Raw genomic sequence first — 288,358 nt, 5'->3', positions numbered from 1 at the left:
TAAAGGGAAGCTTCACTATTGTTTTCAGCATAATTTTTTATTTGTGTCTGATTTCTGGATATTTACATTTAAGAAATGCACAGGACAACAATGTAATGGTGCCTGAATGTCATCTCTAACACATTTTGTTAATTAAACAGTGTTTAACAGAGTGTTTAATTTTGTGTTTTTTGCAGTAATTACTGAACAAATTAAACGTCCACATGGACAGTGAGCTGATTAGGTCCATCAGACAAAAAACAGAATCTGTCTTTTCAGTGGCTGCTGTTGTTTTTTTCCTTCAGTTTGTGAAACCTTTGTAAATTTTAAGTCTGTCTGTCTGTCTGACCAGTGGTGACAATCGTCCCCACAGATCCCACAGAGGATTGCTCTCTCTCATGCACACACTTATCTCTACCTTCCTCAGTATCTGTCTGTCATTTTCTGTTCACTTTCTGACATGCACACATGCACTCTCTCACTCTCACACTCTCTCTCTCTCTCTCACACACACCTGTGTCCCCTGCGGGTTCTGTTTGGAGCATTACTTTCTTTACCAGTGAGGCGCCATTGTGAAGCCGCCGAGCCTGAGGGGAGATAGGCCAATTTAACCCTCCCTCTATCACTCCTTCCCTTTTCCTCTCTCTTGTCCCTGCTGACTTGTGTGTCCCACTGGTGTTTACCTCCTCCTCTCCCTCTGTTTGGCTCAGTGTCCAACCTGACAGTGTAAGGCCATTATTTTTCCTTTCTCACTTGTACCCTCTCTTCTCACCCCAACTCTCTCTCTCTCTCTCTCTCTCTCTCTTGCACGCTCGCTGTTTCCCTGCTGCACCCGCCTCTCTTTTTCTCTCAGCAACCCTAATTGGCACAGCGCTTTTTCCCCTGTCATCTCCAGTGTTGCTTTGAAAGCTGCAGTCAGCCCAGCAGGAGACAGGAGAATGTGCAAGGCCCCCCCACTCTGCAGTGACGGAGTCCAAACCACTGTTTTAGCATCATCATTATTCTTGTCTTTATTTACACTACATGCTTCCTCAATCGTCCCTATAGACACTCATTCTTACAGGGGGCTAAACACTGCATTTGCGTGCAGCCAAACATGCATATATGCATTTTCCATATATGCAAACAGAGGGATACGGCATATGCTCACAAACCTGCTACCTCTACTGAGAAACAAAAGCAAAGTACTGCATATCATTTTAGCTGAGGGAGAGACAGAGAGGGGAGGATTGTGATAGGCAGTATGTGATCCTCACGGATTTTTCTGTTCAAAATTTTTTTTTTTTTTACAATTTTCCTCTAAATTTGGGTCACTAGGGGTTAAGGGTATAAATATTTGAGTGGCTCCTCCAGTTGTGTATAAGCATGCTATTACCAGCTGCAGGCTACTTTCTGCAGGGTAATGCTTGTCAGGCCTCCAGGGTTGAGACCAGCTAAACCGTTTCACGGCCTCTTCGGGCCCCCCCATGTTGAAAATCACCAACTGTCTTTAGTTATTCATGATATGTTATTAGACCCGCTGCTTAGGGTTGCCTTATGTATTTCCTGCTGCACAATATTCCAAATACACAATGTACTTATTCATGGTAACAGTGGATTTTTTTGTGTCTCAGCAAGCCAACAAATGTGTTCCCCCATCACCCGGAGAGTATGCTATGATTTAGTTTAACTGAAAAGATATAAAGGTTATGACATCAAAGATGGGTTTCAGATTAAGATATACTCTATAAGTGAGCAGTGTAATAAAAGTATAAACCCCTTTCTCTCAGGCCTCCAGGTCTCATTAGTTAATTAGTCTCGTTAGCCGACTTAAAAGTGGAATCTCCCTAAAGCCTAACGTAGATTTATCAGCAGTAATTGAAAGGTAATTCCAACTCCTGCAGGTGTAGCTCAGTCGGTGCTTCCAAAAGAGAAGTTAAAAAGGGCCAAGTGGTAGGGAGGCATATCTCTGCAGCGGTGTGTTTTACGCCCATGGAGCCTTTGCACCTCCCGTGCTCTCTGTTGACATGTCTTGATCCTTTTGTACTTCCTCCTCTCACTCTCAACACTTCTCACCAGTCCCATTTAGCACCTCCTATCTGTTCCTCAATGCTTTCTCTCTCTAGATTTAGCTTAATAATTCATCTGTGCACTTGCTAAAGAGAACACAAACCCTGCAAAGAGAGAGACGAGAGGACTACGTCTCCAATAACACCTTCCTGCACAGCCACCACGGCTAGGAGCCCCGGGCTTCTCTATCACTGTCTCTCCCTTTTTTTCCCCCCTGTTTCCCTCCCTATCCCACTCATACCCCTTTCATGGCTTCCACCCTGCCATCCTCCTTCCCTCAGCATGTACGCATTATTTTCTACCCCCGAGCATGCCCAAGATGCCCCCAGCTGTGAGGAAATGTCAGACGTTTACCACCCACCAAACCCTTTACCAAATATGCATGCTCATTCAAACACACACAAAACACAAGGGCATAAAGTGCACACAGACACACTCATTCCCACACCCGTCTTAAACACACAACACGACGGAGGAAATCTCATTAGTCAGAGGGTGTATGGCATTGATTTTTGCTTCTCTCTGGTCTTGGTGGGATCTGGTTTGGCACAGTCTGGCTCATGCTAGAAAACCCACAGCAATACCACGGGTTAAGCCGATTACATTTTTGGGGAGCAGGGAGACCTGAGGGGTAAAAGGCTCCAGTTTTGTTCCCTTCCTCCTGCTGCATTTTCCCCTTCATTTTTTTTTTCTGCCCCCTTTTTCTCTCTCTGCTGATTTATTCATATGCTCCTGAGGTTTAACCACCACAGGCTTATGGGTGCATTCATTGACTTGAGCTAGAAAAGATTTTAAATTCAGTACATTTTATGAACACTGACTAAAGAGACGAATTGGGAAAAAGGGATGTAGCTTGTTGGGGACGGGGGTGTTGACGGCACAAACACACTTCACAGCCAAAAAAAAAAAAAAAAAAAAAGCAGTAGCCAGGCTGATGAGCAGATATCATCTTGCTGTTGGCTATATTTAAACCATCTGAATGCCTGGCACACCAGCATACATTTGAAGCTAACATATCTGCCTTTTACCCTGCCCCTTATCGGCACGCTTTAATGTAGCATCAGGTGTGGTTTGATGCTTGCGGTGTTGGACTGAATGAAAAGTCCAGAACACATTTTTTCCCCCTAAAGCCCACTTTGGTGTAAAAGAACGACTGAATAAATGGCATGTCATTAATATAACAAACTGAACAAAGCCAAAGTCATTATGTTGTGTAGTGGCTGGTCATTTCATGCTTGTGTCCACTTCCAGATGGCAAAATGTGGGCCAGCATATGTGAGTCAAACTGGGAGAGAACCGAGGTCTCTCTGGCATTGGCAACATTGTCCCAGTCGATTGAATCCTCATTATCGTCCTTTCATAATTGTGTTTTTCTTTCTTTTTTTCTCTTTTTTTTTTATCGGATATTCTAATGGCTGCTATTGCATGTAATTATGTAGCAATTATCTGCTTCCTTGCCTCGAACTGGTGTTCCATTGCTGTAATGCAAAGTCAGATTGTGTCTATTACACTCCTGCTGGCATGGCCAGTTGACTTAGTATACACTCAGGATACTTGACCGAGGACATGTTGAATGTTTACCTAAACTTCTCCTAAAGTCCAAATAACCTCCAGTCCTCCTTTCAATCTGTTCATTGGAGCGGTTTCAGTCCTGTCCGGCACACTGTCTGGTATGGAGGGATAATTAGTCTGCAATCTCAGAGAGAAGAAATCATTGATATGTATTTTTCTCCCTCTATTTTCTTCCCCTCGAGTCAAGTTGATTCTTTGAAGTTTGGGCGTGTATGAAATCACTTGATCTTTATTTCTTTAAGTTCATTACTTATTTTCTAGTTGTGTGCATGTCATGCATTTTTAACCAACCCTTTGAGTCGACTTTGTGATGTGTTGTAGAAGAACACATCAAAGGGATGTCTCTCTCTCTCCGTCTTCCTTTCTCTCTCTCCCTCTCTCTCATTCTTTTGCCTTTTCATCTCTTTTCCCGCCTTTTACTGTCTGAACTGTAACTCGGAGAGCTCCGCTTTTCAGGCAGAATTGTGATGGAAAGAGAAGAGAAAAGAGTGGACGTTTTCCTTTTGTGTTTATTTTCAACACACTTCATTCACTCCCATTCAGACCAATCTGGTTGCATTCCAGTGATTAGTTAATAAAGACTTACCCTGGGTTTAGAGCCACTAAAGCTGTAAAATCACCGGAGGTCATTCGCTTTCTATGGGCCAGAGCGCTTAAAGCGACTAAAGCTACAAAACTTGAGCGACTAAAAACAGCTTAACTTAACTGTCAGCTTGTCAGCTGTAAAATGCTGACAACCAATCAGAATGTAGACATTCTTCGCTTGTGTGGATCTCAGGGAACATACTCGGAAACTTTGGTTCCTACTACACTTTAGTTCCTATCAAAATGACGTGCTAGCGCTGGGCACCCGTCATTGTATGATCCTACTCTTTGCTTTTAGAGATCGCCACGAAAAGGCTCTGGCCTGGGACGAGGTGTCACAGGTTGTTGGTTGGGCTGCTGAGTTGATGAAATGTGTGGTAATATTTTAAAGTAGGAGGCACAATACTTGCCTGCATCGAGCTCCTAGCATGCAAGTCTTCATCGCTAATTAATTTTTTTGTTCTCTAATAAGTGTGGTCATTTGATTAAATACTTGCACTTGTTGACAGCCTAATAGATGTGGGGCAGCTGATTCTTAACATTTTATCAGTATATGTAGTGATGATTATATTTGAATCCTCTTTCATTCCAGCTATTTGTCAGAAAATCTGTGTAAAATACTTTATTTTTTCCAATCAACCTTCCTGTAATCTATGTTCCACATGTATTTATTATGTGATGAATATCAGCTATAACAGAAATCCCAGAAAATAAACCGATGCCTTTTTGATGACAGATCATTTGTCATCAACAAAGTGCCTCGTTAAGATTCATAACAGTCGATCATTTGGATGTTTTGACTGACTGGTCCAGCCATGCTGCAGAGCTTCCACTGTGGCGAGAATAGCAATGTCATTTCACAAAATTTAATTTAAATCGCCTGATTTAGTGTTTCAGAAACTGCTGGATAAATGGCCTTGAAGCTTAATTAATTCTCCTAAGATCATAAAATGTAATGACTTTGTTATATTCCGAATTTTGCTGTAGTGCCGCCATGAAATTGACATTTGCTGCTTTCAATTTGACAACCATAGTACAAATGTGACAACTTCCTAGGTAAAAGTACTGCTTTGGCTGTCGGCTTCACTGCCAACTCTTCTAGTCAACATGTTTTTTCCACTCAACACTGGTCGAAGATGCACAGGTTCACACGTTCTGAAATAGGAGCAAGCATGTCAGTCTTACTGAAACATTCATACCTAGTACTTACACTTGACATATCCAACAATCATGCCTGTGAAAGCTCTGAGTCACACGTACACACACTCTCCTCCATCTGTGCCCTGCCTTTGCCAGACATCTTGTTGGCCTGGAGGGCAGCAGGGTGTGGTCTGCCTTCCAGGCACCAGAGCGGTGCCCTCTTGCCTCAAGGCTCTCAGCAAGCCCCAGCTGTGCCATGGATGGTCCCTGCCCGCGGGTACCAAGAGAGTCTGTGGCCTTCCTTTGATTCCGTTTCACACACTTGTGGCACAGCTAGGAGAAAAAAAAAGGTTTTTTGATAACCCCTCGCTGACAAACAGTAGCAGTCTGTCACAGTGAAGCATCACAGCATGTGTCCCTGATTTTTAAAAGCTAAGTTTATAGCAAAGTCACACAGAAAAACAATGCCTCTATACCTTGAATGTTTCTGCTATATTCTGAACCTCCAGGTATTTGCACAAACTTGTGTGAATTGCAGTTCTTTTTTCAGCAACAATTTGCCTCACTCTTGGGCTCCTCCTTCGCATAATGCACCTACCACAGCCTCTAATCCACTTATGAAGCAATTTCCTTAATGCATGATGTATCCAAAATAGAAAGCCTATCTTTCTTCTATTTTATCTTTTGGTCTCCTCCAATCTAACTGTGCACATTTTCTCTTGTTGAGCACAAAGTTAAAATGAGGAGAAAAGTGAGGATAGATGTGATCAGATGAAAAAGTTGAAGCTGTTACATTTAACTTCTAGACTAAAATGTTTCATTTCCAGTTAATGAAACAATTCATAGCTCCATGTAAATAAATGCACACATCAGCTTGTAAGTCTTGTTGCTTTTTTAACACCACAATGTAAGTTGTGATGTGTTCATCACACAGTGTTGTTGCCACTTGCAGCCAGTCTTCAGTTCTACCCCTATAATGATTTCAAGATGAAAAAAGTGTTCACATTTTTCAAATGACTGGTGACAAAATACTGATGTCCAAACACCCAGATCGAGTATTCAGGAGAGTGGCTAAGAAAATCAGAGGAATGCTTATTCTTGCATGCAGCCTCAGCAGCTGTTGCTATAGCGACGGAGAAGTTGTGGGCAGAAGTTTCTTTTGCATTCATTCCTGGCACTGTCTTATCAGGTCCTCTTTTTCCTTCAGCCTTTTGTTCCCTCTGTGATAATACAAAAACACCATGCACACACACACACGCACATGCCTGCACACACACCGAAACTACCCAGTGGTTATGGTGTTACAGTGACAACAGAAGATAGTCATGAAATGCAGCCAGCTGCCACAGATAGCTCATGTGTAAGTTAATATTTAATTAACTTCAAAGCTCATAAATAAAGGGAATATTCCCCTTTGGATGTTTATGGTATATACACGGTGCATGCATATTTTTCTCTGGACAGAGCAAACTGAGGTCACAGTGAAATGGAAGTTATTGTCTCTGTCAACACTGTATTATTAAAATGCAATGTATGAGGATATACTAAGGGAGTGATTCATATCACTAGTTACAAATGTTTGTGGGACTGTACCATTACCTGGATTCTTATTAGATTAGATTATGAGATTACATGACAATCCATTTTCCAGGCTTCAAGCCATGCGCTGAACAGTTGTTTTAACCAATTGACGTCCTGTGAGGAACCTCTGGTAGCTGGGGTTGTGACGACGGTCTGTGCTGACTTCACAGATGGTTCACAATCTGGTGCAACTCAGGCACAGGACTAAAACCTCAGAGATGTTAGTTCTGTTTGCCCGTGGTGCAGCACTTTCAGTCTTGTGTTCTCTTGCTTCTCTTGCCACGAAGACAAATCCAGCTCCATTCAAAAATGAATTGTGATCTGAAAAAGAAGGCACTGAGGGGGCTTCTTGCTGTCCATTTCTGATGCTCGGAGACACTGATGTCTCAGAGTAGCGTGGTAGTAGTGTGACGCCTGGATGACTGTATGTGACGAGTAAGAAGTGACAGAGAGAAGTAGATATTCAAAGGGAAAGAGCTAAAACAACATGGGAAAAGGTGTCAGGGAGATTTGCAATTACCACACTGAACCCTTTTGTATGAAGACTGCACCATTCAATACATGATAGCTCAGACGATTGTCAGAAATGTTGTCTATTTCCGCTCAGAATGGCTCTGCAAACATCAGTCACAAGGAAGACTAGGGGTGAGATTGGTGTTGGACTAAAATAGGGCAGTATGTGCAACTGGAAGTAAACATGTTCTTAGTCTATCCCGCATTGAAGTATTTGCACTGAAGCTGAGGTGGAATAGAGAGGCACATCTATCAGAAAACACTCAGCCGGATCCATAGCCAAAGGCAGCTCAGTCTGAAACCTCCAAGACCACACGCATCACAGCCAAAATTGCAGCAGGTCCAGGAGTCGTTTCTTTGATGGTATGTATGTAGGTACAGCTACATGGAGGGTACTTGTTCTCTTTAAAGCTCAGCTCATTGAAGGTTTTTACTTCATTCTGGATCGCAATCCCTTGTTGTGTTTTGAGAAGAAAAAGAAAAGCGTTTCTGCCAAAAAACAAACAAAAAAAAATTCTGCTGCTAAAGGAGGCTGACTGGGCATTTTTTAAGAGGAAGACACTAAGAAATTCTCACTGTATAACAGTAGATGTAAGAATCTCACTTCTCATCTCAGACATCGCTACCATCAGCCCTCTCTTTGTATTGTTGTAGTGCAAATAAACAAGGAGGTGAAGTTAAATACTATTACGACACAAAGTTAAAAAGCATCAAAGGAATCTTCATGAAAGTGAAGGAAAGGATATGGAGCAAAGAGGAAAAGAGACAGATCATATTTCTGTGAATTTCAGGGGGAAAAAAAGCAAATTATAAGTTTTCTCAAATTTCAGAGACATACCGGTGACAGTGAAGAAAGAGGAAATACGATTTTGGGAAGGTTCTTCAGAGGCACTCCAATTTCACACTATCAAATTAAAGTGTCCATGTATCTGAGGATGGATGAGTGATACTCCTGCTACAGTAGGTGCTAGGTGGTCTGCAATTCCCATGAATAATTTGAGTGTGTCACTGTGGGCGGTCCTTCTAAAGGAGATTGTGTGGGCAGGGGGCCGAGTAATGATAGATATACCTGGTTTCCCTTTCATCCTCTTCAACTTCACCTTACCATGGGTTAAAAGATAATGTGGATCCTAGGTAGGTGAGAAACACGATTTATTTATTTTATTGTGAGATCTTTAACTAATAAACCATGTTCTCTGTTTGCATGACTCACAGTTTAGAACATCCTTATTTACTGTGTGCTACGCTGTCCTCTGTTAAACTTCTACCTGAAAACTGGCTTCATTAGTTCCAGGCAATCTGTAGTATGAGGTAAAGATTATGCTCATTTTGCAAAATACATGTAAGAGTTGGGCGACAAAATTTACATAGATACCAAGAAGACCTACGGTACTTTAAAGAAACATTGGAGTCTGACTGTTCAGAACTGTTTAAACCAGAGCTTTTGGCTCCCAGCAATTCTTTTTTTTTTTTTACATAGGATGAACTCATTACCTGAAGCTTTTAGCTAGTTTTAATATAAACATCCGATATTTTATTTACTATTGTATCACCACATTTGTAGTCATCTTAATAGCATTCATCGCACTGAGCCTTTCTTTTACATATTTGATGTTTACATCGTGATCCAAATGTATAATCAGTGGAAGAGGAAAATAGCCTGAGACACCACAGAGAACTCCCACACAGCTTCACACTATCACTCGCTGCCAAGGTGGCAGCTATGGTGAAAGGGGCTAAAAAGGGGAGCCTGTCATTTGAACAGAGAGGCAGGAGAGAGACGACACAGGGAGCAGTGACTCAAGAAATTTTGAGAGGGAACCGACAGGGAAAAAAAAGTGTGTGAGACGCAGTGTGGCAGTTTAGGATAGAACAGGTGTGTTGTTAAAAGAAGTGGTCAGTTCAGTTTCCTTTTAGAGTCCTGTTTGACTTGTACAAAAAAAATAATTTCATTGCAAGATGTCTGAGGTTTGTCTTGCATGTACTACAGTTTTCAGTTTCCTTTACATTTGAATTGAGTTCAAATCTGTGTTCTCACCAGGCCTTTCCATAACCCTTTATTTTTTTTCCATTTCAACCATTCTCCAGTACATTTGTCAATGTGCTTCTGATCATTGAAAGTCTTCTCATTCAACGTTCAGACAGATGGCCTCCCATAATCTGTCAAAGCACCCTTTGACATGACGCAAAATTCAAACTTAAATCTGACAGCAAGCCGTCCAGTCCCCCTGAAGCTGCCCAACAACCACCCCAAATCCCAGATTTCTACCCACCATACTGCACTGTTGGTATGTCTGTCTTTGGTCAGCTACTGTGGCCATATGTATGGTGGCCATAAAACTGATTCATCTGTCCAGAACATATTATTCCAAAAGAACATGCATGTCCCTGTGAGGATCCAGAGAAATCCCACGCACAGGGAAGTTCTGGACAAGTTGGCAGTCATTTGAGGTCTTGTAGACACTTGTAGATGACTTTCTTTAAAGTGGAATGATTCATTTTGAAATATTTAGAGATCAATTTATTGATTAATTTCTTGTAACAATTTAACTTTCATAAAAGAAGATGTGTGCCGGTGTGGACTACACACTCCAATCTCCTACAACAAAGACAGCAAACCCTGAATGTTTAAAGGTTTATACCACCTGTGATAAATGTAGGATTGTAGCCTACTTGCTAATGTGACAGATCTTTTAGCGATTTAAATTACGAAAAGCAAACTTGACAGACATTTGTTTGAGTTCATTAGATTGGGGTCAGTTTTGAAGAGGGTCAAGTGTGTGCTTGTTAAAATAAATTGAAAAAAGTCCACCGTTTCCAGGGGATGTACTTATTTTCTCACATGACTGTGGATCACCAGTCAAAAGTCCATCGTGCAGTAAATGTGCTCTTCTCTTCCTCTTTCCTCTGCACTGCTCTGTTTCTCCCCCAAGGCTGAGAGTTGATGTGTGACTGACAGACAGCCTTGGACAGCTTGGTTAGACACACCACACACTGGGGAGGCCACCAAGACTGAAACCCAGTAGAGGGGGCAGCAAAGATGAGGGAGGAAGGGGAGCTGACAAAGGGAGTTTTAGCAGTGGAGGGAGTGAATGTTAAAAAAAAAAAAAAAAATCAAAGGGGACCTAGTCAGAGCTGTAACACTACATGCTGTGACAGAAGGGGAACTGACCTACTGAAGCAAACAGATTCTGTGATAACATTGAATTTATAATATTTGTTTTAATCTTTTGCTCACCACTAGAACATCCTAACTCATGTTCTTTTGATCCCTAAGTCAGACAAGAATACAGGCGTGTGTTTAAAGTGCAGGAAAACAACCAGTTCATGGACTTAACAAAAGAATGTAGCTTTAATACTTTATATTTTTCCCAGCCTGACAGGCTGATTAACACTCAATTCAGTATTTGTCAGGAAACTACTGAACACTCACAGTTAAGTCTTGAAGGCAAGAATCACTTCTTTTGAAGCCAATCAATAATTCAAAACATCTAACACTGAAGTATCAAACGGCTGCAGCTTGATTCAGCTGAAATTCAGCTTCCAGCTGCTTGGCTGTCTTTAGCCTTTGTGTTTTTCTGTGTGAGTTTGTGTTTTGAGTGTTGAAGAATATTTGTTGTTAATATGTTTGGTCTTGTGTGTAAAAGCCTTTCAATAATGAATAGGAAAAAAAATAAAATAAACAAGAAGACGTATAAATTAGCTGCCACTTGACATAAAAACAACCTGCTTGATGGTTAGGACTAAAAGGAACAGGGCAGGCAATGTAGTGACACACCATTGCCATGTCCTACAAAAGTACAAATTACTTATTTAAAAAAAAAAAACAGCCTCCAATCACCAAAAGGCTTTCCTAAGTCATTCTGTGTGTTATTACTGCACAATTTGAGTGTATTGCGTGTCATTTTACACCACTTTAGTTTCCAGTGATTAGCTTTGACATTATTCACAATGTTGCAGTGGCAAAGGAAGTGAAAATGAAGCTTCACTATGACTGAACCTTAAAGTCCACGGCTCTGTATCACAGCTATCCCCAGCCTACCTCCCTGTGGTGGCTATTTGTTGTTCACTGATGGGGTGACTTGTCAGCGCCGGCCAGTAACGGTGTGACATAAAATGCAAGTGCAAGTTTATGCATGCAAAACAGCATGTAGTAGCATACAGATAGCTTAAAATGTGTATTTACTGCACATGATACATCATTAAAAGTCATGTTATTCATACGACATGGGATGAAATTAAACATGACTTAGTTATCAGAAAAATACAGTAGAACTGTGACAAGGTGACGACATTAAACTATCAGGAAATTCAATTTCCTGATAGTTTAATGTTCCAGACTTTCTTTCTTTCTTACACAGTGTTATGACTTACAGTCATTCTGTGCGTCCTTACAGACACAGAACAGCCATTACCAAATTGAGCACTTTTTTTCCATCAGCAGGACATGAAGGTTAGGACTGGGAGCTGTCTTGGTTGCTATTCGAACTGTCCCTCTGCGGCTGTTTTTAAATGTGGAAAAAGCACCTTTAATCCAACACGCTTTTTGTCAAATTCAGTGAACATCTCCCCATGGTACTGCTCCATCTTCCTGTATGTGTTTGTGTGTCTGGTGGGAAAAAAAAATATCAGGCTGTACACAGCCCTGACTCTTTAAATGAAAATAAAAGTGACTCAGACCAAACGACACAACACTTTAACAGAACTGGCAATGTTGACTGCACCTTTACTGGTATCTAATCGACACTACATTTATATACAGCGTGTGTTTGCATGTGGTGTTTAGGAACTTAAATTATTCATCCATCACTGTTTGGTGTCTCCACACATCTCTGTGCCAAAGCTGTAAATCATTTTCAGAAAAACTGCCATTTTTTACAGCTAGTATCAGACCTTGGCCTCTAATCACCTTTTCTTCTGCTTTTCCCTTGCTCCCCTTCATCTCCTTATCAAAGAGCCAGCCTTTTAATCCAGCATGCCTCTATGGTCACATTCACTCATGAGTGTCTTGGAAATCCACCCCATCTTCAAATCCATGCAAATCACAACATCTAAGAGCAGTGGTGCTTCCGCTGAGACAGAATTATGCACATATGGGGATTGGACAAGTGAAAAGGGGGGGAGTGCGCGTACTCCCCTCCACTTCTCCCTCATCCTTAGATATGTTTATGTCATGCTTCTCTTCAAAAGATTTCAGTCCTTCTTTTAAGTTGGTTCAATTTGGCTGTGTTTGGCAATGTTAAGCAAGCTAGAGACAGGGAAAAAAAAGCACCCAGACATTTTGGAAAGATAAAAAATTGTGTCTGTGATCTCGGGAGTTGGCTAAGTGCTGAGGTTAAGAAAGTGTGTGTGTGTGTGTGTGTGTGAGAGAGAGAGAGAGGGGCGGGCATGCTGGGCTAGAAGGGTTGTTCGACAGTTAAATCTGGGTGCAGAGAGGATGAAGGATAAGTGTAGGATGACTAGAGCGGATTGACATTACACACGCGTTCTGTATGAATGCGCACACACATTTGGGTTTGGAGTGAGGGGTTGGGGTCAGAGCTGGATTTTGGGTAATCTCTCTCTTAAGTAATACCAATATGTATTATATTTCATAAGAGTTTGCATTGTGATTGTTGACATGTTTGGCACTGAAGAGGTGACTCAGATGACTCAGTGAGGCAGTGTTGCTCTAATTATAACGCTCGTAGATGAGACAGCAGGTGACTTTATTTTACAGTTTCAGGTCAGACCTTAGAATAAATTGTGCATCCACCCCAAGTACTAGCTCAATTAAGTCCTATACATATTACAATCCAAGGTTTTTTATTTTTCCAATATAAACACTCTGCTTCAGTGGTGACCCAGGTTAGGGTTTTGCCCCATCCATCTGCTTGCCTGTGTGTCTGTATACTGAAAAGTGATTAATGGCTTTGCAGGAACATTTGTGGCACTGTTTTGGTCTGAGAAGTGTTTAAACAAAATTTTCTCAAGGAGATTTATATGAATCAACATTTATTTTCTGAGTACCTTATGAAGAGGCAAACCCCTCATTATGAGCTAAATTAAATTACATTTTGATTAAAAAAGGATGTGAGCTGATTGGTGATGAGGCGCTGTTATAGTTAGCTCACCAAGACTGGATTAGCAACAGAGTGAACCAAGCAACCTGCTCCAAAGCCCAAAGGACTACCAGATCTGCACAGTGTACTGAATGGCAGCTTTGTGGTTCTACAATTAAATGTGCAACACAGTATGAGCTGGTCTAATAACAGTCCTGGTTACCTGATTTTCATTATTTCAGCAGACATAGTGGAGTTTAAGTGATTTGGTTTAATCACACAGCATAGATGACTGCTCCTCTTAATTTAAGCAACTCTGGGCTTAGCTTGAGTTTCACTTGTTTGAGGTCCTTAAATCTGTTTCTCATATCGTTTGATTAAAAAGAAAATATATGACTTTATAGTATTGTGTACATGCACATTGCCAGCAAGTATTTTATCAACATTGAATTTGTCACATGTAAACCTTCAGTGTTGCTTGGATATTTCATTTGTTTCTGCATTGTAATACACAGTAACACAATTTTTCTTAAAAAAATCAAAAGGTGTGTTTTGTGTTAACTAGTGCTATAGATATATATTAAAAGAGACAGTAAAATGTGACAAAGCCTCTGGTAAACAGACTTGTGTTTAGCATGGATACTGCTACATCCCTGACATACATATCTATAATATTACAGCTCAGTTTATAAACACATACATGCCTACTTACCATTACCCTCACTCACCATGCACACTTCCTGTCTCACCAGATCCTCTACACAAATAGACAGAAGCGCACACACACACACATGTGCGTGCTTGCAGCGCTCTTATCTGCAGAGTGCCAGATAGGTGCTGTGTGTCCTCTGAACATCCTGATTTCATCTCCTGGCAAGTGATTGACAGCTCTGACAGCTGGGCTCCATCCCCTCTGCAGACATGTGGACAACCACACACACACGCAGTAGCCTAACAACAGCAGGGAGATCAAGAAATGAGAGTAAAGAAGGGGGGAGAGATGGCGGCAAGATGTGAGGGTGAAGGAGAGAAGAGGAGAAGCAGGTATTTCATTGAATGATGAGGGCATACTGTTGGGGACTGATTGATAAAATCAGGCACAAATTGGGAAAATAGAATTTAGGTAAATTAGAGAGAGGGAAGACTTGAGTGGGCAGCATGCAGTAAGCATATGAAAGGATAATTATCCCCTCGACACATGTGCAGCAGCAGGCCCACAGCAACACACATGCACAGATTGAAACACAGACCTTCTGATATACTCTTTGAAGAGCGATGAAAGGCCAATTATTGGGATGTGCTCTGTAGAAGCTTCAAGCATAGTGTTGAGTGCCTTCGGGGAATGCTGGGAGTATACCGAGCCAGGTGGTGGTGCTTTGTCACACACTAACAGACACACACTGAGCACTCATCAGCACAGTGGAAGCAGCTAGCTGGCCAGTCTGCACATATTCATGTGTCAGTTAGTAATCACGTAGCGCGACCTTGTTTTCCCTGACTGCTCAGGCTTGTCAGAAACACTCACAGTAACATGCATCACTCTCATCCCTGACATCCACCTTTGTGTGTGTGTGTGTGTGTGCGCGCAAGAGCATTGTGTGGTCAACAACTGCATCTGTGTATGACCTGTCTCCATCTATGCCTCGGGAATGACAGCCAGCCCATCATTAACCTGCCTGCATGACTCCATGACATGTCTGCATCCTGCAGCAGCTATTTTCTCTCCTCCCATGAGCCGCAGCATTCATAAAAAGAGTGATGAGGACGAGTGATAAGGTGCAGCAGAGAGAGGACAAGTCGCTAACTTCCGTGCACAGATTACTCTTTGAATATATGCTAATCAGTGGCAGCTGGTGAATGTTTGCTGTAATAGGACTACACGTTAACATGCACCTTGAGTCTCTTTCTGAGAGCTCATCACACCTCCTCTGGATTGGACAGACAAACCTATCTGACACATTTTAACACAAAAAGTAGCGCATAGACAGAAAATATAAAAAAGCCACAACATAGTGCAAGAGATTCTGCTTCTCATCATCAGAATGCAGGTTAGAATCTGTAGGATGGCCATGAGGCAATTGTACAAACTGTAGCTATAGTATTCTAGCTATAGTCTGTTGAGAAGCAAACACCACCTTGTCAAATAATAATTTTAACAATTTGATAAATAATCATTTCTTGTCAACATTCATTGTACATCTTCTTTTGTATTTTTGTTGTTGTTGTCTTTAGTTATAAATATACCAACTGGTGAAGGGCAGCACTGCACTTTCCTCACAAATGTTTAATGGGCCCATCTCTCTGTGTGGATGGAGAAAGCACACATTAATATGATGCCGTTGGTACAATTTGATCCACACGCTGTTAAGAAGAATGTGTCAATAGTATATGTAGCCTCCCAACTTGGATCTTGGTGTGCCCTCCATTCATCCTCGATCCTTTCATACCCTCTAAATTACTAATCTACCACAAAGTAAGCAAACAGTGCCCTATGAGAGGGCAACTCTATCTATAACTGTACTTAAGTTAAAGCATATTCTACTTAAGAGATACAGTGCTAAACTGTGTCTAATGTGTGCCACCAGTACAAGAGAGATTACATGCTCTGACATCATTCATCTTCCTGCTGTTTACCATGTAGCTGTCCTCGTAAGACTATTATCCATTGCTTCATTAGTCATTGGCCACTCGCTGTTTTAGCACAAGTGAGGAGCGATCAGTAACAAAATGACTGCTTGGCTTAACTGCAGGCTGCTGCAACATGCATATTTGTAGTATCAAACAGACAGTGAGCTTTTGAATTATTACTAAGCAGAAATAGAGACTGTTCCAAGTCAAGACAGTGCGTTATTATTTTTATGGTAAAAAGCAATCAAAGTTTCCAAAGTGTGTTTTTTTTGAGTGGATTTGGATAGAACATGTTCTCTTTTCTTATTCAATTATTAAGTGTAAAAGTCTCCTGTTCAGTAGTTAAAGCTGAGTCAAAGCACCAAAGCTTTTGCACATTGCTTGTGTGTAAGCAGAAGCCCTCTGCACCTGTCACCCGAACCAGGTTTTAAAAAAAATAAAATAAATAAAAGTTGTAACCATGAGTAAAATAGCTTCAATGGGGGAAAAAGGTTGTTGAGAGTAGGACCTTATGAGATTGATGTGTAATGTTGCTCAAAGCTACAGAACGATATTGTCGCTTGACAAAAAAGCAATGAGTTGAACTCTGGGCTCGCTGTGAGTGAGGATTCTTGAGCTAAGACCATCAACTTGTAGCTGGATATAGTGTGGAGGCTGCGATAAGACTCAAACACAGCAGGAGGGCCTAATCCAAACCACCTAACTCCTCAGATGCTGAGCTGCACAACACCATGGAGATGATTAGGCAAGATTCCTCAAAGATAAATGTTTTCGCAGGAGATTACTCCCTGCTGGTGCATAGCAGAGAAGTTAGCTATAGCTGGCTTAGAGAGATTCTAAAATATATCATCTGGGAGTGAGATCAAGCATCCTCATGTGCAGGAATTTGTCACAATCGAAATGACTGCTGATGAAGTGCAGAGAGAGACAAAGAGGAGTGAACTCTGAGTCATAACAATGTCACTTAAAACATTCAAATTCATTATCCTTCTGTCAAATCTGTTGTTCAAACCCAATTTTAAAAATGTGCCATATTGTCTTTTCTGTTGACAATCTCTGTGCTTTTATGTCAAACTCATTTTTTCACAGAAAGACATAATGTACTAGGAAAGGATTTTTTTTTTTCACATCCATGTTCTGAAACACTTCCACATATACTGCAACGGCGGCCCATCTCACTTCATTTCCTCCCAGATTCAGTCTTGTGTAGCAGTGTTCCTTAGATAACACACCGTACTGTCAAGATTATGTCCTCAAGTGTAATTTTGCTCTGGCTGCTGCACGGACCAAGCACAGCTGCAAAGCTGGACAGTGTGTGTGTGTGTGCTTGTTTGTGTGGCCCACTGATTACTCATGTAGTGAGGACTTAAATGTGTTTACACAGTCACATTATGGGGATTAGTTTTCCTCGTGGGGACTAAAAGTAACTCCACATGATGTAAATCATTAAATTTTCAGTCTCTGGGAAATGAATGAAAGTCAATGTAATGCCCTCTAAAGTCAGAGATACACAAATGTGTGTGCCCTGTGTGTGTGTTTTACACTCTTTATTTGCTTCCTTGTTGCAATCCTCACAACATTCTTACATAGTAATTTACAGCACTACACTTTCTGTTGATTTTGTTGTTTGTGTGCTTTGATATTTTATTTGATTTAAGAGGGCTACTTGCTTGATTTATTAGAAATCACCTAACATTGTTAAAACATTGTTAAACCTTTACAATTTTAAGGAAATGCTGACAGCTGACTAAATAGTTCTGTATAAATATTGACTTTCCTGCTTTATTGACAGTTTCACTGCCCCTGGTATTTATGTTTAAGGGACCACTTGAACCCCACATTATTTCTTACACATTGAGAATTAAGAGTCCAAAATGTCCCATCCAATAATAAATAATGCCATAGTGGCATTACTGTAACAGAGTACCTTCACTTCCTGTTTGTTCACTTGTGTAAATGGCATTTTTACATGAAATACCAGTGTGCTTCAGCATTTTTGCAGGAGGTTCTGTTCTGAGGCAGGTTATTATGGTATGGATTACATAATCTGATAGGTTTACTGAGATCAATCTGTGATGGTCAGTGTTACTTTGGAAAATTTCCTCCTCCAGATTTTAGATGTAAAAATAGTCTCATGCAAATTAGAGCGAATGAGGTGAAAAGGAAACACACCTCTGAGTGTACATTTCTTTGCTGCTTTACTGGTCAGGCTACAGCAGAGGCAGTAAATTACAATGCATGTTATAACACGCTTCTGTTGTAGATGGTGTCAGTGAAGGTGTTGCAGAGATGCTGTACCTACCGGCTGTCTGGATGAGATCTGTAACGATGTGTCTGTGTGTGTGAGTGGACATTGGACAACTCAAGAGCTCCGTGCACATATGTGTCTCTGCCCCGTGTGTGTGTGTGTGGTGCTTATATTTGTGTTTGCCTCCATGTGAGCCCTAAATGCCAGATCCTCGGTCTTAATAGGCCCCCATTAAGAAATTATCTCTGGTGCTTTTGTGCCTTTCAACAGAAAAACCTAACTACCAATTAAGTGGTTGTGTGCCTAGATGGCCCATTTGCTTGCCTGTTGGTAATTATCGGTTTTCTCAGTGTTTCTCTCTTCTCAAGCCGGCCCTTCTCCTTTTGATTAGGCTTCTCCAGAGTATTACAATCCACAAACTCTGTCACTCTCTCCGAAATTAGCTGTCATTCCAACCACATGCATTTTTCATCATGCCTCCAGAGAAAGAAACCACAGCTGAACCACATGGATAGAACAAATAGTAGCATTCCTGTGCATCTAAATATTCCTGAAAATGCCACTGTAAATATGATCACGTGTTTTAAATGAACATATAGTTTTGGCACACACAGTGTTTCTGGCAAAAGAATCCTTATGTTGAATGTTATGCTACAGTTGGCACCTTTAACATTGTGCAGGAGTATAAAGAGTGTTAGTCTTCTGGTTGTATGGCAGGAATGTAGCATTCAATATGCTTTGCATCAAAATCACTTTCCTATTATCACACAGTATACCAGAGAAGGTGGTATCTTTCTTTCCTCATTATGTTTGTCAACACTTTATTTAATTCATTTTCATATTAAAACTTATAACACTGCAGTCTCGATGAGTCAAAAAGCCCTCTAGATTTCTCTGTTTATATTTAACTGTATTTCTATATCAAAATCTGAATTTCAGAACTCTGCTACTATGTTAAAGTCAACGTTCATTTGTGACACAAAAGTGTACAACTCCTACTTCTAATCACCAAACATATTCCTGTCCCGTCCCACTCCCTGGTGACTCCCATGCCATCCCATCTGATTCCATTTTGTGTTTTTAATTATGATTCATCTTCAGTTTTTAGCTGAAATGAAAGGTGTGCAAAACAATTGCTTTTTATCTTTTTTTGCCTCACAAACGCACCATCAGACTTTAATTCCATTTTAACTAAAAATATTTTAATATTGCTTTCACACTTTTGTGAGAGCTATGTATCCCCAAAATGCTAACTTCAGAAAATGTCTGCTTTTAACAATTTTTTAGAGACTCCCTCTGGTTCATAAAATGTTTATTTAAAAAGAAATAAAAGAATTTGCTTTAAACAGCCTGAACATTGCTTCAAAGTACAGTAGCAATGTCGGAATAAGAAAATGAAAAGGCAGGTATTGCATTGGTTAATCTGCATGAATACAATTATGATGTATTAATTCTGAATTATAAAAGGAGTGTTTTGGACAAAGTCTGTTTAAAATCAGCCGACAGACCGTACTTATGGCTGTGCTTTGTCTGCTGCCGCCTGTCAAGGTCAATAATTGTAATTCTGGCTATTCATCTCAACTCATCTCCAATGTGGATGTCTTTCATGGGGACAAGGAGCTGTTTTGAAGCCTGGTAGATAGCGACAGGAGGGGGTGAGGGGGGTGGGGAGAAGGTCAATTGATTAGGAAGATACTTTTGCTGATTAGAGCCATCACTCAGTGTCACAATTATCAGTGTCATCAGCTCGTCTGCAACACATTTTTGTTGCATCCCGGGACAGACCAACGCCCTCTGTGTGTGTGTGTGTGTGTGTGTGCAGTCCCCCCACCACCACATGCTATCTCACACACTCCCAATTACTCTACCTGATTGGATATATGCAAATTGGACCAAAATTAAAAGCCACCTGCAAGGGGACCCCTCATGGGACAGTTTTGTACACACACACACACACTCATCACACAGTAGGATTTCTTCAGCTTTAACCTTCAGCTGTCCCAGTGGTAGGTAAACCTGTCTATTTCCATTGCTATTGAACAAAGATGCATTGTAGTTGACAGGATGTAGGTGTCACATTGTTATAGCTGCAAACATATAGATGCAAACAACGGAAAGCTTTTTTTGTTTCAGTTCTCTGTAGTGCGCTTTGTCTTTTATAGGATAGACCTTTCCTTTTATTGCTTTCATGGTATGCTCTCTCTCCCCATGTATCTCTCTAATCCTATACTGTATATATGCATCTGCCGTCTTCTCTCAGTGGTCAGAGCGTCCAGTTGTGCTGCAAATGACCGCTGCCCCACTGTGACCAGCAGGCAGTTCTCCTCTTCTCCCCTCTCCTCACCATTCTCTTCCTCTTATCTGCTCTCATCCTCCCCAGCATTTAATGTCAGTATTTCAGAAGACACATAATACTCTCCTCTCCTCTCCTCTCCTCTCCTCTCCTCTCCTCTCCTCTCCTCTCCTCTCCTCTCCTCTCCTCTCCTCTCCTCTCCTCTCCTCTCCTCCTCTCCTCCCCTCCTCTCCTCCTCTCCTCTCCTCCTCTCCTCTCCTCTCCTCTCCTCTCCTCTCCTCTCCTCTCCTCTCCTCTCCTCTCCTCTCCTCTCCTCTCCTCCTCTCCTCTCCTCTCCTCTCCTCTCCTCTCCTCTCCTCTCCTCTCTTTGCCTCCAGAGAACAGGCAGGAGGGGAGAAATCTGTTCTCTACCCCGTAGGCAGCCCCAGTAAATCTCTCTAAGCTCTGCCTCCCCTGCCATACCTTTAGATTGAAGGCCACCTCCAAAGGTCACTGAGCAGAACTGATCCTCTGTATTCTCTTTATCCCAAAAGGCTGGATGAGACTGGAGACGAGGGGTGGCCTGCGGGCAGCGATGGAGAGAAGGGAGCAGAGAGAGAGAAAGATGAAGAAAGAACAGAGGTTGGTAAGAGGTATATGGAGGTGATGGAGGGAACAGGCGAAGAAGGACAGGGAGTTGAAGGCTGGGGAAGGGCTGGGATGTAGCCTGAGGTTCGGAAAGAAGCAGGGGGCACAGATGTATGGTGCGAGAGAGAATAAAAGTACTACAGCAGGAAATTAAAACAAAAGCAATTCCAAAGCTATATTACCAGGCTTGGGAAAGCTCTTTTCTAAATTTAATCTAGTTGAAATTAGTGATTACGAGCTAAAATTCCTTCTTCTCTCCGGTGGGCAACTCTTAAGTCTTTGCTGCAGTGGAAGAAATGAGTGATGAAGAATTAATTCAAATACCGGCATGAGGCAGGGATCCTCCACAAGTGCTGCTGTGCTTGACAAATATGACTCCCCTTACTGCCTTTTCCTTTGAATACAGAGCTATATGCAAATAGATACACACAAACACACACTGACACACAGAAGCACAACCATAGACTTTCTGCCAGCTAGCTCGGATACAGCTTGATACACAATAATGCTGTGTTATGTAGGTAATCTTTAAATGTGACATGTCAGCCTCTGAATGGCTGCTCCTGCCTTTGTGTTGGCACTAAGCGGCTCAGACGGAGAAACAAAGGGAGGAGAAGGAGAGATGAAAGAAGTCTTAATAGTCCTGGTGAAAAAGGGAATATGAGAACAGTCCTCTTAGAGCGTTAGGGGATGTTTTATTTCTCATCTGGAAACCTTTTGGTTTATGTTTTACTTTGTTGATAGCTAAATAGTTGTCAGACATCTTTAGCATCATAATATAAAGGTGTTATTTGGAGATGTGTGCCGCTGCATCCATGTGTAGCCCAAGGCTCCATTTTGTTACTGAGTCTGCATTTTGTTTGTGGAATGACTGCATGCAAACAAGTCACTGAATACATTTTAAATATATACTCACTCCAAACTCACTCTTCAGCAGCTCTTAGTGGTGATGTTGAAAACACCTAACATTATATAAACATGAAGAAAATAAAAATTGACATCCCAGTGGTTTTACCATGTTTCTATGAGTAGACGGGCAGAGTGTAATGCTAAGTAGGGCGAATAACACAATGACGTTTATCACCAAAATGTCAGGTCAAACAACAAAAACCAAATGTAACAAAATTTAAGTGCCCTAAGTTAATCATACACAGAACAGAAGAATATAGAAAAAAAATGAATTGAATTGTATTGAAATGATGATATGATTACACACATTTCAGTGGATAAGGACACGGTATTTAGGCAAAACTGCACCTGTGTGTTCAGGCTACTCGTTGAAACTAACGATGTCAGCTATTGCATCCATGTTTCCATAAATCTCTGTCCGTTCCCATTCGTCTTCCCATTTACGCGCCATCTTGCCTTGGTAATTTCTTTCTGTAATGAAAGTTCCTCTGCCCATCAGTGGCTGAAAATGATACTGGAAATATTAATAAGGAGCCCTTTTTAACCAAATTACATTCTATCAGAGCAGAGATTAAATTAGCAACCGCCAAGGTGTGTAGGAACAAAGCTAATGGAATTGGATGACAGCATCCGTCAATCAACAAACGATTTAGGTCATTCCCTATCCGACCTTGTTCCGCCCCCTCTTATCAATCTCACACACACACAGATGTATGGAGCAGTTTACAAGCAGGCACGGGGTGCTGAAGCTGCCCTCAGCTTAATACTCCTTATGAAACGATGTATATGTTAGATGTTGGTTCAAACAGAGGGAGATAGAAAGCAGATAGAAAAGGTCTGAAGTTCAGACACACAACTGAACAGCACAGCGGATAATTGGACTGTGTAGTATAAATGATGTTTTTAATGCAGGCTGACCCATGAAGCTATGTTTCAGTGTAAAGCTCAGGATCGCTTCAGATGGTGTCAGTAAATACATTTGGTTACTGCAGCATATCTCTGAAAAACAAACATCCAAGCACACAGCGTCCATTATACTGTAGACACCAGCTTCAGTGAGCTACATTAAAAGGCCTCGCAATGCGTTTGTATAGGCGGACTCATTTGGAGACGGGTCCATCAGAGATAAAGAAAGTGTGTGTGTGTGCGCACGTGTGCCCCACCGAGACACTCTGCAGGTTGTAGAATGAAGGTATATGTAGTGATGCTGATAAGAATTGTATCTTGTAATAGTTAGAAAAATGAATTAAACAAACGGGCCTATCAATGCAACAGTTTCGCTTATAAATCCCATTTGATAGTGACTTTTTATCTCCTGCTGTTTGTGTGTATGTGTTGGGTGAATCTCAGTAATCCCTCCTCCTCCTGACTTTCTTTCATTCCTGTTTGCCATGTGTTCTTCTTTTTCCTTTTCAGTTAAGCACACACACACACACACACACACACACACGTACGCACGCACACACTTTCTTTTTGTCTCCCCAGGTGTGCACTGGTCCAGGTGTATGTCTTCACGGGAGCTCATCACTGCTCTAATGAGAATGATCATCGCTCATCTGTCTTCATCCACATCCAACAGAGAGCACCTGCTACTATCTGTGTGAGTGTGTGAGTGAGTGTGCACATGGGTGTGTGTTTGTGCATTAAATTACATATATGTAAAATCCACAGTGCATACAGGTAATACAGGCTGATTACTGGGTATGGTCAAAGTGGACCTAAGTAATTAATACAGGTAACGCTGACTCATGCAGAAGATTGCAAAAGATTTTAGACTTGCAACACTTTTTTTGACTTGATTCTGGCTGGTTGATAATGAGAGTCTTTCAGACGGTTTGAAAGATTGCTACGACACTGAGAACTTCTCCACAGGAGTGAAGTTGCTGTGATTTAACCTCATCCTTTGTCATCTGTCATCCCGTGTGGTTTGATGTCTAATGAATCACACCACAGCAGTCTGTGTTAGCTCAATTTTCAAGTATAAAAAAGGGAAAGATGTTCAAATACCTCATCCTAATGCCCCATCAAAAACAAGCAGTGATGTCTTTTGTGAGGAGTGAGACACCGAACCTGTTATTGTGTGCAAGTTACTGAGAGACACTGCTGTTTTTGAAGTTTTAGTGTTGATTAATTGTATGAGTTGCAATCAAAGGTATATCCAGGTAAATCTGGATTTGAATTAGAGGTACTAATTTTGTTGTCTGAACATTTGTTCTATGTTATCTATTCGAAAGAATTTAAAGAGAAGCAAGTGTTCAGCACTTTTGTGCTGTTTCTTTTCTTAGTCGGGAGGTCACTGCTTGCTTTAATATCACAAAGGTTGAATAGAAACCTAATTCTACTTTTGAGACATTATCATAGAAAGGCATAGAAAAAATGTATTCTGCCCTTGACCACAATAAAATTCTAGAGAGGGTGAGGACTTCAAGTCTCTATGAAAACAATGAAGAATACCACAGTAAAGAAATTGTCACTCAGAAGTAACTTCTATGGTCGTATGTGTTACTGCTAAACATCTGCTTCCATTCTTCTCTCTGTCGGGTTGAGGTGTCACAAGGTCATCCTTTATACCTTCACCAATCTTTGAACCTTTGTGATACAGCATGCTAAGTGGTGTGAGCACTACTTATCTTTGTCCTGAACAGTCTTGTGTGTGTGTGTCATGGGGTTTTTAATAATCACATCCCTTCCTCTCCACTTTATTTTTTTTTCAGGTCTGCTTTTGAAAATATATTTACTTAAAACTGAGCCATGACTGAACAACAACACAGATTGTATTTACCCCCAAAGGCCACATCAATTGGCTATTGTCAAAGTCTAAGTAGATTTTATGTAAAACTCCCAATCCATGCTGTTAGTATTGACCAAACGACAAAATGCTTGTTCATTTTTTTCTCAATCCAATTAGAATTCTTGCGGCTTTCTGACAGCTCGTTTATATCTGTGAGTGAGTGCCCGATGCTGAATGGGTAATTGTGCAGTTAGTGTGTGCGTGCGATTGTGTGGGGAATCTTGTTACCTGAGTTTGAATAGGAATACAAACTGAATTGATTTAAATCTTAAGATTAATAGAGGGACATTGTGGTGGGCTATTGATCGCCTTCTATGATCAAATGAAATCAAAGTTGATGCATGGAGCCCTCGGAGGCGGAGTCATCGGTTGTATGCCCTGTTTTGACGTCCATTTAAACTACAGGTTTATTTTTAAAACTGCGCATTTTCAAAGAATCCGAAGAAATAAAGTAGAGTTTTCCATCAAAACCTCCCTTTTCTTTCAATCACAAATCAACCGTGTCTTGCACTTGTCAGTTTCCACTAACAGGGCGTTGTTAAATCAGCACCGACAACTGAAAATGGCAGTTTGATCTTCATTGGAAAGGTTGTTTCCCCTTGGTTTGCCAACATGCCGTCTTGCTGTTCAGTCAGTCGGTCCTCCAGGTGTACAACGCCAGCTTGATATCGAGACATGATATCAAGCAGGTGACAGTGATGGAGAGAAAAGGTCAGATATGACACTGTGGTTGTGGAGTGGGAACACAAAGAGCACTTTGACATTTCTGGCCAAAATTCATGCGCTGCATTTTAATCATGAGGGAAAGGGAGCAAATGAGTCGATCGTGGCGCGCCTGCATTCCAGGTGGTAGATTTAATGAGCTAACATTGAAATTTTGCATTTACTCTCTGTGAGGAAGGCATTACATTATTTCAGCAAAAGCTGGACAGAAGCTGGTGCTGCTAATGGAGAAGGCACAGGCAGTGTACTGCTTTGGGAGTACTGTAGACAAAAGGTTTTATGTTGTGATTACTTAGAGTCATGAGCCAATCTATACCACCTAAAGGTGAAGATGTAGGGCCCTATATGCTTATATTTCATTTTGCCTGGCTACATAATACCAGCTATAATGATCGCATTCCACTGGGATATTTAAGTTCATCTTCAGACTTAATGACGGCTAAGTACTGAGCAGACTATGGAGGAAATTCTAATTTGTTTTACTTAATGCATACATTCTGCTTGCTGCCAGAGTGAGATGACCCTTTAGGCCGATGATGTTGTTCAGCCTCCAGCTGCCGGGTCAATGGGGTTTAGTTTCTCTGTCTAGCTCTGTGTCTTCTGAGCAGGGTGACATGAGCCATCCTTGGCCTCTGTCTCCCACAGTGCCAGTTCTATGTCCAGGCGAAGCCATTAAAGAAGCAATTAACAGACCCAATTAAAGAATGATGAAGCAGAGGGGAGAGTTTACAGTGTGTAAAGTGACTAAATGGCTTTAGTGTTGGATCTTTACATGTCTGACTGTAGGTGGTAGAACTGTAAAACAGCCACTGGAACTGTCTTTTGTTGGCGGGTTTGTCTCTCCCTGTTTGTCTGTATATAGAGGAATCATAGAAACAAAGTGATAACAGTGAGAACTGAAAAGAATGCTATACATATTTCTCCATGCAAATCAGAAGCCAGCGCCTTTCCAATCAGGAACAGGAGATTGCTTTGTATCATTTTAGTCAGCTGTCGAGGAAAGAAAAACCCACAATTTTGATGTTTGGCTTTCATAATTGAGCCAGAAAGTTGGTGTGTGCCAATACCCTGATGTGAATAGAATGTAAAAGATACCTGAGATGAAAGCATTGCTTATACATCTCTTGATCTTCATCATCTTGCTTTTGCCTTTTTCCTTCCCTCACCAGTGGTTTGAAGGCCAGCTAATGGTACCTTTAAAGGTACAATGGGCCTTTTTCACTTGATATATTTGAAGTGTGTGTGTATGTACTGCCTAACCAATACACACACACACACACACTGAGCTAAGCTTGTTACGGTAACCCTGCTCTAGCCTAGTGTCCTCATTAGATCCAATACCCTCAGGGTCTTTGTGTGGATGTATGGAATCGTGTCACGTACAGGGCCTGACTGGATCCGTGTGTGAGTGTGTCTCTATGTGTGTGTGTGCGTTTGGGAGTTTCTAACTTCATCACACCAGCCCTAAGGCAGGCCACTGATCCTCTCCAAGAACGATAAATACAGCCGTACTGTGATGCTAATGAAGACGGATTGAAACAGAGTTAGAGCAAGAAAATGACAGAGAAAAAGATGAAAGGGGAAATATAAGCACTCTTCTACAGCGCTGCAGGTTAGAATGTAATTGTTCCCCCCTTGACTATCACTATAGGGTATCTAAGGTAGAGCAAACAGACTTACCCCAAGGCCAAACTCCCACTGAGCCTTTGACTCTGCTTATGTAATACAATCTAAGGGTGACTGATGGAATTAGTCTGGGGCTGTTTTTCTGTGAGACAGGAAGTGAGACAAACAAACAAACAAAAAAAAAAGAAGGACGGGGTGTTGGAGGATCGCTACCTCCCTGATGAAAGTGCTAAAGACAGGCAGGCACACACACATGCAGTGAAAAAGCAAGGGTGACTGTGCCTCGCTGGCAGCCGTCCTCATTACCGTCCACAGGCAGGACTGGAGTGCCCTATTAGACAACCATTACTGCTGCTGATGGGAATCTGCACTGTAACACTGACGCAAACAAGATGGAGAGATCTGGGAACCATGCCGAGGCCGCAGTGCCAGGGCCTCCAGGGAATGGGTGATATGAGGCTCTCCACCCTGATCGCCACACTTCTCAGCTGGGTCAGGGTGCCTATGTAGCAGGCTGCGTGTCAGCGTGCCATCTCTGGTTCCCCTGGAGCTAAGACCTGTTCACCTAATTAAAACCTCTCTTTCCTCTTACCCTCCGGGAGACACGGGCAGGGGAATGTAGTGACAGAAATGCCAAGGGAGAGAGAGAATGGTGGAAATAGATAGGTGCACCAATGACTGAGACCAACACACAAGGAAAGAATGGAGGATTAAGGCGAGGAGAGGAGAATGTTGCAGGGGCAAATCAGTGATAAACAGAAATGCACTCCTCTGCAGAGGAGGGGTCGGGAACCGCGCCAGCTTGCCTTATTCAGATGTTTTTTGTTTTTTTTCAAGGTGGTTTGGATTGTGGTGAGGAGACAATAAAGAAGAAGAGATTTTTTTAGGATTTTAGTTGTTTATTCACTGACAAACCTAGTTTGAACTTTTTCTTTTCTTTTCTTTTTTTATCAGACCTCAAGGCAGAATATAAACTCCAAGACTGTGTGAACACAGAGAAAAGGAGAAAAAGGGAGAGAGGTTATGGAGTGTGTTGTGTGTAGATGGCATCAGGTTGAGAGGTCTGGGAAGAAAGGAGAGAAAAAAAAGTGTGCAGTCTTACAGGTACTTGCTAATTAGAACAGACGCACAGTTACTTTATGCATGTGCAATAATTCTGAATAATTCTGCATAAGTTTTGCTTGTTTCTTGCCTCCTTAACTGTTGTATCCTAACTACAGAGTACACAGAAACATGATCAAAACTATGCTGTGAAATGTTGCACATGGCACATCTGAGAAGTGAAAATTACTTTTATCTCCAGAAAAAATTACAGTAGTGCTCAAATACTTGTAGTAAACAGTGCTTTGATATGACATTATATGACATTATGTGTATGATATGACATTATATGACATTATGTGTACATATACGTGTACAATACCTATGAGAGAATGTCTGTGAAAATGTAAAAGCATGCACCTTATTCTCACTAATGGGTCATAGCTGTTTGTTTATTATATTTAAAAGGACATAAAAACATAATATTAAGCATAGAGTGGTAACATACTTACCATCTAACTCTCAGGAACGAATTAAATATGTGTTTTATAGAAAATTCCATTTATTTGGTGTTTACAAACAATTTTAATACAAATAATGTCACATTCTGTAATGTTGATTACACACAAATGTTATGATCATTTCAATGGGTGCAGAAGTCAAAACCAAAATCTGTGCTTATTTTTTAAAGAGTGGCATTTTGAGAGATTTTTTTTCTTCACATTGATTCTTTATAGTTGACACTGTATTTTATTTAAGTGCAGGCTATATGAAAAATAGTGTATTTTGTAAGTACAACATCTCATATTACGGCAGCTCCAGCAGTTATGGAGATCACAAATGCAGTGCAGGATGGATGAACCATTTTAAACACTGTACATTACATGTTCTAAAATTGACTGAATAGTGCTTAATGCAAACACAATTGCGAAACGCCTGCTAGCTTTCTTGCTCATTTGTATTCTACCGTGGGTTTGCTGTGGATTACTGCCATTTTTGCAGGTGTGACATGAGGAGTGGTGTGAAATTTCCGTTATTGTGAGGGATTAGTCTGAAACTGATTAATGTCCTTTTGACATGTTTTATCGGTTTAATGTGTCCTCTGATTGTTGTTGTTGTCAGTCACTGTGCCTTCCCTTTCTGCTTTAAGTGTGTTTTTTTTGTATTATTGGAAATGATAGCAATTGGAGGTGTGCTTCGGTATACAGAAAATACCCCTGGTGGGATTTGACTGGTTGTCCGGACAGGTTGCCATGGTGAAGGCAGTGATTAAAGCTATTAAAGCTGCAGGCGTAGGGTTAAATGGGAGCTCTGACTGCTCCCGCTGTCACAAATTAAACAGAACGGGGAGAGAAATGGCAGGAAAGAATGAAAGAAGACATGAAAAGATTGAAACACACCAAGACAAAAAGAAGAAAAACCCCACATATTGCTGAGCGAAATGTAATTAGTTGCACTCAAAGCAAGGAAGGATCCTACCTAGCTCTTAATTGATTTCTTTTTACAGCAGGTGAAATAAAAGGTTACAGTGTTCCAACAATAACTTTCATATCCGAGCTCAGACAGGGGGCTTTATCACACTGTAAAAGACAGAGGGCTCGTTCATCATCATAGCTTGAGATGTACAACATGAGCTTAAAGTGTAAAGCAGCAAGAATGTCTGCTGGTGCTTGTGTGTGTGTATGTGAGGAAGAGAGAAAGAAACAGAGGAAATGCTTTTTGGTTTTTCAGGACTGTGACATGTTAATTTATTGGCTCAGCCATCTGACAAACAGGATCCCAGGGCAGACCTCTGTTGAGCTGCATAATCTCTCCTCTTGCCTTAGACGATCAATACAAAAATTATCAGGGTGTAATAATTGGGGTATAATGCAATTAATAAACTGCTGGAGCTTAAGTACCTACAGTGTCATCCAGTGACAACTAAAGTACAAACATGGCTTTCACTAATGACACATAGCTGTAAAACACAGAACTGGTTAAGGAGAATAAGTGGAGGCTTACAGTTCACACACTGAAAGGGTTAATGTAACAGTAACATGAACTGGATGTTTAATTTTTACATCCTTCCTCATCTCCGCTCACAATAGCGAGAAAGGGATATTTTTTGTTCTTTTGTATGCACCATTTCATGCTTATTTCTAGAGAAGTATAGACACAGTAATGTTACTATCATGTACATGCTGGGCTTTTAGAGAAGCAGCTCCTTATTTTACAGCAGTATTACAGCATGTCTGTGTTGATTCTTAGTCATTGTAATTAATTAGAACGGAGCTGGACCTTTTTTTCTCTCTAACATGTTGGGTGTGGGGTGAAAACATTTTAGAATCGAACTGTCTTCCACTCTAGGGAAACACAAGAGTATATCCTTGTGATGGAATATTTTATAATATGGCATTGCTACTGTTACTTCTGTTAAAGACCTCGGGTCCTCTTTTACTGTTTACATTGGTAAATGTTTGATAAAAACTGGAGTTTCTCCTTCTATGGCAGTAACTTATATTTCGGTGCAACTGATATATATTTTATCAAGGGAGTGAAACTCTGTTCCCTACAGCCAGCACACATGAAAACAAGTGAAGTGTTTTGCTGCCCCCATTGTATCAGCTGCACTTCCCCAGTCCGAGATGGACCAGGTGTAAAGAGACCTGCATGGTGTGTGTGTGTGTCTGTCTGTGTGTGTGTGTACAGGAAACATAGAGGGAGGGAGACTACTGAGTGCAGGAGCTGTTGATTGTGTGTGAGAGCTTTGAGAAAGGGTGCAGAGAGCATCTATCTGTATCATTCATGCTAAAAGCCTGGAGAGATGGAAAGGATGGATTGGAGGACAAGTAGAAGTCAATAAAGAGATGGTTGGGACAGAGAGAGGAAAGATGAGAGTAGTTCTATGTGAAAATAACTTAGAGTCATCTCAGGGAAGGAGAAAGGGGGGCTGTGGTGAGAGAAAGAGGGGGAGAGATGAGCACAGCAGTGGAGGAGAGAAAGCCAGATACCCAGGGATAGAATAAAGTGTAAAGAGGAGAATTTGGCAGGGTGTGTAACAGAATTGATAAACAGGACTGCAGTTCCAAGGAAGACAGAAAGGTGGGGGAAGACAGAGATGAGGAAGGAGATGAGAGCGAGTGTGGAGAGGACAAGGCACAAAGATTTACAGTAAGAGCTACTAGAAATGGGGAATTGAAAGGCCCAGATAACAGTATCCCTTACAGCACAAGAAGTATCTTTAGACTGTCTCATAAGGCATTTCCACATTCGAAAAAGCCTCTTTATGTAAGAAGATCAGATCTACCCTCTGCCAAATATCACCTTCTTCCTCCAACGTACCAGTGTTGACTGTACTATGCCTGATTGGCCCCAGTGTTTGTAAGATGCTCAGATAGCCCTAGGTTACACTTCTGAATTATTGCTCAGCTAGACTTCTTTTTTCCCCTCCATCTGCCTATCACTTTGCACAGCAGAGCAGGTGGGGGAGAAAGAAGTCAGACGCTGGCGTCTACAATCAGGTGATGGAGTATCACTCCTCTGACGTCTGTGATTCGTGTTCAGTGATGAATGACAAATGTTAACCTTTTTTCTCAGAGTTTGAAGTCAAAGGTTGGACACTGCTTCTTTGGTGTGTCAGCGGAGTGCTGAGTACAGCACATATACTCCCCATAGGAGTTGTTGAAATGTATAGGCTAGAGCAAAGCAGCCGCTGCTTCGTCTGTCATCTGTGATTCAAACATAGACAACGGCTCACAGGCAAAACTAAAACATATTTCAGTCACTAAGCCAGGGAAAATCACCACAAACATTATCCATCTGTTAAAACGCATTGTAGGTTGATCCATCCAGAAAGGGCCTACAGATAGGTCAGAGGTCTGAGAGTAAATCCTCAAATTTGTGCTGTGCTAAATGGAGCATTATGCAATGTTTGGCGTCGCTAACTGAGGGCTTTTACTGAACATCTTGTCCTGTCGCTAATCCTGCCAACAGCAACCAGCCAGGGATAGAAACAAACTCTGACCCTCAAAACATGTGCTCTCTCATGGAGATATGGGAATAGAGACACACACATAGAGGCGACTGTGACATAAATACATACGTAGAACACACTTAAATATATGTTGCACTATGAGTGTGTTCAGGAACATGAAACGCTCACATCACATTTTCAACATGAAACGGCTTAGTCACAGCCAAGACATGTTCCTACATCTGAGAACATGAATATCATTACAGCCGTCAATCCTTCAATATTAATAATATAGTAATAGCTGGATTTCCATACACGCATACCGCAGATTGTGACAAAATTACTCTTCAAAAAGGCAAAGCACTGCACATTTTTAGTCGTTTACATTTTTTCTTCTCAAATTCAATAAAGCCCCAGCAAGTAAATTATACTTTTTTTTATGTACAGCATGATTTCTATTCATTAGAGTAAATCCCCATGTTACAACCAGCAAGGCAAACTGGTGTGTTAATGGATAATAAATCTATATTTAAGGATATAGGAGAGCGGAAATCCAATTTGCGTCAGGGCTCTTCACCCGATCCCCACTTTTATCCCCATACGCGCCTGGCTGGAGGAGTAATCGGCTTTGTGTAATAAAATGATGATGATGACTTTATCTGACATTTGTAAAAGGAGGAGCCCCAGATTTCTGTAGGTCTGTATTATCAGCCTCTATCCAGTGAATTAATCCTCAGAGTGAGACAGAGTGAAAATGTTGTTCCTGGGAGTAAACACAGGGGTTATATTGAGGTGAAGGGAAGGAATGTGTTTGCACAGAGTTGTGTGTTTGCTTTGTGTGTGTCTTTTTTTACCTCCTAAGTGTGTGTGTGTGTGTGTGTGTGTGCTGGCATTACATGCTCTCTCCATGTTCTGCAAGATCCTTGCCCTTACCTCCCTCACCTGCGAAGTGGAGGAGGATGATTACATACCAAGAGGCCAACTTTATCTCCATGGAGATCCCTAAAGCAGACACCGATACAGGAGATAGGAGCATACTTGTCCATTTTGTGCAGTGTGAAGAGACAGACACAATGAGATGTAACTAGATAGCTGTGAGAATTGTACCATAAAGCTGTATTTTCGCATGAATCTCAACTGATTCAGCCTAATGATCTGAAGAACACACATCACAGTCCTCCGAATCATTGGCTTCAAAACACATCAAATCTCCAACCATGACATGCAATCTCTTTTTGCCCCAAATCCACCCTTTCCAATCCTGCAGGATTTCATAGTATAGGATTTCTCTAGTTTCTTCACGAGGGCCAGATTCAGTTAATGTGGCTGTGAGTTAAGTGGGCCCTCAGGGGTTAAGGTCTGTCATGTCAGATGGATCTGTTTGTGTGAAGACACAAGGAGCATCCCACACTCCACAGTAGAGGGGGAAGAGATGCCTCAGAGCCCATCTCAGTATTCCCCTCACAAGCCTATATGGCACAGAGAAATTAGATCTTAGAACCTTCAAGTCCTAGTACAAGAAGGCATCAGAACCTTTCCCATCGGGCTGAAACTCACAACCAGCTCTAAGGCGGCTAGCTGGAATTGCATATCCGTATGCTGTTTAAGATTTCTTCAGAGGGGCATACTCCCTGAAGACTTTCACTAAGTGTATACAGAGTAAAACCTGTGAATGATTTCTCATGGATGGAGCGTACATATTTTCTGTACATACGTCTGACTAGTGTTTAATATTTAAAGCTCTAGACTTGTAATATACCTTTAATAATATGACATACTGACAAGGCAAATCCATGTTGCTTTCGTTATACTGTTTTCGCATAGACGTGTGCGCTGCCTCTTGCAAATTAAATGGAGTGTGATGTAACAGCCAGTGGAAACAGCCATGTTATCGTCTAAGAGCAGGCTAATTGATGGAGTGCTTGTCTGCAGGATGTTAAAGATGGCTTGTTTGTACTTCTTGTATGACATGCCGATCTCACGCTTAAAACAGAGCCAGCAGCAGCCATCTGAATAAAAAGTCTGTCACACAGCTAGACAGAGACACCAGTGAAATATCAAGGAGCTGACACCCACGTGAATTTCTTGTTGTTGTTGTTTTGTGGGATTTGGGGAGGGGAGTGGAGCCATCTTAGGAAAAAAACAACAACAAAAGAACTGCTTTCACCTGTTGCACTGTGCACACCGTGCACCTGGCACCTCTCCACATTTACATACTTCTCCACAATAACTCCTGCAGGTTACTAGCAAATGTGCTCGTAGCAGAGATGTGCTCTTACAAATAGATAGTCAGATAAATAACTGCATGATGCAACAATTCAACAAATCCTACAATAGAAGTGGGGCACCAGAAAATTAGATTTCTTTCCTTCTGTTCATTAGCATCTGAGATGAGATTTAAAGGTGTACTAATCTACAACATATTGTTCACTATGGTAACAATGGATCAAATGACTACTGTGTAATGTGAAGTCTCACTTGTTGAGCCCACTTTTAAACCAGAATGTTTAAGAGCTTATAGGCTTTACTTCAAGAGTTGGTAGACAACAAAAGATCAGTGCTAGCGAATAATGACTGACATCTCCGTATTTGTTTTCAGTTATAATATTATGAACTATGAAAACATAGCATATGTTGTACTCAATTTCAATCAGCAGTTGCAAATCCATCCATCCATCTTCTATTAACCCACTTGTCCTGCAGTGCAGGGTCACGGGGGGGCCTCCCACCCAGCTAGTTTTTGGGTGGGAGGCGGGGTACACCCTGGACGGGTCCATCGCAGGGCAACACAGACACAGACAAGCTCACGCGCACACCTATGGGCAAATTAGAGTCACCAATTAACCTAGCACGTCTGTAGAATGTGGGAGGAAGCTGGAGCACCCGGAGAGAGTTTTTTGAGATTAGTGCGACTCACTTCCATTTCTCTTCTCATAAAAACAACAAATCTGGGATACAAACATGCAGCCGCACCGTACGGCGAGGTAGGAGAGCAGCTCTTAAGCTCTTTTCACTCTGCTCTTTGAGGCCTCTTTTGAGGGTTCTTTTGAGCCCCCTGATATGTCAAGTATGCACAGGTGAAGCTGAAGTTCCTCATTTCCCAATTAACTGAGTGAGAGATAAAGGAATCAAATAAAGGATGAATCTAGCCTTAACTCTCTGCGTGGTTCCTTCTCCACATGGAATGGAGTAGGGAAACGTATGAGCATGTGGTTAGCGGAAAGTGTTAGAAAAGTCAACTGTAAAATGCAGACACTTCACAGGTTTTATTTGTAGAACCTAAAAATAAGACAAGGAGCAGCACCATTGGATGATGAGGAAACTCTAGTATTTATGTGTGTTTGATGCAATTTCAGAGTAAGTGGTGCTGCTTGCAGTACTGTCCAAATGACACTATATTTGATGCATTAATCTGTTGTTCTCTTCATAAAAGGTGTTCCACACCCTGAAACCATTCAATGCCCCATGATAGCTTACAGATATTGATGCCTGCGTGTGTGTCCATGCTTGCAGCGTCATCTTCCATAGAGTGGTGGGGTGTGGTTGACACATAAATTGAGACAGAATGCTCTATCAGCCCTCTGCTCTGCATTGTATGTATTTATCTGTCCATTTACTTGCCCTCTCAAGGATGAATTGATAGCTCAGGAAGGAGGTCCCCTGCTTGATTTTCAGCTCAGTACAGTAGCATTAGGAACAAACAGAAGCAGAGGCTGTGGCTTGCGGCTCAGTCAAAACAAGCTAAAGGAAGCCAAGGTCAGGGGTAGGACTGTAATTAGACGTGTAGACCTCCACGGAGTTGCATTTTAGCATGTGTTAGCTCCATATTTGATCCTTAGAATTCATAGCCTGCCTGTGGTTGAGGTGATGGCAAGCTTAGTGTGTCTAAGAACACACATACAGACACACACAAACACCATACTGGTGCAGGGCAAGGCCTCTTCTTTGGTAGTCTCATAAAGCCTTGTCTCCATGGCAACTACTACCTCATTAGAAAGTAGTAGCGGCCACTGCCCATGCACTTTCCTTCTTTGTGTGTTTTATTCTGCCTTTGTGTCTTTTTTTTTCTCCTTTCTCTATAATCACAGCTTGAATTGCCTTTGACTTCAAATACGTTTGTCACAACTACGATAAATAATTACTGAAGCCAATAATTTCAGAGTGGACATGAAAAAGACAAAGGGTAGAAATGTGAAATTGTGTTATCATCTTTTGCATTAATAAAACCATGTTTTGCCTCACCTAACCCAACACAATTTCCCCCTGTGGAATCAATCAAGTCTATCTGTCTTTATATCTATTTAACAGGTTTTTTCCTATTAAGAGTTTGAATCATTGTGGAACACATAAAAATATATTATTATAACCTATGATTTAAAAAAAAAGATGTGGTGTATTTAATTTGTAGATTGGGTGTTGATTTCACTCAGTTCATGTACGGGAAAATGTCAGAAAATCTAACCTCATGACTTTTAAATGTATTTTGTGTGTGTGTGTGTGTGTTCCAGTAGTGTTTCCTTTGTGTCCCCTACAGCTAACTGAACTGGCTGTGGTTTGAAGCCTGCAAGGGACTGTGTGTCCTTGTCACCACAGTTAGAATGACTGCACTAGCACGACAAGGACAAAGATATGACCTGATTGTGTATGTGCATTCCTATCTGCCACCATTTTCCTGACATGGCAAATTAAAATCCTACCTTAGTGGGCTTTGAAGAACCTAAAACAAAAGCAAAATTAACTCCTTTCACATGAGAAAATTAACTCACCTTTTGTCTACAAAGAGACAACAACACTTACAGTAGCTTGTGCTCACCGGCTTCCATACTGCTTATATGTCAGTATGTGTAGGTTTTCTAGGAACACTCTTCTGGCTGTAGGAAAAGTGTGTTTAAAAAAAAGGCTGTGGTGATAGGTGTTCCCTTAAAGTGAAACATGTCAGAAAAAATGGAACTATAATTAAAATAAGAGCTGTAGATCATGGTATGCTGAAATTAAACCAGAAATCATACACGTCATTCTTATTAAATGAATGAAGAGAACATTTCACCCTCTCTTGAATATAGTCGCGCTCTGAATATTTTCCACCATTTTATCATTGTTTCCTTTATTGAAGGAAATACTTCTCCTGTCGCGTAGTCTATTAATTAATATAAAAAAATAATTAAATAATTAAAATAAAAAAAAAAACTGTCAATAATGACAAGTAACAAGGCTATATGACTTTTTCAGTCATCTCAACTGCACTACTGCTAGCTGTTATTGCTCTGGTGTACATATAGCATGGATGTAATTTCATAAACCTTAGTTTGTCTTGCAAGGTATGGGTGTTTTACTTAGTTCTTGGTCTTTTATCTATTTATGCATCAAATCAAAAGGGACAGTGAACTACATTTAGGGAGTGGAAAGTGTATCCTGAAGAATTTAATAAGAAAAGAGATTTTGATGGATTACAGACCTTCTCCACATCTGAGACATTTTCAGAATGATAAATCACAAAGGCCTTTTATACTCCCTCTTTCTTTCTCTTTTCCTCTCTCTCTCTCCCCTTTTCTCTGCCTCCTCTCCTTCTCATCTCATGAGCCTTGGCTTTCAATTGTAAGAGATTACAGGAGCATAGCCGGACTGTGGCCCATCGAGGATCTTTTATTAATATTTATATGCATATGAAACAAGCCAATTCTAAGCTGTCGGTGAGCAGCTGAACCCCGCGGCCCCATTGTGTGTATATATATATTTATGCAGAAATCAGTGTGTGTGTGGCAGCTGTGACTATACAGTATATATGTGTCTGTGTGTGTTGTACAGTACCTGTGTTTGTGCCCCTGTGTTGCCTCACCCCGCACTGTCCCAGACCACCTGAGCCACCAGTTACACATTGGAGACCACGGCTTGTGTTTCCCACCAGATTTGATCGTTAGCAGGACTGCTGGCTCTCTGTCTTCAAGGTTAAACAGGACTTGGAGGGCAGGAGGTGTGTAGCAGTGGGGGCTTGAAATCTGCAAACAAGTGTGGAGCCTGGCAGTCAAGGCTATCGAGGAGCTGATATCCCACCGGTGGAGGGAGCAGAAGGAGACTAATCCTTCATACATAATAGATAACCAAATCCTCTAAAACACGGAGACGCTAGCTGCCTGCACCACAGAGGCCCTGCCACTGCTAACAGATCAGACATCAGGCATCCCCCTCTTCGCCACCTTCATTAATACTCAATTACAACAGAACTCCCTCTGACTGACACCATTGTCTCCTCATGAAAAGCTGCCCTTTGTCAAATGAACAGGTAGAGCTGGCCCCCTGTACACTGTACACAGAGATAAAACTATAATATCTTTCTTACTGGAGTTAAGTGGAGAGAGAGCGAGAGAGAGAGAGGCCCATCCTCAGAATAACATCACCTCTCATTCCAGATGCTTTGCATGTGTCTGTCTTAGTGTCGTAATTAAAACAGAGGCGATGAATTAATCTGAGACAACTTTGTATTTGTGCTTGGAGCTCGGTAGAGTGCTTGTATCATTGAAAGAGACTTAACATTGATGGCACTTAATTCACTCCATGAGCACCGAGTCGTTCAAACAGCTACACAACGCAGTCATTTCAAGCGATGCTGATGCTACATGCTGTAAAGTAGTTGCAAGAAATATGAAAGCTGACGCACATGAAAAGGCCTTTTGTTGCGTAAGCGCCAGTGTTTTTGTGCTGTTATGAACTGTCATACACACGTCCATCCCTTTATCTCTCATGCCACCTTTTAACATATTGTACATAATTAAATTCATTGATTACTAATGATTCTTGAGGTGTTCAGGTTCGGTTGTTAAGGCCGGAAATATTGACTTCTTACAATGTTTTTCTGGGGAGGACGGGCTGACTTTTTCATCTACATAAATTTATTAAATCCATTTATCCAAGTAATAAAAATACAACAGGTCTTTAAAATAGATGCTGTCACATTCTTTCTTCCTTTTATTAAAAACAAAAACAGGCAATTTTTGAATAATTCAGGCTGGATATTATTCATACTTATCTTTGCTTCTTAATTAAAAAAAAATAATAATCTTTTCCGTTGAGTGAACAGTCTATTGAACCATTATAAACCAATGAAAAGGTTCCTCTCTTGGGTTTCTGTCACCATTCTTAACATTTGTAGCTGGGAAGCAGTACACCGAGTGGAAGATGTCACTAACAATATTTTCTGCCGTAGAATTAGTCACTCAGGAATAGAGTACTGCTGCTGTTGTTCCAATTAGCAAGTCCCTGCATGACTTGCTCACCTCTCCTCTTCTCCCTTCTCTTCACCCTTTCACATTACCCCATCTATCCTCCCATTATACTCAATTTCCTCATCTCTCATGTCTGCTTCTTTCCTCTCCTTCTCTCTTTGTATTTAAAACTTCAGCCACCTTCATGCCTTTGGGAGCACCAACATTTTTTAGTCAGTAATATCAGGTAAAGTTCTCTCTCTCCTTGCCTGAAAGTAAAAGACAGCAAAAGCCCACCTTCCCTTCTGCTTTTTCTCCTGCTATCTCTCTCCTTGCCAGGGCACAGGTCCCCAAGCAGCAGGGTCCCTGTGGGCTCCTGGCGAGATCGGTGGGTGTTTAGCTGTTAATCTCTCTGGCTAATTCTATGGACAAACACTGCTGCGATGTATAATTCCCCATCCACAAGGAGAAAGGACGTGGAGGCCAAAGGCCAGCCTGGAGACTGATGAGCCACACTAGCATAATTAAGGCCAGCACCTCCCCTGGGATGAGCCTGCGTGTCCTTCTCCTTCTCTCTATCTCTCTGTCTATCTAGACTATCTACCTGTGTCCTTTCTATCTCTTCTCTCCTTGTTTTTATCTCCTTTTCATTATATCATGTCTCCAGTGGTGGCTGGGGGAAACTTTTTTTTGCTGCTGCTTAAATTGAACAGAGGAGGAGAGAGGTATAACCACCAACAAACAGTATTTGTGTTTAGTTCATCAAAATGAATGGGGTGTGGGTTATGGGGTATTTAATCGCTCCCTGACTCACTACTAAACTAATTGCACAATGGTGAATATGTTCAGACAGAGCCCAAGGTGGCTGAGAACACGTCTTTCCACTCAGTGGCTGCTGATTCTCCTTTTAATTTCCAGATGGTTAAGGATGGAGTTTGGAGATGGAGTCTAGATAAGTGCAACATTAGTACTTACTTCCTATTTTTTTGGGTGGGAAAATCATTGATATGGATTTTAATTAAATATTAATGCATTTGGTGTGATATGTTAGAATATGAAAACACTCAAAAACATTGGCACTTGAGCCTTAATTAGAAAACGTGTGTGTGTGTGTGTGTGATTACTGTAACACACACAATATGAGAAATATGAGAATAATATGAGATATGAGATATGAGATAATATGAGAAATTAAATATTGTGTTTTGAAAAAAAAAAAAAACAGCATTAAGCACAGTATGGGTACAATCCATGCTGTTATTCTTGTTAAATGTGACCTGTGTTAGCAGTGGGAGCTGTAGCTTTGTTAGCAGCAGCATGTGACAGCTCTGCTAGTGGAAGTGGTTGTTACTGCTGATCTAGCTGTGAAACACAGTGCCATGTCTCCAGGCAAGCTGGAAGATACCATCGCATACACACACACACACACACACAGATACAACCTCACGCACAAACTAAATAGCGTGGATGAGGAGATAGGTCACAACAGGAAAGAGATTGGAAAATAGACAGTCGTCCTTTCCTCCCTCACACCTGAGAGTCCCGTAGGCTGTGTATATAAGGGCACTTCTCTTTAACTCTCTCTATCAAACTCTTCTTCCGCCTCCGCTTCATCCTTCTCTACTTTGTCCTTTCACTGCAGGCAGGATAGTTTGTTCTGTGATCCCTGTAGTCCTGCCACTTTCCTCCCATCCTCTAAACCAAACGCTCTCGTTTTCTCAACCTACATGAATCCACATGCTCCTCACAAAACAAAACAAAACAGCCCCTGTGACATAAACATAACGGCCATTAAAAACAGCTCCACTCCTCTGAAAATCTTACAGCAAACATTTGTGAGCATCACTAAATTTCAAAGACTTTATATCACCAAAAAAGTATACCGATATGAAGAATGTCTCATGTCCATCAGTGTAAACTGTGTGCTGTTAATTTGCCACCAGGCGTTACAGATTGTGCCACCTTGTTTTTTTGTAGGCCCACCTCCACACAAGCCAGAGTCTAATCCAAAAGCAGCAGCCTGTGGAGCAGTGTCTGAAGAAAAGGATCACAAAAATGTAAGTCGTTTTTTTTTTTCCTTCATTTTTTTTTCTCTCATAGTCCTTTAATGTCTTGTCCTTGACCACCAACTTGACAAACAATTGCAGTTTTCAACTATATACAAGGTCTAGTTTCAAGACATAACTCCCCTTTAATCTGTGAAATGTTTTCACATTGTATGCACACCTTTTTTATGTATCGGCAGGGTTTGAATCATTTCCAGGTGAGATGTAAGTGAAAACTAATAAAACTGGCCTGTATGAAAACATACCCAAAAATTGTGTTGGTGTGAAAACACACCAGATAGCCTTGCCCTGCAGCAACAGTTTGATGAGGCACTACACATTCATGCTCAGCACTTAATATTAAAAATAAAATGACAAAGGTCTAAAGTAACTGAATAACTTGTTTAAGCTGAGAAGAATTGTTGGTTCAGTGGTGCAGTCAGAGCACAGATTGATGGTGAAACATCTCCTGAGACAGAACACAGACTGCTTCAAAGATCAAACAAGCCAATACTTAATTTCATTTTCCAGTATGGACCTTTCAAATGGTTCTCCGGGGACTATTTTTCTTTGAGAACCTTCAAAGAATCATGGTAGAAGCATGTTCCGTCACTACATTTTGCCAGGCTGCTTCTTCTTCTTCTTTTTTTTTATTTTTATTCTCTGACAAATACTTGTGCTCCTGTAAAAAAAAATGCTATTAGTCATCTGTTTGAGCTCCTCCATCTTTGATGGGAAAGCATTATGCTGTAAAAACAGCACAGTGTTCCCAGCCTCATCCTGGTTCTCAAGGGGGGAAGAGCAGCAGTTGTTTTTGTTTAAGAGCTCCATTCATTCTGTGCTGCTGAAAACACACCAAGGCATATGGCAGCTTGATTTAGTTAGCTTGTAAAATGATTTGAGAAACTACATTTGGATGAAGATAACAAAGTAACCAAGCAATTAAATCTAGTATGGTCAATTTCAAGCACCTGATAGCACAGACCCAGCTGTGGTGCAACATCTGGTGAAGGGTGTGCGGATCAGTCGAAAAGATGTGATCCAGCTCTTCCTCTGCGGAATGACTCGCAGACACCTAAAATTACGTTCTTTTGTCTTTATGCTCCACACCTGTGATGCCTTTTGCAGACACATTTAAAGGTTGACTTAAATAGTGTAGTTGTAGCGTTCATGAGCTCTGTAGTGTTTTTCGCCACCTGGCACATGAAACAGCCATTTACATTTACTTCTCCAGCACAGCATCATCAGGAGGAGCTGGCATGCAGCCCTGCTGCTGCTTGGCCGGTATTGACTGTTGCGAAATTTGGGTGTTGGACTTTAGATGAACCTTACGTCTGGTGCTCCCAAGCAGTTTTTTTGTTGTTGTTCATTTCGCCCAAATCAGTCACCAAGCCTTACTGTCAGAACATTTTTGTACTTATCAGCTGCTTTGTCGCTTCTTATGAAAATAGTCTTCTATTTCTTAAGCCCCTAAAACTGATACTTTCTGCACAGTGGGGATGTTTGAGCAGAGATGAATGCAATCAATAGATGAAAGACTAAGTGAAACAAATGGGAGTTAGTAAAACAAATGAGTTTGATTTGAAGCCGTAATCTGTGTGAGTGCTGCATGGGGGCTGCAAGAGACAGCAACAACTATTATTAATGGTAAACAGTGAATAAAAAGACCATAATAAGGCATGCATGATTAGATAAAGAGGAAAAGGTCACAGCAGGTTGATGCATCTGTCTCATTAGCTGCTTTATTTGTGTCCCTTCGTTTACCCTTCATTAGCCTGCCTGTTTTATCCTCTTTCTTCCTCCTGTTCTCTAAGTCTCTCCATTCATTAGGCCTGCCGCTCTCCATCGCTTCCTCTCCATGTGTTGTTTCTAAGTGTAATGGCTTCCCACAGTGTGTCTGTCTTTCGAAAATGTCACCCAGCCTCTACACGGCGTACTACTTTTGACATGAGCGCTATGTGCGGCAGACAGGGCGCAGGGATTAATTTGCCGTGTGTGTATACCTCTGCACCAGACAGGGGTAGAAACTGTGACTGAGGCCTGTCTGACAGCAGAGCCTTACTCACTGGATCCCTCAAGTCTCCTGCACTTGATGCCACAGGCAACAGGGAAAAAAAAGGGGGAGGTTTGTGATAGACGAGGAGGAGGTGTGAATGTAGCCTTGTGAGAAAGAAGAGAGGAGGGGGTTGGCATGGGGAGATATGGGGAGGGAATGTGCACGGTATCAGGGTGAAAATAAGTGAAAGGATGGATCCCGGCACGGAGAAAAACACACAAGTTCAGTTTTGTAGGGAGTTATCACTGTAATGCAACTCAGTGCCAAAAGAGGTCATGTGTGTGCTGCAGATTCATTAGATTCAGAAGACATTAATATCCTATAATCATTACCAGTTATAGCAAAGAACATTCTGTATGTGTGAGGCTTTATTAAGCACCATTCCATAAACCTTGGGTAAAGTCTGAGATTAATGAATCTGTCTCTACACTATCCTGATTTGCAGTTCATTTGTCAATGTTCTGCAAAGGGGGGGAAAAGAAGGTTTCATCAGATGTGACCACATTTGTGGAGGTTTTAATTAGAACATACTTCTTTTCCCTTCTTGTTCCTCATGCTCATTTTTTCCTTTGCATTCCCTCCTCATGTCTATTTGTCTAATTAGATTATCATTCTGCGTATAATGCAATATAAATGAGTCAGCTGGTGTTTTTTTAGGGATTGTATTTTGACTTGTGTGCTTACTGTGAACAAAAATTGAACAAATATGTTTTAATGTTGGGGTTAGGTCCCTCTTGCATTGTCAGCGAGTGCTGAGCTTGTAAGACTACAATATGTGCTTCTTTGAGTTTTGACAGTCTGGCTGTATGCCATCACCATATCAAGACTCAAGAAAGAAAAATACGAAAGCTAATCCTGGAGTGGCTAAACCACCTCCTTTTATAGCTGTGCAGAAACAGAGTGAGCATGACTCAGCAAGAGTTGAAATGACATGAAAGAAAAGAAACGTCATGGGAGAAGCAGCGCATTCTTGACAACACTCGGGTTTCACTCATATTTTAAGGCCATCTCCTTTGTTCTTCCTCCCGGGAAACTCTGTAATTTGCATGGACATCAAAGCTTATGAAACATAATCTACACACACACGCACACACAATTCAAGAGGAAAAACCTGATTAAATTAGCCAGCTAATTTACTTGTCAAAATGTCAGGGCAAGATGGAATTCCAGCTAAAAACAACATAAAAATGTACTCTTGTAGTAAGAGTTACATGGTGGATGTGCATTTTGCATTTTCTGTAGGTGTGATTTTTACAATGTTTTATAGGCATGGTTTGAAAAATGAGCCAATATATCCGCTCTGGCACACAAACACCACCCTGTCTCTATCAGTTTGGTGCCATCATAGATTATCTCTAACTATAATGCTTCTATGACATCATCCACAGGTTTCCAAAGTGCTGTTTTGAGTCACTGTGGGATGCATTGCCATGTTGGCAACATCACCACCTAAACTCCTAGTACAGGCAAAGAGTGATTATGATAATTAAACACTCTATTTGGATTGACTCCCTTTTGGAGCCAGCCCCTAGAGGCTGTGGGTTGAAATGCAACTTGTAACACTTCCACATTGGTTTCATTTCTCAGCCCAGACCCTTGTTGTTTGGGTGCCATACATGATAAAGGCCCTCACGTGCACTCTCTGATGACAACATGTATAACTGCTATGTGTAAAACACATGCAGAAGTTGTCATGTGTTGGAGTTAAATGCTCAGGATAAGCTGATCTCCCTGCTCCACAAAGTTAAAGAGACTGTAATTGAAATTGGTAAGAGAATCTTTATATAGCTGTACTGTCATCCTGACCTTTCCGGGCCAGCAGGGAACATGTCAGTTTACTTCTATGCAACAGCAAAACCCATCCTGCTGGATTCTCCGCTGGATGAACTTAACCATTGCCTGCACCACACCTGCATTTTAATAGCATTGTTCATGACAGCACACGGCAGCCTCCCCCTCTTAATAAAGTAATGTCTGGAGTGGCTGTTAGAGCCTTGTCTGGGAGGGTATGCAATGGGCTGGGGAGTAATGAGCAAGTCTGAGATAAATAATGGATCGCCGTCATTCACATTACAGAGGAAATGACTGTAATGGTGCTTGCCGGGTGAAAGACCTCCATCTAACACATTAACACTCAGGACAAAGACAGAGAGGAAAGGGGGACAGAGGGGAGGAAGAGGATGCAAGTGGATGATATCAAAGTGGAGGAGGGAAGGGGATCATCATCCACAAAACGTCCTGCCACTTGAGCCTGGCATAAAATGAAGTGAGGGAGGAAACAGGGGAAACGAGCACATGACTATTTTGAGTTTGAGACTGATGGAAACACCTGAAAGCTTCATTACTAATGTGACTTATATCAGAAGGAAGTTCTCTTTCCTGTTCTGATACCTTAGTTCTCTGAAACCTCCCACCCTCTCTCACTCCCTCATCAACTTTGCTCTCTCAGGGCATTAGAAACAGAATGGTCTGAATGTGAGCCTACAATAGTGGAGATAAATGGGATTTGAAGCACAGGCTATAAGGAGTGGCAGTCATTAGACAGTAAGTGAGCCAAGCGAGTTGTTAGGACATGAGCAGTGCTAGTCGTTAGGAAGGGATGGAGGGATGGAGGAAAGGAAGGAGGCCACTGGCTGTTTGTTCTAGGACTAAGTGCTGGATAATGAGATCAGACTGACATGACCCCCAGAGCTGAGAGAGACAGCTTTGGCATTACACCTCTCTCTATCACTCTATTTCTCCATCCCATTCCCTTTGTCTTACACATACTTTTTCTTTCTCTCTCTGTGTGTTTGTCTCCCTTGTATTCTCTTTCCCCTACAACAACTGCATCAGGATCACCAATTGTGTGTAGTCTCTGCAGTCATCAAAGGGGCACCTCTATATAAATGTTACCAATAACACAGACTCCACTTAGATCAAACCTTAATTCGTGGTAGCGGTGGGGAAGATGAAGAAGAATTCTGTTTGTGAGAATGCAAAGGCCCGAGACAACACATGTTGTGAGAAGGCACAAAAGGAAGGCAGGAAATAACGTCTAAAAGCTTAAATGCCTTAAACTGCGTCTATGGCTACCTGTAACACCTGAATAATCCTGGTGCTTATGTAAAGTTTTTTTCATCTTCTAAAAGAGTCTCCACACGTCACTTCATAGACACTTTAAATCTTATGTGTAGATCATTGTGGGCCTGCTGTGTTGGAGTGCGATTTATAGAAAATGGGGGAAAAGCTTGTTAGCTAGTACTGTGAAAGGGTCTCTTTTATTATATTGTTTTTTTTTTCTTCTAAATCTAAGCAAAGAGGCCCTAAGGTGGCTCAGCTGATCCACTTTGATGCATTAATTAGACAAATCTCCCACAGGATGCCTCGTTTAAACAGCTTTGAACCATCTCGCTGCTTTCTCTGCTTCTGCAAGCCATTTTGCAACACTCCTCCACTGAAGCTCAGCCTTTGTGTGCTGTCGAACATCGTTAGCATCATATGTGTTATCATTGATGCCTGCTTTATTATGCACAGTTGGGGGGTCTTTACTGCTGCTTGGCTTTCTGCGTATGCACATACTACCACATGTTACCTACTGCAAATGTATATGGAATTCTTTTTTTTAATAATGTTAGTCTATTTGACACTAACCTCAAAAAAGAACTACTCTTACCTAGCCCTCTATTTGACCAGCAATAGTAAGACTTCTATCAGTGTTTTTCCACTGTGAAGCTCAGGTACAATTAGGCCAATGTGTTAGGAGATCTGTAGAGCCAGGTTCTTTTGAACTTCCCTTGGTACCAGAGCTTTTCACTTTTTACACATCAAAAATGGCGGGGTGCTTCTCTACAAAGTCATGTTTTATGTGCTGGTCTTGGTCTTGTGTAAAGAGGATTTCAGTAGTCTTTATCAAACATCAAGCATCACTTTGGATCACCCCTTGAGACCGGTGTTATTTCTCGAGGTTTGAGTGTTAGCAAAGGCAGCATAGTAGTAGGATCTAGGAGACTTGTAGGTACTGGTCTGTTTCATGTTATGTTGTAATGAATGTGGTAAAGAGGTTGTTGCAGCGGTTCTAGAAGAGAAATATATTCGAGTGCGACCTTCTACTTATATGAATCATAAGGTTGTAAAAGTTTGTTACATTGGAAGGTTTGTTCTCTGCTCAGTGGTATCAGCACAGGCCTGATTTGTTATGCAAAATCCAGAGTAAGGCCAGAGCGAAAAGAATTTGCTAAGCAGGCAAAAATCTGTTATTGTAAGCTACAGCTGTTGTAAAAACTTTCTGAATATGTTGTTGAAAAGCTTGAAGGTGCTATTTATGAAAGAGAAACCCTTAGCCCGCTGTTATGTTTGTAATCATTTTTCTGTATTGAGTAAAAAAAAACAAATGTAGAAAATTATCTAGCACTGAGTTCTTTTTTTCTTGTACTACAGGTACTGTTGGAATGGAAGACTGGTGGCAGCTGCAGGCCATTTATTCAGAAGATGATTTTCCCAGCCTTGCAGCCACTTTGGTGCAAAATGAATCCAGGTGGCCATTGTTTTTGCCAAAGGACCGATTGGGAAGGTTTAAAACACTGAATGTCTGTTAATGGATAATGTTTGACTGACAGGTGAGGAATGCAGCCATCAAAGCTTATTTGGCAGCTTATTGATTGATTTCCTAGATGATTGTGCTGAACACTTTCAGATCTATGATGCTTCTAGTAGTTGTTGGAGCAAGATGAAGGAACTCATCAGAATATTTTACTTTTTATCATAGCTCAGTCAGAATGACACGATAATATTTTTTGCAAATACTGACATCCACTCAGAAGGAATAATGTAAGTAAAGCTGTGGACCATAATATAGACCATAATATATATGAATTCAGTGGATGCAAACAAACAACCATCCACTCAAGTAAACAAAAATATAATGTACAAAAGCTTTTGCGATCATCATCTCACCACTAAAGGTCTCTTCCTCTGTATGTTTTGTAATACACTAACATGCTACAAGACCTTTGGTCACCATAGAAACCCATGTGATTAGTTATGAGTCTGAATACATTTCTAGCTGGAAAGGTGTAACATCATAGCTATATTTAGTCTTCATATTTCAGCTCTTTAATTGCACAGTTAGCTAAGGCATGGAAAATGATAGTTTGCAGTGTTTTGAAAGCTGTTTTTCTCCATACCTAACAACACCTTCCTTCATTATGTTGCACTTTTTAAGCCGCTCCTTCTCGACTTACTCGATGTGACTTCTTTTCTTTTTTAATAGTAGACGCATGGCAAAGCTGCACAACTTCAAAGAGGTTTCAAACAGGTCTGTTGAGAGTCTTTGTTTGCACCAGAGTGACACACACACTTATACACACACAGAGAGAGTAAAATACAGCATCAAACACTGTCACAAAATGTGTACGCACTTGTCCCACATAGCATAACACAAGAATACTCACACAGCATCCATGAGTGGAAGTCAGGCAGCTGTTGGTGTTGTTCTGTGATTTCCCTGGAAATGTTAGAAAAGAGTGTTTAGAGTGAAGGGGCTGGAGCTAAAACAGGAGGGGGTCTGCTGAAACATTTCTGTTTTTTCTACGCAGGGGGTTCTTGGAGAAAACACAACCATTTTAATTTTCAAACAAGTGGCTGCGAAGAATCCCACTGGAGCTTTCAGCTTCAAACGTACGGGGTAACTCGCGCATACAGCTGCGCTCGTGCTTATGAATGCATACGTTCTCTGGAATATTAAGGCGTGCAGACGATTCTTCTTGTGAGTCTTGTGTTAAGCGGCAAGGGAAAAAAAAACAGCTTATATTTAGACCACATAAAGAGATTGTTATTATTTCAGTGGTGCAGCCTTGTAGCCAAGGCCTTGGTTGTGTTTTAATTAGTTAACCGGGGTCTTTGTGTGGATCAGATCACTTTTTTACACTCTTTAACCACTGAACAACCCCCACACTAGATACAGGCCAAGTGAAATTCCCACCCCTGTATTTTGAAGGGCATAAAAATATATTTGAGCTCTGACCTTTTTGTCAAAATTCTGAGTTTACACTCTTTCTCTTTTTCTCTTCAGTAACTATTTTAACCTCCCATGAGCTCACCCATGAAGTGTATTATGGACTATGCTAATAAATACATACAAAAAACCATAGCAAGATACAATCAGATGCATGCTGAATTTCTGTTTGATTAGAGGTGTGTGAGCAATTTATGCTAAATCTTTTGATAGAGATGTAATGTTCTCTCTTCTTTTGCTCTGAGGTTTTATTTCAATCAAGTTTTTAGCAGACCTACCTACTATCTCGCCCATGAAGGGACTCACACCTAGACCAGTGTTAATGAAGTGAGAAAAGAGGAAAAGTGGGTGTGATTAAAAAAGGCTAGGCTTCAATGTGGAAGTGACAAAAAAAGATGGTACAACATGCAAATTTTTGCCTCCAAGACCTTGCCAAATGCTCCCTTTCTACTATCAAATCTATAAATCAATATAAGTGGAAGTGGAAGCATTGCAGGTGACTTACTATCAAAACAAACTACAAACCCATATCCACTAACTCGACTTCTCAAATGAGAGGAAGTCAGGGTTGGTCACATTCCTTCATGTACCGGAGGCAGGCGGTAGATATGGTGCTTGTTAGCTGCTGCAGCAGTGTCGTATTGTCAGTCGATCTGTCATTATGGCAAAATAATGACAAAAACAACGATGCAAAGATGGGTGTGGCAACATGGCTGCTGCGATGGTCTCTAGTCAAACAGCCTATGTCTATGCTGCGTTTACTACTGTTGTACAAAAGTTGCAGAACGTCCTCAAACATGCCATCCTGCTATCACACTCAGCAGGCTCTAATTAAGAAGTTTTAGGTAGCGCAGCAGTCGCTTCTCACCTGCTTACTGCTTCCTGCTATTTTGCTCTGAACTGACTGTGAGACACCTTCAGTGCTGCTTTACGGGTCCTACATCTGACCTCATTCTTCTGTGCTGTTTGTCAGTCCAGCCTTTGCCAGACACAAGCCAGATATTTTGATGTCTCTCACCTCTTTTATCTAACAGCAGTACATCCTGTCTTTCCATGGAACTACCTCCACCTCCTCTTCATCTACACCTGCATCTGCTGCAGCGAGATATTCTCTTGGCAATTTATTTTTGTCAGACACTTTGTGAATGCTACTCGATACTTTTGTTTCGCTGAGGATCATGCTTTCTTTCTTATAGCCTTGGCCCTCTTTCATTAGAATCCTCAAATCAACATGATGAGTTTCTCGGAGTCAGCAGCTTCCGTGTCCTCTCTTGGCAGTTTAAAGACACCAGCTGGATATCTGATGATTGGAAGGGTGCATGTGTTGCTGGCTTGGATCTTGTTACTTCAGAGTCCCCGTCTAACTCCATCAAGATATATGGGACGTTAATGTCTCTCTTGAGTTTCCATTGTTCTCATGCAGCTGCTTTATGTAGCCCTCTGATAGTTTGACTCTTCTACAGCTAATTGTCCTCCCTTCCTTCACCACCATCCTCCCACAGTCCCCCTGTCAGAAAGAGATACCATTGTCTTCACATCTGTGCTTCATGATGATCTGACTCATATAAAACAGCAGTAGGCACAACTCATTACTGTGATATATGCCACAGATGATGGTCACTTGGGGAATTGCCTTTGAGTTGGCTTACAGTAGATTTTCTCTGCAATCCTCGTCAGTTTTTGATCATGGGCTTCTTATTATTTTTGCTGATCCTTGGTAATTAGAAAGCATACGTGTTTGGCATTAAATCAAAGAAATCATTCATTTATTTATTTATTTTCCTCAAAATACATAAAGGATGAGCAGTGACATCATCAAACAACAGGAACAACCCCCGTAACAAGCTGCAAGCTGCATCTGCTATATCCAGTGTCTCCATAACAGAGGCTGAGTTCAGTTTCTATCTAGTCTGAGCGCAGTCCACATAAGTATTTATGGGAAGCCCCCGCATTAGCTCTGCCTGCTGTATCTTGTATTACCAGCACGTGAGTCAGGTTTCCAGCAAGTCTCAACAAATTGATGAATGGCACCTGAATAAGGTGCAGTTTCTGGAAACACCAGTTCAGTCCAGTAAAGTCAGAAGTAATATCATGTTAAATTGCAAATGATATCACGTTACTACATCAATTAAACTTCTATCCACCTAATGCTTTTACCTATGATGGATAACCAGGGATGTCATATATTTCTCAATGTATTCTTCTTTTTAAATGTGTACCTAACCACAATGCAACTGGACCACCAAATGATCAAAGATTATATAGTATATAGTTATGCCTGCACCAGCTAATGTAGCCTTCAGCCACTAGCCTCAAGCAGAAATGCGGTGGTACAACACTTTTTTCTAACTCCATGTTCCCTGATTTGTTTGTTTGTTTTTTTGTTTAACTTGTACTCTTTGCACGCAACCAATGTCACTTGAGGCAATTCAGTAGACTTCCATGCAGCTCCCTCTGGGGCCACAATAAGCTTTAAAAGAAAAAAAATAATCTTTTCCCCTCATGCAGTGTACTCGCTGAGACCTGTAAACAGACTTTGATGTACAAAACTGGTGGACTTTCCCTTTAAGCCAGGGGATAAATACATGTCACTACCCACATACTGCTAACAGGAAGGAACACTTTGTCACAGTAAATAATGCAGTATATAGTCAGTGTGTAACATTGCATTGTTATTATGACCAGCGGCAGTGTGTGCTGATATCCAGTAAAACCAGCAAAGCAACCTGCTTTTGTGTGACAGAGCCCATTTAAAACAAGTATACATAGCTGATACTAATGAGCATATAAAATCCATTGATTTCATACTTGGACCATAAAAAAACATCATACTGCTGCAAAATAAGATGAGTATTAAATCAGGGCATTTAGCTCCCCCTTATAATAATAGACTTATTATAGTCTGCAGGTGCCCATGGAGGAACCATAGAATCTGCAGCCAATCACAGCATGTCTTGGTTGTCGCAGCTGAGCTCTTGACCGGGGTCAAAACCTGGCAGGTGGTGTTCCACAGCTGCCTCAGCACATCACTCTCAACTAAGCCATAACATAGATTAGCAGAGGGACTGTTTTACTCTGTGTTGATCCTTATCTACCACGCTTTAACATTCAGAGTCTCAAACCATGCTGTCAAGAGCCTGCATTTAATGTGGTTAAGTGCGTTGATCTCTTATCTTTTATCTCTGTGGCCCAGGTCTAGGTGACTAATTGGAAGAAAACGCTGCATATTAAAATTGATTGTTCCAGGAGATTATTTCTCCAAAGAAACTTTAAAGTTAAAAAAACAACAACATAAACAGAGACAGTGACTCCAAATCCTACAATGCTTTTTAAAGATAAACCGTTCAGCCCTCACAAAGTTAATGTTGTTTGAGATGGTATGTTGGACGGAATGTTTATGTGTCTAACATCCACCATGCTGGAGACTGATTGACAAGTCTGTGAATAACATTGTTAACAGATGTTGTAGTTCTCTGAATGGCCACTTGGGGAGTGGATCATAATGTGCGTTAACTTCTACATTGGCGCTGGAAAGTTCATCTGACTTTGTGGGCAGCAGTGGCTCAGTGCTATAGCAGGGATGTCCAATAACCGGAAGGTTGGAGGTTCAATCCCAACTCCTTCCTAGTCACTGTTGTGTGTCCTTGGGCAAGGCACTTTACCCGCATAGCCTCCAGTGTACTCACTGGTGTATGGCACTCTTGGCCGAGCTGCCTTAAGCAATTTCCCCATTGTGGGACTAATAAAGGTTTCTTAATTTAATTTATTCACAGTCTGTAAATAAAATCATCCTGTTTTCTTAAATGCAACATTATTGGCTATAGTAATGATGCAACACAAGACCTGAAGGTCTGGGGTCTATGCGATGGATCTTTTTAGGAATATTGACACTTTTTTGAAAACCATGAGCAACACTGCCATCTTTCCATAAAATCAGTTAGATGTCCTTAAATCTACCAGTCTAGACAGTAATTGTCTCTCCTGAAAAGCAGTCCTTACAATACTTCACTGTGTGATTAGGCCTCGTTTCTCTATTGGAGACGTGCTTCAAGTGGAGTGGAAATACTTTGTGACTGAAGAAGAGGTGAAGACCCTGAAAAACAACATTTATCTTGCTGATAACCCTTGCAACACAGCTTGGATGCCCTTCAGAAAACGGTTATCAAGACTAAACACTGGGAGTGAAAACTTTTTGGCTTCTCAGTGATTGGTCCTTACCACTGATTGGTATTTCATTTTTTTCCTGGCTAAATTATTGATAGATGCAGTTACCCACATAGCAAAATTTGTCCGGCCCACATCTGGGCCACACCCTTGTATCAGTTCTGGCCCAATTTTGGCTGGGCCCTCGGCCCAATAATGGCCCACTTACTGAAAAATGACACTACTAATTTGGTCTGGCCCACGTCTGGCCCACACTGAGTAAAATGACACTATTTGTTTGTATTGGCCCACATGTGGACCACAAACTATAATGTGACCCTCATTGTTTATATTGGCCCAGTACTGGCCCACAATCTGGGTGAGTGTTGGTTGAGAATCGGCTGGGCCTCTGGGCCATGTCTGGCCCTTAACCTGTACATTTGGGTTGGCTAAGTGTTGGCAGAATGTCTCTGGGCCAGTATTGGCCAACACACTGTAAAACTGACTGAATATTGCTTAATTTGTTTTTGACCCACATGAGGCAGTACCTATGTCCAATAAAAAAATAAACAAATTCATTTTTTTTCATGAAAATATTTGTATTAACAATCAACAATTAATTCATTTACAACCATAAAAAGCAACCATCAAAAACACAAAGAGCTAGGCCATGCGCTCTTTTTCCAGGAGCCTTCTCTTTCTCCCTCCCTCCCGATCTGTTGCCAGCTGGAGCCATCTTTTTGTTATCTGCTCCACCTCTGCCTCAGCCACCACCCCAACAATAGGGTTTCTACGGACTGCAGCTAAAAGGATATGGGAAATAGATATGTGAATACCATGTAGTGTTTATTTAACAGTAATTAATTATGTCATATTGGAAGAACTATGTTTGTGTTCAAGACATACTTACCAATTATGACCTCTCTGAGGTTGAGGCCTGCCACAGATGTCTTTCCATTTACTCCCCTCCAATTTAGGCTCTTGGCCAGAGTATTACTAATTAATTTTTTGAGCACCCGCCAAGTTGTGTCCTTTACGTCTGCTCCGCCAATTGCTCCCAGATAGTTGATCTATAACAGAAGAAAAAAATGTGACTACTTTTGTTTTTACTTTGAGCCACTGCATTTTTTCAAGGGGTAAATAGGAGAGAGAGGATTAGGTAAACGGAGAGAGGGGGGACAACCATGCAGCAAACATCATCATACATCACAGAGAACAAACATGATTGTTGTAGCTGTAATGCTAAAAATTTAATTTTGTTTATCAGTATGTTAGCTGATTTGTTGTTTAAGTTAATTATATTTGCACTACATATATGAACACAGGTAGGAGTTGACAGTAACACTGGGTTTGTCAGAGGGCCGGGTGGATGTCAGCATAAAGACCTGGCATGGGAGGAAGCCACGTGGAAGACACACAGTTAGTGACACAAAATAATGGATCATGAATGGGTCGGCCTGATGAGAAGTCAGGAATAGAGGAGGAACAGGGGAGAAGAGGTGGGGGAATAGAGATGGTGGTGGTGTTAAGGAGGTAGCATCCACACAGAGACAGCTCAATACCCTAACCTTTTAAATACATAAAATCACAAAAAGTTCTTACCATTTTCTCTTTATAATCTGGACTCTGGAGACTCTGTTCCAGATTCTGAAGAGCCACAAGGTTTTGTAGTGGCAGACCCTCTATCTGCTCCACTCCTGGTCCTGGTGCCACCTGATGCTGAAGCAGCCGGAGAATTGTGCTCTGCTGGTCCAGCACCATTTCGAGCTTGGTTAAAACCTCTTTTAGCAGTGCTAGAGAAAGGAGTAACACAGTGTTAGAATAACACACACCTCTGAGCTGCAGGACAGGATGCTGCTAAACTGCTAACCATCATAGACAATCCTTCCCACCCTCTCCACAACACTGAGAACAAACTGAGAAGCAGCTCCTGCAGCCCTGGAACGTTACAAGTCATTCCTGCCGTCTGCCATTAGACTCTAAAATTCACCAGTCCAAGTCAGAACTGTGTGTGTGTGTGTGTGTGTGTGTGTGTGTGTGTGTGTGTGTGTGTGTGTGTGTGTGTGTGTGTGTGTGTGTGTTTCAGTGTGTTCCTGATTAACATAAATAAATTGATAACTTAACTAAGTTAATCTTAATGCTATATTACATCCATGTCCGTGTAGTCTGTTTTACTATGGAGTAAATCACTGGTGATTAAGAAAGCAGAAAAACAGAAAATACCAATATTAGTGCAGTGTATATAGCTATATCATGTCAAAATTTCAAAGTAGAAATCACTTGTCCTTACCAGGTTCTGACTGCTGAGGGGCCCACCTGTATGTGTGGTGACTAGGCAATGCTAGAGGAGAATTCACAGTGTTAAAGAGAATTAAGGAACATGTGAGATTAAATGTGTATATACCATCTGTGTTATTAGCAAAATACTCACATGGCATTTCATTTACTGGCTCCCAACTTTGTAACATCTCTGAGTAATGTACAGGTGGAGGAGGCCCAGAATTGGTGGAGAGGTCGGTGTACATTGGCTGGGGGATTGGAAGTGGGGTGACAGGCATAGAAGGAGGCTGTATGATGGGAGCTGGGGCAGGGAGATTTTTGGTAGGTGGAGATGGTCTGTCCTCCTCTGACTCAACCCTCTCCAGACCTCCCGGGGGGCCAAGTTGGACACGCTTTCTATTTTCAGACATACAAATACAGATTCAAAATGTTCAATCAACATTAAATGGAAATGGTATAAGTGCTGATTCATTTAAATAATGTTTAATCCAAGATATTTGTTAGTCGGGACTTGAAAGGGAGAGAAAATAGTACTGAGGGCTGAGCAAACTAACATACTTTTTACGTCTAGGCCTTTGGCCACAAGCCTCAGCCTCAGAGAGAAGGTCTGAGGTCATCTCCGCCTCCCTGGCTTTTCTCCGTCCTTCTTCGTAGCTCTCTATAGAATAAAGATTCACTACACATTATATGTTTTATACAACACATTATAATTATATTAGTTCCCACTGACAGATGGAGAACAGTAAAGTGAGTAATCTGATGTTCATATCTCAACAATCACATCACAATCAGGAAGAAAATCAGATCCAAATGAAGAGTTACCAGACCTAGACGAAACATACTGTATAAGAATAGCAGAAGAAGAAAAACTTTAAACCTACCTGTTGTAAACAAAGTCCGGACCTCCCACTGGTCCCAGCTGTCCTCAGGTTCGGTTCTATTTTTTATGGCCAGGTGCAGGGCCATACCCCTGAGTGAACCAGGCCAGTAGCAGTGGCCATCACTTATCCACTGCACTGGCACAAGTTCCACCTCCTGAGTTTGGAGAAACTCAACAACTGAATACATTACTGAAAAGAAAAAGGACAGGCCATAATAACCAATGTACACAGGTGAGTGAGAAAGTGAGACTTATGTAGTTTAAAGCTTACTGGTTCAGAGGCTGGTTCAGTGGAATCCAAGCCCATCCTTCATTCAAAAAAGTTTACTCCTACAGTTCTAGATGCCTGGCTTCAACTTTTGAATGACAATGACGTAGATGTCTAAGAATCTTCATTGACAAGCCCATCCTTCACAGTACAACTGCTGAACATATACAAGTTGACTTCCTGGCCATGAAGTGAATACAATGACTAAATACAATATCTAAATGCTGGCCTGGCCAAGAAAAGGTTAATTAAACAAACTTTTTACATTTTTCATATTTTTGTTAGGTGTAACAGACACAGTATAATGTATATATTTTATAGTGGCCGTGGAACAATCATATATATGCTATATGTTAAAAAAAAACAACACAAGAAAAATATGTGTCTATCCTAGAGGGAGGCAGAGCAGACAGACCTCTACCACAATAACCACAGATAAAAAAAACAGAAAGGTAAAAATCACTTGCTCCAGAAAATGGAACCAAGTTGCATCATTGTTTTGTGTGCAGAAGTGGTACTGCAACAAAACTGTCATTGTGTGGTAGCCTCACATATTTCATTATGTGCCCATGCACCTCCATGACTTTTAGCTGTGAAGAGATTTTGCCAACCACATATACACCCAAAATCTGAGAATTCAGAGGATACTCATAAAAAGGCTCCATCTGTTCATATTCTCTAAAGACAATGTAAATCTTGCCCAGAGACTTTAAAATGTTTTCTATCAAAGCAATATGGTCACCAATCTTTACACATCTGTCCCCCTCAACTGATATTTTGATTGTTGTACCGTTTAAAAGAAGTTCCTCAAACTGAACTACTTTTAAATCCATTAGGGAGGATGGAACTGGTCCATGGTTGTGCTCCTTTTGCAACTTGAGCTTTCCCTGTGAATCCTCATTCTCTGTAAATTTATCCATCTCAGAAATTCGACGAACAACCTGAGCAAGTGGATGGTGTGAAGTTCTAACCATCTTCTTCATCTTACCCAAATAATCCTCAAATGGAAATGAAGATATTAAGTCCAGATGTCCATGAAGTTTAACATCGTCTGGAAGGTGAATGAGACCATGAACATTGTATGTAACAAATTCAGGACCATACAACTCACTGAAGTGTGTTACAAAGGAGACCAGCAATTTCGATGCAAAATCATTAAGAGATGCAGACAATGAAGGGCTGGCAAGAATGAAAACGGCAACTGATAATAACATGAAGTTGTTATAGACAGGAGCAGACACCTCATTAAAGAGAAACACAGGCCCTGTGTACAACAAAAACTGGCGCAACTCTGTTGCTTTCCATCTCAGCCTCTCTAAGAGCCCCCTGGGTTTACGAGCAAACTCCACTGGAATGAAAGGCTTTGAGCCTAGAAGTTTCCTAGATATTTGTTGCATTTGCCGAATGGACAAGCGGCAAGACATTGGCCCTGCTGTAAACCATAAATCTAGAAGTTTACGTACAACACCAAGGCAGACAAGGTGCATGTAGTCAAGAGGAAAACCTGACACCATACCAATTCCTACATCTTTTAACGGAGAGTTTATGACATGATGTTCTTTGTCAGACATTTGTTCAAAAGAAAGATCAGAGCGGCATGGGCTGTTTACCTCAGGAAAAGTCATCCTATGTTTAAGATAAAGACCCTTTTGAATACACTTATCACAACCAGAGTAACCAGTGTGAGTTTTAGTCCCTTTAATGAAAGCTCTGGCAGGAGTATCACAGACCACAGATGTCAACTTTATGAAGCACTGTTTTCCATGGAGAACAAATCCTTTGCTCAGCTCTTCCAATTCATGGACCAAATCTCTAAGATAGTCAGTGAGACAATTTGGCTTTGAGTTGCCACAAAACAGAGCAATGACAACAGGCTTTTTCTTAACACCCTGTAGCAAACCGAGGATTGGCCAAAACTGTAATGAAGAACTCCTAAACAAAGGTAAGCCATCTACATTCAGCTGCAATCTGAACACATGCTTGTTTGGAATACAAGACCAGATGTGTGCCAAGCTTTTCTCAAAGGCCTTCCAAATGCCAAAATAGTAGTAAGTACCACCTGCAAGGTCATGGATGGTGTACGAGGTTGTGGTTTTTAGGAGAGTCCTAGCATCCTTTGGTAATGAGGGGTGATGGACTCTCAAGATAGAAAGAAGGGCAGTCAAAGCCACCAAAGGCACCCTGAAATGAACAGCCCAATCACATAAAGACTCATCCAAAGACATGCCATTTCCCATGTCATCATCCTGGGATTCATCATCACTGTCCGACAGTGATTGATCCCTGATCCCATGTCCCTGATCCTGGTTTTCTAAACCACAGTTCACTACAGCACTCTCAGAGCCACATGCAGCAAAGTCATCCTCCTCATTGTGAAAAGAGGCAATTAAAGAATTTACCTTTTTTACTGCTCTCTTTCTAAGAGTGTGTCTATCCATGTGTGCTCATCAGTCTCGTACCTTAAATGCCGTTTGCCTGGGGACAGAGAGAAATTAAAAATCAAATAAGTAACAAATAACAACACTTGCATCATTACATTATATGGTGTGATGTTTATATGCTAGAAAATATCTAAATTCTACAAAACATTTTTGAATTTGATATGCCATCAAAGTGTGACTATCATGTGTAGCCTCTTGAAATGTGGCTTTGATTGTATTAGGAGATAAATCACTTTAAAGCATTATCTTCACATTTCATACACAATTTGACTTCTCTAACGTTAGCCTGCATCTGTGGGGGCCGCCATTTTTGTTTACATAGCTGTAGGTACGTCAGAGCTGCAGCGAGCGGGAAATCTCGCGGAATGGGCGGAATTAACGTTGCCTCGGACAATCAATTATATAACAACACACAAATCAATACAACTATTTTATCCGGGAACTGAATCATAATCAATATACTACAATATTCATTAGAGTATAGCCTATAACCTGTTGCTAATTTCAATAGAGTTAAAAATAAAATAGCATAATAATAATAATCTATTCAGTTCGAGGGTGCAATGTTTATGAATTTGACTGCTGTTCCAGTGCACTTTCATGGGTATTAAATTTGAAACGCAAACAGTTGCCTGGAACGCAGCACTAGAGACTCTTTAGTCTTCTCTAGGTTAAGACTTTACTCTTGCTAAGGCTAGCTAGCTACCTGAGACCACGAGCCTATAAAGTTAAACCCAACTGTTCAGGACAGGTTACGATCTTTTTATCATGAATTAAATTAAACTAAAGCTTACTAGGGTTTGCGCAAAACTTTTATTCTGACAGTCTGTAGCTGCTTAAGCTACCGATAATGTCTACTCATGAACTTCAAGATGAAATGGATTAGCCATCAATCAAAATAACCTCATAGTTTGTGCTATGCAACATTCTGGGATAATCTTGTTGATTGTCGTTAAATTTTCTGCCACCATTTAAGCTACATTATGACTAAAAACAATGAAAAATCGTTTTTAGTCAGTCGTCGAGTATTTGTGAAAGTCTACTTACCAGCGCCAGGGAGCGAATGAGAGAGAATTCCCGCTGTACGTGATCCTAGAGTGTCCATCTGTCGGTCAAGATACAGTCAGCCGACATCCGCCAATGATTGTTCATTTTTTAGCGCGATGCCTGTCTGGTTCTCTACGTTACACGGGTAGTGAGCCGACAGACGTTGATGCTGCGAACATGAGCAGTAAATCAAAATTGTTTGAATTTTACATAAGGTGCGCCGTATTATAAGGTGCATGCTAAAACAAACGTCTACCAAAAAAAAGGTAACGGAAGCAAAACAGTGAGTTAAGATGAACCTTATTCTACAATTTACAATATACTCACATTATTTTTAATCATTCCTCTCCTAAAAACCCATCAAAGTCGTCGATCATCTTCTGTGTCAGAATTGAACAGCTGTGTTGCCATCAAACATGTCGGGTTCCCTCTCATCATTGTCAGAGTCCATTTCGTTGCCGGGTGGCTGTTCAGCAATGGCTTTCGCGTATCACCGATCCATTCACATATGGTGGCGTAACTCGCCCGGCGCAGCTGTTCTATTCCCATTCACAACCGCATAACTGATAGTCTGTAGGTTGAAATGTGCCTGGGAACCTTGTCTCTTCACTGGTGCCATTTTCGGTGGTCCAAATGTAAACAAATGATTTTGTACTTGCCGGAGGCGTGTCGGAGTAAGCGTACCTGTACGTATTACGTTGTTTCAGTTGATTGGTTTGCCGCTGCCAGCGTACGTACTGTACGTAAAACGTACGCTCTGCTGATTGGTTTATCGCTTCCCGTCAACGTACTGTACGCATTACGTAGTGTTCAGCTGATTGGTTTATATCGCTGCCAGCGTACATAGTACAATCATTGTTTATTGTTGCCATGGATATGCAGATCAACTGTTGGTCGCTAACAAAATGGCTTATGCTCGCTGTCTTTCATTCTGTTTTTGTTTTGCTTTACATTTGCTAAATTTGTATGTCAAAGGACTGTTTATTTTTCTTGTTCATGGAATGCAGCCTCAGATAAGCCGCAAGTTCCAGCACTCCATTACCTTCTCTGCTGTTTGTTGGAATTATCCTGACCAGTAAAGTTAGCAACAAGCACCAGCTCAAACGACGTCCGAGTGAAAATTCAGTTAAGCAACAGCCAGCATCGCGTACTGCGTTTGTATAATAATAAGAATAATAATATAAGCCCAACAATAGTATGACGGGCTGTTTAAAGAATTCTTAGTGCCAACACTCAGCCAGAATCAGGCCAACAGCGTTCAGTATAGTACTGGCAAATATCCGCCCCCTTACTGTCGGGCCAGTCACCGTATTACATATGCCCACCGCATCTATGTCCAACGTCGGCGATATGGTAGCAAACAACAATCGGGCCAAACAAGAAACAAAGTGTCAGCTTAATACTGCATGTCTGTTTTGGCCCATTCAAGAAAACGCGTGCTTCAGCCGACCCGATCCTCAGCCAACACTGCCAACATTCAGCCAGAAGCGGGCCGATTGTGCTTGCTATGTGGGTAGTGCTCTCCTCCGCCTACAGCACACATAAACAGTACTTGTGAGAAACTGCTGCTTGTATAATCTTCTCAGTAGGACAAGACTGAGCAAAGAAGTTTTGAAAACAAAACAACTTTTAGAAGATCCTGGAAACTCACCAACACTGAGGATGAGATCAGCTGAAATCTCTCCTGGCACCAACAGGTGGTAATAACCCAGCCTCCACTGAAAGTCTGTCAAAACAAACAAGGTCTAACTGAGCAGCCTGTCTACAGTATGGTTGTTTGAGCGTTACACTTTTTTCCCTCATCACTCCATATTCATTGCAGTCACTAGCAGGTGTTAAGCACATACTGATTTGGTGTTAGTAGCCACAGAACCAGGAAGTGTAATTGAGAGCCACTGTAACCTAATAGTCATGTTTAAAAAAGAGAGGTGTTTATTTCAGAGCTCTGTTAATTAGGTGTTTCGTGGTGTCTTGTTTCAATATGCGCAGACAAACCAAGGCGAGATAATGATTTATAACACAGCTATAATGGATTTTGATAGACTATATAGTATATTCAGCTACTATAAATAACAAAAAGGAAAAACTAAGGCTCTTAATGTAATGCAAATATAAGTCATGTTGGTGGTAACTGCAAGGTTAATTATATTTACACACTTCGTCAGTTCTATTCATTTGTTTAGCCAGTGTTGGTTCTTTGGGTCAGTTACTTCCAAAGGTTAATGCTTTTCTGACAAATTTTCATTGTACTTCAGAGGGTTTACCAGTGTCGTAGCCTTACTGTTACTTAGCGTTTTCAAAACTAAATATTGTGCATTTAATATTAATTGTTGCCATTTTATCCAGTGTAGGTTTAAAGTTGTAGCGGAATAAGCTTTTATACCATCAGATGGATGCCTCTCATCATTAATAATTTAACAAACATTATGTATTTTTATGTTGTCTGCTGGTTACGCAGTTGTTCAAATAAAGAGCATCATACTTTATTTACTCTGTCAGGGGCAGATATGAGACTGTCTCATTCAAGGCTTTTTAGGTTAGAATGTTGGCCTCTTATTTTCCTGTTCATGATGTAACCAAAGGAGTGGATCCTCCCAAATGGGCAGCATCCTTCAAAGGAAGGAGCTAATTAGGAGTTGTTGTCGTGGTAATGAAGGTAGTTACTTTTAGGCTAACTTACAGTGTAATAGGATGAAATATGATGAAAATAAGATGATTTATGGACCACTGTGCTGATGAAAAGATAAAATTGTTGATTTTCTCACAAGCACATGCCCATACAGTTAGCAAATCATCAGAAAACCTGTCAGTGGTCTCCTCTCTCTGACAATGTGTGTATTGATTCAATTACCTGAAAGTCATGCCAGTGTTTGTCTGTCTGCCTCGCTCTTTCTTTTTAGTGTTGTCTTTGTTCATGTTACCCACACTCATCAGTCCTTCAACCTCCCCGGTTGTCATTCTCGCTCTCTGTCGATCCACGTCTCTGTCTGTGTGGCGATCCTCTCTTCCTTTCCTCTTATGTCGACATCTCACATTCATTACCACATGGCCTTGGCTCAGTCTGCTCTCTCCCTTTCTGTGGTGCTCAATTACTCTGTCTTCCTGGGGCAAGCACTGGTGTCAAGCTACTGTAATGACTTTCTGATTATCTGTCTTTATGTGATGAATGAGATGGAAATGTACCACCACGGCCAAACGGGGGCTGGCACCATGCCAAGCTGCCACACCACTGTCGGGGCGGACGGGAGCAGGGAGGGGTAAGCAACAAAACAAGTAAACATTAGATTATAATTCAACTGTTGCGATGTGTGTCTCTGCAACTGAAGGAGTCACGCTCAATTTCGGTATTTCAAGGTCTGTGATAACATTTATTGTTTGTGATGCCACAGCTTATAGCATTCAGTGATTAATTAATCAACTGGTTTAAGAAGAAGTAAAGCCAGCTCAGGCTGAGTGTGAGTTATGATCAGAAATAACGCAGCTCAACTGCAAGAATTCAACCCAAAACATACAATCCCCCTCATCAAGGCCAAATTCATTCTCCCTTCTAAAACGCATGATGCAAAGTGAGTGTTGATGCTTGACTTTGACCTTCTAAAACTCCCCTATTGATTTTCTCCCTTCCTTCCCAATGGTCGTTGATGCCTGTTCAGCCTCTAATGCATCTGAGGTGAAAAATGAGGTTGACGTAGACATGGTTAACCATAATGCCAAGGCGGATGCCACCCGATAGCAGCCAGACACCTGAGAAAGCAGGCCTAGGTCCAGCTCGCCACTCACCCCCCCTCTCTAGTTCTATTATTCATCCCTCTTTCAAATGCCTTTTATGCTGCTCAATTACCCCTCCAGCGGCCCAGTGTGGACACTGTAATGACATTCTGATTATCAGTCTGTAAATGAGAAATGAAATGAGTGTGTGATGCCGTGCCAAGGGAAGAATGGAACGGCTAGAAGCCTTTCAAAAATGGAGGTGGCAGGGGGAGGAGGGGAAAGGGTGGAGGGAGGACAGAGAGAGGGATGAGTGCAGCACTCTGGTGATCATCGACAAGATGATAAAAAAAGGAAACATTGTGTAACACACTGCAAATGTATGAAATTACACTTTAGAATTTAACTGCCCCCCATTCAAGGCTTCATGGCGCGCTCCGACAATGCAAAGAGAACCTTTCTGTTTCCCAACAATCAGCTGGATAGAAAGGAGTCGTGTAGCAATTGAAAATATGTCCAATCATTTTTGGGGGAGCTTAAATAGCACATATCCTCTTCACATTATGAATTGGGCTGAATGGAGAAATAAAATTCCCCGCCTGCGCCTCTTTCAACTTAAATATCAGACCCTGGCAGTAGAGCTCTTCAAACATCGGGCTGAAGGAGCAAATGCCCAGAACAAAAAAAAAAAAAAAGAGTAGTCCCATCATCTTGAGATAAGACAATGTTGAAACTAATTTACCACTCCAACAAAGAAGACAGTGTCAAAGTTTGCTTAGTCAGTTTCTAAATGATAATCATACTGCACCTCAGTGATGAATGGCACTGTGTTTAATGAAAAATAAATGTTGATTCAAGCCAGTTAGAGTGAAGGATCCTTTGACAAATACTGTTCGGTGTAATACCTAAAGCATAGATACCTGTCTGTTTCTGCTTCAGCTGACCAGAAAGTTGTCAGCCCATTCTGCCTTTTATTGCTCCATGAAATGCCTTTCAGTAGCAATTACCTAAAGTTGTTCTTGTCCAGGTTTATCTGGCAATAAAATGCAACTCTGGGCCATCTCTGTGTTCATTAGATCAGCAATCTAACTGGCCCACTAAACCACAGTCACTTCATCCTGCAGAGTCTCTCTCATTTTAGCCCAATCAACAGAAATGCTCGGCAGCCCCAGACTGCTGTTTAATAGGATATTAACATCCTGATCAATCACCTTAATTGATATTTTTTAGGCATTAACGCTCTCAAACTCTAACAGATGTAATTGTCAGATAGGGAGTCGGATCCCCATCGGCAGTAATTGGGCCATTATGGATGCAGGCATGACTGGGAGATTTAGAATGCCAATGACATGGGAGATAGATAGAGCCAGGGCCTTTGTGGGTGGATCTGTACATCACTCATGCTTGGGCACCAGAGGATTTCCCGCTAAAAGGCTGGTCTAAATTAGCCGGGGATGCTCTCAGATGTGATTTTAACAATCCTGCGTGTGTGTATGTGTGATGGTAAAAATGTGTATGTGTGTATTTTCTCTGGAGTGTGCTAGGGTTTCAGCCCCAAAAAAGTTCCTGGTGTGTGAGTGGCAATGATGCCATATGGCGTCCTGTGTTGAGTGCATTTGCGTTGTGTGTTGTGCCATTAGAGCCAAGAGTGGAGAAATGGCTTTGGCATCTTCATTAATCCTGGCTAACTTCAGTGTGCCGGGGAGCCCAGTTCCATGAGAGGGCTGCTGATGTTAGCAGAATGTCAGGAGCTCACTCCGTCACTGCTTCTTTCCATCGCCGGTGCACAGCAGGAGAAGACGGACCAATTGTTTGCAAAATACCTTTCATTACTGCATTGAGAGAGAGCATTTGAAGTGAATTTGTGTGAGTTATAACTCAGAGCAGACTTGATGATGAGAGATTTCTTTAAGTGGCCTTCATGCATGCCTAATATTGAAGCGTAGAAGATGTTAGGCGCAAAGTGAGGATTGCAGAGGAGTGAATGTAACTTTTTCGTTCTTTGTACTGGTAAATACAATGCATATTTCTTTACAGTTACAGAACAGCTAACAGGTGTTTAAAGCGACCTTGTGCATACACGTGCCTTGGGAGCAAGAAAACACATACATAGATCACATACTTCAGCTGTGATCATACAGCATGCTTTATGTTAAAAAAAAACACTGCCTGGGTGTGTTGAACACGCATCTTGTTTCCATAACAACAGGCTGCTAATTTCTTTTAACCCATTGCCTTGTTACAAGCATGTTAGATTATTTGACAATGTTTAATTATTACAACTGTAAATTTCTCCACTGGCACTTTCTCCCTGTTTATTATTGTTGGGGGAAATATGAAATCCAGCTCCTCCATTGTTAAGATGGATCGGTTGCCAAAAAGCATTTAGCTGCTCATATTTGTAAAGAGGCGGCATTCTCAGCATTAGCATATGTGGCTGCCGTCCCTGTAGATGTTTGTGAGGCAGTGGCAGCTAAACACAAACAGCGATACAGCCGAGTTTTACAGAACAACACCTGCAGAAAAATTCTATTTGATGAGCTCAGCAGGTTAAGTGTTCAACTAACTGTGAATGTGGTTTTAGCTCAAAGTGACTTTCCGTGGTCATGGTTAAAGCAGTTTAAAAGCACTTTTGGTATGTTCATTTCAGTCTTGGCATAAAATGGTACATATCAGTCTGTCATTCTGATTGGAATGTAGTTGATCAATATTAAACACCTATAACCCCAGTCTGTGGGCTGCTATGTGCTGTTGCTAATTGCAATTTTTTAAATTTTTTTACTGTTTCATTAAATCTTATCTTCTTATTAGCCCTTATCATGATTTACACCAGCCATTTTTAATTTCATCTTCTTGTATCTGTCAGTATATTGTGCTGATAACATGTAACAGATTTTCACTTTCAATCCAACTGGTGTTTTGATTGTTTTGCCCTGCCCACTGTGACACGGCTTTTTGACTGAGCAGGAGCAGAGCCATTACAGCAAGGTCAATTGTATTTGTCAGGATGCGTCTGACGGAACCTATCACATTATCTCATTGTTTCTGCTTTAGGGCCTGTGCATCTGTTCAGCTAGTAAATGAGCCCAGAAAAAGAAGACAGTGCAGACAGATTCTCTCTTGCTGTATTCAGGTCACAGCGTCTGGCAGTTAGATCAGACTGCTTCAGCATCAGAGGAAACTCCTCTGTCTGGAACATCATTTTTCTGCATGCTAGTTACCAGTCTAGGCCAGACTTTGTTCAAAGTATGCTATGTATAATGTCTGTTTCACCTGTCTTGTCAAGGGGTTTATATATTTTTTAATGTTTTAAAGTTATTATTGTGAGGCATTTTATGTATGTATTATATTAACCCTTATTGTTTTTGGCTTAAATGTCTTGTTCATATGGCAAATATTTTAAGATATTTTATATATTATAAGATATATTAAGAAAAAAAAATGAATTAGGTTGTGGGACTGATAAATAAAGCCATTGCAGAAATTGCAGTTCACACCATAGCCTCTAGGGGCTGGCCCACCTGCCTCAGCTCCACTCGCACTTCACCTTTTGGCCTGTATTTGAAATTTTGGCAGACTGTTTCTGCCATTATGGCATCCCTGAGCCTCTCACAGGTACAGACTTCAGACACCTCCAGGTGACATCACAGAAGCTTCGTCTTCCTTTTTGATAGTGCTTAGTAGAGATGCACACAAAGCAATGTGGAGAGAGAAGCACTGACATACAGCAAAGCAGGGGTCAGGGTTGAATTGAACCTGCCTGGGTTTGGGAATCATCAGTTATATGCCTTTGTGCGTCTGTGTGTGTCATAATACAGAGAGAAGTGACACACACTAATCGCTTGTTGATTGCATGAAAAATGCTGCAGTTATCACCCTGAAGGACAAGAAAAGGAAAAACAAAGACAACACTCAACATTTGCGTGGAGAAAAAAAAGCCACGTTCCTTACCTCTGGTGTAAATATGATAAAAGTGGTGATGTCAACAAGTGGTCTCTCTAACATTTTGACATGTGTCAAGCAAAACTCTAGTTTAGAGGTGCACTTTGTGTCAGCACAGAGAACTTGGTGAGATAAGTACGTCTGTCTGACTGAGGGCATTCTTTTGGAGACAGGCAGAACGCTGTCTGACTTTGCACATTTGTCTTCAGCACTGAGGCACATCAGCGGTTCATCTTGATAACAAAAAGGGCTATGTGAGCGGATTTTCACTTTTGTGAATATAATTCGAAAAGCATTGTGTGGGTGACTGTGAGTGTAGGGAGGCTGTAAATAAAAAAAAAGAGGGGAAGAAGTGATTGTATCATCAAACCCTTTACCTGAATGCCTTTTGTTGTATTGACCTGTGCCGCAAAAAAAAAAAAAATGTCCCGACTGACCTTTGGCAGCAGGTTTGTTCTTCTTTTGTGCTGAGCTGTTTGAATTTGTCATAGCTTAGTTGATGGAAATTCTTTGGTACATTGGTTCTTTGGTTCATTTTTTGTGTGGATCATGAAGTGCTCTCAGAGACACTGATCAAAATAGCGTATGAGTTGCAGAAAAACTTGTTTTATCAGTGCATCCAAGATCTCTATTTTTCATGTGAATAGGACAGTGAAGTGGCTAGATGGAACATGTGATGCAAGGAACCCAAGAGTGGGACTCTTAGAGGCCAAATAAAACCCTCTTCAGCCAATTAGAGTTCTGGAGGGTGCAGTACAGTTAATCCCCATGGTAACAATGATGATGGGCACACTACTCTCTGCATCCTCCTGTTCCTTTTTTTGGTCCCCATCTTTTCATGTGGTAATGTAGTCCATTGTCTCACACTCCTCCTGTAGAAATTGCGTTGAGGGGAGGAGGAAGCATCCTCATTCGTAGAAGATGTTTTCTGAGGAAGATAGCATGAGTGAGTGAGGACAAATAATACTAGAAGAGCACCAGAAAAACACTTCAAATGGAAATGATGGAGAGACCATGCTAGCACAGGGACTTTGTTTACCCATTTACTAATTTAACATGTTTTCAAGAAGTTGAAAAATGTACTTTGTCTGAAGAGAGGCTATGTCTCGGATACATTAGCACAGACATTAAAATGAGACAGTTCCATTAGCATGATTGTTCCAACATAATGGCTGAAAAACAGAACCAAAATAAAACAACATGTTGAAACAGTTAAACAGATAAACTAGAATGGGTTAATTTGTATCATCCACCTTGGATCAAGCGCAGATCAGACACAACCTGGCTTTGAAAAGCAGCCATTGGTGAAATTAATGGTGTTGACATCAATCAGCAATACTAAAAATATATAAATGTGTGTGGAAGTTATCAGTATATCTAACTTTTTCCATTGTACTATTACCTGGTTAGATTGTGTAATGAACTGCCTGTACACTAGCTTCCCCCTACTGGTACAATATATATGACATACAAAACACAGAGTGCAGCATTTTAAAAGATTTGTATATATATTGTTTTTGCACACAAAAAAGCCTGGAATCATCATTTTGATAATGTTGACAAAGAATCCAGAAGTGTTATTCCCAGCAGTGAGGGTAGGAGTCCATACAGTATGTGAAGCATTGTTTAATTTTCTGACAATGATGTCATTGTAAACAATGCCTCACATTGTTTGCTGACGCTGTGCAGTTTCTACTTTTTAGAAACAGGGGACTTAGCTTTATGGAACAGACTCTTATGATGTGTCCCAAGGGCCGAAATATAAACTTTCTCTCAACTTCCATCCTGTGCTCTGGTGAAACAAAACACAAGTGAATTCATTCACATGTATAAGTAAACCACACACGTGTGAACACAGAGCTCAGGAAGGTTCTGTTTGATGTAATTATTTCCTTTTCCTCCTCTAACAGAACACAGCTTCTGTTATGTTAGAATAGTTTGATTCATTTTAATTATGTGTATAATTTGGTGTTTTTTTTCACAGCTGTTTGTTTTCTGTCTGAAGTTAGAGGTGTGTGAGTGGTGCACTTTGGAACATTATCTTGTTCCTGATTGTGAAAGCTTTGAGAGGACAAAATGAGACTCATCTGACCTTTTTCTCACCCTCTCCTGAGACATTAACAATCCCATGGCCTAGTATACTACATTTTGCCTGACTTCATTAATTGGAACTCTACAATCTGTTACCAAAATGAAAAAGGTAGCCTGTATATTTTGTTTAAAGAATGGTTCTGAACCTTAGACAACAGTGATGGCTTTTACAGCTCACCTAATATCTGCAACCTTTAGGCTACAGATGACTCCTGCTTCAAAGAACATTTGAGGTGAATGCATATTTAAAAAAAGTCTACAAGGAATGAAGCACTTCATCACATGCTATTAGCACAGACTCTCATCTCTGCACCTGTCTAGCACAGCAGGGAAAGAGACACTTAGGCCTTTAGCAAAATAACGACAACCTTTTTCTGTGTGCGTACACTTGTGTTGATTTCAGAGCGTGTGCATCTGAGGTGGTAATTTTAGGCGCTTGATGTGTGTTCATCTTTTTGCATGCACGTGGCTTACCAGTGCTATTAGATGACCACACCACAGTACAAAAAAGCAATTACACCTCCAGCTCCCCATCAGCTGAATTTAGCTGCTGTGAATGTGGACTTTAGGAGTGCCTGGGGTGATCCGGCAATTGGAGCAAGAGACGGAAATGGGGTGAGACGGATGAAAAACAGGAGAGGAAAGGGATAGGTGTGTGAGTGAAAACGCTCAATCTGGAAGAGTGGCAATGTGCTATAATAGCTGCGGAGGAAGGCAATCTTGTGGAGTTGAATAGTGTTGAAAGTGCTAAGGTGGGATGGTAAAAACAGAGCTTGGTCTGGGCTGAATGCTATTGTGAAGCAGAGGTCGCATGCTGAAGGACGGAGGCATTTGACATGGTCAGACTGCCCACGTTTGCCCTGGGTGTGTGTGTGTGCTGTTTACCTTCCTGCATTTGTGCTCCTCAGGTAGATTCAGGATGGGTCAATGACCTCAGAACACCTTTACCAAAAAATAGACTTTACCAAAGTTATATCAAACGTCCTAAAGGCAGCTGCAGCAGAGATTTTTTTGTGAGTGAGGACACAACGATGGAAGAACAGAAGGTGCAACTTTTGAATGTCAGATCAAAGCTTGCTTGCAGGAGGGCAGAGGATGAAAAGATTGTGTCCTTGATCTTGGAGATGCACAAGCCAAAACATGTGTGCACATGCACACTGCAACACGAAGCCAAATGTAATATTACCGCCGCACTGTTCATCCAGATGGTTTCAAAGGGGAGCTCCAAATTAAAAAGTTTTTAATAACACATAATAGAAAAGTTGTATTGAGACCGGTTGGATAGAATGAATTTGGACAATTCAGGCACTCTTATTGACTCTCATTTAAGTTAAGAAAATGATAAATTACAAATTCACCACATGAGACCTTCTAGTTTGTACGGCTTTTCAATTTTTGTAAAGCACTTGTCCTGTTGATGGTGTGCAGAAATAGAAGAGTTATAAAAGGGCTGATTATCTACCCTAGCATTGGGTAACCCTGCTCAGATCTAGCTTCAAAACAAGCAACAGCAGTAAAGGATGACATCTGAATATCCCTGTACAGATTTCCAGTCTTTCAAGCATTGAAGTTCATCCCAGGAGACAGACAAATGCCTCACATGTTGCTCCTTGGAGATAATGAGCTACTGAGTGCTGAGTGAGATGTTTGCAGGGCCAGAGGGCTGGGATTGGAGTTGCTTCACTGGCTCTGTATGGAGAGGGCCTGGGCTCGGCTCTAAATTAGTCAGCCTTCTGGATCAATGTGGGCTGTAATTAGCTGCTATTGATCCCAGACAGATCAGCCACTACAGTAGGCCACAGCCAAGCACCTCTCAATGTCCATCAAGCTCCATCCCCACAGCGCAGCAGCACAGCCTCAGATCACTCAGAGAGCAAACAAATAATACCAGCCAGCACACTCAGCTCCTGCTAAGTGCACTAAAGATACTGTAGGACATTTCAGGATTCACTTACATATTCCATTAGCGCGCAGTGCAATGCATCTTTTTGATTCAGTGTTTTATCTTGCGTTCCATTAAATCATATAGATTGCATTATGTGCTTGCGTAACAGTCGGGTGGAGGAGGGAAAGGGCAGAATCTCTGGTTCCTATCTTGATGCACCAGCCATAAATCAGTTGTCATCCGTCGCCAGAACTGTGGACAGCACCAGAGATGATGAGATGCAATCTGGCATTTGGGGAAAATAGATCTAATCTTCTCTAAAACGATCACAATCAAGACTTTTTATCTCATCAAAGTGAAGGAAGTGATTTTGCTCTTTACACTAATGCTAATGATGTAGGCGCTCGTTAGAAATGTGGTAGGTGTTTTTCTCTTTTCCCCGTGTTCAAATGCAGAATCATAGGGTGATCCTGAAGTGATTGGGAACAACAAGGCTCCGTGTAAATAAGAATCTCTTCAGATTACCCATCATTTTAAGAATCGTCACTGAAAGCGTCCCCTTTCTTTTCCTTCCTCTCTTGCTTGAATATATAATCACAATAAAATATATGGCCTGTAATTAGAATGGGCCCTGCCTGTCAGAGATACGAAGCTGAATTCGAAGTTTGAATTATTTAACTCTATTAAACAAATGCAATTTAAACAAAGGCAAAAGAACTGTGAAATGTGGTCAAAATTACGCTCTTCATATTCTAATTTGTCTTCAAGAGCCACTGTCTGTGGGACGTGTACTTTCACGCTTAATAGACTTGAAATTTCTCACTGCGTAAGTTAGAAATGATCATGCTCAAATCATTTCAGAGAGCATGCTTCAAAGAACAGTAATGGCAACATTAAAGATTCAAAAATGTCCATTTTGTCAGGAGAAAGTTTATGAACAACGTCTTCAGTCTTGCAGGGACCTTTATCCCTACAAGGTGTATAATTAACAATATTGACCTTCTCTAACAAACAGTTCATAAATGCAGCTGAGGAAAGATGATCCTCTCCAGTGGGAGAGCAGAACAGAACAGAACAAATCAGAATACACAGTGAAGAACAAGCGGATGTTCTTCTTCACCACTTATCCAAGAGGATTCTTCGGCTCCTCCGACGGCAGTAATGATGCCATTTGGATGTGTTGTTTTATTTAAAAGCAATCCAGACTTTGGCCAGTTCCACTGTGGAACATGAATAATTGCCTTTGCCTCAATCCAGTCCCGGCCTCAAACTTATTGAACTACTAGAATATCCAATTTCGCACAGTCCAAATGTCCTTTCGCTGCAGTCTGGCTTGGTTAGATTCAATATTGTGGTGATGTGTGCAATTCCAAAGCCCAAATGAATCTCCTAGCACAAGCCTGTCTCAGAAAAGATGTTTCCAGAGATTGAAGGACTGGGATACCAGGTGGAAGAGTAGTGGCGCAAAGTGACTGAGAGCAATTTGCACTCAGGTTAAACCAAACTTTCTCAGATGTATAAAACAGAAACTTAAATCAGCAAAAAAAAAAAAAGGTTGAAAGTGATTTTTTTTTTCTAACGCTTGAGGAGGTTGTGTTTTTTTCTTTTCTACTTACCATGGTCAGTCAAGATGTAAATTGTGTCTTGTATTATACGTTCCTACTCTTAACCTTCACTTGAATACTTTTACTACAACAAAGAACATGTAAAGACCTATACAAAAAAATGGTGGTTGGATGGTATAGTGTTTGTTCACTAACTGTAAGGCTGGCAGTTTGATCACTGAGCCTGTTGCATGCCGATGTGTCCTTGGACAAGACCCGAAGTTGCACTATTGAGTGTGTGTGTGTGTTTGGAGGATAAATGTAAAGCAATATAAAGCACTTTGAGTACCTACATAATACAGACCATACCACCAGAAGTACCCTGCTTCTATACACATATGTGTGCACATTTGTAGCTAAGATGAGAATTCACCCATCAATGTTTAAATTGACCGAACAACTAAAAACACAGCTCTTTTGTTATAGTGTAGGTCGTTCGACTTCTTTCTATTGAAAGTGTGTTGATTAACATGTGATGCTCAGTAGCACTGGTGCCATTACCGCACTGGCGGAAACAAACAGAGGCCTTCACTGAAAATGAAGGGGTAGAGGCACCTATTGGTAAAGAACACCTGTTTATTTAGTTATTTATTTATTGTCAGTTAAATGTGTAAATTAAGCCATATGCAAAGATGTACTTTCTTGAGAGCCTTATAGGGTCTGACTTTCTTTCTGTTTATGACACTTTGTAGAATACATGGTAATGTCATTCAAATGGCCCTGGCTGGATGACTGTGTTTGAGATTCTGGCTGCATTGCGTCCTGTAGTGTCCACTTGAGTCAGTGCTCAGACTCAGAGATGTGTCAGTGGCTCCGATGCGGCTTGTCAGGCATGCTCTAGCTTCCGGCCAGCCTGGTCCAGCCATCCCCAACTCTGCTCACACTCCTGGGACCTTTCATAGACAGCCATCACCACTCTGGTCTCTCTCTGTCTCTCATTCTCTCATCACCCGTCTCCTTGTCCCTCAATCCACACCACTGGAGTGTGAACATCAGGATTAGGTAAATGACAGGAGGAATCCAAAGTTGACTAGGCAAATGTCCTTTGGGTCTGTCTTTTATTCTGATATGTAGACTTGTAAAGGAAGGCCATTTTGTTGGTTCTTCAAGATGACAGCTGTAGTTTGTTATTACTCAGTGTCTGCATTAGTTCAATCGATTTCAATCAATTTCACTATCAACTGCATCAACAAACTTTAAAGGTTTTTCTTACAGCATGAGGCCAATCATGACAATTCTCCATGTAGGAACCAGGAAATAGAAATACGCTAGATTGACTCACATCACTTAATGTCATTACCGCCAGAGGGGAAGCTGTCAAAATGAAGTCGAGCCTCACTGCATTACACCTTCATTGCTTATACACTCCAAAACAAAGCCACCACTTTTTTGCACATTCACAGCGTTCCATTTTCGCAATGCGCCTTTTGCTTGATTCTATTCAGTTCACTAATTTCAGGAAATGACTGAAATCTGAATGAGGAAAATGAAAAGCATGGGCCTCTGTTATGTTAGCTCAGCTCTAAGCTCAGTAAGTCTCATTACATTCCTCCTGCATTTGCTCTTGTTTTGAAACTAACTGTACAGTAATTCTTTACCCATCTGACTGCTGTGTTTGTGCTGTGAGTCTCCATGGAAAGATATTAGGCGGATGTCAGTTTAGTTTCATCTAGCAGAGTAAAATTGTTGAAAAATACACCTTTGAACGTTTTATACTGCTGTATGTTTGGCTGCTATGTGTTGGTTTGATCCTTGATTGCAGCCATTGTTAGTGCAGTAACTTGCAGTAAGGGAGGCAGTGCATGGATTGGAGTTTATTCATTAGACCTCAGTATGTGTTATGGCAGGTTTCTGCAAATGGAGAACCTGTGAGCTATGAAAAGGGCATATGAATGCTCTTTTTCTTCCTCCAACCGCTGCTTATTTTGTCGGTAAAACAAAAGGGCAAAAACATAATTATATTATTTTCTGGACCATTTGTTTTCAGTGGTTAATATACCAATCCTAACATTGCGATTTATTCATAGTAAAGAGGTGGAAAATAATGTTGTTGAAATGGAGTTATAGTTTGTGTGCTAAAACTTGTTGGCACCTGTTCTATCACAAATGATTATACATCTTCAGTAAAAAAAAAGAACAAGGAGGCCTGCAACAGATGCAGTCTTCTAAACATAATGTGATCAATCCAGTAGTGCTCCGTCAAAACATTTAAGTAATGCAGAAGCCACAGAGTGGTGTTTTCAGACGTATGATAATTATTGGATTTATATGATTTTATCCTCTGTTTGATGTACGATTAATAGTGCCAAAAAAAACTCACAATGTACTATTATTTGATCATTTTATGGTGCTTAGTTTTATGGCTACATTATCTAAATGAATAGATGAATCAACGTGAGACTGTCTGTACAGTCTGCACCTGTTTGGTTTATGTTGCTTATCTATCTCCTCAAGTGACAGCTTTTTAGCCAACATGGGTGCAATGGCAGCACTGCAAACTAATCACAGACCATATATACAAGTTTAAATGACAGTCAAAGCTGCTTTTTGATTTGATAATTTTGCCATAGTAACACACCAGTGTCCAGTCCTCCTATTAGCCAACAGCATGTTGGCCCTGAATGATGATATTATGTGTGGGCTGAACGGTTTGCTTCAAGTGGAAAAGGGGACAACTTGAACAGCAACGTTCACCACAAAGAACCATCAAAAGCACAAGCATTACTAAGAGGAGCCTATAATTCTCCATAACCTTTGGGGGTGGCTACAAGCCATGCCAGAACAGAAGTCAAAACATGCCATGGCCTTCAGCACCATAAGTGCCAGGTTCTACATTTTAGGTTTTAAACTGGACCAGTATGGTTCTGAGCTGGTGAAGAGTTCTGAAGCTGCAGTTGCCCCCAGGCTCACCAAACCTGGACAAATAAGTACTGGAAAAACAGCCTGGTCTGATGAGTCTTGATATCTGCCGAGGCACACAGATGGTGGGGTCAGAATCTGGCATCAACAGCATGGATCCATGCACCCAGTCTGTCTTGTATCAACAGCTGGTGGAGGTGTTGTGATGTGGGGAATGCTCTCTTGCCACACTTTGGGCCCCTTATTCAATCATTACTGAACACTGCTCCTGGTAATGTCAATCAAGAATTATGCACCAGAATTATGAAGCACAATGTCACAAAACAAGTCATCTAAAATTGGCCTCATGATGTGTTCCTAAGTGCTTAAATTGCCCTTCCAGTTACCAGATCGGAATGCAATAGATGGCAGTGCAGCTGACTGCACAAACTATGTCGTGCAGTTGTATCAACATGAGCAAATTCTCAGAGGAATGTCTCCAAGAATATGTAGAATCCTTGGGATGAAAAATGAAGGCTTTTTTTAGAGCAGAAAAAAAGGCCCCATTCAGTAGGTGTAGTGTTTATAATAAAGTGCTGAGTTTGTTACATTTGCATGTACAGTATTTTTCCACAAGAACAGAAATCTTTTGTGTTGAACATCTGTCTTTTTATCACAAGATGGCACCACTGTTGACGTGTAATGTAATTAAGATTTAAAGAATACTCTGGCAATTACCTGTCTAATGGGGCGTTTATCAGCCCTCATTCTCTAAGCTGTCTGTCTTGCTGGCTCATAGCGATTCAGGCAGATATTGTTGCCAGTATAGAAAGAAAGAGAAGCAGCTTCAGAGGGACACTTGTCATTTCACCAAATGTCTTCAGCCATGAGGACCCTGGAATTTTGACACTCTCATGAAACTGATCAAAGTTATTGGAGGAGAAAGAACAGACGTTCCTTGAGGTAGGAGAAGTTGTCGATCACCTCACCCACCAATGACCCAAACCTCTACCTGTTTCTGTCACTCAAGCATGAATGGTAAAAGGAGGGCACCACATGCAGTGGAAGCGTAACCACACGGAACAATCCATATTCAGTGACGCGGTGATGTGGGGTAGGGGTACCTTTTCCATCACTAGTGACACCTGAAAGACACCCTGCAGTGTTGCCCTGACAACAGTTATGAACCTGCCTGTCCCTCCTGGGTACGAGGTCAGGGTTGAGTGACATCTTGTCTTTCTGTCTTTTTGCTCCAGTGGGTGGTGCAGACTGATTGTGGCACCGCGGGATGTATGTTTGTGTGTAGGAGAAGAGGGGTTGTGGCAGTCACCCAAAAGTATAGAGGCAACAACTTGTGTGTGTGTGTGTGTGTGCACGCGTGTGTGTGCGCAGGGTGCAGAGGTTGATGGCGATATTAAAGATGGTGAGTGGGGCGGTTAAATAAATACAGGAGAACAGGGAAGATGAAGGAGAAAGGCCTGCACAGGTAGAACTGATTTTCTCTCAGCAGTGTTTGATATTCTACAGAAAAAAAGCTCATTAAAAATGGTATGAAAGTGTAGTTGGACATCAATATTAGTGTTAGTTAATAATTCTAATTGTCACTAATGTGTTAAAAAAAAATCACCTTTTTTGTGTGGATTATAAATTAGGTTTGTAAGTGTACCAGTTTTTTTCCCGCTGTCTTCAGTCATAGTTCATGCCGACTTGTATTTGACATGTAAACTGTCTAGAACAGTGGTCCCCAACCACCGGGGCGGGGACCGGTACCGGTCCGTGGGTCATTTGGTACCAGGCCGCACAGAAAGACTGAGCAAAAAATATATTATTCATTATCTGAGTCTGAAAGCTGTTTCATTTATAAATTGATCAGATTCATCCACCTGTGCCTTTAAGCACCTGCCCAGACGCTTGTCTCGGTCACGGGATACGGCACCCCAAAATGAAGCCCACAAGCTAGCAAAAATGAATAAAAAACAAACGTCTTTGGAGAGCTTCTTCGGAAAGGGGAAAAGGCCTAACAAGGAGACAGAAGAAGAGGAGCCTACCCCTTTAAAGAAAAAGAAACCCGCATTTAAAAGACTATATCAGGAGTCCTATTTAAAATACGGATTTATTGCAACAGGTGATTCTCACACACCAAGTCCGCTCTGAGTGATGTGGCGACAGACTCGCAAATGAGGCAACGAAGCCTTCAAAACTGCGAGACCGAGCACCCTGCATTAAAAGACAAGCCATGGAAGAAAACATGAACAAGAACGACTGAAGCAATTAATGACGGCCAAAACAGAATTACGGAGTGGACTGGACATAAGAAACACACTTCGGGTGTCATGTCTCCCATTATCCCTAGATGGGACCGCCTCATTGCTGAGAAAGCTCAAAGGCTCCCACTAATTAAGCATAAGAGTAAGTTGTCTCTTTATGCACTTTTTTTTCTGTGCCAGTCCGTGAAAGTATTGTTTTACATGATACCGGTCCGTGGTGCAAAAAAGGTTGGGGACCGCTGGTCTAGAATATGGCACAGACCTGCTGCTGTGTCTGAAAACAAAACAACAAAACAACTAAACACAAGGAACCACTATCCTAATAAAACGCTAATCTACACTTATGTTTGCAAATACAAATGAATACGCCTCATTTTAATGGAAAAATTACAATTAAAACGTATTAAGGAATGAGCAACCATGTTATAATTCAAAATGTTCCAGGTCTTTGTGTCACAGAGGTTGCCAGTCCATTGCTCATCATTGTTGAGGTCATTATACAATTAAATTAATTTAACATTTACAGTTCCCTTTATATTAGTGTCTCATAGCTCCATGTTCAGCTAGTGATACAAAGTCTTTTTCCCAATCATATTTGTTACTATACCTAAAGATTGCATGAGTGATTGTTCATGATTTCCTTTCAGATTTATACAGTTAATAATAGAATATTACCTTGATATCATTTGTTAATATCTCACAGCCAGAGTGCATGTTTTTCAATAATCAAGGGCCCTCATAGGAATTAGAGAACAGGTCTAGCCTCACTGTGTATTTTTGGAGGCTGACACAGCCTCTAATGATATGCAATCTGGATTTTCACATTGTTTTACCTGTCCCTCCTCAAGGGACTGCAGGGGTATTGTGTTTGTTAAACAAAACATTGCTTACTATTAGAATTATAGCATATGGCCATATGGCATCAACAATGAGGGCGTGGGATTTTTAAACATTGTTGGAGAGCAGATGTGTTTTACAGTTGTGCGTCAGTATGTCTGTGTGCAGAAAATACTGCTTTATCCATATAGATTGATCAGTGGGTGGTGGGTGATTCATTTAATTGTGCTGTGTGGTGCATTAGGTTAGTGGTTGTCAGATTATAGCCTTTAATTGATTGATTTTTTTATTACTCATGTAATGAAATCACCTATTGACAAGCCAGGCAGACTGGGTGTGATCAATAAACAGTGATAGTGGAAAGGGTTTCAACAAGCATCTCTGTTTTAGATTTTCTCTTCAGTTTGTATCCTAAACTTCTACTATGATCTTCTTTTCATTTTACATTCAGCACTTGCAAATTAAAGAACTGAATTTTTCACATCCGAAATACACAAAACTTGATACACATATAAAGCCTGAGGCATACTTTCAAAAACGCCTTAATAGCACGATATTTTCAGCCAGAAAAAAAACAACAACTAGTATTATTAAAGCTAAAAATGTATTTTTTCTCTCATAAACCTTGACTGAAAATTCAAGTATTGTAAGAATGTGCTGTTCATTCAAATGGCTGTGTCTTCTTGAATGCCATATGTTTTGGTTTTGAGCACAAAAGATGAATATGTGTGTAGACAAAGAAAAAAATCCAGAGCAAATTGCATGTTAATGCCACTGGCACTGTTTAAGTATTATTAAAAGCATTCAGATTTTCATGTCATTTAAATTTTTACTGCATGTTTTTACTTTGTAATTTCTTATGCACTCATAATTCATACTTTTGACAGACACTATCATCATACTTATTGTTTTTTTTTGGTTCAGATTATTACAAGACATTTAATTTTACTCAAAATTCAATACACATTAATCATCTCATCATACAAAGAGCACTTATAAAACCTGGCAATTCAGAGGAGTCTTTTTAGTACAAGGTGCCTAATGGAGCTGATACTCAAAGTATTAAAACACACCATTATCACACAAACTTGAAGGAATGGAGCCTCTACGGCTCGTCTTTTATTTTATCATTCATTTTATCCTGCTGCAGCATTTCATTTAGATTATTTTGATTATCATTATCAGTTGGGAGATTCACTTTTACATTTGACTGTTCAAACTGAGTAATTGAATAAATGAGGCACTGACACAAAAGTGCTACAGTAAGCTGAAATTGTCTGAATGAATGAACACTTGCTGTAGAGATACTTTGGTGACAATTTAGGTATATATTTTATTTAATAACAATAACAACAATATCAATTTGTAAAATAATGTAATACACATTAAAAATGTCAGTGTAAATTTTTCTCTTTAGCCCAGCTAAGCATGAAACCTACAATGCTCACAGAAACTATATATGTTTACCACCAAGCACTGAACTCGCTGGCCTAAAATAGAACTCTAACCTCAAGGTGTTTTACAACATAAGAAGTGGAGGTTCTTGATGTGAAAAAAGCTGACTGTGTGCTGGCTGCATGCAGGCTATAGTGGAAATATGCTGTTGCACTGTTTTATAAAACAGTCTTATGATTCTTAACCCTCATGTGTTGTTCGGGACATTTTTGTCCTCTGAGAGAAATTTTTCTGTTTATTTTGGCCATAACTTTGTCAATATGTGGACAAATTGAATCATTTTTCCTCAATAAGCTTAATTTTACATAAATTTTGTTAATATGACTTTAAAATTTTTCATAGGTCAACGGTACACTGTGGGCAAATTTTACCCCCTAATGTGTTGTTCGGGGACAAAAACGTCCCCTAACTTTAACGGTTTTAAAAATATATTAGATAAATATTTTTTTGAAATTTTTTTGCATAGACCTTTTAATTAACTTCAGTTCTAATCAACAGTAGTGAAAAAATCACTTTCCCCCAAGATTTTAACCCTTTAATCACCAATTTTATAAGGGGTGGTGCTGAAAATTGAAAAAAAAAAACACAAAATGGCTCATTTTTAATAGAAAAGGTGAATGTGGACTGGATTCTTTTTAACCTTTATTACAGTCTTGGTCATGTCAAACATCAGTAAAAAAAATTGACTTTATTGCATTATTAGTTTTTGCACAGCACTGGATTTTCTTTTTTTCTCCCATTTTGTCCCATAGACTTACATTATAAACACACTTTTTTTGACTGCACAGCCATGGCACTAAATAATCATGCATTCTTGATTGTTGGTGGTTTACCCTGTTGGTAGGAGGTAACATTTGTGATTTTTACAGTTAACAACTGTAACAGGCCTGCAGGTAAAGGGTTAACCCTTTACCTGCAGGCCTGTGCTCATGTAGTGTAGTTTCCGGCTTGTATATGGAGTTATAGGGAGTATTTTAGCACATAATTGTGTGTCTACACACTGTATGTGTATGTTAGAGAGGAAGAGAGCCATTTGCACACTGTCAGGGAAGGAAAGTCAGGAAAATAAAGTTACTAAGTAAGTGAAGTGTACCTAATTCAGACGTACAACGGCGATGCATAAGCATGTAAAATGAAAACATCCAGGAGTTCTGGCGTCTGAAGTTGTGGATGGGTAAAATAGCTGTTTTTTTTTTTTTTTAGCTTTCAGAAAACACGTCCTCCAGTAGAGTGACTTTACTTTTAGGTTAGTGTCTCAGTTGAGATCACTGAATTAGTCTAAGTGAAGTCTAAGTGCCCCTTTTCCATGGTGTGTTGCGCTCCACACGACCATACGTACATGTGCATGTTACTAAATAGACACCATAGATAGATAACTTGATAACATAATAAATAATCATTGACTAACCAAATCTAATCTACAGTTTAGTCCCCTACTAAAATTAGTATTAAAAGTAGTTTAGTAAAGTAAAGTAAAGTAAATTTGTTGCAGCCCTAAAAGTAAGTGCCGGGCCCTTTGATGCTGAGAGGTTCAGAATAAACAAAACAAAAACACTAGTGGACTTGCATGCATCCTCCTGGTCATTTAATGGTGACAAGAGCAGCAAGCAGCATGAAGAGAGGATTCACCTGTGCATGAGTGAAGGATTCACTTGTGAACGAATGAAGGATTCGCTTGTGAACAAGTGACGGATCTACTTGTGCAGCCTTCACAGCTTCACAGCCTGGCCCTTCATAGAGCCAGGCTGCACAATCATTTCCAGAGATTGTGCACAAGTGAATCCTCTCTTCATGTTGCTTTCTGCTCTTCTCACCATCAAATGACCACAAGGTCACATGTAAGACCACTTGCCTTTTTGTTTTGTTTAGTCTGCACTTGTAGACATCAAAGGGCCACACATGCATAGCAACACTTTCTTTGTTTTTGTTTACTATGAAGACTCTGTGGTTGTGTGTACTCACAGACAACAAGATCAGTGTGCAAATGGCTCTCTTCCTCTCTAACATACACACACAGTGTGTAGACACACAATTATGTGCTAAAATACTCCCTATAACTCCATATACAAGCCAGAAACTACAGTACATGAGCACAGGCCTGCAGGTAAAGGGTTAATATGGTAATTAAGTTGTTAACTGTAAAAATCACAAATTTTACCTCCTACCAACAGGGTAAACCACCAACAATCAAGAATGCATGATTATGTAGTGCCATGGCTGTGCAGTCAAAAAAAGTGTGTTTATAATGTAAGTCTATGGGACAAAATGGGAGAAAAAAAGAAAATCCAGTGCTGTGCAAAAACTAATAATGCAATAAAGTCAATTTTTTTACTGATGTTTGACATGACCAAGACTGTAATAAAGGTTCAAAAGAATCCAGTCCACATTCACCTTTTCTATTAAAAATGAGCCATTTTGTGTGTTTTTTTTTCAATTTTCAGCACCACCCCTTATAAAATTGGTGATTAAAGGGTTAACCCTTTAATCACCAATGGTGATGAAGATTGAAAAAAAAAAAACACACAAAATGGCTCATTTTTAATAGAAAAGGTGAATGTGGACTGGATTCTTTTTAACCTTTATTACAGTCTTGGTCATGTCAAACATCAGTAAAAAAATTGACTTTATTGCATTATTAGTCACTGGATTTTCCCCCAGGATTAAAATCCTGGGGGAAAATGATTTTTTCACTACTGTTGATTAGAACTGAAGTTAATTAAAAGGTCTATGCAAAAAAAGTTCAAAAAAATATTTATCTAATATACTTTTAAAACCGTTAAAGTTAGGGGACGTTTTTGTCCCCGAACAACACATTAGGGTAGTGTTTGCGAACAATGCATGAGGGTTAAGATAATGCAGGATTGATGTTTAACAGTCAAAAAAGGTGTGCTCATAGAACAATGAATTTAAACAGAGCCTGAATCAAAAGTATTAAAGGCTACTTTGTTTTTTTACAGATATATGGCTCAGCGACAGTACTCCAGACATGGTAAGTTTCCATTCATGTTTTATAATAATATAATAATGATCTAAAATTGCTCAGTTACATATAATTCTTACCTTTGATTAAAAACACAATGATATTTAACACAATCAACAAACAATTAATTGCTGATTTAACTCTCATTGCCACCTATTCATATTACAGCTGTAGCTTGAATGCTCATTTAATGCTTCTGTCTGTTGTGTGTTATTGTCTACAACAGTGTCTATACATTGTTAGTATCATATACAATAGCTTGATTTCACAGTTAATCACATCATACATTTAAAAGCTGAGTTTACTTTAACGCTCCCTGCATTCCTGTAAAAAAAAGGCATTATATATGTCATAGGCCTGAGGGAAGGTATCTTAGCAGAGCATATTAGTCTATCCATCTACCCACCGTGCTGTTTCTTTAATTGATAACAGTATGTTGCCACTCGTACAACACTTGTATATGCAGCATTTACATTAATTCTACCAGCAGCTCGCCTGTCGTTCTCTAGTCCATTTCTACACTTTGCTCCTTTTTTCTTTATTTTTTTATTTTTTTTATTTTTATTTTTTTTGCTGCAGGCATCTGCTAATAGGAACCTTGCCCGAGGTGGTTCACCTCACACTCAGTGTATCATGGTTTCAACTCTGGACATAATATGCACAACAAGACTGAATTTACTCATTAATCCTGCTGCACTTTTTCATGAATGCCCGTAGCATTTTGGGTATTACTTGTATCCTGTTATACTGAAAACAAATAGGTGATTAGGTGATGCTGAGAGGTGAGATGAATGAGTGTGTTCCCCTCTGCAGGCCATGTAGGGGACATTGTCAGCTGCTGCATGTTGGGTCTACATCTTATCCCACAGTCTGACCCAGTTACAAAATCTCCACTCCAAGACACAATGCACACACACACACAGCTCCGGTGCAAGTATTGCAAGGGATAAGTAGTGTCATTTCCTCAGCTGTGTCTCGTGATTCAGTGCAAATAACGATGCTTCAAGGAGACTAAAAGCAGAGGGGGCTATGAGGATTCAATGTGTTTTCCCTTAGTGTGTGTGTGATGCACATGCTGGCTGACTCTCGTCTTCTCTCAGTGGCAGAGCTGCTCTCCAACACACATAGCTCACTGTTCCTTCCTGTTCAGCCTCCACTCAATCAGCTGACTTTTGCAAGCACTCTTTCCCCCTTTTTCTCCAACTCAACACCACCTATTTACATCTGTTACCCCCCCCCACCACCACCACCACCACCACCGTCTCCCCCAGCTTTCACACTTTCTACTTTAATTTCCTTTTTTGTTTGGTAAATTCTGTGTTTATGCACTCATTCACTTATATTAAATGCAAGGCATGTACATGAAAAATCAAAGGCATTGCTTATATGTGGTCATGTTGCACTTTACCTGTCTGTGTTAGTGGTCGGCTCTCATAGAAATGTACAATCGTGTCATGAGGCAGCCACAGGCTATATTTTTTCCTCTAAAATGTTTGCCCACGAAGATAAGTGCACCGTATTCAACACCGACAGGGGAAACACACAGCTTATATTTTATCACACATTACTGAATATATTCATATGCTATGCACTATATGTTGCTAAAATAGGAAGATGTTTTTTTAACAGTGTGTGGGTGGGGGAAGAGTGCATGTTTCTCAAAGATGGTCTAAAGGATATATTGTTAAAGCAATCTGCCCACATGCTGTCAGAGTGAGTAGTATTTCCTGGGAATAAATGGCCTGTTTATGGGTTCGTCTGTATGCATACAGCCGGTCTGCACCCTTGAGGCTAGGGTCTGCCTGAAACATTGACGGTGTGTGTCTGGAAGAATGGGATGGAGGCCGACGGCAGACTTGTAGCCTAAGGCGTGAAAACTGGCATCCAGCTGCATTTAATTTTCAGTGTTTCTCATTCATCTCTCTGACTCCTTAAAACTGGCATAACTTCGCACAAGGTGTTTTTCCTCATTCAGGCAGGGTTGTGTAATTCTCACGGAAAAAGGTGTATTGTGTAAGTGCTGAGTACAGGGCCTCGTGCCATGGAAGGAGTGTGTTCAGTTGAAGTGACTGACAGAGGCAGAGGTCTGCAGTGGGGGCACAAAGCCATCATCTTTGGCCAGGGTTTATGTCAGAGTTGTGGCAGCACAGCCCAGGGATATAGTAGCCGTGACTCTCGCTCATGTCTGCCTCCCTGTCCTCCATGTTGGGAGACACACTGCTGCCCTGGAGCTGGGAGCCATGGCACAGAGCTCAGCTGGCCTACCTGTGTCTGCCCTTATCCCGTCAGCCAGCTGTGGCAGCTCTGCATGTGAAAAGACAAAGTGTGTGTGTGTGTGTAGGTATGTGTGTGTGTCTTGAGGAAACTAAGAAGGAGTGGCAAAATGCATAGGTTGATGTTTAGCTTTCTTAGGAAATCTGATTTAGCTTGTGCATTTGGAGATTTGTTGAGGGTTCAGCCTATTATTGTGTCAAGTGTACTCTTCAACCAAAACATAATGTTACAAATAACAGGGTCTGGAGGATCTATGATGACAGTTCAAACTGCCATTTTGTTATGCGATTGTAAATTCATTGTAAGACAGGCATGTCCATGACATCAACCAACTGATTTGCAAGAGACTTGCAGACAAAGTACTCCCTTTCTCATCTGTGATCTGGACTGTGTCTGCTTTGATATGCCAATAATTTCAGCTATGCTGTCTGATGAATATCTTTTCAAAGAGTAGCAATCAAAAACACCTCATCGCTTGATTCTTTTGGATGCTGATTGATTTTTATTGCTGTAATTTCACCCTGTGGAACAATCTAGTGTCACTTCAAACAGTTATTTATCAATACCAGCTAGGTCCTGCTTTGTAACTGCACAGTTATGCGTTTACACATGGGTGTCTCTCAATACCCCAAACTTTAGTCCTTGTGGGAACTAGCCGAGCTGAATAGTGAAGCTAGCAAAGCTGAGGGAGAAAGAGCTTGAAGCTCAGCTCTTGGTGCGTCAGTTTTGTGGTATGTCCTTGAGGACCTTATTGGGTGATTAGCCATTGAGAGTTGGTGAATGTATCACACATTGTATCTGTTACAGGTATCAGTTCAAGGGAGATCAGCATCTGAATTTCTTTTTTTGACTAGGTCTAGGTTTGCCACTCATATACATATTAATGTATTTAATGCAAATGAATATAAACATAGGAAAATGTAAATAGATATTTTGAATGCAGTCTTTCCACACATACAATATGTTGGGGACAGCCAAGGGTGGAAATTCAATCACATTGCAATATGTTTTATGAGGTTCTCCTTGATTATGTAACCCTCACCCCCCCATCTACTGAGAGGAAAGGAAGGTCTGAAACACAAGTTTAGACTTTAATTTAACTAAAGTGGTCAGATTTATGCATTTTGAATAATGAGCATCAATTTGCATTACCTCTCTTCTGAAAGCCCAGAGAGAGAGAGAGAGTTTTTACAGGAATCTCTCAGGCATTCTGCTATTCTGTGAAAGTTCTCATATAGGGCACCAAAATGTACCTTCAACAACTGTACAATTATAACATACTACTACTGAAACACATATAGTAAACAATAGCATTACACAATGGATGTTACTCCGTGGTCACACAGGAAAAACTGCATAACTACAAACTTTTTGATTTATTTTCCATACACACAATATTATATATGTTTTAGGATATGCAACCAGACACTATGCCAGAGCAGCTGTTCATTTTAGCAAACCAGGACACAGAAGAAAATTGGTATTGATGACAGTGAGCGAGTGATAAAGTCAGGTACACAGCATGTATTTTCACAATGATCTGATATGAGATTTGTGTGAAAATGGTAGGTGAGTGCTACTTTGTTAGCAGTTATATATATATATATATATATATATATATATATATATATATATATATATATATATATATATATATATATATATGTATATCTGGATTTGAATGATGTATACAGACTAATGCCACCTACTGGTATGTAGAATTATTTCCTCTAGTGATCAAGTGATCAAGTGTGTGATCAAATGCAGCTTGAGCCCAGACACAGGCAGGCGGCGCCACATTTGGTTTTTGGTAGTGTCGTTCCTTTATGTGAGTTTGTTGTGTCTGGGCCTTAAGCTTTTGCAAGCAGCTTAATTCCTATTACAACCTAGGTCCAAAATCTGCTCTAAACTCTGTTCCTGCTTCTATACACCATGGCTAATGCACTCCCTTTATTTGCAATGTCCTCGATATATTCATGACCCCAGCCACTTACTCTGAGTACCCACTTATCTTCCATGTTACCCGGAGTCACCCCTCAGTTCCTCTGCCTGAGGCTTTGTACCCCCCTCCTTTGTCCTAGATCCCTCTCAGCAGGATGCAGCATTCTCCCTAACAACCATGGGGTCCATTTTTGCTTGCTCCAGTTACCATTGAAAATCTCTGATGTAAACAAAAACAATTATTTACATTTTTTCCTCGTCATCCTCTTTTTTAAAAAACATACACATATTGGAAAAAATCCACTCGCTGACAAATATAGAGTTTGTCCTGGATGCCAACCTGCATGCCACATGACCAGTAAGTAGTGCAGTGCTTATATTGCCCTGTTGACATTTTCAAACTAAAAGGCCTGCTAATGCTTTCTGCTCTGTCTACCATTTATTTAATGCTTGAAGGCACAGGAGCGCTGTGTAAAGAAATGCCCCCTGGTACAATGTAGTGCACACAGACACGTGCACAAAAACATGCACTGTGACCTGCATTTCGTTCCTCCTGTGTCAACCTCTGTCTTTTCCTTCATGTGCAAATATTCTGACCTAAACATGAAAAAAAACAGAAAATAATCATGCAGGCATGCCAACACACACTGTAAAGAAGCATTGTAGCTGAACCTCAAAGAAAGTCTCTGATATGTCCCATTATTTGAGCCTGCCCACACACTCACACAAATAAACACATGGAAGTGTGCCCCTTGGGCAAAGCAGTTCACCCTAACACACGCCTAAATGAAAAAAAAAGCTCTTATGTCCCTTTTTCCTCTTTATTTGTCATCTGTTGAATCCCTCTCTTCATCTCATTTCTATCGATCTACGATCTAAGGTGAGAGTGTCAGAAGTGAAAGTTTGTACATGGGGGCAGAAAGCCCAGAGACACACATACAGCATTCAGCTTTCTAATTCAAAGCGATAAATGTGCTTTTGTGTTAGGACTGTCACAAAAGGATAAGCATCTGCTTCACACACACACACAGACACATACAAAAAACACACCGACACAACAAGCTGCAGCTTTTCAAGGTTATGATGTCTGCTTTTGAGAACAGATTTGCTTCATGGTGCTGTCCAAGGTCCTGACCAGCTGATGTCACACGGCAGCTGTCCATGGTCCTAAAAACTGTTTTCATTTCCTTCTGTGTAGTGACAAAAAAACTTGTTTATTATAAACATAACTGATATGAAGTAGATGCACTGCGAAAATTGTCTGGAAAATGGTGTACCATTGCAAATAGCAGGGTTATAGTATACATTCATGAAGGGAATGAGGAAGCTATGGATGCTATACTGCTAGGTCAGGGACAGCATTTCCAAGGTGCAGCCTGACTCATGATGCTGATGGGAGACTCACCATTAAATGTGATTTCTCTGACTTCCCCGTACTTAGCAATGTGGGACACAGTTCAAACGAAGAGCTCAGACTGAATGTATCGGGGAGGCTGTGTGTATATGTGTGTGTTACTGTGTGCATGTGAAAGAGTGCAGGCTGGTTGATGAAGTTTGTGCGTGCACACAGCTGATGTGTTTGTACTGGCTCGCCTGCGAGTGTGTGTACGTGTGTGCGCACGCTTGCACTAAGTTGGGCGTAACGATGGATTCAAAGGGAGCCTTTGAAGTATTTTGATGTTCCCTGGCTGCTCTCTTGCCAGTTTCCTAAATAGGTCAGAGACTCTGCTCTCTGCCTTCTGCACTGTGCTAGCTGTGCTGCAGCCTGCTAGAAAGAGTCAGAGAGGGCAAGAAAGGGAAAACAATCTACTTAACTTTGCAGCGCCTCATGAACTAGAAATCAAACTCTTTGTAGATTTTGAATTAGGAAATGTTGTTTTTCAGTTTTTGCGTTGGGGCAAGATCCTCTGCAACGCCTCCTAATGACCAATGACTTGTGTACATTTAAGAGAAACATTGAGATGAAAAGGCAGGAAGTGAACTACAGCCACAGACAGTCTGAAAAAGAAACACAAGAAGATTGAGATAAAATGCGGTGCTGATGAGTGTGATGGCACAGATAGGACAGCAGAGACGTAGAATGAGGGAGAGGTATGTGAGTGCTAGTGTGGTCCTGCAGGCCATCTGTCTGTGGTGCTGTGTGAGTACTGGCTTCGTGCTGCTGGTCCCATGTAGGCCAGTCATTTGCATCTTCCAGCCTGCTGATTAATTTGGTATCTGGAGGAACCCTTTTCTCAGACACATCAACTCAGTCATGCTCATCTCAGTGTCTGAAAGTGAGTGCTTTTTTTCTGTGTGTGTACATGCATCCTTGCATGTGTGGCTCTTAATTCTGTGTTTGAAGGAGGTCTTGTTCCAGCCTCCACAGGTGCCAGGGTGAATCCAGCACGGAGCCAGACTCAGACTTGTGTGCCAGCCACGCATAGCAGCCACCTTGTGGGGCAGTAAAAAGATATCAGGGTGGTCTAAACTTAGAATAACAGAGCAGTCCGTTTGTCCTCATTTTCCCTTTCTCTATTTGCATCTATACACAATTTAAGAAGGCATACATGTGCACAGACACACACACACAAACAGGCAAGTACCTTCTGCTCACCATTCCCAGGGACCCTGTTAGCACCTCCTTCTCTGCTCCTCGCAATAGCAGGAATAAATCAGAGTGAGTGAAGTGCTTGTTTTACTTGCCAGTGGTGGCATGTCCAAACCTTCAGGGGGGGTGGTGTGATTTATTGTTGCGTGGCACACAGCGAAAAAATTCTGCCATGGGAACAGGGGAGACACCCCCAACAGAATGTGATTTGCCTTCTGTTGGGCTGGGCCATGTTAGCAAATACAGCAGAACTCATCCCCTTCCTTGCTCCAACACACACACACACACCCTTTTTCTTGGCTGAAATTCTGGTGACCAGCCAGAGGATATCAGAGTGGGAGGCTGGTGTATGAGGGAGGGAAATATTTCTGCATTACTAAAAGCCTGATCCTTCTTTTCTCCTGCCCCACCCTGCTCATTGGTGGCCCAAAGCCCTGAAAAAAGACTCCCTAACTTCTCTCTGATCCCCCCCTCCTCATTCCTTCATTGGTCTCTGCCAGCAGGAGGTCTGGACTCAACCAGAAACCCTCAGCCTCCCTCTGGGCTTTTATGATCTCCTCAATGTCCCCACCATAGATAAAAGTTGTCTTACATCCTCACAGATATTAGGCCAATTTTCCAACACTCAAAGGGCCACACAGATGCACAGGTTTGTGCCACAGTCAAAGGCATGCACACCACATCCACACACATGTGCGCACGTAACTAATGTGTGTCACAGCTGCATATCAAAGCCCTTAGGCATCCAAACAGACACCTAATATCATTCGAAAGACACACTCACATGCACGCAGAGGGCGTTCTGTGCATGACACACTTAATGTACATTTTTTATGCACTGTTCTCTGGCAACAATTTTTGGAGGTCTTGTTTTTCTGTAATGCAGCAAGTTTCTGCAGAATAACCACCAGATGAAATGGAAGTCAAAACTAGACAGATGCCCTATCACATTTGAAGTATCGCTACCTGCTGTGTTTTGAAAAATGAGCGCCTATATTTGAAACATGAGCGTCGGGTCTGGTACTCTCCACTGTTTATCTTAGGTGACTTCCCATGGGGGATTGTAATGCCTCTGTCAGTGGGCACACTAATAGAGATGTGTGAGGTTAACACTATTGTATACATCAATGCTGGGAAGCTGTGCTCCACTATTATAGGCCTGTCACCTTCCTCTGGGGATTATACGGCTTCTTACAATACAATACTGAGGGGTTTTAATCCAGACAAAACAACACCTTCATATGAGGTATTATACCAGACTGTCATCCACAGATCTCACTTGTTGTAGAACAGGATGTGGAGAAGCTCACAGAAGGCCTGGCACACACCATATGAAGATTAGAGTGAATCGACCCTGAAAATGTTAATGTGCAAATGAAACTGTCTGTGACTGATATAAGAACTATGTATTGCCAGGGTCGAGAAGGTTACTTTTAAAATGTCATCTGTATCAGAATAGAGATTTTCTGCTAAAGATTGCATGGGTAGCATGACATTTTATGTCTTTGAAGAGCAGCTGCAATCCCTACAATATCTTACCTTTAAATTTTCAGCCATCCATGCAGTGTGACTGAAGAGAAGGAAGTGTTGGTATGTCGGTCAGTCAATCACTTTGCTCCAGCCTGAAATTAACTGCTGGGTAGATTTCTGTAGCTACTGCGCATAATTCTTTCACCACTGTTTGCGATTTGGAAACATTTTCTGTTAGCATGCAAACCTGAGACATAGTGAACATTATACCTTCTTAACATCAACATGAGCATGCTGGTGCTAGTTATTGGCTGAGTGCAGAGCTGTTCATTTCCTGTGACCAAATCTCCAGAAGTTATTCCAGGAAAAATTACTTTCTACCTAATATTTCTCCTATTTGCAATAATCAATTATGTTTGAAGGTGTTATAATTTAATCAATTTAATTCAGACATTACATTTGGTGTTAACCCTGATGTATTCTATATTATATTCTATTATTATAGATAGATAGAGTTTTGCTTTTTCGTGTAATGCTGAAAGCCATTTCTGACAACTTGAATGGCTGTACAGAGGTGAAGAACAGTTTCCTTTAACCCTAAGGCAAGGTGATTGTATTTTTTTGCTTTTGTGTCTATATACTGTGTGTGTGTGAGAGAGAGAGAGAGTATGCAAGTGTGTGGCAGATGCATGTTTGTTTTTTTTGTTTTTTTTTGTCAGTTTCTGAAATAGCTTTCTGACCTTTCTGTGAAGTTTTTCCTTTTCTTCTGTGCTGTCAGCCATGTCCTCTTCCTCTCCTAAATCGATGGCTCTTACTTGTTCTGTCTTCTTAACAGCAGCACACGGCGGATGTTATGCATTAGGTGTGTTTAATAATTTTAATAATGATCACAGGCTCAATCTGACCATCATAACCCTTTGCCCTGTCATCCCTTTGTCTTTCTGCCTCTCTGTCAAATTATTCATGGAGTGAAAGAGCAAATTAACCAAAAACCAAATAGCTGTGACAAAGGCCTCAGAGTAGGGTAACAAGTTGAGGGAGGAAACACACCAAACACAGCCGCCTTCATTTACATTTTCATTTAATTTTCCTTTGGCCTGTAGTGCTGTGTACAGAATCAATCTCTCTAACTCCATTTCCAATATATTACTGAGAGACAGCAGGAAGAGTGGGGTGGTATTGATTGACTGAGTGTTCATTGTGTCTTCTCACAAAGTGCACACTTCATAAGAGCACCAGTGAAGTTGCTGTTTGTTTTCCTTTTCTGTGTCTTTATTTTATGTAAAAGAGTAATAATGGTTGTCTGATACGGCTGAGGTGTGACGGTCAATGCACAGCTACCTCTCCTTCTGCGCCACACATCTTTTATTTTGTCGTGACCCACTAATCACTGCTTCTTGAAAGGATCTTTTATGTTACAAGATATAGTCATATAGTGCAAGGTTTTTCATTGTTATGATTAGTGAAATGTTTCTATCCTCCTCAAGTGCTTGTCCATTCATAACTTAGCAACAGTAACTAGGTGAGACTTTAGAATTCTGTGTACGTGTATATAAGAACACATATACAGGTTAAGATAGCTTGCTGTATGCTTGACATACACGCACATACAAGGCTGATTGAAAAGTTTGTGGCCTCTAAAGTGTAAATTTAGGAAAACACCACCACACCCTGTTTACACTCAGGGTCCAGCAGATCCCTGTTTTTTTTTTTGGGGGGGGGGGGGGGTTGGTATTTTGGAGCTACAGAAAGTTGTCGGAGGTACAGCAGTGAAAATGTCATCATTACTGGAAACCACTGAGCTCTTATCTTGGGAAAGACATAGTAGACTGAGAGTGCCAAATCTGGCAAACAGGGCAGTTTTCAGATCCATGTGGATTGAAACCTGGATGGCTGCCAGGAACACAGAGTAAATCTCCATTGTGGACTTTGTGGAGTTGCAGGAAGAGCTGATTGTAATTTTCTTTCTCCTAAATCAGAGCAACCACAAAGGTTAGTGACATGAACTTTCTTAGGTCACAAACTTATCAATAAGCTCTCGTAAGCAGCTTGATAATGACGAGAACTTTACTATGATTTTTTTTTGTTTTCATTCAGTTTTTCATTTTTTCATAGATTTGCAAACAAAAGTACTTTTTATTTCTGGCTAGCCGATGTTTTAAAATCAATAAAGCACTAAGCTAAAGCTTACCAGTATTGTCTTTATAGCCTTTGTATTCATTGTTTAATGGAGGATGAAAAAAATGCAGCACACTTTAAGAAAGCACTGCTTTATATCCTGGTTCTAGTATATATTATACTAAACATACATTCAAACACATAGCTGTGTATGGATTTAGACATTATAGAAAGTTAATTTACAGTAAATGTATATTGTGGACATTTGAATATTATAACAATATTATGTAAACTCCAGCACTAGATCTTACAGGTTGCACCCACCCACTTCTTTTTTCTAGTCACACAGCACAGCAAAATATTTGCTGTCATCACAGGACTCATTAATGGAAGAACTGTAATACAACTAAAACAGGAGGATATACCATGTAGATTAAATATTTACTGTTGTACTAAATAATTTACATGACTTGCCCTACTTAGGTTTATGTAACAAATATTTTATAAAAGTAAACTTTTTTTGGCTGAAAGTCTGATATTAAAATTTATTCTATTTACAAGCTGTCAGGTTCATTTGTCATCAGCCATCAGTGGCAGCTATTCCAATTCACTGCTGACGGCTGATGTGAGTCGCCAGTGTTTGAAGTTGAGAATCTGTTAACTGAAATCCTGACGCTCATTCACACGTTCAGGTAGGCACATCCGCCTCAGGACAAACCCTCCATATAGTATCTTTGGAGATTCCAGTGACTTTCAGTGAGGAGCAGATACTCCTAATGGAGGTGTATATTAGGCAGCCAGCTGTCTGTTAGTGCAGCCTGGTGATTGATGGGAGGAGACATGCACCATTTACTGGCCAAGCTGGAACTAGAAGGAATCTCCATCTTCTCTTTCAAAGCAGTCACAAGATGCCTCAGAGAAAATTGGCCTATTTCCATGGGGCTAAGATCAGCTGAATTCAGCAGTAGTCGCACAGACGTACAAACAGGCATTCAGCCTGTTTGTTTTACCCAGGTGGAAAGTACATACCTGTGTGGACAGTAAATGAGGACCCAGGGTCACAACAATTGCTGAGGTACATAAATTGGTATTTCTTTGTGCAATGACTAGTTACATCCAGAACTGCGAGCGCATTCACATATACACAAATATAAGCACAAACACCTTGTGTCTTGTACAGTAATTCCATCTGTCTCCGTTTACAGCTCCTCAAATAAATGTGTTGGAGATATATGCCAATCAAAAGTTGCTGGAAATCCGCCCACTTAAGCTGAGATCGACTGTCTACTGCCCTCTATGGGATATATAAAAATAGCTAATGGATAGGTGGAATACACAAAGTGTATACACAAGATCAGGTGACTGTCAGACAGAGGAACAAAAAAAGATATTTCAGATAATGATTGTACATTGGAATAGAGAGGATTTTTGTGCATGTGAATATACAGAATCTGGATTTATTGTTGTTGTGCTTGTACAGTGTAAGTGCTCCCTCTGAGAAGCTTTCAGATCATGGTGTAAAGTTTAGGTTTTGGTTTAACAGTCCATGTCCATTATCTGTCACCAAACGAGCCGGTTACATTTATCAGGCATCTGAAAGCATCTGTTGTAGTTCATTATCACCCATAGTCATCAAATGATGGTTGCTCAGGTAAGGACAGCACAACTGTTGATTGGAGTATAAAATGATAATAGTAAAAACAAATGTATCCCCAATCTTAATCACATTACAAGACCCATCAACAACAAGCTTCTTCACCGTTCCTTTGGCTTGGATCCTCTTTGTTTTTATTGTCACCTCTAGCCCTGCTGGTCCACAAACAATGACCAATGCACAGAATGAGCAGTCTTAGCCCAGATATCTGTTATATTATTAGGCTGGATCTGAAGTGTCTTTAAACAGCAAATGTAGCTTCTTCTTCACAGACTGTTAAGATACATTACCCCAACTACTGACATATACAGTAAGTGACATTGTGGCTGTTATTAAATCACCATTCTGTTCTCTAATATGTCTGCTGTGCTGCGTTTGACTAGAATAAGTTTGTCTCTGTGACTGACGTACAGCCTGCTGTCAGCCGCCCATTCATCAAGCTCTTGTGAAAACAATGAGCTGTTTGGTGCCAGCCCTGCCATCTTTGCCAGTCCAGAGGGACATGGGAGCCAAAGACAGATGCTGTCTCATCTCCGCTAATTTGATTTCTGGTGTGTGCCTGTTGCCGCTACATGGACTGCACATTAATTGAGATCATGCAAATAAGACAGGGCTTAATTTACTTAATTATATTTTCTCCCCTAACAGTATTTTTTTATCCCTCCCTTTCTTTCTCAGGTCAGTCACATGGATGTGTCATCCTGGTTTTTCATTAATCAACATTCTCTTTGAGTATATTTTTAATCAGTTGAGACCGTGTTTGATATTTTTTCACTTTTTGATTTTTATTTCATTGCATCATAGTGCTGACTGAAAACATTCTTGGCACTTTTCTCAATTTTATGAGTCTTGCTGTGGCTTTTTTGAAAGGAACAAAGATAAAGTAGGAAGACTGCTCATTAACACAGAGAGCTTACCTTTGATACACATCTTTTACTGTAAGTGTCCTTCTTGGCAGCACATTTAATGTGACAGGACAGTATAACACAATGTTTCGTTCAGCTATCAATGTACAGGGAGGGATACATAGGTCTTGGCTACTGTCTCTTATAAAGTCTAGCTGTGCCATGATTCAAACTGCCCTGGGTTCTTTTTAGATAAGATAAATAAAGCATGCTTTTGCCTAAGATGCATGAATAAAAGAAACTTTTAGTTATATCTACTTTGCACTGAAGTAGCACTGGTTCAGTATTTATCAAGGACCTTTCAGCTTTTGCTCCTTTTCCTCTGGAAAGAAAGCTGCAGACCCTTATGTCAACAAACTGAAAGTTAGAAGCTACACTTCATGCTAGTAAAGGATGTGTCAGAAGATCATTTCATTTAAGGGCAAGGACAGAGCAGGGCATATTATAGGTATAGAGAAAGTTCTTCTGTTAACTTCACAGTTGGTTATGTGTTACCTATGTTTTTAGCTCTTTTCATTAGATGGCGTTTGAACCCTGCACTTTTACTGCAGCCGGACTGGAGTGCTCCGACATCTCTGGGGCTAATGTGCTAGATGTTGATGATCAGTCATTTGGAAAGCATAATGTCCAATTGTCATTAAATATGAATTGAGAACTGGAATGTTGTAAAATGATCTGAATTTAAGTCATTTTAAATTGCTTCAACATTTGTGTGGGTGATGTTGACACATTGTAACAAATATAGAATTAAAATATAGAAAAAAAACATGAAAGAGTCACAAGTTAGAGTGTGGCCTATATATGTGTTTGAAGATACTAAACACATTTTAATTGCATACATTTTTTTTTCATTCTTATGATCTTTAACAATCAAATTTGCAGTCATTTTCCTTAAACCTGGACCTGTATAATAATACATTATAAGCAGCATATGCTTCTGGAGTTACTGCTGTTGTTTTGAAATCTCACCCTGACAGTGTGAGAATAGTGTTTTACCCCTTTTCTTACAGTATGTGCCAAGAAACTGTAATACGGCAGAGAAAAGTGTCAAAATAAATTATACATATCTCGGAGACACACATATCATATCTGAATACATTATCACAACACAATCTGACTATGATTCAGTGTGTATTTTTATGCTCGTGTACAGATTTAGGAGCTGCACAATATCTGCATTGAGGAGCCACCTACGGATAACTGCTCTCTATTCCAGACATGATAACATAAAATAGCACAGGCTGAACTCTGATCTAGGGAAAAGTTGAGGAATATCAAAAGCAATATCTTGCAGAGGGCCCCAGCTACCTTTCAGAAACATCTGTTTATTGGTCACCCTATCCTGCACATAGTCATTCAGTGACAAGAAGTGGGCAACCAGCTGTCCCCTGAGACTGGATCTACCTCTACGATTCTAGAATCTGTAACTGGTGGCACAGAGTATATAATATCAGTCAAACATTATTCTCATGTTATTGTTCTTTATTGTTATTTAGCTTCAATTATACAGCCTGTTATCAAGTCCCACCTATAGAGCCAGCATGTCCTGGGCCCCCCGCCCCCCCTCCCCCCCTGCCTCTGCTGCTTCTTTCCCCTCGAGTGAATTTGATAAAATTAATTGAAAAGAAAAGCAAGTAGCATCCTAAGGCAGTGTTATTGTTATTAGTATAATTAGCATACGTGGCATGGCCCACTGTCTCTGTGGCCCGTTAGCTCACAGGCTAAAGCCTCTAATGAGGTGGCAGTCATGTGGCGTCAGCTCCACTGTGAGAGAGCGTTGTAGACAAAGCGGAATGGGCTCATCATAACTTTGTGGGGATGAGTATGTGAGCGCATACTATATACATTTGTGTGTCTACGCAAATTGGCATATCATGGGTAGAGCAAAAAAAAAAGAAGGTCACTGACAGCATTCAGATGCGATCAAGAATAACAAGTAGGACAGCACAGACAGGAGAATTTCAGTCAGTTAATGCATAAGATGGATTTTCAGTTTTGTTGCCATGTTTACTCGAACGCTACTAATAGCCTGGTCATTCATTATTTCACAAAGACACCTATAAAAACCATAAAATCAGATTTATTTTTCCAGGACGCCAACAATTACTGTCTCAGCACAAGTGAAAAATGAATTGTGTAGTTACTGCAAGCAAAGATAATTGTCTACATCATCACATCATTACTTCTTCCAGGCATAAACATCCAAACACTAGTAAGCTTTAACCATACAGTTGCTAAAGATTTGCATCATTAATCTTGTTTCATACTTCTTTGTGGAATTAGAAAAGAGAAATATGTTACCACTCTGCTGATATAGTCTATGCAGTGTTCTAGTTAAGGCTGCAATCCCTCTGCACATTCTTTTCAAAAAGGTACATGGCACATATTTTTGTTTGTTTGTTTGTTCTTCTGTCGAGCTGTTAGAAAAATTCTTTTCAGACTTATTTGAAGCTTCTATAGGAACTCTATAGAAAGAAGATGGGTTTTGAATGAATCCTTATGTCAGCTGCAATGCAGTCACTGCTTTGTACAGTCTAAGTCCATGTTTCTCTTTTTATACAGAGTAGTGATGGTGGTGAAACTATTTATATCTTGCTAATTAAGTGTTAAATGTGCTAAATCTATTGATACCAACAAAGTTTTGCCCCCAAAACTAAAAATCAAAACAACTTGCCATCACTTCTCTTTTTTAGCATATGCACAATGACTAACAATGAATAATTTCCAATGCCTTAATCCTGTAAGCTTTTATGTCTGTTGGAAAAAAGGTCAGATTATAGTTGTGATAACTTAAATAAAACAGTTTTTTTACTACACATGACCTCTAGAAAGACATAAACACATTTTCCACTTCCACAGACTTAATTGCCATTCTGATATACAACCAGTGTATACAGAACAAAATGTTGTTGCAATTGCTCAAAGTAGTATTAATACATACATAACAAACCAATCATAAGTGAGTGAGTGAGCAAATAATCATCTAGTTATCGACAGCAGTATAATATGACCTACAGTCTATTGTGCGGAAGTATTGTGTAATATTAACAGTCTGTAGTTTATTAAAAACTGAGCAGTTTAATTAGCCAGAGTGCAAGATAAAGAATCACAGGGTAAGATATGGCATACTGGCATACTTTCATGTGAAAGATATAACAAATTAGATAAATTTAGAAAAAAATACACTGAAGTAAATGAGCAAATATTCAGTAGCAGTGTACAAGTCTGTCACATGTAATAAAAAAATGTAGTTTTTTAGGAATTACATATGGTTTTTTTGAATTTGGTAACTTTTGGTCCCCCCCACTTACATCACAAGCAGACCTAAAGGAGGCAGGCAGTTTCAGGTTGTGCTGAGGCTGAGCACTAAGATTCATGGGAGACTCAACAAGCTGTCAGAGGCCTTGATTGGTGGAGAGCTTTATCAGTCACATGACCAAAACAGAGCGTGTGCTGAGGGTTTTGTTGGAAGGTTGCTGCCGTACCAAAGTGTTTAGTTCCTCCGAGCCATCAGCTGGGAAAATGCTGAGTAAAAAAACAAGTGTGTGTGTTTGTGTGCACACACATACACATCATGAAGTAGAGGGGGGGGGACTCAATTAAAAACCAGCTGTGCCCTATTCCTGTGTAAGCCCTCCAGCGCTTCTCACCCCCCTCTTCTCATGTCTTACCCTATCTCCTCCTCCTCTACTACCCCCTGCCACAAACCCCCTGCTGCTCTGTAAGCTGCCTGTAAGCTTCTAGACTCATGCTGATGGATCTAATGCTTCCCTTCCAAAACACACACATGTACACATGTGTGTGTGCAGATGTGTGCACACATGGGCATAATTAGACATAAAAAATATTCAACACATAGCCTCTAAATATACTGTAAATGCTCATTTGCCACCCTGCAAGTTGACGTGATTTCTGCAGACTTGTGTGCCAACCCGAGCCAGCTCCCTTCCTCTTCTTCTACTCCCTGATGTACCTGCTATCGCCTCATATCAGCCGGCTTCTACTACTACAGCGGCAGCACCTGCAGCACTGAGGGTGAGATGAGAGAGAAAGAGAAATGGGGAGGGCAGAAATATAAAGTCAGAGCTTTATTTACTAAAGATACAAACAAGCATAAGTGAGAAAAACAGACTAAAAGAAATGGCCAAAAGCAAGGCTGTTAATATGCTCCTAAATAACCTGCTTTATTTTGCGAAGCAGGGGTTAGTGTGAGCACAAATTGGCTTAAGATACTGTCTGCCAAACACCTATTACTCTGAACATTACACTGCTTTCTTATCTCGGTTGACTGAAACCCAAGTGTGTGTTTTTGAATAACTAGAATTTATAAGAAAGGCACAGTTAATATCGCTTAATAAGGGTGTATCCAGAGAGCAGCAATAGTGCTTAGCCAGCTAATCAGCAGTAATTCTATAAGTTCAGGTCCTGAACTAATTTGCATTTTAAGAATTAATTAAATTGATTATATAATTAACAGTACAATGCATCTTCTTTGTACTTATACCACGAGTCACAAACACCCTGCATTGAAAATTAACCCTTGGGAATGCAGATATGATTGGTAGTGGTATATATGGGAGAAAACTCATTGCACAAGGTTAAATACAATCCCTGACACTGTGCAGTCTGTAATAGGGCAGATAGCACACAATTCACAACTGGAGAGGCTCAAGGGCCTCTGAGCATGAGCTATAAGCATTACCTTTTGATAGGTTATAATGGCTTGTGCTAATATTGGCTCATGATAGAGAAAGGTCAGCTAACTCATCTACACATAGAGCATATGATGACTTTCCTCTTGATTATTTTTCCCTCATTTGAGCAAGTCCCATGCAACGCATTCTTCTAAGGGTCACACTTTATGATGATACATCCCTTTTAAAGATGGTGGTTTCCACCACTGCAAAGGACGGGGCAGAAGGATTAGAAAGAAAAAAAACAAAAACAAAGTGGTTCTGAACCCCTCAGTGTTGAGTTAAAGCTTAAAGTTGATGTTTGGGTGAGTGCTTAGAAGCTGCCATTAGCCTGTTCTGAACTGGCCCGCTTTGGATGGGCACTGCACTAGTTTGTTAAATTTAGCATCATTGCAAGTTTGTTTTCTGTATCTTAAACAGTTGTTTGATTAATTGCTTGTCACTATTACTTGTGGTTTTTGTTTGACGTGCAGATATTGAGCATTGTCATCCTCTGTAGTCTGTTTTATGTGTGTGTGTTCTTGTACAGCTTTCTTTGTGAGGACCGAACTTGAGTTTTAGACCATCTGAGAGAGGATTTTTTTTAGAAAAGTTGTGACATTCTGGCAAAGACATGCGTTGTGACACTGACTTTAAAAATTAAGGCTAGATTTGGGTAGAAGGTATTAAGGTAAAAATTACCCCCTCGGAATTAGACTGTGATTGGTGGTGATGATTTTGAGTAATTACATGATTTGTTTTGTAACTTTTGTGGTGTCATTGAAAATTGAAAAGGGGTGATGATGATTTTGTCTGCTGTGGGCCACTTTCTGTAGGTCCCGGATGCAGTCTGAAGCTGACTAACAATCCTCAAACCACTGGCATACCCACCCAGAGTAAAGTGTAATCCTGTCTCATTAGCAATATAATGTCTCTGTTGTATGACTTGTATGAGAAAATCAATAAAAAAATAGGAAGGTGTGAAAAGGGGATGTATAAAAGGGGAGTATTGCCACGGCTGATCCTGCTTTATAGCAGGAGGAGGCCCATAGACAGGCTGAAAGCAGAAGCTGGCAGGTGTCTGGTCTGAGGTTGATTTTAAACCGGTGAGCAAAATACTAGTCGGCCACCCACGGTTGCAGCTTCTGTGTGATCTAATCTGGGTTTGTACACTGGCCTGTCTCCACATCTGACTATGTTGGCCAGTTATAGGGACATATTAGGGCTAATCTCTAGGTGTGTCCATATGCAAGGAATTAAGTGCAGATGGATTGAAAGGACAGCTTTAATACTGCTGACATCATTACTTTTAAGTCCACAGTAACACCATGGGAAGTCAGAGAGGTAGATTAGGGGGGTGGCTGCCTGTGGTTTATGAAGAGGTTGTTAGATCCTGTGAATGATGTGATCAGCTTCTTGAAAGGGTTATGGCTCCATGTGAGTGTTACCCTGGCTGAACACTATGGGGCACTACTGTGGGTGGGGTAACTGGCCTGGCCTTATTATTATTTTTACTTAAGTGAAGTATAAATTGTAAAAATTGACAGTACAGAAAGTACAGAAAAGTTTTTTTTGTTTTTGGCAAATCACAGCAACATTGAATCATTTATCATATTTCTTAATCATTATACATTCTAAATTATGACCTTTATTATTACACAGAAATCAACAAAACGGCTATAAGAAAAAAAACATATTTTAAATCACTTTTACATAGTTACTCTTCTGAGGCCACGTCCCAACATGCTGCCTTTTGCTGCAGGGAGCCGCTACCTGAGATCTCAACTCTACTTGACAAGGTGAAAGAACAAAATAACATTTTGCTCAACAAGCTACTGGCTGTTGCTTTAATGGAGCTATACATAGCTCATTGTCTTTAATAAAACAAAACTCCACAGACAGTTTGGGGCAACTGAGCAGCTCTGGACAAGATGCACCTGCATGAGCCCAAGTCAAAGCAGTTTTTGTTTTTTTAGGTTATCACTTGGGGACTTTAAAATGGTTCATCCCTACCCTCATCTGCATTTTTCATCATACTGCACCTGTGTTACCCACTAGAGATCCAATGATTCCTTCCTTTTTTTTTTTTTTTTCACCCGCCGCTCTGGATTTGCCATCTGCGAATTCAAACCAAATTGACATTTTACCTATTTTGTACACTGACATCCTTATCTGTCTCCATTGATATATCAATAATGTGTACGGTGATGGATAGCCCAACCGAAACAGGAAATGAATGAGTAAAATAAACAAATAAATAAATAAATAAAGCCAAAAGTGGGAGGTTTATGTCCCCTGCCAATCCCCAGTTATGCATAAAAATGCCTCCGAAATGAAATCTTTATCAAAAGAGCCACAAGGTTCTCCTTACAAGGTGTTTTCAAATAAGCAGGCGTTATTATCATCCCTCCATTGGGAAATATGCATTTACAGCTTGGAGAGTGAGAGGCAATAGGGTAACTGTTAACAATGTTTTCCCTAGTTATGGTGCATAATTGCATGCTTCTGTTATTGCACCTTTCTATTGCTGCTAATACAGAGAAAGCCCATTAGGCAGTGTGCTAATGTGAACAGTAGCCTGCAGTGCAGTGGGTGCACTGTTTAAAAAGAGATGCTCGAGGACCACTGTAATGAGCACTATAGGCCATGGAAGGAGGGAACTAACACCCGATGCAGGCATGCTCCAACTCTGAAGAATGCAGTCAGATTCAAGTTTGCCTATTAGGCTGTGGAAATGATGCTGCACCCTGTTTGGCATAATGAAACTGACCTTTTATTTCCTTAAAACGTGTAGCCTATAAGCAATCATTCATCCTATAAGTATTATCTTTCATTGTGGGATCTCAGTAGAACAGGATTCATAATAGACTGTTTAATTATGTTTGACCATGCATGCTGTAGGCAAAATTTTATATTAATGATGATCATATTTGCATTTTCATTTGAGGGCAGGCACCACAGATTGATCACAGTCTTTAGTCAAGACAGTCTTTAATCACTATCACTGCTTATCCCCGCATGCCATCTTGTCGGGATGCAGCTGCAGCTCACAGTCCACAGTGGATTACTCTCCACATGCGCTGATAATGACCATTGACTTGGTTCGGCCGTGAACGCGCGCTCCGCGATCCTCGGTCATTCCTCTGTACTGTGTGTTAGATGGTCGCTCCCTGGGTGCCGCTGCGCGCAGCCTTCACGGATCGGCTCACGTTCAGAGCATGCCCGCTTCTTTCTCCTGTCCGCCAGTCAGGTTCGAGAGAAGACGTGCCTTTTTTTGCGCACAGCTGTGTTCGTCCGTTTTTTTATTTTGTCGTTTTATCCATTTCTGCCAGTCAGCACTGTTCCCCTTTACGATCATCACCGGCGGAATGGATTGTTCCGTTTGATTCCACGGTTTGGTGAGATGTTGAACTGGAGACTTCTAACCTGCCCTCTCCATCAGCTCACCCCCCGTGCTCTCATCTCACTCCGCATTTAATAGCGGCTTGTCAGGAAAGACAGGGCAAAGAACAACAAAAAACAAAAGTATGCAATAAACAAGTGACAAGTAGGCTCGGGCTGTTCCATTGGAGGAAAGGAAAAGTTCAAGTTGAAGAAGGAGGATAATGCAGTGAGTGCCGCGCATAGCTGTAAACAGGTACGTGATATTTTGAAATATATTCCCATGGAAACCGTGCTTACGCGCTGTTGTTTGGGCTTACACACCAGCGCCTGTGACCACTAACAGCACGTGTATACACCACCAGTTCTTGTGGCAAGTAGGACGGGGAGGGCAGCGCAGAGAGGTGACATTGAGGTGTCTTTTATCGCAGAAAAAAACACACACATTTGTATGTCCTCATGTGAATCTGATCATTGGTCACCCAGGGTTCCCTCCGCGTGTCTGCGGTGCCATTTATGTGTCATTTGTCGAGCTGTCTGTAGGATAATAGTTTCGAGGCAGGAATGATCTGAAATAAATCGCTATGAGCTTTGAGAGGTCTGCGCTTTGTCATTCTGCGCGGTCTGTCAACACACGGAAGATGCAGAACTTCTGATCCTGTGAGGGGTCAAGATGGGCTGTTAGAGGTGTCGTGTTGAGGGGCAGGAGCTCAGCCAGTTCCTGTCCGACGCGGCTACTGCAGCGCAGCATCCACATTTCATGTCATCCGTGCGTGCGTAAGCGTGCTTTGAAGAAGATGCTCTCACTTGATCTTGACAATGATGGGATTTCTGGGGGGCTTTAATTGGCTGATTGACCCGTCATTATTACAGCTTATCTCCTCTCCTCTGAACGGCCACAGCTTTACGTCGCAGCCGTGTGTCCTCCTAGCCACAGCTGCTGCTGCGTATTCCTGTGTTCTCTCTAAAGCATCGATTGTTGTGCTACACATTATTCCTGTATGGTGTTTGCATGTATTTATATCTCACACACTTGCATGCAATATATTACAGTAATCTGAATTAGAACTCGTGCTCTGTGCGTGGTGGAGGGTTAAATCAGAGGTCACGGCTGTGTAGGTGTGCATTCCGCTGCCATCATCTCCTTTTTAGTGACACAGAGAGGCTGGAAGCAACAACCCAGCTGGCCTCCCTCAAGCTGCAGCACAACACAACACTGCAGGACAGTGTTCACTCAGTAATGAATATTCATTGAGCACTAGTGTGACTTTTAAGGATTTAATGCCACGTGAATGCATAAAGTTTAAGAATGCATTAGAAAAAAAAAAACTTTCAGTCAGTTGTGTGTCAAGTATGGTGTCAAGGGACAAGGCCCACACACCAGCTGTAGATCCTGCAGAGCCTGGCAATCATTAGCACCTTATGACATGAAAACACACACAGACACACAGATGCCACGGAGATCTTGATGATAAGACACCCTGCTGAGATTAACACTTCAGTCTACGGTCTGGTACAGTTTCTTTCTGCGGCCTTCTCCTCCTCCACCTTTAGCTCTCTTCAAGGCCGCCTGCGTCTGTCTGATCTCCAACACTCTTTGATCCCTCTCCCGCTTTCCATCCCTCCATCTTGAGCTCTTGACAGGAGCTTGTGAATCAAAAAAGGAAGTAAAAGGCCTCAGATTGCCGTTTGATCATTAGTGACACATTTTTATTTATTTTTGTTTTTGAAAACACATGCATATGGAAACACGCGCGCTAGTTGTACTGAAACCAGATGTCTGTTTTACTCACATGGACAAGTGTGCAAACACTCAACTGTCTCCCACAGTGTTTAACCTGCCAGGTACAATCATTTTGACCAGTGTGTTGTGTTTGTGTGTGCATATATATAGCGAGCCTCAGACTTAAGCGCTAATAGGAGCTCACACTGGATGGCAGCAGGTCGTGTCAACCACAATCTCCAGACAAGCCCTCAGGGTGTCCTATTTGGCAAACACACACAGACAGACAGACACACAGACACACACACAGACACACACACAGACAGACACAAATAACGCCTGAGATGTTTGGACTTGACTACAGGAGGGTCTGAGCAGTACAGATCGTCTTGAGTTCATGCTCATGTGAGACCAACTAATCAGCAGGATTAGTTGTGATATTTGTTAATTTACACATAAATATGATAAGAGAGAGAATCTCGTTCTGGTAATCTGTCTCCTTCCTTTCTCCCTATTCCTCTATGTGGGTTACATATTTATACATACATTTTACTGCAACACCTGTGAGGCCTGGAAAGAGGAGCATCAATCTTCATTAGAGTGAAATGAGGCTGGCCTTGTTGAATAAATGGCTAGCATTGAGAGTGTGTGTGTGTGTGTTTGGCTGTATGTACGCGTGTGCACATGCGCTTGTGTTGAGCTCTGTGGCCCGCTCTGACCTGGCTGACAGATGACTGCAGTGATTTCCAGGGTTCAGCAGATTAGGGGATTAACGACTGAAGGCTTCACACAATAACCCTAATGCATGTGCATGTCAACAAGCACACGCACATCAAACCAGTGCACACTTGGATCGGGGGCGACAGGGGGTGCTCAGAGGTCAGCGATATTCAGTGTGACCCCTCGGCTGTGCGTCGTCCCACCTTATGTAGGACTGTCTGCATTCACAGATGGAAAACAGCATTAGAAAACCTCAAGGGTCCAATTTCACTAATGCCATTGTCAAGCTACAGGCGTGACCCGTATTGGTACTGAGAGCCCAGTTAATACGTTTTGTCCTTTCCAACCAATTCAGGATCCACTCACTGATAGAATATGAACCGGCACGGTGGGCTGAATGTTTGGCTACTGCGATTTTGTTACGAATTTGGAGCCAAAAGTCTCTTTCAAACACAAACTAGACACCATTGTGTGCATTGTTTTAAACTCCGTCAACTAGAACTACATTCTGCCATGCTAACAGATGTCAAAACAAAACAAAACAAAAAAAAACTACGTGTCACTCAGGTATAATTACCTGAGAGCAGTAAAGGGTCTCTTGTTTGGAGGCTTTGTATGATTTTATGTGTTGACAGGTTTGGTTTTGGAAACAGCTTATATGCTGCATGCTGTTAACATTTCTTGTTCACCTGGTATGAAACGCTAAGCACTGCTGCGGCTAACACTGCAACCATAGCAACATTAGTGGGTTTTAAAATACCTCAAATTCATCCGATTTAGTCTTGGGGGCCAAGTTTACGTTTTCATTTTTCTTCATGAAGATTTTAAAGAGAATAAAACAGGCAATCATCCCCGGCAGACCTTCACACCTGCAGCTTAAAGCCTCCATTGTTTTGTGCTTTTACGGCTCAGTTTTAAATCGTTCAAAGCTAAATACAGGTGCGAGCACAAGTGTTTTTTTTATCAGGCGAAAATGCTTTTGAAACCTAGCAAACACAAACGGCTTCACACTACAATAGGACCGTAGCACTTTATCATTTGGCACAGAGCAGGATAGGTGGTAATGCAGAAACAATCTCTTGTCACTACTGATTAACTAAGAACACTGACCTTTAGAAAGAGGAGAGGCGGGTGGAAATTGTGGTCTTGGTGCCAGAATATGAAGAGGGGTTGATACTGTTTATACTGTAGCTGTAATTTGCAGGATGTGCAGGTAAACAGAAAATATAAAGCTACATAGCATTGCTCTATTATAGGCAGGTCTGTGAGTCCTCCTCCTCCACCCTCTCAGCTCTTTCACCAGCTCAGGGCTTTTTTAAGCCAGATATACAATCAACTCAGTGTCGTAAATCCACATCCGGATAGAAAAACTGCAGCAGGAATGGTTTCATTCCTATGATACTGCCCCGTTTGGCCTCCTGCACTGTAGATTTTCAGTATCATGACATGTCGGAAAACGCTTTTACAGAGATGGACTTACCAGTCATGTTTTGCTCAGTGTCCCTTGTCTTACATTTCTCCTGACCTGTCTCTCTAGTCCCCAGTTTGATCCAATCATGTTCCATTGTCCCCTCTGTGTCATATTTCGACAGTTCGAAATTAATTGCACTCCTTCGGGCAGCTTGCCAAGGCATACATAGGAATAGCATGGTGTGGTTTTACAAGAGGCTAACATTACAAAGACTTGCTGATAAAGGAGCAAATTATATTAATTGCAGTAATTGATTAATTGGTGGGTAGAAACCACAGAGTATAATACGACAATAGAAGACATGTCCCATGTCTTTCTGCAGAGATGTGTCAAAGCTTGGGTTTTTCTTGAAAAGAAAACTACAATCAATTAAAATGTTATTTTTTTTTCATCTGAAGTGATTACAAATGTATGTTTGCAGCCATCTTAATGACTTCATCAGTTGACAGTCCTCCTTAACTGCACTTACATGATTTGTGTTTAATGGTCCAATCAAATTTAACAAAAACATTGCGCACATTTACATTTCTTAAAGTCTAAGACATGGTTGTTATTTGTTGTTAGGAAAATGTGTATACATTACAGTTTTCACCAGAGTTCTGTGGGAAACTGAATTTATGTTCCATCTGCTACCAGTTTTTAAATGTTTTTAGCTAGCATGCAATGTAAACTACTGAGTTTCAACAAGACAGTATGAGGAGCTGACAAAGAAACCTATTTATCAAAAGATGATGACCCCCCTTTGTTTAAAGCCAGGCCACACCAATCTCCTGCTGGTCTTTTCCTATGCAACATTGATCTGACACTGTTGCTCTCAACTCAGTGTGTGTGTGTGTGTTTTTTTCAGTTAAAAAAGACAGATTAGCACTGCCACTTAAATTACATTGCTATCTCTCTATTGGAACAATGATTATAGCTGCCATGAGCCATAATAGAAGGAGTGACATTAGCCATTGAGACCCAAACATAATGCTAAAACAATTATGAGATTGAGGCTTTTGAATAGACATAAGATTCTGTAGCACTGTTAGTGCTTTGTTGTTGTTTTTCTGACGCTTCTTCTTTCACATATAAAACCTTAAAGCCATGAGCTCATCTCTGACGCCATCCCCTGTGACTTTTGTGGCCTATATTTTTCTTTGAAAGGGTTTTTTGTAGCTCAGACTCAACTGCTCAGTATAGTGTGATGAGCGCATGCATGTGTGTGTATGCATGCGTGTGACACCCAGCATTAGCTGTGCTTTAGGAGAAAGTGATGCTTGTAGAGAGCAGCCTTCATCTTGGATTACCATGCCCATGGATCCTGTGGGTTTTTGTGTTGGAAGCGATGGCAGAGTGGGATGATATTCACTACATCTGTCTGACAGCTGACCGACTGGTTTTAAGTCAACCCCCTCACAGGCTCGTAGCACTTTGTGATGATCTTCCTGGGTACATTTTGGTTGAACTCATTTGCCTACTTGCACATGTGCTTGTGGATAATTGCTTGTACCATGTCCCATAGAGCTTACGACAGTACTGAAGTGTAGATGAAAATTTGTCCAACCAGAACAGAGACAATCTGAGCATTTGCTCAGTGTTTGTGTCACAACAACAATGACACTTACAGCACAAAAAGTGGTTAAGGGCTAATTAAGGGCTCCTAAAAATGAGTTCCTCTGACCATGTACCTACATTACCACAAGCCAACCCACAATAAAAAACGTTTTGTGTTTTACAATTCAGAGCAAGTGTCTCCTAAAAAACAGCCTTTATCTATAGGCCCTTTTTTTTATAGCTGCCAGGTTTTCTTTTTTCGACTGCTTCCCGTCACAGTGTAGAGCCAATATCCCTTACAGATTACACATTTCTCTACTTCTGTTGCCTGCGGAATGCAGTGATGAGTGGACCTGTCCACTTCTGCCCTCAAGAAGAAGATGTGGCTGTTTGAGTCATACTCAAACATGCTGCCTAGTCATTACTCAGACTTACAGACCCATCAGGCCTTGACCCTTTTGCACCTTCGGACAGGAAGTGTAGTTAGAGCAATCACTCATGCTGCTTGAGGATCTTTTGTAGGGGTGAACTTGCTTAACGCCTTCTGTTCGAAGTGCACTTGAGTGTTGTACAGGTTATATATGAGAGCTACAGTGCTACTAGAAGCCACGCCTACAAATAGATACATACACAAAGTGCATGTGAATTCAGAAAAAACAGGAATCCTTCCTTTTAATTTGGGAGGTCATTTTCCGATCTGTCAGAATTGCCACAAACTCTCCACAGTAGTGAGTGTAATCTAGAAATCCTTCCTCTACTCTATTGCTTATCTGCTCTCTGTTTCACTTTGTCTGTCTTTCTAATCAGACATGTCTAGTTACAGTCTAAAATGGCCTTGTGAAGGAGGACAGGAGTTAAGATGGCATCCCCTGAGACTTCTCAGAGATGTAATTTAATAAACTGTGATATTTTCCCACTCCACAAGGGAAAGAGAACAGACTCAGGAAAGTAATGAAACTCAGCCGTTGAATTTTTAATATTAAAGAATCAATTTCCTGTTATTGAACATAATGGTGTATCACAGCCCTTTTCTTGTACCTGTGTTGCAGCATGCAGCTATAATAGCACTGACTTCCGGCCAGCTTCCTTTTCTCACTGTGGGGAAAAAGATGTAAAGATTTGATGAGAACATGTGTTCAACAGTATCATCTGGCTCCCAGAGTAGGTGCTGGAAATATAGGTTGTCCTAATCACAGTCAGTGTGCACAAAAAGTGGAGACATTCCTACCTTGCAATAACAGATGCATGTTGTTGTTCATTAATAATAAAATAATGAGCACCATCCAAATTCAAGCTGCAGGGAATTGGCAAGATTTGAGAGTCTAAGTCTGATTTCATGCATGCTTCAGAACTTGCACTTGTGACTTTTTTCAGCTGTTTCAGTGTATTTAGAGTGCTTGAAAAGATAAAAACTGGATTAATTTGGGTAGTACAGGAAAACTATCACCATTTGATTATCTTTTCTGCATATTGTTTTTGCTTTCGGCTGACATTAGATGTTCGTTTGAGCCATTTAAATACATTTCATTTTGATACAAAGCAAAATCAGTCACCATAATGAACGTGTCTTCCTCCTGCATGCAGGTGCCACCCTTCATCTAAACCAAATGCTAGGTAAGGACCCATCTGGCAAGAATAATCTTTGGCTCTCATCTGAGCTACATGTGTAAAAAGCCACCATCAAGTCTGAATTGGTCTGCTTATTGTCTTTGCAACATGGTTAGGTATTTCCAGGTATTTCCAGCATTTTTGTTGGACTGATTCTAGACAAATTAATTACTATCTGTCAGCTGATTTGTGTTTTGCATCTTTAAGGCCTGGTTCCCTCTCTTATATTTACAAAACCACTCATGCTAAATATTTCCTTTTTTTAATTGATTTGACCTTAACAGGTTTCTCCAACATTGGATTGAGACCAGACACTATTATTTGCTAATTAGCTCTGTTTCCTACCTACACATACACTTCTGTCAAGGCTGTTGCCTGTTTGTTTACTGCAGATATGCAATGACACTCCTTTTACCCTGACTCCACCGCTACGTGTGGCAGAGAGAGAGAGGGAGAGACAGAGAGAGAGAGGTCAGGTGATGATTTATGACCACGATGCTGCATTCCAGCACAGGATGATTAATCTCTTCTGGGAGCACTTCACGAGTACAAGTTTAACCTACCTCGGCCTTGCACACGCATGTGCGCACACACATACCGGCGTGCACACGATAACGTGGAACACACACAAGTTCCGTGCACGCTCTGCATGCCTGACAAGCAGGACATAAATGCAGGGGCAGAGAGCATGTAGGTGCTTTTGTATGCAATTCATGTGCAACTATCCACCCCACCACCCTTGGCCCCCCCCCCCGCTCCTAACACACACGGACACATCCCCACCCCCTCGTGCATCCATCCCTTCTTTTTAGTCCCTGCCTCCCTTGTTCATTCTGTCGTTTTTTTCTCTCTCCTCACTGGCCTCAGTGGTGCAATGTCTCACATTCACCCCTTCTCCTCTTTCGCCTTGTCCATTCATCACAAACAGTCACAGATGCTCACACTCACATAGGGAGAAAGAGAGCGAGGAAGAAAGGGAAGGGGAGAGAAAGAACGACACAGCCTCTGTATAAGGCTTTTTGGCTTTAGTAGCGGTGAGCATAAGGCCATGGGATTAGTGCTGCTAGGTGCTAAAAGCTTCAATGTCTTAATAAGCACAGAGAAAGGCAGGGACTGTCCGTATCTATGCGATACAGCTGTGTGTGTCTGTGTGCATATTCAGGTGCTTTGCACAGGTACAAATACACTCTGGCAGTGCCGGGCCAGCACGTTGAGAGGATAAGTGTAAATACCACAGGCAGCATCTGAAGCTTTATTACTTGAGCACACTTCAACAAATTGTTCAACAGTTATACTCATTGAAACTCAGAGGGAGGTTGAACACATCTTTATTGTAATGAAGTCATTTATAGTAATGGAGAGCATTTATAGTCAACTGGAGCTTAGATTCTTATGCTTTTGTCATTACCGCTTCCCACTCTTTACATAGACAACTATGTCTATGTCTCTGCGTCTCTACACTGGCCAACTTTAGATGAGGTTGTGACCTTCTCTCTCTAGAGGCTGGGATTTTTTAATTTTTAAAAATATATATATATATATTTATTTATTATGGCAGTCGTGTTGGTTAGAAACTCTTAACAGGCAGTGTTGGCCTGCTATGCAGATATCCACTGGTTATGCTGGAAGGTTACTTGCTAAGGAATATCTCTCTTAGGAAACACTCTAGCTACAAGTTCTTGTTCCATCACTGCCTACATTAATTAAAACTGATTTGCTGTCATAAAAGGATGCAACTGCTGCTGTCTTGTTTGCATTATGTGAATCCCTCATGCTGGTGAATGCCATTTGGATCTGCAGCCCTATCATATAAATAGAGAATGCAGAAATGATACAAATGCTGTTATAATATTAAATATAGTTGCTAGATTTATTCATAACCAACTATTAACGCACTAAAAACCACACATAACATTCACATTCACATACTCTAACACTGCATTCTCAATGTCGAGCAGCAGCTGACACTAGATTGCAACCTTTTTCATTAACAAATGGTTGTCTTTATAAGGATTACAACAACACACCAGGCATTTAGGCATGCATGTAATCATCTCCTCTATAATGTCACATTGTTCGTGCACCACACTGAGAACATGTTCAGCCATAGTTCCATTCATGCTATTCCTAGTGGAGACTTTGACTTTGCCCTGCAGTATGAGAATAATGAAATGGCCTTCTGATTGAAAGAATGCTTTGACTGTAGCCAGAAATAAAAAGAGTATAACATATAATCTGTTTGACTCCACAGACAGATTAGCCTGGGACTACTACACTTCTCTTCTCACATAGCTAACTCATGACACATAGATGACAGTAGAGGATTAATACCACAAAAAAAGTTCATTTTTTAACATACATACTCTCACACATGCTTATGTGCATAGAGCTCAGTCTCTTTAAATGCTAATCCTTTATCTAGCACCAGCTCAGTTCATAACATAGACAGCGGCCATTATGAAATGCAAAGATTGGGGAGAGCAAAAAAAAAGTGGTGTATGAGAGGTATGAATGAGAGTAATGTAATCCTTTGTGAAAGTGCCATTGCATCACCCAACCCCACTCAATCTCCTCACCAGCGACAGAATAGATGAATGTCCTGGACGATTCTAATCTCATAACACACAATATACACACACACACTCACACAGATGACTTGTCTGCACCATATTCATATTCAATGTTATTACAATTCACTCATGTGCATAGTAATAACGGGAGTGGATGTTATGATGTTGTTGGGCTACATTATGCCGTCTGAGTGAGAGTCTCTGTGTGTGTGTGTTTGTGTGAAACCAGAGCTATATTTATAACTGCTGCTAAGAACATTTATTATTAGTTATTATTAAGAATCAAATATTAAGAATCTTTATTGTCATAGAATAAAGAATAAAAGTAACAGTGCAGATCAACTTTTTAAGGCCTAAACTTTTAGTTGTGACCAGGTGTCGTCACACCTTAAGAGTATGATTTGTGTGTCAAGTCTTGATAGCGATTGCAGTGTAATGGTGATGATGTTCTTGTTGGCACTTCACCGTGTGTGTGTGTGTCTCATCTTGCAATCCTCTTTGCTGTTGATTCTCTGTACTGTTATTCAGCAATGATTTATGAATGTATATTATATATTGTATTATTTTCAATGATAATTTACCTTTTATTGATTTATTTTAATTTATTCATTTATTCAATGCAAAGTCAAGGACGTTTAAGGATTGACGTTGCAGTGATACAAATAAATAGCTAAAAATATTATTCTGTACAGTGTTAATTTAGATAACTATTGAAAAAATAATATATAATTTTATTTATAATATATATAAATAAAATAATAAAATATCGACTATAATATAAAATTGACTGATTAACTGATGTTATTCACCTTGAGTCAGTGAATTTGCATCCATATTAGGTGTTTACTTAACAGCTATTAAACTTGTTGCTGCCCGTAAGACAATGTGGAAAGCCTACTTTTAAAGAAGCATCGGTTTTAAATGAAATGGTAAAGAGCAAAATGCACTTGCCAGCAGAAATAATTAGTTTCTAAAAATTTCCTGAATGGCTTGCAGCGAACATGAAGGGAAAAGATAAATGGTGTTTGAAATGAGTTTCAAGTGAGACCATACCTGAACATACAGCAATTTATTTTTACAACATAAAAAGTTGATGGTGTAAAAAAAATTAATTGCCTCTTTGATTATCATGGATCTTTAGCACAAAACTAAACCAGTATTATGTTGTCAAACAAGCTTGATCTTGTCAAAACAGTCAAATATGAAAAAAAGAAAGACTAAAGCTTCACTTTAGCTTGAGTTAAAGCACCAGAGTGCTGTGACAGCACAGCAAAGCTCTGCTCTGTGATTAGTCTCTTAATTTGCCTCTAACTGAAATCACTTCCAATAATATCAGCTGCTGTATAAGGTCAGGGTAAGATACGTCTGTGAGAAGGCTCAAGTACAATGTTGGTATGAAAACTAGGGCCTTTGCTTCTGACGACTCTGAACACATCTTAGTGCAAACATTCACATACTGTGTTATTTTCATGGATTTAGTTTCATGGATTTTCATGGATTTAGTTTGTGAAGGCGCAGCGACATAATCACTTAAACTGCCTTCATGTTTATTATGTCTGCCAGTATTTTATTTTTCATAACATGGATTTTATTATTTTTTATTTTATTTTAAAATCCAAAAAGAAGCTAAATCCAGCGAGAGGAATATGAGAATATGAGAAAAGTCATTGAATCAGGGGCACAGACGCATGGATGGAATACATTCTGTGTTTCCGAAATCACAGCATCCATCAGAGACATCAGGGACATTCTTAAAGTTCAACGTATCTGAAGTTAAGCGTTTTTTTTTTTTTTTTGTCTGTTTTCTTCACTTTCATGGAAACAATAATCGCTGAGACACACACACACACACATTGTGTCATATTTCCCCTTGTGTTGAGTTTAACCACTATTAGGATTACAGGTGCTGTCAATTAAATGATGCCTACAGCTGTTAACATCAGCCTTGCTCACTACTGTATTCATTGATCAATCCTGACAGAATGTTTTATTTCCTGCCAAGCACGAATCTCTGACTGAGCTTTGGAAGGCAAAGCTTTTGAAATCCAATATAGTCATATATCTGTACATTTCCATTCTTATGAACAGCATTACATTCCTCTCCTGGGCATTTAATATTGGATCTGCCTCTACATTGTTACCATGCAACTAGAGACTTTCATATTTTTAGTGACAACAGGGTCAATATATTGCAGTCTATTCATTTAAGTTGTGTTTACCTGGTATAAAAATACCATCAATACATGTTTTATATATTTATACTGTCAGGGTTTCTGTTACAACATGGGCAAAAAAATAAATATGTATGGCTAAACAATAACCATTAAAAGAAAGAAAGATAATAATTTGACGGCATTCAGACATGTTTTTGTTCCACTGCAAGGATTACAGTGGGGCTTTTAAACTGTTAGATTCCTGCTGCTTTTTAATATCTTGTGTGATCTATTTGTGTCCTAAGCTGCTAATAGCTAGAAGGAATCAGCGGAACGCAGCAGGGGTGGTACTCAGATAATGGATTGGTTATTTTATGTTTCACCCCCAAAAAGAGATGGATAGATTTGCTATGTATTTATCACTTTTTACTATTTCACTCAAAAACAGGGGGCATTGCAAAAAAACAGCCCAGCAATCTGTTTGCTGGATGCAGGAATGTGCTTAGCTCAGGCAAAGGCACAGCAAAAAAAAAAAAAAAAAATCAGTAAGATGGAATTTCAGGAGCCATGCTCTCACCCTTGGCAAGAGGATATCACTCTGGGTGAGCTGAAGTAGAGGAACACTAGCCCAGTGGGCGACAGTGATTTTTGAGGGAAGTGAAACTGTATTCTCCATTTCACAGCTGCAGCACTGTTGTACCAGTGATAACAATGTGCCCTAACCCGGCTTATGTTCTTATTTATTCTGTGTGCCCCTCGGTTGGAAATTATTCAGAGTAAAAGTAAATTCCTACAATGCACATGCGCGCAGCTTCTTTCCCTTTAACATGACTTCGGCACTGCAATCTAGAGACATTTTCAAAAACCTCTTACTGACGTTTTCAAGACAATCAGCCTGCTAATTCTGCATTCATAAGTGATGAAGTCCTGTATGCCTTCCTCCATGCAGTTCCTCATGACTGAAGTAACTGGACGAAAAAAACTCCTTCATCCATTTACAACATCCTTGATCATCTATAGGGACCAAACTATTCTCCACAGCAAACACTAAAAGCTGTAATGTTGGGCGATGTTGCATAAATGTTTTAGAATCGTGATGCTTGTTATGGGCCAGACCAACTCTCAGTGGACCAATTTAGACAGCCTTATAATGGCGTCTCTAATGCTCCAGTCTACATGAAAATAAACAAGTCTGTAAAAAAGGAATATTAAATGCATTGTATTATTGCTTATTCCCAAAGAAACAAATTGATCTTTTTTATGACACAATCTATAAAGAAACGTGATCTAGATATTTTACAGCATTTACCATAAACTAACTATTGAGCTGGGTTTTATCACCTCATTTTAGCAGTGTGGAGCAAATAAAGCCATCCAACTGGCTACACCTGGCCTGCATGTGGGAGTATGCAGGTAGAGTATTTGCGGGAGATTGTGTGCGATCTTTGCCTGCGTAGTATGGCTGATTCCCTGATCCAGCAGGTTAAGGAGGGCTTTGGCTCTGTGCTCACTGACCCATCTGGACTGTTTGCTGGGTTTCTGCCTCATCCCTGGACTACAGTGCTAGGGCTGAACTGTGAGCCTTGACTCAGTTCAGCCCTTTGGCTTTATATCTGTGACAAAAATTTAATGTTCATTGACGTAATATATGTCAGATGATTTTTTTTTTGCATGAGTGTGGGTTGTGTAATCCGCTGGCAGATGTGGTTGTTGTCTCAGCCTCACACACACAGATATAAAGAATACAGATGGATAACTCAAATTATTTTCCATATTTTTTCTACGCTGCTATAACGCTGATCCTCTTCAATCCGATGGTGACTTTAGCTCCCATCCAAATATTGTATCTCCTCTGCTTTTCTACCCATCTTATCCCAGAGCTCAAGCTTGATGTGACCCCCTACACACACTACGAGAGCCAAAGAGGATCAGTGCTCAGATCCACTCAGATTACCACCTTCTTTGTCGCTCTCTCTCTTTCTGTCCCCTCCTCCTTCTGTTTATCTCCTGTCCACCTACCCAAAAATTACTATGCCAGCCAAAAGTTACATTTGGACAAGGAATTGTACAACATACACACACACAGACAGGCACTGCTGCGGGGCTGGGTAACATTTGAGGGGCAGGATAATGTCAGCTGACCAAGGCCTTGGTGGCTCCCAGTCATCCATGGCTGCCAACTTCACTAACATCAGCTCCACTACACAGTAACAGGACAAAGGCGGCCTGCTTTTTTTCTGTAGCTTTTAATAGGGCACCTCTGTGTGTGTGTGAGTGAGTGAATCAGAGACTGACAGAAAGAGATGAGGAGGAGCATACTGAGCATCAATGGGACTTTTCTGTCCTTTCTTGTGACTTGAAGGGAAACACCAGCAGGTAGCATTACAGAGGGAGAAAGGAGATGACAGAAACATGGTGCTGGGCAGTATGGAAACACATTTTTACCACAATAATTGTCGGCACTCAGTGCCAGTTGAAATTATTAATGAAGCAGCTGCTTCTAGCGCGCAGGCACATTTTCAATCTTTGACATAATAAGATGTTAAGAGAGATTGTGGGTTTTGGAAGGAAAAGGAAGGAACAAGGCTTTTGATCACCTCTTAAATTCTTCATATTGAGGAGCTGTATGAGAACAATGCTAAAGATAGAGAATTGCTGTAAGTATGGCCAGTAAGTATGCACTCCCAACCTTATCAGTCTGGTAATATGATACACTTTTGCTACATCTCTCTGAAAATGGCTCTAATAACTGGTGTGGGCCGTTAAATCTATTGTGTGAAGCAAGCTTTTCTAAGAGACTAACAGACATGGGTTGCTCCTTCCATGGACCATTTAAGAACTTACAGTATTTGAAATAAATACATAAAGAAGCCATTGTACTATTGACCTATTTACATGATTTTTCCATGGCACATTTAGTCTTTAATTCATCTGTCGGATATGACTAATTTAAAACAAGTTAATGGAAAACACACAAATAATCCCATTAAACACATTTTAGTCCCCATCCCCATAATATGTAGAGATGCAGCATGAGAAATATGCTCACATGTTCCATTTTTAAGGACTGAAAATATCGACCTCATGTTACTTTTTCCTAGTGATTTTTCATGATTTATCTTCTCTACAGCATCCTTCTTTTTATGTGTCTTTTCTCTCATTTTCTTACCCTCCAGGTATCACTGCTGCCACTGCAAACCTCTTTCCTTTAACACCATTCCTGTGGCATCCCACACACACACACACATATATATACAGTACCTTGACACTTAAAACAGCATGCTTTCTTTGACCCAAAATACACAGTGATTTATATAGAAACAGTCATAGTGTATAGGCATTTGACATTTTAATGAAACTGCTGCTCTAAGATGCTGCATTAAAAAAAACAGTGATAAACAGTGATAGACACATGTACTGATGCACACATGCTAAAAAAAAATCACACTGTGTTCATTTGACAATTCTAACTTACACCCCAGTCATCCTCCCACACAGCAGGGCAGCCAGCCCCTTGACACCTTTCCATTTAGCCCACACTCCTGCCGGAGGACTCGGCTAATAACTCACATAGCCTGAACACAGCCATAGCATCAAACAATTACTTTCAAGAAGAAACATAGGAATCGGGGGAAATGAGAGAAAGTGTAACCTTGAGACAGGATAATGTTTTTTTTTTAATATCAGCCCAAAGAAAACTCTGCTTAAAGTGATGTGGCAAAAAAAAATCAGTTTGTTAATGAATCTCTCAACTAAACTGAAGTTGCATTATAGCACATATAAATCACTGTTTCATTTGTTTCTCTGCAGACCAGAGAAAAGAAAAAAGACAAAAAGTGAACTCTTCAAATGTGTCTGATATTGAATGGCTCTCCCAAGAGACACTAAATAAGAAGCAACAGGGGACATTCAACAAACACACAGGGGCTGTCTATATTTCCCATCAAACATGTAATTTTCTTATAGTAGTTACAAAACAAACATAAAAAAGACAGAGGCAATCGCATTGATTGCATGTTGGAGGAAAATAAGCCCTACAGCATAGTGTATGATCAATAGATTCCAGAGTGATACAAAAGAGATTTAGAAATGAATAGCAAGGGAATTGAGAAAGGAATTACATCCCCACGTGCTGTTGTATGAAAACATAAAACAGCCTGTTTTCCTCTGGTCCTGAAGTAGATATTTTAAACAAATTAATAATCATACATCCTAGATTGGATGGTGACTTTTGTGTGTATTTTTACTGCAATGTAATTTCACACAGATTTACTGCACTTCCACCTTTAATTAGAAACAAAAACGGACATGCAAATAGTCAACATTACGCCGCTAGAATCAATGATATGTAATCCAGCTGTACATAACCAACCCAGGTATGGTGAAAGGCATCCTGGGAAATATAGGAAATCACTATCTGAAGCAGAAGAAGATTGAAAATGGTTGAAAAATTCGATACAATGAAATGCTAAATAATGCAAATCAACTTTCTCAATGATAACTATCACAGGTTAACAAAAATGAAAGAGTTTGAGAGACTTTTGCTTTAGAAAGACATTTTTAAAATATCTTCTATTTTAGCCTTTTTTAGTGATTGTGTCGGATTCATTCACTCACTTACATCATTGAGGCTGAATTAAGCTCACTTTCCATACTCTAATTAAGTCCACAGTTTTCCTCTCTGTGTCAGCACTGTTCATAGTAATACAAAGAAACATATAAACTGTGTTTCACTGTATGGAGGAGCTGTATTTTCTGCTAAGTCCTGACTTAAACCAAATCTTGCAATTAGCTGTGAGAAGAGATAGCTACACATAAATAAGCTACAATGAGATTCCAACAAATATGTAATAATCTACTTCAGTCAAGTTCCATGTCTAATTAAAAGGAAGATTACATAAACAAAACTCGCAGTTAAAATAAGCACTGTTAAAAGCCTGGCAGAAAAAAAAAGTTGTCTTCATGTAGAACATTACTCGTAATATGAGGCTGAATGAGAACATACATTTTTTCAGGGCTCTTCACAGGCCTGGTCAGATCTGTTATTCGTCTCATTTGCATGTCCATAACAGTCCAGTTGTTTTCGAGTGGTGTAAATTTTAGGATGAACACCAGGCTCTAGTCAAGCTGTGCAGGAGGACCCTTGCACCCATTTCCTGCACCGATATGTTAAACTCCCTCTCTGTCCCTGGTCTTCTTGTCATTAAGCACACACACACAAAACACTCTTCAGCTTTTGTAACTGTGTTAAGGTCAACAAAAGCAGTTTGTCTTCCTCTTTCACAGGCCTTGCAATTTTGATTTCATCAAAGGTACATGTAATATGCTGATCTATTGTGCGTCCTCTAAGCAGACTAGAAAGTACTATAATTAAGAATAACTATGTCTACTGTCCACAGTTGGCTGTGTGTATGTTCACAAAGGAGTATAATTGAGGCCTTAGGTCTGTGATTTGTGAAGATATTATGTATGTATTATGATATTAAGGGTAGTTCCATTTCAGTTCTGAATAATGCAGTGAATGGAGCTAAAGATTTAAGAGGTAAAGTGAATAGAAGTAAAAGCATTTTCTGCAGCCTCAAAGTGATCCCATAAAGTCCAAAAATACCAAAGTAATCAAGTCTGTGGCTTTGTGTGAAATTGGCATTTTCTCTCAATGACTAAAAAAATATAAGGGCGCAAAAAGTTGATGGTAAAATCTGAACTTCTCAGCTTTGTGGATGTAGGGTGTGTAAATAAATGTGTACGGGTTTTCACACACATGCGTATCGATGCACGTGTCTTTGGGGCGAGTTTCCTCTACGGCAGACTGTGGTTGAGCGCGGAGAGCTCATTTGAGGAGACGCGATTTGAGGAGCAATCAGGGAATTCCTCCAACATCATGCTCCTATAAATCATGTCTTTAATCAGCCTGAAACTCCCTTCCAGCAAACAGCTGACAAACACATACACAGACACACATTACAATGCAAAAAAAAAAATTAAGGGGGGTAAAGAAAAAAAAAACCCTGCTGCTGGCTGACAGAGCGTGACGATGACACACATGGCGGGGTAAGCGAAGAGCAAACCAAGGATAGAAGTAGAGTTGCTGAATGAAGGGAGGGAGGCAGAGCAAAGAGACATAGTTCACCCAGGTTGGCAGAGTCAGTGCTGAGCCAAGCAGTGCCAGCTTGGTAATTGGATCGGAGAGTCTTTGGGGAGGAGGACAGACACTGGGGAGAGGGTGGGGGCTAAAATCCCTGTCTCCTGAGCCTCAGCCATCATCAGCCAAGAGGGGCTATGGACTATATTACACACTCATTTAGTTGATAGAATTCAACACCAAGCCCAAACAAGACCCAAACCTAATCACAGCCCTAACAGCTTTCTCTATTTAAATATACAAGGTCTCTGCTCTAAGGCATTTTAATCTGATATACATAGAAATGAAATGTCTGCACACTATAGCAGAATCTATATTAATAACATCACTCTCGCTGATGTTCAGAGGGAGGCAGAGGGAGATAGAAAGAGATAGAGTTGTCCGATAGTTGTATTACAGTAATACCTTGGTTTAATGGATGTCTGGTTTGGAATAAGGCTGAACTCAGTCCAATTGAGATTGTGTTGTGTTGGAGGGATGAGGTGCGCCCCCTCATAAATCCTCTCCTAGATGAGATTGGGGTTCAGAACGAGGGAATGAGCGGACAGTAAGAAAGACAGAATGATGCTCACAAATCCAGCTGAGGATTTCGATGTTGTGACTGGGTGTGTGTGTGGGAGGGTGAACACCACATATGGGCTCTGTTAATCCTCCAGTCTGGCCTAGTGTCGTCTGTGTGACACACACACTTATCCATAACTACACACACTGAGGAAGGGCTAATGTTTCTTAGACGCAGCTCTTTGGAGGATGATGTTATTTGTTCTCTCCTGCTTGCCCCTCCAGCTCTATTACTTACACTCACACACACACACACATGTTGCATAACACAATGTCACAATGTCTCTGGCCCTATTTTCTGGATGTAGATGGGCAGGATGAAAGTGAGAGTGAGAGGAGGAAAACCAGGGGGAGGAGGAAACAGCTGGAGGTGGAAAAGGTCAGCCAGTCAGTGGTTCAGCTATAAATTATAAAGCCGCTGCTGGATGTTTAGGATCATCTTATAACATAAGAAACAACAGAGACACTGGGTGTTGGGAATAAGCATTTGCAATCAGGGAGAGTGGAGACAACAGAGCAAGAGAGGAGATGACAGGCAAGAAAAAAAAAAAAGAAAGAAAAAATGCTCAGAAATTCTGCAGGAGGCGAAGGCAGTCATCTTGAGCGGAGTCTGATGATTTTATTGGGTTCTTCGAGGGCCTGCAGGGGAGGGGAAGGGTCAGGTTGCCCATGTGTAAACAGCAGATGTGAAAAGCCGCCTGCACACACCACCACCCCGGGCCCCAGCGAGCTGCACAGTCAAGGACTCATCGTTGCTGCTCCTGAAACCTTCGCCCATCTGCTGTTGCTTTAGCCCCATAAGCTAAAGTCCTGTAAAGACATTGACAGTGACAGCTACCTCGAGCATTTAGGATTCAGGTGCGATTAAAACAAGTGTTGCTTCCATTAGGTTTTACACACTAGTCAGCAGTACGACGAGCAGGCCCAGGCATGCTGCCGCTCATTAGTAGTGTGGACTCTATACTGGCAGGGTCTTAATTGTTTTTCTCTTTAACTGAGCAACTTCATCAATAATCATTAAAAGGTGCTCAAGCAGGTGGAGCACTTCTTAGCTTTATTGCAAGCAGGACAAAAAAAGCAAACACACAGCGAATGAAACATGAGTCATACGAGGCTCATTTTTAATTCTCTTATGAATTAGATGAATTGTTTCATTATAGTGTTTTGCTAAATTTAAAGGAGGGCAAAAATATTAGTGCTGAATGGGGATCATTTTCAGCAGAGACGCTGTAAGTGAATGAATCAAATGAAGGAGTCTGAAAGAAAAGACAACCTGAATAGATCAGGACTTTTATTGATGTCACAACAGAATGAAAGATCTTTATGCTGAGATTTTGTTTTGCCACAGATCAGTGTTGTACGATTTGATTCTGTCAGTTGCGTTGCCTGTGTGGTGCAGATATGTCCCTCTCTGTGTGCAGCGCTTTCTCTTGCTTACTGTGACATTTCAGCTGTACATTTGGGAGCATGCTGGGTTCTGTAAAGGTTGTCATAGCAAAATCGCAGGCAGTGTCTCTCTCCCTCAGTCACTCACTGTCTCTCCCTTTTACCATCTTCTTCCCTCCTGTATTCCTCTACCTCTCTTTAACGTTCTGTCACTCATTTAGATTGTGCTTTTTTTTCTTCCTCTCCTTTTTCTTCTTCTTCTTCTTCTTCTCGCCTTTCTGGGTAATAACATATCATTATAACATACACCCACACTGCTCTGCTTGGAAACCCATAATGCACCAAGTCATTATATGTGACCTGCATATGCTATGCCACTCCTCTCCTGCATGGCATGTACATGTACATATGACAATTCTTTCTTTGTTTATTGTGACATTCTTTGCTGAACTTTTACCTACATATCTGCTTCCTCATCCTTTTTTATGTAGCGCTCTCTCTAGCCCGAGCCTGCCTTCTGTCTCCCTCTGTTAGGGGTGATCTAGCTTTTGTTTCGTTCTCCTTGTTTCTCCCCTACCCGTTCTGTCATCTGTTGCTGATAGTTGTGGCGTATTAGAGGAAGCCAGCCCTGGGGCAGCCTATTTGTATGGGCCGTGTGCTCTCAGAGCCTGCAGAGCTGACAGAAAAGCTTTACAGCAAAACACATTGTGTGTTTGGTTCCACACTTACACACAAATCACTCTCGTTCATTTACTTTTCCTGTCCTGGGGAGATGTCGCTTCGCTGGGGGGAAGTTTGCTTGCCGTCCCCTGGCAAGGCCTGAGCTTTCTCTTTCTCTGTGTGTGTGTGTGTGTGTGTGTATTTGTGTATTAAAGCCAACAAGTGAGCATGTTAAGAATAGCTGAGGGGAATGAATGCTTTTTCGTCCCTGAAGGTATGCGTGAGTTGCAAACAGAGAGGACAGCAAAGCTGTTTTGGTGTGTAAGCTGATTGAGCGCAGAATGAAAACCATAACCAAAGAGCCATGCTCTATGTTGGCCAACGGAAAATGAACTTGAAACAAGATATTATAATTTTTAATTAGGCTTAAAGAAATAAATCACTGTATTAAAAATAAGCAGCAGGGGTGAAATAACCTGGGAATGGGGTCGATTCAGTGACATTTTTAATTATTAGTTTTTGCACAATAGTGGTACATGAAGTTATTTTTTGTAATCTTATTTCTTTATGTCTTGAAAAAAATTCCTAACTTTCCACAGGTCTGTCAGGTATTATGTAATTCTAAAAATGACAAAGAATGTGACGTTTTCTAACCCAGGCCCATCCCTACGTCACTCTAATCATGCTTTCTTTGTCTCTCTGGCATTTGTATTATAGTGTGTGAGTGACAGTGAATAGATGTGGATCTAGAGCAGTAATTAAATCAAGGTCTGCTGTTAAACATGGGGTGTCCTGGGTAGGCAAATATCTACATAAATGTCAACTGCCCCTTTTTGTTCCAACTTTATGTTATTCACCGGTGTTGTCATGTTATATAGCTCATTTGGTGGCCGTAAAGTCAGAGGAAATGAGAGTTGGCATTTTTGGCAGAGGGATGAAGTAAAAAAAGTGAAAACACCTGGCTTGCCCATCTGAGATGATGTCTCTCTTTTTCCCATCTCCTTCCCAGTGGCAATCTCTGTTTCTCACATTCTCCCACTGTTGGCGCCTGTCTGTTCTGTACCGTCAGTGGGATTGCACTCCTCTGGCTACTCACAGCTAAAGAAAAAAAAAACAGCCACAGGAGGCTTACAGGGCCTTGAGACAGGCATCAGAGCCAAAAGTTAAGTGATTTTGGTGTGTCTGATCAAAAGATTTGCATTACAAAGACTATGCAGATGTGTGTGTATGGTGACTAAAGAAAAACAACAACGCAAACATGGAAACCCCAGCAACACATAAAAAAACAATGAAGCAGCAGCAAAATGCCCTTTGAGGATCAAAGCTTAGAGCTGAGGCAACACTTTTGTTGCTGCAAAAGTTTCCCTGTGAGAATTGTAAAGTGTTCACAGAGGGTTGTGTTTCCTTGATATTTCCTGAAAACATTTTGGACACGTAGACTGATAACAGCGACATTCACATTATATTACCACAAAAAAGAAAAAAACTAATTAATGCTTAGTGATGTAGGGTAAAATTAACATTTAATTCACTATAAAATCATCTTTTAACATCATTTAACGTGAACTGTACATCAGTGGAAGCAGGGTTAAAGCGTTTTTTTATGCTTCGAACTCTCCGAAGCATTGTGATTAAATGAGCACAGAGGGAAAGAGGAGCCGCCGAGACAAAAATAGAGAAGAAGAGAAGAGAGCACTTATTGGTGTGATCCTTATGAATTGGTCTTAGCATAATGAGGAAAAGAAAGGATTAGTAGAGAACACAGTACATACTGCCAGTTACCATGGTAATGAAGAATGAGTTAAAGAGGTAGTAGTTGAAGTTCAAGTGCTGTCACCTGCACAGCTGTTCATGTCAACTCACTTAATACTAAGAATAAACACTACAATAAAACAAAATGTATATAATCAAAACCATGACATGGCTGAATTTTATATTCAGCCATGTAAACATAATGCACTGTTTACTACAACCTTCTGATACACCATTGGATTCATGTTAGGCGAGCTTATTCAGCCAGGTCATAGTTTTTACTTTTATGTGATTGTTGCCATTGGATTTGGGATTACTGCTATGCTGAATATGCTCTTGCACTGTAACCCAGAGTAGTCACTCAGGATTTTAAGTATGTACAGAGTTTTGTGGCATCCTGGCTTGTTAACACAGGTATGAATTTGAGCCTTAAAAATGCCGGTGGATTTAAATAGCTTATTTTAATGTGAATTACATTCGCAATATACATAAGAAATAGATATAGAGTGAATATAAGACATGCAGCATGTCGTGTTTCCTCTCTGAATTTATTTGTTCCAACATCTTTCAATTCCCGTGCATCTTACAATTCATCAGAATAAGAGGCTGCTACAAGCTAAAGTGGCACTTTACCTAACTTTGTTGATATAGGTGTACTAATGTGACCAGAGACGCCTAGGCGCCCCTATTGTTTTTCTTGTGTTTCTTTTCGAAAGTCTGCTTCTAAGACTGCGTTCTTTCTTCTCTGTCCAAGAAGCTGTACCATGAGTTACTTACACATGAGGCTGCCAACCTTGCCTCTGGGAAATCGCTGTATATATCGGACAGCAATGCTATGATCATATAAAAAAAACAATCTTAGAATAAATAACATATCATGCAACTGAACAAAATCATCAAAGAAACCCATGTGACATAAAGACTGAAAACAGAATCCAGTTGGAATCAGTAACACAAAGATGACAACCATTTACTGCATTTTACAGTCTGAATATGACTGCATTGTTTTTGCTGCCACTCGGAAAATAAACTTTGTCCTTAACAAAAGGCAAATGTAACCAAAGGAAAAGTAAGAGATTACAAACAAGACGAAGAATTCATCATACAAATGTCAAAGAATGAAATATGTGGGTTGCCCTTGGAAGAAAGAGCTCTGTGGCAGATTCTCTTGCCAAGTATTTGTGTATTGTTCTAATAAAAAGTGGAATGCACAATGAGTGCAGTGATCTCATCTCTGTATTCTCAGGTTGTAAACTGGCGGCTCAGCACAGATGTATGATCTTTTATGATTTTATTTTTGTTGTTTTTATTGTGTTATCTTGTCCTGAGCAATACAGCGGAGGGAAGAAGCCTATTCAGCAGATTGATCAGTGATTGATCTGTTTGGGAGTGCACACTGTGTGTGGCTCCGTTTTGCACGTCCGCACCAGAATGTGTGAGTTTAGTAAGGTGCAACTTGTTTGCAAGCCCCGACATGAACCTGCAGCAACTTCTAATGTTTTGAACTAGCAGACACACAAGTCGCACACTCACTGCTGTGGCCACTCATTTGCATGACAAAGGCTTGGTTAATTATTTAAGGAGCCTTATTTGATCAATACAGGAGAGCTGTATCCGACTGCAGGGACAATCTGAGCTACTGGATTCTATAGGACTTCATTATTCATGAGAACCACAGAGAGGGACCAGGAAAGAGGGGAGGAAGAGAGGAAAGGGAGGGAGCAAAGAGATAGAGAGTGACAACAAAGGTAGCAGGGTCCTGTTTCATGTGTATTAAAAGTTTTCCTTTTTTGGTGCTGATGAATATTTTAGAGGGTTTGTAACTTAGATGGGACCTCTCTATCTGTAGAGGTGAGAGTGGAGGGGAAGGGTTAGATGGCGACACTGCTACTGTGGCAACTGTGGTTTGTCTTGGGGTGAGGGGGGGTCACAGGAATGAGACCTCTTTGACACAGGCTTGGTGTTAAGTGTTGGAAATCATGAAATACTCTATTTGTAGTATTTGTGACAGCTGCAATGTCACTCACAAAGAGAAATATTGTGACACCATGTATGGAGTGTTGTAATGTTCATTAGCATGCATGGGCAGACCTGCGTGCATGCACTCCAGGCAGAGCTTGTGTGCGTTGTTTGCATACTAGTGTGTTTATGGATTAGTCACAGGTACATGTCTGCACTCCAGCACAGCCAGGGGGCGCTTTTCTAAAAATAGTTTAAATCCCACAGGAGTAGGGAATGTGTGAGTGAGTTCTGTCTTCCCTACTCTACACCCCTTTGGTCATGGAAGGGTTGGAGGTGGAGGGTTGTTGGGCAAAGTGTGTCTGCAGCATCTGTACACACATATAACCAGTATGTGCACTCTTGCCTTGCTATTACTGTTTAGAGAGATGTATCTCTTTCTGAAAAATGTATTGAAAGGCTCAGATACATACTATAAAAAAGCGCATACAAAATACTGAAGTAAACATCATCCCACAACAAAAATACATAATTGCTCCCTGGTTGAAAATCCATCCACTTTTATTGACTTCTACTCCACTGCAACACACAGCTCATTTGGATCTTGCTTCATCAGGGAATTTTTTTATGCAGCCCTGATGCGGCTCGGTCTTTTGAAGAGTAGGCGAGTTAGTGTCTGTATAGTATAAAGAAAGCAGGAAGAGAACAGTAAAACCAGAGGCCCACAAGCAACTACTGCTGTCTTACATACTATTTTTTGTAGCTTTTTTGTTGTTGCAGCCAGAAAACGTTGTGTCATTTAGACATTTGGTAGAATCAGAATAACGCAAAAGTAATTTGAAATGAAAGATTTTAGCAGGTCAGGGTGAGGGTCAGGGAAGGGTCCTCCTTGGGGGTCATTTTCAGACTGCAGCACCAGATGGTGGTCGTCAGAATAGATGCACTGTGGGACTGTGTACAATGCAAAGGCAGAAAAAAAAGGGGAGATCTTTTACCCACCTTTGTGACTTCAGAGGGGTTATTACCCATGTGCAATCCGTGTATGTGTGTACGCACTTGTAGGCGTGCACTTGCATGCGCATTTGACCAAACATTATAATTGGGCCCAGAAGCTCGTTAGACTTTGACTCTGTGCTGTCGTCATGCCAACCGGCCACTTTCCTTTTGTGCCGTTCCCATTTTGTATAGAGATGGCAACTGCTTGGAGATGCCTCACACAACACAACAAACTACAGCAGTCATTAGCCCAGTGAACACTGTTTCTTTCTTACAGTAGCTTGGCACCTTGCTAGTGCAGGTTACCAGCTCCTTGTAAATGTGTCAGTGGCACGTGCTTCACATCACGTGTGTGTCTGCATGCGTCTGTGTGGCACCATTTTTATACCGTGTGTGTGCACGGTACAACTATGTCAGTGTGCTAGACTCATTAAGGGATTACTCCTTTCCTGGACACCTCTCAGAGTATCTGATTGGACTGAGACAAGCTGATCCATACCAATCACAACACCTGCTGTGTTGACATCTGGAGAGCAGGAATCACCACAGATCAGTGCTTTAAAATAAAGAAGAAGAGACGGTAGAAGAGCAGCAACCGAGTTTAAGTTGGCTTATGAATTATATATAAAACTATTAGACATAAAGAGAATAACAGAGAAAAGGCTTGAATGAGTAGAATTTCCTCTGTCACACTCGATACGTCAAAGAGATTTTTTTCTTCCCTGTCTCTTGAAACCAACTGTCAGGCAGCCCATTTCTGAGTCAGACCGCCTCTGTTCTTAAATAACTTCGTTCTCATCTGTCTGCCTCCCTCCGGCTCTTTTCCTCTGACTATACTTCTGCCAATTAAAGGCAGACCACCAAAGACTTGATCTGTTATCATATTTAAATTAGTCTGCAAGTATGCTGGTAAACTTTGTTTAACCGATCACCTAATTGGATTAGAATGCTTTTTATCACGCTAGTCTGTCACATTAACAGAAAGATAATGATGTTAGTGCAGCAACCTGTGTATCGAGGGGATTGCAGCTAAAAATAGTTTAAATTCCATTTATTATGCCTACAACAATGCATAATATTCTCTTTAAAAGTGAGAATCTTTCTCATCTGAGCTGCTGATGCTTCCCACTATTACACTACATTTCATCCAATGAACAGATTATTAGTGGCATCCAGGCCCAATCAGAATCCTAAACTCAATTTAAGGCTGATCAGGTTACTCCAGCTGAAGTGCTGCTTTTTTGGAGTGCAGCTCAATCAGCCCCATTAATGGATTAACAGGTGGCATGTAAATGTTGCTCCATGGCTCAGGCTCTCTTGTGCTCCCATAATTGTTAACTATGAAGTTCACATCAAAACTAATAGCCGGTCTGATGCCATTACCACACGCTTCTGTTGCCACTGGCAACCAATGGTGTCTCGCTTTGTTTAGACAGGCTGCTCCCATGTTTGAATGTGAGCAACAGAGGAGACACAGACTCAGCAAAAGCGGCAGAATAAAAGAGCGCCATAAAGAGGGAATCAAAGGTGATATACTGGATTCTGATCATTCAGGGAGAAGAAAAGGACACATGCTGTGTCCTGACAGATGTAAATGTCAGCTGGATAGTTTGGTTTGAATGGCTTTGAAAGGAGAATACCTATGCCAGTGTTTCCATTTTTTTCTTAAAATGTTTGTGTGTGTGTGTGTCTAACAGAGGCTGCGGGGGCTGAGACAAACAGCAGAGCTCTAGCAGACATCAGCAGCCCTGAGGAAAGTCTCCTCCTTTTCTGCACATTTTTTTTTACTTTACACCATACATGTCAGCCTTCACTGCATTTTACCTGAATGTGTTTGCTCATTCCTGTGAGCACACTGTTTTTTTTTTCTTCTTCTTCTTCTTTCGGAAGGTGAAATAAAGGAGAGGAGGCACTTGATGCAACTCATCACTGAGCTCACTGCTACTGTCTCCTGCCTTGTCTGCTCAAAGAGCTCTGGCACCCCACTGGGAAAGATGAGAGGCTTGATTACAGTCAAATTAGCAAATGAGCAGGTTAATTACAGAACCAAATTCCTGTATGAGGAGTGTCATTTTTTTTCTAAGAGATGCTCCTGCTCAAAGAGCCTCAAGAAAATCAGAGGAAGGAGGGTGGAGGAGAAGGAGGAAAAGGCAGAGGACGGGTTCCTTTTTCTCCTTCCTTTAAAAAAAAACTCCCTGGTTTCTGCCCTTCTTAGCTGTGAAGATTGCCGTTTGAGGTTAAGGGGAAACGGTTGCATCAATGAACTATTATTTTTTTTTCAGAGGACACTTTTTCCACTGCATTTTCTTTTTCTATCTTTCCCTCTTCCCCCTCACACAGGAGACTGCATCAAACCCCTCACTCCAGCTTTCTACCCACTCTCCTGCTCACTGGCTTTCATCCTTCACTTCACAGGAGCCTTTGGGAGGCTTCAGATTTTTTATTTGCTACAACCACGTAGAAAAGGAATTTCTGAGACATCGCCTAAAGTTTGCAAGGACGTTCCATTTCACACAGAGAAAGACTGTGTAGTCAACTTGCTGCAGGAGGGGAAAAGTAATTAGAGAGAAACAGTGGATTTTTTTTGTGGGGGGGAGGCTGACCTTGGTGCCGGCCACTTGTTGTTAAGCTTGTTCATGTCACAAGCCAGCGATAAATGCTTGAGAGCTGCACCACACTGAATGCTCTGCTTTGCTTTGGCCAATGGCCTTTTGATATCTTTATGACTGCAGATAAGCATGTGTGTGTGTGTGAGTGTGTGTGAGTGAGAGAGAGTGTGTGAGATGTGAATGGATTTTGTGGGCAGATGTGTATGAAGTCTGGAGCAAATGGAGTGAGAAACTGAGCAGCTGGCAGAGGACAAGAAGTAGGCTAGTGAAGAAGATGGGAGATTCACACGCATGCACACATGCACACACAAGTAATGATGATTCAAGCTGGTGGTGCACACAAGAAGTGACATGACTCACACCAGTTCACTTAGCAGATGCCGTCATTTCTGTGTCATCTCAGAGACAACCAACTGTAACACCGCTAACTTAATTTCTCCTGCCTTGTCACCCGTGTGTCATCATCTGTCATCAGTTCAGTAAATTAGAGTTTCACTTCAGCAACTGTTTCCAGGGAATTTGTCTTGGATGTAGTCATATTCCTTAATGGACCTGAAGTTGTGAAAGTCGGCAGTTTGCTCCTCATAGATTTTTATGTGGGTGCTTTTTCTGCCAGGGGGATTCACATCGGAGAACTGTGCATCGTGAAGAGTGCAGTTTAGTAACCAGGAGCAGTGGGAGGGCATCAATATTTTATCTGTCAATCATATCCAAGTGAGGGAGAAGATGTCTATTTCTTTCTGTGGATAGCTTTCCTAACAGAGCTATATCAGCACGTTATCCCCTGTTAAATGACTGAATCAGCACCACTGACCCATCCCCTCTCTTTGCTCTTCATTTCTCCATGTTCGTATGTCCATAGTTCTCTCCTCCTCTCCTTTTTCCTCCTCCCTCATAGGCGACTCTATTGGATTTTTAGTCCATTCCAAATGAATTGAGCTGCGGCACTCATGTCGAAACGAGCCCAGTCGATTGCCTAAATGTAACTATGCACAGTTATCGGGACTGCAACGCAAGCCATTTGCGGGAAGCCTAAACATTATAAACAAATAAAGCAGCCGTATTGCCTCCAGGCCTTTGGTTAGCAATGCACTGCAGTGTCTGGTGAATGAGCAGCCAGCGTGAAATCCAATATAGGCCTGTGTGTGGAGGAGGAGGGGGAACACTCTACTCCAATCTTCATCAATATAGCACTATACAAGACTGGTGTGGCTACTGCCACCAAAATACAGCCGCTGTTATTTGGACCTTTCAGTGCCACATGTGATACTACAAACACCAATGCTGCCCCGCTATTACTTTTAATACACTGAAAACTGATCTGCAGGAGTTCTGTTACAAGACTTCCCAGTGAATCTCTCTAGCTAATAGAAGCGTGGTGGTTCTTAAAAAAGTCATCAGATCTCTTGTGGATCTTTAAAAAGTTCCCATATACTGTTGATTTCAGACGTGTCAAACATACAGGGTTATATTATATAGCACTTTTGTGGCCCTGCTGTAGAGGCAGCCTACAGAACATTTTCCATAAACATGGCGTGGGCGTAGGGACAAAAAAGGCAACGTTTCCCACTGTTTTTCCATATTTGAATGTCTGCAGCAATCACAGTGGCCACCACAAAATCAGTGATTTCTGCTGTAATAGTCAGTGGTGGCCAAGCTTTAAATTATGATGTCAGACATTCTATTAAAAAAAAAAAAGTGACCACTATAGAGGGGATTTCACATGGCATCAACACAAATGTGCTATCTACCCCTGTAACTCTGTCCTCGATTTTGTTTATCTCTTATCATTGTGTCCTAATGGTTCAGTGTGGTACAGGAGCTGAGAGGGATAAATCACCAGGGGTCTGGCTGCTGCAAGACATGCACACCCAGAGGAGTCCTTTCTCCTCTCCGATTTGCTGAAAACCCTCTGGTAACCTTGGAAACCCCTTTATCACCAGCAGTTTATTGTGACATTGACCCAGAGCAAGGGCCAGGGCTAAGTGTGATGACCTCACACCAATTGTTGCAGGGTACCTGTGTTTCGTGTGTCATGCACAAAGGGCTGGAGCACTAATATACCTGTGTTTTTTTTTTTTTTTAATGTTGGTTTCTTCGCCCTAAGCACCCCAGTGGGACTTTGTGTGAGCATAAGTGCACGTGACTGCATGCATGTTTAAGTGTATGCAGAGAAAATCAGGCACAAGGGTATGGCATCCCTCCAGATGAATGACCTTGGAGGATCCAATTAAAACTTTTTTTCTCTTCGTACCACTCAGTGACAGATTTTTAACCCAGTTATGGTCCCGCCAATCCTAGATAACCTCTGAAAGAGCCACACATTAACCGCTCTGTGCCTCTTCACCGCAAACAGCATCCATCTTGACAAGTCATTTATTCTTATTTTCAATTTTACAGACTTACTTTCCATAATAGAAGAGAAACAAATCTGCCAATTGGATGTGATAGCTCATTTGTTTCTGTCATGCCAAAGTGGGACATTTCTTAAATTAAGACACAGTTTTAAAGGATCAGCAGTCACAACACTTGTTGCATAACTGATTATGTAATATATCTATTACATTGAGTAGATTGTTCTTGTCCTTATTTATGGTGAGCTCATTTTTCTGGGAAAAAAGTAAGGGATAATTATTTTTTTGGGTAAATAGCTTTTTGAGTCTTTAATTGGTTTTCATAATTTCTACTTTATTGTAAAATGTATTTTCATGACTCACTGTGTCCCACCCTAACACATAGAAACCAGTGTAAGGCTTGTGGGTGACTGGGATGCCATAATGTGGCCTGTTCTTTTAATTTAACTCAGACTGCTGCATTAATTTCATTCGTTCATCCATTCCTCTCTATTGGGTAGCCATTATGGATATGGCTGGTTTATAAAGTATTTTTATGAGACAGCTTTGGCTTTTTGTCCAGCTCTACTGCAAAGGCTCCCTTGCAAAAGCCTAGCAGTCGTTCTGCCGTCTCCCCCTCTTACCCCTCATTTCATTTCTTCTGTGTGCCTTTCCAGCCACATCCTCTCTAATGAAGCTAAATCTAGCATGCTAAATGGGACCAGTCAGCTATGTCATTGGTGCTGGAGCGGCCAGGGCTGTCTTCAATTGGCCCCGAAGGCACAAACACTCCAAGACGATGACTTGGTGGCATTAGAAGCATTCACAGTAGAGCAGGCACAAACAATATCAACCCAAGCGGGCAGGCATTTATCTGGGGGGTAGCTCTGAAATATTGCTGCCATGCATGTACCCAGAAACAGATGCACCCATGTGTGGGCTGTAGAGAACAGATAAAGTAACAGAGTCAAAAACGTGTATGTGAAAGTGCAACTGTGGCTCCAGCTGAGATCGGTGCTGTTACCAGAGATCAGGAGTAGAGAGAACGTGCTCAGTGGGAGACCAGCTTGTCGATTGCACCGCTCTTAGCTCCAAAGTTCTCAGCTTCAGGATTTTCTATAGAATCTAATGGTTTTGGAGTGTGAGTGCACACAGTAACACAAGTGGAAAAGCGGAGTAATATAGGACCCTACACGACAATCCAAAAAGCACACTCTTATAAGTACACACACGCACACACACACTGTGTGTGTCAAATCTCCTACTGAAGTCCAATATATCCCTCACAAACCCATTAAAGGTGCTTCATACAACAGCCTCTCACGGAATACAGAGAGAGGGAAGGGAGAACAGAACAGACTGAGAGGGAAACACAGAGCAGAAGAGCTGAGTATTTGTCAGGTGCTTAAAGTTAAAACACATTTTGGTGTACGTGAATAGGTTTCTGTTGTAGAATAAATACGTTAGCAACACCTTTAAAAAATGTAACTTATTTGTATTACAGTATAATAACTGCCTTACTCAGCAGCAACTAGACCATGTTAGTACAAAGTAATATCACAAGAAGACATAAGGGTAGCAAAAACTGTTTGTTGTTTTTTATACCTTAACAAACAAAAAACAGGAGTTTCCAGTATCTGTCATTCTGAAGGTTCAATTTGGACTCCAGCTGATTACATGTTGGGGGTTAAAGGTCAAAGTCACTCTGACAGCGGTTGTTCAGATCCATTCCAGTCTGGCAAATACAATCTATGTCTTTAAATTACCACTTCACATGTGGTACAAAACTCGGCCTTGAGGATTAACCAGTGTCTATGTGACCTCAGGAAACATGTACTTGCGAGTGCATAGCAATAGAAACACTGCCTTAATAAATGAATCACTGCTGTCATTTGTCTGGAGAAGTCAGACTCCCTTCTGCAGACTTTCCCGCCGTGTTTATATATTTATTATTCTTTAAAGTGCATTGACCTTTTACGTGTCCTTAGAACCATTCAAGCCCCATGCAGTTTTAATGGTTTTATGTTTAAGGCCACATTCTGTGACTTAAAAAATTAGTCTGTGAGTGAGTCTTAGGTTGGCTTGCTTGAAATCCCTACAGCTTTTATTCTGTTTTAATACATCATAACAAGTATTTTTTTTTGTTCTGTTCTTAAGATTGCAAACTAGTGATGAAAAATTGAGAAGAAGGAAATTAACCAGACACACTCAAGTTGAAGAATGAATCAGTGTAGCTTGTTTTTGACCTACCTGAGTCGAAGTAAGGATCTCATATATGGCTGAGAATCTAATCTCCTCTCCACTTTCTCCCCTATTTGACATTTCAGCCTGAAGAAATAAATATCTGGCATTTATTCACTGCTCTGGGGTTGCAAAGCATTATAGCTGCTGTCACTTACACTTTTTAATGTGTGTGTTAGTGCTACACTTTTCTGTTTACTTAAACTACAGCTGACTTTTCGCTAAAGAGAGACAGTAAAAATCGCTAATGTCCCTTAGCTTTTCACCTCTGTATAGAGTTACAGCACACACACACAAACTATGCATGTTGTACAGTAAAAAGCAGCCAAAGCCTTCAGTGTGTCACCTCTGTCATAGTGTTAATTAGACAGTGTCACCGTCTGTCCCCAGTGACATTTATTGCACATTTGAATATTTTACCCAGACAGATGGTAAGAATGTCAAGGCGTGACACTGAGTTATTAAGCCCTAGCCCTCTCCCTCTGCGACAGAATGCAGGGCTTGTCAGCACTCAATTGTTTTAATAACTCCGTGGCAGTACCGTAGCAAAGTTTGACCTGACTCTCTGTGCTGCAGCTAGGTCCTGTGGCACAGGTGAAAAAGCCCACACACACACACACACACCACCATGAGTGTGATTCCCCTGAATGAGGATGAGCAGGAATTCCCTCGATGAATAAAAGAACAGGTAGCATGGCTCTGTGACCCCTCTACTGACATTATCCATCTGCAGACTGCCATGCTTTTCTATCTTGCGCTTGACCTTCACCTGCATTAACACGCTTGTCAGATGCATGGGTGTGTGCCATAACCTTAGAATATGATACCACACAGACCTACACAGTGGTCAAATCCTCCCATTATAACACATGTTATACTCACCCTGTAAATAATCACAGGAGGCAAATATCCCAAATTGTGCTAAGTTCCTCTAAGTAATACAGCATCAGAGGGATGTGTTCACATGCTGCATACCTGTAAGAGCAAAGCCAGGAAGACCTGATTTAAGTAAGTTCCTGCTGGGTAGTTGCTGGGTTGGATCTTCTTTCGCTGATGCTGAAGTATTCGCACGTGTGGAGGAAGCTGTGGCAACAATCCCTGCTGCAGAGAATTCATACAAATGTGCACCGAGACAGGTATATATGTGAGAAGTCCCCATTAAACTGTATGTAAACATAATTTAGACTGTGCTTATTTAGAGTTGTCCTAAAGAAATGTCTGTAAAGTTTTTCCAAAGAAAGAGTCAAACCAATGTGTGAAAGTAACCAGAAAATAAACTTGTCAAAAATTATTATATGCTACATTTGCAAAATGTACCCGCTCTTAGTTAAAGATTATAGTGTCAAATTAGGATTAACAACTGAGTGAACACAATTTCAGCACTGATTTTTTTTTTTTTTTTACATTATTCATTAACCTTGCTGGAGAATAAACATTGTGTGTAGAGCACAAAGAAAATAAAAATACGTTTTCTGTATTGCTTGTCACAGATGTGGCAGCGGACTGAAATGGGCTTTTATGGGTTTCATGGAGAGACTCAAGTGAGCTATAAATATGGAACATATTCTCATTTTGTCACAGAGTTTTGGCCCTTTTCATACAGATAAATACTAGACAAATATTGATTTGTTGGCCCTTTATATTGTGTGAATACTGTAACAAGTAGCAGCCCCTCAGGTGGACCCTTGGCATTTACTCCGAGTAAAAGAAAAAAAAATTCTACTCCTCATTTGTTGTTGCAACAGTGTAAGTCTATAATATAAGCCTGGTTTGTTTAGTTATTCTGCGTATATCCTCCCTGCTGTCGCTGCGTCCCATTCCCACAGCTCATTCTCATCTTGTCCGTCATTTCTCCCATGAGTTTCTGAGCTATGTGTAATTACCCAGTTTGTTTGCACCTTGGCTCTAACTGCCTGTCTTGTCGCAGCCAGCTTGTGTTCACAGGAAGCATGTGTGTGTGTGTGTACGTGAGGTTTTGCATGTGCCAATCAGTCTTTAGCAAATATGGGTGTGACAGGCAAAGAGTATGCAACGGTGCAAGTGTGTTTCTCAGCACATGTGTGCGTCACCCCGAGCCCACTCTGGCAGACACAGAGAGACAGAGAGAGGGACCTTGTCGTCTCTAATCCCTTTGTTTTGAGTCAGATTAGAGCTTTGCGAGGCGTTTGCGAGGCCTGCAGAATGTGGATTTAAGGATTAGTCTAATAAACAGAGGCTCTGTGGCACTCTGCAGCCCAGTGTGGAGATTACACAGACACCAAGTGCAAGGAAGAGAGAAGGATGAATTGCCCCAGCCTCCCTCCCTTTCGTTCATTTCCATCCCGACAAATGAGAAGACGAGAGGAAGGGGAGACATAGGGGAGAAAATGGAAGGTGGATGAGGTCTGTTCACAGTTCCTCATGTGCAAGGAGACTTTCATCCATCTCAACCCCGCACAGGGAATACAACTCTCAGTCACATATGTAGTCCTTGGGACATGTACCTCTTATCCATTGACCTCAGCAATACTTCATAAATACTGCATTCAAGCTGGCTGATCACAGGGGATTCTCCTTAATTCAGAACACCAATAAAGTTTTCCTTATTAGCTCAGAAGCCTGAGAGGGAAGCATTAGCCCACAAAAAGTCACACATCTTGTGAACTTTGCTGCTGAGCATTTTTAAAGCCTGCAGTAATAATGGTGACAAATGAATTGTCTTTTGCTATTTCAGTACAGTATGAAAATCAACATGCATTGACTCAAAACTCGATAGAACCAGGCTCAATTACAGAGAATATATCCTGTATTATTTTTGTAAAAGTGACCTTATTGTTGTACGGCTGCACAGATGAAAGGCAGCCTAATTTGTAAAAGCTACTAGTGAGTTATTATGTGCTCACTTGCTAATGAGGGTCTAAAATCTCAGCGATGGGGAGTGTGCTCCACATCGTTGCACTCACAAGCTGCAGCATGTTGTTGCACATTTAAAAAACCAGAATGAGCAACAATCAAGCAGTGACATCATTAACAACTAGAAAAACATTATTTCACTGCGTCAGTCTCACAACAATGTCCAAATAAACGTGCCGACCAATCAGCTTTAATAAGTGATTTTTACTCATTTGGCTCAAAGAGGTGTTAGAGGTAATGGGGCGAGGTGTGTGTGTGTGTGGGGGGGGATGTTTCCTGTGTTGCACACCCCTCAGCTGTTGGCTCACAGAATGCCTTGGATCCAAAATGGACCACAGTTTCCAGTTGAACTGGAGCCATCTCTTTTGGCCTTGTGTGTACGTGTGTGCGAGTACATATTTTTGTGCTCCTTGTCCGTGCACACTCAATGCCACCGGAGATCGAAGACGTGATTAATGCTTCCTCGTGGTGAGAAGCTACTCAGTCAGAGCCCAGTGCAAAGCCCAGCTAATCCAGTGAAATTTAAAGCATATAATGAGATTTTATTGTAGACGCTATAATTATGTCCATATCAGTTTAAATGACTACTATGATTCTATACAAACTATAGCCTAACAAGCATTTTTACTTAAATATGTGATGTCAGGCACACACTGCTCGTAGAGGAAAACTTGAATATGTGATTGAATGCTTTGATAAATTATATGCTTTATATACACATTTGGTAATATTTCAGTCTTGGAGATGGATGCCTTTTCTAAACTCCAAAAATGCACGGAGGATTTTCGGTGATATGTAATTGAGTACAAGTCTCATTGAAGGATTTGTTTTTCCTCTTTATTCTCATGCAACCTCTCTGTACACAGCTCTCTCCCTGTCTATTCTTTTGTTTCTCTCACTCACTCTGTGTCTTCCTCTTTTTGTCTTTGTGAACAAACTGTGTAAACAACTTCATTTGAGCAGCAGCACAAAAACAGCAGAAAATTGAAGCCAAATGGTTTATAGCCACAATTTTGTCTTTTGTGATAACAGGGCCAGGTTTTCAATAGGCCATGTTGTTTTTTTTCTATACAAATTCCATTCAAATTAAAACATAGAGAGAAAGGAGGAAAGAAAGAGATACCAAATGAACATCTCGTGCTGACAAAGAGCGCTGGAAGAATGGATGAATTTTCTGATGGAAGGGCTCCATGCTGTGTTTTATCAGGCTTTTAGCTGCCAGTCTTGTTGGCTGATTGTTGCTTTTGGTATATTTGCAATTGAATTAAATGAGCCAGGTATGATGGTGGCATTATACACTCTTATAATTCAACAATAAGCAAAAGATAAGCTAAGCAAAGATAAGATAAGGTAAGATGCTAACAATAAGGGCAGCAGTGGGTCAGTGGCAGGGTTGTCCAATAACCGGAAGGTTGATGGTTCAATCCCAACTCCTCCCTAGTCATTGTTGTGTGTCCTTGGGCAAGGCACTTTACCCGCATTGCCTCCAGTGCACTCACTGGTGTGTGGCGCTCTTTGCTGGGCAGCCTTAAGCAATTTCCCTGATGGGATTATTAAAGTATCAAAAAAAAAATAATGGGGTATTAATGTAGAACCAGTGCTATACATATCAGGTGTCTGTGTACTTGAAATTATAATAAATAGATTAAATAGTATATAGCCCCTCCAACCTATAATCTTTATCTAAACCTAACCAAGTAGGTTTGATGCCTAAAGCTAGTCTTCTTGCTGAAAGTGTGTTAGATTGTGCAGATTATGTTGATTTTCTTGCTAGCCTTGGCGCCTAGCTCACCCAATCAATGTTCTTTCTGTTATTGTTGTGTTAGCATGTGATGTAAACTATTCTTATAGGCAGTTTGCAGATTTGCTGCTCTTGTTTCATGATTAAGCATTAGAATTTTAAAATATGAAGGGAACGAATAAACATAAACTGTAGTTTTTGTATATATCAAAATATTTTACAGGCCAATGATTTGTGTAAATAACAATGCATATATAATGCATAATGTTCCAAATTATAAAAAAAAAGAGGTGTGTTGTTTAGATTTACCTGAGTCAGTAGATGTCAGTTTATGCAGACTGAACATGCTCGTCCTTGTTGGCTGCAGTCAGAGTCATCTGGACAGGAAGCTTCCTACAGTGTGATGGTCCAACACAGCATCTATACTACCGCTCACACATCGCCTTCCTGCTTATTTGTATGATAAATGAGAGCAGTGGCTGGATAGAATTTTGGTAGCTAATTGTCTTTGGGTATCTTGCCAATGTACATGTAACCATGCAGTGGAATAATACGCAGAGCCAAGCCCAGTTGATTGTGAGCAGTGTGTTCTTGGAGCTGGATGTCTCTGCAGCACTTTCTTCAGGCATGATGCAACAAAACACAAAACACCTGAGGCAATTTCAACCCATATAAATGCACCAATGCACCTGATCCACCGCTGGCATATTTTTTTTTTTTATTTTTTTTTTTTTTGCTTACATAGTTTTTTAGAGTAACCTCAGTGTAGCTGCATCTGTATTTAAACCCAGCCTGTTACTTGCTTTTCTTTGATATTTTCATTCTGTTCTTTTAGAGGTTGATTAGTTTCAGTGGGAAACCATCTTGTTTGATGTTCACTAATCCGTTGATGTCATTAACTTCTTATTAACTGGGTGTGATTTCTGGTTGCAATGGATTTACATTGTGTCGTTCTCCATATCTTTTTTTTCTTCTTCTTCTTCTTCTTAAGCTGTTATTTGCTAAGAAAAGGCCATTATCTGCTTCAAACTTCACCTCTGTAATTTTGAAAATGAATTCTCCACCCTGCCCGTCATCTTCCAATTACATTTCTCATTCTGTGCAGATTTCATGGTCACTTCATGGTTGCATGCATGTCTCTTTTCTCCTTTGTCTAACCACCCCTTTCTCACCTGTCAGAGACGTAGCTTCTTGCAAGCATATGCAGGTATTGGTACAGTTTTGCTTGTGTGTTTGTCTGCCTGCAGAGGACGTCTGGGTGTTTTTGTACATATTGTACATATGTTTGGGTTTTTTGCAGGTAGCATTGCATTAAGTCAGGGTATGTCAACACTCAGAATGAGTCATTGTGCTTAATGTGACAATCTGCCTCAGTGTGATGATCAGAGGAGGTTGGACTGTTGTTATGGTAGTAATTAACAAGAAGTAGTTTTCTGTATGTGTGTGTGAGTGAATGAAGGTGTGTGTTTCTGTGACCTTGAAAAAAACATTGTGGATGGAATGTGATTTATAGCCTCTGTCATTTTAGCCATCAGTCCTCTGTGTTGTGTCTTTTCACTATCTCCAAGTACCAATTACTGCTCAACACTTCAGTACAGCACACACATACCTCATATTATTTTACTTGTCACATTTTATATTTGAGGATATATAAAAATATCCAGAACATGCAAATTAAATTGAAAAGTTTACCCAGTGGATACAAAATGCCTCCTACACACTATGAAAGTCCAATTTCCACTGTAAATGCAGTGCATTGTTGCATTTGTATAAGCTGTTTATTTGGGTTGCCCTTAAGTTTGTAAAATCATGTTTGTAGGTACATACCTTAAACTTTGAATTTAAAAGGCCGCAGAAACATTTAAATGAGTCAAATGTGTTCTGTACAGCCAAGCTTAATCATTATCATCAGCCATTTGGAAAGGTCAAATCAAAATTATAACGAATAAATTAAATCTGAAAATTACATTCACAAACTTCTCTTCATAACTACATAGCATCTTTCATGTAATCTGCTTTTAGGGTTTCTCTGCTGTTTAATGCATACATCATTCAGCTTTTTTAACATAATATACAACAGAGTTTGATCCTAAGGGAATTAAAGATGTCAGCCTGTATTGTGTGGAAACACATGTAACTATCATTTTACCTAAAAGCTAGCTTTACCAAGCATACCAGCACCCATCATGTGTGAGTGGACATTTGTTGGCTGAGCTGCTAGTGGGTTGGGTATGTGAATTCACATGGCGTCAAAGGCATCATGACTGTAGTACAGAAATACAGGTGGTAAGTACAGTCTGTTTCCTCACTCTCTATTCAAGGTACAAACACATTAAGGTTGAACTCCTAATAGCCTGTGTGATGGATGCCCAAGCATAATGAGCTCTTTATGAGACTTAATACCTACTGTTAATCAATGGACATAGCAGGGCACTTTTCAATACTACCTTCTAAGCAGTTTAAAATGAGCCCCCATTGAATAGATTGACTCACATTCTGTATCGTTCTCTCTTTTTCTTCCTTTTCAGTCTCTCTGTATTGTAGCATGCAATTATCTACATTACATATTCTAAATCAAATGATGCCAGTTCTTTAGAAATGCCCTCAGCTGCTGTGATATTGATACAAACTGAACAGATGGAGAGATATTTGGCTGTAAATGCAACTCGGCACTGTATGTAATGCAGTGGGTGAACTAGACTTTCTTTACCCTCTAGTAATGGAACCATGGATGACCTATTCATTACCATAAATATCCCATACAGGCAGCTGCTGGAAGTGCTCCTGTCAATTACTGCTGCCTGTTGTATTGTTATACTTTGATCTTTAGCTGCTGGTGTAATGTGTTGCTCAAGGGTGCTCCACTAGTCTCATGCTTTATTAGCATCAATATCATGAATAATCTGCATCCACAAGTGTAAGGTTTTGAATAGATTAAATGTGTGCTGGTGTTACAGTAGCTATGATCAGATCTGGCATCAGCACTGGGGAGGTAATGTCATATTGTACATGTTTAGATGTGCTAATTGTTGCTTCACAAGCTGTGTCAAGTTCAAGTAACACTGTTATCTCAGGTATGTCCATATTGCAGGTATACGTGTGTGTGTTGTTGTGTGTGTTTATGTGTGTATCTGTGATTGGGTGTGTTTGATTATCCCTTACAGCCTCTAAGGGAGTCGGATTCATTCTCACTCTGATAATGAGGGAGAGACTACCAATGCCCTCAAGTCATTTCTCCTCTTCTTCCGACCTTCCTGTTGCATCCGGCTGATTTTCTGTCTTTGTTGCTTTTTACACTCTAAAAGTCTAAAAAAAAAAACCTGTTTAACCACAGTTCTGTTGGCTTTTTCCATTTCTCTTTATTCATGCATCATGGATATTAGCTTAAGATGACTCCACCATATTTGAATCACTTTCTGTTTTTATGTAATAGATTTAAATGCTGCCTGACCATTTTTCATCAGTGCGGTCGATGGCTGACTATCTCTGTGGACCACAGTGCTGGCAGCTCGCTTTCTCCCCACAATAGCTTTACTTATCCTGCATCAATACTCCGATGTGTTGTATATTTGCCTGGTTGCTCAAATGTCCATTCACTGTGCTCCCTCTTACCTAACTTTCCATGTATATATTCAACGGGGAGTGCAAGGCAAGAGTGAGTCACAGCAGTGCATCCATTAATTTTATACCAACCTTTCACTTCACTTTCACTTCACCTCTTTCACATCTCTCAATCTCTTCCTATCTCTGTTTTCCAGGTGACTGAAGTGGAGATTGACATTACGGCGGCCCTTTAGGAGGCCCTTCCATCTCTCCCCTACTGCCTCCTCCTCCTCTGAGTCCATCTCCCCTCCCCACCCTCTCCTACCCAACATCGGCATGGATCTGAAGGACCGCAGGCACCGCTCCCTGACAAGGGGTCGCTGCTCCAAAGACACCCAGTTCAACACCTCCTCGCTGGATACAGATGAGTGTCGTGTGCCTACCCAGAAGTCCTACAGCTCCAGTGAGACACTCAAGGCCTTTGACCATGAGCAGAGACTGCACTATGGTGGTTGTGTGACTGACCTGGTTCACCATGAGGCAGATGAGTACTCAAGGCAAGGTAGGTCTATGAAGCTAATAATCCATCATGCAGTCAAGGTTGATCTTAATCCATACTAAGCTGGGCTGAAGACATTTATAAAAAAGCAAGGCCATTTTACAACCTTAAAGGACTAGTATACATGTTTTGTTTTTGCTGAGAGTTAGAATATTATCACTCTCATGTATGTTTAAGTATGGAGTTAACAACCAGCAGCAGATGAGCTTAAATTTGGCAGGGAATAAGCAGCTTGTATGTTTCTGTCCAATGGTCAAAAAGCTGGCAAAACATCCACCCACCAGCACCAACTGTGTAAAACAATACATCTCCTTACAAATAATAAAATTATAAAATAGACATAAAATAGACATCTAAGGTCTTCCTTGTGGAACACTAAGTTTGATTTTGTGAGGCCAATTGAGGCAACTTATGTTTACATAGGTGCACAAAATATTCAAATCAAAGCAAAATTCATCACCACTGAGGTTTCTCCATCCAATGTTTTAAATTTGCTGTAAAGATGCTTTTAGGGAAGATTTTTAACTTTGCAATATAGTAGATCCACATTTTATTAGCATGATCTTAGCTGTGCAAACCTAATGAAAATTCAGTCCAGCAGGTGTGGTTGAATCCTTTGTAGTAACATAAATTAGGAGTTTTTTCCCCCTCCTGTTTTGTGATCCAACATTACATAAACATCTTCTATCACACACATAAGATGTCACATCATTGAGTATATGGGATATTTCTAACAGTATACTACCTTTAGGTGCTGTGTGTATCTTGCATGGCTTTCATGGTGCACTGGTATTGTAATCAAATGCTGTGAATGCTGCTCTTTGCAACAGAGGGTTAAAGCAGACCTTTAGCAGTGGCAAGCCTGTCATAATGAACTTCTGTGTCCCCCCCGGTGAGAAAGTTAGCCGATAGGCCGATAGGTCATTTCTAAAGGGCTAGGTCGGCTCTCATAGCCATGTCTTTAAACTGTGTGTGCATTTCTCTGTGTGTTTGTGCACGTGTGTATATTGTAGAGGGACATGAAACAGGCAGTATTGATCCTTGGCAAGTGAAAGGAGTCAGACTCAATGGGATTGATCCCTGCTAAGCTCTGTTTTCTCTGCATGGACACAGACAGGAGAGGAAACCGGCTCAGAGCAATACAATGCAATGCTGAGGATAGTAGAAAGGCATTGGAATAAAAAATAAATGAATGTCTCTGTCAAAGCGTCCTTTCAAAATGAAATACCTTCATTACAACTTGCAAAGGTGAACCTACTGCCAAGGTTTCATGTCTGACTTTAGTTTCAAGAAATTTGAGAAATTGTTCAATCTGACAGTGTAGTTAAAAGAAGAAAATGTGCAATGGCACACTAACTAGGTTTTTTTCATTAAAGGAATATAACGTTCATCTGTAGAGGCAAAGGTAAGAGAAAATGGAGGATTGATTGGCGGAATGGATAAAAGACTTGAAGTCAGTGGTGTGTGCTGTTCGGACACACTCCAATGCTGCACCGAGCTGACCTCACACTAGGCGATAGCTGGTCGATACCAAAGTCCTCTCAGCCTATCGGCTCCCTTGAAAGCCCAGAGCCACAGATGCATCGTGGGAAGTGTGGCCACAGGAGACCAACAGTGTTGCAGCACCATATGGACTGTGACACTACAGGAGGAGGAGTGGTGCTGGAAGGATGGAGCAGGAGAAGGAGATAGAGTGAGAAAATAGATCGAGAGAAGCAGCAGATAAAAAAAGAGTTTTCTTGATTTTTCAGCTAGATATTTTCATAACCACTTAGAAGATGTGGGGGAATAATATGTGTTGTTATAGTAAAGAGGTAAGATGGAGAAGAGAAGAAGGAAACTGGGACAGAGGAGAGCTGATTTCACATCATTTTCCTGAATATCAAACCGATGCTGAACTGACCTTGTGATATTAGTTATTAATGCCTGACAGGGCCGTGCTTGAAAATATGATTAATTTTAATTAAATTATAATAATGTTGTTCTTTTGGTTGGCTGAGCCATCATGGCCTTCCTTCTTCTTGTTGAGACTTTTTAAAATCACCTTAGGCTGTTTTTTTTTCTTCTTCTTCTGCATAGCACAAACCACTTTACAGTTCTGTGGCGTGTTAATGCATATTGACTCGTCCTTACAGCTGTCACTAGACTTATGTGTGAGACAAAAGAAGGTGTCCTGCACTGGTGGGACTGGGGCACCCACTGAGCATTTGCACATATGAATGCACATACAAGAACAACAACTGTTGCTGATTGCCATACACTTGAATAGCTTATTGACTCATCTGCAGTAGCTGTAGAAACGTTCACATACATCTATTTTTACCATTTTTGTTGCTGAGTGGTTCTTAAGCTGCTGTGGCATCAAGGTAGGACTAATATACAATTCTACAGTTTCTTTTTGTGGGCACAGTGTGGTAATGCCTTCACCCACCTCTTTGTGGTGGAGTTATCACTCTATTCACCCCTCTCAAGAATCACAGCAGTAATCTGATGCTTTAAGTCAGATAGAACAGAATAGAATAGAAATACTTTACTCATCCCAAGATATGATCTTTGGAGGAAAAAGACTTAATAAAACTATATATTCTCATACACACCAATTTATACTTGAGTCATATATCTGAACAGTTTTACTTCTCTTGTGTACAACTTACCCAAATGCTTTTCTTACTATACTACTACTATATATGCAAATATATATATATATATATATATATATTTGCATATATAGTAGTAGTATAGTATATATATATATATATATATATATATATATATATATATATATATATATATATATATATATATATTTGCATATATAGTAGTATAAGTACATTGGTTCAGAAGGCAATGGGACTTTTGGAGGGTATTTATATAAATACCCTCCAAAAGTCCCATTGCCTTCTGAACCAATGTACTTATTGCATATAATTATGCATGAAAATCTGAAGTGATATTTCAGTATTTTCTCAAGCATAAAGGGCCATCATCTCCCTTTGGAAGTATTTTTTTAAGTGTGTTTGGAGTCACTTTTGAAGTGCTGTATTTGTGTGTTTTTATTGCTCTCTTTACTGTCTGTAAAACCCTGCAGTTTATTCTCAGTTTAAATTTATGTAGAATGTAGGGTTCAAGTTTTGATCATTTCATCTACTCAATTGGGCTCATTCTGAATTCTAAAATGGCCAATCAAAGGTTGCGTGATTTACCTGTTTATATAACTAGTTCAGCTACTGTACGTCCAAATAAAAATAGCACAGATAGTAGGATAGTAGGCAACAAGCATATGATAATTTTATTTGAATTACTTTAGAAGAAATAACCTTATATTATTATATTTTATTTGTTTTTTTTTTAAATTACGTACGGTACTCAAAATAGGATAACTTCTCCAGGCAACTGTTACCACAGCTTCCATGTCTTCAGGCTAAGAGTAAAGAACTTATATTGTGCAATATATGATTTATATTATTGCAACTTTACGGCCATATTATCTAAACAAATGTAAGTTCTTTTCATTTCAGGTTACTCTGTGTTTGAACGCTAGCTGTCCCACAAGGCTCTGTGCAGATCCTGATAAAGTCTTCCAACAGACCCCCCACGTTCTTTGGATCTCAACTTCTCAACACTGTTTCCCCCATTACACACTTATTATCCTGCCTGCTCGGATAAACACAGCCAAATGTATTCTTTCCTCAACATAACGTGCAGCCTCCTGGAAAGCTCATTACAAGTGTTCACTATTTAACACCACAAAGCAACTTATTTGAAAACATCAGTGATCCCAATAAGGCACAAACCTCATTCTCATAAAACCAGACACACTGTACCAGAGACACATTTGTGGCTTTATTTTACTCATAAATCTCTAGCAAGTCTCATTTTCCCGTTAAATTCTTTCAGTGTGTTAGTTAACAGCATGAATCACTGCTAATCAGAGCCCTTGATAGAAATACAAATATGACCAAATTCAAATACCCGATTCCCCTACAGGGATTAATAAAGTAATTCTTAATCCTAATCTATCACTCCAAACTGTCATTCTGCAGTCTCTCTTTGTCTGTTCTTCCTCTTCTCCTTATCTCTGATCTTTCAACTCACACAACATCTCTTTGTCTGTCTCACAGTCCATTCTGCAGCTTTTATTTAGCACATCCCAGGGGTGTGTCATCCCCGCAGGTCCACCTCTAGACAGCAGGCATTATCACAGCCACTGCAGTCTCTAGAAGCTTTGGCCTTTCTTTTTAGAGGGATCTAAATGAGCCCCTCTACATTCTCCTCTGCTGTTTTGCCCCCAGGGCTAGAAACCACACAGAGAATCCAGCATCCACCTGCCTGCCTTACTGTCCACACAACACTCAACATCATCTACTGTCCCCTCTTAATTGTGTGTCTCCCTTTCTTTCCGTTTCTCACCTATTTCTCACTTTCTTTTATGTCCGTTTTTGCTCTTCTGTCACACCTTTCTTGTCGGTTTCCTCTTGCACATTCTTTTTCCCTCACATTTTTCTCACCCTTGCTGTTCCTGTATTATTGCTTTAGTGGTCATATCACATATTTGTTATGTTGAGGCCCTCTGTGGATTTGAGAAGCAACACACAGTGTACATCTTTCACTTTTTATTTCACACAGCCCTTCCTGTTACCTGTTATCTACCTTACATCTTCAGCAGAGATGTAAATGTATATATGTTAATATTGGTAGAGCTGCAGTACTATGACCTTCATTTTGCATTTCTTTTTCTATTGAATTTATTGGAAGAACTGACAGAATCCAAGGACCACTTTCACCAAAAACTCGGACATACACTGCCACTCTTGGCATGATTGCCTCTGACATCTGTATGGCTATGAAAATGTACTGTTAGGTGGCTGTGAGGAGGCTTTATGCCATGAGAGGCATCCTTTGTTTCCTCTCTCCTCTCCATTCTTTAGGGAGACTTCCAAATCTCTGCAAGAACACCAACAGCAGCAACCTTTCATAATGTGTCCTCCTCAGCAAGATTCGGGCACTAACCCTAACCCTCCAGAGAAAACAGCCTCCTATGTGACAGTGTTTGCAGAATCCTCCATGAAAAGATGAAAGGAACCTGCATGGTAAATGTGATTAAGCTCAATATGAGATATAAGTATGAAGACGTTGTGTTTACAACCAAACTACCGCTGATGATATAATCCCATTAACAGTGCTCTAATAATCTAAAGCTGGAGTGCAGGACTTTTACATATAAATGAACATCTGTTACATTCATGCCAAACAACTTCAGACAATATTGATTAAGCCTCAGCTTTAGCTAAATCTTTTTGTATTTCACAGCACACCAGAGACATGAATTTGCTGTAATGAATGTGCATTCTTCTGCTTATTACATGGTCGCTACATAAACTATTGATTCAAAATCAACTACACCAGATGTCTTTAGAGGATTGGAAATGAGCCACCTTAGTGATCAGAAGTGATTCTATAGCAACAGTCTGGTTTACTTAGCAACACTCTTCACAAATAACAATCATCGGAGGAGAGCCATAACCAGTCAGTAAACCATTCCCCTTGTTTCTATTGTTTCTATTATTTCTTCTATTTTTATATTTTACAAAATGCACTTCAATAAATTGTGTGGATTTGGATGAACTGAAGCATAATGTGGCTTCACTGTTTGTCTCTTCACCACTGCAGAGACACAGTGTGTGACTCTGAGGTGTCTCTGGATCCTGCAGCAAGGACCTCTGGTCTCCAGCAAGTACAACTGGTTGGTTGTTGCTGTTTGCCTGTGGGAAGCCAGTGAGGGTTCCTGCTCTTGATACTTCACTATCAATTCTTTCTTGTTTTTAGGCATGTGTACAGTGTTGGGTTGAATAGTGTGTGCCTTGCCACATGTTCACTTCCTGTTGTTATATATCACTGGCAAAGGCTGGTAACACAGAAGGAGCACATGTCAGTTTGCTGCCCTTCACAGGCCGCGACAGTGTAGCCAACAGTGACAAAAAGTACAGTGCACAGTGAAAACTGTGTGTAAGTGTGGAAAATAAAGAAAAAGCAAATTCTGAGTGTGTGTTTTGTATGCATTCATACACACATGCTCGTGACTGCCCATGCGTTCCTCTGGGTTACAGTCAACCTGGACTACTGATGATCAAAGAGAGAACAAAGCAGCTGCATGTTATTAAAAATAAATGGCGGTGAGATTAAATACAATCCCTCCCCTCTTCCTCCGATCCCTCTTTATGTTTGTCTTCTCCCTGGCATTCTGTGCTTCTGCCAGCTGCTGACACTCAAAAGCATCCCGTAGCTGCAGCAATAGAGCTGTGGAGTTGCTGAAGAATATCCTGGGGCCCGACTCTACTCCACTACATGCACTCCCACTCACCCCAGCCCCTATATTCAATCTTTTAAACAGGAAACTGCCAGTCCGGGTTCACATGTGTGGCCCCCAACACGTGAAAGGAGCTCCATAACTCAAAGTAACATCTGGTCCAGCATTTGGCACTCATAAACTTGAGCTACTGTACATGTCAATGCGCCCAGTTCACAGCCCCCCTTTAGCTCTTTTTTCCCTGCATTGTCTACATGAGCTGTTTTGTGAAAGTGTGAGAGTGATCATTAGTTATTTTAACACTAAGTAAATCTGTCAGAAGCTGATGTGCACAAGGGATTCACTTTATAACATCATCCTCACAAACCGAAATACACCTCAGCTTGGTTTGACAAATCCTGTCTGTGCTGTAAAAGCCAAAATGCTAGCTATTAGCAGCAATGTTGGCACAGGTGCATGCACACATAAATGCAAACACTGGGTAAAAAAAAATGAGACAAATACTAGGAAGTGGCCAGGGAAATGCATGCTGAAGGTGGCAGCTATTTAGCACTGATGCTGGCTCCTATTCACATATACACATACACAGATATTGGGTAACAAACAAGACAATTAATAGACGGGGTCCAGGGGAATGCATGCTGACATCTGCAATTTTCTTAGAATAAAAATCATTTATCAGACAATTTTCTGTGGGTTTTGTGAGAGTTGAGTTAATCTACGTTTACTATGTAATGACCCTCTTTGACTCTGCTTTGACAGCTTTTGATAAATGAGGCAGATTGTAAATGTCACTGTTATCAAGTGCTTTCTCTCTCTCTCTCTCTCTCTCTCTCTCTCTCTCTCTCTCTCTATGGAGTCACTTGGTTCCTAGGCTGTAATTAAACATGTTCCCCAGCTACAGAATTTAAATGTGTGTGTATGTTTGTGTGTACAGACATATACCACAGTGCTTATAGAGATTTATGCATGTCTGTTTTGATGTTGTGTCTGTCCTTGTAAAGGATACCTACTCAATGGAATGCAATTATTTGTTTTCATGTTTCTCCATCTGTAAATAGTCCATAGACTACAGGGGAGTATAACGCAGAGGAAGGATAGGTGGATGAAAGGGGCTTTCACAAAATGGTTTGGCATGAGAGGCTGTGAGAATTACATGTACCCTGAGGGTGTGCAACTATTCCTCTGACTATTTTTTCTATGTAAAAACAACAACTGATTGACTTATGCAAACAAGTGACAAGTTAAAAGATTACAGCATCTACACAGCTGGTGTAGTCTGCAGAAATATTAGATTTAGACCTTGATTTGGCCCCTGGTATGCAGTAGACATCTTTGAGATGACAAACATGTAATTAAGCACACCACAACCCTCCTGCTGGCTCACCCCTACGGTTTTCCTGAAGAACTCTGTGTGACCAAATCACAATGTACCATTCAGAATGCTGAGCTGTAGCTTACACACTGGAAAAAAAGAGGATAGCTTGTAAATACGTTTTAAAGGTGAAGCAGACATGTTGTTACCATGGTTACCTGTAGTTTACTATAGCTTACAATTTGAGTTACATGTAGTGGTTGAGAATTGTGCTTTGCAGTAAATTGAGAAAAAAGTGGCAGTGTACTGAACTATAAAGACTTACCCCCAGTCACTCCATTAAAATGCAAAACACATATTTGTAAGGTAGAAAATCATCTTGAGCATTGACACTTTCTGATTTAAATTATTTATTACTTTTTGTAAGTGACATTTTTTTTTTGTTTTATTTTTGTTACTAAGTTTTCTTGTCAAATAGTTTGGCCCCACCCATATTTGAAATTTGCTAGAAAAATGACAATAAAATGTGAATTTATTTTATTAAAAAATACATATATAAAAGTTCCATAAAGAAGTGTAAAACTTTTTTTAGAATCACTAAACTAGTCACTGACAGCTGGTTCATCCCAGCCTACTACAAATAAGTAAAAGAAATTCCTTTAACAGGTGCATACATAAAAAAGAGGCCTTTAGAGCCTTTACATTTAGTAATGATTAGTAATTGCAGTATTATAAGCAGCAATGAGCCATGTCTCCCAGTCTAGTCGACTTGGGCCTGCTGTCCATGGATGAGAGGTGTTTCACTACTTGGAGCTACAACTCTCTGTGACAAGACCTCCTCCAGAGTGCATGGTGTTGTGTCATGTCCTGTCATGTCCTGTTCAACCCCGACTGCTGTCCTCTGGGCAGGAGTAGAACTAGCCCAGGAATGGATGACATTTGTCACACCTATTTTGGTCTCCTCATTAGGAGGTGCAAGGGCCCCTGTGGCTCAGGCAGGAACCAAAAGAACAGATGTCATCTGGGAGCTGTGGGAAGTGTTTGACCATGACACTCCTCTTTGGGGATATCTATCAGGTCGTTACTGTGCTGCTAATGCTTGCGTTAATGACGTGCCACATGCATGTATGTGTGTGTGTGTGTGACATAGATATTTGATAATCACCACTGTGCCCTTTGAGGTGGGCTGTCAGTGTGTACTGTCACCCTGTCATGACATGTCAGTTACAAAGTGAAGGAAAAGATTAGCTACTGACACTCTATGAATAGAGAAAAGAATATTAGGAAACCAGTAGAAAGAGGTGAATGTTGAACCATTTAATGAACTCAATCAAACAATAACTACTGTACATTTATAAGCACGTTCCATTTTGATTTCCCAGTGTAACATGACAATCGTCTTTTATGTCAAACAAAGCTTACTTTTATTCCTGACATGCCTGTTAAGACGATGTGACCTGTCGATGTTGTGAAGAATTACTGCTTTGTAGATTTGTTTACTTAACAGCGCAAAGTGTGCATGTTTAGTTTCCAGATGTCAAAACAGCAGTTTAATTTGACAATACAGCAACAAACAGCACTGTTTTTAAATGAAATAATCTTCTTTTATAGGAATATTCTTTCTTTTTTTTAATGAGTTTATATACTGTAAAACCCTTTAATATGCTTAGGGATTAAAGAATCACTAGACAGCAGATTGGAGCGTCAGAAAAAAAATAATATTGTTTTTCTTCTAGTGGCTAAGAGGTCCAATTAGTTTTTGATGGTATTATAATATCAACATTGAGACATGAGAGGATGTTGAACTGTGTAATGATACATTTTTAAAACATTTTTTAGAGCAATATTTTGCGTTTGTGATTCTAGTACCAAAACCTATTGAACTAATTATTCAGGTGATCACACATTATTATCATCATTATTTTTCGTGAGATGAAAACATTACACTGTAATAAAGTGAGATTTTTTTTCTTGTCTGAACAGGCTCACTAAAATTCTCAATGTGTGTAAAAAAAAAATTTCAATTTGTTCACATTGTAGAGAATGTAATTAATATTTTTTTCTCATTAATGATGTATTATTTCACATACCCGCAAGCTGTGTGTTATTAATCAGAATTTTTATGACCCGACCCGCCCAATCTGCTGTATAATCGTAATCTGTGTGATCAAAAAATGAGAGCTGAGTGTTAAGAAAGTGAACAGTCAGTTCAAACACACTAAAACATTAGAGTTCAGAAGAATTGCATTATTGATTTATCAAATGGTAATATAGCAGCGTTAAGGTCAGACTGAGGAAAACCAGTGAACAAAACAAAAGAAATGAATCAAAGAATAATTAAGACTTCCTTCAAAATATCCACTGTACTAAATTGACAGTAACTGATGTGTGTCTGAATGCACCCATGCAACATTCACTTCATTTTATACACCACTTCTTCTCATCACCATGGAAACCCTGATTTTGGAAGCAGTTTATTAGTATTCTTCACTGCTACGTGCACACGTGTGAATAAGAGTATGTGCATTAACAGTAGCTGCACAGCATATCTCGCAGACTCCATTCTCACATGACTCAGACGCTGACCTTCACCCTTGACCCTTGTATAAGATGTATTCACTGCAACGCCAGCCTGTTTTCTATTGCTCTCTGTCTGCTCAGGTGCTTTCATTAAATCCACCACGTTGGTATGTAGTTCAGGTGTGGTGCCCTCTCTGTCTGCTTCATATCCACAGCTCTCCTCTCTCCATCTGTCTCCGCAGAAAGTGTTTACCATGACCAAGGATTTCATCAGTCTTCACTACCTCATCTTATGATACCCTTTTTTCGTCATCAGCTTGCCTCACTTTCTATTTCACTCTATATTTTTTTCCTCCTATCAACTTAAGAGGAAGTAGATTTCTCATCTCCACACAGTGTAGCAGACTGTGCAAACTGAACAGTGGAACATTTTTCACTGCTTGGACACAAAACGAATAGAATAACCAGTTCTTTGGAGATTCATGGATTCAGAAATCTTCTTTTTTTTCAAACTCTCTGAACCATTTCTCCGTCACACATTTTTAATGCTGATGCTTTTTTTCTTCTTTTTTTTCTAATTGCATTGATTATGAAAATTTAGAGTGAGCGGAGACAAATGATATGAATTTTTTTTTCATATCAGAGAGTACATGTGCACATGCATGTTGCAGATCTATCAACGAGAGCACACTCAAGCAATCAGAAAAGATGGATCAAATCAGTTCCTGATAGTTTGAGTTTAGAGCTCATATAAATCATAACTACAATTGATTTTATATTTACTTATGTTATTGTGGCTTTACTGCAGAGCACTGCTGCATCTTTGATCAATAATTGTATTGCACACCGAATTACATGATTTACAAAGCCATTCTTACTTTTTTATTGAAAAGGGCTGGATAGTCTGAGAAAATAAAAAAATATACATCTAGAAGCGTTTTTTGTCGTTTCAAGTTCAAGTCTGTGGAGATTAAAGTGTTTTAAACTGTGAATTTAACATTTTACAGTATTATTTACCATTTATTCCTTCATTTGTATTGAGCAGCTCAGATGTGAAAAATGTTGTTATATAGTGAGCGAACAGGTGAACAGACAACACGACAGATTGTTGGAAACAATTGTGAAAAACTTGAGCTGGGATTTGATCCCTGGAGAGGAGAGGAATGTGTGACCCCCCCGACTGCTAAATTGTCTCTACTTTGTGATTTCTATTGCTTGCCTGACTCTTCCATCTCTTCCTTTCCTGTGCATCGACTGAAAGACACTTCACTTCAGCTCTCCTTTATTAGAAAAGAATATATATGTATATTTTATTGCTTCAAAATTCATATAAAAGAAAACTCAAAAGAGAAGTTCATTTTCTTCAGGGATACTAAAATGCAGTGCAGATGAATTTTGAATTAGAAGCAAATGAAAATGGAAAATAATAAGAAATGACACATTTTGGCTGCTATTAGCCACGAATTCCAGCATTTTCTTAGCTGTGACAAAGAAAATAAGGCTTTTACTCTTATTAACAGTAATTTCGGCAATTTTAGGGGACTGTTGGAGAACCTGCTGTGCACAGTTGCATTTGCTTCGTGATTTTGATGCACTACCACCAAGGAGAAAATCAGTCCAGCACTTCAGGGCAAATCAGAACTTGGTTTGAACTCCTGTGAAAGCCTCCAGTGGCAAGTCGGTCCGAAGGTGGCCTGCTCTCTAAACTACTGCATCTGGAGGAAAAAAAGAAATTACAGGCAATAAAGCCTACAAGTTCTGCCTGCTTTACATCCTTTACAGAATTACATGGTGGGGTGAGAGAAAGTCAACCAGCATAATGCAGAGTCCTGCTGCCTATACTTTGCCTGTCAAACTGCTAACAAGCACAAATGATTTTTTAATGATAGGCCCCTTTATCCCACAAAGCTGTCTACTCACAAACAGCCACACTCATACACACACGCTGCACAGTGCACACATTCGCTCCCACACACATACATAATGAGTTTTATCAAGGGAAGTACATTTGGTTTAATGGATAACTGCCAATGCCATACCCACTCACGCTATTGTATTGTTCTAAGTTCTAACTAGATGCTTCTATTTCCCAAGTCACTTGTTTTTTTTTTCCAAGACAGTATGCTCCAAATGATGAAGTAGCTCAGGTAGAGGAAACTAATGTTACAAATGAGAAAGACTACAGCTTCTCTCTTTACTGTTTTAAACAAAGGATGGGTCTACACAGGAAAATCATTGTAAATTTGTAAGACTGTGTGGCCGGTAATTTGTTAAAAATGCTCTGGGCTTAAGGTATCAGTGAAACAGTGAAATACAGTCCAGGGAGTTCTTCTGGGCAAATAGACCCACAAGCTTGAAGGCTTATCAGATGGCAAAATACTGCACAGTGGTTTATAATATAACAGGCAAGGATTTTACTGCTCTGAAACGGCCCGTCTTCACCAAGGATATGGCAGCAGTGAGAGAAACGGACTGGCATTTACGCATGTAGCACCCTCGAGGATGCTGTGCATAATAATTGCGTTGGTGGGTGGATAGAGGAACTAATTGCCAAGAAAATGGTGGGGAAGCTTGTTGTAAATGGGAGACATTTTGCCTCATAAAAATGTGTTTATTGTTGTAAATGCTTTTATCTAAACAAGAAATCTAAGTAGTTTTAAAGGCAAGACGAACAAAGGCAGCGTGAGGATTTCAAGGGTTATCAAACAGGGCCGAACATATACTGTAGTACAGAATAACCTGCACTATTTTGTCAGAGGCCTCAGGGCCAGCAGCTCCATTGCAATGGTGGATGACATAGAGCATATTTTTAATCAGCAAAGCCTCATTTGAGTAGTAAGCAGGAAGTTGCGTGACAGATTAAAAAAGCCTGAGAGATTTGATCAAAACATTGGACTTAACACAGGAAATGTTTTCTAAACCAACAGTCAACAGGGACTTCCTGTGAGATTAACCATGACCCAAACTTAACTGTGTTATTGTTACACTGTCAAAGAAGCTCCCTGAGTCAGTTGTAGTACACACTGTTTCTCTAACCCTCAGTTTGATTCAAAAGGGAATTATTGACATGAAGGTCTCCAAAGCCAATACTGCAAAGCAACTGTCCAAATATTTGTACAGCACACAATCATATACAGCGATACATAGAATAGAATAGAATTTATTATCATGGCGCAGTGGGGTACAATGAAATTATTTCATTGGAAGTGTACGCGTGTCCCACAGATGCTGATACATATTGAGTATTTTTAATTTTGAGAAGTCATTAAGGCAGGAACTTGTCAGTGTAAATGTTCCTTATTTCATTCAGGGAATGTTCTCCATCTTGTTCCTTTCACTCTAATGTGCAGTCGGATATAGATGTCTCCTCACACACACTTGCACGCTGTTAACCCACTTTCTACTTCTGTTAGTTTTTAGTCTTTGTAAGTTTTTTTTTTGTTATTTCTGTTTCATTATTAAAACCTCATTCTCGCTTGAATTTGATCCTGATTATACTGATTACTATTCTTGTTCTTCCCGTCGTACTGTTTCCATCTCTGTAACTCTCTCATCCTCTTCTACACAAACACACACTCACACACTGAAGTGTATTTTTTCTACTTTGATTCTTCTATCTGTTATATAAATTTACACATGGAAAGCATTCAGTGAGGCATTCTAGACCATGCAGCTTCTCCTATAGCAGTCTATTCACATTGTACATAAAGCACTTTGACATTTATGAAATCAAGTATTTTTGCAATGAGCATGTCTCCTCGCCATAGACATGTTCAAGGGAATGTGCTTGCAGCAATAATAGACAGGTTTCACACCAAAGCTGTGATTCCAGAATGCCACTTATTGGTTACAAAGTATAAGTGGTAGGAATCATGGGTTCAGAACTCATCATTATGGGATTTCTCGTTGCTTAGACTGAAGAGGGTGATCAAACCAAAGTGACCAATAGAAGATCACTTTATCAATGTTTGTCTGCTGAGAATAATTCGTACTTATATGATTCCACAAGCAATTCTATGAACTGTTTGGTGATCTTTGACTGTCACATCAGGTTAACCCCTGTTGAACACAACCATGCACTGATTGAACATCACAAGGCGCTTTTTGGAACATTGTCAAATAGATATAACACAGTTATTTAGACCTCACAATGTGTGGGGCCTGAGGCAGCTGGCTGAGCTGTGCAAGGCCTAAACACACATTAATATTGTGCATTACATGAACAAGTATGACAGCGACAGCGCTGTATACACAGACAGGCATTGATCTGATTAGAATGCAACGCCACACTTTGCCCTCACATCTGTCATAATATCATGTAACAAACATGCAATTGGCTTTCTATTTGTGGAATAACTGAGATAGATTTTCATGTCTGCTTCAGCCCCTCGGACCAATCCATCTTTCTTTGAGTACATGGTACATCAGGCTGTGTCTACAGCTTGTGGCGATAAGTAGAGATTGGATTTAACGTGTAATCACTGGTTATGGGATGTTAATTGTATAAAGCAGTGTAGTGTGGGATGTAACACAGATCAGATACTTGAGGCAAACACATAGATACGCACAGATACACTCATGCAAACCCTTTTTGTTTAGACTAGCTTTGTTTGTGGCCCTAATGTTGTGAGTGCAGTAGAAGAAGATTACACATTTTTTTAAAGTAAAGTCTTGATTTGTTGACTGATGTTAAAGAACACATGTGCTCTGCTCTCTCAGGCCTCCTGGAATTCTCTCCTGTCCTCCTACGGTACCTCACGTCAGGTATGGATTTAACAAAAGTAGATCCTGTGATGCTACTGTAGTGTAAAAGTCCTTAGAAGTACAGAAGGTTCCATTTGTCATCTTTAATGATAGGTGGGAGGAAAAGACAACAAGTGGAGAAGATGAGGAATGGATACAGCTTCCTGATATCTTGCAGTCCTTGAGAGTTTTTGCACTGTTGGAAGCTTGGCTAGCTGTAGCATATTAGCAGAGTTCACCTGTGGAGTTGTTCATTTGCCTCTGTGCTCTAGTCTAGTCCATCTGTTTGTCTGAGTGGAAGTATAGAGCCTTTTAGCACTTCCTTGGCTAAGCCTCCTTTCAGCCCCCTCTCCTCTCCCCTCCCCTCCACTCTCCTCCTCTCCTCATTACTTTCAGCACAACTCTTGAGTTTCAGCGAGTCTGTGAAGAGGAGCTGTGAAGATCCAGCAGACGATTTTCATCTGTTTAATTCCTCTCTCTCTGATTGCGTCCGTACGCCTGATGAGTCACAGTTAACCCAGTCACACAGCTGTGTGATTCCCAGCGCACTGATTCATACAATGTGCCACCACAATGCCAACCTCTCCTCACTCGCCTCTTCCTTTCCCCTCCCTCACAAACTGCTAATGAAGTGAATCACAACTGTTTTTCCCCCAATCCCTTTACCCCAACAGCTGATGGTGAGCGATTGCATCCACAATACTCTTTTAATTAGTATAGAGAATAAATTGGTTGAGCATGCCTTTTTCCTTAATTGCTTTTTCCTCAGCTTGGATTTAATTGGGCTGCAGCACTGTTTATTGATCTCCTTTGATGTGCTTTAATTTGGATAATTTTATATATTTATTTTGAACGTGACGAGTCAGTTTGTCTTGAGGGGGAAAGTGTTAGGCAGTGGGGCCAGTGCTGCAGCAGACTGCAGTATATTCTCTGAGCCTGGGGTCCAGTATGATGGCAACTAGGTGGGGAGATGATCAAACCCAGAAGGCAGCTAAGCAGCTCCACTACAATCTGAGAGGTCTCAAGTGAACAGCTCTTTGATCTCACATCATCACCTCATGAATGCCAATGTGGATCAGTAGAGTGAGGGAGGCAGGCCTTCTAAGCCAGCCCTAACAAGCCTTCAGGCCAGTACATATTTCTTCCAGCAGCTAGTTTGTATTTGTGCCTGATTCATGCTGCGTCATCTCTCCCCCTCCTGCCTGCCACAACAAAGCCCAATTTTCATCCTCCGCCTCCATAGTTTCATAATTAGCGTGCTTCTCTGCGTGTGATTGTGGGTTTGTTTTCTAGATATGCGTGTACATTTGCTTGTGCGAACGTCTGCTGTTGCTAGTGTCTCAATTTGCCGCATTTCCTGTGCAGCACACTATATAATCCACCTGTCTAACTCCCCCCTCTCCCTCACAGGGGGCAACTTCACCCTGGCTGAGCTGGGAGTATGTGAGCCGTCTCCCCCTCCGCACCCTGCTGCTGTTCCCTATTGTCCCGACTTGGGCCTCCTCCAGAGGGGGTACTCCCTCAGCGCCGGCTCAGATGCCGACTCGGACCCTGAAGGGCCATTGTCTCCAGAGCGAGCCATCCAACTGTGGGCTGGACGCGGAGGGGTAAAGTCCCGGCGCAGCTCAGGAGTGTCCAGTCGTGAGAACTCAGCCCTCACACTCACCGACTCCGAGAATGACAAATCTGACGATGAGTCAGGTAGGTCTTAAAAGTGTGGTTAGCAGTGTATCAGAGACACACACTGATTTGAGAAAAATAAATAAATGAGTTGCAGTTGGTTCTGAACAGTAGCTAAACACCCCCAGAGAACCATCTAAACTTCCGTCAATAGCACTTATCCCTCAATCTCTGCCTTTTTTTTAAAACACTTCACGCTCATCAATAAATAAATAAATAATTAATGTTTGTGAAAATAGCAGAATATTGATTGTTATTAACTGCTGTGATCTAAAGATGTAGTCAGAAGGAAGTCTTTTTATGAGCATTCCTTTCTGTGAATCTCTTAACGAATGCGAGAGTGTGAACTTCCCAGGGAGAATCTCCTTCCTCTGGCAACTTTGTTTACTGCCAACTTCCCATTTCCTTGTTAATCTTGACGCAGTCGTAAACCTGTGCACGAGCTTCACCGAGGTGTCAATGGAGGTTAATGAAAAGTGGATGGAAGGAAGAGCAACAGTCTAATTAATTGAATTCTCGGCAGCCGCACATATCAGCTGTGGATCAACCTCTGTTGGATTGTGCGTCTCGGATTCAGAAACAACTCCTGTCGACTGATCAAACTACTCAACACCTATTAAACACGTCAAGAAACACCTTCCCTGAGACGCGCCTCTCATCCAACCACCCGATAATTGCTTTGTGGTTAATTACCAAGCTAATCTTGCAGCCACAGATATCAGCTGCAGACGCCGCTCTCACTCTCTCTGTCTCAGGGCCAGAACAACGTCACTGAGCTCTCTGTCGCCAGAAATTCCAGACCTTGTAAAATTAGCTTCTTAATCCAACTCTGTATTGTGATTATCAGTCGCCTGCAGTATGATGTCACTGAGCGTTGATTGTCAAGTAGATCAAAAGTTGTTTTTCCCCCCCCAAAAAAAAACTTGAAAAAAAAAGTGTTATTCATGGTGTGCTCCTATAGTCGCTTGTCTGTTATTGATGATTATGCAAAACGTGTCAAATCAGTCAATTTAATTTAATTCTAGACTTCAAAAGTTTGCCTTCTATAGAAGCGTTGAGGGGAACCACCTTTAGGCTCGTCTCATGGCTTCACAGACAAGAGATTTAGATCAGGCTTCCGCACGGGTGCCTCTGCCAGCATGAAGAGATCTGAGGCAGCACAGCAGCCTGATAAAAAGACCAGGTGTGTGTGTCTCTCACGTCAGATCGTTAGTTTCTTAGTTGCTCTGAATGAGGCAATCTCACCCTTCACTCCCACATCTCCCTCCAAACAAAACATCTGATAGCACATCACATCTCAAAGCACCCAGAGGGAAGATTGCTACTCCCACAAAAAAAACCTAACAATACTGGGTGCTGCATTTACATGTGTCATTGTCTTTCTATATGTTATTTTTTCCAATCTAAGGGGTGTGAGAGTATGAGCTTAAACCCTGCACATGTGAGTGGAAGTGTGAAACAGGAGCAACGGGTGTGTCAAAACAGCAGGTGGTGGATGTGAGGGTCTAATAATAGAGATTGAGAGGCAGACAGAGAAACAACATCATAAACACATGCTAACAAATCAAAAAGATGGTGACGAGCTAAGACACCAAACAGCATGCCTCACCACTCTCATCTCGCTGCGTCTCTAACAATCTTCAGAAGTCTCACCTGCACTTGCTTCTCCTCTTTCTCTTTCTCTTCCATCTTTCTTCTTCATCTCTTCAAACTTCCTCTTCTGTCTTCTGTGCTCACGCTGTGCCTCTCACTATCTTTCCTTACTGTCAGTGCTGCTTGGCGGGGTGACTGACAGTTGTCAGTTTAGGGGTCTAAGGTCCCCCTTTAGGGCATGAGCACACACACGGATGAATATGTGCGCGTGCCCTATGGCAGATTCCCCTTACCAAAATAGAAAGCACAGAGAAATAGTGACATATATTACCAACCTGCAGGTTACTACAATTTAGGTTGTTTATGAGTAAGTGTGTGTCAGCAGGGTATCTGGCTTGCCTCATGTCTGTGATCTACATTATTCCAGTTTATGTCATTTTAATGACAAAAAATAAAGTACAAATTTTTCTCTCCTTACATGTTCCCTCTACCTGTACTATTTTTAAATCTTTGATTCTTGGGGAGCTGTAAAGCCTTGGAAACAAAAACAGTACCTGAGTCAATAACAAATTAAAAAGTGTGATCCTTTTGACAGATAGCGCTCACAGTGCCCTGCGCCTTTGCTAGTCTCAACACAATTAGCACCACTAATGTAACCAGAAATCACATTATGATATTGAGAGCATTGTTTTTTTTTTGTTTTTGTTGTTTTTTTTAAATAGAATCCCTGCATATAAAGGGTCATACATACACCTTGTTCTAAGAAGAAGAAAAATACTAGAAGAGAAAACACTGTAGAAGTAAACTAGACCAACACCCCAAAACATTGACCTATGCCAAACAAAGGCTGAAAAAAATATTACTTGTTGCAGTACCAACAATAGGGGGAATAAATTATTGATTATCGGCAACAAAAGTAACAAATTCTGAAGTCTGTAAGTGTAACTTGCAGCATTCAACACTTTCTGTGAGATAGAAGTTACCATCACCAAAGTAGCTGAGAACAAGGTGGGAAACTTTAGCTCTACTGCACTTTTTAAATGCACGTACATGTTCACACAGACTTAGTTTTGTGATATGTGAGACATAAACTCTTAAAATTTCATAACAAATATTAAACAAATATTGAACAAAGCCCCGGACACACGCAGACTTTATTTACCCAATGCTGTCCACATAAACATGCGGCCTAAACTGTTTCAAAACCATTGATCAAAGCAGCACAGCAAAAAAGACACAAAAATAGAATTTTTCTAACAGTAGAAAAACAGGGTCAGTAAAAAAAAACACCCAATATCAAAGTTTGAAAACCAATTATGAAAACAAAGTTAAACAATGAGGATAAAAAGATGTTTTTCACAGAAAATATTTACAGTTTGAACACCACAGATTCAGACTGTGTCGACTGTAGCTAATGGTCTGACTCTGTGTGTGTCAGACTTTAAAATAGATGTTATATGTGCACCTGGACGACAGCCTTTTTTTTTAAGCAGACCAAATAGGAGCGCATGGCAAAAATGAGGCCTGGAGGTTATAAAAGCAAGCATTAAATCAACAACACAACAGCAGATGCACACCTGACTGTGTGCGAGTTGAGAAATGTTGAATGTCTTAGTTTCCTCCGTTCAATCATTTCTGAAGTAAAACTCTGATTATTTTTTCATTTGTTTTGCTTTTTTTTCATTTACTGCTAAATTCCAATTACAGGGAAGTATGTAAAGCCTGCTAAATTGGTTTTGTAAATGCAACTCAGGGATTTCAAAGGTTCCCTACATCCAGCTTTATTGTCGAGTATTGAATAAAGACACTTCCCTTTTATTGCCCCTTCCAGACACTATTAAAATAAAGAGACTAGAACGTTGACTTGGCAGAGCCAGTGCAAGTTACTTTTGCACAAGCTCAGTGAGACAAACAAATATGAGCATAGAGAGCAGCATTGGGAGATTTCATTTTGGCAAAGTGGAGGAAGAGATTTACTGTCACACTGTGCACTGCCTCGTAAAACGTCCGTCTGGAAACACAGGCAGGAGAATAGGAGCGCTTGTAAATTCCCACAGCGGTGCCTGATGGCCGCATCCAAATTGCATTGATCAGAACGGAGAATGATTAAAACATGCATTAGATGAAATAAGATCAGGCTTTGACATTGATTTAAACCTGAAGCCCATAGGGCACGCTTTATGGCCACAATCCATATAGTCCAGTGTTCTACATATGCTGCGTGTGTCTCTATGTTTCCCTCGCATTAAATAGGAGCCTGTTAAGGACACAGACACAATCTAATTCAACATCAACATTGTTTTCCGTCAATAAATCTTGGCTTTACTCAAACAGACGGATTTATATACACAGACTGGCCGCTGACTGCACATGCTCGGCCCAATCACACATGCATGCCGATTAGCTGCTTTCTGACGCTCTCCTGGTTCCTTCGCTGTCTCAATCTCTCCATCTGGTTGACTGGATAATAAATCACGGTGTAGTATTGTGACGTATGTGACAGGATGTATTAATCTCATAATTAGAGAATGAAAAGGTGGCGCTAAATTTAGTCTGGCCTTTCTGCATAACCCTGCCCTCCTGTCTGGGCATGCTCAATTGCTTCTTAACTGTTGAAGAAGCTTTTTCCATGATAGTTTTATGTTAATTCTCATTTATGACAATACATGGAGAAAAAAAAAACTTGCTAAATGCCCAGTGCCCCTTAAAACATCTGCAGTCAAAAGTTTTTCTTCGCCAGAGCTGTAATTATGTTTTATAAAAACCGAGTTGGGCAAAGTGATTCCTCTGATTAACTAATCAAATCTACTAGCACAGGTGGCAGAGTGCCTGCACCACTGCTGTCCTCTTTATTCTTTTTTAGTGCACTAAAAATTCAACCATAAATCAAACCTCATTTAAATCAGTTGATGTGTTTTTACTTTAGAAAGTTAAAGGATTGTCTTGTAATCAAGGAGATTAGGATAATGTTTAATTATCATAATTTTGAATTTAAATTTAAAAAAAAGTGCTCTATACTATGGGAGACAGATTGTAATTATATGTCAGGCTGTGATTGTGAGAGCCTTTTTCTTTCAGGTGTTAGCAGTTAAGATTTCCATACAGTAACTTCCTTTATGCAACTCCTGTCTATCAAATCAACCAACACTTATGGGGTTGGGCTGGTAGGGTCCCCTCAAGACCACCACTTTTCCCCTCAGGGTCTGTGTGTGTGTGAGAGAGTAAGAAAGAGAGTAAGAGCTTGTGTGATAGTGTGTGTTGGGGGAGTTTGGGGGCATTAGCCTCTGATTGAGTTTTCAGAGAGCAACGTGGGGTGCGAAAGGCTCGACAATGGTCTAACAGAATTAGTAGCTTGTGATGAATGGTGTGTGAGAGCAGCACTGACAGCCTGCTTTCACAAATACACACCACTGCGAGTGTGTGCGTGTGTGTACACCTCTATACTTCACCCACTGGTTCAAGGACTTTTTGTCCATGAGAGCTGTGCAAGCGGGAATGAGAAAAGGAGCGATGAAACACGCACACACACATACACAGCATCATATCTGTGCATCCCTCTGTCTTTGGTTTAAGCTGAGGGTTGGAAAAATGCCCTGTAGTCAGGATCAATAATGATTGGTCTATTTAACAAACATGCTTACACACTCGCACGCAAACAAAAATGATCAATAAGAAATGTACAAAGTCCTTGTTGAGTCTCTCAGTGAAGACATTGTTGGACTATAGAGCAGATACTAAAAAGAAAGGCCGATAATACGCACCCATACATGCAAAAAGACAGGCAGAAAGCAGGCAGGTGCACAGATGCATACGAGCAGTGTTTAATAAAAGCTCTGGGATATTGATCACAGTAGATGGATGCTGACCCACATTAATGGAAGACAGGATGGAGTGATACAGAGAAGAGAAGAAGATAATCTAAACAATGAATAAATAGAAAGGAGAGGATGAGCCAGACATTCTTTACACACAGTTAATAATAAAAGCTTTCAAACATGTGTCATCGTGTGTAACAGGCAGTGAGAGTCCATCTGTACTGCTAGTGTTACTGTCAGGTAAAGGAGAGTCACAGGCACTGTAAAATATCATTGGTGTTGGGCCTGAAACTTGCTGACGACTATGCTGCCACCCTAATAGGAAGTTTAGTGAGCCATAATGGCCTCTTATGCCATCTTCAGACCTGCCAGAGAAAGAAAGGGGAAGGAAAAGGAGAGGGAGAGGGGCACTGAGAGCAACTCTGAAGTCAATTATGAGTGATTATATTTTCCTCTGCATGGTGCTGAAACTACTTTTGGAGTTTAATGGTCAGCGTTTTGCAGCTTTGACATCTCAAGAGTACGAATGAAGAAAAATAGTCCATGGTGGGGAGGGTAGAAGTCTGCTTTTACTTTGTTTGCTTTAAGCACATCTTGTTTTCACTTTGTATAAGTTTTCAGTTTTTCCTCATTCTTTTATTCTTGATTTGTCATAATCTTTTGTTTTGTTTCTCTTCTGCCTTTTTTTTCTTTTTTTCTTCCATTTCTTCACCTCCAGCTTACCTAGATGATGAGGAAGATGAGGATCCATTTGGAGACTATGTCATTAGTAAGTCGCTTTAGCCACTTTAGACCTATCTGCTTGTTGTATGTGTCATGGTCACCCCACAACTCAAATACTCTATGAGGCCAGTTATCAAAGGGCTTTCCACACTGTGGAAAAACAATGTATAATGCATATATCCACATGCTTATAATGCTCCACCAAGAAAATCAGGGTTATAGTGGGTGTGTGTGGGTATTTTTACGTTGGTCTTCAGCAGTATGGGCCCACTTGGTTCTCCTGGTGTCCATTTGATAATCAATAATCAGTAAGAAGAGGTGACCGTGACAAATGTGATTGTGTGCTTTTGGTGTGCTTTTGTGCCCTTTGTTATTGTTTACGTGTGATTTCCCTTGTCTATTTGTTGCTGTCTATAAAACAGGCTGTTCCACGCAGGGTAATAGCCTGGCTGCAGCCAGGGATGAGCACCATTACCTTTTAAAACTATGATTGCACACATAGCTGTAATTGTTGTAACATTGGCACAGAAAATGTTCAAAATGTTCTTCTGACCATTGGTAAAAGTTGCCAGAGTGATGTTGTTAGCAAAAGGGGGACGGTAAAATAATTGGTTTCTGTACATTACTCTTTTTTCATCTGATACGAGGCAAGGCCTCTGTTCTCCTTCACATGCCTCATCTCCATTTACGAGCGCCTTTCATTATGATCTCCTGTTCATTAGCACACGTCCAACTGGTTAATCTCTTTGCACTTGATCAGAGGAAATTTCCCAGAGGGTTCTTTTTTCTTTTCTTTTTTCCCCTCCGCCCCTATTTGAAAGTCAGCCGTATTTACTTGTGTTTCAGAGATTGTTTGTCTCTGTGAGCGTGAATTAGTGTTGATGCCTGTGTTATTGGACTGTGGAGTTTTCATCTGTTTTCATTAGGTAGAAGTGTTAGGAGTAAGAGTAGACTTTGCAGCAGAAAAGAAGAAGAAAAAAAAAAGCATTTTAGCATGTTAGAAGGTGAAAGTTGTATTTTATCCCATAAGGAATGGGATAATAGGATTTTTGTGTACATGTTAATTAATATTTAAGGTCATATCCTTGAAACCAATAGAAAGAAATCAAAAAGTACGGTTTTATAAATGGTTTGTAAATCTAAAGGTCTCTTTTGAGTTGATAGAAGGATGTGAATCTTTTAATAAAATGTCAGGGAACACACATTTACAGTAGGTAAACGTATACATACCTACGTACAGTAGAAAATAAAGCAGATAAAAGCTAGAACACCGAAGGATTTCTTCTGACCTTTAAGCAAATGAACGATTAAACCCTCTGACACTTTTAAATGAAATTCTGCTCTTCTGGTTGAATTAAACAAGTTAAAAGGTGCAAAGTTTTCACAGCTGATTTTAATGACAATAATGTCCCACCCTGCCTTATTTTATTACGTTCCGGCTGTGGGAGCAGTTTAGAAAAGTACTGCTGTGTAAATAGTGTGGCTTTCTCGGAAATTAAAGTCTTGAAATACAGTATATTACATATACTATAGCTCACACAGTACACAATGATAAAGAAAGGCAACATAACCTTTATTCTGGCATCTTTTCTATATTAGATTTAATGTCAAGATAAAACCATTATTCAATTACAGGGAACCTGTTTCACTTGAAGCACCTTTTAACTGTAGTGAGAGCTGGTGGAGGAACACCAGAGTTTCTCTGGAAGGTCAGTTGAAATAAGACAGAAAACGTGTGTGAATGAAAAGGAGGGACTTGGAACTGTGAGGTTACAAGAGGTTGAGGCCAAGTAGGAGTTTAAGTACTTGGGTTGAACAGTCCAGTGCGACGGGGAGTGTGGACAAGAGGTAAGGGGCGAGAGCAGGTGGGTTGGAGTGGGTGGAGAAAAGTGACAGAAGAGCGTCTGCAAGAAACAAAGGAAAGGTGTACAAGACAGTAGTGAGGCCAGCTATGCTGTAGGTTTTAGAGACTGTAGCAGTGAGGAAAGGACAAGAGGCCGAGCTGGAAGTAGCAGGGATGAAGATTTTGAGGAGGGGATGAGGATGGACAGGATTAGGGCCGAGCATATCTGTCAGAGTGTCAGAGAGGCCAGATTGAGATGGTTTGGACATGTGCAGAGGAGGGATAGTGGTCATAGTGGTAAAAGGATGGTGGAAATGGAGCTGTCAGGCGAGAGGTGAAGAGGAAGGCCAAAGAGAAAACATATGGATGTGCTAAAAGAGGACATGAAGTTAGTTGGTGTGAGAGCAGAGGATGCTGAGGATAGCAGGTGGAAACAGATGGTTTGCTGTGGCGACCCCTGACAGGAACAGCCAAAAGAAAGAAGAAGAAGATGTTTTACTTGAGACTAATGGCCTGACAGAGAGCTGTCAGTGGACAAAAGTTGACAGTTGCACGAACCGAATGTTTCTAACAAACTGCCCTGACTGACACCATATGCTTCCACAGTGTTTCTGTTGAGTTTCTAATCAATGATGTAAGACATTCGGTCCAGGCTACGTAATGAGGGGGTTCATGTAGTCTGCAAAAAAAGGTTTAGATAGTAGATGTTTATGTAGCAGCCCTGACACTTTTTATAATGTCTCCTTTGGTTTGCCCTCTCCTCTGCATGTAAATGACACACACGCACAAACACACACAGAGACGCACGCATACATATACCTGGCCATCTACACAATGTAAAAGAAAGTATAATTCATCAGACCACTGATTATGGTGTGTTTGTAGATGAGGATTTGTTTGCCTTTATTGATACTATCACTGATCACTACAAACACCATACAAGACTCTTATATCAGATCTTCACTTCACTCTCAAGAGATTCAACTTCAGAACTGAGACTGTTCACTTGCTGCCTAATATGCTTCACAGTTGGTGCCATGGTAACAAGACAAATATTTGTTATTGCCTTCACAAATCAGTTGCTTTAATATTGTGGCTTAAATATATAGTTTATTATGCAGTAACCAGACATCTGTGTACGCTTGCCTTTACCATAGCACAAAATGTGATTTAACAATAAACTGTCCACTACCTCAATCATTCACACAGATGTCAGATGTCCAGTAAATGATATACAACCCTACCTGTGACTGCAGAGGACAACAGCCTACACCATCATTAATCTTTTAAACAGACATATTGGCAACAGCATTTGGTGCTCAGTTTAAATGGAACGCTCACCTGTAAACACTCAGTGTCATGGTCAGCGCATTTCTATGTAGACTCAAGGTTTTGCATTCTACCTTGAAATGTCACCATATTGTTCACCTACATACACCGCGTTCGATAAGTAAAAATAGCTTCTTTGTGTATGTAGCAGACACAGGTAGCCTCACTGGTTGGAATTCATTTGGTCAGTTAAAGCAGCAGTAAGCAGCGTGGGCAGATTAAACTGTCTAAAAATAATGTGTTACTTGTTTTCTGGCTGCTTGTAGCCTTATCTGACCACCATGCATGCCCTGTTTATGTTTATTTAGCCTTGTTATAATTGTCAGTTAGACCCAGTTTAATCCCAGGTGGCATCACACTGGAGCCAAAGGCTACTGTATTTAGTTAATATTAAACGTTTGGGACAAACCCCACTGGACCAATATAAAAGAGGACAGATATCTACAAGCACCGTTTTGATAGGTTCATTGGTTTTGTTTGTGTCTAGAGACACAAACTAGGTGTCAGGGTTTGTGGATGAGGTGAGGACACAGTTGCAGGACGCAGAGCGGTTCAAATCCAAAAAAAGTCTTTTATTTAAAGCCAGGAGGGCAAAACAATACAAAACTAAAAATCACACTACGTGGTCAAAAGGAGAGTCCAAAATAACCTAACCAAAAATCACACCTTGCGTGGAAAACAAAAACAAAACATCAAACAAAGAAACTACCTGAAGCATAGCATAGCATGGCATGGCATGGCATGGACGAGACGTAGACATAGATACAAAGCCCACACAGACGAGACGAACTAGCAAGGACAAAGGGGAAGACACAGACTATATACAAGGGGACCAGGGAAGACAACGAGGCACAGGTGACACACATGAGGGCAGGGCTGGTAATCAACCAGGAGGGAAAACACAGGAAGCAAAACTCAAGACAATACACAGGGAGGACAGGACTACCAAAGTAAAACAGGGAACACAAAACAAGACTAGACAACTAGAAACACAAAACAAGACTAGACAACTAGACAACTAGAAACACAAAACAAGACTAGACAACTGGACAACTAGAAACACAAAACAAGACTAGACAACTAGACAACTAGAAACACAAAACAAGACTAGACAACTAGACAACTAGAAACACAAAACAAGACTAGACAACTAGACAACTAGAAACACAAAACAAGACTAGACAACTAGAAACACAAAACAAGACTAGACAACTAGAAACACAAAACACAAACCCAAGGAAACAAAACACCAGAACTACAGGAAAATAACAACAACTAAACACAGATTAAACTAAAAACCCAAAACAAGGAAAACAAAACCATAAATAAACACCAGGTCATGACAGAACCCCCCCTTCAAGGAACGGCTCCCAGACGTTCCTAAAAACACAAAACAAGGGTCCAAATAAAAACACAGGGAGCTAGAGTTCAAGGTCTCAGAAATGAATCAAAATAACTCAAAGTCCCAGAGTTCATGAAGGCCCCGGCCATGGGCCAACAGGGGCAACGGAGACAAAGGTCCCGTAAAACGAGAGTCTGGGGTGCTTGGGGGGCAGAGTCAGAAATGGAGGGGACAGGGACCCTCCAGGGTCCGGGCGAAAGCCCAGCATGGACAGGGGTGAGGACCCTCCGGGGTCCGGGCGGAAGCACAGCATGGACATGGCTGAGGACCCTCCGGGGTCCGGGCGGAAGCACAGCATGGACATGGCTGAGGACCCTCCGGGGTCCGGGCGGAAGCACAGCATGGACATGGCTGAGGACCCTCCGGGGTCCGGGCGGAAGCACAGCATGGACATGGCTGAGGACCCTCCGGGGTCCGGGCGGAAGCACAGCATGGACATGGCTGAGGACCCTCCGGGGTCCGGGCGGAAGCACAGCATGGACATGGCTGAGGACCCTCCGGGGTCCGGGCGGAAGCACAGCATGGACATGGCTGAGGACCCTCCGGGGTCCGGGCGGAAGCACAGCATGGACATGGCTGAGGGCCCTCCGGGGTCCGGGCGGAAGCACAGCATGGACATGGCTGAGGGCCCTCCGGGGTCCGGGCGGAAGACCACCAGCGATGGAGACGCGGGCCCTCCGGGGTCCGGGCGGAAGACCACCAGCGATGGAGACGCGGACCCTCCGGGGTCCAGCGATGGAGACGCGGACCCTCCGGGGTCCGGGCGGAAGACCACCAGCGATGGAGACGCGGACCCTCCGGGGTCCGGGCGGAAGACCACCAGCGATGGAGACGCGGACCCTCCGGGGTCCGGGCGGAAGACCACCAGCGATGACGAGGCTGCGGACCCTCCGGGGTCCAGGCAGAACACCAGCGAGGACGAGGCAGCGGACCCTCCGGGGTCCGGGCAGAACACCAGCGAGGACGAGGCCGCGGACCCTCCGGGGTCCGGGCAGAACACCAGCGAAGACGAGGCAGCGGACCCTCCAGGGTCCGGGCAGAACACCAGCGAGGACGAGGCCGCGGACCCTCCAGGGTCCGGGCAGAACACCAGCGAGGACGAGGCCGCGGACCCTCCAGGGTCCGGGCAGAACACCAGCGAAGACGAGGCAGCGGACCCTCCAGAGTCCGGGCAGAACACCAGTGCCGAAGACGACGCAGAAGACCCTCCAGGGTCCAGACAGGAAGCCAGAGCCGAGGACGAAACAGAAGACCCTCCAGGGTCCAGACAGGAAGCCAGAGCCGAAGACGAAGCAGAAGACCCTCCAGGGTCCAGACAGGAAGCCAGAGCCGAAGACGAAGCAGAAGACCCTCCAGGGTCCCGACAGGAAGCCAGAGACGAAACCAGAGCGGGGGACCCTCCAGGGTCCCGACAGGAAGCCAGAGACGAAACCAGAGCGGGGGACCCTCCAGGGTCCCGACAGGTAGCCAGAGACGAGGACGAAGCGGGGGACCCTCCAGGGTCCCGACAGGAAACCAGAGACGAGGACGAAGCAGGGGACCCTCCAGGGTCCCGACAGGAAACCAGAGCAGGGGGCCCTCCAGGGTCCCGACAGGAAACCAGAGCAGGGGGCCCTCCAGGGTCCCGACAGGAAACCAGAGCAGGGGGCCCTCCAGGGTCCCGACAGGAAACCAGAGCAGGGGGCCCTCCAGGGTCCCGACAGGAAACCAGAGCAGGGGGCCCTCCAGGGTCCCGACAGGAAACCAGAGTTGGGGGTTTCCCAGTGACTGGACCAGTCGCTGGGGCTGAGAGTCCTTCTGGGTCAGGGCGTGGACCCAGATCTGATGACCCTCCAGGGTCAAGGCTGGAAGCCAGAGTTGGGGGTTCCCCAGTGACTGGACCAGTCGCTGGGGCTGAGAGTCCTTCTGGGTCAGGGCGTGGACCCAGATCTGATGACCCTCCAGGGTCAAGGCTGGATGTACCCCCAGCATCCAGACAGGTGACCTCCAGCGTCTCTGCCACCCCTGTCTTGGCAGGAAGTCCTCTGCGGGGGGCACTGGAGGTCTCTGGGGTAGGTGGCATCGTCTGGAGCCCGCCCTCTGGCCGAGGCGGGGGGAGCGACGTCGTCTGGAGCCCGCCCTCTGGCCGAGGCGGGGGGAGCGATGACGTCGTCTGGAGCCCGCCCTCTGGCCGAGGCGGGGGGAGCGACGCCATCTGGAGCCCGCCCTCTGGCCGAGACGGGAAGAGCGACGCCGTCTGGAGCCCGCCCTCTGGCCGAGACGGGAGAAGCGACGCCGTCTGGAGCCCGCCCTCTGGCCGAGACGGGAAGAGCGACGCCGTCTGGAGCCCGCCCTCTGGCCGAGACGGGAGAAGCGACGCCGTCTGGAGCCCGCCCTCTGGCCGAGACGGGAAGAGCGACGCCGTCTGGAGCCCGCCCTCTGGCCGAGACGGGAGGAGCGACGCCGTCTGGAGCCCGCCCTCTGGCCGAGACGGGAGGAGCGACGCCGTCTGGAGCCCGCCCTCTGGCCGAGGCGGGGGGAGCGATGGCGTCGTCTGGAGCCCGCCCCTGGGCGGCCCCGGAAGGGATGGCGTCATCTGGAGCCCGCCCCTTGGCGGCCCCGGAAGGGATGGCGTCATCTGGAGCCCGCCCTCTGGCGGCCCCGGAAGGGATGGCGTCATCTGGAGCCCGCCCTCTGGCGGCCCCGGAAGGGATGGCGTCATCTGGAGCCCGCCCTCTGGCGGCCCCGGAAGGGATGGCGTCATCTGGAGCCCGCCCTCTGGCGGCCCCGGAAGGGATGGCGTCATCTGGAGCCCGCCCCTGGGCGGCCCCGGAAGGGATGACGACATCTGGAGCCCGCCCTCTGGCGGCACCGGAAGGGATGACGACATCTGGAGCCCGCCCTCTGGCGGCACCGGAAGGGATGACGACATCTGGAGCCCGCCCTCTGGCGGCACCGGAAGGGATGACGACATCTGGAGCCCGCCCCTGGGCGGCACCGAAAGCGATGACGACATCTGGAGCCCGCCCCTGGGCGGCACCGGAAGGGATGGCGTCATCTGGAGCCCGCCCTCTGGCGGCACCGGAAGGGATGACGTCATCTGGAGCCCGCCCTCTGGCGGCACCGGAAGGGATGACGTCATCTGGAGCCCGCCCTCAGGAGTTGGGGCTGGGTCGAGGACTGAACGGGGAAACCAGGGGGGCAGCATGGGGGCCACAGGAGCACGGAACTCCCCCATGTCCTCGAACGCCCTGGCATAATGGAGGTGGAGCCACGGGTTAGCGCTCAGAGCTAAGTCCATCTGGGCTCTGAGTTGCTCCTTTAGGTTCCACAACGCCCCCAGCTGCTGGAGAAGCAAAATCCTGCGGTCCACCAACCGCCTCACCTCCCTCCTGTCCGCGGGAGGTGAAGGCAGGAGATCCACCAGGTCGAGCTCAGCCTGAAGCTTCCTCCTCAGCTGGTTGGCCTGGCTCCAGAGTATCACCAGCTCGTACGGGGCGAACTCTGGGCCGCGGCTAAAGGCAGCCGATTTAACTGCTTCTGTGCCTGCTGTGTCCATAGTGGCTAGTTCGTACTGTCAGGGTTTGTGGATGAGGTGAGGACACAGTTGCAGGACGCAGAGCGGTTCAAATCCAAAAAAAGTCTTTTATTTAAAGCCAGGAGGGCAAAACAATACAAAACTAAAAATCACACTACGTGGTCAAAAGGAGAGTCCAAAATAACCTAACCAAAAATCAGACCTTGCGTGGCAAACAAAAACAAAACATCAAACAAAGAAACTACCTGAAGCATAGCATAGCATGGCATGGCATGGCATGGACGAGACGTAGACATAGATACAAAGCCCACACAGACGAGACGAACTAGCAAGGACAAAGGGGAAGACACAGACTATATACAAGGGGACCAGGGAAGACAACGAGGCACAGGTGACACACATGAGGGCAGGGCTGGTAATCAACCAGGAGGGAAAACACAGGAAGCAAAACTCAAGACAATACACAGGGAGGACAGGACTACCAAAGTAAAACAGGGAACACAAAACAAGACTAGACAACTAGAAACACAAAACAAGACTAGACAACTAGAAACACAAAACAAGACTAGACAACTAGAAACACAAAACAAGACTAGACAACTAGACAACTAGAAACACAAAACAAGACTAGACAACTAGACAACTAGAAACACAAAACAAGACTAGACAACTAGACAACTAGAAACACAAAACAAGACTAGACAACTAGAAACACAAAACACAAACCCAAGGAAACAAAACACCAGAACTACAGGAAAATAACAACAACTAAACACAGATTAAACTAAAAACCCAAAACAAGGAAAACAAAACCATAAATAAACACCAGGTCATGACACTAGGACTATTCTGTCAGTTACATGAAATTGTTTGTCAGTGAGTATTGAACCTAAATATACCAGCGGCATTTGTGTTAGAGTTCTTAATTTAAAGATTTACTGCTGCCATGTGCTGGCTTTGTAGCTTCAGAAACTCGAAACTGTCTCTTTGGAAAACATGAAATATATATTAGACTCTATTAAAAATGGCACATAGAACATTTTCTGCATCATGTCATAGACTGATGGTTTGTTTTACAGACGTGGGCTGAAGCAGCAGTCACACTGTGAGAATTTAATCCGAAATTTTTTGACTCGGTTGAGTTTTGCTTCAGGCTCGCGTCGGTTGCCAAAGCTCCAAATCGGAGCCTGTCTCACAGTGCGATCTGGGACCACCATGCTGGACTGACAAGTATAGATTTTACCACAACTGTGAACTGACTTCTTAGGCAGCTCAGAATCACACAGTGAAATGGGGCCTTTAGTGTTGTTTTAAAAATAGGGTGGCATCGGCTGCCTGCTGATATAAAATGCATGGAAACTGGTACGACCCACAGATACTTTAGTTGCCAACAGCTTGTCAGTAAGAAAACAAAACATCTGCAACACAGCATTTTTATACAGTAACCATTTATAAAAGAATCTGCAAAAGGAACAAAAAAATTAGAGGTCACTCTACCATGTATCTGTTTTGTCTTTTAAATAGTTTCACAGTAAACTGAGCTTGTAAGAGAAAAATACATCAATAAAACAAATTATAAAAATAAATGTCAGAGCTCTGGTGTGATATGATTACAAAATAAAAAGGTCCTCAAGTTCCATACCTTACATGATAAAAGCAGATTAAGGTGCAATCTTATTAATCCTTGGAGATATTTTTTTGAAAGTGATATAATTGAACACAATTTAAATTAATTCACTTTTTTCTTTAGCGAGGCATGTGCTATTTCTGCCTGATGTCTGCATAGTTGCTAATAAAATGTCAATTCAAATTAATATCATGCTAATATCTTACCTGTATTTTCTTAGACAATTACACTAGACTGAATCAGAAAATCTTACCAATAGCATCAAAAAGTACAGAATGACTCATCTGACATTGAACTTTGTGGTTAAAAGTTCCAGTTTTACAGTGTTTTATAAGGTCTCAATGCATTTCAGCTCCACTTTTATTGGATCTGGCAGATCACCTGTGGTGGAAAGATGCTGAGGTATGTGAACACATAAAGTTTGTAATCCATGTGTTTTGCATGGCAACAAAACACACCATGACGGGGATAACAGTCTGGGGACTGCTGACAGATCATAAACTGCATTTATAGTTTGGAAGTTAGCAGACATAGTGTCCTGATGAAAAAAATCCTGTGGGACGAGTAGTTAAAAAAAAAAAAGTACAAGCTGTAGAGGGCAATTTTTATGAGAGAAAATCAGAGTGAATAGAGAAGGGAAGCTGTGGGAGCCCAGATATCATTCAGAGGTTGTTTTTCTGTAATTTTTAGAATGAACCATTCCAGCAGCTGTCACTTTATTGTTGCAGGATACAAATAAAAAAAAGAAATGAGAATCAGTATCATCATTAACTGAACGGAATCAACAGCGTAGTTAATAAATATGTTTTTAAAAATAGAACACACATCCATGCAAATGTTCTGCCAAAAAAAAAACTCTGCTACCCTTTGCTGCACTTTTCTACTGTCTCTACTTCAGCAGCTGTGCTTGGCGTTCAGCACTTCCTCCTCCAGCAGAGTGATTATGACAGGCTGATTGGTGTTTTGTGTTCGTGGGGATGAGAAGATCAATGTGGGGCTGATAGCGAGGGCTGGGCTGGGAGCGCAGAGAAAGGATAAGAGAGAGTGCAGGGATGAGGCCTTGTCGCTTTCGAGTAGGAATCCGGGATCAGGAGATTTTAGGGGAGGAGAGGATGGAGTTAAAAACAGATGATTAAAAGAGGCCGGTGCGGGGAACATCAGGGAGATTCTAGTGGATTGTGACAGAGGATGGAGAGTGATGGATAAAGAAAGAGGGAAGCTAAGAAGGAGGAGCATTTGAGAGTTAGATCCAGATTTAACAGAAGAGATGGTTGAGGATTAACATTCTGTGACTGTCTGCAAGCACCGGGATAATCTGGGGTGTCCTGCAGTGCACTGTGGGTAGCCCACCACTGCTGTGGGGGTAGAGGCCTACTGCCAGGGCTGTCACTGTGTCTGTGTGTGTATGAGTGTGTGTCCCCGTATGTGAGACAGTCTGTCTAGGTGTGGCAGGTGGAATGAGGTGCTGATTCCAGCCCCCCACCACGCAGCGCCCTAAGCAGCTTGATGGATATGCCCCACAGGTGGCATGATGTGGACGCTGCACAGGCGTTAATCTTCTGTGTCAGGATGGCCCTCAGTCCAGAGCTACTTTATCTCCCACACTTCACTTTTTTCCTGTGATTTAACAGGGGGAAAATCTGCAATCCAGCATATTAAATGCATGCCTTTACCTTCTATATGCAGTGAGTCAGGAGATAGCTCCTTACAGAGTTTTAATCCATATTGATTTGTGCTTCATGCTGTCTCACCGAATGGAGCACAGCGCCGCGGGGCAGCACACAGCATGGCGAGGCATGGCATGGCGTTACCTCTCGAGTCTCTGCTGGCTAATGTTTGTTTGTGTGTGAAACAAAGAGAAAGAGTGAGGGTGTACCGGATACTAAACATACAGAACATTTTCACACAGGTAGCTTTTTATCAGCACAGGCTATTGATTATCACTGTTTATGGCTGTTTATATATGCAGTAAAGTGCGAACACAGGTATGTTATTGCACCACTAAAAGATACATCTTGATTGTCGACAGAATATTAATGTAGAATTTCTTTAATATAAAGTGCCATATATAAATTTGCCACCAAAGTGGTATTAGTGAACAAGCCCTGTTTTATCTACCACCGGCTCTGTGGTCAATCGCATACTGTAACACTGGCTGGTTTCGAATTGCTCTGTTTTAACCCATATCATCTCATGTGAGGTATTTGTTTCATTGCAGTAGTGTGCATTCATAAGCCTAACCACTGTGCCCAGACCCAGATTAAAACCACACTGTTCAGCAGAAAAAAAAATGCAGCAGCACTCATGTCAATATTTCTGTTAAAACCGTTTCTTCACTGCTCAATACTTGCTTTAATAGGTTGGCTTTGTTTTGCAGGAAGTCAAATGGGAGGAAGGAGAATAGATGAATAAATCTATATTAGAGTCTCTAACCTCTGATTGTGCAAGTCCTCTTTGTTTTGCCACTTAATACTCCAAGCTGGCTAATCATCAGACAGATATCTCCCTTTCTGAACCCTTTGCACAGCTAAGCCAAGTATCAATTTTACAGACAGTCAGACGTAAGCCTGGGAAAAACACAGAAATATGACTCTTGGAGTCAGCTGTTTGACCGTTAAGAGTTGTTTAGTCTTTTTCTCTTATCAAACTAAAGGAGCTTTTATGCAGTGATGTCTGTCCCACTAGTTGCAATCAATAGTGCAGCCCGGTCACCTTTCTACATAATCAATGGGTCAGCCTGGACTACCCCAGCCTTAGTCTCTAGGGCTGCTTTGCAAAGTCATAACCATCTATTGTAAGGCAGACAGCAGCAAGTCACTGTAATCAATAACAATGCATACAAGTACATGCATTTAATGTTGCTCATTGAGATCAGTTGCATGGCCATTCAAGCCATATTTATATTAATGCATCAGTGTAACCTAAAACACAGTATCCTGCAGATGTGTAAAAGAAACACAACCACCTGCAATAAGAACCAGTTTTAAGAAACATATCCTCCCAGAAAACTGCATCCACAAACAAAGCTGCTTTGCCTTTAAATTTTCTAGTAAATGGCTGCTACCAGTTCAGTTCTTCATCGTTTTTTGGCTTGTTTCTACATCAGATGTCTACATGTTGGCATGATCTCAGCTTTCTATGTGGACCTTCAGCCTTGCTGAATGGCAGTGGTTGGAAGAGAGGATACCATAAGCTGTTGGTTAAATCCATGCTCGTCTGAAGGTCTTGAAGATCTACAGATGACATCAGATTCTAACATGTCGAACACATTGTGTTCTCACTGTACACCTCAGTAATGGACTACATAAGAATCATCCATCCAGATCAATATTAGTATGCTTCAGTCACCTCTGGGTTTAATTAATGCAACCCAGCCCTCTGAACCTATTAAAAATGAATTGACTAATTGCAGATCGGTGGACCGCTATTGCCTCTCTATTTCTATTTAAAGACGAGAGAGACATGACATTATAAGTGAAACAAGTACCTATATTACACAGACAGCACAAAACAGTGGGGATATTTTCTCACAACACGTCTTTATCTATTCAGCATAAAGTCTTTTTGTATCCTGTCACAAGCTTTTGTATTGATTTTACTTACTTTTGATTCCAGGCCCCCTCTCTGCCCCTTTTTTCTTCCTCATTTTCTTTTTTTCCTCATCAATGCCGTCGACCTGAGGAGATCGGATCACTCAAGTAGTAACAATTATTTGTCTGCAGGACGATTCCACCACTGCGCTGCTTTATTTTCCTTCTTTTTCTTTTTTTTTTAAATCATATAATATTCTCTTTTTTTCTTCTCCAAAATAACTCGCTCTCTGTTGGTCTTCAACTATTCATTCTCACAGTGTGCTTGTTTGTGTGAGTTCTTGTGAGCTGTGAGGAGGCAGAAAAAGATAAATCTGGCCCTATCAGAGAGAAAATGTCAGGAAGTGTGCAAAAGAAAAATCTTTGCTCAGTAGATTCACCTGATCTTACAGCCGTTATGCTTTGCCAATAGGTTTTTTTTTGTGCTTATATTAGTGTCTCAGTCATTGTTTTTATTTTGTTTGTATGTGCGTACGTTTGCGTAGGCATACGTGTCTGTGAGCGTGAGTAAAAGACAAGAGCTTTACAGATCTCATTTTTGCCTTTCGTCTACGAATCACTTTCATCCCTTTGTTCCTCAACCTCTGTTCATCACACATCTGCTGGATCCTTTCCTTTTTTTTTCTCCACCAAACTAAAAATCATCATAAAAGCATCACTTGGCCTTTTGAGGCCAAATATAGAAAGCAGCATCTTTTATTTGCTTTTTCAGTTTTGTGTTTTTCTTGCATTTGTTTTCAGCTCATTTAGCTTACTTACATAGAGTTGAGGCGCAAACAGTGTGTTTGTAATATCAGCTATGCTGAAGTGGTTTTTGGCTCAACTAAGTTGTACATGCATGAACACACACACACACAGGCTCACATACATGCACACACAGACACACATACATCAGTTAACAATTAGCCCTAAGTGTACTTGACTCTGTATGTTAAGGACCCATCCAAAGATTGCTGGTGTGGGATGAGAGGTATGAAAGTGAGAGATTACTCACCCTTTCCAATACGCCCACACACACACACACACGCACACACACACACACTTCACCTCTTTCCCTCATCCTTCCCCTTTTCTCTGTCATGTGATTCCAAACAAAATCCTATTTTTCATTCTTAGGCCCACACATTAACACTATAACACAGTGAGGTGCACGTTATGAGTCTAACTACCTCTGTAGCAGTGTCACATAGCCAAGTCTCTGCCTAATCAGGCCACTTAGACACACACTCGGAAAAGTACACATGCACACACTTTGCGGAGGCCATGTGTTGGGACGGTGATAGAGGGTTGGCAGTTGGCAGACAGACACCAGACGCTGTTCTTCGACATCAAACGTCTCAGAGCAGAATCTCACTTTCATGCCTACTCGCTCTCTCTGTCACACAGACACACACACACACACATCCTCATCATGCACGCACACACAAACACAACAACACACATTTTCTCTGATCTTGCTGCCAAAACTCAAAGACTTGGAAGGACTAACACACACATGAGCAGGCACGTACACACTGACATATACCCAGGCACGAAAAAGTCTTGAATTAAATTTCGTCAGCCGCTGTTGAAACCTTCTCTGTGAGACAGAAGAACAGGTTACACATGTGGCTTGAAAATTATTCAAATATTTTTTTCCACTTTACCATCAAATCCAAGCACAAAGAGCCTCTGTACAGCCACAGACAAATGCCAAATAAAATCGTCTTTAAGAAAGACATTCCACTATGTAAAGAAGGTCTTTCTGGTTTGGTGGATCTGGTGTTGCCATCGGTATCTGGCTCTGATTAACTCCTAATACAGAAACTGGCTTTAATTGTAAATATCTCTGACTCAGTCTTTTGTTGTATTGAGCATTTTAACATAGCGACTCAATCAGACTCAGGGCTAAAGACAACAACATACAGTATCATCCTGTAGATGAAGAAAGAAACGTAAGCTCCAAGACCTAAGACCCTTCTGACTATTCAGAAGACCCCATCTGTGGGAAAAACAGAATTAAGACTGATATAAATGTCTTGATTAAACCTTTGCTTAGCTTCACTGAATAATTTAAAAGTCTCTCTTATTCATGATGGATGAATGGTAACAGACAGTGATAGAGAGTGGACTCAAAAGACAAGATGGAGAGATCCAGAGTAGGTATGATTGATAAGATGAAAAATGATTCATCGACTCATCTTGACCCAGCGAGAGCTGCAAATAGAGCCATGGGTGGCAAGTCAGCGGAGGAGAAATTGACTTCTTGTGTCTTTGGAAAGTTTGGAGGAGGACTTCTGAAATAAATCAGAATGAAAGAGAGTGAGCATACCTGTACACAACGCTGAGATTTACAACGTTCTTGTCATCACATGGGAGAAAGCTCTAAGACACCTGTTCTCACACACGTGGATTGTGTGTGTGTGTGTAACCACCCACAGCTGCCTTCACCTTGACAGTAGGCTGAGTTAAGATCTAGTATTGATTCAAAGAATGACTGTTGGTTCTTGTGTGTGTGTGTGTCAATATATGTGTTGAGGTTGAGGAGTGGGTTTATTCTATGCTGTTCGTGGTGTTGATTTCATGCACATCCATGCGTGTTTGTAAGCGGCCTCTCCTCTAGAGAAAGTTGGTCGGCCCCTCTGCCCTTCAAAGTCGTTTGGAATTCATCTGCAAGCCTGACCCTGACAGCTGTTTGTTTTTCCTCTTCAGAGAGAGAGAGGAAGAGGAATGAAGGGATGGCAAAGGAGGGGGTGTGGCTAATGAGTGAGAAAGTGATAGATATTGGGGAGGACAGAAGAAGAATGGAAGTGAGACTTGGGTAAAAACTTGAGCGAAGCTGTAGAGGATTGTTTCTATTCTTGTTGTAGTGGTCTCAGTGCTGTTTGGTTTGTTGAGCATTTGAGACACACAGGACAATAAGTGGTGCTCTGAACGACTTCCATTAGTATCCCTCATAGACCACTAGTTTGAATGTGCTGAATCTGTACAGCAGCATGAATACAAAACAGTGCAAGGCAGCTGAGATAAAAGGCCAGAAGGGTATCTAAGCAATCCCTGTGTGTAAATATAGGGTTTTCATGAAAAAGTCACTGTATTGTATTAGTGTGTCATCTGGGATCAATAAAAAAAATGTAAAGCATCTACAGCTGAAAATGAAAAGGAAGCCCAGTGGGATGGAGATGTTTTGTCTTCTGTTTGTGCTAGATGTAGGTAGAGAGGATGAGGAAGGAAGGATGCTGGCGAGATGAATGCTAGAAAGTAGTACAGAGGTGAAGAGCAAGGAGCAAAGGAGTCACAGGTGAAAGGAGAGAAGTAGGTGGAAATAAGAGGAAGAGGTGTCTCGTGATTCGATAAATGGGCAAAGAGGAGCGGTGTCAAGGGAGAAGTGCTATCCTATTTTTATACTTCTCCTTCTGGGAGCCCCTACTCACTTTATCTATCCATCATAATGACAGAAACCCCCAAACCCACTTGTTTTTCTTTTACCCTCCCCCCTCACACATTTTTCTCTCTTTTCACCACCTCTCTATTTTATGCACATTTTGTTGTTCATATTTATTGGTTGTAGTGAGTGAATCCCACTGAAAATGAATTAATACACACATGCCTCATACTATCCAGTCTCACATCAAAGTGTGTATTAGCACAAATACAGCTTCTCGATTGTGAATTACATTCAGTGCCTGTATACAAACAGGTAGCATAAAGACAAAAGTCAATATTAGGAGAAGGTTGGAGGTGATGGTGGAGGATGCAGTAACACAGGAGGTAGACCCAGGAGAAGTTCTCTTCCCCTGTGGGGGCATTATTTATTATTTTCTGTTTCACTTGTTTATTTTTTTTTCTCTATTAGGTCAGAGTTAGCCAACAAAATACTATAGATTGATTTCAGTATCATTGGGTTTTACTGTAACCATTTATGAGGGCACCACACCATCACTAGCTCACTTTTTTCATGAGACTGGTCTTGGATTGGTTTGTCATTGTAATCTCATGTGGTCTGTCCTGTAAAGACCCGGTGTAGGGCAGACACACACACACACACACACACACACACTTTCAAGTCTGAAGTCAGCTCTTTGTCTCCTTGAAATAAACACACATTCTTTGTTATTATAATGTTTGTTTATGGGCAGATTTGAAAACTTTTAATTGAGCTCAGATTTTGTACGTATGTCTGTTTTTTTTCACATGATACAATGACACAAACAGGCTTTGTATTTGTTTGTGTTGTGTTGTTTACTTACCCATGACAGGTTTGTTGCACTACTACCTGTGTTCTTTGTTTGTGTTTGATTAAAATCCTGGTGGGGGAATTCATCATCTTTAGTGGGCAGAAAGTAGAAAATTACAACTCCATCAATCCTTATGTTTGATCTAGCTCTCACTTCCCCCCTGCGTGTGTTTTGCCTTCTTTGTTCTATGTACACCTGATTTCAGTTACCTGCTATTCTACAGACCTGCCATGTTTGGGATGCTGGGAGGTCATTTGTCTCTATGATAGAGCTGTTCTATCCTCCAGCTTGTCAAATGTGGAGCTTCCAAACCCTCATGGGTCCTCATCACCATCATCCAGATATGTTGTATTTTCATTTGCAGTTCTGTGCACATATGTAATGTAACTCATTCTGCAGTGCATTACAATGAATCCGGATGTATAACCTTCAGTTGCTATGAGAACACAGATAATAGATAAAAACTTTATATTTTGCATAGTACTATATGTGTCTAATGATCTTTTAAATTCATCTACTGCTATTTTTTTTGTTGCTGAGAACCTTGCTAAGCTCATGAAGAAGATATTTGTCTCTTTTTCATGGACATCAGCCTTAGCATACAACAAGCTGGTATTAATAATAATGGCATTGTCATATTATTTATAACAAACATGAAAAAGTTGTGTTCAAGTTGCAGTAACTGTGAATATTTTCTGAACCAACTTGTTGGAGTTTGTGGTGCAGACCTGCCAACAGAACTTCCTGACATGCCCCCAGTATGTCAAGAGGTTCTGATGGTTTAATCACCTTTGAATGGATGGTCAACAAACCTGCTGATGATGCCAGCACAGTTTTTGGCAGGCTGACAATAAACTGACACTGCCAGCAAAATAACTTGACCTCATCTAACACATACATTTTGGGATTTCTAAAAGATCCTCACAGATGTAACCTTCACAACTTCTTTGACAGGAAATTGTGTTTCCCCATAATGATGTCATTACGCATTCTCTTCAAACCAGACAAAATGTCTTCCTAAACTCATTATTGTTTTCCATAATTACTACAAAAAATGTAATGTTATATTATTGTTGTATTATTAGATCAGATATATTTCAACAAATTCTCTCTTTTGTTTCTTTGTTTATGTTGATCTATTAGGTCAACAAACCAAAATGAATCCATGTCCATGTCTTCTTGTGCTACACTGCCTTGCTCTTGACAATGTGAGGACGTTTGTATAATGTTGGACATGTAAATTTCATGGCACAATGTTCCCCACTGAGGAGACTATGGAACCATGGTGGCTTTCCACACTTCCCGCTATGAGGCCATAACCTTCTCCTGCTTCTCTTTTATTTCACAAAATCCCTTCTTTTGGCTTCTCATGAAACACAACCCATCTGTGTGTGTGTGCATCTCAAATGAACATGGAGATGAAGGCCATTTCATGTAGTTGTGCTTGGGTGTGTGTGTTAATGTGTCTGTGGTGCATGGGTTTAAATTTGTGTGATTAAAAAAAAATAGAGAAAGCACTCAACCTTCCTTTACTCAAGGAAAAAATCCCCCGTTTTGCTTTTTAAATAAGGTTTTACAAACCTCCTCTGCTCCCTCCACTGCTCTGTCCATTCATCCATTGTCTGAAAATTCCAGATTTCAGTGATTTTAGTGGTGTACAGAATCGGCATTATGCGACTATCAACTGCTTGGAACGTGTAGTTATACCAGTGTGGTGCTTACTGTTAACATGCACACTGACACTACCCTTTAAAGCAACAACGGTATTGTTTTTGCAGCACTGAGGATAAGGATTTCTCTCTGTTACACACATCAGCTACAATATAACGCATGTGCACCGAGCTTTGTTTTCCATTGTAGTTAAATTAAACAGTGTGGAAAGCCTCCAAAGTCACTTTCAAGAAGAAAAACATCTGCTAAATAGTCACATCACACTCTCGGAACCATAGCTGAACCAGGCTTTACCTGGTGTGTGCTCAGTGTGTGTGTGTGTTGCCTCTGTTGCCATGTATATGTGTGCGTTTGGCAGTGCAGAAACCCTGGTAACCCCTTTTGTGCTTCCCAATGTCCTGTCTCTAAAGAGCTATGACCATTAAGCAGCTGTTCACTGCTAAAGCTGCAGAAAAAAAATGAGAGAGCTGTGAGAATGCAAATGAGTCTCGGTATGTGCCAAAACTTCTCCAGAGGGACCCACCGTCAGGTCAGAGATACACAAACAGTACAGTACATGCATAAACACACTCAGTCGCAGGTATGCACTTGCATGCAGCTAGGTTAGACTCTCTATTATGTAGTGCAAGGATTCTCTTGAGTATCAAATGATCTTGCTGTAACTACGTTTTGCTTAGAGTTGGAGAGCGGAGTCTTTAAAGTCCAATACATCTGATTAAAGCAAGTCCAGGTACAGACTTCTACTGTAGGTAGAACTTAGTACATATAGACTAATAGTATGGGATACAAAGATGCTGTGCGCCTAAACATGGGTGCTGTTCTAAGGACACTTGAAATGTGTTCATAAAGCAGCAGCTTTTGTGTAGCTGTCCATGGTGCTGAACCAGTCCTGAAGTGATAGGAGGTCTGTGTGTGTGTGAGTTAGTGGGTGGGGAGTAAGAGCCGGGGGAGACTTTCTGTCAGGAACAGCAAGCGAAACTCACAGCGTGCTGTTGGCTTCTCGTGGGCTTGTATGAGTCGGCAACTAAATGAGTGTGGAAATGTTGAAAAATGACTGAAAATGTTGACAAAGGAATTCGTTTTTCTTCTTTTTTTTGTTTTAAAGCATGGCGTCACTTCAATTGTGGTGAAGTGCATTACTGGAATGCTTCCCTCTTTTTTATCCTGAGATGTGATGGTGTATAGCATAGTCAGCCTCAGGGTAATGAGAATATATGGTGGAAGGTAAAACATTTGATGTTATTTTTTCTGTGCCCTAGTTTTATTTTTACTCAGTCTTACAGCAGGCTGACACCAGTCATTCTTTGCCATGTGGATGAAAGATTAGATTTTTTTATTTTTTGTATTGGTACGCATTCTTGTTGGATCCTGTGTGTACTGGTGCATGTGTGTGTACTCCTTGTGCTCCCTCCCTAATAAGAGCTTAACCTTATTAATCACATTAGTGTGCCGAGGGTGGCTCTGGCGACACTCACACATGCTTCTGTAGACACACACACACACACACACCAGACATGCGCACACAGGCAGAGGCATGTCAATCTGTCATTAGTTAATAGCTCATTAGCACAAGGTGATTAATTACTCTGGCAGGGTGTGGGGATGACAAGGATGGGGGGAATGAAGGAGGAAGGAAAAGGACCATAGAGACAGCAGGGCTTTACGCCAGGGGAGAGAAGAGAAGAATGAGAGGGGGGCTGGGGCGGCTGTAAAAATTGTAACCTCCTCCTGCTTCCCGTACAACGGTTTCACTACTGTCGATGTGTGGAGAATATGCCGCATGTGTGTGCGCATATGTGTGCGCATAGGGTCCGCCTTCTCCTGGAGGTGTTTTGCTAGGTTGTGTTTTTTCCTCTGCCTCAGGGGGATCAGCTGTAAAGGTTAACTAGTCTTTTCTTAAGCTTTCAGCCTCATGACAAATGACCATGTTCAACCCATGGGGCACCTTATAGCGAACCTTCTCCCTCCCTCCTGCTTTACGCTCTCTTCGTCCCTCTCCCCTCCCCTTCACCTGTTATCCCTCCATGTTTCGGTTCAAAAGGCAGGTAGAAGGAGGAGAAACAAGAGAAGGTAGGTGGATGGTAACAGGCAAAGTAGGAAAAGAACTGAAAATGTCACTGAGGGAAGAAAGGAACTGTGAAGTGAGGAGGCAGACCAAAAAATGGAAATAATAATGCTGGGATTGTATAAATTGACAGCTTGCTATTCAAACTACCTAGTTTGAGTTTTAATCTGATATTAATCCAAATTTCTAGCGAGATAAAAGAAGGAGTGTAAATCTGCATAAAAGGCTCATGGAGGTTTTACTCCATCTCATCATACATGATCCTTTCTCAGCTTTGCTACATGACCTTTCAGTATCCTCATCACTCTAACACATTTCTTCTGCTTCTTCTGCTACATCCTTTCTGTGCAACCTCTTGTAACCCTGTGCTGAATTACAGCAGGTTGAATGGACTCAGTAGTGAATCACATTGAGTAGGAGCTTGTGTGCAGTCCACTTATACACCCTATATATATATATATATATATATATATATATATATATATATATATATATATATATATATGGTTATACAGATATGCCAGGTATAATGATGCTGAATGGCATTGATAAATAACCAGTATGAGAAAATGTATCACTTTGAGTTCATGCGTGTGTATGTACATGTATATATGAACAGGGCCTTATGTGAAGGGTGTGCGTGTGTGCATGATGGAGTATTACAAGGTGTTGTCAAGAAAGCAATTTGTTTCTGTCTCAGATGGGTTTTTTTATCATGACAAATCGACGTGAACCTCATCTAGAAATCCAGCGTCTCCTCCTATGTTACCTCCGTTTCTAGCTGGGCTCTCGCTCTCAACTTTAATATGATGAAGTCATAACCTCAAACCCTGCCCTCCTCCTCATCATCCTCTTCATCCTCCCCCTTCTTCCGACGGTCCCCCACTCCTGTTAGTCTCAACACCTGTATATGCAAGTGTATGTGCTAATGGACAGCACCACCAGTCTTGATCTTTGTATACATATGTGTGCATGCTCGCACACATCAGGCCTGTATGTGCTCACCGGGCTGCTGTGGTTCATTGTGTATATATGACTGGTTGAGGAAGATAGATGGCACCTGAGAATGTCACATGAAGAAATAGAGAATGAGGCTGACAGTGGTCCTCTGGAGAGGTGGCTCTGGGGTTCTTCCTTTACTGCTCACCTCCTCCTTCTTCATTACAACACACAGACACTATATCTTTTCTTCTGAGCAGCAGTTTTATACCTGCTCTTTAGTGTGTGTATGAATGAGTGTCTATTGTTCTCTGCCTCTTCGAGATCTGTTACCCTTTTGATTCTGTATGTTATAGAATCAAAGAAAAGCACATCAGTGTTCCAGCTCATCATGAACTTGTTGAAATATCATTTATCTTTGTAATGTTGAGCCATCTGTAAATGTATATTTAAATGATGAACGGCTTTGATGATGTAGGGCTGCATAATGTCTGATAAGTGACTTAAGTGATGTATATGGATGCATGCTGAATGTTGATTAATGCATCCAGTAATGTGGGATTATGTTAATATTATAAAAACATGATGAGCAGGATGAGCTCAGCTGTTTGCTTGATATGTGACAAAGATGTCTGCCCTCTGCTGGACAGTGTGCAGACCTTCACTCACCTGGTAACCTGCCACCTGAGCTGGTGGCTGGAGTGTGGAGGAAGGAGCACATCACTGTATCTTGGCAGCTTTATCAAACTAGTTTGATCTTTGCATTTTTGTTTGTCCTCGAAATCATTTATAGTTTAATTCATTGAAAAAACAAAATGATTTCTGCTCTTTCATAATTTGACATTATGTGAGGTTGATTTTTGGTTGCTGGGCAGGAGTTTGTTTGAAAAAAAAATGCTGAGCCCAGGGCTGCCATCCTCATGCATTGTTTGACATTGTTCTTCTCCTATTCAGGGACATTATGTGAATGTGAGCGCGTCCATGTGAGATCTGACATATTACTGGCTTCATCGCCGCAGTGTCCTGTGCCCTTCCTCCCTCCCTCCCTCCTACTCCGCATCTCTGCTTCACTGCCTTGTCTCTTCTCCTTTTAACCTCAACCCTCTTTCCTCTCCTTCCACCTTGCCTTATCCTTTTTCCTCCTCTCGCCATTCGCTCCTTTTCTCTATGTCATTTAATCCTTTCCTTTTTTCTCCCCCCTTTTGCCTTTCATGTGCATGCTTTGTCACATTCCCATGATTCTGTCACTCTTTTACTCTCTAGCGCTTGTGGGCTCCATTGCGTGTTCCCGCCCTCATTGCCGCCTCCTCCTCCTCCTCCTCCTTTCTACCACTATGCTCTCCCTCTTTCACTGTCTCACCCCTTCCCCTTTTCTCTCTCCTTTGGCTCATTCGTTAGCTCCCGCCGTCATCCTTCCTCCCCCTCCATCGCGATGGTGCAACACTGCTGGGAGAGAGAAAGAGAGAGAGAGAGATGGAGAGAGAGCGCTGGTGTGTGTGTGTGTTGAGTCTGCTCTCAGTCTCAGCTGTGGGCAGATGGAGGATGGAGCCACAGCCACATCTCTCCTTGTCTTCTGCTTTGCCTGCCACAGGCTGAAAGGCACTCTCTCCTTTAGTGTTTTCTCATCCATCCATTCCCTTGTGCCCAAACTGGGCTTGATCTGTGACGGATTGAGCAAAAACAGGATTGAGGACTAGAAACAGAAAGGAACCAAAAGACCTGCAGCCTCCTGGAAAAAGGGGGGAGAGCAGTGCAGGGCATTGCGCTCATCTTTTTTACCCGCTGGTGTTTTGGTGTTTTGGTGTGAGGTGTTCGTCTCTGCAGTGCAACAGCTACACGTGTGCAAGTGTCTTGATCCACACCGCACGACTGTGTGTGTGTGTGTGTGAGAGAGAGAGAGTGAGCACCTCCTGCTCTCTTTCTCCATCTCTCTCTCTCTCTCATCCTTCTGCGCGGTGCTCCGGCACTCAGCTAGTGGATTGTGCCTCACAGAGCTCAGTGAAAAATAGACAGGGAGGAGAGAAGAAAGAAAGGGAAACAAGAGTGAAGAAGAACAGCAGCGAGGAGAGAGACGGCAGGAAGGAAGGACTTTGACAAGAGGGAGAAAACAGAGACTCAAAAGATTGAGAATCAAGAAAAGAGCACTCTTAAGGGAGCAGAGAGGAGTGGAGCGTGGAGGAGAGGAGATATAGGTAGTGGGTTAATCAGAAAAAACGACAAGTACGGAGCAATGCATCACGCAGGCAACACAGGAAGAACCAAGACCCTCTCTCATGAGACAGGTAAGACCCTCACCTGGTATGGCATTGTTCTATATTCTCCCTCGACAGCAGTGTGTGGAACAATAGAGCCACGCTGACTGTCCCCTGTATTTCTGCTGTGGATGGATGCACATGTCTAAAATTATTTCAATTATTTCAATTTACACTTCTTGAATTTGAATCCATCACTGTAATGTAGGTTATATACACATGTAGCAGTGTGTGTGCAGGAGTGTGAGGCAGTGGTGGTGATCAAACAGCATACATCTGAATAGAACTTGGCTTTGATGTGCCCTTGAAGTTATGATTGGCATCCGTGAATGCCAGTGTGTGCTGTTGGTATGCGGTTCCGAGTCTCTGTGTGTGTCTGTGTGTGCGTGTATATGTGTTTTGGACATTGATTCAAAGTTGGTGTGGCTGTAAGTGGGTCTTTGTGTGTCAGCCCTACAGCTTTCTGGTGAGCACGTTCCAATTGATGGTGATTATAGTAACTGACAGGCAGCTGATGAGAAGAAATGGACGGGACACAGGTTGCCCCTGTTACACATCAATCCATAATTTATTCACGTGTGTGTTCCTCAATTTTTACAAGGTTCTTGCTAGGTATTTGCCTTTCTAATTCAATGCTGATTATTGGGTTGAATATTTAGATTTGATTTGGATATAATTTAAAAATCAAAGGGGCCTAATGTGTTGGAAAACACAGCGTGTGAATGTTTAAGCATGGTTGCATTGTTTGACGTAGCAGTCTGGCCTCCATGGAAAAGGTTAAGTGCGTCTGTGTCATATATGTCTGTGTCTGTATCCATCTGTGTATTCGTGCTTGTGTGCGAGTCATATAATAGTTGTTTGGTTGCTTTGTGGGTGTGAAGGGATTGCTAGCACTCATCAAGCTAATCAAACAGTTCCCACAGACAATCACAACGTGGCACACACCCCTCTCAGCAGCTCTGACACATCTGCCTCCCATCTGAACTAACATTATGAATTTACAAGCAAGACAGGCATTATGTGTTCTTTTTGTTATTTTTTTTAAGATAAAGGCAACATTGTTTGAGGAAATACAGGCCTTTGACAACCTCACACACGCAAACTCCCTTAACAACCCACACATATACACATGCACACAAAAGCACCCACCAACACACACACACACACACATCTGTTACAGGGATCCGGCCCAGCGGTGGATAAATGTGCCTTTCTGATTGCTGCCACAGACAGGACGTGATTGGCATGACAGACCAGGGAATTAGCCATGGTTTCCATGGTGACTAATTAGAAGGGTCCTGACTGGTAGGTTTATGAAGACAGATGACAGATCGGTGGTTCACTTCCTGCTATATAGATCGGGTGGTCCCATTGGCTAGCAGGACCCCCTGCAATGTGAGACAGACAGATCCTCTGCAGGCCACCTCACACGTGTTCAGCTGTCAGTGAATATGCAGTAAACGTTTTTTCTCAACGGGCAAACTCATCTTAATCTTAGGATTTCTTATCATGAGCACATATTTAATGTAAGTTACCTTTTGGCCCGAGCAGACTGAAAGGATCAGTAGATAAAAGCCTAGTATTCCCTCATTACATGGCTGCTGCATCGCACAGTAAACACCACATGTGCTCTGCTGTAGGCTAAACCTGCTCTAGATGTATGCATATTTAGAGACTCATTCAGGAGACACCCCTTTTATGTGACAATAAACAAGTCAGGGGCACGCACACACTCGCACTGATTAAGTAGCTATAGGGCATGTGAGAGAGAAATAGGTGTGATTGGGTCCATCTGTGGCAGCAAACGAGAGTGAGAGAGACACAGAGAGAGCTCCATCTGTGGACACCTGCCCTTCCTCCAGGCTACCGTCCCTTTTTCTCTCAACTGCCAACAAGATCTGTGGTTGCACAGGTGCTTGTGTGTCTGTGTGTTTTTCTGAAAAAAAAAATCTGGCGATGGACTGTGTGTTTCTGAATCGTCTTATTGTGAAGTATTTCACAGAGTGTGTAACGCCACTTTTACTTGCTGCTAACAGAAGCCTAATAAGGCAGCATGTATCCTCAGCTGAATGCTTTCAGTGTACGCATCTTGGCATGTCATCATAAGAAAAAAACATAGTTGTCATTTATAATGTAACAATGGCTGAGTTATGGTGTTCCAGTTTTTGGCAGGTATGTTTGCGGGTGCTTGTTAGTTTTTGTAGTTGCGCTAGTGCTTCTCCTCCTGTGACTAATTAAATGAATGGCACGAAAAGTACATATATAAACAAATTTTCTTCTCTTCTTTTTGCATACTTCTACACACTTCAGATATTTCAGTAACACTTACAGTACCATGAATAATTAATGTTCCTGGACACAGGCTACAACACCTTTAAAAACACACTTCCAGGAAAAAAAAATGTGATAACAGGTAGACAAAGGTGAGCCTTTTCAGTTCGTTGCATTCAGTCTCCCTCTTTCTTTTCACTTCTCTCAGTCAGGCACCAGCTCCACCTAATGGCCTCTACAGGTACTGAGGTACACACACACTCACATTCAGACATCCTGACATGCACACACACGCTTTGATTAAAATGGCTGGAGTGTGCGATTCCATTTCACCGAGACGAGTGCTGTAGTTAGAAAGCAACTGAGATAATGGTCATTTTTTTTGGGGGGTGGGGGGGGTCAGATGCTATTTATTGGAACACAACCCTTTCACACGGGGACCGAGGCAGAGGGGAGGAGAGGACACAAAAGAAGAGGTGATTGGAAGAGGCACAGAGTGGGAGAGAGAAAAAAATAGCAATGCGATTGAAGAAGACGTGCGTGTCACGGCTAAACAAATAAGCATGTGTGGGAACAGATGGTAATAAAGTTCTCTGTTACAAGACTAGTGGTTCGTACGCACACACAAACACACACCGACACATGCAGACCCACACATGCACAGCTTGATTATGCGGAGTATTGGGCCGTGAGTCATTAAGACTTTGCCTCAGTGAAGCTGACTCAAAAGTGAGCAACGACAGTCATCTACAAAGGCCGGTCACTAGCAGTCATCTCTCTTTCTCCCTTCCCTGTCTTTACTCCCTCCATCTGTCTCTGTCTGCTTCGCTCCCTTTCCTTCTTTGATCCGCCAATTTTGGCCTCTTTACTGACTCCTGTACTCACTTCACCCGCTGATTCTCTCCTTCTTTCTCCATCACATCCTTTGTTCCCATCCTGCTTTAGGAAAATGAGTTTTTCTCTGCTTTTTACTTTTCCATTCTGTCTTCTTTAAGCCAAAATGTATGTTTAAGTATGTGTGTGTTGATGTGTGAGGGTGATGTGTCCTCAATCACAGTAAAAGCATTTGTTTCCCTTCTACCAGGGGAGATAGATTATGTATTTCACTCCTTTTCGTCGCATTGGCTTTTTCCCCCTCCCTCCATCACAGCGTTTTGTCCTCCCAACTCAAGGTCAGTCGGAAGATTGCTTTCAGCCCCCTGTGTCCTCCCCAACACACTCTCTTTTACTGTGTGGATGGCCGTCAGGGCCTGTGCGTTTGTGTTATAATATGTTTGTGCATGCCTGAAATCATGGAATAGAGGTCTCTGTTTTGGATTGTTCAATCTCTCATCAGGTAGTCTCTGTCTGTGTGTGTGGCAGAAAAGCAGTCACTCATTTTTTTTATTGAGCATACTTTCAAATGTTTCAAAAAGGGTTCCTCACAAGTTTTAATAGAATCATTTTCCTATGTAAATATTTAATGCATTTATTGATTTCTAGAGTGTGTGTGTCTGCTATAAAGTGCGTGGCTGATTTTTGTATGGACGGTTGGAGGTATTAATTTTCACAGTGGTGATTTGGGTGAGTAAAGGGCTGGCAAGCTAACTGGTGTTCTCAGCATGCTTTTGAGTGTGTGTGTGTGTGTGTGTGTGTGTGTGTGTGTGTGATCAGTGAGCTGGCTGGTTTTATGCTTCACTACCCTGGCTGCTCATCCATGTGTACCATCTGCATGTGGCGCTGCCATGTGTGTCACCTATACCCCAAAACATCCCACCCCTCTTCATATCTGTCCCCATCCCTCCATCCACACCTGACAGGGTCTCATTGTCTCCTTATCTCTGGCTTATTCCGCTTTCATTTAGAAAGCTAATTTATAAAAAGAGAAAGAAAACAAAAGCTGACATGGCAGTTAATTTAAAACCTTTACTTACTTTACACTGCATATTAATAAAGAAGAGGGCTATTTGCACATAGTTATTCATCATTGTTATTCACCTTTTAATTTTCCTTTAAGCAAGAAACTATTATATCCTCAATCAGAGCAGCTTTGTAGGATGCTGTGTTCTGTCATTTGTTAGCTATGCAACGCCAACACTCTAAGTGATCGATCCATGCCAAAGCTAACTATGTGACAGATGAAAGTGTCACAATTACAGTCAGGCTGAAGTGATGAATTGATCTCTGTATTTCTGCTGGAAAGGAGTTTTTGTCTTCGAGACGCCATCGTTCATCTGCACAGCCTCATTATACCTTCTGGTGTAGCAGCGACAGCCGTGACTCATTGACTCATCACGCAGTTGTTTGTAAACTCGAAACCCGGCTAACCATTCTCCATTCCATTCTTCATCTTATCTAATGTTTCCCATTTCTCTGCTATCTCTGGCTCTCTGCTGCTACCACCTCCCATCCACGTATCCTTCTCAGCACCTCCCTTCATCTTTAATATCCTTCTCCCCAAAGCACTGACTCCAGCTTCCTGAACTCTTCACCTTTTCTTTTGTTCTCTCTCCTGCATCTCTTCCTCCTTTCGCCTGAACACTCTGCTCAGGTCTGTGTTATTAACATAAAAAAAGAAGGAGGAGAGACTGCCTCTATCTTCAGCCCAGACTGAGTCACTCCGCCCTGCCAGCTACTGGCTGCTTCCCTGGCTGTCAAGTCGCGACAGATGTGAAACCGATTTTTAAGGGATGGGGTGAGGACAATGGGCTCATGCGTTAGAGGGTTGCATCCAGCAAAGAGCTGTGCTTCTGCTGAAGACTGTCAGGTAGTTTGCTGTGCTGCTTCTGGAGAAAAATAGGTCAAATATAAGGATTGTTTTTTTTTTTTACAAGCACACAGAGGCTGTTTCTGCTAAGCAATAGTGGAAATAGTGAGCTTTCCTCATGCAATTCTGTCTTGGCTTTTATTGTGTTGCAGCATATGTTATAGAGGTAATTCCCAACTAGGGGCACTTATGGATAATCTAGTAGTTTAGTGCATGAATGGCTGTGAGGTAAGTACAAAGTGAGGATGGGATCTGCTGCCTTATAGTGTTATACAGCTCATTTTCCCATTGTGCTGCTGTCACATTCATTTTTAAGAAAGATATTATCGATTGCATGTGTGCTTTAAATCACTTCATGTCTGTCTTCCTGCTGCATTACAGAGTTACTTTTATTACTTTTGAATTACTTTGATGAACACACTGCAATGGCTCATCCGAAAATGATACCTTAGCCGTCCATCAGTTTTGTGAGGTGGATGACAGACTCGACTGAAATGTTTTTTCACTTTTCCCGCAATTAAGCCAACATAATGGTCTTCTCCTCCACGAGAAGGCGATTAAACTGAGAACCATCTCGGCTTCCTTTTTTTTCCCATGTCTGACTTCAGTCGCTGTGCAGGCCTATGTACAGCTCAGGAGGGATTTACTCACGAGACACTACAGAAAAATCACTGTAGTCTCCGACTTTGAAAAGACTTGTAAAGGTCACTGTAATGGGTGCAGTGCAAATAAGCAATTATACAACTTTGTAGCTCAATACACAGATACAAAGCATTTTTTTTACATTAGCAACATTAATCTCTCTCTCTCATGCCAGTTCACAGTGTTGAATGCATACACGCTCTCGCACACACACAGACCAACCAGAGAGTGGCTGCAGCTGCCCTGCTAAACAGAAGGTGTGTTTCGAGGAGACGGGACACTGTGACCTTGCCTCGGGGATGATGACAAAGTGAAACTCTGTCTACGCGTGTGTGTTTGTGTGTGTGTGTAAGTGTGCATGTTACTAATGACCTGCGCTTAAGGGGGGAGATGAAGGGAGATGGGCCATGCAGCAGGGCAGAGAGGGCAGTGAAATGATTCCATCGATCATTCCTGATCACCTAAACAATGTCACACAGCACATTCATCTCTCTATAAGTGTGTGTGTGTGTGTGCCTCCTCTCTCTCTCTCCTTGTCTCTCATATTGACACACATTGTGGCTCTCACCTCTTGTCTGTCTACCCTTTTTCTGTGTGTGTGTGTGTGTGTACACACACATGTGCTTTCAGACTGATGCGGTAGTGATGGCACTGGCCAAATGCCAGCTATTGCACAGTTCCATTAGCATCGCGAAGGCTGGCCGTAGATTGCTATTGATTGACCATAGCCTCTATTCATTGGCTATTCGGCTAGAAGCACGCACAGACACACATGTGCACTGGGGCCTGGAGTTTTTGAAAGCAGACTTAGCTGTTGTTCTTTTTATCCATTTGACTTCTAATACGGTGAACGTCTAAATATTTCATTATTTTCATCATTCTGTGCTCGTTGTTTTGGTTTGAGAAACCAGCCTCACTGATTTGCTGTTAGCTAGTGCAGTGCGCACACTTGTTGGCTTTGACATGGACTTGAAGACACCGAGCTTGTCGATGGCTGAGCTTTGGATTTTAAACAAATCAATGCCAAGTGACTGGACCCCGGAGCCAGTTTTTAATGAGACCCACTGCTCTGAGACCTCCATACGCTCTCTCTGTCGCTGCTTCTCTCTCTGTGCCTAACACTTGCCTGCTGCTCACTCGCTTGCTGCTGTTTTTTTTTTTTCTTTTTTTTATAATTTTATTTTCTATCACCCTCCCAGTTCTTTCACCTCTTTGCCCTTTGCCCGCTGGAGAAGGCGCAAATATGCACACATTCACCTCCAACTCAACTTTTGTATACCTCAGTTCTATTTTTTCCAGTCCAGTGGTAGTGGCTGTTCTTATCTAATGCATGTGTCACAGCAAGGAAAACTCAGCCTCTATAAATGTCTTCACTAGAAAGAAAAAAAAAATAAAACCTGTCATAAATAATATACATAGTATTACTTAGTATTTTCAAAAAATGTGCTGCGTGTGCTGTGGTGTGCAAATCCTCCCAAACAGCTGCATCTATTGTTTAGCATAGTGTGTGAGTGTGTTTCAGTGTGTGTGTGTGTGTGTGTTAACACGTCGAGGGGATTAAGGATGTAATGCAGGATTATTCAGCAGGTAGACTTCCCACTTCTTCTGCCGAGGAGAGGCAGAAAGGATGGGGAGGAGGAGATGGATGGGTGGATGGACAGAGAGGAGAGAGGGAAAAGGAGGAGAAACATATTTATTGTTCCATTTTCAAAGAATTGTATATGCAGCAAGTTGTTTACAAATAATACAAACTAATTACGTAAAAAACAGTGATTGGAGCACATCATTCCTTCACATTTGTGTCAGCTCATCTGCCGTTGCTCTTTTTTCTCATACCTTATAACGTTGTTATCTTTAGAAATCCTAGGCGTGCACAACGCCACATGTTCAAATATGAGGGGACTCGAGTCATTGCGCTGCTCAGAGTGGTTTTTATTTAGTTCGGCATGCTGCTTCAAGGTCCCTGCTGCCTTTTCTCATCAACAATTGCCAAGTATTAAATAAAACATGAGACATAAGAGCAATGTGAGCAAAGGAACCTGCGTTCCCTGTTTAAAGTCCACATGATGTAACACACACACATACGCCGCATCATGGGAGGCTGTGGGGGGGGTCTGAATCTGTAGCTTTTTGTAATTGTTTTGGACTAATCCTACTTTTAATGTCTCACACAGCAGGACGCCCCTTCATGCCTAATAGACACCATGGATTTGTTTAATTATGTGTGTCTGTGAGTGTGTGTTTCTGTCATGTGTGTTTAGAGAAAGTGTTTGGATATGTGTGGTTACACCATGACAGCAGTTTGTTTAGGAATCTGTGGGATTTAAATGAATTTTAAAGAAACAAGCTATAGAAGAAGAGTGAAAGGACAAGAAGGCATAGGGAGCATCCGTGTGTGTAGACACAATGCACACACATAGATGGATATAGACACACACACACACACACACACACACATCCAGCAAGTGAACCCTTGGCAGTACTTCTCCAGTCTGTTTGAAGTAGTGTCTCACGGGAGGCTATAGGACTGTGGCAGCGTTTCACCCACTCAAATACACACTGGCTCGCAGGGAAAGAGGGATTGCAGAGAGAAAAGGCAGAAGGAGGAGACAGTAGGAGGAGTGCTTCTCCTCAAACACACTCCAGCTCGTCTCATCCCTATCTTTGGGTCTCTCACCGCTTTCTGTGCAGACACAGACAGGGAGCGCTTGGAGAACAGGTTGAGGTTGTTTACAGCCACACATTTTTTTTTCCTCCTCTTTCTTTTCCCCTCTGTGCCCATGTGCTCATATCTTGCTCTATCATACGCCGACTGTTGAGATTGAAACAGCACGCTGGGGACACAGCAAGGATATTACCCATGCTGCATCGGCATCAGACAGGAGACTTGTCGTTTCATATTGTCGCAGTCTCAATTAGAATAGCTGGCCGGAAGGAGATGACTTATGCCGCCGGAGCTGAACACAGACACCAAAGCTTCCTGATAAAAGCCACCCCTCAAGAATATTTTACAACACAGCCAGGGCTTTCTGGCTGAGAATCGCTCGTCTCCGTCTCTTTTGTTAGCTGCGTGACCTGATCAAGGCCGCACAAATTTAAAGCACTACTTGCCAATTTCAGGGACTGTAACCTCATCTTTGAGAACAAACAGGCAATACAAGTAAATATGGAGTGGAATAAATAAAGTAGGAAATCAAAACCTGCCCACATGAGTGACGGCAGAGTGAAATGCATCAAAGGTTGTTTTTTTCAAGTATAACTTTAAAAAAAACAACTCATTTGTACCTGTATCTTTTTTCCAGTCTCAGTCAGCCTTCATGTTTTCTTAAAACAATGGATACCCACATACACACACAAATACAAATGCACAAAACAATCCCTTTTAAAAACAGCCAATCTGCAAAGCTACTATTTTGTTCCTCATTCTGCTCTTTTTTGGCAGTTGTTTTTCATCCAATCTACCTAAACCCTGTTATTTTCTACTGCCTCCTGTATGAGAGTAGGTATTTCGTCAAGGTGCTGCATCCTGCCGTACGTCTTATTTTCTGTCACCTCTCCACCTCTCTCCTTCTTTCTCTCTTACTCATTTCTCCAGACCTCCTCTTGGTGTCCCCTGATGCAGCAACAAAAGCAGCTAATGGAGAAGGAATGTACCTAAACACAGAGATGGATAACCAGAAAGAGACCGAGAAGGAGAGGGTGAGGGAGAGAGAGGGGGAGGGAGGGAGAGAGAGCGAGAGAGAGCGAGAGAGAGAGAGGGAGAGCAGGGTAGAAACAGAAGGATAGAAGCAGGAGGGGAGGCACAATGCTGTACGGCAGAGTGGAGGAGAGCGTAAAAAGCTCTCAGTCATGTTGCCAATGTAACACCCTTGTTCCATGTGTTTCCACAGCTTTTACTCCAAGTTGTAAAGTACTAGTCAGTATGCACCACCTTTTACTATATCTGTGGCTACGTAGATCTGCAGTTCACTGTTGTTTGACATATTCGGACAAAAAAGTGATGAGAAATGTGAAATAATGAAAGATATTCACAGATCACAGTCAAAAAAATCAAAGATATCCCATAAAAAAGACCATTTTTGTATCTATACTTAATAAATCATCTCAATACATGAAATACAGTACAGATAATAGTCCTTGGTTCTAATTACGTTTGCTTGACAGTTTTTTGTCACTTGTTTGACAAATGACTCTGATCCAATCACCACCAATGATTGGAGCTCTAATGCTGCATAAAACTCATTATAATGTTTTTTTTTTTCTCTATTCTTCACTCTTACATCACATCTTCACTCTTTCCTGGAATATTAAACTTGTGCAGAATTATTATTTCAATCTCATTGTCATCCTCGTGTCTTGACATATTAAATCTCCAGTTAGAGTAATTTTAACATCTTGTAGATAATATGACATCACAGACACAGGGATGTGTTATGGATTCCAGGATTACATTTTACTGTCTTTAGAAGGTAATAATATGCCAGTAGGCTTTTAAATTGTTTTTAGAATTAGGAATTTTCACCTTCCCCTTTCATTTCTTTGCCATTCCTCTTATGCCCTTGGTTTTGCTTCCATCCCTCTAATGCCCTTCACCTTCCCTCCTCCTCATTCATCCTCTCACTCTCCCTCTACTTCTAGAGGCTATTTTTTTTTTCATCTCCACTTAGCTTTTAGTGCTCTTCTGTGCCCCACTCCAGGGGAATCCACCTCTTTCCAGACACAGCCTTAATTTAGCAACACAAGCTGGTCCTTGGAGAGCACTGTCAGACCTCATACACTGTGCCGTCTGCCCTTCTGTGTGTATTTCTGGAATCACATGTATGTGCACATCTTACAATGTTTTAAGACTGACAAGACAGACAGCAGCATCAATGTAAGATACCAACATGAGGTTTGGAATGTCTCTTTCTATTTTTCCTTTATTTTTCCTTCTCCATTTTTTCTCCCTTTCTTCCCTTCCTTCCTATCTGGACAAGTCCGAGCTACAGGTGAATTATTAAAGAGAGTGGGAATTGGCGTTCTACTTCAGATATCCCACTGCCTCTTACAAGAAAAGTCTCCAAAGGAAGGCAAGCATGAAATACCAAACATACTCTGTCTTCTCTGAAATTCAGCAGCCATCAAGGAATTTCTGCCTTCTGGAGCTTGTAACTCTTTCTACATGTGTGTTTTGTGTGTGGGTTGGTCCATTTCCAATATTCTGATTTGTTTCACTCCACAATCCCACAGTAAAAGGAATCAGCCATCGTCCTCCCTTTCCTCCTCCCTCTTCTCCTCACCCTGTTCTGATTCCTCAGATCAGCAGGTAGAGAGGAGCGTTAGCTGCGTGATGGTGCTATGAAAATGAACAGGAAAGACACAACATCTTCAGAACCATCACTGCAGGCCAAATGCCTTATTATGTCAGATTTACAAATTCCCCACACCGAGTTGGAGGAAAAAGTGACCTACATAACTACAGACTAGAAAAAAATACACACCAATGGCCCAATTCTCCTCTCCTTCACTCCACTCCCTCATTCTTTCTATCTCTGCTGCTCCCTCTGTAGCTGCTCCCTTTCTCTCTTATTTCGTCACCCCTCGTTTATCTCTATCCTTTCCCCGACAGCGGCTTGGTGAGTTATCACCCCTCATTCAGATGAGAGGCATGGCGGGTATGTCTTATTGTGTGTGTCTTTTCCCGTCTGTCCGTGTACGTCCTTCTGCGTGTTGCTAAAATGGTATGGTCGACAGAGGAGGGGGGGCTGGTTAGGTGATCCAACCAACCTGCTACTAGGTAAACACCATCTGTTCACACAGAATCTCACCCCTCCGACACCAGTAACTAGAATAGAGTGATCCAATTGCACCTTTCCTTGCACACTTCTAGCATGCCAGGTTCACACCAAGGTGTGTAGGCAGGTGTGTGTGGTAGTGATGATAAAGACAGAATTGCTGATCTTTTTCAGATTTTACACAAACAAACTTTTCTCTGATCCTTGTCTCTCTCTTACACTCTCTCTCTCTCATATATATATATATATATGTGTGTGTGTGTGTGTGTGTGTGTGTGTGTGGCTGTCTGTCTTGTCTTTTCTTCCTCTTTCTCCATCAGCCTAAAGTAGAATTGAGTCAAATCAATCAATTCAGGTTTCTTGGGCAGACCAGTGGTGTGGCAAGAAATTGACCTTTGCTTTTGTTGTGTGTGTGTGTGTGTGTGTGTGTGTGTGTGTGTGTGTTTGTACACAAAGCAGAGGGAAGCAGTTAGAGCTAAGTCGCTATCTTCCCCAGTACTGATAGTGCCATCCAGTGCAGCTGTGCCCCAAGCTAGCCGCTAAGAATCATACACACACACAAATGCACACACACACACGCAGCTTTCCACCCTCAGCTATAGTAGATATGACAAGTACACGGACGGTGGACACAGCATTAGCGAGTCTCTGTGCCTTTTTTAGCTTTTATGCTAAGCAGCATGCCGTTGCCGACGTTCCATTTTTACCCAACTGGGTATTGAGTGTATTGAGTGAGTGAGTTAGCCTGGGTTAAGTGGCTGTGCTTAAGGGCACAACAGCACCGCTGCGATCAGTGGCTGCTCCCATACAGCTTTTCAACGAGCCCTGCGAAACAAGATAAAGGGCTCACACACACACACACACACACACACCCTAGCCAGCACACATTGAAGCGTGTGTAAACGGACAGTGTGTGTAGAAAAGATGTTTGATTTTCTGTCATTCCTTTGTTTTTGCTAGGTTGTCAATTCATATTTATCTCATTTCCTCTCCTTTTCTCCCACACAGTCTTTTATAGATTCCAAACCCCTCAAACACATACATATACACACCTATATACACACAGAGTGCCAGATGTGGGCTGACGCTCCCCATCTATCCAGAAGGTGGGGGTTTAATAGAGATTTATAATGATTATCGGGAGACTGGGGAAGAATATATTGTTGCTGGCTGCTTAAAAAATCACCTGATGGAGGACATGGATGGAGGGAGTGAGCAAGAGAGGGAAAAAAATGGAGCTCAGTGGAGGATACGTTGGGGAAACAATGACAGAGAGCTGTAAATGCAAGGATCCTTAGTGTGTGTGCGCTGCGGGCAAGGTCACATAAACAAAGCCAAAAATCTGAGGGGCCAAAGCTGCTGAGGCTTTAACCTGAGGGCACTATATTGAAAAGAAATCCACTGCATGTGTATGCACACTCTGGTCTACCTGCTGCTCAGTGTGCACCCGCATGCCTCACAAAGTCTTACTTGCTCTGTGTAGCCTACATAATATCATAATAATGCACTGTGATTCCTCCACTCCCGGACCCTGTGTGCTCTCCAGAGATTTTTCTGTGGAGAATTTTCTTGGCCGACTTGAGCCCTCCACTCCTCCGCCATTGTCTGTCTGTCCTCATCCCGCTGTTCTGCACTAAAACAGCTCATAATTATTGTCTTAGCATCCTTCATGTATAATTTATCAGCCGTTTAAAAGCGGAGGTGCATGCAATTAAATCTAGAGGGAGCTTCTGTCTTTCCAAATCTCCCCTTCTTCTCTCTCCCTTTATAATTTCTCTCTCTCTCTCTTTCACATGGGCAGGATCTTTCATTCATGTCCCCTCCCTGTGTGTGTGTGTGTGTTATTCTTTTACATTTACTCTCTGTTTTTGAGTTGATTCTGACTTCCCTCTTCTTCTGCCTCTCCCTAATATCTAAATATTTGATGGAAATTGGATAAATCGTGCAGAGGTGTTCTTGTTTTCCTTTTCTCTGTATCTATTTTCTTTCCATTCTTTCTCTTTTTCTCCCTTATTCCCTTTCTCCCAAAGAGAACGGAGAGGAGAGGCGCAGAGTAATTGGATTCCCCCTAATAGCGAGGGTAATGTTGACAGTACATAAATCCTGCCACTGAAATAGCGCCTCGTTTATCTTCTGATTTTGCCTCATTGTTTTTCGGCGCCTGTTTCCCACCTCTCTAACTCCTGTATATGCTTCCCCTCCATCCTCACTTCCTTACCCCCTCCCTGCCTTCATCTCCCCCAGGGTCTCATCAGGTAGCCTTGATTGTCTAGATGGGCCTCGTATGGGACAATGCGTCTCCACATAAATTGGTCGACACGGTTTGGTTGCTGCAAAGTAGATATTGGAAGAAACAAGGCAGGGAGGAACATAAACTCGAGACGAAGATAAAAGGGGAACATGCACGTTGCATCGGATATGTGGTGCAACATAAGGCTTACAGGAAACAATGACGGATGCACTTGACTCCATTCTTTGCAAATAAAAGCTGTTCTTTTTTCTCACCCTGACACATTTTGCCGCTGCAACTTCATCCGGTTTCAAGGATCAGATACGCAGTGTTCTTGTGTCTGTGAAACAACCACTCACTTAACAACATGTACAAGTCACCTTCAGGCAAATTAGCACTGTAGCAATTTAGTGTCATTTAGCGACACCTTTACTCACTAATAAGCATCAGGTCCAAAGAACACTAGATTCTGTTCCTAATTACAATTTCTCGATCTCTGTATTACCCCTTTTCTGAATTGGTCAACATCCACATCACTGTGTTTTTGGACTGTGAGATGCTCTTACAGTTCACTTTATCTTTACATACAGGCTATCATTTCACAACGGTGATAATTCATGCAAGAAAAAAAAATGTTTGGAAAATAAAAGTTAGGTTAGAGTTAGTTAGAGGTATGACGATGACAGAGACCGAGAAAAGTTTTGCCAGTCTCTCTCCTCCTCCTGTCCTCTAAATATCAAACTACCTCATCAATAATTGACTGAGAGTCTAGCGGTTGATCAGCTATGAGGCATTAAGAACCCATCACACACCCTCAAACATCCTCCCTTTCATGCTCTTTCATGATCCATCTCATTGATGATAGCGGTCCAGGTCAGGTCATCTAATCAATCACCTGTGTGGCATTTGAATTGTTTGGTGTGTCTGTGGGCTTCCTGTGTGCTTACTCCTCTGATCTCTCCTCCTGCAAACAGAGAAACACTGACAAGGTGAGCCATCAGAGGGAGAGCAGTGGGGGCGAGTACTATAGGTTCTATTCTGTACAGTTTCTAGTGCTGTCATCGAGAATACGCACAGTCAAACAGCAGCAAGGTCAAGTCGTGCTCTTTCTTTCTGTATCCTTTGCTTGCGGGTCCACTCACACCTCTAATACATGATAACCTGGGAGAACAGAAACGATAGGCTGATCTGAGCTCTGAGTGTTTTGTAATGCACTGGGATTTTTTTTCCCACAACTGGCTGCACAGACGTTAAAGCATATCAACATTTCAAGTTAGTGTGGGCCAGAATTTATCTGTTGCTTCCCTAGGTGGTCTGCAGCTGCTCTTAACACACCACACAATCATTTAATTGGATTGTCAATCTGGGGAAGCCCACTTCCTCCTCTGTTTAACACTCAGATAATAACACACCACAGCCCTCAGGCGATGTTACCTTAACCACACATCATAATCACATAATAATCAGATTTTATCTGTCACCAAGCCAAGTCTGGGGTTAGATGCTAAAGATGTGTTGGCAAAAAGATAATTCTCAAATAAAGAAGATGTAAATACACAGAAAAAGACGAAGAGGAAAGAAGCCATTTTGTCTTGTGCTGTTGTTGTGAATGCCACCACTGCGGCTTCACCCCTACCACCCCCCACGCTGAGCTCTGACATCTTCCTACAGCCAATCAATAGGTCACATTTCTTATTACACTCTGCCACTCATCTACACCAGCCCCTGCTTGTACACACACAAGCCAAGCAAACACACCTAAAGCAGACTGTTCTTCTTTAGCTTCCTTTGTAGGTGAGTCACCCCACACTTCCCTCTATTCCTTCAGCTTGTCTCATCTTGTCCTCGCCTCCTCACTACGTTTCAACAACAATCACAGCCACATTTTAGTCCCTCATCCTATTCTGATGCCACTTTTATTCCCCCCTTTTAAATCCTCTTGTCCAGTTCCTCCCTCCTTCCTTCCATTCTGCTCCTTCTTCGTACATCCTCCTCCTCCCCTTTTCTTGCTCCTCTTCTCTCATTTTCCACTTTGCTGCCCTTCTCTTCATCAGTCAGTCAGCCTGCGGTCTGACAAAGATGCAGGGTAAAATGAAGGCTGCCAGATTGTCAGCACATATCTATTCACCAACATACGCTTGTGTACACTTGACGTGCAGCAAATAGCAGGAAAAATGGCAAAATGCAAACAAAGCCATTTTACTTACTATTCTGCTAAATACTGTATGTCTGACACGCCTGATGTTGGAAAGAAAAATTGCTGATTCACACACATGATTCTCTTGATGCTGTAAGGAAAACGTGCAAAGCAATTGTTGGTGTTTCAAGCTCCAGTATTAAGTAGATGTTATCAATCAGATTGTTATTATTTTCATGGCAGGCATTAACAATTATTACGAGTCGCCTATGTTAACAAACATTAAAGCATATTCTCCATAACAGCTGTTTAATTATTTTCATATTCTTTCGATAAATCAGAAATGTCGCTCTGTCACTCTGTTATCCTGTTCCACTCTGACCATCTTTCGGCATCTTTGCTGCCTTCAGCTGGATTTGACCAGCATGTTGTACAAACTGGTGTTTAGTTCATATTTGTCGAGCTGGCGTCTCGCTCCTCAGACGTATTGGAACAGGACTTAGCTTCTCGATGAGGCAGCTTTGACAGTGAATTTTGCCTTCACACACACACACACACACACACACACACACAGACACACACTGTAGTATCAAAGGAGATATAATTTCTCTTTACTGAAATGAGTTTGATGAGTCTCCTCTCTTCTAGCGCAGAGTAAACAGACACAGCAGGCCTTTAGTTTGGCATACTGATGTCCTGTGGGAGTTGGTCTATGAGCAAAGATGAAAATATGCACAGTTTGATTCTGAGGAAAGATGTCCTCAACCCTGCCACTTTTTTCTCCAGCGCTGCTATTCTTCCAGTGCTCTGTTTTCATCCCCTGTTCCCTTGTTAGCCTGTGTTCTCCATCTCCAGGGTTTTTCCGGGAAACGAGTGGGTGATTGGTACAGGAACCTTCAGAAATATATGAAGGAATATGTGCATGTCTGAAGTGTGATAATGTAATGGGAAGCCAAAAGAGCTGATGTGCTGTAGTTGCATCTGGTACATTTGCTAGCAGGAACAAGGATGTAAAGCCAAATCCAGTCCTCCAAGTCCAGCTAAACTGCCATAGATTCCATTCTTGGAGGGCAGAATTTGGAGATTTGTATAAATGGGATGGAGGAGAAAAAGGAACAGACAGTGCTGGCCCTATAGGAGTCAATCTGTTCCCCACTCTATTGTTGGTTAAAAAAAAATCCCTCACGAAAAGAGGGCTCGGCTTTAGACTCTTCTCTGTTGCTGCCGCTTTCTGTTGTGAATGTAACAGCTAATCCACTACCACAACTGCCACCAAGCCCCTTCTGCTGCCTTCACTAAACTCTTCCATACATGTATACACACTTTTGGCTCCACTTCCCATTTTTTTTCTAGACTGCATACAGCCCTCCATCAGTTAACCACATTGCCACTTCCTCCCTGATTTTTCACATGTAGTCATATCTCTCTGAATTAAACTGCACGGGAGGAAAAGCATCATTGCCTGACATACAGTGGGACAGACAGTGTGTTGAACAGAAAACACAACAATCTACCCTGATTTTCACATACACACACTCACAAAAACTCCAGATTTTCAGCCAAAAGAAACTTTTAGAAAAACATTTGTTAAATGGATCATCAGTAAATGAGGCGCTGCCTGTTAAATGAAGAATCGAATAATGTGCAGTTAACGATAAACAGAACCTCATCATCAGCCTAGTCTAATGATAGTCTAATTGAATTTTTTTCATGGCAAAGAATTAGAACGATCATTTTGACAGTGTGAGCCACAGGCTATGATGCAGCTTTGGATTGTCGATAAAAATAGCGAGCCATTTGGATCTGTCATTTCCTGCATGAAGCCTTAACATTTATCGTTTGTTGTTTTAGGATCAACTGTAAGCCACACTGCTGCATCAGACCTCCAGTAAAGTGTTTCTGCTCCAGTAAAGAACTGATTAAATTGTTATACTCTCTAACAAATTTTAACCCAGACACAGATTAAATTTCCAGTGCAGAGGATGTATATAAAGCACTTTAATGAATTGCATTTTCGCGTTCTCTTAGTGTTATCTTAACCATTGTGTGCTCCAGAGCTTGGGTGCCTCCAGATGTGACCCAAACAAGGCTGCCTCTGTCACAGGGCAAAATGTGCCAGATGGGGGGTTGTGGAAGCAGCTAGATAGATGGAAGCTGGGGGGGACCTCAGGCAAAGAACAGCCCTGTGACATTGAGGGGCACAAGTGGCCACGGAGCTGACAAGATGAGAAGTGATATGCCCTCAACATTCCTGTCAGTCACGCCACCTCATTAGAGACAGAGAAAAAGGGAGCAAGAGCATTCAGAGGAAGGCAGCAATTGTCCTGGTATTTATGTTAGCAAGAAAACAATTTCTGTGTAGAATTACAGTCGTAGAAAGGCTACACAGCTGTCAAGGAACCTGGTTTAGAGATTGCTAAATTAGCATACTGTATGTTTGTCAGCCAAAGCAATGAAGTGTTGCTGCAGAGGCAACTAGCACGGATTTGGTGCACAGGCTGGAAGTAAAGGAGGGTGAATGGTAGAGGGTGGGGTAGCAAAGGGAAGATAACACCAAGGCATGAAATATTAACCCCTGGCTAAAAACCCAAGCTTAGCCGTCTGTGAAATCCCACTGTGGACAATTCTAATACATGCATTCACAAGGGAGGTGATAGGGCCTTGTTGCACCGCCAGATGGGAAGTGTGCATTAAGAAGCTCTCTCATGTATTCATACACCCATAATAGGATCTATAAGACGAAAATCCCAACAGTCATTTCAGTAACGCAGACGGAACAATGCTGCAGAATTCAGAAACACGTGCATGCACGTACACATACATGCCTTCTTTCTCTCACACACACACAGACACAACATCCTTTGCCTCTGAAGCTAAATAGTTGATTGATGGTCTAAGCTGTGAAGAAATGCTCTCCTTTATGTCTCTAAAGGTTTGTAATTGCTGCAGTGAAAGGATGCTCACTCGCCTGGAATATTGATCCTAATGGGATTACTATCCTGCACCAGAGAGAGGGTGATGGAGAGAAAGAGGTGGAGGGAGAATGGGAGAAGGGGGTGAGGAGGGGGTCCGAACAGAGAGGTGAGCAGATAGACAGAGGGAGAAGTCTAGTCTGTCCTTGCCATTTTTCATTGATCTTCCTTTTTTCACCACAATCATTCAGTAACAACTTCCATATGGGAGCGATAAAGGACCTCTCTGGAAACCAGAGAAAAACACTGGGAGTAGAAATGTGGGGAGAGGGGGTGATTCTCAAGGGAGAGATCATGGAGGGACGATGCAGCCCTCCTGAGACTGTTGTTGTTGTTGTTGTTTCTCCAGCTGTGTGGATGCTGGTTATGTTCCGGCAACTACAAACAAAAGTGGGTTTTAGCCGGATGTGGCAGACATAAGTTAAAAGATTGTTTTCTAAGAAGGGAGTAAGACTTATGTAACTGTGGAGCCAGAGGTGTAATGCCAAAAGTAACTGAAACAGAGAAGGACCATATGTTCTCTGTGACCATATTGTAATTCTGGGAAAAGTACAGCTCACTGCCTCCCTTGATTATTTCCATCACTGTTCTGATTTCACCCCCGCCCTCCTCATCTCTCAGAATTAATCAGCATGGAGGGCCAACAGCCTGTCTGTCATTCTGTCCATCTATCCAGCCTGTCTGTTTGACTGCAGCAACCCCAGATGGGAGGCACGGCCATCAGAGAGAGGCCAGACTGTCCTCTGCAGCTAATTGAAACGTTAGGATGAGGCAGAGTCATGGAATCTGCATATGTGTGTCCCTCATCTGATAGCCCTGCATGTCGGGGTGTGTGTGTGTGTGTCAGTCTGTCTCAGTCTGACCATAATGTTGGTCATCTGCCCGTGTTGTGACTAACTCCAGGCTCATTCCCTGCTGCTGAGCTCGAGCACTTAGTGGCACTCACACAAAAGTCACCTTTATGAATAATTATCAGGAAACCATTATGTCCGTTCAGCAGCTCTTGATGTTCCTCAGCGGGGTGCGTCTTTTCATACAGGAATGTGTGTGTGTGTGTGTACGTGTGACTCATTGTTGGCTGGCTTTGAAAGTTTGTTTTCCCCCTGTGGAAGGTTTCAGGGAGAAATGACTTTGCTTAGAGTTTGAAGAGGTAAGGATTATCCCGGTGAAGATGCGGTTGGTGGGTGGAGGGCTGAGGAACAACAACAGGCTCAGCAACAATCTGTAGCCAAGACAGTAATAATCAACTGCAAACTGACTAAAAGAACAGAGAATTTTGCCTAACCCAGCTGGTGAAAAGTATCTTATTACACACACACACAAACTCACACAGGCGTCTCTCTCTCTCTCTCTACCTGCCTATGGGGTGATTGTAAAAATGAGTTTTCAATACCTTCAAAGGCTTGTAATGCAGCCAGCAATTTCGTTTTGACAGACACACTTCTAAAGGTGCAGTTTTTTTTTTTCCTGCTACACAAAGGAATCTTACGGTGTGTGTATGTGTGAGTCTACGCGTACATGTGGACTCAGTAGTGATCAGACTCCCACAGTGCCGTCTCAGCCTTTAAGAACTGCAGGAGACTTGTAGAGGACAAAAAACAGCATGAAAGGAGAGAGAAAAAAGGAGGAAGGAGAGGAAGGGCAGTGTCTGGTTCACTTTCCAACTGTGTGTTTGCATTACTTTACGAAACTACACTTTTTGACAAGGGGGTCTGCAGGCTGATTATAAGAGCACTGGCATAAATCTCTGTGTTTTAAAACAGCTATTCAACATGATAGGCAAGTGGGTTTTGAATTTGAATTACTGCATATTAGAGACCAAGTTTTAAATAGACACATGACATTGTGTACACGCATCATCATCAATCAAATGCGCCTGTCAGATAGACAGTTTATTAACTCTGTGTCAGCTCACACAACTGTTACACAGAACATTTAAATCACAGATGACGTGGGCAGATGTTGCCTTGGTCCACTTACATACGCACAGATGTTGGTAATGTGTGCGCACACATACACGTGAGGCAAAACGCTGAAGCTGCAGCTTTTCTTTTTCCAATCAGCGACCGCAATAAAACCACCGACAGAAGGGAATTGATCTTGTTATGAGGACACCTGTCAAGGGGTGTGATGTTGAACAAGTCTCTGCAGGTGATGTGTTGAAAATATAAAAATAGTCAAGTGTAAGAATCTGGGTGTCAAAGGCTAAAGTGTGATTTCTAGATTACTGGGTGAGAGCAACTGCAAAACAGCTGTGGTAATCAAAGGTAATCCATTACACAGAGATTACCAAGAGGGTCCTGGGATGACAAAGGCTGGTCAGTGTGGTTTAAACTCTAACTTGGAGCTTGTTGTGTCCAGGGCCACATGATGGCCATGCCCATGCTAAGACCTGTCCACCTCTATACATGTCCATAACTGGCTGACAAAGTTGTGCTGCTGAATCCTGATATTTATGTTGATGACACACCTGTCTGCCCAATGCTGGCTGCATTTAAGTATTTTTATTGGACAAATTGCATAGATTCCAAATTAAGGACGATCTCATTTGATTGCATTTGAAAATAAATGAATTTTCTGGATGGCCACCCTCATTGCAAGACCAAATCTACCAGCTACACTTGCTCTTGCAGTTTTTCTTGGCATGTAATAATCATTCCAGCATCTCGGAGTTCTTGTGTGGAATAATTCTGTTTCTCTTCTGCCTCTTCGTGTAATTCCAGACTGACTCCATGATGTTGAGATCAGGCCTCTCTTGGGGGCCATACCATCTGTCGCACAAGTCTTTGCTCTTCTCGTTTCTGGAGACACTTCATTATGTCTGGGGTCACTGTCATATTACAAAATGAAGATCAGACGCCTCCCTGATGGTGCAGCATAGGAAGCTAAGCATCTAACATGCCTAAAACTTTTGCATAGCACTGTATCAGCAAAAGGCAGAGACAAGTCGACGCGCCACGAGCGCCATCACCACTAGTGTCCCTGCAGGTATTTGATCCCCACGGCAGCCTGTACGTCAGGCTGATGGCTTGGCGCTGATCGTTTATGACACAGGCAGCCACTGGCAGCCCCATGGGCCTGTGAGGGCCACACAGTCTCATTTTGGCATGACATCACTGACTGTGACCTCAGAGGTAGGGCGACGCTGAAGGCGTAAAATGCCTCATTTGATTGAGCAAAGCAAGACTTTAGCAAGACAGAGATTATGATTTCCTTCTGTGAGCCATTTTTGTATTTGTGCTGTGGTGGAAATCAACAGACTGTGCAGAGCAAACCCGCAATGCAAGCATCTGTTTCTGAGAGGAAACCACCTCTGTCCTAAGAACAAAAAGCCATTTTAATCGCAATCACTGGGGCATGAGTCTTTGTTTTGACAAAATAATATTAATAACAAAGTGCTTCCTTAGAGGTAACTAGGTTACTTGCATGTGATGGTTGTTTGGTCACTGTAGTCTAAAGGCCAATAAAATTCCCCAATAGAGGAGGTTGCAGACCATAACTCAACATCATGGTCTTGTCCAGGAGACTGGAGATCATGTCCTTGTATCCGTATTAAGTCACCCGATCAGCCCATTTTCTACAAGCACCTGTTGTTGTTGTAATGATGCGACCACAGCAGAAAGTCAAACTTAAATTCTCCAAATTCATAATCCACAGCAAGTTTTTACAGTGACCCCACGTGGATGGCAATAAGCCATAAGGGAGGGAGGGAGAATGCAGAGACATAGATTATCTGTGATTGATGGTATCTGGAAGACAGAGTAGATTATTCTAGATTTATGGTGTCTGAGGAAGAGCCCCATTTTTAACTTAGTGATTATGGCTGCAGGGCTCCGCAGGTAGTTCACATGTGTGTTTATGTAAGTGTGAGTGTGCATATTTTCCAGGACACAGTACCCTGAGACTGATGTGCTTGGTGTGTAATAAAGAAGCAGTATAATGAGATGCCTAACTTTCCCTCTTTGAATGATATTTTACATTAAAAATGTAAATTAAAAAGTCCCCCCTCACCACACCCCGACCCCCCTCTCCTCATCACCATGTCCAAAACAATTTTCTGCATGGTTCCCTTGCGGTAGTGGAGTGGTGTGAATGTTTGCGTGTGTGTTCTTGCACGTGTTCTGGTGTGTGTGTGTGTGTCTGTCCTCGTCTGGACCCTAACTGATTGTGATTGCATTTCCATCGGATTTTCTCCCGGCGAGAAGAAGAGCAGGGGGCCCAGACGGAGAAATGGGATCAGAGGGGGAAACTCATCTCCCCTTCCCAGACACAGTCCCTTTCAGAATGTGTGGTCATGTCCATGCACACACACACACACATAGATGCTGAATGGTGGAATGGTGTCCTCTATTACTTGGGGTATTAGCATTACTAATGAGGTGTGAGAGAGGGACAGAGTGGATGGAAGTGCAAGTGGAAAACGAAAAGGAGGTGGATCAGAAAAACAGAGCGAGAGGGAGGAAGAGGAGTAACTATCAATCTTATTGCAAGCCAATCAATGAGAAAGGTAAAGAGGAAGGAAGGGAGGAAGGAATGGAGCAGGAATTTATTGGGAGTGAAAAGAGTTGGTAAAAGGGTGAGATGCGGCAGTAAAAAGAAGATTGAATGGATGCTGCATGGGAAAGGTGAAGCAAGAACTGAGATGTGGCATTTCCCATCTGAAACCATCTGCCAGCCTGTGAGTGTGTGTGCGTGTGCTGTCCCTGTACATATGTGTATTAACACACATATGTGAAGCTGCTTATCATGTCTGGTAATCCAGGAGGATTTCATGATTCATTGAGAGGGATGAGAGGATATCTTGAGTCACTAACAATGGCTTTAAGAGATGCGTTGATGCTTTTACCTTTCCTGCTTATGCAGTGCGTCTCTGTGTGTGTGTGTGTGTCACTCCAGAGATTAAGTTCCACCCATTGGACACTTGTTCCGATAACTCAACATTGACAGGCTTATTGTTTTCCTAAATTTCCTTTATATTGCTCAAGTAATGAAACATCCCACAGTCTGTATGTGTAAGGTGCTGGTGGGGTATCTGTGTTTTACCCTGAGATAACATCTGTGCTCTAGATAAACCTATTGTTCTCCCCTCTAACCACCATTATCCTGTTGCAGAGGAAAAACAGGTTCAGCAGAATATCCAGAGATTTGCTCCTTCCTCTCTATCCGTTCACAGTTTTTATTTCATCAGTCTTCTTCTCTCCATCTGGGGCTCCTCTAACTTTTTCTTGTTCTCCCTGAAACTCATTTGTGCAATCACTTGCTTCTTCTTTTTTTTTTTTTAATTCTTCTCCCCCTTCCTCCTCTTCCTGCACACATTCTTTTGTCTGTCATAGCTGGATACAGCGCAGTCATTTGCTGCTATAGTCTATAGCTAGAAGCCCTCTTGCGGAGATAGATGCCTACCTATGAAAGACATTTGTTTCCTTTACTGTCACTGTGCAATAATCAGCCACTCTAACGTAATCAACATATTGCCCTTGCAGTAAATACAGCTGAGCAAGTGGGCCTGTGTGCGTTTGTGTGGGAATGTGAGCTTGTGTGTGTGTAAATGGGAAGGGAGTGAGGGTTTTTGTTGTTTTTTTGTGTGTGTACCTGCAGTTGTGCAGCTGTAGATGGGTGTCTATGCGCTTTTTTTATTATGCAGATTCTCATGCATGTGTATGCCATGTGACAGAGAGAGATGATTCTTGGTGAAAAAGCAGTTTGTTAGCGAATTAGAGTTAATTAGCCAACTTTCAGTTCCCAATGCTGTAATTGGGCCCATTTCTCTCTGTTTCCTCCAGCTGGCGTCTCTCATCCACTGCAGAGAAAAGAGGGGGGAGAAGAGGGAGGGGGGGGGGATTGGGGAGAAGGGATGAGTTGGTGGAGTTAGTGAGCACGGGGAAGTGGGGGGTGTGTTACATGTCTGTAGGAGTCTGTGGAGTGCGAGCGAACCTACCCCCTGGGGTAAGAACCACTTGCACCGGGACTGAGACATGAAGAAGTATTAACTGGGAGATAATGACGAAGAGAAGGCTGATGGGAATGAAAATGCAAAAGAACGTGTCGAGATGAGGGTGGAGAGGAAGTGTGGGGGTGGGTGAAGGGATGATGACAGAAATATTGAAGGATGAGAGAGGAGGGAGTAAAATCATAACCCTTTACAAATTGAAGGAGAAGGATACACAGCGGTGCAGTGATTTGGAGGTTGTGTTTGGTCCAGCAAGTCAGGAACTTTCTCAAAGAAAAATCCTCAATCTGATTTCTGCCACAGCCTAATAAACCCAGAAATGCCACAAAGATAATATTCAAGGAAAATGACACAGCAGGTTCTGGTTGAGAAATAATGCAACTTCTCAAAAAAAAAGAAAAAAATAGAAAAGTGGCAGAATGGGAGAGAGGCGAGGGAGTAGTGAAGTGAAGAAGGAGTGATGAAAGAGGGGAACAGGCCCTCTCTTGGTACTGCAGTGTGATGATCAGTAGAGTCTAATGAAGGTGCAGATATCCCACAGGAGTCCTGCGCTCTCTTGACGACCACTGGGAATGGCAATTAATGCACGGTGTACTGTAGGAAGATGCGCACACGCTCACACGCACACAGGCTGGCGCACACATTCAGACACACACACACACACAGCCCCATTTGCCATATTCCAAATTCAAACACAGTGCAAACACTATATGGTGCATTCAGCCATATTACACTTACCATCAGATTATAATGTAATGTAAACGGCTATCAGTGAGCAGCATTATGCCCCATTATTCTATACCAGCACCAGACAGAATAGCTCACTTGCTCAAGTGATTGCCTCCATTGTGCATGTAACCACCCAGAACTCGCCACAGCACAGGCCTCTGTCGTTCTTTGGATTCAGTGCAGAAAGGAGCCCTGTTCCCTCTGCGGTGTCGCCCTATATTCCATATATAAGTCCTGCATGTGTAAGTGAAACTGAATCCCCTCACATCGGCCCTCCGCTTCTATTGGTATTTTATTCCAGCTGGTGTATTGATATGATATAAGATAGATTTGGAGTCTCAGGTGACCGGGGTCCCTGCACTGTGGATCAGAAAAGTTGCGTGTGTGTATGGTGGAACAGCTACTTTTAGATCAGGACACCAAGGGACCTCACAGTTATGTAAAGATGAAAGGATAAACTGCTGAGACAGGAGAGTGCAGAGAAATGGACAGAGTAAGAGATAAAGAAGAGTGTGTAAGTGCTTTAGTGTCTCTTTACACAGGCATGTGTGCATGAACGAGTTTGTGGACGGGTGTGTGCTTAGCAAATGTTACAAACCAAATACTGCTGGTCTACCCTCTTCTGAGATAAAAGCGTCTGCCTCTATACCGCTGAGACTGCGGTGTAATGGCAATACAAGACTGAAGTTGACACACGTGGTTGGAGAGAAGGGATGAGGTGGGGTGGAGGGTGGTGGTGTTACAGAAATGATGGGAGGATGACATCATATCATCCCTGACATTTCCACTGCAGGGGTGGCAAATAGGACTTCCTGTGTTCTACCTAACCACTTAAAGTTGAAGAGTCGGGACAAACTTTTTTTCCTTTTTTTCCTGTTTGTTCTGTTCTTTATCCAGCGAAATTACCTTGACCTTTGCATATGTCAATTCAAATTGTTCGTTCTTTCTCCTCATCTTTCATTTCGCTCTCTGCTTTACCAACTTGCTGCCCATTGAAAAGGTTTTTTTTTTTGAGGCTGTACAAAAGGAAGATAAAAATTCCACAATGTTCACCCCTGCCATCTTTCATCTGCAACAAATGGACACAAAATTATTAACATTACAAGCCAAGGTTCTGTATTCAGCACTGGGTTTTATTTATTTATTTATTTTGGCCTAGAGTTCTGACACTCAGCTGCATAATTTCTTGAGACTGACTTGGTTATTTACTTTTACCAAGGACGAGCACTTTATTACAAAGCATGGAATAAGCCGTCTGTGAAATACATACACCCTCACACGGATAGTTTAGCATCAGGCGGTAGAGGTGCTATCAGTTGTAGTTAAGGAGGAGGGGTCTTAGTTACCTCTAGGTTAATGATCCTCATTAATATGCGCTAATATACCCCAGGTCATGCAGTAATTAAAAATCTCATTCAACGCTCTGAGCTTAAACTGACTGACTTGGCTTCGTCCTACAAAGATTAGCATTTATTATTTGTCTCTGAGGTCTCTAGTTCGTAGTGAGGGGTGAGACTAATAGTCTAATGTTGAACATTTGACTGGGCTGTCTCCTCTAATGCCTAGTAAAGGCTCTTGCCTCTGCTTGGTTAGGCACAACTGTTTATGAGCTGAATCGGTTTGCAGGTTGTACCCTCGGGAGTTGCATCACGTTTGCAAGAGAGTGTTTGTGCAAAACGGGACCGCAAACAAGCACTCCGAAATACACACTCAGGCATACACCAGGATGCACAACTCTATGTGAAGTGCTTTAGCATAGGGACTTCCTTATTCCTCTGAGTCAGCTGATGTCAGCTGATGCAAGCTGTGCATCAATTGTAACAGTGTATGACGATTGCATGTTCTTTTGGCTTCAGTGGAACACATTTGTGTTATATATAAACGGCAGTGAAGTGCAAGATTGTGTGGGACCTTTCTTTCTGTTTGTGCTCACAGTCTGCATGTAATTAACATCAGATTTACTAAAGCAGCAGCTAATAATGCAATCAGTGATTAGGCTCACCTCCTAAGCACATTCTGTGAGTGATGAAGAGCTTAAAGGAGCCAGTTCAGCAGCAAGATTTGTCTAAGATCAAAAAACACATTTTTTTAATATCTAAAATGTCACTTCAATTAATTATCCTCCACAATTCTACTCTGACTGAGAAAATAAATTGGGTGTCTATTATGATGAAATTATAATAATAACAATAATTTATACATAGAAACGAGTTAAAAGGTGAAGTAATTAAACAGTGTTGAGGGGGGGGGGTTGGACTCTGGCTGACAAAATGTGGATTTTTCTAAAAGCCAGTTTTAAAGCACTCATTGTGAAACTAAAATATCTGTTACACTGTGCACTATTGTGACTGTTACACTGTTTAATATCAGATTTGCAGTTCTTTGAAGTTTAGTTAACACCATGTCTGATCCACCTTTATTAGTACAACAAGAAGCCCAACTGTGTGATGAATATCCAGCATATCCAACTGTGTGATGATTTATTATCAGTGACTGATTTCTTGCAAATTATACTTTTGCACACACGACATCACAGAAGCTGCAATCTACACATGATCTTTGTGGCACACCAGTAGCTACTTTGCTTTGGTGCTGTTGAAATTTAGCCTGATTAACTTTGTATGTTCTCTGTGTCAAAGACATCCAGAATTTGAAAGGCTCTTTGCAGACCTGATTGTGTTGTGCCTGCTACCATTATTTGTCAAATACTCCTTAAAATATACTAACACAAATGCAGGAGGCACATGTCTGCACACTGCACCTTCACAAAGCTGTGTGTAGGTGCAGATCTGCATCCGAACCAAGGTGCAACAGACTGTGGAGACTCCAGCCTTGTTCACCTTGAGAGAGAGAGAGAACAATGCTCAACAGTAAGCTAGTTATGGAGAACATAATGTGGCTAACTGTGTTTTCCAGCTCTCCTCAGCTGCTACTATAAATAGCGACCCCAGAACATCAAAGAGAGGAGAGGTTTCTCTCAGCAACAGGCCGCAGTACAGTCATTATCCACTGGCTCCGAACACATCACCACTCTTTGGGCTGATCCCAACATAGAGGATACCAGGCACTCTCCGTGCATGTGTGTGTGTGTGTGTGCAGGCACGTATTTGCTTATCGTCAAAGGAGACACTGCTGACTCAGCCTCACAAGTTAACACACACACACACACACAATAGAAGAAAAAAAAACCCATTCCGCTGAGTTTATTCATGACATTACAGCACAACAGGCTATCTCTGCCTGCACAAGGGCACAGATCCATGCACCAAACAAATCCTGATCACTTACCATCTCCCACGGTTCTTTTCTCTCTCTTTCATATCTCTCCTTTAATTTTTTGCCTCTTTGTTTTTCAGATGTTTTTATTTATTTATTTATTTATTTTGTGGCTTTTTATAGAACTAGATTGCCATAACAACCACAGCGATTGGCTGACAGTTCAGTGGAGCCCTGCTATGTTGAATAGGTACTCATGTAGGCACCTGTGCATGTGTGAAATATAAAAGTTTCCGTATGCACAGATGATTATAGTTGTTTTATAAGCTATTTACGTATTTATTTTTACACAGGCCTCGTCTCCCAAATTTGAATGAAAATCAAGAGATCTATAGTCCAACACAAAAGGATTGTGTGCAGCAGCTGAGATGAAATGTAATGTTTCTGGAAGTGGTGTAACAATTTTTAGTTACAACGTTTTTGGTTCAAATTTAAGCTGCGATGATTCACATTCAAGTGCTAATTAGTGAAGTTGTTTTGAACAAAGAATTGTGTTTTTATTTCTGGCAAAGCTTATTTCTTTCTGAGTTCTTACGTTGATCTTTATCGGAACAGAAGCTGCCTCATTTTAATCTTTTTAGTAAACATTAATTAAAGCTTTAATCAAAGCTGGTTAAATTAAATTGAACTCACCTTTTTTTTACATGACAAGTGGATTCATACGTGCCATTTAATTTGTTTTAAAAGGTAATAATCCTCTTCTTAATTTATGTCCATAATATGTTTTTTTTTTTTTTCCTGGTCACTGGAACGTTCAGCAGTGAGGCTTTTCACAGGGGTTCACCCTGCAGACTGAAAGCCGTCACCAGTTGAAATAATTAACACAGAGATATAGATATTTCAGATACAATATAGATTAAAAATGTCTGTCCAATGCTGCAGATGGGTTTCTGTTTTCTGTTTTTATTATTATTATTATTTAAGTGGATGATCTCTGAATGTGAATAATTCAGGGAAGAACTGCATTTCTTCCCGTGTGTTGTCCTCACCCTCTTGTGTGTAGGCTACAGTGCATCTAAAGTGCAGAGACAATTGGTTTTAAATCAGGGGATGATTAGTGCATTGTGAATTTCAGCAGAGTGAATAGTGCACACCTCGAGAAAGTAATGCCTTAAATTAGCCTGATTACCTAATGAGCATTTGAACACATATCCACTATGAGATGCATTCTGTTAATCCCTGACACCAATCATGTGTATATACAGTAAGCTGTATGTTACTAATTTAGTAGTGATTCTATGTTTTATTGTGTTTTGTGCCCTGAATTTTTTAATTAAATAATAGTCATTAACATCTTAGCGAACATAAGAAAGCTGCAGCATTGTTACATGTTTTGAAGTTGACACATACGCGCTATCACAAGGAAATCTATTCTCAGAAATGTCCTCCTGATCAAATGTGCTCCTTTCAGCCATTGCAAAGCATGTTCAGAGGTAATGGAAGGCTGAGAGGAAAGGTGTCTGTCCCTCTGCACCTCCAGATGAGAATTGTGTCTGTGTGTGCACTGTATATATGTGTGTGTGTGTGTGTGTGTGTGTGTGCACCAAGAGCCAAGTGTGCTTGTTCATGCATCCATGTGTGTGTTTGCATTGCAGGTAGAGGAGGAGGAGGAGACTATTTATTTTGATTGTTTTCAATGAGGGTCAGATGCGTAGAATCCATAACAATACCATCAATCCACCGCAGCAGCAACAACATGGATGTAATTTATATGGTAATGCAGCCTCTATGGTTGCCCCAAGTTACACACTGGACACCTTTGACAGTGGACAGCATGAGTGTGCTGTAGCATCTTAATGCTATGTATAGACACTGACATGTGCACACACACACACACACAGTCCCACAGAAATGCACATAGCAGCAACAATGAGGTATATTTCTGTTAGCAGATGAAAATAGGCCATGGGCTGCGTCTGTGTCTGTCTTCAGGGTGTAAAAGGTTGAGTGTGCCACTCTGTGTTAGATTAGGTCTGTCCGTGTCTCTCTTCCTCTCAGAAAAAAACAGCCTCCTGAGTAAGAACAGGAGTGAGGAACGACCTCCTGAACCAGATGCTGGAATTACTGAGAAATGCTCTGTTAGGATTCATGCCGGAGGTCTCTGTCTGTAAGCATGTGTGACTGTGTGAATGTAAATGTGTATCCATGAGCATGCTAACTGAATGTAAATAGACATGAAATCTGTTTGTGTCTGAGCAGTGTATAAATCTTTAATATATGCAGCTTAAGCAACCTCCACCTTATTGGTTAAAAGGTATATTCTGCTTTGTTGAAGCCTATGGGTGCATTCAGTTGTCCACATGCCTTACATTATGTTTGCACAGTGTATCAGACTTTGAGACAATGGACAACCCCCTCTGGTTTCTTGGAGAGCAGATTTGATTGTCAGTGTGGAGGTTCCAGCAGTGCCATTTTGGCAGCGTCTGAGTCCTCCTAACTCTTGGCTAATCCAAAGTGGGCAAAGCAGTGAGGGGAGATGAAGTAGGAGGGTGACATCTTGGTACACAGCTCGTGACTACACCCACTTGTTGTGCAAAGCATCCACGAAAAATCAATAGATTGAGGCCTTAATTATGTTTATTTGTGCTGTGAAGCTGTGCAATTTAATGTGAGGATCTCTTTTGGTGACACCCTCATGTGGCCACTGGAGGAACTGCAATTTGTTTAGACTCAGAGGTTGCTGATGTAATTTTTTATAACTAATAACCAAAATCACAGCTACACTGATGATATACTGCCTCCTGTTTATAAGACCATCAGCAAATGTCATACCATTCATCATCTCCTTGCTTTTCTCTTCTCAGTTCTGTTGATATTAGTTTGTAATTATCTCCTTTATTCTGATGCATTTCAGAGGCCACCAATCATCAGAACCTATTACTTCTGAATGACCTCAGAGCCATCTTTTAGTAGAGTTGGGGTTTGATTTGTGATTGAAAACATGGAACAAGGCGAAGGTCTTTTGAGGTTTTTTTTTGCCTTCATATCTTTTCCCTCTCTTTGCTCTGCATACGTATTTATATTGCCTTTTCAAAGTATTCAGCATTCAGATGATTCTTTGTGTGCTGATGTTGTTGAGCTAGATGTAGTTTTTCCAGTTCACCACTTTAATGAATAAAGTCATCATTGGTCAAATAAGAACTCATTATTATAAGCTTTATAAAGCATATCAGCGAGATCAAGAGAAAAAGTCTAAATATATGGCTAAATATTGGGTTGTAAAAATAGGAAATGTTCTTCTTGTAACACAGTGCGTGTTCTGAGCTGTTTACAAATGGAATGAGCTGATTCTTTTCCAACTCATTCACCATGTGTTTCATTTTGAGAAAGGCCTGGTTTAACCCAAAACATTTATAGTATTGCTAAGCAATCAGAAAATGTGGAATTGCATGTGTATTACCAGTCCAGTCCTTCCTTTTTGTGGATTTAAACAATGGTACACAGTATGTATGTTGTATTTGTCTTCTGTCATTATATGTGCTGATGAGTTGTGCTTTTCCCATTTGTTTATAGTCTCCATCACAGTGCAGTGTGGGTAGATTTTACAAGGTCACCCGAGGAATGCTACGTGTCATTGCTGCATTTTGTTAGTTTCCTTTTGGCAGTTTGTCTGAATGGTAAAGGTTTTTCATTGAGAAAAAAGTGAGTGTTCTGAGTTTATTGTGCAGAAAGGCAGCCAGATTCAGACACGTTAAATATAAAGGGGAGATAACAGAAGAGCTTAAACCTCTAAAATCAATAGCTGGAATTGATAAAAATCAATTTTTGAAGTAGTTCATATTTGACCAAGCTGTTATTTTGATTATTTTTTATTTACTCATATGTAATTAATACTGTTAAATGACAACAGTGTCATGCTCTTTCAGTATTGTGGTACATAGAACAGATCTGTTTGTTTTTTTTACAGTGTTTTTAAATCAAAAATCAAAAGTTAATAAGTTGGAGTTAATAAATGCCTTAATGCGACGCTGAATTTCTAGATAGCACCTTTTCCCCATCTGGGAGGCATCTTCAGCCTCAGCTCTAGGCTGTGTGCGTGGGGGACTGCTTGTTTGGGAAGAGGGCCCCCGTAGTTGTGAAGTGATGAAGTGATGCAGGCGAGATGAAAGAAGAGAGGAAGTGAGCATGAGCAGAGGAGAAGCTTTAGGCCAGAGAAGAACCCAGACGCTCTGTTACACATCAAAGAAAGAGCCAGCGATACAATCATCTCTTTAGGCTGTGCAAGCCCAACTTTATTAATTAAAACACGTCTGTTGAATCATCTTCTCATCTCCTCCTGCCTCACTCATTTTATCACTCATTTTGTGCGATAGCACCAATTACGAAAGAGAAAAAGAAAAGGGAGGTTGGGGGTGTTGCAGGAGAACGCATTCATAGTATGAAGAATATGAACTCGGGCCGTTCCTGGATGGGCTGCGACATCCATTTGTTGCTCACACATACAGGCAACAACAGGTGTGCGTCTTGCCACAGTCTGAACTGAATGTGAGATATTAAAAAGCAATGAATAAGAGGAAAGAGGAGGCGAGGACTTGAGAAACGGGGAGGGTGGTGCAGGAAGAGAGATGCAATGGAGGAGACGACTGCACTGTATAGATAAATAGAGAAAAGAGCCCATTGTGTCAGCAGCTGTCTAAATAGCCCTCAGATCACTGTCAGGCACGATCACACATACACACATACAGTATATGTGTATAGTTAGACACACACACACATTGACTGACAGCTCCCCCTCAGACCAACATCTGTGCTGACAGCAGCCATGGTAATGAGTCTCTGCATGTGCCAGCATGGGTGTGTCGCTTCTTTTTCCTCCCTCCACAACACCCATGCACAGCTCATTCAATCATTTCACATCACCCTTATCTTGTTGTTTCCCCTCGCTTTTTCTTCGTCATTTTCCGCCGTCTCTACAGAGGAACGCACTGATTGACTTAGAGGCACAAGCCACACGAACAGCGAGCAGAAAAAGAAAGAGCCGTATCAAGTGTGACGTTGTGCAGTAGATGTTTGCCATCCAGGTGTTGCTGTGTTTCATGTAGAGGTGTTGGAAGAAGAGAGGGATGAAAGAAGGGAGAGATGAAGAGATGATGAATGGCTCTCGTTAGAGGGGTAATTTGTCTCTCCTTGTCTGACTGGGCTCCAGCTGTCGCTCCATCCCTCGTTCCACTCCACTCTCCTCTCCTCGGCCTACCACTCCTCACCTCAGCCAGATGGGTGGACGGATGAGCGGATTGAGGCAGGAGAGGGAGGGAGGGACGGACGGAAATAGAGACAAGGACAGAGAACAGAAGACAAGACGAGAGAAGAGAAGAGTTAACAATTATATGCATTTCACAGTAGGGGATGGCTTTATAGAGAAACAATGGATTATACAAAAGTCATACTGTGATGATTCAGTAAAGCTTTACAGTGGCAGAGCAACAGGCGAAGCTAAAACAGTGTGTGTGACTCATAGAGGCAAGTCGACGCTGGGTGCTCGCTCAACAAACCAATGAGGAGTGTATGTTTTTTTTAACAGTGTAGGCAAATCCTTAAGGAACACTACTAATGGTTTTGATACAGTCTTAGGATTCTTCCCCATGATACACTTCTCCTTCACATTAATCAACACTTGTGAGAGAGAACTGCAGATTCACAGAGTGAGAGACGGGCACAGAGAGTAGGATTGAGAGATGTATACAGATGGCCAGGGAGGCGGCTAAAGCATGGCGATGAAGAAATCGTCAAGAGAACCACGTGAGCTCATTGCCAAGTCTTTGTTCTAATAACACAAAGCAATTTCCACTGACCTTTCTAGAAATGTAGCGGGCAGAAATGACTGAGTTAAGGATGCCCCACAGCATAATTGCTAAGGAGATTAAAGTTCCCTTAATTGCTTTTGGCCAACTGGTGCAATTTTTCCTTTTTTTGTAATTAAAGTCATTTAAAACATTAATAACTACACTCGCATACACATAACCTGATGTGCACGAGCTCACATGCACAAAATTGTATATACAAGCAATAAAACAATCCTAAAGGTGTGCGGGCATTTTTCATTGCCTGCTGTCACCAAGAGCCTCATTACAGCACTTGTGAAATATGTAAATAGCAAGGTCCTCTCTGAAGAGTGACTGATCGATTCATTTAGATCAATGGCTCTTTTTTTTTTTTTCTAGTGTGTCCACTCATTCCCTGCTGTTTTTTTCCCCTGTCCTCCATCTTCCTCAGTCCCCTTCTATTGCCTCTTCCCTTCCTAATTACACCCCTCTATTATGTTCCTCATTTTCCTATCCTCATTTTTCTTTACTGGTAATAAGTTTTATAGCTTGTGGACTCCTCTCTTCTTTGCCCCCCCCCCCTCTCTCGCTGTCCTTTTGATTCCCCCCGTGACCTCTCTGCCTCTCCTTCCTCTCCATCCTTCTCTCACTGTCCCTCCCTGTCTGTCTCCTTTTCCCTCCTGTGGGCCACTGTGTTTGCTTTGCCATTGTTTATCCATTTTTCTCTGTTTGCTCTGATGAGATTGACCGTATACACACACACACACACACACACACACATACCTAAACAGAAGACAAGGCTGGTATCTCTCTGGGGTGTAGTTAACGTGGGGCTGTGGATCGATCCTAGCTCTGGTTTCTGTGACGCAAAGCTCTAAGCTGAAGCAGTTTGGACAGCGGGACAGAGGCATCGGTCCGCCTGTGTTTCTGTCAAATACATCTCTGAAGGCACCTGGAGACAAACATGCATTTTCCATGATTAATGCGTTTCATTTTGACGCTGTGTAGATGGGCAGGTTAGCCTCCAACAGCTACATCCAACCGCTTTGTTTCTTAAATGATGTCTCCATTGATCTGCCTCCCTCTCTCGCTGAGGTATTTTTTTTTCCCTGATGCAAGCAATATTTGCACCGTCGCCTAAAAAAAGTCCCCCATCTATCACAGCCTATCACACACTTTGAATTCTGCCAATACTCTGTGATGGGAAGGTGAATGCTGTCAAATTACAATCACACTACATCTGTATTCTGAAGAAGTGCGAGTAAGAAAAGGAGACAAAAAAGAACGAAATAATGTCATGATGAATGTTCGACGATCTTTTTTTTTCCATGGCCTCAACATTTTTCTGTCTTTCTTCTCTTCTGGTACTGCTTTTTCTGGTACTGCTTTTTTTTTTCTTCCCATAACGAGAAGGACAGAAAGCTGGGCTTTGTTTCCTTTCTTTTTCTAGTGAGGTTTTCAGCGGCAAAATAAAGTTTGTAAAATTGGAAGTAAGTAGTTTTTTCAACCGTTTGTTTTTTTTTTAAATATCAACTTGGTAAAAGTGAAATATAAGTCATCAAAGAATAAAAGAAAAACAGTTCATTTGTATGTCTGTATGAAACAACATCACCTGCCCCCCGGGCTGCCATTTTAAATGAGAAAAAAAATAAGTGATTATGTCAAAATGTCTTTGGTCGTCTATTTAATTAGTTGTTATAATAACCTGAGTCCTTTGGTGGATTAACTGGACTCGGTGCCCTCATTCTTACCGTATTGTTGATTGATTGAGTTACAAATATGGCAGACATAATTATTCTATATTTTGAGCCGTCTCTAAATAGAATTTATTAGATTTGTCTTTGTCCTTGATTCCAAACCTTTGGAGAGTAGAGTGAATTCTCTCCATCCCTTCTCTTCTCTCTCTGGTGTATGGGACAGCCTGATTGTGTCCACACATCCCATGGCTCCTACTATTTAAAGACTTGGCTGTTAACTTTCTTTTGTCTTACCCACGTAGAGGACAATCGTACAATGGATGTAGGTCCTCACAAAAATTCTCTTTCACCATTTGTTTTAAACTGCACATTCTTCCAATAAACTGCAGGCTTGCATAATTTACATGCACCCGAGGCTTTTTATTGGCCCGGCATGGTGGACGGCATGTATAATTGAATTGTATTTATAATCATAATCAAGCTGGTTCATGAACGATGTGTACCTTTCTGTATTAAGTTGCGATTGTTGCCGAGCAACAAATATGACATTTCAGATTTTATGTTTGTGTTAATAGTGAGACTGCTCTGCAGTGTTTGTATGGAGAACAAAACAGTAACTCTAACTCATTAGAGGAAAAATTGTCATAAAAAAATTGTGGAAATGGCACAAAAATTACCATAACTTCAGCAGCGTCAGCAGCAGTGCTCAAAGTGTGTCATACCATTTTGGTGCAGCGTGACTTTTCCTTGTGCTCGGGCGTCTCTCATGAGCTGCCGATTCTGTTTCCTGCCCTCTTCATACATCAGCTTCTCTGGGCGTGGGTGATTCAGAATAGCCCTAAATAAACTGTGATTCCCAGGGAGCACTACACGACACTTGCCTATTCCTGTTCACACCTACCTGCTTTTTCTTTGCTGTAACAGTAACGTGACATTAACCATTAGGCTGTTAGCCTGGCCTCCAAAGGGCACCAAGAGAACAGAAATAGAGTCAGACGATGGCACAACAGAGCTGTGAAAGTCAAAGTGCCTACCTGACCTTCAGGGCACCACACACCAAAACCAGTGGACAGCCTGAGGGACGAGTGGACAGAGAGCATGGTGGTGCTTTTGTGTGTGTGGCACACTGAATATACAGAGAATACAAAGTGTCAAGGGAGTTTACACTAAGGTCATCCTGGTCTGATGACTCTGTTGCCCTGCACACTGAAAGTAGTGTACACAGTCCATTATGTTCACCCCTCAACTAACTACATTCATGTTGAATCATCTATAGGCTCCTATAGGCCTTTATTTGCTGTTGAAATGAGGACAGTGATCATTGATGTTACGGTCTGATACACAGGAAGGTCAGCGGCAGTCAGTTTTTGTGAGATCTGTAGGATTTTGTTTGAGTTTATATCTCTGTGAGTCTCTTCAGCTGCTGCAACATTCTGTGTTTGCATCAGTGCTGCTTTACATTTCTCTTATCAGGGGCTGTGCTAAGAAGCAGGTTTACTTGAATAAAACCTGCAGCATGTTTTTATCTAAGTCGACAAGTCAAGTGATACGTGGTTTTATTAACATTCATGCACGTAGGTTTTTATTTCTCATTAAACCTGCCTCTCTGAACAAGCCCCTGTACCACTGTCAGTCAGTACCATCTGTTTTGTCTAACGTCCCCTCCGTCCTTCTCTTCCCTCTCTCTGTCCCTCCATCGACTCCAGGTCGCCCACTCCCTCCAACCTCTTCCTCCACCCTGCTCCCTCCGTCCCTTCCATCCTCCTCGTCTGCCCCCCACCACCCCTCCCCCGGCCCGTCTCCACCGATCAGGGAATGCCAGGTGCCCCTGCTGGAGAAAAACTCCACCCACTCTCACCTGGAGCCCCACCCAGATGACTCATATTTGCTCCGAGCCCAGCCCTCCTCCACGGGTAAGAGAGCCTCCATTTCAGCCATCCTTCTTCACTGTGATTTATTTTATTTGTGTATCAGTATGTCATCCATCACCTGGGCTCACTGTGTTACCTCGTCACGTGTCTGTTTCCTGATCTGATTTAGACCTTGTTCAGTAAAAAAAGCCAAACAACCCTTTTTGCTGTAATTTAATGTCACATCTTGTTCTGGTCGATCCATTTGGTTTCTGCTTTTTCCTCTGAAGTCAGCATTTGTTTGCAGGGCTGGGAAACAAACCAAATATTTATTGGTAGTGAGACTGTAAAATGTACTGTTAGAGACAGGTAATAATTAAAATCCTGGTCAGTAATGGCTTTACTGGAGGAAAATAAACCATTTATTGTGATTATACAGAGTTAAATTAAACAATAATATTTCTGCAATTAAGTATACGACATAGATAATGTACAAAAATGATGAAACTTTATTATGAAAAATGTAAACATTTACCACTCCTACACTTCTGTTGAGTTATTAATGCATTATGTTTTAAATGTCCCCTCCTACCTTTGTCAAATATTGCCAAAAAAAAAAACAATGATGCAAGTCAAAGTAACCCCTGCACTCTGCAGAGTACCAGTTGTTTCCCCAGTGAGGAGGTGTGCTTATTCTTATTTTCCATATGACATTAATAACCCAGCAGAAAGTGAAAGGTAAGGGGATGATGAATTTTAAGTGCCGGCAGGAGGATCAGTGGAGCAAAGACAAACTAGTTAGTCTCTCTGTCTCTGAGCTTTCTCTTTCATCACCAGACTCTCTCTCTCTCTCTCTCTCTCTCTCGCTGGCTGTTACAGGCAGAGTGTGCTTATATCAGCACCTTGCCCTTACATTCACACACACACACACACACAAGTGCAGTGATGAGTTTGTTCATCAGTATACACATTTATTCTCAACAATTAGCTACTGTGGGCCAAATCTCTGCCTGCCTTTCCCGCTCTTCCCCTGCCTCTCCATTCCTCTGTGCATCTGCACTTGTAATCAGCAGATATATTTAGCAGAGGCCTGATGGGAGGGAGAGGGGTGGGCAGAGAAGTCCTAATGTGATTTTTGGTGGAATACAATCTATTGTTAATGGCGTTAGACTCTCCTTTGATCCAGTATAAATCTTCATTAGGGAAGGCCCGGGTCCCAGGTTCAAGAGCAACGTGATTAGGAGGCTTTTAAAATGACGTTACATCAGCCTTCTAATTGGTTTACTGTTTGCTGGGGCAACATCAATCATTAGCCCAGTAACCGCACAGCAAATAAATTCACTCTGCCACTGACACCCTAATGGCAGACAGTGGCAGAGAGGGAGAGTGAGACTCGCAGGCACACTCTCTCCCTTCTCTCATTCTTGTTCGCATACACCCACACTTTCTGTTCTGGGGCTTCTTCAGTCTCTGCTGAGCATGTATGTGCAGACAGCGAGCAAGAGAAGACAAAGAAAAGAAAAAAATGACAGAGAAGCAGGAAAAAAGATGCACAAAGAGGCAAATGGGAGCAGAGATAGAGAAAGCCAAACTTTGACTTTTGAAGCTGTTTAATGAGACATCTTGCATGAAAATCATAAAGGGGTGAGAGAAGAAAGCCTCCCAAGCACACCAGTAAAAATAGATGGAGAAAGTGACGGAAAAGACGAGACAGACACTAAGACACATACTGGAAGAAGTCAAAGAGGCAAGGAGGGAAAAAAGAGGGCATGTGAATAACAAAGGGCAAAGTGATGAGAGCTTAGATGGTGAAAAAGAGATGTTTGGATGGAAGCAGAGCAACACTGAGATAAAATTGCAAATTGCCATGTTTCTCAGCCAGGACTGCTGATCTAATGGGTGCAGAGAGAGTCCTTGGCTTTGGGCATCCATTAAAATTCGACCTAAATGAGTTTAGAGTGGCAGTGTGGCACTGCGTAAACATATCCTGGCATGTAGGGATGGCTGTGAGCAAATAAAACACCTATAATGAAGTTTATGCATGCGCTGTGAGAGCGCGCGCCTGTCTTGAATACGCGTGTTCGGTGTGGTCCTGTAGAGAGTGGCTGCTGGGCAGGAAATGAGCCTTACCAAGCCAGGCCCAAACTGACCACAGCGAGATAATCCTCAGGAAGCTGCATGCTGTTTGTGTGTGTGTGTGTGTGTGTGTCTGTGTGTTCATCTAAAGTAGTCCACCATTACCTAAGCTAACAGGTGGACAGACATGACTTGTGTTCCTAGTGAAGCGTGACAGGTGAATGGGAACGGAACGTTGTTGCAGAGGATTGGCTTGGCAATTGGTCTGTGAATGTTTATATGGGAATACTGTCTGGCTCGGAGCACCTGTCTGGGAACGCTCCCTCGGAACACCAGGAGAGCTGAGACGGCCAAGCGGAGCGTAGCAGATCGCTCCTGGAAAGAGCTAGCGTTAGCGCTGTCTCTGGCCATTCATTATGCATGGGGAACACTAAGCTATTTTTAGCCCGAGCCTCTTCTAAAGTGGCTAGCTATCTGCTGCCAGGGAAGCCACCTCAAGTCACTGCCGAAGCAATGAATGTTTAATGGCCTTGTTGAAACAAATCTACAGAAACAAAGGCACAACAAAGACGCATTCCCTTCTTCTCCACTAATGTTATTCTTCCTAATGGTGCTTATGTAAGGGTGACATTTGTGTAGCAGTGGGATGATTTCTGCATGTGTGGATTTAGGTGTGTGTGTGTGTGGGTGAAATGCATGCATTTCTGCTCATGAAGAGTGTTTGTTTTTGGCTGAATTTGATGACTCTTCTCTAGCGGATTATTGCCTCCTAATTAGACAGAGATGACTAGCCAAGGCAGAGGCGGTGTGTGTGTGTGTTAATGTATGTGTTTAACTCTCTCATTCTGATTATGTCTCCTGTGTTAGAATTAAACATGTGTGTGCAACTTGGTTTCACCTTAAGCTCTCCTTCTGTGCTCAGCCCCTGAGCTCTGAGAAGAATGACAAATGAGGAGCATGTGACATTCTGAAACAGAGGACATATGAAGCAGCAGCACATGGGAATATACCTCCTTAAAACACAGGGAGAATATCAATTAGCTGGGAGGAGGTGCATGAAAACGAAGTACTGGCGCTTCATTTTTTTTTTAAAGGAAAGGAGTGGAGATATGGGATATGGGGCATGAAATAAAGAGATGGATAGACAAGGGGAGTGAGAGGGATAGAGGGAGGATAGGGAGAGGGGGTTGGGGGTGCTAAGCCCTGCAATGATCCCTTTTTAACTGCTGAATGGGCATTTTTGTCCTGCAAACATACATGCACGTCCTACCCTGTGACTTTTCTCTGTTAACCACAGAAAATGTCAATAAACAGTTTGCCCATCCAGGGCTGAAAAAACAAACTGCCATGATGCCAGCTGGCCACACACACACACACACACACTGTGCGATTAATGTGGTGTGGCGAGCCCCTGCCTCTTTCCGATGTGTGTGCGCACGCAGAATTTTATTTTTTATTTCTTTTATTTTTTTCTTTTGGAGGGGGGGGCAGGTTAGCAGACAGGCTAATGCTCCGTTGTTGAATGAGACTTCTTTGAATTGGCGAGCATAATGAACTTCCAGGGATTAGCCTGAGCCAAACCCACCAGCTTACAGCTATGGTCCCGGCTCTCCAGTCACAGGGGACCTTGGACAGAATAAACTGGGTCAGGCTTTAACAGCAGTCAGAAGGGTTTCTGAGCTTCTCCCGCACACACAAAAAAAGTGCCTGTGAAAACAAAACAGAGTTGTTGAGAAAATCTTTTCATGATCGCTGTTTACTCACAGTCACAAGTGAAAGAGAGGGGAAAGAAAGGAGGAGAAGATAAAGTGATCTGCTTGGCTGCTCACTAATTGCTCTGTTTCCTTGTTGCATGTTTTGTCTTTTATCAGACGGGGTTCCTGGTAAAGCGGTTGTTCCTATTAGCCTACCTGTGGGTTGTAGTTTAGTCCTCTATCTTAATTTATTGCACCCATTTACCTGCTGCCTACTTGTTATTGTGCGCTGCCTCTGTTCCAGCGGTTAGTCAGATTTGTGTTTCTGAAGTGTATTAAAAAGCTGGCCTTGTACCTCAGCCTTGTGCGCCAGGCAGACCCCACTTCTCGATATGTTTGTGTTTTCTCTGGAGGGCTCTAAGGATTTTTCTTTGTATGGATTTGAAGTCTACATGAGAACAAATTTCTTTGACATCATTCTTCCGTGCTGTAGCAGAAAAAGAGAAAGCAATTTGTCTCCGATCATAAATATTTTGGTGCAGAGAGGCTTTTTTTTTCAGTTTCTACTACAAGTTGTGTGACTATCGGAAGACGAAAATTTTTGTGCAGCTGTATACACAACAACAACAACAACAGTAAGACATTTACATGCTGCATAATCCAGTAAAGAATGAAAGAAATCACATTCTATCATGTCACATTTGGGTTCAGTCAACCTGACAGTATATGGCAGTATTGGCAGTAAGTGCACACAGTAGGATTACAGACAACATTTTGTTCAGAATTTACATTTTTCTGACATTATCTGTGACATGAAATAGAATTATCTGCTAGATAAAGGATAATGGGATTTCCATTTTTTTGAGTCCTTAAGCAAAATGTCTTTATTACTAAATGTGGCAGATGTGAGTCTGCAGCAGCCGCAGCAGCACAGGATGCTCTGTGTAGTGGATGAGGAGTTTGAGAATACAGTTTCCTTATGGTGCAGGGTACCTGTGAGTGTACGTGTATGCACACATGCACACTGTCGGGCCACATGGAAAACTAGGCCTAAAAAAAAAGAAATCGTGTATTCCCTTTTCATACAAGGTGTGCCATATATTATTCATTCCAATTTGAATGAAAAAATTGTTCAATATTTATGGCAGGAAAGTGAACAACGAGGAAAGGCTTGCATTTTTTTGTAGGCAGATTTAAACATGGGAGACAGCAGGCTTTTGTGTGAGTTTCCGTGTGCCTAATTCTATTTTTTGCATCTCTAGAACTATGTCTCTGCGTGCAAGCCTCCTTTTTTTCCCTCCAGTATATGGCTTTTTGTCATGTGCATTGTTGATATGCTTAAGCTATATAAAAGTATTTATGCAGATAGGGTGCTGCAGCATGTTTCTAGGGGCATTTGCAGGGAGGGGAAGTCAAGTAAAATTTATTTATAAAGTGCTTTTAGCAAACAAGGTTTATCTCAAAGTGTTTTACATCTCAGCAGAGGACATAAACAAAATGCAAATAAAAGCATAATGAAAGAGAGGAGAACAATCCTCCCGCAGAAAAGAGGCTGTGAATAGGGAGGGGGTACGAGAAATAAAACTCACTGCATACTTTAATATCAATTTACACCCTCCATGTATGATGCCAGAGTTTTTTCTTATTATTATTATTCTGCAGGTGTGTCACTGCATATGTTAGTGTTTGCATCCATGTATGTGTATCTGTTTCTCCCCAGAGCATCTTTGCACGGGCAAACAGATGTTTTGTGTCTCTCCCGTGTAGCGGAGGTCAGGCCCCATCCTTCTCTGGTCTCCTTCCCCTCTTCCCCTCTTCTCTCCTTTCACAAGCATCTGTTCTTCACGGCCATGATGGTGACACCTGCGTCCCAATGGTATCGCAGTGGAATCAGGTCACCTTACAAACTGGTCGGCGATACAGCTGAAGCTGCAAAATGTGCCCCCTATCTGCTCTGAGCATCCATTATTGGGAAGAGACAGCACAAAAACTTAATTCCTAGATTTATTTGCATGATGGGATGTCTGTGCAACGCATCCACACGCCTCTTTCTCTCCACGCACACACACATTTCTTTTCTTATCTAATTGAAGAAGAGATGACAAATGGAGGAGGGCAAGTGTGATCACACAGCTTGACAAAGCAGTTGCTTTTGTTGTTTCCACCCCACACGTATGTATGCATATGTGTGCTTACGCCAACCTTTGATCAGCATGAGAAGAGGCAATGTGCAAACAAACAATCATTATAATGTATTCCATGCTCAGACGTGTAAAATAATGATGAGAGTGTGATGATGTGTAGCAGGATGAAAGAAAAAAGAAAGAAAGAAACTATGTTGTAAAGCCTGGATTCAAAGCCAAATTTAACATCAATGACTCTGTTGTTGTGCCGTAATATCAATGTTTCCATTCAGACAGCGGTAAAATGATGGTGTGGGTAGTTTGTCATGACATATGTAGTTTTGCATTGAGCACACACACACCTGGCAGTGTGTGAATGAAAAGTATGCCAGTGTACAAGAAAATGATGTCAGCCTTTCTATACTGTATAGTATGTGGTTTATTGATTTTTCTGTGTCAACACGTGTACACACACACACACACACACACATATATGACAAAGTTGGGATCAAATCCCCGTCTGACTCACAGGGAGCGAGAGAGGGAAAAAGGTGAAGTGTGAGGGGTGGGTGTTCTTGTCTGAGTCATCCGGGTTTGTTTTTCAGCTCTCTCACTCAACAGTCCATTAGCTCATTGTTGGGAGGGCCGGTATTGGATTCTCGCTGACATGTTCCCCCCAAGTCTGAGAGCCAGAGATGAGGGCGCACGCTGTGCTGAGTGCTCTGATGTTGCACATACACACACCTTCGCTTAGTTGTGAACAAGAAAACGGTTGAAAGAACGGTTGAATGAGAGACAGAGGCATGTGTGTGGAATAGGGTGTAAAAAATGAAGGTAGAAAAATGTGAGAAGATGTTTATCAAATTTCATGTATCTATTCAGATGGAATTTCCTCCTCAAATAAATTATCGACCATTTGGAACATATGAGACCTACTCTGAACCAAATGATTGCAGATACAAAAGTAGCTCAAAATGGAATGTTAATGATGTTATTTGCTAGCTGGAGAGCTTTGCTTTTGAAATACAGAGAAATAAACAGCACATATAAAATTTAAATTGTTGAATGAAATCCTGATTCCTTTCCTTTTAAACTCACTTTTGTAAAGGAGCCTGCCTCTATAATTCCTCTCTGTGTTTGTCTTTTTTTTTTAGGGGCTGCCAACCACCACAGTCAGTCCACACTACGGCCTCCTCTGCCCCCTCCACACAACCACCAGACCCTGTCCCACCAGTCTGCCAACAGCCTCAACAGAAACACCTTGAGAGGGGGACGCAATCCCATTCATGCTCCCGCTCCAGGCACTGGAGATGGGCCCACCACCCCTGAGTCAGTGCAGTTACAAGACAGCTGGGTGCTCAACAGTAATGTCCCGCTGGAGACCAGGTTAGTATATAGAATATATATATATATATATATTTGCCTTACAGTTGACAGGTTTACCTGATGCTGATATCAGGAGTAATTTACAGTAAGTGCAGTAGTGGAAGAAGCCTTGAGTAATCAATAGTGAGGAATGAAAGGTCAGAGCCACGCGGCTTCAACAACATCTCTGTCAGACAGTAATGCAGAAAAAAAGACAAAGCAGCCATGAGCTGCTCACTTCGAGCTCATCAAGCCAACATGAGACGCATTACACCATGATGTTAAGAACACAGACTCAAAAAAGCTGCAAACAGATCAATTCTAGTTAATCCATAGAAGCAGTAATACTACTTCCAAGTGTTCACCTCAGCTATGGGTTCTAAAATCTGCAAAAACAACACGACCTCCCAAAAAGCACTGCGGCTTGTCTGTATGATACATTACTCCAAGTTTTATCACACAGGAAGTGGTGAGTGCAGGAGTCGTAACAAAAGGCAGAATCAGAGCTTCCTAATGAGGCCAATTACATATTTGTGCACAGACTTGATCATGCTAGGACTGATCTAATATCTTCATCCATTTTCATATGTTCGCGTCTGGGGTGAATAAACATGGTGTGCTGCATATCAAATAATCAGCAGGACTCGCCCTTTCTGATTATACTAATCTTGTCTTCGTATGATGAAGTGTGGCGAAATAAACTGCTTATGTAATAACAGAACATGAACAAAATGCAGAGAAGTAATTAATGTCTCCTCTATCCAGCCTGGTATTACCAAAAGGCATATTAATAACACGCCAATTTATTAAGTCTGTTATTTTTAGTTTCCTACTGCCAAAAGACTTGCTACTTCCTGGTTCATAACAGTAGAAAAAAACAGTTAATGAACTTCATTCCTTTAAAGATCAGCATTGTTGATAATACCTAACTTAGAGAGCTGCCACACAGTGAACTCTGAAACACGCATTTACTCCAGTACACTAAACATGAATAAAGAATCAGCGGGGAAAAAATTGTGAATTAAGCCTGCAAATGTTTTCCATTGTCAAATTCCAGCTCAAAGTGCCACACAAATTACTCTGCCTCCACAAATGAATCCACTTATCATTGCACTTGCGCTCGAATTAACTGACGTTGTATTTAGAAATGTTTGCTCTTCCAAATGCTGCCGTGATCAAGTCCCTTATGATTTTATGTTATTTTACACCCACCTAACACCCTTTTTTTACTCAATAAGTCATTGTTTATCTCCCCCACACTGAGTTTGTATATTTACCATTCTACTTGTTACAAATTTTATGAATGCCTCAGAGACTCAGCTCCTTTGATAGTGATCCAAGGCAGTGATACATATAGCATAGCACGATCTGGATCTGAGACCAAAAAGAAAGGCCGAAGACGTGATCTTTATAGTTAAACAGCTCAACTAATTTGTCTTTGGGAGACCAGAGCTTATAGCATTTACATCTTTTTACTTCACTGAGCAAAGTTTTGCTCAGGTATTTGCTCAGGTATGAACCTCCAACCAAAATTGCTGATTCACAAGTGTGTGCCACTCATCAATACCTCACTGTCATATCTTCAAACAGGACACCTACAAAAAGCTGTATCAAAGCTATTATGCATGCATCCTGGAGTGAGGGAGCAGGAAATACAAACCATTTCACACACGCTACACATGTGCTTTTGCCAGTACACAAAGAACACTTAGCAGGCAAACAGAGCATTCATGCAGGGTATTACTATTCATGAGGCATGCAGGGAGAGGGACACTGCCTACATGCTCGCTAGCATGCTCTCTGAGCATTTACTCTGCTAGCTGTAGTTGTGTTTTTCCTGCTGGGCGCTGGGGCTTCCAGCTCTGATGGGCCCAGATAAGCTCCCCAGAGTGCTGGCCCTCTGCAGAATTTATGAAGTCGGGCCATGTTTAATTCAGCCCCACTGATCTCAAGTCTATACTCAACCTGTGCTGATGCATTGTGCCGGTACATGCATGATGTAGTAGGTATTTTTTAGTTGCAATTGTTTCGACATCTGTTGCCACGGTGATGCATATACCCTAATGTCATTTGAATAGAGGGTATGATTTCTGCTGTTACAAATGATGCAGTGATCATTGGAGAGCAAAAATAAAGTTATAAATCCTCTTTCTACACAGGCTGTTTGTGATTGCCATCTTTACAGATTTAAATGAAGCGTCACACACTCACACACACCCACCCACTGTTGAGTCCTTCACAGTGCCAGTATTTGGTCATGTTCAGGTGGTGGGGCTGGGCATGGCTCTGAGCCTGTCGCTGTGAATGAAGCCCAGAGCAGCAGAGTTTCCAGCTCCACCCTCCAGCCCAGATTGGGCCCTCCTCTCTGGTCCAGGCTATAGCAGAGGCTGGGTGGGCTGGCTGGAGCTGCTGGAGCTTGTGATTGGGTCAAAGCCAGCCAGGCAGAGCCAGAGAGTCACACCATCCCTGAGCTGGCAGAGCTCGTCCTCCATCTCATTATGACCAGCAGCTATAGGAAATGATGAGCAGCCTGCTTATGTGAGGGACTGAGTGTGTACTTGTGTGTAATACTGGAATCTTAACATGTGTGTTTTCCTCAACTGCGACTGCTCCCCCCAGTAATCATATGTAAATCTTGGCATTTGTAGTCATCTTGTTACTGTAAATGTGTGTGTGTTGTGCGTGTGTGTGCGCACGCGTGTGTGTGTGTTTTGGCTTGACCCAATAGCCTGACAGCGCTGAGAGGATGAAGATTGATCACCTTAGAACACCCCAGGGTTTGGATGACTGGCAGAGAAAGAGAGAGATAGAAACAGACGAAGGAGGGAGCAGTGATATAGCAAAGAAATATAAGTCTGGAGAGCAGAGGGGTAGAAAGGAATGGTTTACGGTAGAGAAGGGAGAGATAAAGCAGGAGAGAGGCAGAGAAATGGAGAGAGGTGGTGATTGAAGGAGATTGTTTTGCAGAGAGTGTATGAGAGAAGATAGAAAGGCAGAGGAGGGAGATTGGAGCCCATAGAACATGGATACATTTACCTGGTGTGAGATAAATGACTATAGATGGCTGGTGCCAGCGTGTGTGTGTGTTCGTGTGTGTGAGCAAGAAACAGCAAAAAACAAATGCATATGTCTCTGTGAATGTGACTACACATGTGTGTACATGTGTTACAGCATTTTGTTAGAAAGCACCTGATTTCCAATCGGTCCCTTGGAGCCTCTCGGCTAGCTGATGCCAGGTTCAATCTCTCTCTGTGATCTCAGGACATTCCTGTGCACCCCACCCCCCTGCTGTGGGCCACAACTCTAAGGGAGAAATAAGATCGCTGAGGAGGTTGCAGCATCTCAATTTATCTGGAAGGAGCAGCAGAGAATGGGGAGGGGTGGAGGAGTAACTACAGGTTACTTTCAAATGCATTACTGTTGAAGCAGATACAAAGATGCAACACCCTTTTTCATCCCTGTATTCACAGATAATGTGAGGGCTGTATAATATCATGTGAGGTTTATTAATGACATGACCCTGGTTTCACTCAGTATAGAGTGTAATATTCAATATTTCAATGCAGAACCCAAACAAAATAATCAGTAGTTTCAGTAGTTACAGTAAGTAAACACAAAAATGTGGAAGATTATCAGGAAGTAACCATAATAGCTTGAGACTCAACCAATGCTTAAAATTCAGAACCGATGCTGATAACTCAACCCTCAAAATACACAACAGGACTGAATTTTAAAGGGAAATGAAACGACCAGTGTTTTAGTAGCCACGTGGCCTCCTGTAGTTATATAAAAGGAAAAACTCCTGGATAGGGAAGGTCTTGTTACCAATGGTAACCAAGAAAATGGCAGAGAAGTAGAAGGGAGAAGCCGTGCAGCATGTGGCGTTTGCCTAGAACCCAAGCCCTGATCTCATTCTGTAAACTTACCAAGCAGATAAAGATGATAAAGATGAACACCTGTGCGTCTGGATGAAAAATTTGAATTGGATAAATGTCACCCTCTTCCTTTTAGGAGGCTTTGGCTATTGGTCAACATGCCATTTAAGTGTAAGGGCCAAACTCATGTGGCTCAAATTATTTCTGTTCAAAAGACTTATCTATCTATATCTTCATTTTTTTTTTCAATAAACCATTATAATCTCAGCTGCTAAATGAAAGCTTGCTGGTAGTCATTTGTCAACAGCTCCTCTAAAAACAATGGAAGAGAAATATAGTAAGACTGAGAGCACAAGGCCTCTGTTTTTTAGTATATTTATATATTTTTGCCTTTTACAAATATCAGTCAATCAATGGCCTTCACCTGAGCAGCATAAAGAAATGCACATTATACTGTATTCTTTTTTTAACTGTAGCAGGTAACAATTCTCACGACATCCTTCAGCATCCTCCTCTGCACCCCTTTAGTTTCATTCTCAGATCTGACTGTTTTCCAGTCCCCCTTCATACCACGTGGACCTCTGTTAATTGTCCTCTACATCTGATGGTGATTGTCAGAGTGATATCCTAAACAACCACATGTTTGTAGGAGCTGAGAAAATGAACAGTGTGTGTTTGGCAATCAAAAGCGTGTGTGTTTGCTCGCTCAATGGGAATGCGAGCTTTGACTTCCTGCTAATTACCCAGTATGCTCTCTGTTCTGTGGTTAATTGTCCAGGTCCTCTTCTCTCTCCGTGGGGAACAAGGTTGGATTGGAGTGAAAAAGCATCCTTCCTTCCTTTCTCTTCCAATCTATAGCCCTCATCTCCATCTTCTGTCCCTGTCTTATTTCATTATATTATTTTTTCCCTGCAAAGATGCAAATTAAACATTTGGTCACAGGCAATCTCATGAAAGAAAACTACATAATTTTCCACTGTTGTTGCGTGGGCGCGCGCCTATGTCTTAGTCTGTGAAAAAGCTGTTGCTTGTTGTCTGTGTATGTGTGTTGCATGTGTAAGATGGGATGGCAGTGAGGTAGCACTGGTTTAGGGGGAGTTCTCTGTCAGCTCTCTCTAATTATGTGTGACATTTCCACACTGGACCACTGTCAAAAATCCCACAATAGTCACACACAAATGCCCAAACACACACACACACACACACACAACCCAGCCTAATGATACAGAGTTGTGATTGCCGGCTGCCTGCTATGATAGAACCCCTCCATAGTCCTCCACAACATAAATCAATGTCAATTACCTCCCCAGAGCACATTAGACACTTTCCATTCCTACTTGTAATTAGTATGGCCCATAGACATATTTCCATTCTACACCAAGCTCACAGTAGAGCTTCTGCACACAAACAACAAAGCCAGGGAATGAAATGAATTCACAGTGCGAGTTCAAATACATACCAGTACATCAAATCATACGCCCTGCGTCGCATAGAATGCAAGAAGTTCACCAGTTCGCCCTCTTCTTCCATTTGTACGCACATTAGGAGTATTAATTACCACTGGCCTTGCCATCACAGAGTACGACAACAGCTGTGAAAATGAAATGAAGCAGACACATGCAGCTTGACCTTGCAGTGTGTGTGTGTGTGTGATTCTTGTGTGTGTGTGTGTGTGATTCTCGCATATGTGCCATGTGTGCATCCTTGCGTTCGGTTGCATATACGCCCATGCATGCATAATAAAATTGATGCCGGTGACACTGAGAGTGTGGTATTTTTAGACAATAACCTCATATTTCCTTGTGTGCCATCTCCTCGTGCTCTTTCAATCTGCAAATGCTTTTTTTCCCTTCCTCCTTTTTCGCCTATTTTCCAGCACACCTGACAGGTAAAGGGAGAGGAAAGAGGATAGGAAAGGTGGAAGGGGGGGCAGAAGAATCCAGCAGGATACCAATCTAACAGGCAGTGGCATGGAGTGATAAGAGAGGAAGAGAATGAGAGACAGAGCACAGACTGGCTAAATAATTGAGAGAGAGAGGGAGCAGAACAATCCTCCCAAACCAGATCTTCAAGCCCTGAGCACATCGCCTGCTTTCACCAACTGCCTTTAGACGAGCATACACATGTACAGGCACACGGTGATAAAACAACACTAATTAAAGACACTGAAAGGGAAGGAGACCACATAGTGAAGCAAAACACTAAACGGATATCACCCAATCCAGGAGCAGTGATGGGTTATTATGGGTCCTGCTAGCCCCTAGAAGGGGGACGCACATCTGTGCAGACATGAGACATGGGTCTTGGTCTGGAGGCAGAGAGGAATCACAAATCTGGTGGTTCAACTTCACTTGACTCCAAACTAACTATTTGTTAGATTTGCAATAAAGCTAGTCTAAAGCCCAAATATTACTGTACACAAACAAAACCAGATAGACAGGCCTTTGTATATTAGAGCTTCATTTATAGTTATGTTAAACCTAGATAATAGGTATGCTAAAGCACATCATTGAACTCATGATAAATTACAATTACTACATTGTTTCCTCTCAGGCATTTTTGATAAGCTGAGAGGGATTGTGCTGTATTTTGAGCTAATAATAAATTAACCAATTCTAATTTCCAACATTCAATTATTTTCAACATTTATCTGCTAAAACTCCAGTTTGATGCATTCAACTCCTTTGTCTTATAGGAAGTGCACAGTGGCGTAAATCCTGCCAGTGTTTTTTCAGCGTAATTACAACACAAGTCTAAATGCAACTCTGATCACTTATGTTGGCAATGCCAAGTGTAAATCCTGCTTTTATCCATACTTTTGATGGGGGATTTGGATGAAAGATTTCAGTACTGTCTTAGAAATAATGTCTGTCCATACTGAAAAATGACAATTTTTCACAAGCTTGATACCGTGGAAAACAGCCCCACATATACTTGAGTTGTTTTGGAAAGATTTCACATTTAAAAATGAAAACATTACCTTGAATAGAGCCTGAGCATTAGCCCACACTGAAGCCATTGTTCCTAGTCATGATTTTGGATTTTAGGACTTTTGTTGTTAAAAACAAAGTTTAGGGCTTGACATGTTATCGGTTTGACGTGGAATTTATCACAGTTAACTTATCAGGTTTTATGTGTGCCTTCAAATGAAGAGGATTATCGAGCTAAAGGGGAGTCTTGTTTACCCCATATCAGAGTATCTATTATCCCTGACAGCATGCCGATATCAAGGCCTGAGGCCTTTTAAGAAAATGAAGATCAGACCAAAGAACCTGTCTTTGCAGAAATGTCCCCACTCCCAAGGTCAAAAAAATATCATAAGGACAGAAGAAGTAGGAAAGCTTTCCCACCTCCACTCACACTCGGACACACAAACAAGCAAGTGTCACAAAAACTGGCAAAAGATTTTTTTTTCTGTCATCTCTCAGGCAGTAGAGTGACCTCCTCTGATGTGTCGCACTCACCTGAGGGCTTTGTTCTGTCGTGCCCGCCTGAGGTCTGTACAGGGGCAGCTTTTTACTTCCTGTGCTGCAAAAGATGGCACAAAGCTTTCACAAAAGTATTTTTTTCTTGCACTGTGTCCTTCAAAGAGTTCTTTCAGTGTAAGATTAATTTTTCTTATGATGAGAATGCTCCTTCAAGGTCAAACGAAAATGTGAAAGGAGGGTAGGGACGGGGAAGGAGGGATGATTAGAGATAGAAGATGCTAAAAAAATGGCAGTAAAACATGGGAAATAAGGAGGAGATGGGAGGGTTGAGTAGCTTAAAGGAAGAGTTGGGTGAGCAGGTGCAGTGATAGCAGAGGATAATGGGTAATATGAGCAAAGGGAGGATGGTTCAAATCCCTCTTTTATCCTCTCTCTGAGCTCTGACCCCACCTGAACAATGAGGACAGGAAAAAGGAGAACAGCTCTGATCCTCTCCAGACATCAAGGACAGAAATGAGGCACGTCGTAAGTGGGGTGAGCAGAAGAGAAGTGAGGGGATGGGAGGAAAAAAAGGTGTGGAGGGGGTTAAGGGAAGCAGGTGGAGGTTAAAAAGACACCTTGCACTGGCCACATTGGAGACACAATCAGTTCAAGGATGTTCAAAGCCATATGGCCGGGCGAGTTCATTGGAAAGAAAAATTGGACAGAAGCTCGCACATATGTGACCCTGTCATCTGGTCTCTGATTAGGTGGTATATTGGTGTGTTTACCTTCCCACAGAGCTTCTGAAGCTTTTTATATAACAAAATGAACATCGACGAACATAACATCTGACTTTTTTGTTCTCTCTTCAGGCACTTCTTGTTCAAGACATCGTCAGGGACCACCCCTCTGTTCAGCAGCTCCTCCCCTGGTTACCCTCTCACCTCGGGCACAGTGTACTCTCCACCACCACGCCTGCTACCCAGGAACACCTTCTCCCGCTCAGCCTTCAAGCTAAAGAAGCCGTCCAAGTACTGCAGCTGGAAATGTGCTGCAGTGTCAGCCATCGCAGCCGCTGCTCTGCTGGCCATCCTGCTGTCCTACTTCATTGGTGAGTGAACACGCACGAGTATGATTCACCAAGAAGGTTAATTACATTTTAAAATGTTTTAATTAGGCTTCTTTTGATGAGGTGTTAAACATGAATGTATGGCCTTGTTGAAAGCATTATGACATAAACAGTTCTTATACAACGTTTCTCAGTTCGGTGCATGAACTTTGCTCGTTTTATTCATTGCACATCACAACAAAAAAGGTGTCAAATCAATGGCCTGTCAAAAGCACAAAGTAGATTCAGAAGGCATAAGCTCTGTCACTTTATTCTTATGCTGCACTGTCAAACTTGGCCTCAGCAGGAGCCTTGGCTTCCACACAGCATCAGTAAACCTCTAGTCAGACAGACAGGAAGATACGTAAACCGCAGCATACAGGGGCTGTTTCAGGTATCAGTCAAGGTAGGAATCCTAACAGACCCAGCGGGAAGGAGGATGTTTTCCACTGATCTGAAGCCAACGTGCGGTAGTCATACTTGAAGGAAAGGCAGATACTCAGAGGAGAGCACTTACCAGGCACATCAGGAGGAGATTCTGATGGCTGTCTGCTGTTGGATCTGTAGGAAGAGAGAGACAGCAGTGCTTATAGTGTGTGGGAGTGTGTGTGTGTGTGGGCGAGGATTTTTTATTCCTTCTTGACCTCATTCACTGGTCAAGAGAATGCAGACCTGTGTGTCTGTGTGTGAGTGAGAGAGCGAGAGAGAGACAATAGAATGAGGAGGAACAGAAATGGAGAAAATGTATGTCTGAATGTGTGTGTCTGTTTTAGTGTGTGTGTGTGTGTGTGTGCAGGGAGGCAGATGTGCCACTGAGCCCCTGATTGGCCTCTTACCCCAGAGACCAGAGTCAACAGATGGGGGGATCTTCAGAAACAGTGGCATCAGCAGAAAGAACAACCCCCTCATCGCCTCAACATACATTATTAAATCGAATTTTACATTATTTATAAATATATATATATATATTTATTTATACATCACCATCTATCTACCCTTCCAGTGTGCGCTTGTAGATATTGTATGCACCCCTATTCCTGCTCGCCTGGATTTGTCCAGATTGTGTGTGTGTGTGTACGCTCAACCCTGTGTGTATTTGTGTACCTACACAGAGCGCCCTTGAGAGTGGTGTGTGTCCTCCAGAGCAGATCAAGGCCTGTTGCCTTGGGGCACACAGACAGATCCATCCTCTCCTGAGCCCCACACGGTCACACTGCACTGGACAGCCACATATGGAGCTCTAAAAACAGGGAGTGAGGGAGAGAAAGCAAAGGAAAGCCACAACTACGGCAAAGTGCAAAACACCACTATCCACACACAATGTGGATAACGCAGGACAGGGGAGGAACAGACTGACCAAAAACTTCAGTTCCTTGTGCACGCCCAAACATATGGTTTCATCAGAGTTTTGTTAAATGAAAATTTAATTAGTAAAACAATGCAAAACATGTCAAGGCTAATTGCTACTTTTTGTTTTTTAACCACAACATCAGTGTTAGTGTACCATCTGGGTACTTGCCAGACACATACACAACACTTCCTTTCTGCCTTAATAATTAGTATTATTAGCTCATTAGCCACATTGTGTTTATCTGTGTATTTATAGTACAAACGAGACGCAATCCAAGCACACTGTGAGCGTACTATACAATGGCATACATCTATTGGAACTGAGAGGTGCAATAGTTTGTAATAACGTACCTTCTAACAGTCTAGGTGGCTGCAATGGAGTGAGTTGAACAAGGCCGGAATTTATTTTTATTATTACTTTTGCTAACTGTGGGGCCCTTTTTTCAGCTGTTGTAAGGAAATGTTTTGCTCTGCTGTTCTGTCTATGCTGAACAGAGCTGTAGCAGTGCTGCCAAGCCTGAAACCCTTGTGTTTACCTAGCTTTTTGTAGCGTTAATCGTGCAGCAAGTTCACTACTCATAAGGGGGATTTTGTACTACCTTGTTTGAGTGTGATGCGTATGTGTGTGGGGGCCCAGCATTCACTGGGGGGATCGTTCCAAGCACCCAGAGCCATGCAGCGTGAAGAGGACCCCTCAGAGGCGTCCGCCCAGGAGCCCACTCATAAATTACACCAGGACACATGTGCCTGAACAGCACTTTTTTTTGTGTGTGTGTGTGAGCGTGTGTGTAAGAGAGAGAGAGAGAGAACTTCTAATGTAAGAACATCCTATAAAAGTGTGTGATTGTGTGGTTTTTAGGGTGTGCAGGTCTTCAAACATTATTTTTTTTCTTCCTTGTTTTTCAAGACCATAAATGAAACATCTGTTGCATGGCAACCTTCCAGAAACACACGCACACGTATTTGTACATACTGAGAACCTTTCAGAATGACAGCGTTCCTCGGGAGCATGCCGACAACATCATTCTTTTTTCTTTCTCCTACTGTTAAAAAGGATTCGTGGGGGATGAGCTAAACATACACATAATCAAAAAATGTGCAGCTGGGAGCCTGTGAATTTCAGTGTTGTGTGTTTGTGTTCAGATGAGCTTTTTTATTTGTAGGTGAGGACAGTTTCAGTGTTTTGCTTCAAACTCCAGTGGAGTATGGCCTCCTCTTTACATGTGAAGGAATGACTAAACGGATGGAGGGAGGAGGATAAACGAGAGTGCTTGTTCTTCATTCCCCCGGCGTCTTGTTTGCCTGCTCCGCATGGAGCACTAGAGCCAAAGGAGAGGTGGTTGCTAGGATACAGGTGAACGGTTGGCATACAGGAGGGAAGACAGGTCCATCATTGTGAATGGCAACCTGGAGAAAGCAAGATAGAGGGGAAAAGGAAAGGGGTGGAATAGAGTTGGTGCAGAGAGGGCAGAGGGGAATGTAAAGGAAAAGGAGGATGGATCACTGTGGAGACGGAGCAAAGGGCTGAGCCTGATATGTCACTGTCAGCACTGTAAGGTGTGAGGGGGAAAGTGAGGTCTGTCGTTCGATGATGGGGAGGAGGAGCAGAACTGACAAGACAGCCAGGTGTGGAGAGGAGAAACCAAGAGGAGGCAGAAGGAGGAGAGATGAAGGAGAGCGTGGCCTCCTGAGGGTTCTGTCACCTGGAATAACTGTGGGACTAATGTCTCCTAATTGATCACAGCAAGCAGAGAACAGAGGGAGTGTGACAAAGAGACAAGAGGACAGAGAGGGACTGCAGAGGACAAGAGCAGGGAGGTGATGACAAAAGAAGTTAGAAAGGAGGAAGAGGAAAGAAATGTATGAGCCTCAGAGGACAACAAAATGTACAAAAAGAGCAAAAAGAGGAAAACCCGATAGAGAAGGAGATGCACTGTGGGTAGAAATGAGAGGAGGGGCCGCTTTGATAGATGAAAAATCGAGGACATGTCAAACTAGTTGTGTCCAGGTGGACTGTTTTCACATACCCATGCATAAACACACATGCAGTCACACACACACAGGTGTGCCCTTGACTGCAATGAGTAAACTTGCTAGCGGGCGCTTGTGTCACCTTTGCAGAAGTGTTTGGTGTGAATGTGTGCGTGTGTGTGACTGCTGAATTTGTCGGTTACAGTGGCATACTCCACATGGTATTGTCACCACTGATGAATGAGAGCGCGCGCACGCACATGCACGCACACACACAGACACAATGTATTTTTAGTCTTACTCTCAGCTCTCCTGTCTGTTGATTAAACAGACCCACACACACACACAGATACGCTGTCATCGACTGTGACCTTCATGCCTCTAAGCCGACCACTTTCCATCCATCATCACTGTCTCTCTGTTCCAGACTGATCACAATCGCTTACTGCCCATTCTTCCCAGTAGTCAGTGACTCAGTCCACCGCATTCATATTACTGTTTCCTTACATAATAACACATTAATGACTTCACAGCAGCACCATTTTCTACAAATAAAAGCATAAAATATCAACTTATATTTTGTCCATCTTTCAAAAGGCAATGCTGCACAGTCAATAGTTAGGAATACTCCAATACTCCAGGGCTTATTTCCACTTATTTATTTATTTTTAGTTTTAGACTAATGCAGTCAATATTGTATATTATCTGCAAAAGTAAAATCTAAAAGAAGTGTCATTTTCATTAACTTTAGCTTGCGAAATTGACTAACTTTTTATTTGCAAATTGCTTTTTTAGCTAATGTTATTAAGCAGCCAGTGACACACAACGATGCACCATGGGTAATCTGTTTCCTGTAATACTTTACTAGTTTGTATTATGTGGACTACAATTTATCTATATTAGGAATTAATCCTGGAAATTATGTAACAGTAAAACATCCAAAACCACAAAAAGAAAAGTGTCCTCTATGCATGCACATGTCATCTGTATATTTTTAGATGGAAAAAATATACAGCTGGAAGAAGTAAAACCAGTCAAACACACTTTTGCAGAACGTTCTTCTTCCCTTCTTCCTAATCATAATTAGAATTAGAACCACTTTCCTGGCACATGCTTATGAGAAGAAAATGTGCCAGACTTTTTTAAATCATATTTTCTCCTCTATTTTAAAAGTTTTAAAAAACAACACTTTTTACTTTTTAACACATTTTACCTGGTAAGCTGTGTTGGACCTGCAGGTCTCAAAATCTGGCCGCTTTCCAAAGCCAGCTCCTTGACTCCAAAGTCCCCTCTCACATTGCATGTGGCTTCCCTTCTGCTGATCCAATGCAGAACAGCTAGAGGTCAGGATGTGTCACTCATGCCAGCATAGGTGTCTGTGTACATATACATTTGGTGTGTGAGTGCATGTGTGTGTGTCGCTGTGTGAGGAGGTGAGGCACAGTTGGGCATATGGTGAATGCAGGAACCTGGGTATAAGGATCAGACGCGGAGCGTGTGTCCGCAGCAGCAGGGCCTGTCGTACTGATAAAGGTTAGGATCTTACCGCACGCTGCCAGTCCAGTAAAAAAAAAAAGGGCAGGGCGCGGCCAGGACCAAGCACAAGGTGCTATACCATCTGCAGCAGAGGGATAAATGGGTCATCTGCGTGGGTGAAGTAATACAAAGCAAGGGGCACAGTTGCTAAAGTGGTAACATCAATGTTCATCCGTTGACTTTCTGTTAGTGTACCTGGAGTTCTGTGCGTGCTGTGGAGGAGATGATCTTCAAAGCTTTGATGTGTGCAGGATTTACAGCCTAACTGATCTCATTGCTGAGCGCTGTTCATTTTGCCTGCATTAACGTGCATGGGCTCATTTCATTCATTTATTTCCTCATTCATTTATTCATTAGTGTGGGTCTTATCTGGCCCCAATCGTTAGTCCAATTAGGCCCATGGTGCTTCACTAGTCGTGTTTGAAACAGGAGATGGATGGAGGCGAAGTGAAAGAAGCTGCTGTCCTCTCTTCTTATTCTCTCTCTCTCTTATTTTCTTGCAGTTTCTCCGTCTCTTGGCCTCCAGAACGTACTCCTTCTCCGTCATTCGTCCTCACTCATTCTCTCCCACTCTCTGATCTGTGATAAGATAGGATAGTTCCTCATATCCTGTTTCTAATACAGATCGATGAGAGGGAAAGGACTGAGGTAGGGAGGGATGAGACGAGGCAGAGTGGGCTGATGTGAGGGAGGGAGGGTCAGGGTAGAGATATCTGAAGAGGAAATGAGGATTCAGAAAGGAGGACATCACTCAGATTCACATCTCTTTTCATTTAGCCAATCAATGCCTGCGCACACGCACGTGTCTACATCTGCATCAGGCCGCCTCAATATTTCAGTGCCAATAAGGAAGCCATTTTGCCTGTGCGATTGAGTGACTTTCTCCCTGCTAGACGCAGTTTTCTGCAGGTGTGGGAGCTGCGAGCAACTCGCATAACCTTTTGTGTTGCAGTCAATTACAGTTCAGTTGCATCAGCTGGGTGAAGAGGTCCCGCTGGGGGTTGCAGTGTGTGTGTGTGCGCTTGTTGTTAATACCATGCAATTTTCAGCATGCATACGCAGAAACACACACACACGCTCAGAAGCAGACAAATTGTCTCTCTCAGTGTATATGACCCCCTAAGGGCAGCAGCCAACCGCCGCCCCCGTCCCTCTGTCTGAGACTCTAAATGATCTCAGCAAGAAGTGCCGTCAGAACTTAGCTGAGAGAAAGGGCAGCTTTATTTATAGTAAGTAGCGCACAATAAGTTGATATTGTGTGGTAAATTCTAAGAAGTATCCCAAACACCCTGAAAATTGAGGAGCAGAGGCAGCTCCTCAGTCACGCCAATATTCACACTGCACCCATAGTGCAGCAGAGATGGAGAGGAAGGTGCGAGACAAAGACAGAGGGAAGGTGATTTCTCTCACTTCTTTTTGTGTATATGTGATGGGCAAGAAGCTGATAAAGTGAGTGAAGGCCTCGGTGATGAAGGGAGGAGGCAAAGCGGCTTCCTAAACCAATTAGAAGGCAGGACTATGGCGGAGGACGGAGGGACGCGGGGGGGCTGGTCTCAGCTACAATTACTGCCCTAATTGAGGTCAGAATTGTTAATTTAGTGGTGAATTAGAACAGTTAATATGCATTCATCAGGATGGCTGAGGGAGAAGGCTAACGTGTTGCCTACGTACGCAGACGCTCGTGCTTTCTGTGTAACTCTAGACGCATTGCAAGAGATTACATACAAAAACATGAAAGAGGCCACTCTGCAGCTTTGGTTCAATTAGGGACATCACAGCTGGTTCAGTGGAAGATGCTGCTATTTAAATAAGGTTGAGATCAAGCTGAAAGGGGTGAGAGACGTGGGAACAAAAGGGGGGGGGAGAAAGAGAGAGAGAGGAAGAGAGGGAGAAAACAAATTGAACAGTTGGAACATGTTCCAGAGAACAGAATGATGATGATACAATACTTTCCAGTCGGGGGACACTCGGTGCACAGTCTGCCACAAAGTCACCTTTCTCCATCTCTGCCTCTCTCCTTTTTCCTCTCATGCAGAAATCCATTTACACCCTTTAACTCTGAGACATATAAATATTTCTCCAAACATGCACATGTGCCTTGTATATCTGTCTGATCGCCTGTGTTGTGAAGCACTTAATGTCAGAGGATGAATCACTCCCATATTTTCTTACCACAACCAGTCAATGAACACAGGGCTGCTCATCCCTTAAATCTCTCTTCTCTGCTTTGCCATCCTCTTCTCCTTTCCTCATTTTATCTGTGGGGGCCTTTATTCATCCTTCCCTGCAACATCATCTGTAGCCTGTTTTCCTGCTTTTTTTTATCCTCAGGGGATTTTATATGTTCTTTAATATTCTCTCAGTTCTTGCTGTCCTCCAGTATTCTCTCTGTTCCTCGCTCCTCTCCTCTCCAGTGTTGAGGTTTGGCCACCACCACCTCCTGCTTTTCATCTCACTTGTCCCTCTGTCTATCATGGTTTTTTTCCATGTCACAGGATCACATGTGCTGTTGCTTTTTCAGATGCTGTCTTTTGCAGATGATACTGGCAAGCACTTTGCCTCTCTGAATTATGCATTGAGATTACATAAAAACCTCATGAAGCTATGGATCTATTTTTAATCCAACTTGAACCTGCTTCTCTGTGATCTATCATGTGTACATACGTGTTTGTGTGTCTGTCAAAATGAACATGAGTGAGAGGACAGAGATTAAATAGAAACAAGGCCCAAGTCAGACTCTTGTCCCCCACCCCAACTCTGTCAGTCGAAATCAATTCAGATAGGCTTTACTGGCATGCCATTTAATAAGGCCTTCCAATGCAGCTTGAAAACAGTAATTACGGCAATTATGATCCGAAAAAGAAAATGCTTAAAATTATGGCAACACAAAGCTAAATACATCAATTTCAGCAGTTTCATTTTAGCTAAAATTACACCCTAACAAAGTTAGAAGTATTGTTAAAATGAGGGATGGTACAAGAATGATAACAAGTGTCTGTCTTTGTCTCTTTCTCTTGTCTTTGCTGCTCTCTGTTTCCTCCCCCCAAAAAAACCTGTTGACAAAGCATTGACTGTTGTCACTAAGGTGCAAGTGTGCCACCTATTGGTCAACCTTCCACCGCAACAAGGGGGGGAAAAAGCAGTCAGAAAGGAAGAACTGATTCAGGAAAAGCACACATGTGCAAACCAACACAATGAATAGACGCACACAATGAGCTAAACCATAGGCCTGTCTGATGTGTTCTTGGGGGATGACCTAGATTGAGAGCACAGTCACAATAGACTCACAATTGCTTACTGTCTTCAGCTGATTCAATAGGCAATCTTTTTATCGACAGCTCCCAGTGATAACATCTTTGCGTGTGCGTGCGCCTGCGTGTGTGCGCGGATGCGTGTCTGCGTTATCTGCGAGGAAGGAGAGGGGAAAAAAGATAAGAAGAAAAGAAGAAGAAGAAGAAGAAGAAGAAGAAGAAGAGGGGAATTAACAGCTAAAGACGGAGAGGAATGAAGGTCAGCGATGAAAGGGGAGAGGGCAGGAGGTGGAGGGGGGTCTCCTCTCTCTCTCTCTCTCTCTCTCTCTCTCTCTCTCTCTCTCTGTCTGGCACTGTCTCTTGTTTTCTATACAAGCCCCCACCTCTCCATGAAAAAAAGAGCTGACAGTGGAGGCCGGGTAGCAGCCAAGGTGTCAGCGCTTTCCTTTGACCAGAAGCGAGGGAGAGGGAGAAGAGAAGAAACATTAAAAAAGGAAGAAACAAAGAAACAGAGCGAGGAGAAGAGAGAAGAGAGAAGAGAGAGGAAAAAAGGTGGGACACAAGGGTGAGAATGAGTCTGCCCCGACAGCAAATCCTACAGCCGCATCCACACCCACCCTCCATCTCCTTCTTCTTCTTGCAACTTTTACACTCATCCCTCTGTGTGCAAACCCCGGGCAAGTGCAGATAGAATTTGACAAGAAGGAAATTGATTCCCAGGCTTCAGATGCAGGTGTTGTGTGGCTGGTGTGGAGGGGATAAGGCCAACGCCGAGAAGCGTGAAGTAACACCTGCATGATGCGCTGAACACAATCACACGTCAGTGTTCATGTGTGCGCATGCGCAACACTGCGGGCGCACTGAGTGCACAACTTAAATATTCCGCAAAATGTGTTGATTGTTTAAAAGCAGAGAGATCACAGCGGTCATTTATAACCAACACACAACACCAAAGAAATCACTGAACCCGCACTCTGTCTGGTTTCCTCCTGGTTTTTGGTGTGTGTGTGTCTGTCTGTGTGTGTGTGTGTGTGTGTCTGTGTTGGCAGCAGGCGTAAGGATGGGAAGAGACGCGAGGAGAGTAAAGAGCTGACAAAGTGAAGAGCGAACACACTGGAGCAGTCTTATACCACCGACACACACAATAACACACAACAGAGGACAAAAGGAGAGGAGAAGGGAAAGGAGAGTCATAGAGCGTTGTCTTCAGAGAGCAATCTGTCACTTGCTCTCTGTGAGAAGCTGTAAAGGCTCCCAAATAAAAGCGGGGTGGGGGCTGTCACGTTGAAACGCGGCTGTGAAGGGGTTGAGGTGAAGAATAGAGGGATTTTTATGGATTTTAATTGTATGTTTTGTAGGATGTGCCACGGGTCTTTGTGCTTCAGCTTTCCTGAGTGCGTTTGATTGATACGCATCAACAGAGTTTAAAAGCAGCGCGCCAGAAAAGCTACAGGATTTGCCGTATAAATGACAGATCACGCTTGAGAGGGCTGGTCTCTCCTATTTCTCATTTCCTGGCTTGATGAGCTTTCAACTGGCTGTTTTTTTTTTCTTGGACTTGTTAACCATTCAGGTCATACTGCGTCCTCACCATCACAGAAACCCCTTTCCTTTTTTCTCACACCAGCTCTCTGTTTGTCTCTCTCCATCTTTTTTTGTGCGTAGCGATCAACTTGCTGGGTTTGACATGGCAGCTGAAGCCGTCCGACGGCCCCGTGTTAAACAACGGACTGGGAGCTGGTCTGCCCGTCAACAGCGATGTGGCCACACTGCCCTCTGGAGGCAGAGGTATGAACTACAGGACATGCACGCACACATTTGAAACTGCCTGTAGGAGACACACAACAGTAACAAATACCTAAATAAATAATGAAATATATCAGTAAATATATTTTCTACATCTTTTGTTTACATAGCCAGATAAAGAACTACACTCTGATATGCAGTTTAATGAGGCACACTGTATGACAAAGCTGGCAATGTGCCATATGCAGACTGATTATGTATTAATCCACAGCTGCTCCACACTAGATCACCATTAACTTTGTATTTTTGACCTAGTTTTGAAGACCTATGTCCAACAAATTATCTTGAGATGGGTGAATGCAGCAGTCAGAAAGTCAGAAAGTTTCGAGGAGGTTGACACTTGTCAAAAAGGGAAAAAAAATCACAGACAGCCTTCTCTTTTATGGCTTCTAAATGATCTATCTGCTGTATAAAACACTAAAAACAGGCTCACACAACTGAAATATTTATAATAATTCACGATGCAATGCTAGCTGTGCGAGCTGTTAAACCACTCTGCTGAGTTAGGTTGATGGTTTCAGTCAGCAGTGAGGTAAAAATCCCTTCACTCACCCCCCCCCCATCCTCTGTTTTAAGGCCCCCATGTGGTTTTCTATCTATTCTTCTTTCACTCGCTCGATCTCTCTCTGTATCTCACACACATACACACAAACACAGAGTTTGTACTATAGGTACATGTGGGCTGCTGCTCTGTGTCTGTATTCTGTATTAATGAGAGGACTGTTGTGTTGTGTTCCCCAGCCGTCTAGGCCAGATGCTGCTGTTGTTCTCTCCATTGTTACTTTTTATTTCTTCACTATTCCTCGCACACACACACACATACACACGGTCTTTCTGTGTCTGGGCTTGAAACTCTGCTGTTAGATGAGTGACCTGATTGCAGGAAGCTGTGTGTTTCCCTGTGTGTGCCTGTCCGCTTCTGAAATCTCTGCTCTGCAGTTCTAGCAGCCAAGACAACAGAGTCAATAGTCTTGCAGGCTTTGATACAGGGGCAGCATTTTACATAACAACACCAAAGTAAACCGACAGTTTGCAGAGCTAATGGTGCACATCCTTTAATATTCAGTGGCTGTGGATTTTTATGGCAGATTATTTCCAGTAAAACTGTGATGATTAACTATTGACTTCTCCAATCAATGCATATAATCACAGATTATGCAGTTTCTTTTCCCTTCGCTCCAGGTCCCTGGGCCGGCCGGAACACCAGTATAGACACGGGCAACATGGAGGTTGGGAGACGTGTGACCCAAGAAGTCCCCCCAGGAGTTTTTTGGAGATCCCTGCTTCACCTCAGCACACCCCAGTTCCTCAAGTTCAACATCTCCCTCGGCAAGGACGCCCTGTTCGGAGTGTACATCCGCAAAGGCCTGCCTCCCTCACACGCACAGGTACAATCTGTACGAGCAGCTCCACATCTGGGGTCACGCTTCTGCTCACAGAATTATTATTTTATTCATGATGAAAACTTCATAATGAATGAACAATCTTCATAATCGTCAACTACAATGGAGAATACATTTAAAAAAGCTTGCCTGTTTCATGGGACATTTTAAAATTAATTTGTAATTCATTATAATAGTTGTTTGAAAAAACTAATTTAGACTAAGATTTACACTTAATTAAATTTCACAGTAATGTAACTTTTACTGCCTTGTATTAATTAGAAACTACTCAATTAACAATGAATTCGATTTGTAGGAAGGGATAATTGCATTCAGATAACGGTTTCACTGCCTGGCCCGAGTTAGGCTGTTTGCAGTCAGTGCTGCTACGCAAAAGTAAAAAAAAAAAAAAAAACAAAGCTGCTCCTGAAGAACAAACAGTTCCGTGGTGCATTTTTTATGCTTCTCTGGCAATTTCCAGACTTTAATCTCTGTTTTCTGAATCATATATTTCATTATTGCACCTCCATTGAACTCCTTCTTCTCCTCTGCAGTACGACTATATGGAGCGCCTCGATGGGAAGGAGAAGTGGAGTGTGGTGGAGTCTCCGCGCGAGAGGAGGAGCATCCAAACCGTGGTCCTCAATGAGGCGGTGTTTGTCCAGTACCTGGACGCCGGTGCCTGGCACTTGGCCTTCTACAATGACGGTCGGGAAAGGGAGACGGTTTCCTTCAGCACAAATGTCATGGGTGAGACAGCAATTGTTGTTGTGGCTGGGTGGAGGGATTGCAGCAGTGAAAGGCAGTCTGGGAGATAACATGTGATTAAGTACCAGTGTTTAGATGGTGGTGAGAAAAGAGAGAATGAAAACCACTAGAAGTGACACCAGTGGAAAAAAAAAAGAAAGAATGCTCCAGTTCTCGGTGACTTTTCCTTTTTACTTTGTAACATTTGTTGAGCCATTGTATCATTTCTATTGTGTGTGTGTTTGTGTGCACAAAAGAGGATGAATTCCCCTGTTGCTGCAGTAGAACATATCTAAATAAAACAGCGCCACAACCTTAACTGAATGATTTCAGCATCCCAAATAATTTCTGTTGTGTTGGAGCTATGAGTGTAAGAAACATGGTGGGATGAATGGAAAGAGTCAAGCAGAGTGAAAGAATCCTTCACTGTCAATATCTGGGGGTAGAGCTTTCAGCAGTAGGAGTAGTGGAGAGAGATGGAGAGGCAGAGGCGGTGAGGGCAGAATTAGAGTGAGCAGTGAGAGGGGGAGCTGGAGGAAAGACATAATGGTAGGGGCAAAGCTAGAATGGAATGAAGTGGAGTGAAGGATGGGAGGAGGAGGAACTGAAGAGGGGAGTGAAAGAGAGAGTGGCATTAGGGTAAGAGGAAGACAAGGGGCTTAGATTTTTTTGGGGGGGAAATGGCTGAGGACAGGAAAGAGGGGAAGAGGCACTGAGTAATACTTTGTGGGAGAAAAGTGGAAACTGGAAAAAGCATGTGGAAAGGAGAAATGCCTCCTTATGATTAGCATCCTAGTGTCCCTGTTTTCCATACACCAAAGTGTTCTCTCCTGTATGTGCGTTAAGAGGTACAGCAAGTAACACAGAGTCCAGCCAAAATCTGCCTCGCTGCACCTCACCTGGATGAAGTATTAATGACCTTGGTGGAGCCGGTCTGAGATGAGGAGTAAACAACCCAAACAAGGAAAACAGAGGGAGTTTGGAAGGGTGCAGGAATGTTGGTGTAAAGTAGGGGAATAATACGGCGTGCAGAGAATTGGCAGATGGGTAATGGATACCATCTTGAGAAATGGCTGATTCAAAATGCATTATCCCCACACAATGAAGTATTGTGCAGAAAAGGAATGCATGGAATCTTGGCGTTCAGGCTCTTTTTTATTTTGCATTTGATGTCCATGACTATGAGACTCGGAGCACATTCAGTCAATTTGTAGTACCTTAAAGAATGAATGATGCCAATGATTTAATGGAATGCTTTGATGCTTGCCATCACACTCTCTCACTCCTCTCCTCTCTCTCTCTCTGTCTCACTTCATCTTCTTCACAGATTCAGTGCAAGAGTGCCCGCGCAATTGCCATGGTAACGGAGAGTGTAATTCTGGCGTGTGCCACTGCTTCCCAGGATTCCATGGCATGGACTGCTCCAAAGGTATTAGCTGTTTACAAATGTGTTTTCTTCCATCAGAAAAAATCTTTGCTGCCATCTAATTAGATGAGCAGACACATTTCAGCTCTGTGCAGAAAGTAGAAAGGATTAGGAGCAGCAAGATGGCGCATGGCCTTAGGTGGAGCTGAGACAAGATGACTGATGATGAATGGCAGCTCCCCTGGCTAACGACTCCCTGGCTCTGTGCTCACCTGGGATAGACAGCTTTGATGAATAGTTTAGTTACCTCTGCCTGTAATTACTCTTTATGTCATTGGCACTCTCCAGCCCCTTAACCACTCTATTCGCCCTCCAGGCTGCGCGGTGGGGTGCGGACGTGTGCGTGGGTGGGCAGTGTGGCTTTTCGCTGCTTTGAGAATCTCTCTAATTGTTTTTTTTTACCTACACAGAATTTATTCCTCCTTTTCTTTCTCCTTTCAGCGGCATGCCCTGTGCTGTGCAGCGGCAACGGCCAATACGAAAAGGGCTCCTGCGTGTGTTACAGTGGCTGGAAAGGACCCGAGTGCGATGTCCCTGTTACGCAGTGCATTGAACCTCTTTGCAGCGGCCACGGCACCTGCACTGATGGAAACTGCGTGTGCTCCATTGGCTACAAAGGGCAGAGCTGTGCAGAGGGTGAGAGCATGAGCCGTAATGATGTTGTGATCATCGGGGATGTGTGATGGTTTTATGTGCGTCAGCTGTTCCTGCCTTTGAAATAAGCATGGATGTTTCTAACACAGCAAATACATCTCACACCTTCCACACACTCCCCTCCTCTAACTCCAGTTAGACAGCTCATCATGACATAATCTTATGGTGAGTAAGTGTCCGTTCCCGCCATATATATAGATGAAGTATGATACCGCAGCCAAACACATCAGAGATTTTATTAAGGGTTGAAATCTCTTCTATTGATCCTTGTTAAGAAGGATCAGCATGCCACATTCTCAGTCATCAGAAAGCAGCAGAGAAAAAGAGGGGGATAAAAGATGGGAGTGAGTCAGGGCGGCGAGAGGTGAATATGTATGAAGAAAGAGAATTAAAAAAGAAGAGAAAAGAGCGTGCCAGGGGTGAAGATGAAGTGAGAGAGAGAGAGAGAGAGAGAGAGAGACAAAGGCGAGAAAAAAGTGACAGAAGAAGTCAAAACACAGGGCCTGAGAACAAGGTCAGCATTTTCTCTCCTTAGCCTCATTTTTTTTACTCTCTATCTTCCTCTCATCCATTTTTCCTCCTCTCCTCTGGTCTCAAATCTGATATTCATCACAGCAGAGTCCCTCATACAATTTACCTGAAGTGCCGCGACATGAAAATCGATAACTGTGATCCGGCATTTCTGCCAGGCAAACAGAAATGGAAGGGTCGAGGTTATGTGTGAGCGTGCACTTTTATTAATATGTGTGTGTGGAGGGGTGCAGCAGGGTCAGTCATGCCTGAGGTGGTGGTGACGATGGTGGTGGTGGTGGAGGAGGAGAGGAGAGAGAGAGAGAGGGAGGGAGGTGTCACATACAGGAGGACAAAGAGAACGAGAGCGAGAAAGTGTGAGTGACCGGGACAGAGCAATGAGAGGAGGCCTGAGGAGGGGTGGGTGGGCGCTTTGCCGGAAGGAGGTAATTTGTCAAATTGGTTTTCACTCACTGCTCGGACTCCAAGCTGCCTGTCAACCTGGCAGACTGACAGTGTCAGATTCTCCCCCGTGTATTGGCACATACACATAAATGCATCCACACGCGGGCAGACACTCACACCAAATGATGTGTCAGCGAAGCTCGCTGCTCTTTCACAGTGATGCACATTCGCTGTTATGGCCCAATTATAGACTTAGCTATTCATTATCTTGTGTTTTAATTGCTTTAGCAATATGCCTGGTAGTATTTTCTTTTGTTTCATTATCTTTTTGTGTACACAAAAGAATCAAAACTTCACTTTCTATAAAAACTATTTGATTCCATCATCAGCTTTGATGTGACCTTTCTTAATTTTTTGTTATTTTATATTTGTTTATTTCTTCTTCTTTTTTTTAAACCATGATGTATCTCGGGCTTTTTGCAGTGGATTGCCTGGATCCGACGTGTTCCAACAATGGCATCTGTGTGAATGGGGAGTGCCACTGTAAGCCAGGCTGGGGAGGACTCCACTGCGAGCTGCCCAGGGCCCAGTGCCCAGACCAGTGCCACGGCCACGGTGCCTTCATACCAGACACAGGGTTGTGCAGCTGTGACCCCAACTGGATGGGACCTGACTGCTCCATGGGTAAGCCATGACTGTCCAGGTGTCAGAAACCAGGCATCCCTACATATTTTGTGATCCCAGGGTGCTCAGCTAATTAATTTTATTTTGGACAAAATCTCCAAAACTACAAAAATTGCAGCAACTGTTATATATTCTGAGCCAAACTGGAACATGAAGCCATAAAATGTGGCAAGTTTTTATTGTCGAGACTATATAAAATCATCTTTCTCAGTAGACTGTCAGTGACAATATGGCTGTGACTTCTTTTTATTATTATCAGGGTGGTGCTCAAAATGGTCAAGGCCAAGGCTCTTGTGTTTATATAGCAAATTTAATTTTAGTGGGCATTTCATAAGAGAAGCAATGTGGTATAAATAAAATATAAGAAAACGTGGCAAGAACAAAAGAAAGGAAGAAAAAAATAATGAAAACACAACAAAAACACAACAAATACACATACTCCACAGACACAAAACAAACTCAGACACACACACACACAGATCAACCAATCATTAGTTCATCAGTTGGAAGACCATTACAGTACATAATGCCCTGCGTAGAAGTATGATTGGACTACACTCAGTGAGCATGTCACAAATGCACTAGGGAACCAAACTAATTAGAATTTTTTTAATTGATTATGTATTGCTTTGGGAACCAATTAAAGAGGACAAATCATTTTTTTAATTTTTTCATTGTTTTTAAACATAATTATGTGTCCCCTGAGTGTATAGAGACCCACAAAATGTAACCACTTGTTTCTTTATTTTCTTTCCTTAGCTTTTTAGGTTTGCAAACCCATATGATGTCACAAGGGGATAAGCCCTACCCCTAGCTTAAACTCAACTCAAACATGTAGGGTTTAACTACTGTGTATATTTTCTTACTTGTCAGGTTATGTGTGTAAACAGCAAGGCATCTTTCAGAAAAGCATTTTCACCTAAAGCTAGCAACACTGAATCAGGGCATTTGGAACAGAGGTTAAACCAGGGGTGTACAGGTCAGCATATTCTGGGGATCATGTACATATATATAAATATATTATATGGGATTAGAGGGTAAGGGAGGGTGGATGGCATCTTCAGTCATTTTGTGGACCCCAAGGTGGAGTAAGATGATGGATATGTTTTGTAAAAAGTAGCCGAGCTCAGGTTTAAACACCTTTTAAAATTAAATACGCAACCTTTACATGATAACATAAAACCTTTAAGCTCCCACTGCAGGAGAGATGGCAACCTCCGTCGTGCCATCCTGACAATGTCTCCCATCTCTGGAGCAAAAACAGAGCTTCAGCGTTTGTCATGAGAGAAGCCATGCTTAGCTTTAATAAAGACAACATTGTTTCACACTGCAGGATCCCCCCAGCAAGTGTGTATCAAAACGCCTGTACGTACTACATTCCCGGCCCACCAGGGGTCCTGTGTACATGAGCGGGATTGTCACATCTCACCACATGCACTGTCGCTTCCTGCAAAATCCGAGCCTCTCAGACAGTGACTGTAATGTAGGCTCAGGAAATAAACCCTCTTGCCACAAACCTATAATCGCTGGTTTTAATTAAAGGTGCATGATGGAGAATTGTACTTTGTGTAATGTGGATTTGATTGTTTTGCAGCTTAAGGTACTCTCTCTTTGCACTTTCAAAGCTAATTTGAAGTCTCTAATTGTCACATGAGATAAAGTCAAGCATAAAAGCCATTTAATTTCCAGGCTGAAATGGCGTTAAAAAAAGTATATAAGTATCAGCAATGTTTCTTCACTGTTTCAGGAACTATACACATACAAATGCATCTAATGCATGTTGATTCTGATTGGGTAATAGTATACATTATGCTGTAAATTACAAATATCACAATAAAAAGATCACAAAAACACATTTCTTAAATGTGTCTAAGCACATTGTCTGTGATCTAAATCTTTCTCACTTTTTTCAGAGGTGTGCTCGGTTGATTGCGGCACCCATGGAGTGTGTATGGGCGGAGCTTGTCGCTGTGAAGAAGGCTGGACTGGCGCTGGCTGTGACCAGCGTGTGTGCAACCCACTCTGCATCAAACACGGAACCTGCAAGGATGGGAAGTGCCAGTGTCACCAGGGCTGGAACGGGGAGCACTGCACCATTGGTAAGAGTCTGTGTGTGTGTGTGTGTGTGTGGGCGCATGTATCTGGAGGTGTGTGTTTGATGTGTGTCTATGTGTCAACACGTGGGTGTGCACAGTAACACCAGCACCCAGTCAGACTACACTGGGAGCTCCTTTTATTATTTTGTTAAAGGAATTTAGAAATGAGAAGTGGAGGCAAAAGGAAGGCCATAAGGGAATTGAAGAAGGGGGCTGACGTGGAAGGTGGGCGAATAGAGAAGAGGAGCAAACTTCTTTAAAGTGGGGGTGGGAGGATTACAAAAGAGCAGGATTTAGCTGTTTTTAGGCTGCCTCTCAGCTGCAGACCCCAGGAGTCTTAGCTTTTTTATGGCCTTTGAAACACTAAAGTTACGTGATGAAAGGCAAAACTCTTAACCTCACTGTGATCAAAAAATAACACATTGTTTGTGTATGTGTGTGTGAGGGCACGTTGTGCTTAAGTGTGTGAGTGTGTGTGAGTGTTTTTGTCAATCACTGTCTCATATTGACATCACTGTCACTATGGATGGATGGGTGCCAGCTTTTCTTTGATTCACCAGCAGTGCTTTGAGACACAAAGTCTCATTTCCTTGTCACCAGAAGCACTATGCCCGCAATCTGATACACACATACACCAAACAAATACACACAAAGCAGCACATATATATATATATATCTATACACACACCTACACACACACGCACAGCAGCACATACATATGCACAGGGGAATAACAGTTTATGATCTCCCCATTTCCCCCATCTGAAAGTAGGGCAGCTTTGACTGCAGCATCAGCCCAAGATGAAAGAGTTGTCAGGCCTCAGCTTGGCGCAAAGCACACTTCACTAGCACCAGACACTCTCAGTGTTAGCTTATCTCAGCTTGCCTGTTATTCTTTTCAGCTCTGCATGATGTTGCTTGCATTTATTTAAAAAAAAATACTCTCCCCATCTCTTACCTTTTGCACATTTTCTCCCACTGCAGACCATGGGAGCATGGTTGACAAAGCAGGTACCGTATCTGACTCTGGTGTTTTGTTTCTTAGCCTGTGGTGGTAGAAGCTAGCTGCTGCATTTGTGGGTTTTGGCCTGGCTTGGCTCTGTAGACTCTGTGGTGCTATCTGTCCGTAGATTAGGGTGCCGGCCTCAATGATGACTCCCCTACATGAAGTGCACTTCCATTTACAGCAGTGCACTACAGCAGGGTCAGCTGTCATTGAGCCTTGATGTGTCGTGGGGTACTGTAGAGCCTAGTGTGGTATCAGCATTGTTGAGGGGGCTGTGCTGTGAATGTGTGGTTGTGCATGCGTGTAAGCGTGTTCCTCTCAATATTTTCCTAAACCTGAAAACACAAACACATAACACTCAGGTATTCTAGTCATGTATTGCGTCAACACAGCTGCTTCACACGAGGAGAAAATGATGAAAGTTTTGAGGTAATTGGTGAATTTCATAAGCCACTGATGCAAGGCCTTAATGTGGTGTCAAAAACTACAGAGCTGTTAAGTGTGTGTGTGTGTGTGTTTACATTTGGGTGTTTGTGGGAAGAGTCGCAGCCATAGTAGAGTGACTAATGAATTTATTTTGTGTGCACGTGTGTGTGTTTGATCGTGCGCGTGTGACTTAGCAAGTATACAGTAGCCTCTTAATTCCAGATTTTCTATCTTTTTATCAAACAGCTCAGTGAGATCACACAAAGATAAACAGAGTAATGGGCGAGGTTAAGACATCGATGCAAACAGAGAAGGGTGCAGGTTTAGGGTGAGTTGTCTCACATGCACAACAAGAATGCTTAATAGTTATCCCAGCAGCGGAACTGCTGTTGGGTTGCAGAGAGCGGCACAGATTGTCTGACAGTACAGGTCCCAGGAGCACCGTTGAGAGTGTCCTCTCAGCCTCTGCGCTTAATGGAATAGCTTTCATTGTTTTATGAAGAGCCAGCCCAGAGAAAAGGTAAATTGCAGGGTTAAATAGGGAGCAAGGGACGGAGAGAGAGAGAGATGGAGGCAAAGGGAGAGGCAGAGAGACAGCACTAGGAAGATAAAGCAAATAAGTTACCATATTTTCCGGACTATAGGTCGCACCGGCGTATACGTCGCACCGGCCAAAAACTGCATAATAAAGGAAAAAACCTATAGATAAGTCGCACCGGACTATTAGTCTCACCTATCGGCTCAGCTGCACGCACAGGTTCCATGAACGTGCACGTCACCTATGCTCGGAATGCAAAGTGTGGAGCCGGAAGAGAACCGTCAGGCGAGGGACAGAACAGCTACCATTATATCTGTAATGGGACATTAGGACACACGGCTAACTAATGTATATTTTTTATTTTATACTATGTATATTTTTTCATAAGTCGCATACCCAGGCAAAGAATGAAAAAAAAGTGCGAAGAAAACACGGTAATTTCTAAGGTAGCCTGTTAGGAACAGGATTGAGTGGAGAAAGTTACTTGAAACCTATCTGTTCTATCTTTTAGCTGAAATCATGGATTTATGTAAGTGACCTTTACTTTATGACCTTCAGTGGAGACAGAGCTGGGTACAGGTAGAACTTGTTCTAGTACAATGTCTTGACTTTTTTTATATACATTTCTCTCTCTCTCTCTCTCTCTCTCTCTCTCTCCCTCTCCCTCTCCTCTCAATTCATCCTTGGAGTCTTACACAGTATCTGTCTAGTTTTATACCCCACCATCCACACCCTCAGACACGGCATACCACACAAGAGTGTGTGTGCTGACCCATAACCCAAGGCAATTTCTTCTCCTTTTTAAGGGGATTTCATCAGAGTCCAACTACATTACTGGGGAGGGTGGACTTAATAGTTTCTGAAATCCCACTTTATTCTAGTTAGTATGAGGGGGTATCGACTGGGTCCTGGCATTAAAGAGAGAGGAGCCTCACGTCGGCCTACCCAGGCAAGCTAATCAATGCCCACTATGGATTGTCCTGTCCGGGTGCTTCATAAGTATTTGGCTGCTTTAAATGGCAGCTCCATTTAACAGGCAATCACTGCTAACTGCCTTTGTTCCCTGAGCTCGATACTCGGGGACAATCTATTCCAGCCTGACTGTTAATACAGCATCATGAGCAGTCCCCTGATGCAGAAAATGGTAATAATTAAAGATAAAACCTTTGATTTGATTCCTCTTGTTGAGCTCAAGCACATTGCTGTTAAGCTTCTCTGCCTCCCTCTCCCCGTCCTAAAAAAAAAAAGATGGCGCAGTGTCTTTCTCAAAGTCCTTTGTTGACTTTCCCTCATCGTCTGGTGGTTGAGACATATGATAAAATGCCAATCGGGGTGAAATGCCTGTTAATTTAGCTGCTGCCACGGTTTAGATTGCACTATTTATATTCATAATGCATGGCTTTATTGATGCAGCGATTTGTTAGAGGGCAAAATCCTACAGTGCAACTTGAGTGAAAATATGTTCATTAATCTACTGAGCAGGACTCTGTGAAAAGCATTTCATATTCATAATCTCTTACTGGGTTATTTTGTCCTCCCTCACAGTGCTACTGAGTGAGAAATGTCAGGTCATATCTCCAGGGTGTGTCGCACTGGGTGTGTGTGTGTGTGTGTGAGCCATCCGTGCATGCACGTATTGTTTTATCAGTCAACCCTGTCTTTTCCTCCCTCTCCCGTGGGTAGACTTAAGAGTGTCGCATCCCGCTCCCTCATTTATTGAAGAGGAAATCACTGTGACAAGTTTGTTTGGGGCTCTTTGTGCTGCTGGAGAAAACATTGTTATTGTGTGTCATCATGCCTTTTTTTTCTTCTCTTTGAAAGAATTTAATGTGGCGAACACACAGTCTTGCATTAAAGTAGGAAAGGTATGATTTAGAGTGATACAGGAAAATGACAAGATGGTCCAAAAGCTAAAGGATTTTTTTTTTGAGGGGTGGGGGGGGGCATTGATGATTGTCTCAGCATGAATGCAAATTATCCAATGGGATATAAAATGTCAGAAGCAACTATAGTGTATTTCTTGGCATCTTGTTGCTGTTCTATGGACCAAATTTAGTGAAATTATGTTAATGTAGAGGTAATTCTGACAAATGAAACATCTTGGTGTGATTCCATGACAAGGACTAGATGAGAACATTGATTCCATCCCATATCTGCCTGTTATAATTCCAAGCTGGAGTTAGCAGCGGATTGGCTCAGATTAGCATGAAGACTGAAAACAGGGCGTTTGAAAACAGAATTAGTTAGACTGGCTCTGACTAAAATATAAAACAACTTATTGTTTTATTGGGGGGTTTATCTATGAAACTGTTTTTTGAACAAGCACAATAAAAAGTGTCTGCTGGTTTCCTGGCAACTGTGCAGTAACAGGACTCCATTGCTGCCAGGCAAAGAAAATAGTGAGCCTGCTCATGAAAGTATGCAAAATAAAAAAAAAGCATAATATTCACACTTTTGTTTTTGGTACAGACGAATAAATTAGAGGAAACCGTAGACTGTAAGATGGACGTCACCCATACACACCTCAAGTTCGGCATAGTGGAACAGTCTCCGTTAAACCAAATATGGACACAGAGCTGAGGCTGCAGTGGGCCGCAGGCAGGCATCTTATGATGTGAGATGGCACCTTCAAAGCAGCTGCAACTAAATTTTGTCTCATTTTAATCCTTGCGTTATTTAAATGAGAGTTAATTTCCTTATTGTTATAATAGGGAAATTTAGCTGTACCTGAAGTTAAGCATTTTAACTTGGAGGTTTATGGGGACTGATCACTGTAGGATCCAGCTTGTGGCCACTCAAGGAACTGCAGTTTTTGCACGTGTTTATTTCTCTGAAGTTGCTGCTTGGATATGACACGTTAATTAGCAGATCAGTTTATTTCTTAATGGTAATAATACATATGATGTTGTTGTATGTCTTTTCTAAGCCAAATAAACACACAAATAAAAAAGTAATAGCAAAAAGATTATTTTAAAATGTCTGTAGTGAGAAGCCATCAAATATTACTATGAAAAAATGTCCTCCATAATTGCAAATTCTCTTATCCAGACTGCCTTGAAATGTCTGCTCTTCCTTGCCTTAAAGTCACTCATGAGTTGAGGGTGCCCTTGCTATGCTAGTTACAGAACTTACTTGGCTCCGGGGCCTCAGATTCTAGTATGGCTTTTTTGCATAAGCTAAAGTGAAGGTTTATTAGTTCATAGACTGCCTCCGCACACACACATACACACATATGCACACACATGCACACACTCTGTCAAACATAATCTCATTCTCTCATGAGAAAGCATTACTCTCAGGCCATCAGAATCCCATTACCTACACTGAATCATAAGTAAGAGAGAAAGAGAGAGAGACTGTGAAGGAGAGAGAGAGATGTTTGGGTGGGGCTCTATCCAGTAAGTGAATAAGGTGATCCTTCCACCTCTGTCCACTATATGTATGCACATGTTGGCAACCATCGCTCAGGTGTAAAGACATAAATATGGGAAGGCATGCAGGAAAACTGACTGTCAACCCTGATGATAAGCCACCAGTATGTGGTTAATAAACAGTGTGAGACTCATTGATCAATGACCATGTGACCGTGTGTGTGTGTGCGTAGGAAAGCGTACCTTCATCGATGATAAAACAAACCAGCTTCACTCTCTTTCTCTCCCTCTCACCTCCCTCTTCCCCTCCCCTCCTCCCCCCAAATGTGTCCTCTTCACCCAGACGGCTGCCCTAACCTGTGTAACGGGAACGGCCAGTGCACCATGGGCCAGCAGAGTTGGCACTGTGAATGTCAGACAGGCTGGAGGGGCCCCGGCTGCAGTGTTGCCATGGAGACTTCCTGTGCTGACAACAAGGACAATGAAGGAGGTGAACTGGGGTGTGGCGGGGGGGAGCAGGAAAAAATTTGGGGTAGAGCTGTGCAGAGCAGCCTCCACTGTCTCTTGCAAGAAAAATGCTTTTTGAAAGGAAAAAATGATGATAGAGAAAAGTAATGAATGAAGAAATAGAATTAAGATAGAGGTCTCCTGAGAAGAGCCCTCACTGTGGATGGTAAAATTAAACTTTCCTCCTTCAAAGAAACAAAGACTATCAAAATATTAAATCGACAAAAGGAAGAGGGAGCTTTGTTGCCTTCCTGACTGCTCTTATACCAACATTTCATCATTGCACTTTCCTTCCTCTATCAGATGGACTGACAGACTGCATGGACCCAGATTGCTGCATTCAGAGTCCATGCCAGAACAGTCCCCTGTGCCGGGGATCCCGGGACCCTCTGCAGGTCATCCAGCAGAGCCCCATGACCCAGCCCCGGGTTCGTTCCTTTTACGAGCGGGTCAAAATGCTTGTGGGTCGAGACAGCACCCACATCATCCCTGGAGAAAACCCCTTCAACTCCAGGTGAGGCAGGAAAGACACAGAAAACAAGATGTGTCAGCTTACATGTTTCTTTTTTATTGTGTTTGCCAATAATGTTACGTAAAAGTCCCTGAGCATGCCTGGGAGAATGCATGTTTAGAAGATTTGACATTTAAGTGAATATATGTGTACCATGAAAAACATATCCTATCTTTAGGATCAGTTGCACAAATATCAAATAGACTTTGAAATGGTTCACGGAGCCTGCCAAGACCTTAACAAATCCCACAGCCAAAGGCAGGCGAGCCAAGACTCCCTATAGCTTCAGCAGGGCTGTGAAACACTGTCCATCCTGCTGATTTTCGTCTGCATATGCGTATTAACACATGCCAACATCAGAGTTTCAAAGGAAATAACTAATCAAAGTGAAACGTTTATGTTATTTTATGTGTGTGTATCTCTCACATATACACACACGTACACGTTGTCATGGTTTGTTTACATGATTGACATGAGCTCATCTAGATGGTGTGGGGGAGTGGTTGCTGATTGTTTCTAATTAATGAGTGTTGGAAGACCAGGGTAATAAATGAATGGGCAAATTGGATGATTGAAAGATGGGGAGATTAATCAGATCAGATGATGGATGGTAAGGAAGACTGGGCTGATAGGTTGACTTTCACTCCCTCACTCTGTCTTCTTCTGTCTTCTTCCAGCTTGGCATCTCTAATCCGGGGTCAGGTGTTGACTACAGATGGAACCCCTCTGGTGGGGGTGAACGTGTCTTTTGTCAACTATCCACACTACGGATACACGCTGACACGGCAGGATGGAATGTATGTACAACAGCTTCCCGGCACTCCTTCCTGAAATCTGGAAACTACCTCACCAAATTGGATGTGTGATTAGACTGGATTAGATTAGATTAGATTGGATTAGATTAGATTAGATTAGATTAGATTAGATTAGATTAGATTAGATTAGATTAGATTAGATTAGACTTTTGAAGCCACACATAATTAGATACAGCAAGGAAAGAGGAGATTTCAAATAACAGCGGAGTAAATGTATACAACACAAATGGGGATTGTAACATTCTCCAAAGTGAAAGTACAGCACATTAACATTTACATTACAGTGAATACAGTGAAAGAATGTGAAGAATATGCATAATGCATTACACAAACTTTGTTTAACTTCATAACTGATCATGTTTTTCTTCATATTATGTATAATTTTGTGAAGGAAACGATACAAAATCTGCTCCAACCACATTTAAATTAACCTTACATTGCTTTATTTTTCTTTTGCAGGATTTCCCATTGTGGTTTGTTTTAACTGTTATTAACAAGTTGTATTAAATTTAAGGCTGGCTGACCACCCTAACATGTTGTCACAACATTTGATGCACTGATCCTTTAGACTGATCTTCACACATGCAGTTTTGTGTCCACTGTTTTATATTCCTAAATCAATCTTCTCGTCTAACCAGTTCTTTGCAGCGTTTTGTTCCAGATGTACCAGTACCTGAACTTAAATGGATATTTAGATTACCTCATCTTTAAGAGGCAGTTACCAGTTTCATGGTCTTATGACTTGAGTGAACACCTTTGTCTGTTTAATCATGTTGGGGGCTGTTTTCTTCCAGTTGAAAGAGGCTCATGGACTCAGTGGTTCCAGACACTTCTGACCTTTTCTGTCAAACATAACAATTGTGTTTGTGACCTTTTTCTGCGCTAACCATTAGCCCGCAGCAGTTAACCATAATTTGGTGACAAAAGGTTAACGGATATCGAGTAAAATCCCTTCAATTCTGAGACAGGTGTCTAACATTATGTTATTCGTATTTCAGACCAAACTGATGTCTAGACTGGCCTTCTAGACAGGATAACATGTTGTGTGTTTATAATACTATAACAAATAATGTGAATATTTATTTCAGATGATTTATTGTATTAACAGTGTGTATTATATCAGAAGAGGAGGAAGCAGAAGTAACACTTATATAGTGTATAAGTCCAAATAACTATCCATCCACCACAGCACTACCCACCTGTACCTCATTCCATCCTCTTCTCACAAACCTCTCCAGGTTTGACCTGATAGCTAATGGCGGTGCATCACTGACTCTGCGTTTCGAGCGAGCCCCCTTCCTGAGCCAGGAGCGCACCGTGTGGCTGCCCTGGAGCCAGTTTTATGCTATGGACACTCTGGTGCTTAAGACAGAAGAGAACACGATCCCAGGCTGTGACCTGAGCGGCTTCGTCAGGCCTGACCCCATTGTGATTGCATCCCCTCTCTCCTCATTCTTCAGCTCCAAGCCAGGGGAGAAACCCATCATACCGGAGACACAGGTGCAGTACCCCTGACCTCTGGCAGCCGGCTAAGCTTCCCTCTGGTTCCCTCGCTCTCTTGCCTTTCTCCTGTATGCCTGTCTTTTATAGCTCTCATTCTCCTTCTGCTTCCACAGTTCCCCCCATTTATTCCCTCTTTCCTATTTCTTTATTTCTTCCATTGTTTTTTGCACATTTCTTGTCCTTCAGCCATCAGTGGAAGCGTGACCCCCATTACACCCTTTCTCTATAATCCCCCTAATCCCTTTCTCCTGTCATCCACTCTTTGTCTTCCAGGTGCTGCATGAGCAGATCGAGGTGCCTGGCACAAGTTTAAAGCTGTGCTACCTAAGCTCCAGGACCCAGGGTTACCGCTCCCTTCTCAAGGTGACCATGACTCCAGCTGTGGTGTCCATGGGCCTGCTGAAAGTTCACTTAATGGTAGCAGTGGAGGGCCATCTCTTCCAGAAGTGGTTCCATGCTTCACCCAACTTGGCCTACACCTACATTTGGGATAAGACTGATGCATATGGGCAGAGGGTCTACGGTCTTTCAGAAGCTGTAGGTGAGTGTGAAGGATGGACTGAGGGGAAACATTTTTTCCAGCTGTGAACTCTATGAATACATCAGCCAATATACCACAAAGGCAGCACTGGGCTATGACAGAGAAGAGAAAGCTAATTAGGGATCCAAAGGAGCAATAATCTACCAAAAACCCAGTTTGGATCCACTTCATAATATGGCCCCAGTAAAGTGCTTTCATTGAAGCTGCGTTTGGTTCAGTCAGCCAGCCGTAAATGCGGTGAAGGGTTATTAGCCATCAGGGTGAGTTAGCAGTTAACTACTGGAGCAGCAAGCATGAGTCCAGGGGAGCCTCAGTGCTATTATATTCTGCTGTCACAGTCGCTCACAGATGCTGTCAGCCAAATACTGCTGTCAGACCACAGATGCAGCAGACATCTGGGGCTTCAGTGTGGACTAGCATCATGAGAGAGGTGTACTGTTAGGGTAATTTCATTCTTTTAAAGATTGCAAAAGTTTGCTTGAATAAGAGCAATTTTAAGATTCCCACAGAATATGTGACAGGATATAGTTGGTTTAGGATTAAGTTATATTTTGCACGCTGTATGTATAGGTACAAGTAGACAACATTTTTGTTGCAGTGAGAGTGAAAAAGTGCTGGCAGCAGCAGTTTCACTGTGACTCAAGTGGGAGTTGATGTGAACACACTTCCATTTAATAAGTAGGAAAAGACCAGCACACATATGCATGCTGCACAGTATGCACTGTACATGCATGCACACAGTAAGTGTGTTAATACAGGACATGAATGGGACATATTGTTTCCATCAGCAGGATTTTCACCAGGGCAACCAGCACGGCCTGTAAGCTTTAAAGGTCTTTTGGGCAATCTTTCCAATTAACAAGGTTTTTAATGGATTTAGCAGCATGTGAGAGTGTTAGTTAGGTGTGAGTTCAGGTTTTGGTACAGGTGCTAACTAGCTTCTCTGTGTATCACACATTTCACAACTTAAATGAACTTGAGTTTTTTTCTTGTCTTCTGTTGTTTCTTTTATGATCCTTGGCCTTAATTTCATTATCGCTAATATTTTTTGCTCTATTTTTCTTTTCCCTTTTCCCATATAGTGTCGGTCGGCTATGAGTACGAGTCCTGTGCCAGTCTCATCCTCTGGGAGAAAAGAACAGCCATTCTGCAAGGCTACGAACTGGATCCCACCAATCTGGGTGGCTGGTCACTCAACAAGCACCATATTCTTAACACACGCAGTGGTATGTATGGTATACACACACACACACACACTCACTCATATTTGCGCTCATACGAGCAGACATTTCTATTTTTACCCTCATTATCCTTGTAGCTGGTTCCCTATATGTAACAGGTTTACAGCCCTGTGTATCTCACTAAATGTGCTATTGCATTGGAGGCAGTTTAAGTCATTTCCTGTGGCTCACATGGAACTGTCAGGTGTCTCTCTTTACCTGTCAGTGAAGATTTTCACAGGAAAAGCTTGTGTTGTCTCACCTAGTTTGACTCCCTCATCCACTAAAATTCTGTGTCAGCCAATCAGCAGCAACCCCAAGAACGGAGATAGGGGGTTGGATAGTTAGTGGTGGGGAGAAGAGAACCTTCTCTGGAAAGTGCTTCAGAATGTCTGTGGTCTATGTGTTATCACAGTGTATAAATAACATGCCACTTGAAGCTCATTTTGTGTGTCATTTTGTCTGTTTGAATATCGACTGCTGTGGTGGCACCAGGAAATTGTAACCGTGTGAAAAAACAAGCATAATCCATCAGCTGCCTTTACAACACCATGAATGACCTCCAATCTACTTTTCTTTCTGTTTGTTTTTGTTATTCTCTCTCACATCCAGGCATCCTTCACAAAGGCAGTGGTGAGAATATTTTTGTGACAGAGCAACCCCCAGTAATAACCAGCATTATGGGGAATGGTCGGAGACGCAGCATCTCTTGCCCCAGCTGTAACGGTCTCGCAGATGGCAACAAGCTGCTGGCACCAGTTGCCCTGGCAATGGGAACCGATGGCAGTCTTTACGTTGGGGACCTCAACTTTGTACGCCGCGTGTACCCATCCATGAACACTACTGCCATCTTGGAATTAAGGTAAAATAACATAAATGGGAAGGCAGAAGAAAATAAAAGAACTACTACTCAGAAAGCAGTTTGGGATTTAGCGGTTGTATGGTATTGCAGATACTGACAGAATAGGGGCTGTTAGACTGGAGTCAGCCGCAGCAGCAGAAAAGTGCTAAAGATGAGATGTTTTCAGTGCATATAAGAAAGAAGTGAGGTGAGACACTTGGGATGGCAAGGCTGAAGAAGAATTATGCACTGTGCTAGATACCATTTCTCCAGGGTGTTTTTACACATGTTTAAATTTTGCTGTTCACACCACAGCCAGCTGCGTGTTGCTCTCTGTAGGTTGCTTTCCACAGACTGTGTGAATTAACATTTGTTTTGTTGTGCTTTTATCTCACTTTCTCCCTTAAAGGAACAAAGATTTCAGACACAGGTAAGATCTTGAGATGATAAATTTAAAGTTTCGAGTGCACATACCAGCAAAAGTACTTGAAAGCATCTTTCATTCACTGAGATAAGAATCCTTTTCTTTTATTTTCTGTCATCTTCAGTAATAACCCAACACACAAGTACTTCCTGGCAGTGGATCCGGTATCTGGGGCTTTGTTCATCTCAGACACCAACTCCCGACGAATTTACCGCGTTCGCTCATTAACAGGTGGCCGCCTGCTGTCAGACAATGCTGAGGTGGTGGCAGGGACAGGGGAGCAGTGTCTGCCTTTTGATGAACGCTGCGGTGACGGCGGCAAAGCCACTGAAGCTACACTTATGAGCCCAAAAGGTGAGAAACTTTTTTTTTTCAAATAAAAAAATCCTGACTCAAAAAATGAATTAAAAAAATGAGGATATCCACTCTTAGGTTAAGCAGACTGCAGTTCATGTAAACCTAACATGCCTTAAATCTTCTCTGATTTTTCCTTAATATGCTCATCCTGTGCCTCAGCTAAAGCAGGACAGACACAGAAGGAGGTTATAAACCAGGTTAATGTTAAACTCATAATGGAATTATTTTATTTGGATCATTGGATCTTAGAACACTGTGACACCAAACTGTCAAGGATGTCACACTGTCACATTTCTTGTCTGACACGAGTGTGTGTACATGTAAGACTGCAGATGTTAGTATACACTATGTGTGAGTGTGTGTATGTGGTCTGTGAGAGAACGATAGGAGCAGACAATGAACCACTGATTTCCCTCTTACCTGTCACAGACAGCAAACATCAGCTTGCCTGTTTCTTCTCTTTCTCCCTCTCTCTCTCTCATTCACTCCGTGCCCTTCGCTGTATCCTCCATCTGTTGTTTTGTATCTCATTGCATCAAGAAGTTATTTTGGGGCATAGTTGCTTTGAACAATCACACTTCTCTGAATGCCGGCTGCCAGTTAGACCGACAACGCTGACACCACTTCGTCGGTAAACAATAAATAACAGTGAGGTATAAATATAAGAAACAAAAGCAGGGGGATGGGAGGGGTCACAGAAAATATAACAGGGTGAAACCAGAGAAGGAAGAAGAGTGCATCTTGCCATTATGTCTGCTTGCAGTCTATAATTGCCCTCTGAGAGAAGCACGAGCCCAGCTCCACATCCCAGTGACTCATCCCAAAACTAACACTTCTCAACAGTTCAATGCCCATTCCATCACTGTGTTCCCTCTCATTCGATGAAGCATTGAGCTGTTCAGCTGCCAGGACCGCTATCTGTTTTCAGCAGCGGAAAGAGTGAAGTTTAATTGACTTAAAATGTCGTACGGGTTGTCTGCAGTGGTTGAGTTATGAGTCGTCACTCACGGTGTTCATCTCCCTGCTGACAGGTATCGCAGTGGATAAAAATGGCCTGATGTATTTTGTCGATGCCACCATGATCCGCAAAGTGGACCAGAATGGCATCATCTCCACTCTACTGGGGGCCAACGATCTGACTGCCGTAAGGCCGCTGAGCTGTGACACCAGCATGGACGTCAGCCAGGTAGGAAAGAGTGAAAAGGAGACAAAAGGTGATGGTGTGATAGATGATGATCTAAGAGCTCCCCTTTGTGCTGAGCTGTGACGACTTTGTGGACACGAGCCAGCCAGGGGGTCAGGGAGAGACTGATTTAGGGAGGGGATTAAAGAGTCAATGGATGAATGAATGGATCAAAAAGAAAGTGAACACTGCTGCAGTCACTTAAAAAAATGAAGAGACTTGTCTGATCCTTGGCGTCTGTTCAAAATGTCTCCCTCTGCATAGAGATCATCTCACGTATATCTTCTTTTTATGCTTACCAGGTGCGTCTGGAGTGGCCCACAGACTTAGCAGTGAACCCGATGGACAACTCTCTCTATGTCCTGGAAAATAATGTCATCTTACGCATCACTGAGAACCACCAGGTCTGTACCCAAGGCCACTAAAAACCCCTTAGGGTGGACACTCACTATAGGGTTGACAAGATTTTATCCCAATTAAGCTCTCTCAGGCCAATTTAGAATTTAGAAGAAAAGTTCAAATTCTAACATAGTTATCCAAGTTTTCCAGTGGTGACCACATTACTGTTTAATTAGATCTAAGAATATTCCACTTTCTGGATTCATTGTGGAAAGTGTTATTCTTACTGTTCAATAGCAAACCAAACCTGAATTTTTGTGGAATCACTGCCATCACTTGATCATCACAGTGATATTCCCCGTTGTCTCCTAAAGGTGAGCATCATCGCAGGTCGACCTATGCACTGTCAGGTGCCGGGCATCGACTACAGCCTCAGTAAGCTGGCCATACATGCAGCCCTGGAGAGTGCCACAGCCATCGCCCTGTCTCACACCGGCATCCTCTACATTGCTGAGACAGATGAGAAGAAGATAAACAGAGTTAGACAGGTATAAGATGCAAAAGCACTGAGCACACTTTTTTGGATGTCTAGTTGTTTTGGAATTAATTTGTTAGTCCACGGTTATTTTGGGCTACAAAAAGTGACAGCACAGCTGGTCAGGCTGTGTGGGTGTTTTTTTAAGATATTCTGTCAGCTTTCTAGTCTACATTCATTTTGTTAACTCAGTATGAATTTCGCTTTTGCTAGTACATTTTCTTTCATTTAGTCGTGACATTTTTTTAACTCTCATCATTAACCAGTTGTTCTTTTCTGTTCATTTTTAGGTTAGCACTAATGGAGAAATCTCTCTCCTGGCTGGTGCTGCCTCTGATTGCGACTGCAAAAATGATGTCAACTGCAATTGCTTTTACGGTGACGACGGCTATGCCCCAGACGCTGGCTTGAACTCGCCCACTTCCTTGGCCGTGTCCCCTGATGGGACACTTTTCATTGCAGACCTCAACAACATTCGAATCAGAGCTGTTCGGGCGAATCGTCCCGGCCCTGCCCTTTCAAGCGTAGGGTACGGAGGATCTGCGCAATATGAAGTCGCTTCGCCAAGGGAACAGGAGCTGTATGTATTCAATGGGGATGGGCTTCACATCCAGACAATAAGCCTAGTGACTGGGGAGCCACTTTTCAACTTCACCTACGGTCCTGATGGCGAGCTGGCCATGCTGGTGGATAACTGCAACAACACGGTCAAAGTGAGGAGGGATGGTCTGGGCCAGGGAGGAGGAGCCGGCCTGCTCAGACTGGTGCTGCTGCCTGAGAATCAAGTGGTGACCCTCGGACTGGACCCCACTGGTGGGCTACGTAGTGTATCTGCCCTGGGCCAAGAAGTGGCTCTGATGGGCTACAGCAGCAACACAGGGCTCCTGGCAACCAAAGCTGATGAGACGGGGTGGACCACGTTTTACCAGTAAGTGTAACATGCAGGGCAACATGTCTTCTATCTGTCTAAAACACAACAGGAGTGTTGCTGGATACATTTTTTATCATTTTCTCTCCTGTAATATCTGTTTTTTTCTGATATCTCATATGGTGTACTGCTGCCCCCCAATGGTAACTTTTATAACTGCAGCTAATTTACCCTGCATTTCCCTGTGCGTGCATGTGTTTCAACATGTGCACACTCCGTCAGGAAGTTGTGTCGTATCAACATTTTGCTTCCTTCCTTTTTAACTTGACTGCAATCTTCCACCTCCTAGGTATGACAGCGAGGGCCGCCTGACCAACGTGACATATCCCACGGGCATGGTGATGAGTCTCCACCGCGAAATTGAGCGTTCCATCAACATTGACATTGAGAGCTCAAGCAGAGACGACGATGTCACTGTGATCACCAACCTGTCCTCTGTGGAAGCCTCGTACACTGTGGTGCAAGGTAGAGACACCCTCAGCACGTACATTCAGAACATGCAGTGGAAAATGATCAGGTCATGAATTTTTAAATGCTTGAGAAATTGCAGAGTTGTGGCACGAAGCTGGGAAAATGTTGAGCTGATGGGTCATCGACATGAATTCGTATAAATCAAAATTTAATATGTGGGTCTGAATGCTTTGGGAAGATTCACACAGACTCTTCATCTTAGTATTCAAAAACACAGCTGCCTTCTGTGATGGTGAATACGCGCTGGCCGGCCAACTCTAATTGAAAGTCTTGTAATTTTCACTCAGTTATGAGCATGCTCCAGGAGATTATTTTCCTTCCCTACCCACATCCAACCCTCTCTCGCTCTTTCTCATGGAGTAAAATTACCAACATATAGTTGTTAATCCCAGCTGGGATCATCCTGTTTTTGAATATCATCACAGCAAAATTCATTAACTCATGTAGAGTGAATCCTCCTCATCCCTCAAGCTTTCTCTTCACACACACACACACACACACACACACACACACACTTGCACTGACATACAAATGCGGCTCTCAACCAGTTCCCATGATCCCTGAGCTTATTTGGTCTGTTTAGAGAGGAGGAAAAAGAGGGAGAATAATTGTCTCCTTTCCCTTGACCAGCGCAAGGGGCGTGACAGAAGTATGAATGCAGACAGGACTATATCCAACTAAAGGCCTGAGAATAGGCTGTAGATATATTCCGTGATCCACCTGCGTTGCGGTAAGAGAATAGTTGTTCGCAAAGCTCTAAGTCACTTAAGGTTTCCACTGCACTGTGTGGGTTTCAGCACAGCTCTCTGCTGACATACTCACTTAACCATCTCCCTCTCTTTCCGCTCTTTCTCGCTCTCTTCATTAACTCCTGCACAGTGAATTCTCCTCGGCCCCCAAGCTCTCATTTCACCCTCCCTCTCCCTCTTTCCCTTAACCTCGCTTCTGTTTTATTACGAGGTTGTTCAGACAGAGAGAGCAGAGAAGATTTATCTAAAGGCTGTTGCTGCCAAGTCAATGGAAAAAGCTTCACTTGTCTATTTGAGGCATTGTTAAAAAGTGCCTGGAGCTTTATTACAAATTGGCCTTATGGATTACTGTCATTTATGGCAGGACTTCAAAGAGGAAAACCATCAGATCTCTTTCACCTTTTGTGAATGAAATAAAAAAAAACTCCAAACTCTGCATCTTCCTGATATCTCAGACCTGAAAACAATTTTATCGTACTTTTAATCGCTTCATTGTGATCAGGACGTCTGTTTTCAGACATCAGAGAATAAAATGAGCCGCAGCATTAGGGCTTATCTGTCTCCATTCTTGTGAGGGAGCCATTCAATTGTATGAGATAGAGATTGTAGAAAGATGTCTGTTTAGCCTGACAACTTTCATTAAGAGAATTTTAGAGTTTGCAGGAATGAATCAGGCATGATCTTGTTCTTTCTGGCACAGTTTCCTTGTTACCTGAAGAATAGATTTCGTGGGTTTGACCCCACAATGTCAGAACTTACATTTGTCTCACAGAATCAGCCGAATACCAAACGTTGAAAGCGTCTGTAATATTTCTTTGACCTCGGTAAAAACATGCAGTACAACAATGTGAAGGTAAAATCACAACATCTCTGATGGAATCTAAATGAGGCTGCCATCTGTTTTCTTACTTTGTTATGTGGTTATATCTCATTTTTCCAGAAAAGATGGCTTTTTTGTATCCTTGGCTGAGAGGTCATAAAACTGAAAAGCTCTCAGCCTTTCTTCCAGATCTTGAGGTTTAGACAGCCATTATAAGCAATATACAGGATTCTTCACTCAATGTCTACATCCTAGTCATTGCCATTATGCAGCTGTTATCATTTCTCATGTAAGATTATTATTTTCCCCCAGCACTTAAGTAGGACTTTGCCATGGACCTGCTTCTGTCATTTCTTCTTTCCAATGCATTTATTGCCTTGCTTCTAATGTTTACTCGTCTCCCCTTACAGACCAGGTGAGGAACAGTTATCAGCTGTGCAACAATGGGACCCTCAGAGTGATGTATGCCAATGGAATGGGCATCAGTTTCCACACAGAGCCCCACATCCTGGCAGGGTCCGTCAGTCCGACCATTGGGCGAAGGAACATCACCCTACCCACAGACAATGGCCTCAACTCAATTGAATGGCGCCTGCGCAAGGAGCAGACCAAGGGCAAGGTCACTGTGTTCGGGAGGAAGCTAAGGGTAAGCTCACCTTATTGATGAGCCACAGTTGGCATAAACATGGAGATTACTTAACCTTACGTCTACCATTCCCTGTTTTTTTCAGGCTCATGGTCGCAATCTTCTCTCCATTGACTTCGACCGCAACACACGCACAGAGAAGATTTACGATGATCACCGCAAGTTCACCCTCCGCATCATGTATGATGCTCAGGGCCGTCCAGCTATGTGGCTGCCCAGCAGCAGCCTGGCAGTAGTCAATGTGTCCTATTCTTCCACCGGACAGCTTGTTGGGCTGCAAAGGGGAAGCATGAGTGAGAGGACAGAGTTTGACCCCCAGGGTCGCATCTTGTCTCGTTCCTTTGTGGATGGGAAGGTGTGGAGCTACAGCTACCTTGACAAAGTAAGTACATTCGTCTTTAATATTGTCATCTGAGAGTCTAATCTCACCAAGGAAAGCAATAGCAAGGAATGTATAGTAATTAGAATTGTAGGACTGAAGGGAATGAAACGCCATTTTTATGGTTATAAAGGTTCCGATTTGTCAAGTGAGAGCAAATTACTCCTGGTTCTGTTTCACAGGAGGCAAGTCACCCATTGATAATGCTATTATATTAATCCGTATTTCATATCTCTCTGCTTCCAGTCCATGGTACTGCTCCTCCAAAGCCAAAGACAGTATGTCTTTGAGTTTGACGGCTCAGGTCGGGTCACAGCTGTCACCATGCCTAGTGTTGCTCGCCACACCATGTTCACACACGTGTCAGTTGGTTATATCCGCAACACGTACAACCCTCCAGAGAGCAATGCCTCCATCATCCACGATTTTAGTGAGGATGGCAGACCTCAGGCCACACATTTCCTGGGCACTGGCCGCCGTGTCCTCTACAAGTACGGCAAGCTTGCAAAGCTGTCGGAGATCGTGTACGACAGCACTGCTGTCACTTTTGGATACGATGAGACTGCTGGTGTGCTGAAGATGGTCAATCTGCAGAGCGGGGGCTTCTCGTGCACCATCCGCTATCGTAAAATGGGCCCACTCATCGACAAGCAGATCTACCGCTTCAGTGAAGAGGGAATGGTCAACGCACGGTTCGACTATACCTATCATGACAACAGCTTCCGTATTGCCAGCATGAAGCCAGTTATCAGTGAGACGCCGCTGCCCGTCGACCTCTACCGATATGATGAGATCTCTGGAAAGGTGCAATTTTTGTTTTGTTTTGTTTCCTTTTTATCATACAAAAGTAAAATGTCTGTCCTTGTGACTGCAAGAGGACTCACCCATTTCTTGTTCTTTTTCTTCTATCCCATAGGTGGAGCACTTTGGAAAATTTGGGGTCATTTACTATGACATTAATCAGATTATCACCACAGCTGTTATGACACTGAGTAAGCATTTTGACACCCATGGTCGGATCAAGGAGGTCCAGTACGAGATCTTCCGATCACTTATGTACTGGATGACAGTGCAGTATGACAGCATGGGACGAGTGGTGAAGAGAGAGCTGAAGATTGGGCCTTATGCCAACACCACTCAGTACCGCTATGATTATGATGGAGATGGACAGCTCAGCGGCGTCAAGGTGAATATTCTGTGTGGAGCCACAGGAATTTTAGGAACAGCACTTCATTTGATCCATGAGCTATAATCTGCGCCTGTCTCTGACATTGCTGTTGTCAGAGCATAGTTATGGTTATAATGAAGGCAGAATCATACATATAAATCTCTCTTTTTTTTAATCCAGGTGAATGACTGGTCTACGTGGCGCTACAGCTATGACCTAAATGGCAACCTCCATCTGCTGAACCCAGGGAACAGTGCCCGCATCTTGCCGCTCCGCTATGACCTCAGAGACCGCATTACACGGCTGGGAGATGTCCAGTATCGCCTGGATGAAGATGGCTTCCTTAGTCAGCGTGGTGCAGATGTATTTGACTATAACTCCAAAGGTCAACTCCTGCGAGCCTACAATAGAGGGCCCGGAGGCTGGAGTGTTGTGTACCACTATGATGGGCTGGGCCGCAGGGTGTCCACGAGGAACAGCCTGGGCCAGCACCTTCAGTTCTTCTATGCTGACCTCAACCATCCAACCAGGGTGACACACATCTTCAATCACTCCAGCTCTGACATCTCATCACTGTATTATGACCTGCAGGTAGGCATGGGTGTATTTATGTCAATGGGAAACAAAACAAGGTCACACTGATAAACAGCAACGTTAGTCTTCAGTATAAAAGATACAGCAAAGGTGGTTTAATATTTGGTTTTTCTGCCTGTCTCTTTGCTTAGGGACACCTGTTTGCCATGGAGGTGAGCAGTGGAGAAGAATACTACATAGCTTCGGACAACACTGGCACACCACTCGCGGTTTTCAGCAGCAATGGGCAGATGATTAAACAGGTAAAAGACAATGCATTTATTATTTGACTCTTACAAGTGTATGTTATTGATCCTTTTTAACCACTAAAAAGAGGTGAGTCCTTCTGATCTTAACTACATTGACTCTGCTTGTGTCACTCAGGTGCAGTACACAGCCTATGGAGAAGTGTATCTTGATTCTAACCCAGACTTTCCACTTGTGGTGGGTTTCCACGGTGGTCTGTATGATCCCCTGACCAAGTTGGTCCACTTCACCCAGCGGGACTACGACGTCTTAGCCGGACGGTGGACCTCACCTGACTACAGCATCTGGCCCAAGATAGGGAAAGATCCTTCTCCATTCAATCTGTATATGTTCAAGAACAACAACCCACTCAGCGACATGCTGGATGTCAAAAACTATGTCACAGGTAGTGCATTGATTTGGTTTGCTGATAAATTTGATTATTTGATATTTAGCCACACACAACATAACATTCATTCAGTCATTTCAACCAATGCTCACTCTAGTGCTAATGAGAAACAGATTGCTAAGTTTATACTTAACAATGTTCTACAGATGGCGCAGCAGCTTTGCATACAACCGATGAGTCACAGAGTCAAACACACTTTCAGTTTATTTTTCCAGTAAAATTGAAGATTCATTTGCTACTGTGTTTAACGTTGTCATCCAGCAAAATGATTTCCCTCTTGTCTGCTGCTGTAGATGTGAAGAGTTGGCTGGTAATGTTTGGCTTCCAGCTCAGTAACATAATCCCAGGATTCCCTCGACACTCGCTCTACTTTGTGGAGCCGCCTTATGAGCTGCAGGCCACCCAGCACTGTGAGAATGGACAGGTACAGTCTGCTATGCAAATATATAACCATTCTCTTTATAAAATTCATTATACCTCATTTTCATCTGAATTTATCATGGACAGTAATCATCCTCTATGTCCCTCTAGCAATATTTACTCATTATCATCTCTCTCTGCAAAGTGACAAAGCTTTCTTCAATTTTCCTGTGTAGCTCATCACTGGTGTGCAGCAGGCAGCAGAGCGCCACAACCAAGCCTTCATGGCCTTGGAGGGTCGTCTGCTCAACAAGGAGCGTCGCAGACGCAAGGACAAGCCGGGCCACTGGTTTGGAACCAGCACACCCATAATAGGCCGAGGAGTAATGCTGGCCCTGAAGGAGGGCAGGGTGGTGGCCGGAGTGTCGGCATTGGCTAGTGAAGACAGCCGCAAAGTTGCTCTGGTGCTTAATGGTGCCCAGTACCTGGAAGGCACACATTACACACAGGATGGAAAGGACTGTCACTACTTTGTTAAGGTAGGCTCTGCTGATAGCGACCTGTTGGCCTTGGGGCTCACAAATGGGCGTAAATCTCTGGAGAGTGGCATCAATGTGACAGTGAGCGGCCGGTCAAGGAGAGGAGTGACAGTGGAGTTTGCAGTTCCATCATTAGTACTGAGCGTCCGGTACGGGCTCGCTGTGGATGTGGTGGATGAAGAAAAGGTAAGACTGCTGGAGCTGGCCCGACAGAGAGCCCTGGCAGGGGCCTGGGCCAAGGAGCAGCAGCGAGCGAGGGATGGGAAGGGAGGTAGTCGCCTTTGGACGGAAGGGGAGAGGCAGCAGCTCCTAACAACAGGTAGAGTACAAGGCTACGACGGCTACTATGTACTGCCTGTGGAGCAATATCCAGAACTGGCTGACAGCAGCAACAACATCCAGTTTCTCAGACAGAATGAGATGGGAAGGAGGTAACAGCCCACCTGAACTCGTTTGAAGGGCAGACTCTTCCCTCTTTCCCATTAACGTCTCTGAATTCTTTTTCCTACTCAGCCCCCTAAACCTTACATCTCTCGAAACCCAAGGAGAATTAACCAACACACGGGGTTATTCGCGGAATGCTGCAGGGACTTTTGAAAAGAATGACTTATGAGAAAACATATTGTTAATTTTACTGCCACCGGCAAAAAAGATTAGTCTTTTTTTTTGTTTGTTTGTTTTTTTTTTTTTGGAAAAAACTTTGATCAACTGAAAAGCACTGAAGAACTTTCAGCTGAACTGTTGCTTAGTGAATAAGAAGATTCCCCTTTTTAAAAAAGAGTGATATTTTCACCCATATTTTTTGGGTCACACCGAGAGCGGCCATGACAGCTTCTGATCTCACAGGGGAGTTGCATTGTGGTTGCTTCTGCGATCAAGGCTTATTTGTCTCTAATACACACTAAAGGCAAAAGGGACCAAAGTGGAGACAAAGCCACTCCAGAGCGCAGCCATTACGACTTACACATCAAGAGGAGAACATCATAAACAACGACAACAAACAAGGCAATGTTACTGGTCGTCCAATACTATGAGTCGTCTCCCTGTCTCAGGCCTCCCATTGTCCACCACGGACCAGTCCTCTGCTGCTGAGGCAGCGCACATCCAACCAAGCAACACGCAGGCTAACGGCATCCTTGAAAATCCACTCTGTTAATGGACTAAAAAAAAAAAAATCAAATAAACTTTTTAAAAAAAAAATCAAAAAAATGATGGCTATATTTGTGGACAGTGGTATCACACAGCATTGTTTATTTTGAAACGGGGAGAAGTACCATATTACTACATATGTGTCTGACTACACTAAAATTCAGGATGTTGCGTATACTGTAGATGCCGTAGTTTTGTACGTTTCAGTCGCGGTAGAATTGTGAGATTTTCACCAAGGCACTTCTGTACAGAGCGATCAAACACACCACTCACAGAGTCCGTAAAAAAAAAAAAAACAAGCTAAGTTAGTATTTATTTGATCTTATCCTTTTTTTATTTATTTATTCTTAGTACTATATGACAATCATGAATGAGTCACCAGTTCTACTCGAAATGAACATTAATGGATGAGTTTATTTTCTTTTGTAAAATATGTAATAAATGTTCATTTTGTTTTGTTTTTTTGTATTAATTTCAGTTTGCTGCCAGGGCAAATAATAGTCACACTCAAAAAGAATAATTTATGTAATAAAGTGTTTTAAAAAAAAACAGTTTATACTTTAAATAAAGTCTTTAAAACTGTGAAATCTGTTTTTCGAAATATATTTCGATGTACAGTGTATAGACCTACCTTTATGCAGCACAGTAGAATATTGTTCAGAATATCAAGTTTTATATTTCTAAGAGGAAGTGGCTTGTAATGTGCAAAATCTTTAGCTGGTCTTACT

The 288,358-nt window shown here is 42.0% G+C and overlaps 3 protein-coding genes across 4 annotated transcripts; 1 reads left to right on the top strand and 2 right to left on the bottom strand.

The window, feature by feature from the left end:
* Window positions 1-54,402: 54,402 nt before the first annotated feature.
* Window positions 54,403-57,206, bottom strand: LOC114443013 (uncharacterized). The gene is made up of 8 exons (XM_028416916.1): window positions 57,171-57,206; window positions 56,901-57,054; window positions 56,578-56,677; window positions 56,171-56,415; window positions 56,030-56,080; window positions 55,342-55,532; window positions 54,650-54,809; window positions 54,403-54,542 (listed from the first exon to the last, which is right to left on the bottom strand). The coding sequence occupies exons 1-8, from the start codon at window positions 57,204-57,206 to the stop codon at window positions 54,403-54,405; spliced, it is 1,077 nt and encodes a 358-aa protein (XP_028272717.1).
* On the bottom strand, window positions 57,036-61,298 carry LOC114442115 (uncharacterized). Of its 2 annotated transcripts, XR_003671316.1 has the most exons (4): window positions 60,983-61,298; window positions 60,656-60,824; window positions 57,171-59,642; window positions 57,036-57,089 (listed from the first exon to the last, which is right to left on the bottom strand). XR_003671316.1 is itself a non-coding variant. In XM_028415383.1 (3 exons), exon 3 carries the CDS (start codon window positions 59,603-59,605, stop codon window positions 57,659-57,661), a length of 1,947 nt encoding a protein of 648 aa, XP_028271184.1. In that variant the 5' UTR covers window positions 59,606-59,642; window positions 60,656-60,824; window positions 60,983-61,298; the 3' UTR covers window positions 57,098-57,658. The 2 variants fall into 2 exon arrangements, 1 of the variants encoding a protein (XP_028271184.1); XM_028415383.1 differs by lacking the exon at window positions 57,036-57,089 and having other exon boundaries at window positions 57,098-59,642.
* Window positions 61,299-146,200: 84,902 nt separating this feature from the next.
* On the top strand, window positions 146,201-287,066 carry tenm2a (teneurin transmembrane protein 2a). The gene is made up of 35 exons (XM_028415633.1): window positions 146,201-146,426; window positions 162,719-163,009; window positions 231,464-231,670; window positions 238,655-238,886; window positions 247,023-247,261; window positions 257,032-257,154; window positions 258,355-258,560; window positions 259,109-259,304; window positions 260,629-260,730; window positions 261,169-261,363; window positions 262,780-262,980; window positions 264,894-265,079; window positions 270,761-270,907; window positions 271,228-271,438; window positions 272,113-272,232; window positions 273,489-273,750; window positions 274,027-274,294; window positions 275,377-275,520; window positions 276,127-276,376; window positions 276,765-276,785; window positions 276,904-277,133; window positions 278,168-278,322; window positions 278,622-278,723; window positions 279,033-279,206; window positions 279,484-280,121; window positions 280,411-280,586; window positions 282,572-282,807; window positions 282,893-283,189; window positions 283,433-283,990; window positions 284,103-284,372; window positions 284,535-284,945; window positions 285,080-285,190; window positions 285,312-285,579; window positions 285,876-286,006; window positions 286,179-287,066. The coding sequence occupies exons 1-35, from the start codon at window positions 146,201-146,203 to the stop codon at window positions 286,914-286,916; spliced, it is 8,322 nt and encodes a 2,773-aa protein (XP_028271434.1). The 3' UTR covers window positions 286,917-287,066.
* The last annotated feature ends 1,292 nt before the right edge of the window (window positions 287,067-288,358 follow it).

Source organism: Parambassis ranga, chromosome 10 (assembly GCF_900634625.1).
Source record: "Parambassis ranga chromosome 10, fParRan2.1, whole genome shotgun sequence".
Taxonomy (NCBI): Eukaryota; Metazoa; Chordata; class Actinopteri; family Ambassidae; genus Parambassis; species Parambassis ranga.
The sequence above is the reverse complement of the archived record's forward strand: the minus strand, read 5'-3'. Positions and strand labels throughout refer to the sequence as shown.

Coding starts and splice junctions, on each gene's coding strand:
- LOC114443013 (XM_028416916.1), bottom strand. CDS start 57,206: ATGGGCTTGGATTCCACTGAACCAGCCTCTGAACCA. Junction 54,810..55,341: donor CAGATTATAAAGAGAAAATG/GTAAGAACTTTT, acceptor CTTCTGTTATAG/ATCAACTATCTGGGAGCAAT. Junction 54,543..54,649: donor CCTCAGAGAGGTCATAATTG/GTAAGTATGTCT, acceptor ATATCCTTTTAG/CTGCAGTCCGTAGAAACCCT.
- LOC114442115 (XM_028415383.1), bottom strand. CDS start 59,605: ATGGATAGACACACTCTTAGAAAGAGAGCAGTAAAAAAGGTAAATTCT.
- tenm2a (XM_028415633.1), top strand. CDS start 146,201: ATGGATCTGAAGGACCGCAGGCACCGCTCCCTGACAAGGGGTCGCTGC. Junction 231,671..238,654: donor AGCCCAGCCCTCCTCCACGG/GTAAGAGAGCCT, acceptor TTTTTTTTTTAG/GGGCTGCCAACCACCACAGT. Junction 282,808..282,892: donor TGTTCGGGAGGAAGCTAAGG/GTAAGCTCACCT, acceptor TGTTTTTTTCAG/GCTCATGGTCGCAATCTTCT.